Source organism: Lutra lutra, chromosome 12, assembly GCF_902655055.1.
Source record: "Lutra lutra chromosome 12, mLutLut1.2, whole genome shotgun sequence".
In the NCBI taxonomy this organism is placed as follows: domain Eukaryota; kingdom Metazoa; phylum Chordata; class Mammalia; order Carnivora; family Mustelidae; genus Lutra; species Lutra lutra.
Window position 1 is genome coordinate 5499972 of NC_062289.1, and position 288358 is coordinate 5788329.

Consider the following 288358-nt stretch of genomic DNA (forward strand, 5'->3'; position numbering starts at 1 on the left):
AGATTGTCAATCGCCCTTTTTCCCTTCCCGCTGCCTGCAGAATCTCAAGTTATGGAATGGTTGGTAAGGACACACTCATCATGCCTGGACAGTCCAAAGCTGGATCCAGAAGGTTTCTCGCTGTCATCCCTTATATTATTTCTTCTACTTCTTTTTCTTAGAACTCATTGGTCAGCGGTCGCTATGGTCATTACAGCTCAGCTGCAACCCCAAACGGGAAGCACCCTCAGTAATCTGTATAAGAATAGTCCTGATTTCTTGCAGGTAAAACCTTTGGGTCATTGCTACATTTTTCACTTTTCATCCAGTTTTTCAGGTGTGATATCCACACATGTATTTCTGGCTTGGTCAACATGCCTGAAGGGACCAGCCATCGGGCACTCAGGAATGTGATTTTTCTCTCTGAGTAGGTTTTCCTGGCCAGCATCCTCTTGTTCACTGGGGAAAAATAATTACCCATCTACCAGCTCCTTTGATGAGTTCACAAGACGTACATTGTAACCCCAGTTTCTATTATAAATTGAGACAATTCTTATTTATTACCTTTGGAGGTCAAGGCACAGTTCTGCATGATGTGGAAGTCAAGTCTGTACTAAATGACTTCCTGTAAATAAGACTCATTAACCGCAGTGACCTGAGAACATTTTGAATTTAAGATGCTGCCCAGTGAGGAGAGTCCTTGTATTCATCCCACTGCCATGGATGCAACTGCCTTCTGCTCTTCACTTGATGAGGTGATGCTTTGGCTCCCGTAACTGAAAAAGGAGCTCCTCCACCTTCTTCCACATCCACTTGTCTTTTCAACGTGAGACTGAATATATGATATTTACATAAAAATAAGAAAGAGGAAATCACCAAGAAACTTAATTTTGGCATTCTGAAAAGGGCTTAGAAACTGATTGCACCTGTTCCAAAAATTCACAATGATATCAAATTCTTAGGAGGAATACAGGAAGACGTCTCAGTGAGATATTTCTATTTTTTTTTGTTTTAATTTTATTTATTTATTTGACAGAGAAAGAGAGAGAGAGAGAGAGAGAGAGAGCACAAGTAGGGGGAGTGGCAGGCAGAGGGAAAGGGATGGGCAGGCTTCCTGCTAAGCAGGGAGCCTTATACCCGGGATCATGACCTGAGCTGGAGGCAGACGCTTAACCAATTGAGCCACCCAGGTGCCCTCAGTGACACACTTCTAAAGAAAATACTGTAATTTAAAATTTTTTATAGAATAATTCAGTTTTGTAAACATCCTGAAAAAAAAGTAAGTTTTTTTTCTAATTGTATTTTGTAATGTAAATCACTAAATGTATAGCAATTTCTTTTCATAACATTTAAGCTTACCCTATATAAATCATGCATTTTCATTAAATAAAAAAAGATGTATTTTAAGAGCAGAAAAATAATCCCAATTTTTTGTTGAAGACAAAAATAATAAGACCACTTCATCTTTATAACCTCTATCAACACTGATGTTCTTTCTGTATATTAAAATGGAATGCATGTAATAAGAAACTGAACTTGATCTGGAAATCAAAACACTTGAAAATGATACAGAAGAACACTTTAAGTGAAAACTGAAATTATGCTAACACCAATTCTTAACTGCTACTGTCATTCCTCTTCTTTTCCTGATAATAACAGGTTCAACAGGAAAAATGTAAGTCTATGTGCTTGTTTGTGATAGGACCAATTTTACAGGATCATAAATCTGTTTTTTCCCCACTTCTCCAAAAAGTTATCAGGTATATGAGATTAAAAGAATGCCCTTAGACATATGTCTGTGTCCTAAGGTAACTCTCATTTGTTACCTTCAAAAACATACTGTAATAGCCCCAAACACTAGATACGAATGCGTCACCCAGACCTGGGACTTCTGATGTAACTTCTTGCTTGGCTGTGGGAAGAGGAGTTGCTGCCAGGAAGATAGTGAGAGTTCTCCCCAGGAATGGGTTTGCTGTGATTAGCCTTGTTGAAGGGCAAAAATACATGTCTAGAATGAGCATGATCAGAAGAATATTAAGTAGAAGAGGTAGAAGACATGTGATGCAAGCCCCTGATTCCTGACACATGTGAAATTCTATGAGAGCTTCTCTTTGGACTAAGTCGTTATCCTTAGTGTCTGGGAAGATCAGATGCCCATCTAGAAAGTATTTATAGACTTGATATTGCATTCTAGGTCTCCAGTAAATATAAAAGTAGTCACCCATATGGCCTCATCCATTGTCAGCTTTACAACGGAGTCCAAGAGGCAGAACTCTGTGAAATAATGGAGGAACAGTGAAATGTTAAGCAGTGTGCCACCATTTCCTGCATGGACTTAAGACCTACAGAATACTGTCCTGCCCTACAATAGGCATAAAGGATTGGGGGTTTTTTGTTTTATGTGTTAGTAGGCTCCACAGTCAGTGTGGAGCCAAATATCGGGCTTGAACTCATGACACTGAGATGGAGTCAGAAACTGGCTTTTAACTTAATCTCTCACACTCTCTGTGTTTCCTCAAGAGTCAGATGCTTGGTGGGTAGGGGGTTGGGTGGACCTGGTGATGGATATTAAGGAGGGCACGTATTGCATGGAGCACTAGATATGGTGCATGAACAATGGATTTTGGAACACACAAACACAAAAATTAAATTAAATTTAAAAAAAAGAAACAACATTCTAGGTAGTGAGGAAGGAAGAAACAGAGAGAGTGTGAGAGATTAAGTTTAAATTAAACTTCTTTACCAAAAATAAGGTATTTCTTTCCAAAATATTTAATTTTTTTCATGTTCTTTAGTAGAACTTTACATTCTTTTAAACTTTTAGTTGGAACATTGCATATAACAGTAAGAGTTTTGGCTTTTATTTGAGGGAAATCACTGACGAAGTGTAATCAAGAAAATAAAATGATATTTGTAGCTTAGATTTTTACTATATTGTGTGGTAATTGGGAAAGATTGGAGGAGAGGAGAGGAGAAACGAGTAAAGATATTTAGGAAGCTCTAAAAAATTGCTTCCAGATTAGAAAAAATGGGGACTTGAACAAAAATAGAGGGGAGCTAAGAGAGTGGAGAAGGATTTGAAATATCAAATATAAGGTTTTTTAATATGTTGGTCATTTTATTTCAGATTACTACAAAGTAAGTCTCCTTCATGTAATCACCAAATTAATCTTCTTATCCCCTTAAATCACATTTACAACATTGATTTTGTGAATCACAAAGGAAGATAGTGGATGTCATGTATTTTCTACTTTATAACTTGTATGTTTTGAAACACAGCCATTAGTCACTACTTATGAACAATGAAGATGGCCGAGATTATGCAGCAGATACCACCCACTACGTGTCACACCATTAAATGTTGGAGGCTGAATTTAAAGTCATCTGTTAAAAAAAAAAAATTAAAATATCTTAAAAAAAAAGAGTCATATGCTTAACTGACTGAGCCACCCAGGTGCCTCAAAGACTGGGTTCTTAAATAATGTATAGTATTTACACAGTCCCAGAAGAAGAAGACTAGGGATGGGATTCCAGGAACAGGAAATTACATTAGTGGGAGGAATAAAATGATGAAATAAACAGATTGTGTGGAAGAAAGGGAGCAGGTCTGCTTGATCAGAATGGAGTGTAGGAGTTAAAAATGCTGTTAAGAAAACAGCCGGGGATTATATTCCAAGTTGATGCTGAAGAACTCTTATATAGACACCTGGGCTAATTTTAAGTCTTTAAGCCAGCGTATTCTGCAAAGTGGGAGGCTAGGAAAGAAGGGATGACCCAGAGTCAAGGTAACGCGTAACATACTTTACAGTAATACAGGGACCTGATCCCTATTTTTCTCCCCTAATCCTTATTCTTATTGTCTGGAAACTAGAACAGTGTCTGCTTCATCATAGGTTCTTAATATCATTTTTTCTTTTGAATTAATATTGAATGCATTTGTCCTTCTTGACTCACTGGAATTTTGAAAGAAGCAAATTGAAAATGTTTTCAGACCATGTAGCACAGTCCAAATATGAAGTGTTATTGTATTAAAGGAAGAATGAGGAGGCCACATGAGGAAGGTAATGTTAAAGGCATCTCCAGGATTTTGAAACTGGGAGTAGGTCTGGTGTGCAAGAGACATCTCTTTTTCAGTCAGAGAATAATAATATAGGTGTTTTTGCTTTAATCTAGATGCTAACAAAGACTAGAGGGGGCCTTGGCAATGTAAGGACAAAGTCTGTTGTTACATGCAATGTTTATATATATATATTCATATACTAAATGTTGAGTATTTATTCATCTATGAAAACATGTATTTTTTGGAGAAATCTATTACCTTAATTGTTATGTTACATCTAACATAAAAGAACACAGCTACTGATATTGGGACAAAAATAGTAGGTGATGTTCCCTCCAAAAAGGGTGTGGATATGCAGACAAAGTGTCTCCTTTAAATTATTTTGGCCAATTCCTACATAGAGTTAAAAAATGAAATACTGCACAATAGTCCTAACTTTAGAATGTTGTTGGGCTTCTATATAGAAGCATTTATTGGTCTGTGAAATATTATTTGTGGCCAAGAACGTTAGAGAACATTGGGTCCCAGAAATGCTTCCTTTTACCCTGGTTGGAACACTGAAATCTCCTAAAGTGAACTTTTAATTTGCATTTGAACATTCTTTGCTAATTCAAATGGAGAGAACAGCTAGAGGTAGGGAAGGGCTTTTCCTTGTGTTGGATTGTGTGCCATTGAATCCAGAGAATCAATAAAGTTAACCCTTGACCGGAATCATGATAAATAATGTGTAATTAGTTTATTCAAGCTATGATATATCCTTGTCATAAATATTAATATTATTACTATCAATAATATTTTCCACTTCTAAGATATTGAGGAGGATATGACATTTCTTGAAATTTCAGAGCATCAACCAGAATAAACATGAAATACTAGGTTTAGAAATTTTTCTTAATGGGTTATTTAAGAAATCGATAGCATCTTAGTAGACTGTTTATTATGTCATTTTCTCATTGACAAGATTTATGAGCATAGACCAAGAAACAAATGATGGTTATGCATTTTGTTATTTTTCCATCTAAATTATCACCAGCACTGTGGCTTCTGACCTGCCAGAATCATTCTAAATACTATTTTACATTCTACATTATTTCTGAAATTGATGAGATATAATATTTTTGTGGTTATTTTCCATTATAAACAAGTTTAGACACATAGGGATACATATCATGAATTTTATTTTTTCTGTCAATTTTCAGTGATCAGTAATAATGTTTAAAAATGCTCTAGAAAATAAAATGTTAGATTTCTAAATATATCCCTTTTATTTTATAGGCAGACATATGATTTGCCTGTGAGTACTTTTCTCTGTGTCAGTCTCCTGTAATTCTACATTGATTTTATAGGACTTCTGATTTAAAGTGCGGACAGAATTTTTATCCCACAACACATTCACATAAATGCTTTTTTCAGAACTGAACCTACTTTTCATAGATTAATATAAAGCAAGAATCTACCAAGCAAAAAACCGTTTAGCCATTTAACCGTGGAAAGCTCAAGTAATCAAAATACTCGGAGATGACAGGTTAACATTATAATGATGTTATTGTCACCTGCTATAGGAGAGAAGTCTTGCTTGTCCACGTCAGGGGATGCAGTCATGGAGCTCACTTCGAAAGAACATTCTTTAAGATAAAAAGAGGAAGGGCTGCCTGGGTGGCTCAGTCATTTAAGTGTCTGCTTTCAGCTCAGGTCAGGATCTCAGGGTCCTGGGATCGAGCTCCCTGCTTGATCCCTCTGACCCTCCCCCTGCTCATGTTCTGTTTCTGTCTCTATCAAAAGATAAAACAAATAAAAAAATCTTAGAGAAAAGTTAAAAAAAGAAGACACAAAGAGGTAGTAGTGCAGGAGGAACATACAGGATATGTATAAGACAGAAGAAATGTAGCCCATCTTACAAGAAGGCTGGAAATTTATCATTGAAATAAGGCTTTATAAGACAACACGTCATTCATGGCATATTGTGGTTCAAAGTTGCTTCATTGCTTCATTCAATACTGCTTAATTGAAACAGTAGTAGTTTCCTGTAATAATCCACACTCAAGAGAGGAGGGGGTGACTTCAGAAAGAAATATTAAGAATCAGTTGCCAGGGAAGAAGTTCTAGAGAGCTGAAACACTGGAAATCTTTTGTTTCCTAAACAAATGTGAGATTTGGTATGTGTAGTTCCTGCAGATTCTTCTTAATATATAATCTGTAAAGGTTAACACCTTCTCTTAAAGTCTTCAGTCATGACTTTTATTAAAGATAAGTAAGGTCCTATGTGGTCGTTCTCACTGACCACTAGACTCTTGTTCTTTTGGAGAAGAGAATGATTTTCAGTTTTTCAAAGAAAAGTACATTGGAGGGGCACCTGGGTGGCTCATTGGGTTAAAACCTCTGCCTTTAGCTCAGGTCATGGTCTCAGGGTCCTGGGATCGGGCCCCATATCGGGCTCTCTGCTCAGCGGGAAGCCTGCTTCCCCTTTTCTCTCTGCTTGCCTCTCTGCCTACTAGTGATCTCTCTGTCAAAATAAATAAATAAAATCTTTTAAAAAAACAAAGAAAGAAAAGTACATTGGATTCCATATTTATTCCTGCTGGTTGGGGAACAAACTTTGTTAAGATGTGAGCAACTTTGTAAGGTCACATGAATTGAGTCTTGATGTGTGTTTATGTTTTCATGAATGAAGTTTTTTTTTTTAAGATTTTATTTATTTATTTGAAAGACAGAGATCACAAGTAGGCAGAGAGGCAGGCAGAGAGAGAGGTGGAGGCAGGCTCCCTGCTGAGCAGAGAGCCCGATTCGGGGCTCGATCCCAGGACCCTGGGATAATGACCTGAGCCAAAGGCAGAGGCTTAACCCACTGAGCCACCCAGGTGCCCCTCATGAATGAAGTTTTTGAGCTAAAATATTTTACTAAAAATATATATCCACTTGTTCGTGATGCTATCCTACATCACTTATGCCTTGTAATCCCTTCATGTTTATTTGCACTCAGATGGAAAAAATTGAGGACTTTTACATTCCGTTGAGCTTAGTTTATGAGTCAGTGTTTACTTACTAAAAGATTGTTATTAATCTGTGTGTGTTTGTGTTTGTAGTTTCTCAAGTTATGATTATACTAGATGTCAGCTGAAAGAGATGGGCAAAGGTAGTTACTGAGTCCTGGTCAGAAATGTCCAAATGTCCACAAATTAGGAAAAAAATGGATTTAATAACAACCAAGGGCTTATCAGTAAAAGTTCCCATGATATGTCATCATGGAAATAAATATATATGTATAATTAGATAGGTAAATAGATAGAGTCATTTCAACTAATACTAGGCAGTAGGTCAGCATTGATGATTTGTCTAATAACCTTATTAGAAGTTGTTCTAGAATGATTTAACCATGTGTAAGAAGTTACATTTTTAAACCTGAAAAATAAGAGATGCCAATTAAAATTTAATTTTAACAAAACTGAGTTGTTCAAATACCTGTATTGTCACCTTAATGTTGGATACCACATTATATATGTAGGCATGGTTAGCCAGCCCATCACTATAAATCACTTACAATGTGGAATTGATTATACTGAATAAAGACCTGCCTTCCTTTGTTAAAATACAGAAATATTTAAAACCAATTAATATCCCCAAATTAATTAAATGCATTTCATAGCTCAAGAATCTCACAAATAAGGTCCTAATTAAAAGAAAGGCAAAATGAGGTATTCTGATGACAAGATAATCAGTGCATGCTGTATTTGCTTTGTATTTTGAGGCAGGATAATATTTTAATAGCCCTGGGAAATGTATTTCTCAGATATGTTTTTCTTACTGAAACCCAAAGGAGAGGCGTTGCTCTGTCAGGTGTGAGAGGAATTAGTGCATTGCTGTGAGTCAGAGTCTTTGAAAGAAAGTTTATTTTAGACTCTGAAGGAAATTATAGGATAATTTAGATCATCAAATTTGCCTGAGGGATTAAAAACTATACTTTCTCAGAAGGTGTTTTGTGAGAAAGTGTTTCTCAGTCTATCCATGGTTTCTCAGCCTATCTATGGCCTCCAGAAGCCGCTGTCACCATTTTATTTCCTCAGGCCAACACAGGCCATTTCTCCTCAAAAGATGGAGAGTCGCCCACTCCTGTCTGTTTGCTGGCCCTGGATGGCTTTGATAACTAGGAAAAAAAAAAAAAAAAAAAAAACAGAAGTGGGGACACCTGGTGGGCTCAGTCAATAGAACATGCAACTCTTGATCTCAGGGTCATGAGTTCAAGCCCCATGCTCAGTGGGGAGCTCACTTGAAAACAAAAACAGAATCCTACAGAAGTGACTTTCAAAGAGACTCTGATAAGGAATGACTTCTATGAAGATAAGCAACCTTATGTTATACTTTTTTCCTGGAGTAATGTTGATAAACAAAGACTGAAATAAAGGACTGCTTAAAGCTTATTAGATACAAAACAATAAATTTGGATATTAGCATATGAACAGGTCTATATAATGCTCCCATGACAAAAGCAAAGTAACCCTCCCATTTGCTGAACTGTACCCAGTCTCACTGATTTTTGACAAAAGGAAAAGCTAGGAATGGAACATAAAAAAAGATAAAAGATTAGTTTATCAAAGTTCGGGTATGAACTTCTCTTTTGTAATCAGAAACAAAATGGGGAAAGTGTGAATTTATTTGGTTTAAAATATATCAGAATTCTTCAATTCTATGGAAACATGCTTTGCAGAATCAAATGCAAAAGGATTTTAACTACCTAGTATTGTGAATTATCTGAGCCAATACTATTATCTTGGATAAAACTATATGAGTTAAATTTATACATGTGAAATACACACCTAGAAAATGTTTACTATATATAATTTTAATTTAAAAAGCATGCAATCCATTAAAGTTTTAATAAAGGAAAAATGAAGAAAATTTTATTCCTACTTGAAACAATAATATATACACTTACTGAATTTTAAAGGGAAACATCAATAGGTAGTTGAAGCAATTGACAAAAATGATGCATTTTTTTCATTTGGAAATATAAGATCTTGCCCAAGAAACTAATATTCCTGATTTAAAGCAAGACTGTCCAGTAGAGAAAGAAAACATTACAATTTTTCACTAAACTACTCTCCATCTTAATTTAAATATCTGATACTTTATATTAGAAAATCAATCCACTATTTATTTTATAAACAAAGTTTTAGAAGTTCAGAAACTTAAAAATATCCATGAATAACAAATACACCTTAGTCTTCTGTTGATTTTCTGATTAGCTCATTTCTTGCTCATTTGTCATCAGGCACGTTAGTTATTCTATTGACAAGTCTGTCTTCTAACCTAATGGGAAGTTCAGTTTGCTATGAGTTGCATGGATTGGAGAGTAAGTGTCATTAATCTGAGTGGCTATACTTAATTCAATTGTTACTCACTGAAGGACCTTAAGAGTAATTCCACTTTGTTTCAGTGTAATCAAATATCGTATCATCTTTATAAAGCGTTCCTTATGCATACAAACAAAACCACTTTTGTAAGCAATAATGGTTAAGAAATGACAACCACCACAAAACTTTACAGTTTGGTTTCAAATATCATTGTTAAAATAACGAGCTTTCTATCTTGGTCACGTCCTCTATGTCCAGTTGATTGCCATAGGCTAATAGACTGTTGCAAAACTTACTCTCCACACAGGGCCCGTAATGAGAGCAAGGAAATTGCAGATGACAGTCAGTCTGAAATTCAAGCTCATGGACATTCTAAGCTTTTGTGGTTAACCAACCAAGTTTGAATAATAAGTTATATAAGAACATTTTATCACCTCTGCTAAATTAATGCATCTATTGTGTCTTTGATTCTCTTTTCCTTCTCATCCATCAACCCCCATTTTGGAGGAAAGATTGCGGAAGAAATTAAAAGTGGCATTTAAAGCAACATATGACTTTTCTTTGGATGAGGACTTTTAAAAACAAGATCTGCAGGGGAGACCAGCTGAAAACTTAAAAATAAGCTTCTGAAAATCTTCCCTATTAATGAACTAATTAACTGATTAAAAAGTTAACTTCAATACATCAATAATTGTTGTTGATAAACATGATACAGCAACTTTTCCTTTGTACTTTAATCTTGCATTTTTTAACTCATTCTAATTACAAACATGGGTTAGTTAATAATACAAAATGAAGGAAAAATTATAGATATGCAAGCCATTCAAAGGTCGTGAAATGGTTGAATAACAAAATTCTAGTAACCTGGTTCCCCTGGATAAGAGTATTTGCAGCAGAAGCATTTCTCTGGAGGGAGAAGAAAGCAAGCTTGAGTAAGATGGAAGTCTTTGAGGTACATCGCAGTCCAATGATGGGGAAAATAGAGAACCAGGATACTTGGAATGGTTAAAGATTCAGACATACACTACACATTTTGTTGTTGTTCTTATGCATTTAGTGATTAAAGAACTTTTTCAAGCATCATTATCAAAAGTCATCTAAACCAGAGAGGAAATTTACCTGTGACCAATCTGGGAGTCATGACAACTTACTGTTTCTAGATTGCTGATGGTGGTAGATCGATCATATTTAATACACTGACATGATTGAGAATAGGTGTGAACAATGCTTCAGTACATGCTGGTTTATTAAGCTTCTTGGTAAAGTTCGGATGAAAAAAGGGGATAAAATATTTTGAGGCAGGATGTGTTGCACATATTTGGCATACAATTAATACTTGCTGCTGAACAAGTGTGGCACCCACGGGGGACCGGAAGACAAATGGACATTGCTCAGACAGTACACAACAAGAGAGCTCTAACCCACAATCAGCAGAAATTAGTCCAGAAAGCTAGTTTTTCTAGTAATTGGACCCGAATGCTCAGGACCTGGTCAGTGACTGCCAGCTTCCCCATTTTCTGCTCAGCTTCCGAGTGAGGACTAACTAGCCAGAGAAAGTCACGATATGATCTCTTATGATCCCGAGCCTGAAACATGTCCACTTAGCTGCCTTCAGCTTCCCGGTACCAACGACCTCCGATCAGCACAGACCTGAAGACTTCCTTCTTGTTTTCTTCGTTATGAAACATCCCGGCTGCCCTGCTTGCCTCTGGGTCCTTACCCATCCTGAGGGTGGCTGATCCCTTTGCTGTAATAAACTCTGAGTAAATAGCCTCTGCTTGTTCTCATTTGGGTGGTCTTTGTATAGTTCTACGTCCACAATCAATCATTTCATTTAGCAGCTTGGCTTTGAAGAAAAATAATTGTTTTGGGCATAGAAGGTATAAAACCTACTAACCTAATGGTTTGTAATATATTGGTCTGAGCTTCAGGCAGTAAGGAAGGGTGATCAGGGAGAACCACAGCCATGTGAATAGATTGTTTTCTTGGTTGAATTATACACATTTCAGTTATCCCCCCAATTTTATGTTGTTTCACTGTCTAGTTATGAAATTTATTTGGAAGAAAAATTTCCTTTTCTCCTGATTCTTGAAGTGGCTTTGGCTTAATCTGTGTTCAGCCATGCATAAGGACCAAATAGAAAACTTGTCATTCAACACATTTAGAGAATGGAAATTTAAGCTACATGTTTTGCCAATAAGATATGGCGCTTATAATTTAATTTGTCTTTGAGGATTGAGAAGGCCTTTCTAAATTCCACATTCTTTCAGGATTAATGTTAAAAATACTTTGACTACAATTTCTGGTAGTTGTATGGAAGTACAAAAAAATACACACACACACACACACACACACACACACACACACACACATATGTTTTATAGAAAGCCTGCAACGGAGAGGCACGGGAACATTGTCCATGGTGACATGGCTAAGTGACAGGGTGATCGGAGGTAAATCTCTAAGGAAATCTCAGCGCTGCTGCTACCAGCACCAGAGGTTATCAAAGAGGGGTGCATCCAAATCATTTCATGTAGATAAAATGCCTCTTGGAGCTTCCCAGCATATATGGCAAGACCAGCAGGGACAGTAAAATGAGATTAAAATACAAAAATATCTACCCTGGGAGCCACTGCCAGAAATGAACAGCTCTTAGAGCTTCGAGTGTGTAAGAGGACAAGCACATATTCAGCAGGAGATGAGAAACAGGATTTTTTTTTTTTTTTGCATGTTCCTAAAATACAATGTACATTTTAAGGAATAGAACATAGTATAACATAAAGGCATATTTTATATGTAGGAAAAAGTAAATTTGAATTTGTTTCCACTTATTTTCACTGAAGGTGTAAGATAAAATTACATGGTGGAAAATCTTGTTTTTAAACAACATCAAATGTGACCACAGGAAAAGCAGGGTGCAGGTTTTTGCATTTGCTGAGCCGTGAAATGTGTGCGCCTTCCTCCATGAGCAATTGCCAGCCCTCGGAGGTCATTTAACAAAAGTGAATTTCTGCTCCTTGCAGTTAAGTGTGTCCCCACTATGGGAGATAGTCTCCAAACCAGGAGAGCAGTCGCCCTCCCACACTGCATTGCTGCTAACATTAACATGGGGTTACATTCAGAGATAATGGTCTTTATTATTTAGAACAGTTTTAGGTTCACAACAATATTGAGCAGAAGGTACAGAGATTTCCCATATACCCCCTGCCAACGCCCATTATCAACATCCCTGGCTTCAGTGATACATTTTAAAAAATTGATAAACTGGGGAACCTGAGTGGTTCAGTCAGTGAAACGTCCAACTCTTGATTTTGGCTGAGGTCATGCTTTCAGGATTGCGGGTTCGAGCCTGAGCAGGGACTCTGCTTAAGATTCTCTGTCTCTTCCTCTGTCCCTCCTCCCTCCACTCCCCCTCTCTCTTTTTTAAATAAATAAATAAATCTTAAAAAAATAAAAATAAAAGATGATAAACCTACACCGCCCCATCATATTCCCCCCAAATCCATAGTTCACCTTAGGGTTCACTCTGGGTGGTGATGCATAATGGCACGTATCCACCATTATAGTATCATACTCAGTAATAGTAATTTTCCAGCCCTAAACACCCTCTGTGCTCTGCCTGTTCATCAGTAGCTCCCCTCCACCCTGACAACCACTCATCTTTTTATTGTCTTTGTAGTTTTTTGTTTTGTTTTGTTTTGCTTTTGTTTTTTTTTTGCCACTTCCTTCATGCCATAGAGCTGGAACCATACAGTATGTGTAGTCTTTTCAGAGTGGCTTCTTCTACTTACAATATGTTTCCTCCATGACTTTTCATGACTTGATGGCTCATTTCTTTTGAACACTGAATAATATTCCATTGTCTGGATGTGTCATAACTTATTCATCCATTCACCCACTGAAGGACAGCTTGGTTCCCTCCCAGTTTTAGCAATTATGAATAAAGCTGCTGTGGACATCCTTGCGCAGGTACTTGCGTGGACCTCCACTTCAGTGGCTTTAGGCAAACACTGAGGAATGCAGGTGCTGGACTCTGTAATAAGAGCATGTTTAATTTGTAAGAAACCACCAAACTGTCTTCACCCTTTTAGATTTCTACTATCAATTTCTACAATCGATTTCTACATTTCTCGTATCTTTATTTGCCATGTGTTCATCTTCTTTGGTGAGGGGGTCTTTGTCCCATCTTTTCATCAGATTGTTTTCTTACCATTGAGTTCTTTGTGTATTTTGGCTAATCACCCCTTATCAGATATATCTTTTTCAAATATTTTCTCCCTGTATTTGATTTGTTTTTTTTCATTCTCTTGACTGTGTCCTTTGCAGAGTAGTAATTTTTAATTTTAATTAAGTCCAACTTATCATTTCATTCTTGAATGGGTCATGCTTTTCATGTTATATCTAAAGCATATCGCCAAACCAGGTCATCTAGATTTTCTCCTACATTATTTTCTAGGACTTTGGAAACTTTTTTTTTTTTTAATTGTACGTTGTTTTGAACATTTCTTATTTCTTCAGCAGTCAACTAAAAAAAATATATATATATGGTATAACTGTCATTAAAATGCCATTGTCTAAATGATTCCAAAGGTGGGAAATGATATCCATGAGGGGTTTTACAATGCAGAAAGAGGAAGCAGAGAACACGAGCCAAATATAGGTCATGTATTTTGGGCATCATAGAGAGATTTAATGTCATTCTACATGTAAATGTGCTGAAATAAGAAATAAAGTTTATTGTAGGATAAGTATAGCTTAATGAATATAGGTGTGTAAGTAGGAAAAAAACAAAGTTATGAAATCTTTCTTCTCTGTATAATTTCTTAACAATATACAATAATAAAACAATAATAATTTATTTTTTAAAGATTTTATTTATTTGATAGACAAGAGATCACAAGTAGGCAGAGCAGCAGGGAGAGAAAGAGAGGGGGAAGCAGGCTCTCCACTGAGCAGAGAGCCCGATGCAGGACTCTATCCCAGAACCCTGAGTTCATGACCTGAGGGGAAGGCAGAGGCTCAACCCACTGAACCACCCAGGCTCTCAACAACAATACTTTCTTAACAATGGTTTCTCATGCCATATTTTCCAAAAGCAGGACATTTGTGCAATGAGGTTCCTATAGGTCTACTGAGTTCCATTTTCTTCTTCTATTTCTAGGCACATAGGACAATAACACTTCACAGACTTCCTGAGTGCTGATCTCAAGGATGTGGGCAGGAATGACAATTGCTATGTCCAGGCTTGGCTACAAAAACTCTCTGAGACCTTCCAGTTCCCTATCTCCTGGGAACTATGGGCGGAGCTAATAGCTTTATAAGGGGTGGGGCTCCCTCAGCTTTCCTTGAGGATCACCTAAATGGAGGGAGAAATAAAACCCTTAGGAAAGGAGAACTGAGTTGGGGGAAATCGGATGGGGAGATGAACCATGAGAAACTGTGGACTCTGAGAAACAAACTGAGGGTATTGGAGGGGAGGAGGGTGGGTGGTTGGGTGAGCCTGGTGGTGGGTATTAAGGAGGGCACACATTGCATGGAGCACTGGGTGTGATGCATAAACAATGGATCTTGAAACACTGAAAATAAATTAAATATAGTTACCAAAAAAACCCCAAAAAACAAAACAGTAAGAACTTGGAATCATGCTTCTCCCACATAGATTGACCCATTCTGACTAATACAGCGGCAAAAATTAGATCATTAAGACCTTTACTTCACATTCTTATAACTTCTCCCCAATAGTGTGGCATTTCAAAACTGTTATATTATTTTTAGCACAAAATTTATACTAAGTCATTGTTAGGTAAAACTCTAAAAATAAGAAATTTGCTTTTATGAATCCTATATGCATCACAATTTGCCCATATACCCCAAAAGACTGATGGTTTAATGAAGTAAAACTGTATTTTATTAAACTCTCATTATTTGGAGAGTCTTGTTACAAAATACTCAAAGATAATTTCCACTGAAATCCAAGAAATTGCCCATAACCTGATGGAAATAAAACCATCAAATATAACTTCTGTTTATTAAAAAAAAAATCTTATTTCTAGGCTCTGTGATCCCAGGATAATGCATTTAGAAAATAATATATGAGAAATACATTTGTGATTTAGGAAGTAAAAGTGGAAGAAGCTGCTATTAACCGGGAGGAAAAGCCAAACTTCTCAAGGATGTTGATCCATTTTCTATGACTTCAAACATGTGTTGTACTCATGAGTCCTTCGAGAACCTGGCTCAGTAGCAGAAAACACGCCTTCTGAGGGCTGAGAAACATTGTTCTAAAATTACATTAACAACAGTAATAGTACCAGTTATTAATATTGGATAACCGCTGTGTGCCTGGAAAGGGGCTTAGTGCGCTCTGTACTGATCTCATTTAATCATTACGTAACAGTGGCTACCAGGATAAGATACGGGAACAGTTAGTCTACAGTTCTTCATAAAGTTTGTAATTTACCAATTCAAGGTACTTTCATAATATCATCTTTTCTAGACTCTCTGTAGAATTCTGATGTAAGTTCATGATAAAATTACAGAATCTGAGGTTTTTAAAGCCCGTAAAAAGCAACGATGTTCAGTATTGTCACTTCATCAATTTACAAAGTGCTTCAAGACATAAAAGCAAATCCACCCAACCTACCTCGGCTTTTCTAAAATCCCTGGTTAGTTACTGGCAGGTAGCATGAGTGGACTCTGGGTTCTCTGTTTTCTGGGATTGCTGGTTCTTTATAGCCAGCTGCCTGCTGTAGAGAGTACTCCATTTTAATATTTTTTGTTAGCATTCCTGCTACAAAAATCTACATTTTAATTTAAACTTCTTTAATGATCTCATAAAAACTGTGGGAAGATATATTATGCATAAAATTTCCAAAAGTAAAGATTATTTTTTTCTTTTGGCCACATAAAATAAATAAATGTTGATAGCTAAAAATGCCTAAAATATAAAATGCATATTTGATAACTGGAATTTTAAGATGCCTTTAATTGCCTACAGAAACTTTGATGTTCATTTAGAAATAGTCATGTTACCCCAAAACTATGATTATGCAATAAATAATGACATATACAAATAAGCAGTGGGCTTGCTTTTCATAGAGAATTAGATCAACTTGTTTGGAAATAACTTCTTTTGAACTAAAGGATATTATCATATCCATGGCAGTGCAAGCATAAAAATAATCTGATTTGGAAATTTCATTCAACTTTATCCAAAAAAGGCCTGAGAATAAACAGAGAAAAGAATAAGTGATTGGACAAATAAAATAGATAGTCTACTTCTCAAAAAAATTCATTAAAGAATACTGACTTACATTTAGAAGGGTAGGATGAGTACTTTTTTAGATAAAGCTCAGGAAATGTGGGTGCAACCAACCAAAAGTTTGTGTCTCCCCCAGGTTCATCTGTTGAAGCCCTGATTCCCAATGCAAGTGACCATATTTGATGTCCTTTGGGAGGTAATTAGGTTTAGATGAGGCCGTGAAGGTAAAGCCCCCATGAAGGGATTAGTGTCCTTACAAGGAGAGACCAGAGCCCTCTATGCTGCTAAATAGCTAAAACGTGGTCACCCCCAAACGAAGAATTTTCTGGAACCTTAATCCTGGACTTCCAACTCCCAGAACAGTGAGAAATAAATGTTTGTTGTTCAGCCACACCATGCGTGGTGCTTTGTTACAGCAGCCGAACTAAGACAGTAGGAGACTATTAAAGATAATCTTTTGCTTTTTAAAAATAAATATAAATTAGTTCTAAATTACTGGAAAAGGTGTTCAGTCATCATCATGGGAATGACAAAACTTCGAGAGAATTTAGGAAACTAAATTGACAGAAAACTGAAGAGGGGGAAATATAACTATTTTATTTCACTTAAAAGACTTATTTATTGGGGAATCTGGTGACCCAGATGGTTAAACTTCGCTCTTAGGCTCAGGTCATGATCCCGGGGTCCTGGGATTGAGCCCTATGTCGAGCTCGTGTCTCAGTGGGGGGCCTGCTTCTCCCTCTGCCTTTCCCCCTGCTCATTCTCTCTCTCTGTGTCTCAAATGAATAAATAAAATATTTTTTAAAAAGGACTATTTATTTGAGAAAGAGAGAGAGTAGGGGTGGGCAGAGGGCGAGAAAGAGTCTTAAACAGACTCCACATGGAGCATGGAGTCCAACACGGCTCCATCTTTTGACCCCAAGATCACAAACTGAGCTGAAACTAAGAGTCGAACACTCGGTAGACTGTACCAGCCAGTTGCCCCAAAATACCACTACTTGAAAAAGAAGAGGAAAGAGCCAGAGCAGTGATTTGATATGATCTGGGAGAAATGGAAAGATTAATACCTTCTGAAGGGTGTGTCTTAGAACATTAGCACCCTCTGAGATTTGTAAGGGAAAAGGTGTTTTGTTTGGTCAAATTGGTATGAGAAATTCCGGGTGTGTTAGGCAAATTGCCTAGAGAATCAGAGGACATGTATATATAGTGGACCGTGTGAGGAATTCTGTTAAGAAACATTCCCTTATAATTCTGTTTAGTTGACCACAAAAGGCTTTCTTCCTAAACAATAAATAACAAATATCGCCGATAGCAGAGAAACTGCAATTTAGAAGGCACAGGTGACAGTGTGTGCAATTGGGGGAGAATTTGGGTCAAATGAATAGATACAGATGCCTTTTCCTCTGCTTCTCTCTATGAATATATTAGGGGGAATGTTGGTTTATGCTGGTTCTTGGTAATTTCCACTTCTTTTTCCTAATAGCCGACCCACCTTGCCCTCAATTACCTTAACCACTTTTAAACCCACCTTTCCTCACCTGCACCCCCGCAATCGTGGCCAGAGACAAGGATAACCAGTGACAGGACGGCACTTTGCGTTCACAGCCACCAGCCCCAAGGACACCCTCTCTCAGTCTGAGAGTCTTATAAACAACCCCTACTCCCTACGTCAGTGGAAGAATATTTCGCATCTTCTCTTCTCTCCACCATCCTCTAACAACCCCATCCCCCTGCAAACTCCTTTCAACCGAGAAAAAAGAAGGAATGAAAGGGAATTTCCAAGTCCCCTCGCTAGCTGTCCTGCTGCCCCCACTGTACCGGGTCGCCCTTGCCTCTTCTCCCGTGCACCAGCCCTCACCCACTGCGGACTAGTCCATGACTCTGCTCCCGGAATTCCCTCCTTTCCCTTCGGCAGCATAAGTGGGAACTTCCTTTTCTTCATGAAATTGAAAACATGGTCTGGAACCTCACACCATTAAAAATAAAATCTCCTGATCCCCTAATCTTCTCCCACTGCCACTTATTTGCTCCCATTCCAGAAAAATCCGTGAAAGGATGGACTATACTTACTGTCTCCTTGACCTGCCTTGTGTGACTCTAAGCAGAGAACTCAGTCGAGCCCACCTGGACCGCTAGACCTAGAGAACTGGGAAATGGTAAGTGGGTGCTGCTCTAAACTGCTAAGCTTGTGACATTTTGTTAAACAGCCATAAAAGATGAATCCAGCTGGGGGGACAGATTGCAGCTTCTAAAGACATGGTTAGGGTAGGGTTCATTAAGAAGGTGCCATGAAACAAGGGTTTCCAAAGGTGGAAAATGTCGGTCATGTGGCTATCTGGGGTGTGAGTGTTCTGGGCAGAGAGAAACAGCCCGTGCATGAGCTGAAAGCACAATGTGGGGGCTAGGGGCAGCATGGGGTCTCAGGAGGTGCGTGTGGTGTGAGAAGAGAAAGGAGGTGAGAGGAAACGTGGGGCTCGGGACAGATCACCTGGGATGTTGTTGGAAGGATTTGGATTTTCAGAGTAAATGGGAAACCAGCGCAGGATTTTTTTTTTTTTTAAGATTTTATTTATTTATTTGACAGACAGAGATCACAAGTAGGCAGAGAGACAGGCAGAGAGAGAGAAGGAAGCAGGCTTCCTGCTGAGCAGAGAGCCCAATGCGGGGCTCGATCCCAGGATCCTGGGATCATGACCTGAGCCGAAGTCAGAGGCTTTAAACCACTAAGCCACCCAGGTGCCCCCCCCCAGTGCAGGATTTTTAAGGAACATTTCTACCCCGTTGGGAGTAGACTATATAGGATCAGCAGAAACCGGAAAATGACGTTTGGAGGGGCTGGTCCATAAGGGTTGCGGTTGAGGTGGAGAAAAGTGGTTAGAATTTTGAAAATTTACCACTGCTATCTGAAACTCAACCTACAAACACGTGGCTTGCTGCCGTCAAGGTAACTAAACTTCGAGTGGTGTGGCTTGGATCTGACAGCCTTGCTGCAGGGCTGTGATGGTTAATACATGGTGTTAATTTGTCCTGGGTCATAGCATTCAGATATTTTGTCAAACAGGACTCTCCATGTTTCTGTGAAGGTATATATATTTATATATATTTATATTTATTTTTATTTTTATTATTTTTTTTTTAATGAGGTTAACATCTCATCAGTAAGCTTTGAGTAAAGTGAATACCCTTCAAAATGTGGTGGGCCTTATCCAATCAGTCAAAGGCCTTAATAGAAGAGAGACTGACCTCTTTAGGAGTCAGTGGAATTCTTCCAGCACATGGCCTTTCTGCCAGGTGCTGCAACTCTTCCCTGGGTCTCCAGCCTGCTGACTGAGTATAGATTTTGAACTTGCAAGTCCCCACAATTGCATGAGCTAATTCTTTAAAACAGATCTCTCTGTGTGTACATTCTGTTGGTTCTGTCTCTCTGGAGAACCCTGACTAGTACAAGGGTCGCTGGTACAGCACAGACAAGAAGCTTCTGGAGAGGATAGGAGCTGTCGAAACCCTACCTTGGATTTCTTTATTATGGAGCGCCTGCCAGGTCTGAAGTCTCGGGTAGGCCCCCTGCAGATACAACAAGAGAAAGTTGGTCCTTGTCCAACTGTGCCACTGCTCTGCACTTTGGAAACATGACCTAAAACTCTAGGTTTCAGGTTCTTCACTTAAAAATGGGTGTATGACGAACCTCATTCAGTTGATGAGAATATTGATGAGAATATTGAATGTCATAATGCATATAAAGTATCTATCAGCGAACCAGGCTCAAAACGGACTCTTAATAAATGAGAGTACTGTGGGGGCATCTTGGTGGCTCAGCTCGTTCGGTGTCTGACTCTTGATTTCGGCTCAGGCCCATGCTCTCTCTCTCTTTCTTATATATATAAATAAATAAATTACAGCATTATTATCGCTGCTTCCCATTCAAAGGGAATTATGTGGCTGCCATTACTGCCATTACTGGTAATGGTACAAGTGGTAATACCAGGAGAAGTGATAATAATACTTTACAATGATTTGACTCACTTAACATTTTAAAGAAGTTTCCTATCTTATTTCATTATTATGCCACTGATAACCTGTGAAGGTTATTGTGTTTTTAATTTCAATGGAAACCAAGAAAACGTTACATGATTTTATTCTCAATCCATCTGTATATGCAAATCCAACATTCTGTACACTATGGATGAAATTTTATTTGGTTGCTGTGATGAGTAAATAATACTTGAAATAATTGTTGCACCAAAACTCAATATAATTCAGATGGGAAATTTTAAAAAGAGGTGTACATAATTGCTATAATAGGATTTTAAGGGATAGCTTAAAATAGCTTAAAATTTATTTTAAATAAATTTAGTAAATTTAGTAAACAACATTTAGTGCCTCTCAGTACCCAATTGTGCATATATTGTGTCTTTAATGGAACTTCACAAAAATTGCATTAGAAACAATGTCAACATTCCTTTGGTGTTTTCCTAAGAGTTTTACACTGGAAGCTATTTCATTATATTTTAATTGTTTTCCCAGAGAATAAATTGATTTTATTTAATACTTACTTTAATTGAAAAGACTAAAAAAGGATTAGTAATGATAAAGTCTATACTTATTGAGTACGCAATAGGTAGCAGGCAATACAGTAAATGCTTTGCAAGCATTGAACATGTAAACATTACTCTGGTCCTACGAATAAGATCTCTTTTCTTATGATCCAGATGAGTAGGTTGAGATCTAAGGAGGTCAAGTGTTTTTCTAAGGTTTTGAAGTTAGGATGGCAGAGCTAGTATTTGAGTTTTGGTGTTTAAATCCATGTCTGAAGAAAGCAGAATGGAGTCAATCATTCTCAAATTTCACGGCATGAAAAGAATGAGGAGTTGTGTTAAAATGCAGATTCCTAGGACTCCCCGCCAGACCCACAGGACCAGAAGTTCTGAGGGTGGGGCTCCCGGATTTTTATCTCTAAGACACACTCAGGTAATAATCCTGACAGGTGGGTAGGGAGTCACAACTTGACAAACACTGCACTGTTGTCAGTAGAATTACTGTTTTAAAAAGTTTTTATATTAAACCTTTGTCAGTGAAAGAGTTCAAATTTCTGTCTTTACAATGGTATTAAGTTTTTTTTTGTTTTTTTTTTTTTTGTTGTTGTTGTTTTTAGGAAGAAAACACTGGGTTCGTCTTGAAGTGTCTTTTTTCGGCTTTAGCCAAGATTAATGTGCACCACAGGATCCAGCCCTTTCTTCTAAATTCACCTTCTGAGGGTTTGTGGAAACACGGGGCCAGACTGACCTACTTCAGAGAGACTTATTGAAACTTGGGAAGTACTGATGCCCTTGTGCTATTTTTTTGGTAAAAAACAAACGTGCTTTTTTCCATATATCTTTCAAGACGATGTTTGCATTCTAATATTTCAGGCTACTTCTAAAGTACTATGAGGACTTTGAAATATATTTGCACTGCCTGCGTGTAACCTGGCAGGCTTCATATATTATAGTTAATGGTTAAAAAAGCAAAAAGAAAGACAAAATAGTGTGCTTGTGGAGAAGTGTGTGTAAGGGTATTTAGGGGGGTGTGGCAAGAGCTTGTTATTATAACAGTGTTGTGAGGGACTTAAGTAATTATAAACTGATCTGATCCTTATAAAATATTCATTTTATTTAAGTGATTTACTGATCCTGAATCACTATTATTCCAGCTAATAGTTAATTTCAGCTAACAGAAATTCCTTGATTCAACTCCTTTTGACTTTGTTAAGTTTTCTTTGGGTTAACCATCCATCTCTAGCTCTTAATGTCCCTGATATAAGTAACTGTGTTATGATATAAAAGAGATTTTCATTTGTTTTTAATGAACACATTGTAGTCCTTTCTTGTTTTAAAATAGTTTTGAATGTATTTTTTTTTAATCCTTGAAAGACATTGGAGTAAGTCATAGGGAAAGGGAAAAAACAAAACAAAACAAACAAACAAAACTTTTTTGTAACTGAAGAAGATGATATCCGGAGGTGTTAACTGCACCACCTGAGATCACACAGGAGATAGGAGCTGGGAGGGACTTGGGTTGTGGACCCCTCATTCAGCCTGTTACTGATTTGGTCTGGCCCACCTCTACAAACATCTATTTCAGGAAGGCTGTCTGCCACTTAGCTACCACAACATCACCCTCCTCAGATCAGTTCCCCAAGGAGTCTGTGTGAAACTCCTAAGACCCATGTCACCTGGAGTCCTGCGGTGGCGGGTTTGGGCCACCAGAAGGAAGTCCACCTCTCTGGCCCCATTGGCCAGGGCACCTGCCCAGAGCAAGATGGACAGCATGCAGCTGGGGCTGTGCCGGGGAAGGGCAGCGGGTGGCACTGGAGCAGCTCCAGGAATCTCGGAAGCAGCAGCATTGCAAAGGACTGGCACAGAAAGGAAAAGGGGGGGGGGGCTGTGGGCACCCTGACTGCAGGGCATCGTGGCTCCAGGGCAGGCCAGTGCTGTGGGGCGGGGTCAGAGCGCTCCAGCTGGGCGCGTCCCCTCGTCCGCACGTGAGACCCACGTACCCCTGGGTCTCTAAGGAGACTGCAACTCACTGGGAATGCCCAGTTAACATTCACAACGCTCTCCCATTTTAAACCTCATGAAAGGATTAGAGTATAGTAGAAAGAATACTACTTGGTAAGCATTAACCAGAAGAAAAAATGGGGAAAGCAAATACTCCAGTGACAGAAACAAAAACAAGACAAAACAAAAAACTATAAAAGAGGATGACTGGCCAGTTATGAGAAGTGCACTGGATTTTCTGAGAACAGAAAATGAGGAGCAGTAATTTCCTGAAGATAACCAGCCAGTGCTTCTTTTTGTAGTAAAGTCTCCCGAATAAGATCCTCTGACCACTTCTCTTTCAACTCTGCTGCCTCTCACATCTTTGTCAAGCTGAGTTATGTTTTCAATAAAACCACCAAAGCATTAAAATTCTAAAGCCATCTGTCACTATCCACACTCATTATTATTTTTTAAACATCAAAGCTATACTTGAAAACCATCGAGAGTATATCTGAATTCTCTTTGCTGGAGCTGGAAAAATTGAGGACATTCGAATCATGGCCCATCCACTTGTAACCTGTGTGACCTGGGATAGTACCGGACAGCTCCGTGCCTCAGTTTCCCCTTCTGGGGGACGATCCTCGTGATGAAGACAACATCGGTTTGTTGGGAGGAAATCAGTGCTAATAAAGGTAAAACGTTTAGAACAGTATCCACCAAATAGTAACCACCACGGAAAGGGTGCTTATAAATGCGAATTCGGATTGGCCGCAACAGACTCGTGCACAGAGCGATATGGGAATTTACGGTCCAGATTGGAATCGAGCGGCTCCCACTGTAATTCAGAAGGCAGTTACTTGGGAGAGGAGCACTGCTGCAAATTCAAGCATTTATTTGATGTTTGACTGAACTCTGGAATCTGTTTCCATGCATAATGTAGACATATTCCTCTAAATAATTTACCAGCCACTTTATTGTCTCAGAAGAAATATAAAAATCTGTGAAATACTAGAAAACCCATATATCCCTTCTGTTTGGAAGTTTAAGACCATGGGTTGAAGAAATGTTTACTTTCTTTTTCCCGGATGAGCATACGCCTCCAGCTTAGGGAGCGGGATGTTATTGCAAATTTTGCTTTCTTTCAGGAACATGAGAGCAGATGATCTTCTCATGAATACAAAGAGGATAAGCAATGTATATGTAGAATTATATGCTGACCATCTAGAACAGGATCTCCCTGAGGGCCAGTCAGCATTGTCTTGGTAGCAAGTTACAGAATTTGACATTTTTATCCCACGAAAGGATGTGGGCACAGGAAAAGTTCCACAAGACAACACACACACACACACACACACACACACACACAAAACCTTGAAATGACTTGGAATCATGAAATCCACACTCTTTATTATGATCTAGAAATCTCCATGGGATTTGGCCCCTGTCTATCATTACAAACTCACTTTTAGAGAGCTTGCATGCACTTACTCTAGACCCAGTGGCTTCCTTTTGGGGTCTTTTGGGACCATGTTAATGTCATCCTTACCTGAGCATCTTTGTACTCGCTCATCTGCCTGGGATGTTTTTCTCCTGGATGTTTGCATGTTTTTATTCTTTTTCTTATTTTATTCAGGTCTTCACTGAAATTCAGGCTGAAGTAGTTCAGCTTTAAATATGCATTTCTCTGGCTGTGAAGTAAGTTCTGTGTACCAACACCACATTGTGTGGAATGTCACAATGGCAAGTTCAACTTCTGTGAGCCCACAGAATCTGGTGCCCGTGGGAGCATCATGGGGAGGGGGGAGGCGCATCCAAGCCCAGAACCGGTGTCTTCCAGGGTTACCCCTGGAAGGTTCTTTAGTGGTGCCGTTGTCCACGTGCAGGCGGTGCCAGAACATCACAGAGACCCATCTGTGAACCAGACACAACTTGGTGCCCTGGTAGACTGGTTGTAAAAATACCATGGCTGCCCACAGACTCGGACTGAGACAGAAGAGGCAAGTTCCACGGGAGCTGATGTTAAAGGAGTCTGGGTCACCCTGTTCTTACAACCTCATTACACCTTCTGGACCAGCCTCACTGGGCATTTTACATACCATTCCCATTTGATGATACATGGCTGTCTTTCCCACTGACACGGAGGGCAGGGTGGGCCGGCAACGGCAGTTTATGATGGAAGCCCGCCTCCCATGCTCACCTGATAGCCCGTGGTTAAGTGTTGAGTTCCTACAAGACTGAAAGCTGTTTCTCAAAAAGCTATTTTCAGAAGAGGGCACAGATTCACTCCAGAATCTGAGAGGTCTGAGAAGTGGCATTCTAGAATTGGTGTTTGCTGGGGACTCTATACAACATCCCGATTTGTCAGGAACACTGGGAGTATCCTTGGCCCTGCTGGGCGGGTCGGGGGGCTGGAGAGTGGCTTGTACTTCAGCCTGGCATGCTGCAGATCCCCCCTGCTCTGGGCCCACTCATAGCAGGTGGTCTCAGGGGTGACTGCACATGGGTAGAAGTCACATATGCATATAGGGCAGAGGTTGCCTTTATACTTATATCTCATTTTTTAAAAAATGTAGCACTTTATAGGTATTCTACAAAAAAATTTATTTTAAAGTATACAGAATGCAGAAGGTTGTGTTTCTAGAAAATACACAATCCTGCTAAAATGGCAACTTCAAAAACCCAGAGGTCTCTTCCAATACTAACGTTATATAATTTCATAGATTATTTTGGGGTCTAAGAGATTATTTTCAAAATAATTTACTATGGACAAAGCATACTATCCTATATAGATTCTTTATTCTCATAAATGATTAGCAAGTATATTTAAAATAGGATATTAAAGGTCAGTTAGACCACAAAGACTTGTGTTTTATCCTAGCAGGAATTTTTCCTGAATAAATAGCACAAAATATCTTTTAAATCTGTTTTATTTTATTTTTATAAAAGATTTTATTTATTTATTTGCAAGAGAGCATGAGAGAGAGCACAAGCAGGGGAGCAGCAGAGGGAGAGGGAGAAGCAGACTCCCAGCGGAGCAGGGAGCCTGATGTGGGGCTCAATCCCAGGACCCTGAGATCATGACCTGAGCCAAAGGCAGACACTTAACCACCTGAACCACCAAAGCACCTCTTAAATCTGTTTGAAGCATTTAATAATTAGAAAAAATATATATAGTAAATACTTATTATATTAAGATAAATGATTTCTTTTTGCAATTTTAAAAGTCCATAGTTTTTCCAGGATAAACCTATAGGTGTTCAAAGTTTTATACTTATGAATAATATTTTAAGCAACATTTTCTGATATATGTACTTAGTGTAAGATATAAATTTGTCATATAAATAAATTAATTACACATTATATAATGAAATAATCATTTAGAATGAACTGATTTTTTGAAAATAATTTTTAAGATTATTTATTTATTTATTTGACAGATGGAGAGTACAGGTAGGCAGAGCAGTAGGCAGAGGGAGAAGCAGACTCCCCGCTGGGCAGGAAGTCCGATACAGGGCTCGATCCCAGGACCCTGGGATCATGACCCGAGCTGAAGGCAGTCGCTTAACAGACTGAGCCACCCAGGCGCCCCTAGAATGAACTGATTTTTAATATAACATACATATACAACCATCAAAAATGATCACTTGAGATTTATACTGTCACTGAATTTTCAAATATCGAATTCATTGAGAGTTGAATCAAATATGAGACTCAACAATCATGATTTCTGAGCAACAATGAAAGTGTTTTAAGATGTACAAGAGAAAATTCAGACCCTTGGGACTGCTGCAAACACGCACCGAACTGGTGGACCTTATCTGTAAGATTTTGTCAATCCCATCGCCTACTTCCACCGTGGAAGATCTGGAGATGCAGTGATTGAATGAATAGGGGTGGTTTTCTTGCATGGTGACTCATGCGTGGTTCTCGCGTCCCTCTTCACGTTCTGCGTTCCCCTCCCTCCACTCTGCCCTCTCTCTTCCCCTCTCGAGGCTGGTCCCACTGCTGAACAGAAGTGCTCACTTCACGTCCAGCCCACCAGCAGCCCTCCTGGTGTCGCCTGTCCCCCGCAGGACTCCCTGTCAAGCTGCTAGCTTTATCTTATCTCTCCAGTCATACATATGCGCTGTTAGCCAAGTGTGCAGTCGATGATACATAAGTTGTTTGGGTTGTTTGATTGATGTTTACAGACACAGAAAGGTATTTGATTTTCTAGTGTTTATTCTAGGATAAGCTCGCATAAAGCTTCATTCTTACGGAGCAGAATATGAATCACATACCAGAAGTAGCCACGTTTTGATTTTAGAAAAGTCATCCTGGGAAATAACTTGCCAAGTGCTCATTTAAAGATTATCTCTTTTAAAACCCAAATTATTCTAGGCTATCCAAAATCTTAGAAACTGAGAGGAAGCATATGACATGGATATATAACCAGTGCCAACTTCAGACAAGTATATAAATGCATGATTTTCGCCTATTTTACCTTTTTGAGTCACTTAAAAATCATTAATATAAAATCCCATGGAAATTTACCGAAAGTATACCTTAAAATGATACAACATTTTGAAAATATCTAACCTATCCCGTTAGTCCTAGCTGTGCACAGCTCAGGTCTACAGAGACTTCCGTGGGGCTGGACAGAGCACGACAGCGTCCGCCTCCACCCACCCCTTGCACCAGGTGGACCCGCTTGTGCTCAGGGTACATTTGCGTGGTTGTGTCGTCGCTTCTTCCAAATGGTCATCGCTGGACAGAGGCAAGGAAGGGTCTCTCCAGAGAGGGTTTGTGGATCAAGCTGCACTTCCCAATGTTTCAGTTTGTCTTGGGGCCACTCTTAGATCGTCATCTCCTTCCTCTTACGTCTGTTCGATGTAACCTCGGCCACCGCTTTGTTGATTTGTATTGCTCCGCGGGAGAAAAACCAAGCCCCCATGCGTCCCGCCCGGTTTCTGCGCCGGTTTATTGAGTCTTTGGCTACAGTTATGTAATTGCACATACACGGTTATTTGGGGGCATGGGCGCCCGAAGAGGCACCTTGATGAATCTGCTGCATCCCAGATGTCCTTCTCCCTGTCCCTGACGTGAAACCCCTCTTCCCAAGATGATCTGAGTCGATTACCCTGCAGCATGTTAACTCTTGATATGCCTGATGGCCAAGCAGGGTGAGGAAGCCAACATGACCAGACACTAGCCATAACCTGGAATGCTGTAATCACTTATTCTGTCCCCCGGTACCCGCATATCTCCCTTGGGAACCAGGACTTGTTCAAACACAGCCTGAAGTGGCCAAGACAAGAAGTACAAACTATCTAAATGGGTCTCTTCTACCACTGCATACTGGCTGTTTGGGGCATACACGGCATCTTACCAGACAGTTGCTCAAGAGGTCCCACCTTTCTCATAGGGTAGGTTCCTTTGTCTGAGTGATTCTGGGAGTGATCCCATGACAACAGCCCATCGGCAGAGCACTAGCACAGTGATAATGGCTGGCACTCTGTAGGCAAAGAACGCAGCTGCACAATGTAGCCCTTCTTAGTAAAGACAAACGCTTCCCCTCCAAGGTGGGTTGATACAAAAGTCTATCATCACACAGCTGGCTCATTTTCTCAAAGATTTGTACCTTATCTAAGCTCTGCCTCAGTTTCTGCTGCTGGCTGCTCAGGCTTGCTGCCCTGGCAACAATGAATGCCCCTTGGCTAGCTGGTGACCATGCTGCTGAGCTCGTATCTGAGCTCCCATCCCGGCAACATGGTGGCTCTGTACACCAGCAGATGATGGAAATACAGAAGCTAGTACATCTGGAAGTCGGCTGGCTTCCACTCAATGAGCTAGCCCATCTACCCAGTTGCTTATTGTCTCTTCTGAAGTGGGTCTTCTCTCATGTGCAGTGATATAGAAGAAAACCCCCCAAAGCATTCTGCACACTCTTGCCTGTTGTCTACGGCCATAGGACCCTGAACACGCCCGATCTTGTCTGATCTCGGAAGCTAAGCAGGGTTGGGCCTGGTTAGTACTTGGATGGGAGACATTTTCTGTGTATAAGTTTCTTCTCCATAAGTTTTGTCCCAGTCTTTCAGTATCTCTCCTTCAAGTCTCCTGACCACCCAGCCAAACCATTCCTCTGCCCAGGAGTGGATGTTTTTCTCACCTGTGTTTCTTCTCCTGACACATAACAACGTGTACTGCTTACAGCTGGCCTCCTGGAAGAATTTCCTTACCACGGTCTTTCAGGGTCCCCCCTCAGTGCAAGGTTAGTGCCATTCAGTGTGGTTTTCCTCTGAGGTAATACGTAGAGGCCCGTCCTTAAACTAGGCTTGAGATATTGCTTCCTTTTCAGTTGGTTGAAGTTTGCCTTCCCACCCTGTAAGGTCACACTTGGGAACTGTGATAGCTGTCGGTGTTACAGAGGCAAGTAAGCGTGGAGTCTGGGCCGCTGTTTCGTGTAGCTTCCCATGCCCTTGAGCCTGCTCATGGTTGATCCCAAATAAATCACATCCCTCGTATCACAGGTTGCTGCTGAGCCCCTGACCCCGAAGCCTTGTTGCGGGGTGCAGCAGTAGCCTTCTGGCGATGCTGAACGCCCCAGCTCATGTCATCCTCCATCCCTTTAGTTACATTTTAGTGTCTATCAGCTGGTTTTGGAATGGTAAATAGAACTGTCCCAAAGATGGCGCGGTCTTGCAGCAGTCTCCTCGTGGTCTGCTCTGTGGCTTAACTCTTGGGGCTTGCCACGGACACCGCAGGGCGTCCTCACGATCACCACACTAGAAACACCGACCATCGGGGCAGCTGCATCGACTACCCAGCCGGCAGGTACTTTTGAACCGCAGCCTGAGCCTGCTGCAGTCTTGCCCTCCTCTCAGCTCCGCTTAAAGCCAGCAGCCTTCCAAGTCATCTGATAAATGGGCAGATGAGAGATGCCGTCTCAAAACACCAGGAGTCTTGCCAAGTGCTGTACTTCTTTCTCAGTGCTCAGCGGAAAAAGATGCAATAACTTGTCCTGTAATTCTGAGGTGTCCCAGCATGTCCCACGCTGCCGGACTCTGAGTAATTTCACTGATGTGGCAGGCAGACCCCGAATATTCACGGGGCTCCTCTCCCAGACGTCAGGGTGGACACGACTCATCAGGGCATCCAGAGTGCGTTCTGCTTCAAGCCCCCATGTCCAAATAAATGCTGAAGGCAAGATTTCTAGCTGAGGCTGAGTGACAAAATCAGCAAATATCATTGCCTGAAAGTAACTATAAATTTGGCCAAAATTGATGACAACAACACTGTGCTCTGGAAATTGACTAAAGGCAAATAACAATCTAAGAACCTCTTACGCCTATAGAATTTCTGAATTTATGGAAAAAAAAAAAACAATTGGAGTTTGTGCTACTCTGGCCTGAGGGTGCTTGTACCCCCTGCTTCCGGGGGGGCAGTGACACTTTTCTGCCAGGGAAGTGCATGCAGTGAGTACAAGACTCTTCTCGTTAACTGGGGTGGGCTCATCTTTAAGCAGTGGGTGATGACCTTTCCCAGCAGCTCTGTTTGTGGCCGTGACTTCTTGGAGGCAGGCAAGGGGTGCACTGTGCCAGATGCTGGGCTCTCTCAGTCTGAGCTGCCATCATGGCTGGACCAAGCATCATCGTGTTTAAGGCTGAGCACGTGCACAGCCAAGACCAGACAGTGACCAAGCGATGATGCATTCCTGGCCAAACGTGAGCACCATGCATGAGCAAAGACCTGAAAGGACCTGGTGCAAACTAAGACTAAGCATCCATCGCACGGACTGGCGTCTCATATCAGTTTACAAAAAGGAAACAAGAATTCTTGGAGAAGTGGCTTATTCAAGGGCTGGGCAGGGAACATACGAGATGAGCCCGAGACACCGGATTAAAGGAAGGGCTCAGAAAGAAAAATACAGTAATGGGTGTATGTCAAGGGACAATGGATCCAACTGAAAGAGCTCCCAACGGACAAATCTAGAACAACTATGCAATAATAAATGTATTCTTGAATGGTCACCCAAAATAGGAAATAAAGACCCATGACTCTGTACTGATATGGAAGTGATAAATAATGAAATAAAAGAGAGAAGAGACGAATTTCTCAAGCAGAGTTTCAAATTATCTGTGTAGATACTCTGCCCTCAAGGGGATGGAGAATAGCTCCTTACCTCTTAAGTTCTGCGTGCATGTGGTGACTTCCTTTCAAAGTGCACACTGCAGAAACAGGTAAGAAGAGCAGATTCGCAGTGGAGAAATCTGTCAGGCACCCCCTCAGGTTTAATGTCAACCACAAAAAGGCATGTGGATATCATGCATTCATGGGATGGTACGAGGTGCACCATGCTCTGTCTTTGTGTTCTTCGTCCCAAAGACTGGTAACCTGTATTTCATCAAGCAAACCTGTATTAAAGGATATTACCCATACTAGCTGACTGGTAGTTCTCAAAACTGTGAAGGTCATTGAAAACAAGGAAAATCTGGGACACTCTCTCTATCTGCTGTTGCTGAGGAGTGTTGGTGGTTAAATGTAGCGTCATATTCTGCATGGGATCCCAGAGCAGGTGAAAACCTAGGGTATTTGAACAAAGTGAGTCCTTTGGTTAGTAATGTGTCAGTATTGGCCTATTAATTATGAAAAATGTACTCTGTTATAATGTAAGGTGTTAATGATACAGGAAACCAGATATGAAATGTATAGGAATTTCTATACTACCTTTCAACATTATTTAAACTTGAAACTACACTAAAAAGTTTTTTCTTTGTTTGTTTGTTTGCTTTAAATAAAGAAAGACATGGGGCAGACCTGAGAACATCCCTTTTTCAATGCCTTCCCTACTCATCAACAGTTAGATCCATGGAGTTTGGAAGGCGAAGTGGCTGGATACACTCACATGAAAATTCTGTCCAGTCGTTGGCTCACTCTCAAAAATTCAGACATAAAATTAAAAATAAAAATACATACAATCAAATAACAAAAACGGAGTGGAAACATTAGGCTGCTTATTATAGGAAATACAGACATCATTGACTCAACCCAGACAAGTACTATTCAAACAAAAATCAGCAGCCACAATCTTCTGGGACAATTAGCAGACTGCTTCCCACCTCCCTCCTGCACTCCCTGCCTTTTCCCTGCTTTCTCCCCTTCCATTTAGTTTCCCTTCTGTTCTGTCTTTCCTACAAAACTCCTTATGAGTCAACGATGTACCATTATAGAAGTGAAAATTTTTAAAAAACAATGAATAAGAGGGGTTCCTGGGTTGATTAAGTATCTGACTTGATTTCGGCTCAGGTCATAATCTCAGAGTCATGAGATCGAGTCCTGCACTGGGCTCCCCACTCATCGAAGAGTCTGCTTGAGCCTCTCTCCTCCCTCTCTTTTTGCCTCTCTCTCTCTCTTTCAAATAAGTAAATAAAAGCTTTAAAAAAATGAGTAAGAATCGTAGACAAAGTTAGTGTTTTATTTTTTCTATAAATGAGCATTCATTTACCTAGAGAAATAGACTATTGGAATATAAAAATATGAAAGCCAACTTTAAGGTTGCCTCTCATTCCCCTGAACCTGCTGGACAAGTTTGAGGAGTGCCCTGACCCAGGGGATGATGAAGGCTATGGCTTTTATCAGCCTAGCAAAGACATGGCAGAGGCCAAAGACAGAGAAGAGTGTAAACGACAATCTAACAGTTCATGTCAAACACACTCTATCATTTCAAACAGAAAATGCAGCTCAAATTAAACTGGCACATTGAAGTCAAGTGCTGCATTTTAATTTAAGGCCTGGGGCATCAGCTAATTTAGTTGGGTGTTAACCAATGTGATAAAGTCTGATTACAAAATGGCAGATGTACCAATGACTGTGCCCCCAAGGACCTGGCATCTAATAGTAAAAGAAATGCATGAAGTGATCAGAATACAATAGGGTCACGGAATATTGCCAAGGGCTATGCAACACAGAAATAAATGTTTGCCTGATGGGTGCTTGGGCTTTGACCACAGTTCCAACAGGAACCTAACTTATTAGCATGGACGCCTCAGTAACTGTTTGTGGAAATACAAAGGGCCATACATAAGTGATCGAGAAGTAGCAATTTTTAGTTGCAGAAGGGTTGATCAGACAACCTACTATTTGCCAAACTCAGCTTTTTTTTTTTAAGATTTTATTTATTTATTTGACAGATTGAGATCACAAGTAGGCAGAGAGGCAGGCAGAGAGAGAGGAGGAAGCAGGCTCCCCGCTGAGCAGAGAGCCCTATGTGGGGCTCGATCCCAGGACCCTGGGATCATGACCCAAGCCGAAGGCAGAGACTTTAACCCTCTGAGCCACCCAGGCACCCCAAACTCAGCTTTCATGCACATTTGCTTATTGTAATAATCCTTCATCTGGTTATCACTAAAGATATTTGTCGCACAGGAAGAGAAGTGTGGCTTCGCGAAGTGCAGGAAGCCAGGTTAAGCGTCCCAGGTTACATGGCGGGAACAAAACGGGTTTGAGCCCACATCTGAGAGACCCTAATGTGGAGTGCCCTTCCATTGAGCCACATTCCTGGCAACCAGCACAACTATTCAGTAGATCCTAAGGAACACACATACGTGTATCTATAGGAAGCCTGTTCAGCTTATCAGTCAGGGTCCAATGAGGACACTGAATCCATACCAGTTGCTTGAACAGAATTGAGAAATAATTTAACCTCCAAGCAATTGTTACCCAGCTTTTGAGATCCGAAAAGACAAAAAGGCAACACTGGGATATCTTGTGGCTTTGCAGTTAAGTAGCTACTGCTTACGTTTAAGAATAAAGGACAGCAGGGCACCTGGGTGGCTCAGTGGGTTAAGCCTCTGCCTTCGGCTCAGGTCACGATCCCGGGGTCCTGGGATCGAGCCCCGCATCGGGCTCTCTGCTCAGCAGGGAACCTGCTCCCTCCTCTCTCTCTGCCTGCCTCTCTGCCTACTTGTGATCTCCGCCTGTCAAATAAATAAATAAAAATCTTTAAAAAAAAAAAAAGAATAAAGGACAGCAATTGTGATCATTTTGCAGTTTGAAAGGTGGCCCCTTTATTGGGATACAGATGTCTAAGGACAGCTCTATTTGGCGACAGCCCACATTTAGGAGCTCAAATGAGAGAACCCCATATATGTGCCAAGGGGTAATGTGGTTTCAAGAGGCCAACCCTATGTTACAAAGCAGTCTACCAGAACAGGTTTGAAACAGAGAGAGGGACGCTTAATAACCAGTACGTTCACCAAGGCTGTATTTCCAAAAACCTGGATGCCCTTCTTGTAGCTTTCAGAAATTCTTCTTATAGTTGCAACTGGTCATGACTCATCACCATTACTGAAATTAACTAATATCAGGAGCTGCTATTAAGTAAGTATTTTTTTCTCAAAATGCCATAATTTAACAAAAAGAATTCGGAACTTAATTGATTTGATATATAATTCGTGTTAAATTTTATTTATAAAATGATAGTTAATTTTAACTTGCATTTCAAAATTAGTACAGGAGTGTTGGTATTTTTATCATAGACTCACAACTAAATATAGTTCCTCTGCTGCAAACTTACATAAAATATTTACTTAAGCATAATTATACCACAAAAGCTTATTCAAATGCCAAGCTCCTTTAGGAGATTTTCACAGCTTTCTTAAATCTAGACAGGATGGTTAATCACGGCATAATTACTCTGACCTTAAGCCACATATATCTTTTTATATATCATGCTATTTATAGTGCATTTTGGCAGATTAGCATTTCAAATGTATAGGACCCTGTTTAGTAAAATGGGCCATCATTATTGTCATCGAGAACACATAGATATCAGTGAGAGACAGCAACAGGACTCCACCTAGATGCACAAGGCTCTCCTGGAGACACAAGGGACTATACAGAAGGTCTCGGGCATGCTGTGAATTCATATTTGTGTGGAAGATAATTCATGCACACATGAAAACTACATTGCTCAGAGTATGTCATTAGAACCAAATGTATGCAATAATCTGTAAGTGTTAAAAATTGAAAACAGAGAAAGAAATTCCCTGTGGGACTCAGTGAAGTAGAATGAAGTAGAATTTGAGTTTGACCTTGAAGAATCATTGGTCTCTGCTGTTATGCACCACCCACGCTGAGCACTGTATTAGCACTTAACTCACCCCACGTTAGCGGTCTCTCCCATCAGTCTCCTGAGCTCTGCAACAGGGATGTTGCCTTCGTGGGCCCTGAATATCTAGTTTGTTTTAATGAGCATAATCCAAACGTAAGGGCATATTTAGCCAGAGCAGCTCCATCAGGTTAAACAGTGATTTTGTTGTTTATGCAGTAAAACTGAAACTGTCCCTGCCCCCTTCCCCCCCCAGGGGACTTACTTAAAACAAGTCCCGGAAACCAGTCCCAGGTAACAAAGCCCAAATACAAGGGTGGGTCAAGCCAGGTGGAGGTATCCAATCAGTGGGGGTGTATACTGTCTCCCTAGCTACCAAGGAGTATGGGCCCTGCCCTTTGGGTGCCTTTTGGGCGCCAATTCTGACCAAGATGATAAGCTGATTCAAATATCTACTATAGGGTAAATTGTAATTCAATTGATTCAATTGGTCACATATGTGTGACCTAGCATGACTGCGCAACATTCTCTGTGTGTTACAATCTCATTGGCCACCTGTGCATGGCCAGGCTCAACCACATTTGCCCTTAAAAGGTAGTCTGTAAGGCAGAGAGAGGTCGCCTCTTTTTTTTTTTTAAAGATTTTATTTATTTATTTGTCATAGAGAGAGAAGCGAGAGTGAGCACAGGCAGACAGAGTGGCAGGCAGAGGCAGAGGGAGAAGCAGGCTCCCCGCCAAGCAAGGAGCCCGATGTGGGACTCGATCCCAGGACGCTGGGATCATGACCTGAGCCGAAGGCAGCTGCTTAACCAACTGAGCCACCCAGGCGTCCCGAGGTCGCCTCTTTGTAACGGGCAGCCCTGGCTGGTCGGTTTGATTCTCAATGCCTGGCACAAAATAAAGCTTTGCTTGACCTTAGCTTTGTATCAGTCTTGCTCCTTTGATTATGGAACCAACACAAACATTATGTTGTAAGCGACTAGATTACCCATTAATGAAGAGATGTCACCAACTCCTATTCTTGCTCAGAGTCTCCCCCGGAAAGCAGGCATGTCAATGAAAGGACATTGTGCTAACCCAGAAAGGCAGACAATCCATCTATACCCAAGAGAGAAGTAATGATGTACCAGGCAAAATAAACAGCCACATATAATATCAATTCCATGAGTCTTTATAGGTGTTTCACCAGGAAAACCACCACTGTGATTAAGATGTGGAATAGTTCCACCATCCCGCAAAGATTCCTCAGGCCCCTTGGCAGTCTGCCCTCCCTCTGCCCCCGGCCATAGGCAACCACTGTTTTGCTTTCTGCTATTATAGATGAGTTGATAGTTCATAAAAATGGTATCATATAATATATATGATTCACATACATGTAGCTATGTGTGATGAGGGAGCAGAAGGCTGGCTGAGGACAAAGCAAAAGGCTGACACCTCACAATCTCCCCTCACTCCCACCACTCCTGGGTGGGACAAATGTGACATTCTTTAGTAATATCCTGACTATCTTGATGTTAATGGCTTGCTAAAAGGGAAAGACAACCTTGATCACGCCGCAAGACCTCCAGTATTCCGGTATCCCTGCACCTTGTAGGCCCTCTTTAGTATATGAAAGCTCCATTGAAACCTCCCTTTCCCTCACCTTCCCCCAACCGCAGGGTACATAACCTGCCATCCCTCACAACCTGGAGCAGCAGCTCTCCCTGCCCACGGGTCCTGTCCCCGTGCTTTAATAAACCACCATTTTGCACTAAAGATGTCTCAAGAATTCTTTCTTGGTCATCAGCCCTGGATCTCACCCCACTGAACCTCACCTATGTTCTAGAACTTCATCATGTGTACCCAATTTAGTGACTGGTTTCTTTCATGCAACCTGATGATTTTGAGTTTCATCCATTTTTAAAAAGATTTTATTTATTTATTTTTGAGAGAGAGTGATCGAGCACATGTGCATGAGCAGGGGTTGGGCGGGGAGCAGAGGGAGAAGCAGACTCCCTGCTGAGCTGGGAGCCAACCCTTGAATCGTGACCTGAGCCTTTGGCAGATGCTTCACCGACGGAGGCACCCAGATGCCCAAGTTTCATCCATTTTGTTTCATGTACTGGTAGTTGGTTTCTTTCAATCTCTGAGTAGTATTTGTGACACTACAATTTTTAATAAGGAACGTGTATTTGGTCTTTGTCCTTTCTGGCACAGAGCTCCTAAAAACCTTGGAATTTTTTAAGTGGTAAGAGCAATAAAGGTGTGTGTGTGTGTGTGTGTGTTTCATGTTAGTGAAGTGACTTTTGGAAAGCACCTAAGGACGAGGGCTGGTTGCCAAAGGAGCCAGCCATGTGATTAGAGGCTTGGAGTTCTATCCCTCAGACTTCTGGGGGAGGGACAGGGCCTAGAGGTTGGATTGATTGTCTATGGCTAATTTAATAAGTCATGTCCATGTAATGAAGCCACCATAAAAACCCAAAGGACAAGATTCAGAGAGTTTCTGGGTTGGCAAACACAGGGAGATTTGGACAGAGTGGTGCTCTTAGAGAGGGCCGGGAAGCTCCATGCCCTTCCCACATACCTTCCCCTGTGCATCTCCATCTGGCTATGCCTGAGTTATGTCCTTCTTTACTAAACTGGTCATCTTGTAAGTAAAATGTTTCTCTGAATTCTGTAAGCCACTGCAGCAAATTAATCAAACCCCAGGAGGGAGTCATTGAAGGCTCCAACCTATAACCAGTCCATCAGAAGCCATGGTGACAACTGGGGCTAGTGATTAGCATCTGAACTGATGGGAGTTTTGTGGAACTGAGCCCTTGACCTGTGGGATCTGTTGCTCTCTCTTGGTCATATCAGCACTGGGCTGAATTGTAAGACCTTCAGCTGGTGTCCAACAACTCATGAATTGGAATTGGTACTGGAATTTTAGTATTCAATTGTATGGATTTTTTGTCTGTTCAAGTGTTCATGGGTATTGGTGTTGATTCCAGTGGGCTTATGCATAAAGCTACTATAAACCTCTTACTACAAGTTTTTGTGGACATGTATTTTTCATTTCTTTTGAGTAGACACACTTCTTTCTTTTTGATGGCATTATTGTTTTGGGCCCCTTGTTACCACAGCTGAATCTCTCTGTTACGTATCATAAAAGCGAAATCTGATAAGTCATATATATATATTAGAAGTACATTTTCCCCTTCTGTTATTTAAATAATTCCACTGGTCATCCTTGTTTATTTTTGAATATTTAATATTATTTTCAAATGATCAAAGAAACTATTCATTTATAAGGGAAACTAGTTTGTGTGATTAGACTGTCTTATAAATTAATAACCAATTTTAAATTGAGTTTTGAATAAAAAGCATGTAAAGAGGCAGTTAGGGCTTACAGTGGTCAAATCACACAGCTTCAGACATCCTCTGAAATAATAAAGTGAACAAACTATTACATCTCAAGTCAGGCATTGCTTGGAACGCAATACAACTATTAACCACATCCTCTCCAGACCACAGAACCACAGAACCACAACCACAGAAGTGGGTATTTTGATATTTCAGATAAGGAAAATGAGGGATTCAAATGTTAAGTAACTTACCCAACATCACAAAGCCCATAATCAGGAGGACTTGGGGGACAGTGGTAGACTCAATCCAAGCCATCTTCTCCATGTAAGCAGCGGGACTTGGGGGACAGCGGTGGACTCAATCCAAGCCATCTTCTCCAGGTAAGCAGCAGGACCTGGGGGGACAGTGGTGGAATCAATCCAAGCCATATTCTCCAGGTAAGCAGCAGGACTTGGGGGGACAGTGGTGGACTCAATCCAAGCCATCTTCTCCAGGGACCACACACTAAACCTTCAGTGACTTTACTAAATTTTGCTGACTGAAGGAAGGAACCATGACTTGTCACTCTGCATCCCCTGTGCCCACTAGAGTAACTAGACATTCAATAAATATAACATATTTAATTTAATAACTCCAAAGTTTTCAATAAAAAGCTCTGAACATTAAAAAAAAAAAGGTTGGTTCTTTGTATTTCATTAAAATTTTCAGATAACATTGCTCATCACATTTTTTTAGTTAATTCTTTTTGATAAACTCATGAGTCAACAGAGCACTCCTGGAAGTAGAGAGACTCTATGCTGTGGGGAAACTCTCCACCCGTGATGAATTACATTCCGGGAAACAACCTTCAGTGTGTTCAGTCAACACCAGCTATTTGTACAGAGCAGACAGACTCGCTCTGAGACCTGGAAATCTAACTCAGTTCCTTCTATTGAACTCCACATAAACTCAGCTCTTACCTTTCCTTTTGGGGGGAAAAAAAAAAGTAAGAGAAAAAATAAATCAAAGTTTAAAAGAACAGAAGGCATCTCCCATGGAGGAACGGCTATCCCCAGGAAGTTTCTATTCATGGGCCAGAGTCTGCTCTGTCAGGTATAAATTATGCAGCAGCAGAACTAAGTGATGGAACGACTATAACTTACTGGCAGTACTCAGTAGGCATAATTGACATAGGATTCGCAGGTCCCGTCTCCTGAGCTCATCTAAGCCTTTTACGCCTCTGGAGCTGATGTTTTTTGATGTCTACAAGTGGGCCACGAGGATTTCCAATGGACCCAACCTCTGAGTGGTTTGCACCCACTTGAGTCAAGTTGCGTTCACCTCATCATCCTGTTCTTATCCCCATAGGAAAGGAAAAGAGGCTGCCTTCAGTCACTGCTATGCATGTCTAGCTATCAGAGGGGACTGAAATGCAAGGGAAGCCAGTGTTTTAGTCCATAGATGGAATTTAGGCAATGATGAATTATTAACTCAAGCACAAATAACCCATAAGTCTTCATACTGTTAAATGGTTTGATACCTATTTTATTCATCTATTTAAAGATTTTATTTATTTATTTATTTGAGAGAGAGAGAGAGAGAGAGCACTTGAGTTGAGGGAGGGAGAGGGAGATAATTTCCAGCAGACTCCATGCTGAGTGCAGAGCCTGATGCAGAGCTTGATCCCATGACTTGAGCTGAAATTAAGAGTCAGATGCTCGGGCACCTGGGTGGCTCAGTGGGTTAAGCCGCTGCCTTCGGCTCAGGTCATGATCTCAGGGTCCTGGGATCTAGGCCCGCATCGGGCTCTCTGCTCGGCAGGGAGCCTGCTTCCCTCTCTCTCTCTCTCTGCCTGCCTCTCTGTCTACTTGTGATCTCTCTCTGTCAAATAAATAAAATCTTAAAAAAAAAAAAAAAAAGAGTCAGATGCTCAACCTACTGAGCCACCCAGGCATCCCTTGATACCTATTTTAAGCTCTCTTTTGTTCACATTATTCCAGACTAAGAAAGATAATGAACTTAAATGACAACTCAGAATGAGAAAGGGATTGAGATCAGGGAAGAGATGCATCTGTTCATGGGAAAATACCATTGTTGCCCACCATGTCTAGGACCCTAAATGATACTAAAAGGAAAGTTAACCCTTCTGCTGCTTGAGTATGGACATTCATCCACGTGTTCCCTTGATATAGGTGATGAGAAGAAAGGATCCACTTTCATTCTTCAGTGATGTAGGGATAGAGAAGCTATTCTTTATAAAAATAAATTCAATTAAAATAATAAAGTTGAAAACATTTCAGAATGATAGAGTGCTTATTATATAAAAGTAGGAAATTTATTACAAAACTACCACAGAGTATAGATATTTAACAGAAATCAAACAAGAATAAGAATATGCTCTTTTCTGTCTTATTTCCTAATCTCTACTTCCCTTCTGAATTATATGACAAGTTAAACATCATGCTTGGCCTTGAAAAGTGTGAATAAAAAGGAGTTTAAAATAGCTATCAAATCACTTAAAAGTATGGAGATTGATGGGCCATTTGCTCTCGAGTTAATTATTCACATTACCTAAAATTCTATCTATAAACGGAAATGTCAGCTTTCTTTGCATTTCAATTAATTTTTTCTTGAATTCCAGAGATTATTATTTCTTTAGTTTTTTGTACTATTAAATAACCTTTTACTTCACTGACAATATTGATTTTAATATTCTTCCCTTAGATTTATAACTTGGTGTGTGGTGGGTAATGCTCACAGTTGCAAAAAACAATAATTTATTGATAAATACATAAAACTCTTCAAAGTGTAATTAACATATCAGTAAAATAGCATTTACAGCCTTGTATCAGAATATAATACTAAAATGCTGAATTATAGAACTGGTCATTTATTTTAAGGTTTTCTATACAGTGACAGAGAAAAGTATAAATATTGAACCCCCCCAAATTAAACACTGCTCTAAATTAGCCAGTATGTGCTGAATTTTTAAAACTTGAATATTTTTTCAATATCTATTGAGGGGCTATTATGTATAACATTCTGATACTCTATTCAAAAAAGTAAGAGATTTGGGAGCACCTAAGTGTCTTAGTCGATCAAGCATCCAACCTTTGGTTTTGGCTCAGGTCGTGATCTCATGGGTCCTGGGATCGAGCTCTGTGCTGGGCTCTGCACTCAGTGGGGAATCTGCTTGAGATTCTCTCTCCCTCTGCCCCTCCCCTTCTTGCATGTGCATGTGGGCTCTCTCTCTCTCTCTCTCTCTAATAAATAGATAAAATCTTTTAAAATATTAAAAATAATAAATTAAGTAACTATAGAGGGAGAGAACAGTTTAGGTGGGGAAAAAAACTTTAAAAAGTGATATTTTAGGAGTTATGAGAGAAGAGGAAAATTGCACAGTAAGGAAACCACATATGAGCATGTTGGATTCAAGATACATCTTTTTTTTTTTTTTAAAGATTTTATTTGTTTATTTGACAGAGAGAGATCACAAGTAGACAGAGAGGCAGGCAGAGAAAGAGAGAGAGAGAGAGAGGGAAGCAGGCTCCCTGCCGAGCAGAGAGCCCGATGCCGGACTCGATCCCAGGACCCTGAGATCATGACCTGAGCCGAAGGCGGCAGCTTAACCCACTGAGCCACCCAGGCGCCCCTGAAGATACATCTTAAAGAAAACTAAAATTTGGGTGGAAGAGAGAGAGAAAGCAAATTCTAGGGCAGTGGAGTGGTTTGAACAAGATATGGAAATAAAAGAGATCATAGCCTATGTCTTCCACATTTGGACAACCTATCTGGCCAGAAAATGGATTTTACTTGGGAGCATATGGAGAAAGCTATGTTACATGCACTTATTTTTAATTACAGGAAGATTCTTCTGGCAACATACAAAACAGCCTATTTCTCTGCGTAGCTGCTGGGCTATTTAGATGCTAACATGAAAGTACTTTGTCCTGAACCCTCAGTCTCTCCTTCTCACTTACCTCTTCATGGGTAACAGAGGGCTGGTGGTTTGAAGAACTGCCATAGGAATATGACTTGGCTGAGGGGTGGGAAAATGGTTTCTCAAGTCCAAGGATCAATGCCAGAAGAAAGAAGGTATTTTTATGACATTTTAGTCTAAATAACATTTGTTCTGGGTAAATTTCTCTGTCAGTTGGCAAACCAGTTTCTTCTCTTTCCACGCATGCTGTTGGAACTTCCATCCTGACAGTGATCCTGATGTCCTTAATTGTCTTTTCCTTGTCTGTGTCTCTTCCTGGGTGTCATGAAAGCCACAGAATGTAAGTGGTGTGAAAAGAAGAAAAGTGGGTTTTTGCTCAGCACCTGAAAGAAGAGAAAAGGAATTAGGAAAGTAAGAAAGACTCTGCTTCTCAAAGACTGTGTCTGCTTCGTCACGTTTCCCTGGCCTTCCTGGAAGTTGGGTTTTAGTCAGGTGACCGATTTGGGAAATGGGTTGTGCATGATGATGCTGTCATTTTGGGGCTGCAGGATTAAAAACCCAGTGTGTTTCCATTATTTCTCTTTTCTCTTGTCAGTGCCTGTAAGAAGTCTCAGGAAAAGGAGATGATGAGTCTTAAGATAAAAATAACCCAAAAATCTGTGAAAGTTGCCGGACCCACACGGGACTTTGTACAAGAAATAAGCATTGTTTAATAATAATTTTGTGGTTTGAATGTCACAGCAGCCAGCATTAATTATTCTGAAGGAAATACATATGTTCCTAACCGGCTTAATGCTGGCTTCTCATGCTTGATACTGAAATGTGTTAGAAGTCTTGTTTAAGGTTGAAATAATGGTTTGCTAAAATGTAATTCTGCTGGAGAAATTAATGTCGAATCTTCAAGTACCACCTCAACTTCAATTGCACGAAGAGAATAATTATAATCAAAGATATCCTAAATTTAAAGGTCAAGGTAAAAAAAATAAACCCATCTGAGGAGATATTTACATGAAGATCATGCAGCCAGTATCACAAGGAGAATTTGAGATCTTGTACTATTCTGCACATGTCACATAAGTAAATAACAAATAAGTTGGTACTTCAATAATTCATTATGCAGCGATTCCAGCTGATTTATTCTATGAACGCTCAAAATATTTTTTGACGTAAAGTTAGCCATTATCCATAATATAGATCACTACTATTTTTCTTTCTTTTTTTCACAAAAGCCCTTGAATAGAGCTGTCACATTTAAGTTGGACCCTTAAAATAATTTCTGCAAGTATATACAGAGAATGAATTATTTTTTAACCTGAAAGGTTTTGCCAATGCAGTTGAACTACTTTTTAAAAAATTTTTATTAATTTTATTTTTTATAAACATATAATATATTTTTATCCCCAGGGGTACAGGTCTGTGAATCACCAGGTTTACACACTTCACAGCACTCACCATAGCACATACCCTCCCCAGTGTCCATAATCCCACCCCCCTCCCAACCCCCCTCCCCCCATCAACCCTCAGTTTGTTTTGTGAGATTAAGAGTCACTTATGGTTTTTCTCCCTCCCAATCCCATCTTGTTTCATTTACTCTTCTCCTACCCCCTTAACCCCCCATGTTGCATCTCCTCTCCCTCATATCAGGGAGATCATATGATAGTTGTCTTTCTCCGATTGACTTATTTCGCTAAGCATGATACCCTCTAGTTCCATCCACGTCGTCGCAAATGGCAAGATTTCATTTCTTTTGATGGCTGCATAGTATTCCATTGTGTATATATACCACATCTTCTTTATCCATTCGTCTGTTGATGGACATCTAGGTTCTTTCCATAGTTTGGCTATTGTAGACATTGCTGCTATAAACATTCGGGTGCACGTGCTCCTTTGGATCACTACGTTTGTATCTTTAGGGTAAATACCCAGCAGTGCAATTGCTGGGTCATAGGGTAGTTCTATTTTCAACATTTTGAGGAACCTCCATGCTGTTTTCCAGAGTGGTTGCACCAACTTGCATTCCCACCAACAGTGTAGGAGGGTTCCCCTTTCTCCGCATCCTCGCCAGCATCTGTCATTTCCTGACTTGTTAATTTTAGCCATTCTGACTAGTGTGAGGTGATATCTCATTGTGGTTTTGATTTGTATTTCCCCGATGCCGAGTGATGTGGAGCACTTTTTCATATGTCTGTTGGTCATCTGGATGTCTTCTTTGCAGAAATGTCTGTTCATGTCCTCTGCCCATTTCTTGATTGGATTATTTGTTCTTTGGGTGTTGAGTTTGCTAAGTTCTTTATAGATTTTGGACACTAGCCCTTTATCTGATATGTCATTTGCAAATATCTTCTCCCATTCTGTCAGTTGTCTTTTGGTTTTGTTCACTGTTTCCTTTGCTGTGCAAAAGCTTTTGATCTTGATAAAATCCCAATAGTCATTTTTGCCCTTGCTTCCCTTGCTTTTGGCGATGTTCCTAGGAAGATGTTGCTGCTTTTGAGTAGAAGACTTGCTTTTGAAAAAATTGGGTTATCAGTGCTGTGTGAAGGAAAATGCTATATTTTACTCATGAAAACAAAAAACAACCATTTCTTTTTTGCTCCCCCCCCAAAAAAAAAACAAACAAACAAATAAGCAAAACACTTGTTCTCTGGGGTACATTAAGAAATTCTCTAAAATCATGTGAGGAAATTACTATTGTTTCTCCACCATTATGCTAACTGATAGATGTGTAATCACTAAACATGATTCCCATGTGAATTTACCTTAAATTGTAAGTAGAACAAGACTGCAAGTTTGAAGGGATTGTGCAGGAAAAGTTAACACAACAAGGTTAGCAGGGTCCGTGGGCACCAAGTCTCTAATGGACATTACTTGTAGACATCATGTGTACTGTCTCATCTCGAGGCTGAGAGGGTTAGCACATCCTGTGTGATTTTACAGGGAGAGGACTCTTGGAGGTTTGCACCTGATTTCTCCCTGATTTTGTCCCATCTGCCTTTTCCCTTTGTTGATTCTGCTTTGCATTTCTTCACTGTAATAAATCATAACCACGAATATGATGATATATGGAGTCCTATGACCCCCTAGGACTCCCCAACACAAAAGGAAAATTACCAAAATTGTGCATTTGTCTGTGGAGAACTTTAAGTATGAGCTTAGTTTTTTAAAGATTTTATTTATTTATTTGGGGGAGGGTGGAGAGAAGCAGACTCCTCACTGAGCAGGGAGCCTGAGGGGATCGATCCCAGGAACCTGAGACCATCACCTGGCCATGACCATGGCCAAAGGTGGATACTTAATGGACTGAGCCACTCAGGGGCCCCCGAGCTGCTTTTTTTTATAAGCAGCACATTCCCCTGGGCTCTTATGTCCTCACTCAGCTGGAAAGAGAGGGAAGTTCCAGGAACAGGAATTGGAGCTTCTACAGGAAAATAAAATGCAATTAATGTGAATTCTGAAAAACTAGACTATGCCAAAACAATAAATAGAAGTCACAGTTAGGGCTCAACCTACAAATCTGTCTTTAAGAAACATAAATGTCTTATTTCATATATCAACTTGTGGTTTTATAATTCTGCAAGCAATTACTTGGCTGAAAAAAATTTTTTGTACATATCATAAGAACAAGGACTGATTTACTATTCATTTTCAAAATACCCTCATGTATGCACACAATTTCCAGGCTTTTATTTTGCCCACTTCATCTCTTAACTTCTGTGTTCCATGGTCAACTTATTAACTGAACTAAAAATTTCTTTAAATTAAAGGATCTACTCATTACTTTGATTTCAAATGCTGTGGTATCTCTTTAGGTCTTATTTAACTATAATCTACAAATTTGGTTGCTGGCTTTTGGGGATTGAAAGATGAAATATCATATTGTAAAAGAATTTAAAAAAACGTGTTATTGATAATTTGCTTCTATCACCACATTTTTAGGAGAAAGATACTAAATATTGAATAATATGATTGCCCTAATCCTACTCCACATTGTCATTATTTTTAGGACTGGTTAGTTATTTTTAAATGTATGTTATGGACATTTTATTTGCATTTCAGCTGGCAAGTTTCTTAAGTGCAGAACTTTGATATACTTTTGAAAAATTACCCAGAATTAAATCAGTAATACTCAACTAATATTTTAGGTTTTTGAAGTAGTAACTTCATATCACATGTTCCAGGGGTTATCAGAACTGTTGACCATGAGAAATTAGGTGGAAGAGATGATTGCCCAGCAGCCCATTCTGAGAGCAAAAGCACAACCCTGCAGAGTAAGACACTCTCTTGTAAGAGTAACATGGGTGGCACAAGGGATGCATTTGTAGAAGGAAAATTGATGGTTGTTGTTATTGGACCCACTCTGCAAAAATCTTGAACATTTTCTGTATCTTCCTTCTGGTGCTCATGTTACTTTGCTTTCTGCATTTCTACATTCATTTATGAGTGATCAACCCACTGTAGAGACTCTGGACCATTTCTTGAACTCTGAAGCCACTTTTCTCTCTACCTTGGCATGGCCATTGCCCAAGTAGAACCAATGTCTTGGACATTTGGAATTTCACTGAGGCCCCAAAGGTCATGCAGTTTGCTTTCTCAAGATTTATCCACAACCCAGCCAGCCTTGGGGACTGAAGCAGAGAGACCAGCAGTTCTGAACTCTAGGTACCCTGAAGATTTGCATTAATGCCTACGCTCAGCTCCATGTCCAGGCATTCTGATTGAATTCCAATGCCTGGCTGGGTATAAGCATTTGTAAACTCTCTCCAGGTTCTGGGGATAGTTAGCCAAGAGGAGCCTTGGTAAACAGGTGATTGCAAACCTTGCTTCTCTGGATACCTTTCTCTAGTAACTGTTCCAAAAATGCGTGCATGGTAGAGCAGCTTAGGGTTTAAGAGAAGAAATGACAGAAAGGCAGATCTTCAAGCATGGAGTAGCTAATGGAGGGCTGGGAAATGAAATGGTCTGGACAGCAGTGATGGGCACTGGCGTGCGGGCAGGTGCATGGCTTTTAGCTCTAACTTTGGCTTCCCTATGTGTGGGATCCTTAGACTTCAAGTCCCACATCTACCCATTAAGTAAGGATAATACTACTTTCATTTCAGGTTTGCTGTTAAGAGTTAAAAGAGATCGATAAACGTGAGTATTAGTGTGTATAAGAATCAGTATCTGAACTGGAAACCTTTTAAGGATGAGAGTGGTTGTAGCCTGATGCTCTAACTCAGCATTTGCGTTCAGACAACTAGAGTTTGCATTCTCAGTCTGTTGCAGAGCTGTGAGATGTTCAGCATGTACTTTAGCCTTTCTACATTTCATTCTTTCTTTCTACAAATGAATATCACAGGTGTCCTATAAATAAGAACTGAGAAGTGTATGCTAAGTGCTTGATACAGAACTTCTCACATGCTACCAGCTAGGTGAGTGGAAGCTGTCGTTGTTTACATGTTCCCATTATGATGGATACAATATAGCTCCATGCAGTGTCCTAATTACCAACAACTTAAATCTCAACACACTGAAATCCAAGATTATTTTTCTGATCTTGAGAAATAAATACTGTAAGAATCAAAGTAACTACTTTTTCACTTCGTCATTTATTTAAGATTTGGTGCTTATTAAATTAAAGTTATTAAATTAAATTAAAGTAATGTTATATATCTCTCTGAATACAGTGTTGTAAAGTTCACGGAACTTTAATGTGATGCTGAAATGCTTGCAACTGTGAGTGCGTTTAGTCTGAGAAAGAAGTCTGAGCTAAGTCAGAAATCTACATACTATAGGAAGAAATTGTAGAGAGCCAAAGATTAATATACCTGCAGACATTATATTTCATTTCCTATGGTGTAAAAATTTAATTTTATTTTACCAAAAACCATAAACCTCAGGTAATCTTACACAAATTATTTTTTTTTAAACTTGTGGTAAGAAAACACAGGTGAATAATAAATAAGATGCTCACTTACTGTATTAAATATGTATATAATGCATATTTCAACAAATATGAAAAGTGGCATTTGAATGTGTAAATGATGCATACAAATGAATGGCATACACAGTTCTCAATTCATGGAAAAAATGTTACTTATTGTCTTTGGGTATGATGCCCCCACATATTTTCCAAGAAATGGATTATCTCTGAAAATATAATACTTATATTTTTTTCCTTTTTCCCCCAGGTTAGTCCTTCTCACAAAGCTTCAAAATATATAATTTTTATTTCAAAGTAAAAAAGATATGCTTACTTATTCACCTTGTAATTATTATGAAATTACCATTTTTCCATAAATTTAAAAGCAATTATCATATACTAACACATCCTAGCCATTAAGAAAGAAAAATCACTGAACAACTAGAATTTCTTCCTTAATGAAATTAATATTGCACTCCCCTTATTTTGATCATTAGTCAATTAGCAGTGATGATCAAGCATTATAAAACTCAGGAAAGTTTAGTAGAAAGGAGAGAAAAGTGGTACAGGAGTCTTTAGAACTGGATTTAAATCTACTTCTATCAAAGATAATATCAAAACCCTTTAAAAGCAGATGTTTTTGTGGATGTCAGTGTACATACTTGTAAAATGTGACAATTGACCTTGTTCTGTGAAGTGTCGCCCAAAAAATAAATTGTTTGATTCAATTCAGAACGCACTGAATAAATATTAGCTATTTATTAACATAAGATCACTAATTTAAGCTTTATCTTCTTTGTTTTCAATTGGTAAAGCAATCAGCATATTTACACAATCATTCACACGTATCAATCTGATATATAAAAGGTACCTTTCTTTTAATAAGAAAAATAATTTATAATGAAAGCAACCACCCATAAGAAATCTGCTTAGGAAATTTAAGTTTTCCAAATTCTTCCTTTTTCATATGTGCTCACAATTTTGATAAAGCATATAATGGCTCTCATGTATTTGACTTCCTAAAGACAAGTTATTTTTATTTTCTTGTATGCCATTACATAACATCTAATTTGCACTGTATGATGGTCTATAAAAGGTTGCCAGACTAACTCATGTGTTATGAGTTAGCATACTCTGGAATCCTAATAGAATATAGTATTGAAAATCCTCAGCATTTCTTTCATGAATCAGTACTCTGTAGTTGAGAGCAGTGATACCCCTGGACTTATTGATCAAAATCCTTCTCAAGACTTCTAAAATTTGTCAGTCACATGGGAATTTAATGCAATCCTGCATTATTATTCTATTTTATTACTTGCTTGTATTTTCTAAAAGGGAGATTATTACATTTGATAAACTAAAAAAAGAATAAGAATAGTAGCTAATTGATTTGTTTTTAAATTTTAAAATAGGTTTTTAAAATTGTATCCCCAACTCTAGAAGACCAGCATTTCCACCAGTAATAACTAGAAGAACGGTAAAAGTGACTTTAAGAATCTGTTTCAGGGTTGGGACACCTGGGTGGCTCATTCGGTTAAGCATCTGCCTTTAGCTCATGTCATGATTCTGGGGTCCTAGGATAGAGCCTGCACTGGGATCCCTCCTCAGTGAAGAGTCTGCATGTTCCTCTCTCTCTCTGCCCCTCATCCCACTTGAGTCTGCTTCTCCCTCTGCCCCTTAACCCTGTTCACGCTCTCACAAATAAATAAATAAAATCTTAAAAAACAAACAAACAAAAAAGGTATCTGTTTAAGGGCATCAGAGCATGACCAAAGCAGCACTGATATTAAAGTCAATGTCATAGAAGAATGGGAGAGTCCCATCTTTGGCAACCCTTTTGTCCATGGGGTATTTGCTGATTTTAAGCAGCAGCTGATACTGAGTAGAACTTTTAGCAGTTTCAAGAAGTGGTATTGGGAGCATAGGAATGTTGAATTCAGGATTTATCAAGGAGTGCCTGCCTCAATAAGCATACCATACTTTTAGTTTGGACCCAGTAATGACTATAATGAAGGAATAAAAGGAAACCCAGTAAGCCAGCTCTCATAAAAACTCAAAGCTAGGTTTAAGTAGCTAAATTTTTACTCAGTACATAATGACTTGCCCCTTTCTTCTCCTCCTCCTCCTCCTCCTCCTGCTTCTTCTTCTTCTTCTTCTTCTTCTCCCCTTCTTCTTCTTCTTCTTTTTTAAAGATTTTATTTATTCATTTGAGAAAGAGAGCAAAACTGGGGGGGGGGGGCAGAGGGAGAAGCAGGCTCCTCACTGAGCAGGGACCCTGATGTGGGGCTTGATCCCAGGACCCAAGGATCATGACCTGAGCTGAAGGCAGACACTTAACAGATTGAGCCACCCAGAAGCCCGATTCATCCTTATTCTGTTTGCCATAAGTATAATTCCTTCTCTGGAGGAAAAGAACATCACCTAGGTTCTTTAATTATCTTTCCAATTTTTCAGACACAACCATTATTCACTGGGAAATAACAATGCATAAGAAAGTCAAGAATTGACCAAAAAATAAAAAGAAAAAAGAAAAAAGAAGACCAATAGGCCCCACAATATTACAATTACTAATAACTTTAAAATAACCATGAATAATCTAGAATATCAGAAGAGATTAAAACACTATGCAAGATGATCAAGATAAATTCTACAAGTGAAGAAAATATAAAAACATAAATTAAGTCAATCAATAGTTTTAACATTAGTTTAGACACACTTGGAGAGAGGAATAGTAAACTGGAGAGTAAGTCAGAAGAAAATATACACTTTGAGGCATGGAGATAAAAGCCTGAATTATACAGAAACAAATGAAAGACAAAATTGGAATATAACCAAAAGGCCCAAAATAACTGTGCTTTGAATTTTGGAAAAGAGGAGAAAGGAAAAAAGAAAAATTAGACCAAAGCAATATTTGGAGATGTAATACTTGAGGTTTCCACCCCAACCCCCAAAATATTAAAAACCTCAGTGTGAAGGTCTATAACTCCAAGCAGGAAAATATAAAGAAAACCACACAAGCATATCATAGTAAAACTGTTATATTTAAGATAAAGAATCTTTTTTTTTTAAAGATTTTATTTATTTATTTGACAGACAGAGATTACAAGTAGGCAGAGAGGCAGGCAGAGAGAGAGGAAGGGAAGCAGGCTCCCCACAGAGCAGTGAGCCCGATGTGGGACTCGATCCCAGGACCCCGAGATCACGACCTGAGCCGAAGGCAGAGGCTTAACCACTGAGCCACCCAGGCTCCCTAAGATAAAGAATCTTAAAAGCATCCAGAGAAACATTGCCATTAAAGACATAGATGGCTTTTCAACAAATGAAGATAGGAAACTGAAGAAAATGGGTAGATCAAAGTACAAGACAAAAATATTGTCAATTTAGAATTCTATACATAGCAAAATGTCCTTTAAAAGGGAAATAAAAGGGGGCCTGGGTGGCTCAGTGGGTTAAGCCGCTGCCTTCAGCTCAGGTCATGATCTCGGGGTCCTGGGATCGAGTCCCGCATCGGGTTCTCTGCTCGGGACAGATCCTGCTTCCCTCTCTCTCTCTCTGCCTGCCTCTCCATCTACTTGTGATCTCTCTCTGTCAAATAAATAAATAAAATCTTTAAAAAAAAAAAAGGAAATAAAAATGAGAGTTAATGAAAAGCAGATCTGCATTAAAAGAAATAATCTTCAGACAGAAGAAAAATGATCCCAGATGGAGGTACAGATAGAAAAAAAGGAATACAAAGCTCTACTAAAAGTAAATCCATGGATATAAATGAGTATAGATGGGCTAAAATAATAATAATAAAATCTTGGGTATGTAAAAGTATATAAAAGCAAAATAGTTGGCCCCAGTGATATCAAAAACTGAAAGCTGTTTTGGGGAATAAAGTAAGAGTTAATATGTTTTAAGTTCCTTGTCATTTCTAAGTTAAAAGTCTAATGCACATTAGATTTTAATAAGTCTAATGATGCATTTGTAATTTTCAGATTAATACTAAAAATTAGTGAAATAACCTATAATACAGGAAGACCACAATACAATACAATTTAATTATTTGAAAATTAAAAGGAGTAAAGAAATAGAGAAGTTTAGACCAGGCAGGACAAAAAAGGGCACAAATAATAATATAGTTGATTTACACAAATTTATAGCAGTAGTCACATTAAAGATAAATCAAATTATCCAATTTAAATTCTAGCCTTATCAGACTAAGATTTATGGTGCATCTATTATAAGCTTCTTACAAAATAGATCCTTTAAGTATAAAGTTATAATTTTTTTAAACTTTTTTTAAGATTTTAATTAATTATTTGACAGAGGGAGACACAGTGAGAGAGGGAACACAAGCAGGGGGAGTGGGAAAGGGAGAGCAGTCTTCCTATGGAGCAGGGAGCCCAATGCGGAGCTTGATCCCAGGACCCTGGGATCATGACCTGAGCCGAAGGCAGGCACTTAATGACTAAGCCACTCCGGCGCCCCTAAAGCTATACTTTGAACGCAGACATATTGCGAAAGATAGTAAGTTGCAAATATGAACCAAAGGAAAGTTGGGAATAATATACAAAAAGCAGATTCATTATTCCTTAAGAGAAGATATATTATTGAGACAGACATTTCAAAATGTGAAAGGATCAATACACTAGAAACATATAAAACATCTAAATGTGTTTGAATCTAATAATATAGCCTCCCGAAGTTAAAGGTATCAGAACAAGTGACATATCAATTTTAAAATGGAATTTTGTATAATTGTGTTAAATTAGCTTTTAACTAAATCTCATTTAATATTATAGGAAAATAATAATTTGTCAGTTTCAGTGACTATCAGCTAATTAAACAACTTGAAAAAATTGAAATAAAAAAAAGATATTATTTCTCACTTTGTTCTATGTTTTCTCCTTGGTGCAGAAATTTTCATTCTGTCATTGTTTTAAGAACACAGAGATGTAGGGGCACCTGGGTGGCTCAGTGGGTTAAAGCCTCTGCCTTCAGCTCAGATCATGATCTCAGGGTCCTGGGATGGAGCCCTGCATCGGGCTTTCTGCTTAGCAGGGAGCCTGCTTCCCCCTCTCTCTGCCTGTCTTGCTGCCCACTTGTGATCTCTGTCTGTCAAATAAATAAATAAAATCTTAAAAAAAAAAAATAGAACACAGAGATGCTTCCTATGGGGAGTAGAATCTTTACCACTATAAAAAAAACTAATATTAAAGATAACAATAAAATTAAAAGCAATGTCTATATTGTGTCTTTACATTTTCAATAATGGGGAGTTTCAAAGAGTTTTTTTTTTTAGATTTATTTATTTATTTGAGAGAGAGACATTACAGAGGGAGAGGAAGAGAGCACAGAGGGAGAGGGAGAAGTAGATTCCCTGCTGAGTGGAGAGGCCCACGTGGGGCTCCATCCCAGGATCCTGGGATCATGACCTGAGCTAAAGGAAAATGCTTTGCTGCCTGAGCCACCCAGGCAGCCCTTGAAGAGATATTTAAAAATTACTAGAGGGGTGGCTGGTCTTTAGACTTTGTCAAGGATGATTTATTGTAATTCCAAAAAGATTTCAATCAAGAAGCTATGAACTGTTATGAATATTGTGGATTACTAGTATTTATTTACCAAAGGCAGTAGTGGAGGCATATGGACATTTCCCTTTGGTGCCTCTTGTTCCTCATCGCATATAGATCTTAGCACCATACTGGGCTCCAGGCAGTGGTGTTGGGCTGTCAAGACCTCACACTTTTGCCCCTCTGGACTCGCCTGGGCCTCAGACCTTTGCCTCCACTATTCTGTCACCACCTCGTGTGTTCTCATGCTTCTGAGTCTGGATAGGTAGTTCCATAACTTACACATAAACAATGGCTTTTCAGAGGCCTATAGGTTTGTAACCTATTTTTCAAATTATAATTTCAAGTATTAACTATTCTACCCACTGAAAAGAGTGATTAATAAAGAAAATAAAGATAAAAATGTTGTTTACGGTAAGGTATTACCAGATTTCTTACATCTAGGATCTTGCACTCATAACCATTTTTAAGTAGATATTCAGTGATTTTGTTTAGTGATAGTATCACTTCATTGTTGTTTCTGCTTCTGAATAGGATGTTGTTTTCCATTGATATATTGATTTTTTTTTTTTTTTGCTAGACTTTGAAAGAAATAAACACAAGAGGGGAAAATGAATAAGCACTTGACTTGGCACAAAATCAAATAGAATAAAAAATCCTCCATAGATATGCTTTGATTACTGTGTAATATCATAAATTGAACTTTCCAGAAGTTCTTATAGAACATGGCAGAAATGTTGCATTTCTACACTGCCAGCAGAGGAGTGGAAACTCTTTATTTGCTTATTTGTTTATTACAGAGAATGGGTGGTAAAATACTTTGTATGATTTTACCCAAAAATATCTCACATTCTTTCTTTTTCTTGGATATTCCTATAGACTAATGTCTTATTCTTTTGTTTAAGGATTTCAAATTCTCTATAGAAAGTTGTGTGTGTGTGTGTGTTTGGTGTAATTCATACAAAGAGAAAAGAGAGATGTCATATGTTCTTTATATATACTAAATTTAATTTGGGATGAAGTAACGTATACAGGCATAAAAATAGTGAGAATTTTCTATTGCTTTGATACTTTTTATTATCCATTACAGACACACATATTTTCTCTTTCCCACAGATATAAGAGAAGAACTCAATATTATTTTTTCAGTTCTAGAAAGAACAGAGACCATAAATGTGATGACTATTAGCTTGTTAAAGTCAAAGTCTAGTGCTTTGTGGAGTCAACTTTACATGTATAATGTTTATTTATCAATGGGTTTATTTATTTTGGGCTGCATTTCATTTGGGGAGAATTCTGAGCAAATTAAAACTGCTACACTTTAATGTGAAATATATAGCCATAAGGAAGACAGCCATTCAAAATGAATCATGATCAATTATAACAAGAATGAGCCACATGGGGGACACCTGGGTGGCTCAGTTGGTTAAGCAGCTGCCTTCAGCTCAGGTCATGATCCCAGCGTCCTGGGATCGAGTCCCGCATCGGGCTCCTTGCTCAGCAGGAGCCTGCTTCTCCCTCTGCCTCTGCCTGCCATTCTGTCTGCCTGTGCTCGCTCTCTCTCCCTCTCTCTCTGACAAAAAAAAAAAAAAAAGAATGAGCCACATGGTCCTGCTTTTATTTTTTTATTTTTTTAGGGGGGGGGGGGGAGAAGGAAAGTGACTTTAATAAGAAACAAAAATATAGAGAGCCAAAGTACAAATTGTCTACCCCCTCATGGTCCTGCTTTTAAAAAGCTAACAGGATTACTTTCCAAATTGGGGTGAAACCAAATTTTTGAAACTAAAATGGAAGAAGTGTGAAAAAGAAGGGAATGGGTACCTTTGCTGAGATGTAGATTTCAACCTGTCATTAAAGAGTTTTATCTGGGCTGATTTCGATGCTATAGAGCGGAACCCAACTTAGAATCAGTTTGCAGCTTTCTCTTCACTAGGCATATAAGTGAGTTGCTCTGTGTTCTTTGCTGATGCTGATGTCCATGTAGCTACAGAATGACAACAGAATGGTGGCTGTCATTGGAGCTGTTTGTTCTTCTGAGTTTTTGCTCTTACTGAGTTGAAATGTGGGAGCTCTTTCAGTCTAGATCTCCTGCCAGTGGCCCCAATTCTTTTTGTGGCCATACTGGATAAAAACAGAGAAGACTAACAAATGCTTTCTTCTTTTTTTCCAGAAACATCTTCACCTTGTAGAAGTCTGTATATTCAAAGCCATGGATCATCATTTTTTTTTCCTAAGAATGCCATAAAATACATCAAGTTACATTACAGTGCTGACTCTATTTGACTAATTGTGACACCAGAATAAGAACATATTGATGATAATGCTAAGAACAAATCAACCAAGACCAAGATCAAGTACTCTTAGTTGACCACATATCATTTAAATACATGTCAAATAATTTATACTGAGTACCTCCTACCTTTAGGTAGAATGGATGTAAGTGTTATCAAGATGTATTCCCTATAACAGAGAACAATTTTCAATCATGCCATTACAAAGCTGTAACCAAGACTATGGAAGGAGCCTACAGGCTTCAGAAGACATAAATAAGAGAAGGTTTTCTAAAGAAAGTTAACTTTAAGAAAGAGTACTCATGAAGAATAGTGATTAGCCAAGTGAAGAAGGTAAGGGTGGGGCTGGAACCTAGTGAGGTTCTGATAGAAGTTTTATAACAGCATTAATCATAATAATAGCTAACAATTCATGTACGACCTACAGTATATACCGGGTGTTGTTTTAAGTACTTTTTTCTTAAATGACCTCACGTAGTGCTCATTGTTAGGTCTGTTATTAAACGAAATGAGACTGAGACAAAGTGAAAGTTATTTAAAGCTTTATTTTATGATAAGTATTAGAAGTTAGACTGATCGGCCAGGGGAACGAGACTGAGACAAGGTGAAAGTTATGCAAAGCTCTATTCTGTGCTAAGCATTAGAAGTCAGACTGACCTGTCAGGGCCGCCTCCAAAGAGAGCGACCACCCCCAGTGTACAGGCTTAAGAATTGATTGACTAACAGGTCAGGGCTGCCTCCGAAGAGGGCAACCCCTCCCCATCTTACATCTTCAAGAATTGATTGACTGACCAGTCAGGGCCGCTTCCGAAGAGAGCGACCCCTCCGAGACTCACAGACTAACTTTTACAGAGCAAAAGTCTGGCCCCACATAGCTGGCCAATGAGATTGTAACATTGCATAGTCATGTTAGGCCACACGCAGGTGGCCAATTGAATTACAATTTACCCTATAGTAGCTGTTTGAACTAACCTATCACTCTGTTCAGAATGGCACTCAAGTTTGGTCCCCAAAAGGCAGGGTTTACATTTTTAGGTGGTTAGGGAGATAATATGTGTACTTTTACTGATTGGATGTCTCCACATGGCCTGACTCGTCCTTGTATTCTGGGCTCTGTTATCAGGAACTGGCTGGCCACATTCTGCTGGTTTCCCAGACTTGCTTCTAAGTAAGTTTCTTGTGGGGAAGCGGGGCAGGGTCAGTTTAAGTTTACAGCACAAACAACAAAATGGTTTTTAACCAAGATGGAGTCACTCTGGCTAAATAGGTCCTTACACTCATGACAACTTTATGACAGAAGTAGTATTACTATATATGTATTGTAGATAAGGAGGTCGAAGCATAGAGATGTTAGTTAACTTCCCCAAGTCACACAGCTAATAATTGGTGGAGGCAGGTAATCTGTCTCCTAAGTCTTACTCTGGTCATTGTCTTAAGGAAGAAACCCTTCTGGAGTGTCAAAAAAAACCTTTAATCAAGACACATGTATATCCCCCTTTTCTAATTAAAAGGGCCATTTCCAGTAAAATTTTGCTTTTTATGCTTTTTTCAAAACTTTCATATATTTACATTATTTTTATTATCTGTATATCAATAATAATTATAATGACACATCAATTGAAAAGAAAACAATATAGGGTCACAAGAACATTTTAATTTATGTATATATAATATATTATACACAAATACATATAGAGAGATATTATGGACGTTCAGTGAAATATTATTAAAAATCAAAGCACACTATATTGGGATGGGATATTGTGGGGAAGATGAAATGCAATTAGAGGTTCAGAGAGGAAAAGGCAACAGTATAAAATTCGCAACTTAAGAAGAGTATTTCTTTCTTTTTTTTAAAATGGACTCGTAGGTACTAAATGGCTTGTTTATAATCCGTGGCATATATTTAGGTGAGAGAACTCAGTTGTAGTTCATAATGCCCACATTTACAACATTACACAATACAGCCTTTATAACGATTTAAACTCACGATGAAAACCTCAAATGCCAATTTAAAGCGAGAGGTGATAACTCAAGAACTTTGTAAAAAGACCTGCTCTTTCTCCAAACCCAGAAACCATAATCTTTCTGCCTCCTTCCTTCGCACCGAAGAAAAAGGAGATACCCACCAGTGTGGCCCCATCCAAGGGAATATCACAAAGAACTACCCAGAAGGTATTAGGTAGTACAAGTAGCTGGTTAAGCTACAGAGTTTGAGAAATTCATTGATGAAGGTTAAATTACAAAACGTTTTGGATGCTTGTATCTCTGTAAGTACATTCGGGTTCTTAGGAATGATGCATGTCTGCACATGGGACATTTTAGCAAATAATTTTTGAGAAGGGAAGACCCAAGAGACCCGTTCTTCCTTTTATTTTCACTCAAGTTCAACAATGGTAAGTCACTTAGGAAAAGTATTTGGCAATGAATCTTCTGAGATTGTTAAGAGCTTTAGAATGTCTATGGTCTGGCGAGCCGCCAGGGCAGTGTTCCCAATCCAGATTAAAACAAGTTCTGCAGAAGGAGCTAACCAAGAGTGACTTGGTAATGCTAATTATTTGAAACTGTTGGCTCCTGAGACTTAAGAGCATTCTACAAGCGACCGCCAATGTGACAGAACTGTCTATTTCCCTTTATGCCATAATTCTAAGAGAAGTGATTGTTGCTTTCCAACAATGGAAAACTTAGTCTGTACTCTTCCTTCAACCCCACCAGATGGGGGCAAATCCCCAGAGAATGAAAATGCTTCTCCAAGTCACTTTCTTTTTCTAGCCCCCCCAACATTACCTTAGGTAAAAACAAACAAAACCAGAGATTAAAAGTTCAAAGTTCGAATTTCAAACTTTCTAAAAACAGAAGTGACCCTCTGCCCAGCATGGAATGGGATAAATGTTCTCAGAACGTGGTGGGCAGCATCTGCATCACGTGGAGTAACACCTGGAATGTGTTAGAAACACAAACCCTGGGGCCTGGAATGATGAGTTAAAGCCTCTGGGGTGGGGCCCTAAGTCAGTGTTCTCGCGAGCTCCCCAAGCGCTTCCTACACACACTGAATTTTGGGAACCGCTGGCCTGGAGTAATTCCCACGCTCCTCAGGGTGATCAGAGCCTGGTTTGAAGCCCAGCTCTGATGCTCACTGAGCATATGGTATCTGCCCATTTCCTTAGCGCCTCTCGGTTTTAGTTTTATTATCTACAAATTGCAGACAGTATTGACTACGATGGAATTCTTATAGACAGGATGGCACAGCTGGCTTCTCAGTCACCGACACTGAAGTGCCATTCAAGGGGACGATGGAAACGGAAAGTCTGAGCCTTAGGACGGAAGACAATGGTAGCCGAGCCAGATGGGTGCGTGTACACACACGGGGAGAAAGTTATTCCCACTGTCTGTTTTTAACAGAACGCCGCCAACCCACCCACCCAGGCTCTAGGGGTCATAAACTTCCTAAAATTGATCATGCTGAGTCTTTCCCAACCTGCCAGGTGCATTCCCTGGAAATGGCGTGGAGATGAATGGACGTTTACTGGGTTGTGAACATTTAATATTCTTGACTCTTCATAGATGCTCATTGTGAAGAGCAGTAATTTAGTTAAATCAACGACTATTTAGAATTGGTGAGTCAGTGTAGGGGTCTAACAGTTACTCACTGTTAGTTACTGTTAATTTTAAGAGAAGACATATCCCATATTCAGAGCAAACAGATGATGTTTTCAGAGATAAGGCAGTGAGGAGTTGGAATGTCTCTTCTGTCCCAATGCAGGGCTTCCCAAATCAGACTGACATCCATCAGGAATCTGAGCAGAGTGCCCCATTAGAGAAGCTTCCCCTATAATCCTAGTTAATATTATTTAATGTTCCTTCTCTCTCTATCCCTTTCTCTCCTTTATTTTTCTTTATAACATTGATCAATATCTGATCTTTGAACATACATTCCTAGATGCCTGAGCTCTACAAAGGAAGGACTCTGCGTGTTTGTTCACTGTTGTGTCCTCTGCACATAGAAGCATGCCTGAATACAGTAGCTGCTCAATAAATAAATATTCTTTGGATGAATGAATTATTCTCTTTGCTGTTTTCATAACAATAGGCTCATCAATACACATTTTTCGATATACAATCTTTGATTAGGCACTACATGTCATGCCACCTATATTCTATTTTGAACAGCAATGATTCCAAAAACTTTACATTATCAAAAGCCTAACACTCCTATATGCCGAAGTGGTCAGTGTCCCTTCTTAATTAGAATTTAACACTGCAGACCATTTTCCATTCTCTTTGAAACACTGCAAAGTAGCAGTCTAAAGATGAATGCCTTGTTTCCATGTCATCCTTTTTTTTTCAATATTTAACATGAAAAAATAGAAAGTGCACAATGCCACATGAAAATACAGGGGAAGAATTTTATTTCACTTCCTGTGCTAAATCTCTATTTGGAAGGATAAAAACAAAAGAAAGGCAGCAATTCACAGATCTTGTGGCGGGGGCGGTGGGGGGGGAGTTGGACGGGGGTGGGAGGACGGAATGACTAAGAGGAAGTGCACAGAAAAGAATGAGACATGGATTTGCTTTTACAGCTTCTCTGACAGGACAGTCAAGAATGCCAAGAGCAGAAGAAGGACAGATCCGAGAGGCAGAAGGGAGCCTGAGGGGTCGGGGTCTCCCAAAGGAGGGCAAGTGTGGGGAATCTGCCTTAGAGGAACATCTGCATGAAAATAGCTCCCTCAGTCCTTTAGAAACGTATCTGTGTGATATTTCTTGAGGGAAAAAAAAAAAAAAAGAAGCACAATCATTGCAGTCAAGTAATTCAAGAAGGAAGAAGGAACTATCAGGATTAGATTTATGGCTCTGGAGCTTAAGAAAAGTTGAAACTATTTTAAAGAAAAAAAACTAGGAGAAAATAAAGACACGAGCTTTCTGATTTTATGTCAAGGAAAGACCAAAAGGAGACTAAATTTCATTTCTTCTTAACATGGTTTCTGTGGAAGCTGGCACTTATCTTTTTCCCCGTTTCTACTATTATGCTTCAAGAATGCCCTCAGGAGTCTGTATCCTCAGAATGACTGGAATGGCAGGTCTAAGGGGTGGAAGCGTATCTCTGGGCCATTGCTCACAGATTCTTGTATCACCAAGAATCCTGTTGTGGAATTGGGAGGACAGGTCAGGTCATCAGGTCACGGGTCAGGAAGAGGGACCTTCTGAGCTGGATGATCCCACCCACGGCCTGAGCCCCTAATATACAGGCAAGATTATCTATTATGTATTACGATCCGAAAGTCTTAATTAGGGAACACTTTCACATCACTTTGCATGGACAAAATCTTGTGTGTGATTACGATGTCGGTATATTACCCTAAATCATGCCCTCCCTTAGAAAACACGGTCTGGGTTTCCAGTGTGAACTCTGACCTTCACAGACTAATCCATTGCCTACAAAAGCCCTATTATGCACATTGCTGTGCATGAACTATCTTATTATGGGAGCTTTTATATACCCTTTTCATTGACGAATCCTTCAATTAAATTTGAACAGTGTTTAGACTGGCAGATGCCTTGAACATAGCAAGCTTAATTAACAACCCTATTTATTCTCAGTTTCACCTGGTTTAAGAATCTTTATTTGTCTGAAAAGGAATAATTTGAATGTGATATTCCATCCTTTCATTCCTAAGCAGGTAGGAAGCAATCACGCTCCATTCATGGTGCTGAATAAAGTAGATTCACACAAGAAAAGTTCACACAATATCTAAAAACTTGTGAAAATCTCGAGGCAGAGTGTCATGTGTGAGCCAGTCATCCATGAAGCCTATGGACAAAATCAATACAAACCAACATCTAAACGCCCACCAATCACACTTTATTTCTGTTTGAATTTTTAAAAATTTGTATTAAAGTAGCAAAATATATATTAAATTAGATAAAAATTACCATTATATGTACAGGCAGACATTACTCAAGAAATAATAATCAAGATCTTTGTTAGTAAAATGGAAATTCAATGAAAATTACAATATTTTTGAAACATTTTCTCAAAGGGAGGAGAAAAGTAAGAACACAAAATATCTTCCAAAATAAAATTTTATTAGGTCTAGATATTTAATATTGACTTTGAATGTTCTCTAGTCCTCTCCTTTAACACCATTTTAATATTCACTCCCAATAACATTTGAGTTAATAACAAGAAGGACCTCCTGGAGGAATAAACTTAAACTGGCATCCAACACTATGGCTGCAAACGGTACTCAATTCTGATATTTGATCTACAGGGTCATATTTATCTGAATATTATTTCAGTATTAATACTATAACATGGCCATTTCAATCTATGGAGGAAAGATGGATTATTCAATAAATACTGGGATAATAAGGCAGCCAGTTAGAGAAGAATCACAATGAATCACAAGTTTACAGATTTTACCAAAATAAATTCCAAAGGGATTAATTATGTGAAATAAAAAGAAAATAAATCATAAAGCACTAAAAGAAAATATAGACTATAAAACATTTGGAGTATGGAAGATCTTTGTAAACATGAAACAAAAATCAAGAATCACTAAAAAGAGACATAAAAAGGTCATTACCTAAAATTTGTGATATTCTGCATGACAATAAGTTACCACAAATGTAAAAGAAAAAAAAAAAAGGTAAAGTTGAAAATGAAGAACATCACTTGTGACAATGTGACAATCATGGTAGGGTAAGCTTCATGTTCCTATATACCAACAATAATAATTATAGATAAATAAACCAATGGGAAAATGAGGAAAGGAACTGCCAGAGTTCTCCATAAATAGGAATGACTTTCAATCAACGTAACATATCATTAATCTCATTCATCATATGAAGAAAGAAACTGAAAGGGATGATATATCATTTTTACCGAGCAGTTAGCAGAGATCAAAAAGTTAGGTAATTGTTGGCAAAATGTGAGAAAAGAGGCATTCTCATCATTAGTAATAATTATTAATTATAGATAATTAAGGAAATCATAGATAATTAAGGAAACAACCAACCAAGAAAATTTAAAGATTCAGCGGATTAAAAAAGGTAGATGCTTATTTCTTCCTGTATCCATGTCTACCCATCCTAGGGTCGTTGTGCAACTCTTGCCCAGGAGGTCATTAAGAGACCCAGGTTATTCCATAGAACTGCTCGGCCATCCCCTAGGAAGACATCATTCATCTCCGCACAGGGGGAGGTGGATGGCTGCTTCTTCCACATTCTGAAGGAATGGAGGAGAGAAAAGCAAGTTCCAGGGCTCACCATTCCCTGCCAGTCCCTGCCCAGGACTTTCCCCACTCTGTTCTAGATAAGAGGACAAAGAGAGTCCTTAGAGAACCCTACACTGATGACAGATAGGCCTGGGGAATGAATGCATCTGTGCATTCACTGAAGGTAGTGAAATACTTGTCTCCACTGGAATATGTCTGGACTCCCTGACACCATAAGCAGGAGGGAAGATAGTGAGCAAGTGTGATGAGTCTTTTTTTCTGAGCTTGGGGTTGACCTGGGGGACACCAGGAGGCATAGACTCTTGGTGCTTAGCTAGTGTGCTGGTAGTCTCCCGATGACCAGCTGCTGCTACTTTACCAGAATCAGATGATCAAATTAGACTGGAAAGAATCTGACATTTTGTCAAGGATGAGATTAATACTTGGAAAGACTGAACCCAAGAGATCCAAACAGAGGAAAGATTTGAAACCATCAACTCAGCTCTCCAAGGTCGTTTCTCACCACCTTGACATCCTTTGGTCTTGAAGAACATGAAAGGTCTCTGGACAAGTTTGCACTTCCTACTACTTACATAGTTGAGAGTTATTTTGTTATGAAAATATTTTATACTCAGTTGCACTACTGCTTTAAGCTTGTGTGCTATTTTCATGGATCCATGCTCCACCAACCCTCAGAATACAGCTTTGTTTGTTGTAAGTAATTCTAGACAACCAGGTATATCCAGCTTAAAGGGTTTCATAGATAAGCAGTCCTGCTAGCAAGCACTGTTATCTTCTTGCATGAATATCTGATAATAGGATGTTTACAAGCCAAGAGTTCATTCACCTTTTTTCCTTCTTGGGGTCTTCCCACTGGTGTTGGGAGAAAGGAAAGCACAGAACTGTTGCTTAATCCCCCTGCAATATTCTTTTCCTCATGATCCACATATGACATTTAGTTTTTGTGTCTCTTTATTTTACCCAACTCTCGAGAAGTCCCTGAGATTTTCATTCTTTTATGAGAATGACATCTTTTTGAAGTCCAGATTGCTTATCCTGTAGAATCCTCTATATTCCTAATTTCTTAGGTTTGTCCTTTCTTTCTCATTTTTAGAACACAGGTAAAACATTGCTGGCCAGAAAACTACACAATACTACATATATTATGCTATGTACATTTTTATTTTTTTAATCCTTAAATTATTTAGTACCAGTTATTATTGATAGGATGCACAGCACATGCTACTCACTTACTGAGGAGTTAAACTGTTAACACCATGAATTAATAGTGCCAGGAAAGATTAGTCACTAGCACAAAAAAAAAAAAAAAAAAAATCAAAGGAAGGTGACTTTCCCATGTATCTAAATGCTTCATCAAAAACATGGTTACTCACTCTCTCTCTCTCTCTGCCTGCCTCTCTGTCTACTTGTGAACTCTCTCTGTCAAATAAATAAATAAATAAATCTTTAAAAAAAAAAAAAAAGGGGGGGGGGCGCCTGGGTGGCTCAGTGGGTTAAGCCGCTGCCTTCGGCTCAGGTCATGATCTCAGGGTCCTGGGATCGAGTCCCGCATCGGGCTCTCTGCTCCGCGGGGAGCCTGCTTCCCTCTCTCTCTCTCTCTGCCTGCCTCTCTGTCTACTTGTGAACTCTCTCTGTCAAATAAATAAATAAATAAACCTTTAAAAAAAAAAAAGCATGGTTACTCAGATATGCAGCTTTCCTCTGCATATTGCCTCTGCAACCCTAAATGGATTCTAGATTGATAAAGCGATGGGAAAATGGCCCACTTAGGGTGGGTATTGACTGCAGCAGGTGCCATTCGTAGTTTGATTTGCATCTCTTAACTGTTTTCAAGAAGATAAACAAATGATTCTTGGCTTATTTATTATCTATATAGTTCTTGAGCTCTAAAATCTAGATCAAGATTTGTGTAACCTTCAGCAAACACTGCATTGATTCTGTGAGCGAGTTGCATGCCTGGGGGTGCCATGAATTGCTGTTTTATCACCTTATCATTTTACTAAACTCTCAGATAATTTTCTTGGTGATATTTATAACTTAACTGTCCCTCTTGATACAAAAAAACCCATTTATTTGCCTTTTTATTGAAATGTCGTCATACATTCTTAAATTGAATGTGAGTCCTATTGATTTTTTTTCTCAGCGAACTCTTCTGTGTAGAGTGCTAGGTAATTTCTTCTTATGAATATAATTTTTATTCATTCTATTGTCTCTGTACATAATGCCAGGAGACACTAATTTGATATTGAATGGTTTTTCATATTTGTAAATTTACAATATTTTCTGTGGAAAAATGTCAGCATCTCACAGTCATACTTCAGGAGGGTCCTTTATCCTCAGTATTACTGAGCTCTTAAACTTCTCAGAAGTATATCCGACATGCTTCATGTTTTAATACTTCATGGTTTCTCAATATGAAACCAAAACTACAAAGTCCTTGATGATACCCATGTATCTTTCCATGTCAAATCATCATTTTATGAAAATTAAAAATGAATAAAAAATATTAGGTATTATAATGACATTATTCTTAGTCATACATACAGGTGACAAGACATTAGATGATTATCGATTCTAGCAATAATTGTTTTATAACCAAGAATGAATTTGCACAGTTAAACTACATACTGGGTATCCTTCTGTTGAAATGCAACAAAAAGAATTATTTGGGAGAAATAATTATTTTAAGCTATAGGAAATGAAATGCTGGAAAATCGTATTTTGATAGTTTTAGAGAGAATGATCCTTCCTAGTTAAGACCACTCTCTCAAAACGTGTTTTACTATCATTTAAAAAAAAAATTAAAAGGCGATCAGCTATAGAAACATTTCTGGAAATAAGTGAAATCTTGCTTATTTCCACATAGGTATCCAAAGAAAAGGACTTGTAATGTAAGCTGCTTCCAAGAATGAAGAAGTCTACTGGTAGAGGATGGTAGGAGGTGATGGTGATAGGGGAACATTAGAAGAATGTATTTTAAGAATAATCTACAGGATATAGAATGACTCTCTTTCCTAAGGGTTAAAGAATGGAGTATTTTTGGACTTGTAACCAAAGGAAAAAATGTCCACTTGAATCTCACAGTCCTTGACATTATTACGGGTGATGGTCACAGTATAATTTAATAGCCAACACTCTCAAGATTATGTCTAGGCACATACACTCTTTAGGGACAAGGTAAGCAAAATTACATCATTAGATTATTTTGTCATTTGCATAACTAATTAAGTTTATTCCATTCCATTTTTATTTTCTAAGACTTATTAATCAACATACATTTAGCATCTAAAAGCCAGGCATGAAACTTGATGAAATTAAGAATATCATATAAGTAATATTTTTAATTTGATTAATATTTGAAGATTTCATTTCATTATTTTTTTGACACAGAGAGAGAGATCACAAGTAGGCAGAGCAGCAGGCAGAGAGAGAGAGAGGGAAGCAGGCTCCCCACTGAGCAGAGAGCCCGATGTGGGGCTTGATCCCATGACCCTGAGACCATGACCTGAGCTGAAGGCAGAGGCTTAACCCACTGAGCCACCCAGGTGTCCCTAATTTGATTAATATTTGATTCAGTCCCATACACTCTTCTGATTGAAATCAGTTGTCACAGGATTAAGTCAATCATAATAGGTTAAATTCCTTTTTGTTTAATTTTTCCAACACTTGAGTGTGGTTTAATTTCTACTTTTTAAGATCAAATATTCCATCAAAAAATATCATAAATCCAAATTCCATTTCAGACTTAAAACTATGTGATTTGTGACAAAGGCATTGATTTGTCCTATTAATAGCCTCTGAAATACAACATCGTAATTGATGATACAATGTAGTTAGGTGGTAAATTTTGGCCAGTACAAATGATTACATCCAAAGACTAATAAAGGTTTAGAATATTTGAACAAGTTCAATGAATTTTACTAATAACTTTCTTTGGGAGGTTAATGCATAAAATAAAAGTGAAGTCAGTTTCTGACTTTACAGTTAAACTATGTCAAGGATTTTTATCATTTGATTACCATGCGAGATTAAAGTAAAGCACCATGTGATCTCTCCTCTTCAAAGTTAATGTCATGAGAAAAAATTGTCCCTAAATAATCATGATTTTGTTTCTTGTAACTAAATCATAAACTATCTCTTTTTTTTATCTGGCTGCCAGGAAACTTAAGTATATGTGTGTGTGTATATTATAATAATCATAATATATATGTAATTTTACTGATGTGTTGTATGTAGTATGTATGTTTTTATGATTCATGTATTTAGATATTTGTGATACAGATTTGTGTTAATATTTCATTGATATATTTTATATGCTATTTCTTATCACAGGCATTCACTATAAATTTGCTAAAATATATTTTTCATACCTCAAAAGAATGTTTATTACAAAATAAATTTTACAATCTGAAACCTCTGTCTTCCTGCTCTCCAAATAGAACAGGCGGGACCATGAATGCAAGCCCCACTAACTATTCAGAGCCACACGGTCCAGGGGACCTGTCCCTAGGGCAGCAGTCAGATGCTGTGGTGGACATGTCCTTTCTCAGACTGACCAGGTTTTTGATTTGAGGATAGGCTTCTACTCACTAAAACTCCCACCAGTTTCCTTATTAAAGAAGACATTCTGTTGTTTTAAAAAAAAAAAAAAAACAGGCACCATCAATTTCTGGGCTGAACGGGGTTTGCCAAAGCCTTTGGAAATTTCTCCTGATCCTATTGATTACTCCTCATAGATGGTCTCTTCACAACTTTCCTACAAAATCTTGTCCAATCTGAATTCTGTCCATTTTCCTGGCTCTTCTCCAGGGCAGATTTCTAAGTCTTAAGATCTCTATGTTATCAACTTGGAATATAATAAATGTGTGGATTGAATAACAGCAGATAGTGGAGTTTACCAGACAAACAAGCATTCTATAGATTGCTGCTCAAGATGTGTGAGCACCAGCCAGATGCGTTCTGTCCTTGACTGTTTATTGTAATATTTTATCATTTACTTGCTAGGATATAAAATACCAGTTACACAAATGTATCAATAGTGTAAAGCGAAGAGCCTGTCATGAAGAATGGCAACAGCAGAATTTACAATGGACTTCAAAAAACTATAACAAAAGCCTGAAACAAGAAATATGAAATGTCATATAGAAAAAAAAAAAATGTCCAGTCTTGTATGCAGGTGTGTTTAAGGAAGAAGGATTGCAGGATTGAAAGAAGTAGATTCCAGAGTTAGATAGAACTGGGATCCAATCAATGAAATATCACTCTTTCTTTTGTGACTTCGGTCAATAATTTATTTCCTAAGATTCAGTGTCCTTTTTCCTAAAATGGAAATGTAAGGATTAAACAAGACAAGACGCATAAGATGCTTAGCATGGCACATGACACTAGGTAATCTCTCTAGAAATACCACTTGCTCTTATGACAATCACCATTATCATCACGTGGGAGAGGCTGAAATTAAAATCAATTCATTAAGAAAAGCCTGGACTAAGAGTTAATCACAAGCATAATATGAGCTGCAGAAAAGGGTTAAGTCGGTTGTACCCTACATTATGAGAAAAAAAAAAACATAGCTACCTCAATGTTCATAAACAACCTCTGTTAGTTCATGGCCTGATGCTTCCTGACCTTGAAAGTACACATGAGTCACCTGGGAGTCGGATCACATCAGATGCTTCCAGAGGTGTGGGTGAATTCTCAGGATCATCGTGCCAGTTGCCGGGCAGATGCTCATGCTGCTGGGGGTGGTCATAAGCAAGAACGAATCTAGAGTGTATGTTTCACGCAAGGAGCTAAATATGAGGAATAATGACAATCTCTCAAGGACATTCTTTTAAAGAAAGCAATGAAGAAAATGAAAGATCAAAAATTTGTTCAAATTACAAGATAGTTAATAGAAGGCACTGGATATAATAGCACAGACGTTAATTGTCTTCAAGTTATATGAAAAGCATTACAAATAATTTATTAAATCTTTTTAAAAAAACTGCTTTTTTCCCATATCCCACATTTTTGAAGATTAGGAAACTTACGAGCACTTTAAAATAATAATTTGGGATACTTAGCAAATGTGATGCACAAAAGGGCCAAAAATTATTCTATGTTCAATTTTGCTGATGTTATCTTGTTAAAGGTCTAAAGTTAATTTTAAATATTTATTAAACAACCTATGAATATATGTCATTGTACTTTGCCTGGAAATTCTGTGAAACACTCTGCATTTGAAAATTCACAGAGAAGTAGGTGAGACACATATAGAAATATCTATTTATCATATAATAAATAAAGCATAAACAAATACAAACTAATTTATGAGACAGCTATCATAATAGATAAACTGAGTGTCCTAGAGAAACAAAGATACAAAATGTGTTAAATTTTGCAACGGCAAACTAAATTGAAAAAGGTTCCATAAGATTCTAAGAGTCAGAGATACAGCCAAGTTCTACATCATATTTAATTCATTTTTCTGAATAATATGTCATGCTTTATTCCTAAAATAATCTTAGCCATTTTTATTATTATAGTTTATTGTGGTAATGCATCTATGAAATTAATGGTTATACCTGAAAGTCATGGTTTATAATGACCATCTGATAACCCCTCATCCTTTTAAATTGTTCTAAATGAAACATCAAATTTTAAAATAGTTGGCTTATTCTGATGTTGCCTCATTTTCACACTGGTTTTCTGCTTCCTTGCCAGAATCACTATTAAATAGATTGCAAGTAGCACTAATAATAGTACTTTCCTTTAGGGACTGCTTTGTCAAGGTTACAGACTGTATTAATTTAAAAACAGGGGGGCCCAAGTGTGTGTGTGTGGGGGGGTGCATGAATGTGTATATGTGTGTGTAAGTGTGTGTTGAGTTAGATTTTCTTAAAGTGTTTCCATATTGCCAGCATTATTCAGATTTCAATGTGGACGGGTGGCAGGGACAGTAAGAATCTTTGCCCACGGTCAGCATTTTCTCTTTCCAGAAACTACGGCCAAAATAAAACCACAGGAAAAATGTGAGGGGGGAAGCGTTTGAAGAGCTTGAAATGTGTAGGCGTCCTGCTATGCATGAAATGTTAGAAATAAAATAGATCAATTTATGTTCAATTTTAAATTTTAAAGCAGATGTCAAATGAAGTAGTGGTGCCCCAATGATGTAAAGAAGCAATGGTAGAAGTGGCCCCCGGAGTTCCCGAGCTGCACTGCCCGCTGGGCGTCCTAGTCTGCGTGGTATTACCATGCACGAGTCTGCCTCCTAGACGTGGTTACTGGCAGAGATAAGGGGTAGCCCTGTACAAAGGGTGGAAGCTGGGAAAACAAGAACTTTAAATGTTCTCTTTGACATGGACTCTTTCAATTCTGGATGAGCCTGAGGCTCTTGGAGAACATGGTATTTGAGGGAAAATGACCGCCCCAGAATTACAACCTTCCGGGCTTCCTACAGATCAGAGCAGGTTGGCTGCTCTTCTGTTCTGTTCTGTGGGCTTTGTTTGTATTTTGATACAAGGCTTTAGACAAATTCGTCTTCTTTTCTCGGCCTTCATAGCTCGCGATTCTAGAGTCAGGTGAAGTCACTGTGGTCTGTTTAGTTAGTGGCTTAAAGCCTGAAATAATAGTTTTGTCGAAGGAAGACTTGCGGCCACACAGAGAGAGCCGAGGCCGAAGGATGTTGCTGTGAACCCAGGTTTCTCCAGGAATGTATCCTAGGACTCTGGGAAGGTAGGAATGCATACTTTTTTTTTTTTTTTTTTAAGATTTTATGTATTTATTTGGCAGAGAGAGAGAGATCACAAGTAGGCAGAGAGAAAGGGGGAAGCAGGCTCCTGGCTGAGCAGAGAGCCCGATGTGGGGCTCGATCCCAGGACCCTGAGATCATGACCTGAGCCGAAGGCAGAGGCTTAACCCACTGAGCCACCCAGGCGCCCAGAATGCAGGCTTTAAAACTACGTTCATCTCCTTGAATCTGCATGTGGGGGCATTAATGAAAGGAGACTCATGCAGGTGACTGCTAACAGCCAGGTTAAAAGAAACACACAGGAAAGGAAATAATGAAGCTCTCCAGGATCAGTGAAAGATGAAAAGAGAAAGACTCCTGACTTCCTTGTTCCAGAGCATCTTTTGAAGTAGAAAGACAATTTAGCTAAGCCTTCATTTCAAAGAATGCCCTTTTGGGAAAATCTGGAGGGGCCAGATAAATGAGGTGGGGGTATGGTACCGTGGAAATCACGCCAGTGTGTCCATTTCTCATAGCGTAAAGGAGCAGGGGAAGAGCAGTGGTTGATTGATTGACAGGTCCTACAGATTATTTGAAGAGAATGAGTACGCCACCTTTAAGATCAGCATAACTCTCCCTTATATAAACTGCTATACGCAGAGTGAAGAAGTCACTAAAAATATCTGTAAAACAATATATATGTGCAACTGCCTTTCCTATTTTATTAGAATTTGAAATGGTCACACTTGGAAGTGGTATTCACAATAGTCTAAGAAATTAATTTGTGTTTGGCTTTTCCTCAGTTATCGTTCAGGGGTGGATCTGAAGTGTGGAAGACGTAAATGCCTAAATTGCGGGGTCACTGGTCCTGAGAAAGATCTGAGTGCCTTTGCATGTGCAAATAGATGTGATGTGTCTGTATTGGTGCTTCAAATTTACGTTTTTCATCACACAAAGTGGATAAACTTTGCCCTGCTTCTTTGATGAGCCATTGGTCCTTCCCATTAACACAAGCTTAGGAAATCCCTCTGTTCTCGACTTAGATGGAATTCTGCAGACTGAATGATGAGGACACAATTTCTTCTTTTGTATAATATTGGAAAGGCCAATTTATTGAAATACAGTTTTCACACCAGCTTTTTACAAGTAGAGACAGAGTTTCCATTTAGGTTTTTCAAAAGTAAAAAGGGTTTGCTTCAGATACATGCACGTTTTGTAATGAGTAGCATGAGTATGTGATTTTTCTTAACTATTGCCTCCGTTTGAATATTAAGCTGTGACTATTACTTTTCTCCAGTAGAAAGTGCTGTGTAGTAAAATTGCTCTGTTTCTTAAAAATACACTTGTTATTTTGTAGGTCAAACAACTGAATTTTCTTCTGTACCTCACAGGCTTTCCAAAATCATATCTTAGATTTTATATCAAAATATTTATTAGTATGAAGAAAAAATATTAAAAAGGAAATATAAAAGACATAATAACTGATAAAAGTTAAACCTATTAGAGAGATTTTTTTAAAATTTTTTAGAAATTATTTGAAGACTCGGTTCCTTGATATTTTAAATTTAGACAGTCTAATATTTCCCATTATATTCTGTTTTATTTAAATTTCTATATAATATTATCATGCTTGTGATAATATTATGATGATATAAAATCATGTCAATTTTATGAATACACACACAGTTAAAATTAATTGCAGGAACTTACCGAAAATCATAATGTTCTAAATGCAGCATGGTGTCCTGGATTGAGTCCTACAGGGAAAAATAAAACGTGTTAGTGGGAGGAAAATCCTAAAATGCAAATTAAGTGTGGACTGGAGTTCACAGTGGTGAGATGGTTTTGGTGTCTCGTCTCTGACAAGTGTGCCAGGTACCATCTACATCAGTGGACACTGGATGAGGGCTTACAATGACTTTATTACCTTTGTGGCTTTTATGTAAATCTAAAATTATTCCAAAGTAAGATTTTTATTTTAAAATTATAAAACCTCTATCATGTATTTCTATGCCTCTATAATGGAAATTACAAGTAATAACATGACCTTTTTAAAATAATTTGTAGGAAATAAAATATTAATTACAATTAAAATCTGGTTGTAACATTTCCCTAAAAAATCCATGGTAAAAATTAGCTTATTTTCTTGTCCTGGTAAATTGTGCCATGCTGCTGGTGGTAATGAAGATGAGTTTATTAGTTATGATGAGTCATTTTCATACCTTCATTTGTTTAGCAAATTGCATTTTCTATTTAATGCACTTTTTAATTTTTATTTTTTTAAATATTTTATTTATTTTTCAGGGAGAGAGAGAGAGAGAGAACACAAGGAGGGAGAGGGACAGAGGGAGAAGCAGACTCCCCAATGAGCAGGGAGCCCAATGCGGGGCTTGATTCCAGGTCTCCGGGATCATGACTTGAGCTCAAGGCAGAGACACTTAACCAACTGAGCCACCCAAGCTTCCCTCTATTTAATGCATTTGAGAATATTTTTTTGTATTCATAAGACACTGATCCATTAAAAGCCAATAAATGAAAAAAATATTCTCTGTGACAATAAACTATCTCCTACATCAGATTCTAGGGTTAAGTTCGTTGACTCCGATGTTTCCCAGCTATATGAAGTGTCACAAAGATTGTTCCCTTAGATCAAATATTGCTACCAGAGAATGATACACCTATAGTGTTACTCCCACCAGAGAAATAAAAAATTAGCAATATTTGTCACAGATAACGCATTCTATTTACCAGACGCTAAAGAGAGAAATCCACTAACCAAATTTTGAATTGATAATAACCATCTCATATTAAACTCACAGTCTGGCAGGAAAGAGACACAGATTTAAAGTTCCGGGAATCTGCAGCGAAAACACAAGGGACACATCTACTTTTACTGACAATGTTCCCCGAATTCTAAGGATAACTAACAGATACCTACTGAAGATGAAGACTGGACAATAATCAGATGTGAACTGAAAGCTTGAGGAACTAAGACATTTTATTTAAGCTTGCATAAGGATGTTTATAACAGCCCGAACTGGAAACAACCCAGTTTACGTCAACATGTCAATGAGAAAACGCACTGTGGTCCATTCACACACACCAGAACTAGGACGTTATCATGAAGGTTTAAACTGCCACGAGGCAGAAAATAGTGACGTCGCTAAGAAAGAAGAGGAATAAGTTTGGGATGGAGGAGAAAGATGAAATTTGTTAGACAATACAAAGCAGAGAAAATGCAAAGAATATGATCCCTGCCCTCATTGTTTAGTTGAAACGAGGCTTATAAGGAATCTTATCCTCTAGGTTTATTAGTTTAAAATATAATACATTTTTTAAAATGACTTTCTCATGGCCAGAGACCTCTTAGTAAGTGCATAGTAGTGAGGAGCAATCCATTAGTATTTATAATTGTTTTAATTAAAGCAACACTTTGGGATACCTGGGTGGCTCAGTGGGTTAAGCGTCTGCCTTCAGCTCAGGTCATGATCCTGGGTCCTGGAGTCAAGTCTGGCATCGGCATCCGGCTCCTGGCTCAGTGGGGAGCCTGCTTCTCCCTCTTCCGGCTGCTCCCCCTGCTTGTGCTTGCTCTCTGTCTCTCTCTGACAAATAAATAAATAAAATCTTAAAAAAATAAAATTAAATTAAAACAACACTCTATTCTGAATCTCAGAAGTAATTTTTAGTACTGCTTCTTCATTTTATTTGTGTATTGTTTGATCCATAGGAGAAGTGCATAAAACTAAATGCTTTTTATTTTCGATCACTTATGCAGAATATATTGAGTAGATTGGATTGCATTTGTGCACTTAAACATAAAAATCATAACATCGAAATTCATACACTTGAATCTAAAGTAAAGATGGCATAGGAAGTCTGAGTAGAGAGATGTCCACCTTCCTTTGACATTAACAGTTTAATGACGCTCAGTTTTCTCTGGACCAGGACTTCAGATATCATTAATTCTCTACCCTAGGTGTCCTTCTGTGGGGTAAAGAACATTCCATCTGTGAGCAAGCGTCTCTCATGAGACAAAGAATTTACAAAACTTACAGGCTCATGAACTCACATTAGAACCAAATGGATGTTTTCTATTCTGTCTTTTACAAAAAGTTTTTCCTCTTTTGCAGGCCAATGTTATAAAAATTACATGAATACTCTATGCTTCATTTTATTAAATTAGATGAAATACGGTCTATGGTAACTGAATTCTGAATGTTTTCATTGACACTCTATTCTTTTAAATGTTCAACCTTCTGTAGACATAAGTAATTTAATTAGAATCCTGCCTGGTAGGCTACTGAATGTCTTATTAATAGACAGAAGAAACATATTTAGAACTGAATTTCTCTTAAGGGAAGCTGCTCTTACATATACTTGATACATTTAAAAATATTAAATAACTACATCCATTTCAATAATGTTGGTTCTGTCAAAATTTACATTATAATCTTCATGAATGCACATCACTGTCCCATGTATTATGTGATTTAATGCCATAAATTCAAGGAAGTTATTGAATGTAATTATTAATATTTACATAGTAGGGTTTTTGACAAATGCCTAGAGAGTTGTAAAGTATCTATTACGTTTAGAGATAAAGAATATAGGATAGATTTGCTTTATATTCTGATGTTTGCTATTGCTTTTTTTTAAGATTTAAAATTATTTTTAAAATTAGCATATAATGTATTATTTGCTCCAGGGGTACAGGTCTGTGAATCGTCAGGCTTACACATTTCACAGCACTCACCATAGCACACACCCTCCCCAATGTCCATAACCCAACCACCCTCTCCCTACCTCCCTCCCACTGTCAACCCTCAGTTTGTTTTGTGAGATTAAGAGTCTCTTATAGTTTGTCTCCCTCCCATTTGCTATTGTTTTTAAGATTATACTGTTTCCATAGTTATGGCAAGAAACTAAAAAAGCCTTTTTTTCTTTGTAATATGCTGAAGGATAACTTTATAATACACTCATAGTATAACATTCCTTGAACAAGCTACCTTTTAAATACAGCTTTTATTTTATTGTCATACCCCACTATATTAAACGTGAACTATGAGCAGGAATTTTTTATACTGAATATGAATGTTTACTATGTTTGGGATTCTCATCAAAACAAGCTTAAAGAAAGGGGAGAGACATAAAAAATGATTTTTAGCTTACTTGATATTGTTATATTACTATCATTACACAATTTCATCTTTATTCATGGTACTCTAAGGCACTCATTTGTCTTTCCAAATCAATGCTTGAAAATTAGAACATAATTTGCTGTTTCTTATATCAGTTGAGACCCACTGTGACTTGGAAACAGTAAACATTTGACAGAACCTTCTAGCACGGAGGTTCTCTCTCCCCCGACTTTCACATCTGAAGTCCATGAACTGTCCTCCACTCTCTCCTCATCACCTAATTCTGTTTCTCATGATCTCGTCCCTTCTCTCTGCAGTCCTTTCTTTGCACCCTGTGAGGACAAAGCTGGCAGAGAAAGATGCTTGGCCTCTCCCTGGAGAAATGGGGAGAGAAGCAAGACAGGAGTTATGACAGTGAACAAAGCTTCACGTGCAGAGAGAAGTGTGAGCTTTTCAAAAACATGATTTGAGCACCTTGAGCTTCTCTGTTTATTTTCAGGACTGTTTCCTGGAGAGGAGCACGGGTAAAAATAGCAAACAAAGGTAAAGAAACACCTTTGCCTAAACGGTGATTGCTGAGAATTATCTTTCTTGACTCTTTGGTTTCCGTTTTGCACGTGCAGCTTTAGAACAAGGTGAGCACCTGTGTTTGCCCCAAACAAACTCGGCCTCGGCCTGCCTCGGCGTCTAATGGCTTAAATACACCTGTCATCTGTTGCACTGGGAAGTCCTATGAACGGATTCAGCATGACTTTTCATTAAGGAAAAAATAAATATGGTTTCTATTCACTCCTTTCATTTTCCTCAAGGAAGGGGATTTTGTTCTCAATTTAAAACCAAATACTATTATCAATATCCCCTGGAAATTCTACTTAATTAAAACGCTCTAGTCATAAAATCTGCCAAATAAAAACTTCGTTAGGTTTTTCAATTAACTGCATTTAATTAGAACTATATAATATGAAGTAGATAGGCCTGTGTACCTTATCCTAATCAAAGAGGTTTGGATTTGGTCAAAATAAAGAGAACATTAAAAAAGTAATAGATATCCATGGGATAAAATGTTCTTCATTCCAAATTAAGCTCTCCTCCCGCTGACACAACAAAGGGAAAAAGCCTCCTATTCTTGTGCAGTGTTTGTCAGGAAAACTTTCCCAGGACTCCAGCCTGCTGGTGCAAAGGGGCTGGGGTTCAGACCACATGGAAGTTCTGTGTCTGTATCCAGTGCAAACCCACATTACCTGACCGTGTTCAGGGCACGGACTTGAAAAACAACAACAAATTGGCATGTAAGTCATTCAACTTATACATTTTATTTTCTTCAGCTAAAAAAAAAAAAAAAAAAAACAAAGTAATTTCTACTAGCATTCAGTAACAATAGGTCAAGATCCTAGCCCCGTCTTTAAAAAGAAAGGGGAAGAAAAAGTTCAGCCCTCAGGAAAACTATATGATCAAGGTCTGTTGTCTGTCCTTCTCTTTAAGGTGATGGCAACCTTTTCCAATACGTGAACAATAGCCACGTAAGAACAGCATGCTGGGTTGAAGGCCCACTTCTTTTCACGCAAATCACATTTGCAACAAAACATTTGGGAATAGAATGTCCTGAGATCAGCTGGGACAGTCCCCATTTCTAGTCACAGTCATAGATTGAGATTTCTAAATTTGCATTAGGAAAACTTTCATGCTCATAAAATCGTCATTTGGGGGTAAAGAATTTCTTTAGATGTCGTTCAGACTGTAGTGAGAAAAACAGAAGCATGTATTTTAGATTTGGAGGCTTGGAGAGAAGGCTTGATCTTAACCAGAAGCAATCCGGCAAATGCGGGTGTTTTACAAGCAGAGAGAAGGCAGCTCAGCAAAGCCCACGTCCTGACCTCAGTCACAGGGAGGACAGTGGAGGGACACCTGCAGCCCGAGGGGTGTTCACTCCTTTGACTTAACTGGCCAAGATATTTCTTTGTTTGGTCACATTTTGATTTATTTCTCTTGCTTCTTCAACTGCATTAATGCATTATAAGCCTTCCTAATAAGGTCATACCAACTGCTATAATCCAAAGCAAGACTGGTTAGAAGGGAAAGCCTAAAGCCTCAGCCCACCCACAGGGCATTCTGGAGCGTGACCTGCCAGCCGGAGTTTGCCTGCAGACTTTATGGGCTGCAGGCTATGATGGAGGCAGCTGGGGGGGGGGCAGCTCCTGAAGCAGCGGACATCCGGATCTTGTCTGCCGACAGTGTCCTCTCTTCCAATGGGACAGAGAATCATCTGTTTGACACATGGCCTGTAGCTGATGCCCTCACGGCGGCGGTCATAACTGTAGTAGGGTGGCAGCATCTTCTGGAACCTGCCCTTTTTCTGTAGGGACCAGAGTGGTCAGCAGTAATATATTGGGGCTCTGAGTCACTTCGATCAGGAAAGCAGAGTGTTTCTGTAAAGGATCAGATACTAAATATTTTAGACTTTTTGAAGCACCTCTGATCTCAGTGACATTTCTTCTTCTTGTTTGGTTTTAGGATCTTTTGAAACCATAAAAACCATTTTTAGTTTATGAACCATGCAATGGTAGTTTGCAGCCTGAATTTGGCCTACAGGCTGTAGTTTGCTTACCCCTAATTTATATGCTTAAAGGTGGCTCTGATTTCTGTTGTGCTTACCTCCCCCTCCAACACAGTGTAGTTTGGATTCACTACCCTGGTGGATGTGAAGGTGCAGTTCCACAGGCTTCTGCTGGGCCCCCCCACAATAATGACATCTGTGACCTGGCTCCCATGTGCTCCCATTCTAACAGGGATCGTGATTACACATGGGGTCTTTACATAGTAAAGCCAACCTAGACTTGGTGTCCAGCAGTGCTCAGAATGGCTGGACATACCCTTTCCTCCGTATAATGGATTGAATTGTGTCCCCCAAGTACTGAGAGGTTGAAATACTAACCTCTAGTACCTCGAATGTGACCTTTTTTGGAAATAGGCCATTGCAGATGCAATTAAGATCAGGACATCTTGGAACGGGTGGGCCCTAATCTGACTGGTGTCCTTACAGAACAAGATTTGGACACAGACACAAACACAGAATGAACTTCACGTGAGCATGAAGGAAGAGCTTAGGGTGATGTTTCTACAACCCAGAGAGCACGAAAAATTGCGAGCAAGGTACTAGAAGCTCAGGGAAAGGCCAGGAGCAGACTCTCCCTCCCGGCCTCACAAGGACCCAACCCCACTGACACCATGGTCTCAGATTTACAGCTTCCAGAACTGTGAAAAAAGACATTTACTGTGTGTGAACTGCCTAGTTACAGCAGCCCTTGGAAACTAGTATTCTCAGTATACATACGTCCAAGGACATGACTGGAGGGTGCTTGGTGGAAGGACAGAGGCAGTGTTGCCAAGGACTATGGTGGCATCGTTGAGTCCTTCCTTCTGGGAACATGGCCTCCTCTTCAGCGGGTGGGCTCCAGTTTGGAAAGCTGGCACAGGTCCAGAAATGGAACAAAAGATTTTAACATTTGAGGGGAGGAAGGGTTCAGGATCCTGGGCACATGTCCTTGATTTATACTGGTAGTTCAAACTTTGCTGACCTCGCATCTATGTTGTTCTTAGGGTCCCCATGTTCTATTAATTATCTCCATAACTTTCACTGGATTAGCCTTCTTTCCTGCACTCATTCCAACACGATAATGGTGACGCTCTGTCCACTTAGTTTCTTTTGTTTTAGGGTCCTGTCATCCCCATGGCTATCAGTGTGCCTAATTCTGTAATGACCTCCCTTGCCATATACCCTGGTGAGGAGGAGGGTCACCACTAAATATTTGGAGATGCTGGTGCCTTTGTCATCAGCTCATTCCTCATGATGGTAGTTAATGGTAGGTCCTTTGGACTTTATTGTGGATAGTAATCCTCTTCAGGTCTTACACCCTAGCATGCCCATTTACCTGAGCCTGCCCATCCCTTAGCCACTCTGTTATGGAAATCTGACATTTCAACTTCACTTAGTGCTGGAGATGCAAGAGACAAAGGAGGGTAGACATTCATCTAGGCTGAAAAGAGGAGAATTAACTGAAAATCTTTATGTACATTTGTAGGCTGTCATACCCTGCCTTCATGCACAGAATTTTGCATGTCTGGCATCTGTCTTCCCTCCCATTCCCCAGGCAGGAGATCCAAGCTTTCATCCTTGGGGAAATTAAACTTTCTTAATAGAAAGGCAATTCAATGGTCTAGAATTTGGTTATCTCTCAGCATAATTACATCTAGCTTACTTCTAATCATTCTTAAGCAAATCTGACAATAGACAAGTCTTAGAAATGTACCCAAATTTCCTACTATGTTTTAATCACATTATTTTAAAAAAAATAAGACAAATATGGGCAGATACTTGAGAAAGCCTCCAGGTTGAAGTACATATTGAGGCTCCTCCCAAGATGAAAAAACAAAAAAAACCAAAACTGACTAAGTATACCAAGGTGACATCTCGTAACATTTAAGATAATCAGAATAATGAGAATATGCTGAATACTTCCAGAAATAAAAATGCAGCTAAATTACACAGGAAAGAGTTTCAGAATTTTTTTTACCTTTTACCTCTTATTCTCAGTACCAGACTCTAAATGCTTTCAAAATACCAATGGAAAAAAAATATTTTCAATCTAAAATGTTATACCTCACAAAGCTATCAATTAAATGAAAGTCAAAAAAAGACTTTTCAATCATGGAAGAGCTCAGAACAAGTTCTTCCTCTTTTAAGCTTCTCACAGGAAATTATATGACAGCACATTTCAGACAAACCGAATATGTAACAACAACAACAACAAAATATTAGATCTGATGTATCATCTAGGTCATGTTCCACTTTGAATACCAGAAAACCAATAAAAACTATCACAAGCAAAGAAGAACGGCAAGGACAATAACGAGGTGGTTATCCTTTAGTCATTTGCATGATGGTTTAAGGGCAGTGTTGGTGTTAGTCTCCAACAATGCTATCCACAACTGATGACCTCCACCTTGACTCAATTCTCTCATCCTTTGATGGCGATGGCAGGTGGATGCAAAGGATTCTGACACACCCTTTCAGACCCCTGTTCTTAAGGGAAAGAGAGCCTTTCTTCTCACAAAATATATATATAAATATATATAATGTATATATATATATACATATATATATATAAAGAAGAATGGTATCAGTCCCGATCACTCTTCTTGGCTCAAAATTGTTACTCCATCAAAGCTGGAACAAGAAGAATTAGTCAGAGTACGTAGCTTAAACTACTGAGAATCCACCTCTTGTGATGGAGGTCTTTCTCATTGAAATCACATTATCTGAGAGTGGGATAAGGTGATCCTCCTGAAAGATTTCATGGATGCTGACAGAGCAACAGAGAACACTGTACTGAAGAATCATAAAAAAGTGCATTAAAAACAAAGGAATGAATGAATATCCCCGGGTTTATAACCCAGAGGGCTACTAGATCAGTTGGCAGCTGGAAGACACAACATTCAAGTTAGAGATTACCAAGGAAAAAAAAAAAAAAGGTAATTCTCCTAGAACACCTGCTAGGCTAAACCTTTTAAAAATGATTTTATTATGAAGAGGACATTATAGTAGCAAAAAAAGTCTGAAACTCCAGTGAAAAACAAAATTTCTAAGTGAAAGAAATATAATTGCATTCCACCTTTTGACATTGAAGTGAACACTATTTACATGATCATGTTTTTATACACGCTGAATATTCATTTTTTATTTAAGTAAATATACTAAAATCTCATGATAGCATGAAGCAGGAGAGGTAGTGTGCCATGAACAATAGATAAATTATTAGCGTCATTACAAGAAATAAATAGGTCGTGTTTCACATGATGAGAACTCAGGATACAGTGGTCTAGTAACTTCGCAGATATGGTTGTTAGCACCCAAATATAAAGCTTCAGGTGTAAAACCTATTGCCTTGGAGGGAAAGAAAGAGGGAAGGAGGAGGAGGTAGTTGTTTTTCATTGAAAGTTTTTTACAAGGGGCCCCTGGGTGGCTCAGTCGGCTAAGCATCTGCCTTTGGCTCAGGATCCCAGGGGTCCTGGGATCGAGCACAAACCCCCCACCCCCGGACTTATGCTCTCTCTGTCTCTCTCTCAAATAAACAAATAAGATCCTTAAAAAAGTCTTTCCCAATTATGTTATTTCTGTCCATGTTCATGTTATTTGGGAAAAATTAACTTTGTAAAGAGAAGCTCAAGTCATCTCTGTTGGTCTATTGCCAACTCCAGAACCATAGACGCTTTCAAGGTAAGAATTATGCAGTGTTATTTCAAGTTTTCAATAATTTGTAACTTTTTATTTTTCCTTAGATGTGCTTTGTCTGAACAGAATGCAGCCAAGAACTAATTTGGAAACAAAAATGGCCATTTTTCTTCATGCATTCCACTAATGCCAACTTCTTACGATGGGTTGGTATTATCACTGGTCCCAGTTTGTACAGCCCAAGTTTCGATGTAATGGATGAACCACTGGGCATATGGATGAACCACTGGGTAAATGAAGGTATGAGCCGTAATATTCATGCGGTCCATGTGGTGCTCCTCTAGGATACAAAATGGCATATCCAGTCTTATCATTCACCTTCTCACCAGACACTAGAACTTGTCTTTAGGTAACAGCGACAGAAAAAGAAAACAAAAAAGATCACAAGTAGTTTATCTGTTCATCTTTCTACAACTTAAATATATCTTCAAATGAACAAAACCAGCAACCTTGAATGAGAAACTGGAAATGTATTATGTCAGGAAAAGAAGCCTACAGCTTGTGAGTGGATATAAAAGAAAGGAGAGAGAGAGGGAGTATCTTGCAGCTTGCCACCATCGCACCTGTTTCTGGTGAGCGTGCGTCTGTGAATACCTCAGCCTGTCTTAGTCCTGCCTGGTGGGTCCCCCTCCACCTCCCCCCTGCCACTTCTCCACCTGCTCCACATCCCCAGGCACCTGGTCCTCTCCCAGCAAGTCTCTACCATACACTTGTGGCAACAACTTTATGCACAGTGATATCTTTGCTATTTGATAATTCTTGAAACTGACTTAGCAAAAGGGAATGGATGAAGCATGATGTGACTCCTTGTGTTTTTAGCTGCAAATTATGCATTCAGTTCTTTGTTTCTCTGACACCTAATCCTTTTTTCTATGAGTGTCATGGGGTGCTTTTAATAGGACCAATATTCTTGAAATGATTTTTCATCACAGATGTTGAATTTTAATAGAAACACGTCTAAACACAATTTTAAAAGCTTTAGAATAAAAAAACCTAAATTTCAGTGTGTTTTAGAGAAAATTGTTGTGCATTTAAAAAAAAAAATAAAACAACTGAATAATGGTATCAGTTATTCCCTACTGGAAATTCTGGAGGTGATTTCAACACCCAAGTGATATAATTGAATAGCCTCTTTCAATCTTTTCAAACTACCATCTTCAATAAATTGACGTTAGTCTTAAGCTTGACCCCTCGTGGTCAAAGTGGCTATGCGGCCATCTCTTTGTACAACCCCAGGAAATATCCTAGCAAAGATTCATATGCGAATGCTTACACTAGCTATGAGTTTGCCTCTAGGCTGATATAAGAGTTTAAAAACTAATAGATTATATTATCTTATTTCTTAATATTGGGTCCTATAAAACAAAGTATTTATCAATAGCCAACTAAGACATAGAGATGATATTTTATCTCCTGTTTATTTAGTTTTTAAAGATTTTATTTGTTTATTTGACAGAGGGAAAGAGAGAGAGAGCGAGCACAAGGAGGGGAGAACAGTGGAGGGAGAAGGAGAAGCAGGATCCTTGCTCAGCAGGGAGCCCAATACGGGACTCATCCCAGCACCCTGAGATCACGACCTGAGCCAAAGGTAGACACTTAACCAACTGAGCCACCCAGGTGCCCCAAGTTATGCCATTCTTGATAGTAGTTTCTCTGCATAATAATAAGTCCAATTTATTTATTTGTTTTTTAAAGATTTGTTCATTTATTTTATATAGAGAGAGTTTGTGCTCAAGTGGGGGGAAGGGCAGAGAGAGAGGGAGAGAAAATCTCAAGCAGATTCCCCACTGAGCCCAGAGCCTGACGTGGGGCTCCATCCCACAACCCTGAGATCATGACCTGAGCCAAAACCAAGACTAGGATGCCCAAGCACTTCATGTTTTATCTCAAAATAAACAAATAATAGAAATTCTTTCTCATATACAGAATATTTTTGTTAATTCAATTTTCCAAACTAGGTCTTCCTCCTAAAATATTTCTAAATGGCAATTCTAGTAATTTCTTATCATGTCAATATTCTGTTCATTAACTTACCATTCATTCATTTATACATTAATATTTATTCAATTGAACAAGTAATGATATAGTGGAGAGACAACATGATCTAATGTTGAAATGTATGGATTCTGCAGGAAAACTGCCTAGGTTTGAATCCACTTCTTGGTATATAATTCAATCTCAGGGTGCCTGTATGGCTCAGTAGGTTAAGCATCTGCCTTGTGTGGGGTCATGATCTTTGGGTCCTGGGATCAAGTTTTGCATCCAGCTCCCTGCTCAGTGGGGATCCTGCTTCTCTTTCCTTTCTCTGCCCTTCCTCCCCAATCTCTCTCCCTCTCTCTCTCTCTATCAAATAAATAAATAAATAAATAAAATCTTTTGTAATTCAATCTCACTGTGCCCTAGTTTTTCTATCTGAAACAAAATGAATAAAATGCACATACCTTATAAGGTTATCCTTTTTATAAGAGTTACCATATGTAAGTTGCTTAGAATGTCTGGCTCTCAATAATGAGTAAATAATCATTATTATTTAGTTAAATGCAAATAAACAAATACATAGTATTGAAGGAAAAGGCATACTGTTTTCTTAATTGCCATATTTAATTGTTTCTGTATGACAGAAGAGACAGCAAAAGCAAAAATAGAGAAGTGGACCTACATCAAACTAGAAAGCTTCTGTACAGCAAATAGTCAACAGAGTCAAAAGGCAAACTTACAAAATAGAAAATATTTGCAAACATATCAGATAAGGGGTTAATATTCAAAATACATAAGGAACTCCTAAACTCAACAGCAAATGAACAAACAAACAACAACAACAAAATCTACAGTCAAATAATCTGTTTAAATTGGTAAAAAAAAAAAGTTGAATAGCCATTTCTCCAAAGAAGACATATAAATATCAAACATACACTATCAAACAAATGAACAAAGAAAAAATAGAAAATAAAAAGCGTTGTAGGGATGGTGAGAAACTGAACCTTTTTTACATTGTTAGTGGGAACAGGAAATGGTGCTGCCCTTATGGAAAGCAGGATGGAGGAAAAATAAAAAGATTGAACTACTATATGATCCAGCCATCTAACTTCTGGATATTTATCCAAAAGCACTGAGATCAAGATCTTGAAGAAATGTTTGCTTTCCCATGTTCATTGCAACATAGTTCACAATAGCTAAGTAGTGAAAACAACCTAAATGTCCATCAATGGAAAACTAGATAAAGAAAATTCAATGTATCCATACACTGGAATATTAGTCAGCCTTAAAAAAAAAAAAAAAAGTATACCTTGCTATATGTGCTAACACAATGAACTTTGAGGATATTTTGTGAAATGATATGAACCTGAGTGGGACAAATACTGCATAATTTCATCGACATGAGATTCCTAAAATAGTCACTGTCCCAGAAGCAGAAAGGATAATTGCAGATGTCAGGGGCCGGGAAAGGGGAGATGGAGAGGAGCTGTTCTCAGGCATCCGGCATCAGTCATGCAAGACGAGAAAGTTCTTGAGATCTGCCCACAACAATATACATATAAATAACAATATTGTGCCCTTCACTTAAAATTTTGTTAGCAAGTAGATTTCATGTTATGTGTTTCTACCATAATTAAAAAAAAAAAAAGTCAAATCAATTCTAACCCCGGAAAAACTGGGTTTGTTTTGGGTACATATCCCACACAATCTGACAGCCGGCTGAAGACCTGTATCGTCCATTTGCTGCTTTGACTCTTGGTAGGACATCACCTCAAAAGCCTCGGCTCTCTGCCAGTATCCCCGCAGTCCAGCTTGACCAGAGCAGGATTTCATCAGACAAAATTGCTTTAAATCGCATTGTATCAATTTGGACTCCTTTCCTGTGCAAATGACTATAAACCAATGTAGACTGACTTTTGCCAAACTAGACTTATTGACTCATAAAACCCAAAGACCCAGGAGTAGTACTTTAGACATAATTTAATCCAGAAGCTCAAATTATTTGGAATCATTTGTTTCTGGTGGGTTTTTTTGTTTGTTTGTTTTGTTTTATTTTGCTTTTTGTTGTTGTTGTTTTGTTTTGTTTTGGCTCTTGGCTTCTTTTCTGAGGTTCCTCTTTACTCCCAGGTTCACGTCTTCCTCTCTGGCAGCCGTCCCACCTTGAAGCCATCCTACTCCTTCTTCGTTAGTGCATCTGTATTATCCTGCATAATACAGATAGATCGTATATCGGTATAAAATTATCATTCCTGGGGTGCCTGGGTGGCTCAGTGGGTTAAAGCCTCTGCCTTCGGCTCAGGTCATGATCCCAGGGTCCTGGGATCAAGCCCCGCATCGGTCTCTCTGCTCAGCAGGGAGCCTGCTTCCTCCTCTCTCTCTGCCTGCCTCTCCACCTACTTGTGATCTCTGTCTGTCAAATGAATAAATAAAATCTTAAAAAAAATTATCATTCCTGAGTAGGCTCAATAATATTCAACAGACAACACAACCATATCCGTAAAGCCCTAAGGTAAACATTCATCTGGACATGTGGACCAATGGATTCTCCCTGAATATTTGACAGAAATAGTGTCATTATAGCTCATTGTCTTGATCACATGTTCATTCCTGAGCAGTCATTCTGGCCATAGAATTTTCTGCATTAGTTGGCTGACCTTAAATCATCCTGTAACCCTAGAGGCAGGAGTGGAGCAATGTATTTTTGTATTTCATATTGTTTAAGCAAAGCCTTTAATTGTTAGATTTTAATAATCCCTTTGAAACCTGTGTTCCATCTCTCATTTCTAGTCTCCAAATTCTGCTTTCAGTGATGGGCTTTTATTTTGCATTCAGTATTCCAGAAGAGCAGATTTTCTTTTCAAGCACCTCTATCCATATGTATGTAGTTACGAATCCTGAGTTGTGTGCCTAAAATAAAAGAATATGAGTCAAAGGTATATACTAAGAATAAATCATAAAAAAATCCTTATTGCTAAGGGAAACAAGAACAATGTGTTCCATCTTTAAATTAATATATAGATTGTCTAAGGCAAGGCAAATCCTTCATTTCAAAAAGATGGATAGTATGGTACTTGCAAGTAAATTCTCAATAGATAAAAAGAAGGTATTATATTCAGACATGAATATTTGTTTTCTATCTATCATCTATCTATCAATCATCTATCTGTCACCCATCTATCATCATCATCTATTTCCCTACTCGTTTATCCAATCTATTTTCATTTATTGAATGTTTTTTCCTATTTTGGAGGGTCAAAATGGTAACTTTCAGTCTTTTCAAGGGTACTACATACTCTTGGTATCACTGTCTAATTCAGTTGGCCTAGGCTTTGCAAAACAGACCCTTTGGCTGTGTAAGAAGTTTACCTAGCAAAGCACCCAGCTCTTCATGAATCAATCTGACCCTCTTCTCTCACTGCCTTGCAAATCTACTGTTTATTCAATGCAGAATCTTCTTGCAAAGTAAAATAAAAACATGAAGAGAAGAGACTTTATATAAGAGCTTTGCTCTTCCATTGAGGACTTTTTCATTTGAAAAAAAAGAAAAGAAAAAAGTTGGGAAAAATTCCAAAAACAAACAGAAAGATTAATTGCCATGGCCACAAACTGGCACCAATCATGTATTTGACATGAATTCAACTGTTCCCTTGAATTCTCACTACTCTTCCTTGGTAAGTGCTGTAGGCTTCTACCGCTGTTCCCCCTATTACAGATATTTTTCCCTTTTTCAGTTTCGAGAAAAATTTTTGTATTGGGTGTAAGATTTCAGGTGGAATCTCATCTCCTTGGTAGCTATATTCATGTCATGAGGAATGCTTCAGTCAAATTTGGAAATAAATTTGTTTTCCGGAGCAAAGGGAGACAGCCGGGTGTAAATCTAGGAGACTATGTACTCGGTGAACAAAAATATGACTAGCTCTATTTTCTTCTTTCTGAACTCAGTCTAACCCTCAAACTCTAATATTTGCTCAAATACAGGAAAAGAGTTATTTTCCATACTGAGGATAACATGACTGTTTATGATTTAAAACTCCTTTCCTCCCTTCCCCTCGTTGATCCTAGACCAATGACAAGGTTCAAGGACCAGCATGTCCCAGTTCGGGAAATCCTATTACTGCTTTGAGAGGAACAGAATTAGTAGCAAGAACTGGGAATTAATGAAAAGCTGCCAGGCTGGAGACAAATATAATATAAATATCAATAAGACAATTTAGATACCCCATGGCTCAGAACTTAGTGATTTGATAAAGACACCTGAAGCAGATACTGATAATAAACTACTGGAATATTTCCTTGGAGCCTTCCCAGAATAATGGCTTACAATGAATCATCTGGAGATGCTGTTTTCAAGGGTATATAGCACCTTCAAGATCCACTCCCAGATTCTGCTGATGATCTCTTTTGTCTCAGAATAGATAGGACTTCCCCATTTAAGCCCACCCTGAGACCTTAACCTAGTAATTAGCCTGGAGTCAATGAGGGGAGATGAAGTCAGACCTTGAGAAAGTAATTATCAACCTCACGGCATTTGTCTGGTAGGAGGGAATTCCATAGTTTTGAGATAAAAGGATGCTGCTCTAGCAGGTGGAGACGAGACACTTAGGCTGGCCCAGAAGGATTAGGGGTATCTGAATAGTCAAAATTCTCAGTCATGGCGACCACCAACTCACAGGTCTCAGGGTCCCACTTCCTTCCCATCACAGCCTGACTTTAGTATAGGCAGAGTCGTGATGGGCAAATGCCAGGGCACCCTGTTCTATTTTTCTGGGTCAACTTTCCTTAGACAAAAGTCTTAGCAATTGTGATGTTATATAGTGTGCTGGGGGCATCGAGATTCCAATTATCCCCATCAACGGGGTATCTGTTACTATATGGCCAGTGAATGATTCAAATCCAGAATCCCATCCTAAGGATCTGCCTTCTAGGAACGCTTTGGGTACCAAATCAATTGTATTCTTTGCCTTTCCCTTGCAGAAAACCAAAACCAAACCAAACAAACATAAACACACAAACCAAAAACAACCTCTGGGATAAGAATCTGTATATTAAATGGTTATTTTAGAGGTTCTTCTAGGAAGTATTATCAGGATATTGGGCACTGAGGCTAGGAAGGGAATCAGCCTTGTATGTGTGTGTTATCCAACAAGCCACTGGTGTGGGCAGCTCCTTAATCCTGCTTTGAAATCTGGATCAGGGTCAAACATGTACTTGGAGATGGCACTACAGGGTGGGTGAGGGACACCAGCTCCTAGCAGTCATTGTTTGAAAACTGCTTATACTTTTCCCTGCTGAGAGCTACTCAGGAGGAGGCCCCCGGAGAGAGCCTGCAGAGGTGCAGGTGCTAGCCTTGGAAGAGTAAGCCAGTGTGAATGGACAGGGTAAGGCCCAAAAGGACTGTATGCTTATTCTTTTCATTGGCCAATTTTGTTTTTTTTGCATCGGTTGTATTTATTTTTAATAAATGTTTACTAGAAGTTTAAAATATGTTTATTTTTGTTGGATTTAAATTTCTGCATATGACCTTATATCCATGTGTTCTCAGTCTTTGCTAACTTTAGGTATATTTAATCAGTTTCTGAGATGATTGCATTAAGAATTTTAAACTAGTTATTATTTAAAATAATTTTCTCACTATTTTTTCATTTATTATTTTTTAGAAAAATGTTAATCTGAGGCTAAATTTTAGCTGCATATATGTTCAGGATCATTCTTTCAGTTTGCCATATTCTTTTTTTCTACAAATATATGATAACATTTTTTCCTTCATGATGTTTATTTTGCTTTGATTCTACTTGGTTAATATTAAAATTGTCTTCTGGATATACATATTTGCCTGGGATGCCTTTTACTAATCATTTATTCTATGTCTGTAAACTATGTTAAATATTTCCCTTACAGATATCTTAATGATGGATTTCATTTTAGTTGATATCATTTGACATTGAATCAGAAAGACTCATTGCATTGACATATTTAATCCTTATATGTTCATAGCAAATAAATTATAATTTAAATAATTTTTGTAGATCTGTTGTAATTACAGTTTTCTTTTTTTTTCCTTCTGCTTTATTTATTTAGTAATTTATTGTTTTTACTTGCATCTTCCATTGGATGAGTTGAATTTTTTTTTTTTTTTTAAGATTTTGCCTACTTATTTGTCAGAAAGAGAGAGCACGAACACTGGGGGGCATCAGGGGGAAAAGGAGAAGTCGACTCCACACTGAACAAGGAGCCCTATGCAGGTGTCCATCCCCCAGAACCCCGAGATCATGACCTGATGAAGGCAAACACTTAACAGACTGAGCCACAGAGGTGTCCTGAATGAGTTGAATATTTCTTTTTTTTTTTTTTTTTAAAGATTTTATTTATTTATTTGACAGAGAGAAATCACAAGTAGGCAGAGAGGCAGGCAGAGAGAGAGGAGGAAGCAGGCTCCCTGCGGAGCAGAGAGCCCGATGCGGGGCTCGAACCCAGGACCCTGAGATCATGACCTGAGCCGAAGGCAGCGGCTTAACCCACTGAGCCACCCAGGCGCCCCGAGTTGAATATTTCTTAATTAACATGAACATTTTACGTTGTTCTAGTCATATAGTGATAACCTCTAATTTATTTATATAGCGTTACGCTTGTATTACCAATGGCTTGTGATATTCAATATCTATATATGTTTTTTATCCAAACCAGACAGGAAACTTAGAACACACTTAGCCTCTCTGTTCTTACCACCTGCCCGCCATACCCAATGTGTGTCAACTGTTCACTTAGAGAACAATAAAGTTTTCTAAGACTTTGCTCACCTTTATTTCCATATTGCAATATAGCCTCCTGAAGTCATTATTCTTGCTGCTACAACTAGCATTCTTAAAAATCAGATGTGCTGAAAGTATCTTTCTTTTTCCTATTGAATTTTAGCGATGGTTTATATGCAATGCCTTTCTCTAACACGGACAATACAGGTCTCTTGGCTTTTTGAGCCCAAAAGGTCTCTGTGAATATAATTCTACTTTTCAGAAGATCGCTGTGAATATAATCTTCTTTTCTGAGGTGCTCTATGTTTTTTTTCTGTTGGGCTTTGTTTGCTATTGTTTTCTCTTTCCTTTCTTCATAATCTTTCAGAACTTTCTCCTGGTTTTGATTTTATTAAATGTTATTATTGCATTCAAGTTGTTTGTTTCTTTTTCTCCAAAATATGCTGCTCAGTACTCATATGTGTTTTTGGCTTGATGTCTGGTAAAATTCTTTAATTATGTTATATCCCCCCTATCCCATTAATATTTTCTTGATGTCTTCTGGGAAAGAAATTCAACTTTGACCATTTCAATACATTCATTAAGTTTTTTAACATTTCAAAAATGGTCATTCATAGACCCAAATTTCCAATGTCTTCTTCTGTGTCAGTGATCTATTCCTAAAATAAACCAATTCAAGACCTAGTGGCTTAAAATAAAACTCAATTTATTAACTCATGATTTTGTGGTTAGCAGTTTGTACTCTGCTCAGTTGGGTGGCTTTGTAGCTGGTTTTATATGAAGTCATTCATTCAATAGTAGTCATTAATGGCTCAAGTAGTGTTGGATGGTATAAGATCATCTCACGCAGATGTCTTGCAGACAGTGATGGCACTTGGCTAGGAGTTTGTTGCTCTAGAAGCCTTCACTGGGATGGCACATCTATGTTCCAGATGGTATCATCCTTCAAGAGGCTGTCATTTTTCACCAGTGATGATGGAAGACTTCTCATGAGCAGCAAGTTGAGTCCAGTTTATAAGCACTTGCTAAGTCTCTACTTATATCACGTGTGCTAATATTTCATTGGCCAAAGTAAGTCACTGAGATTAGGTGTTGGAGAAGCAAACTCCAGCATCTTTATGGGGGAAGCATCAATGTCATATTATAAAATACTGTGCAGAGAGAGAGGGAGGAATTATTGTAACCATGGATGACAACCCTCTACTACATCTTTGTAACTTCTTAAAGTTTTCAATAGCCTTCTTTTATAGTATTTTTTTCTTATGCTTATATAGGTATTATGCCTTGTCCTCCTTTCAGACTGCTTGTACAAAGTCATCTGTTATTCTCTTGGGACTAGCAGCTGTCTTGATAGGATGCTTATGTAAAGGAAAAACAACAATTCAAGCCCTAGTTTGTTCTTCTCCACCTCAGTTTGGAGTATGTCTCAGGATAGGAAAGCTCTAGTGTTTTCATTTTGATTTCCCCATCCTTTGTGCACCTCATAATAATGCTGCCCCAGGTACTACTCTTGTTCCAGGGCCTCCAACACCTTTAGTAAATGCTTGATCCGAGAAGGAGTGGATATGGATTAAGTGAAAGGATGCTGGTAACTTCACTATTTCAATGGCTCCCCACTATAGCTACACTCCTGGTCTCCCTGGATATTTATTGCTCACCCAGATGCATTCTAGCCCGAGGATGGCAATGGGGTAGGTACAGCAGATTATATTTCCAAAGATGGTTGTCATCATATCTATAATGTCACATGTTCTTCTGCAATGCTATATGTCATTCCCCTGCTGTCAGGTGGATCCTAATTTTCTATCTCCTGGAAACTGAGTGGACCCTGTATTTTGTATTCCTTTGACCAACAGAAGATGACAGAAATGATAATGTGCCACTCGAGGCGTCCATTTCCACCAGGCCTGCAGTTTGCATTCCCTGTTGAGTCAGAAAGCATTGTGAGACACACAGGTAGTCTTGAGAGTACCAGTGTGAGAAGCCCCAGCCATGTGGAAACACCGGAGGACACATCACTGAGGAGAGGGAGAGAGAAGAGTGTCAAGGGATTGGAATTGCAAGAAAGGAAGTTTTCTGGAAGTTGAGCCTCAGTTCTGGCTACTTTGGCTGATACCAACTTCATGGAGCAGCACCAAGCCACCCTTCCACACTCTTCCTGAGAGTTTGTTTTCAAATGAAGCCTTGGGGCAGTTTGTTACACAGCACAGAATTAGTACTTCGAAGGGAGAAGGTGCTGCTGTGAGAAAAGGCTGAAACAGATGGTGCTGTCTTTGGGACTGAGCTTCTAGAAGTCAGAGGCCTTGGGACCCCGAGGAAACTGTGTGTAGGAGCTGAAAAGACAACATGTAAATTGTTGTCAGAGGCAGGAGAAAAGTTGGCAGCTATCGTGTTGTGATAGAAAGTGTAACACGACTGTCACCGGCGTTAATGTAGAAAATAGAAAATATACCTAGCGATGGAATGGATTTAGCTAAGGAGCTTCCTGAGAACATGCCAGCAGGTTTCTTAGAGCTGGATGCAGCAAGACACAAGTGAGAGGGAACAGCTACAGATGGAACTGTTCATCTTTCGAGCAGAATTTAGAGGAAATAGAAAGGAATCAGAACTTGCTATGTTAAAAAAACAAAACTTTTTGTCATTCTCAGCCTTTTCGGATAGCAAAATACTCTCAAATTTAAGAAATGGCTTAGAAAAAAGTCAGCCTGGGGCATAGCCAGTAAAAGGGGGCTGGAGAGGAAGTTCAAAACAAGGTTGAAGTTATAAGAACCTTGGTTAAAAATTCAGAGAGAATAAAATGCATCAAGAGTCTCATGAGTCTTGTGCATCCTCTCAACTAGACCAATAGGACAAGGGAAGACGTTGAAGGCGTTGTTCCACGTGCTTCATGGTTAGCCCAAAGCTGAGAGAAATCTCTCAAGGAGATTAACGAGTGTAATTTTTATCTGATGGAGGGGAGCCCTCTAATAAGATCTACAGGAAACCCACAACATTTTAAATATAAGTATACTTTTAATAAAAGTATACTGACAAGCTTCCAGAGCAAAGCAAGGGTATATTTACAGCATTAATACAAACTTTCAGGTGTATCTGGGTCACCCAGTCAGTTAAGCATCCCACTCTTGATTTCAGTTCAGGTCATGATTCCAGGGTCCTGGGATCAAGTCCCTTGTCAGCTCCAAGCTCACTGAGGAGTCTGCTTGGGATTTCTCTCCTTCTCCCTCTGCCCCTGCCCTTGTTTTCTCTCTCTTTCTCAAATATATAAATAATAAAACAAATCAAAACATACAAACTCTCCCTCAGCAACCCCCCCCTCACCTCTAGCCTGTTGTGTCTTTGCTGCAAGCCCCAGTTTTCTCAACTCAGGACACTAGTATGTTTGATTTCTTGAAGAGCATCTCACAATATTTGTATTGTTACGAGCATGGCCGTGATATAGGCCAACTTTTCTCAGCTCAGTCATGAATCAGCATTGTACATTAAACCGTAAAACCACATATGTCTTAATGATAGAACTATATTCTAGGGATTGATAGAGCTAGAGATATAAATGCAGATATAATACAGACAGAGATATAGAAATAGTTTTGGGTATACATCGCATCCAGGTAATTAGGTTTTTATGAAATTGCTTCCATCTACCAAGACACAAAAATAGGTAGTTTTCATCACTGTGTTAATAAAAGTAGCAATATTTATTTACACATGCCTATCAGCGTGCACCGTGCCTTAGATGTAAGTCCATTTCATCATTAAATAACTCTGTATATCACTATTCCATCTTACAGGTGAGAGAAATAGGCTAAGAGAGTTTAAGTAATTTTTATGTGTTTACTAACTGACAGAGCTGGCATTCTCACAAGAAATCCTTGACTCCAATCTTCTCAACTTGTACACATCACATTTAAACAATGTAAAAAGCTTATTAAGGAATTGTCCTTTCTTCCAACAGGTGATGTTATTCAGCTTGGTTACATGTAATGTGTACCCACCTGCTTTCTCCTTATGTTGTACATGTGTTTCTATATGAATGAGCATACAGTTATTTATTTATTCTAGCAAGACTTTAACAACAGCACAATGATCGCTGCCATTCCCCACTTAAACCTTCTATATACCAAGGTCTTTCTCTTCCCTAAGCTTTTTTTTTTTTTCCCCCTACATTCACCTGCTGTTTTCTTTAATTGCTCTTTGATTTTTTTTTTTTTTTTAAATACTAACCCTCACAGACACTTAACACTCAGCAGTGGCAGTTCTAGAAGCATACACACTCTAGCCAGGAGTAAGTAGAACAATGGCAGAAAACATTGTTTCCTTTGAGCTCAAGGAAATGCATTCAAGTTGAACAGCAAGGTTTGTTTTTGTTTTCAGCTGTGAGTTGGAAGATCTGGAATCCAACAGTTACTATGTTACAAATAAAGTAACACTGTGGAAATTACTGCACTTCCTTTGGCCTCATTTTCTTCATTCTTAAAATGATAAAATGGGAGAAGATCAAGTATTGCCAACTCACATGCATATAGAAGTGAGGCAAAGAAGCCTTAACAATTCTAACTCTACCGTGTGTCCCCAACAGTCAAAACTGGTGTCATAACAGTATTGGCAGAGATGTAAAACTGCTGGTGAAAATGGTATAGAAGTGTGGATATTTCCTACATCATGTCTCAGAGAAGTGGAGGATGGCGGAGATTGTAGTGTGTGATCAAACATTTGATTGAATTAAAAAGGCTGCTGACATTGGGAAGGTTAGTTAATTGTGGTCCAATCAGGGTTTTTCAGAGAAGCAAGGATTATTAAGAATTGAACTTAATAAAATACATACCTCAAAAGCAGCAACTTATAACCTTTGAGCAAAAGAACTCTGTTGTGCTTTTAAATTATGAATTAAAATGATTTTAACTTAGTTGCTCTCGGATGCTAACTCTGATGTTACTCAGTTCTCATACCCTGACCTTGTGGGATGGGTTCCTGTAATAACAAACATGCCATCCAGCTTGCAGTCTCTAAGAAAAACCTGAAAAACAAACATCTTTTTAATAGAAGATTCAAATTTGTATCCTATGCATATCCAACAGTTCTTGTGGGTCCGTCTCATTCCTTACCTGTTTCCTTGATAAAGGCGCATCCTGTACAAAGGACTGTGTTAAGACAGCTTTCAGAGTGCCCCTCAGAAGGTTAATGCTTTATATCATTTCCAATAACCTCTTCTTTCCTTCTACTCAGTTGGAGAGCATCCTTTTAGAAGGAACTATAATTGCCACAGGAGGGTGCACTGTGCAGAACCACTCATAACTACAACAAATCCTTTATTTCCAAGCTACATATATTGAGAAATTAACTATGTATGTCAATTAGAAAACTATTTGCAGACTACTGTTTAAAATGGTACATTTACAAAAAGCACTGATAGCATTTTTCCCTCAATGTTTTAAATTCATCATAACTGTAACAGCCTGGCCAAAATTTTGCTGCAGGATCACTCCCTTCTGAAATTGTATTTTCTTTTCTTTTCTTTCTTCCCTTTTTTTTTTCACCTTGGTGCTAAAACGGGGGGGGGGGGGGGGAAAGGCCATTTTACATTTTTATTGTCTTGCAAAAGGAACTGAGAACTTTGGGGATGTTTCTTGATACATATTGAATATTAAAGAGAATGGACGGCCAAGAAAAGAATAGATACATGAATTTGCTATTATATGTATTTTAAAAAAAACAGTATTTTCATTCAACATTCATTTCCATACACCACAGCTTGTTCACTCTTTAGAATTATTTCATGAGTCAGACCTAAGTCCTGTCCTAGCCCAACATTTAGCCTTATTTTCAACAAGCACATCCTGGCTTTTGCTGTTTTCTAAATTATCTACTTAGCACCCAATAAATCATAATCATAGCATGACATGCCCTAATGATGCAAAGGAAGACAATTTGGATGATGCTGTTAACTTTTATAATTAAGCATAAAAAATGATACCTGATGCAAACAATAGTCACATACGTGGTTTAGCAACTTTAAGTGAAACTTTGTATTTCTTAAAGAACATATTGTCATGAAATATATACATTTGTTTTTTCAGCTTAACTTATACTTAATAAATGTGGTTAGATTCCTTTTTCAACTAGTGATTGTTTTTTCCCCAAAATCACAGTGAGTGGTTTCTATGGCCTAAGTCAGTACAGAGGCGGATCCTTTAGGGAGAACAGTATACCTTCCCATGTCAGGATGTATCTCTAGATGTTCCTTTTGTCTGTGCTGATTTACAGAATACTAGCTATTAATTAGGCTGGTGACTATTTTTTTTTTAATACTTCAAGCCCTAGGCTGGTGACTATTAAAAAAACCCTGATGTTATCTTTATAAGCCACTGTCAACTAAATATTAATCACAAGTACAATAAAGCTTTTCTAAATTTTCCCATAGACAGGTCAATCATGGAGTTATTTTTACTTACCTCATTTCCCCAAACAGAGATAATCATACATTGTTCCTGGAGCACAACCATCATGGGATATGAAACATTGTGGACAATGACCACACATCTGTAAGTACTGATGACAGCTGGTGGAATAATGTGTTCTGAAAATTCTTGCCCACAAGAGGCTAATATCCCTGCAATATCTAACAATACCATGTATTCATACTTCTAAGAACTCCATGTTTTATTTCTCTGTCATGTTCATAAGGTATCCTGCCTGGTTGAAGTGTAAGATTTCAATGATTTTAACTATCTTTTGTATCATGAAGATTTTCTACTCTGCCCCAGTATATTTTCAGATTCTTGAAGGTAAGTGGCTTCCCATGTTGGTTCAAGTTTCATGTTAGAGAACTGGAGATAATTTTTAAAGACCTTTTGACATTTGGCAGCATTTATTAATAATTGTTTTTGATAAACTAATACCATGATGTGTAGATTGATGAGTTAATAAAATGGAAAGACAACTTTATGTAACTATGCAAGTAAATGAAAATAGTTATTTAAAATAAGTTTACTTAATATAGAGTGTCAGAAGCACTATTTTATTTGCCTCTTTTGTAACATCATCTGTTATGGTGATAGAAAAGCAACTTTGAGGATGCCATACTGCAGATAAATTAATGAAAGAGTCCTAGAGGATCTGAAGCTTTCTAATTTTTTATACAGAGCTATGAGCCTCGGACAAATACTACTTGCTTTTGAATCAGAAGAGCAAGCGTCCTACAGCAATTCTTTTAAGGGTTTTGGGAATCTTTCTTAACATTTATCATTATAAGATACAATGTAAGGAAACCAATGTTACCTTAATTGGGTTCCAGAATTATGCATTCTGCATTTTTTTTTCTATAAGTAGTATCTACTTCAGTGCTAATTTTGAAGAACTGTGACAGGCACCATCTTCTGGGATAGCACATTGAGTTTACAAAACTATCAGTTTATAACCACTCCCTTTCAAAACCATCAAGTCTTGAAACCTGACCATATGTATGCATAACCTTCCTTGGAGAAGCTGAACTTTTCCCATATGTTGGTTTTTCTCAGAAAGAAAAATCTCGTGGGTTCCCATTAGGGAGGTAACATTACTCAGCAAGTGGTGGTTCTAAACTCAAAAGTGAAAAGGCAGTTTGCCAAGACAGCAGAATGTGGTGGGTAGTTTAAAGTATTTCTGCATGCCTGTGTAGGAAAATGAATAGAATTTTCAAGGAAAAGTTGCAGCCACAGCCCAGGAAGATTGGGCAATGGTGCAAAACCACACCATCCGTCCGCCTCAAGTCTCTGGGTGAGTGAGCAGAGGACCTGGTCCAGGACAGGCACGTTTCTGCCCTCAGCACTGAGGTCTGAGCAGAAATGTCACCTCTCAGGCCCAGACACTGCCCAGGAGAGCTCTGGGGTTCATAAATCAGAGAGGCCACTATGTCTGAGAATTTGACTTCCAACACAGACATATGAAGCCACTAGGTTATTGTGGAGGAGTGAGAAAATGGATAAAAAGTTTTTATCACCCTCCCCTTTTTTCCTTCTGGGATTTCCTTCCTGCATTTCCTGCAAGAACCACTTTTGTAGCAAAATTTAGGAATGGCCACTTTCTTGGCCCAGTAACACAATCTGTGTGTTGGGAAACTGACCTAGGCAAAGGCAAGGAAACAGGTCAGACATACTTGAGTGGGTGGATTTACCCAAGTCCAAGTTTGTATTCTCTTATGTTCAAATGGCAACTGAGAAATGTAGTGCTTTCACTAAGATATTTTTTAACATTGTTACTGTTGAATGGTTTGACCATTTTCCTAAAGAAGACGTATTTTCTGGGATGCAAAACGTAATTACCATCCAGTTTTAAAAGTTTCAACATTCCACAATCAACATTTGGGGTTGAACATCTTTTGAGGACCCTCCCTCCCACCTTGGGGACCTGTGTCTTTGTCACCTATTCACACATCTACTAGCCACTCTAAAGGTCTGCTAACCATCCTCTGGTCACTCCTGCTTCTTTGCAATTGGGACATTTCTTCCTCAACTCCACTCCCATCCTCCCCCAACACCCATGCTGGGACAGGAATCCCTTGAGGGTCCTACGACTCCCAAGGGGCCTTGTGCTTATTTCTCCTCTTGACCCCTTACAGGTTCAAACTGGCCAGATATGCACCGGTTTTCTGGGGGCGCTCCTCCTGGCTTTCCACCCACCCATCCCTTGCCATTTCCTTGAGCTCCTAGCTCCCCTGGCTCCCATCAGGTGGAGTTAGCTCTCTGTCGGTGCGCAGTCTGTCTGTCTGTTCCTCTAGCTCTTGGTTTCCTCCTGCCCCATCTACTCCCCCCCCCCGCCCCGTTCATTAAGTGGATGTAAACACACACACACACACACACACACACACACACACACACCTCTACCCTCTACCTGGTCACTTTTACCCACCTCGAGGACTTGCAGCTGCCTCGAACCAGGAAACCAAAAGCTCAGTGGAAGGAGACTGGGAGGCTGTGTTTGGACTCGGGGATCCCCCCGCCCCGGCCTTGGGGGTCGCCGCACTGTCTCTCTTGTCACGTGGCGGACAGGAGCCCTCCACGCTCGCGGCCGCGGTGCCAGGGGAAGGCGCGCAGCGCGCTAGCAGCGCCACCCGCACGCACGTCCCCACGTGGGCCGCCCTGCGCCGCAGCAGCAGGTGCCGCGAGGGGGAGGCCAAGCCGGGAGCCCGGCGGCGGCCGCAGCCCGGCGCTAACACTCTATCGTCCGCTCTCCGGCCCTGACTCTCTCCTCCGCCTTCGGAGGTGGTCCCCCGCGTCGCCGCACCGCGCCTCTCAGCTGACCGCCTCCTGAGTCCTCCCTACCCCCAAATCATCACCGCCATCGTCCCCAACCCGAGCCCCAGGCCGCGCTCGGGAAGTAGGGTGCGGGAGCAGCCCTGGGGTCCAGGACCACTGAGGCGGGGGCCGGGGGTAGCGGGCTTCGGGGTGGCCGCGAGGTCCTGCCGGCGGCGGTGGTGGCGCGGGCGGTCCGCAGCGGCCGGGGAGGGCGGGACGTGGCGGGCGTGGAGGAGGCGCTGCTGCAGCGGCCCGGGTGGGACTCCCCCTCACCCCTGCGCGCTCCGGCCCTATGCCGGGCGGCCCGCTGTTCACTCTGCCTCCGCGATCGTGCGTTCGCATAGTGCAAGCGGGGCTTTTCCGGGCCGTTTCCCAGCAACTCTCCCCCCGCCCCCTCCTGAGTTCAACGCGCTGCGCCCGCGCGTGTCGGCGCGTGTCGAGGTGGGGCGGGAGGTGATCTGTGTTTGCCCTGGGGCTTTTAAATAACTGAGCGAGGATGAAGGAGTGTTCGCAGAAGCACTTTGGTGGGGGCGACCTCCGCATCAGGCCGGGCGATTAACCGCGAAACTTTTGCCGCTGCCTCTCCCTCCGGCGCGCCCCTGCCTCGTGTCCCAGCCCGAGAGCGCAGTAAACCTCCCCCCACAAGCCCCGATGAGAGAGACAAACCGCTTCCTCTAGACAGATGCAGTATAAGGGGTGGGAGACACATCGACCGCAATCTCTAACCCGTGAAAAGTGAACACTGAACCCCGAAGGGAATTTTAACGCGATGGACCCTACCCCTCCTTGCTCGCCTTTTATCGGGCATCTGGGTCCAGCTCCGGATTTGCTTGCTCCCTTCGGGTCCCCTCAGCCCGGGCTGGCCGAGTGACAGATCCCAGCCTGGTCCTCCCCCCCCCCCCCCCCCCCCCCCCAGGATCCGAGCGGGTGTGATGTCCTTGCAGCCGCCGCCGCCGCCCCAATCCGCCGCGCACCAGCCCGGGGGGCGCCGGCCGCGCCGCGCTGCCCGATTTCGCCCCGGCTCCGGGCTTCCTGGAGGGTCGCGCAGCCCACGGCTATGACTCAGGCGCCCACTTGGTAACTCTGCCATCTTCCTGCTCCTTCCTCCTCCCTCCCTTCCCCGCCCCCTTGGCCACCCCCGTTTCCCTCCGCCACCCTCACGCCCTCCTCCCAGACGCCCACCCACCCGCTCCTCTTTCCGCAAGATCGCAGAGGTGGCGCGGAGCCCGGCGAGCCGATGACGGACCCCTTCCTCCTGTCTTCAATGCCTCAACGGAAGATCCCCAAGGGCTGGAGAGAGGAGGGCTGCCGCTGGACATCCTCCCGGAGAGGCTGCTCCGACCTGCTGCTCGTGGTGTACGAAACTGGGGACTGAGCGAGCCCCAGCCGCCGCCGCCGCCGCCGCCCGCCCGCCCGCCCCGTCGCTGCCGTCGGTCTGCACTGGCCCCCGCCTCGCTGCGACCGCCGCCAGCCCCGGCCCCGGCCCGGGTCCGGGCGCCCCGGGGCTCGCCCCGCGTCCGCCGCCGCCCGCGCGCAGACTGCCCGCGCGTCCTCCTGACAGCTGCGGCGGCGGCGATGATGCAAAGGAGGAGGGAGCTGCCGCCGGCGGTGCTGATGGTGGCGATCAGCGCCCGGGTGTGATGCGAGCGTCATGGTGGGGATGCTGGCTTCGCGGCGGTGAGAGAGCGAGCGAGAGCGAGCGCGAGCCAGGGGCGGAGGACGCCAGAATTCGGATCTTGCTGCTGTGTGGGCTCGGATTGCTCTTTCCTCCCGCTATCTCCCCCCTACATTTGGTTCTTGGTTTGCACATTTAAACCCCCCGACTCCGTCCTCTCCCCACCACTGGAAGTCTTCCCGGCTCTAAATGGAATTAGTGGAGATCGGAGCCTCTGGTGTAACGAACAGACATGATCTATGGACGCAGTTTGTTTCACAGTGAGTACCTTTCCCGCCGCGCGGGTCCACTTGCGGTCCCTCCTCGCTCCCTCCTCCCTCGTGGCCGAACGCGCAGGGGAAAGCCTAGCCGCCGCGCTCCAACCGGACCCCGCAGTCCCAGCGAGTCCGGGCCCCTGTAAACTTTCTGGGCTGCAGCATAATCAGCCGAGGCGTGGGGGCGGCGCCCGGTCCGTGGTCGCTGGGGCTCAGAAGCCGCTGGGGACAGCATCCTTTCCGTCTGCAGGGACGTCCTGGGGGCGGAGGCGAGCACGTGCGGGAGCGCCTGGGAGTGGGCCCGGTGAGGGCGCAGGTGGAAAGGAGGAGAGCGCGGGGTCGGCAGTCTGTGGGCTGCAGGGAATGGCCCTTTTCGGGGGGTTCCGCGGGCTCCTATTTTCCCTCCAGGAGGGAGTTTAGGGTGCACCTGAACGCAACGCTTGTGAGGAGGGCGCGGGCCAACCTCAACTCTGTGGCCCGAAGACCTTTAGTGTTGCGTTATGGGTGTGCGGGAGCGCATGCGATTGAGAGGAAAATGGCTTCAGAAGTCATCAAGTAAAAGGCAGTGTTAGAGAATGTGTGGTGGAAATTCCACATTAAAAGGCTGGGATTCCAGTGTTAATCCTGTGCCGCGCAGTTAAAAGACCGGCTTTGTGGATGTGTTAGTCATAGTACTTGTTCCACCGTGTGATTCCATCAGAACAGGAAAAGCAGAGTAAAGACAACACCGCGAGTGCGTCCCGGTAATGATGACCGTGTACCTGTGCGTTTGTGTGTGTCTAGGAACCCGGCAAATTAAAATAAGATTTCTTTTTTCTGTTTAGACACAGACGACAACAGTTAATGTTTTAATCTAAGCGAATGATCAGGCAGGATTAGGAAGTAATATAACTGGTACCACTCTTTCAAATGCCAGTATAAAAGCCCACGTTCTCTTCCTGGAATAACCTAAAAGCATAAATCTATAAGCTCCTGCCATGAGCTTCGGTTGAGGAAATCATCGCAAATTATACCTTCCCTTTCCCAAGTTAATTTTAAGTGGAAATATGATTATATACCCAATAGAAGTTAGAGCTTTTAGGGAATAGGCAACAAAATAAATAACAGAGATAAAGTAGAAGAGGAAAAATCAGTAATTATGAAGACTAGATTGTTTCATTACTCTTCTAGTTTCAGGTTCTATAAACATGGTGTGTAAATCAAGGTACAAAAGTCAAGCAGAAGTTTGGGTTGCAATGGTCTTTGCGGATTCACTCCTGTTAGAGATCGGGGTCTTTTTTTGATACTGAAAAACTGGCTCAGTAAAATGCTCATTTCTGGATAATACTGAATATTAAGGCAAAGTTAAGATTAGAAGAAATTAACTGCATAGCTTAGGAAGTGGTGAGGACAGGGGTTACTCGGTGGTATAGTACTTTTTAATAAGAAACATTTTTGTAAAACTGCTTAATGCCGTCAATCCACATTTATCTGTGTTTCTCCTGTTCCCCTCCCCCACCTGCCATAAGATTTGCCCTAGTATTTATCTTCTCAAATACATCAACACTGGCAGTGCCTTGGGGTCAGTCACAGAGCCCTACCTCACTAGTTGCCTTTTCCGCCTTTCATTTGGTTCACTCTTCCTCTTCTTTGCTAGCAAAGCCATTTCCTGTGGGCAGTTGGAAACAATACAGGTCCTGAAATCCTACTGGAATGTGCTTGAGTAAATTACAGCATTGCCTCTGAAGTCTTGAGGTTCACATTTGCAGCTTTGGGGAATCATTCATCCTTAACTTGCATTACTTCCTGAAGGGGTCTCTAAATTTTCCTGATTTGTACATTTTTAACCAGTTTTGGCACATTCTGAGTTAATGGAACAGTTAACAATAATACAGTGAATCTGCTTTGATATTATCTTATCTTTATGTTGTTATAGAATGTGATCATTTCAGTGTATATTAATATGATCTCTTTCTAATTTTTCTTTTCTGTTTCAGTTGTAGCAAGTTTAATCATCTTCCATTTGTCTGGGGCAACCAAGAAAGGAACAGGTGTGTTTCTTTGGGAAAATGCAGTGGAAGACCTCTAATTATTTACATTTTCCTATTTTCCCCATATTCTTAATATTCCAGAATATCTGAACATCTTATAGTGTGTATAATTGATTGATTTTGACTAAGACGACATTTCAAAATTAATTTACTAATGGATATTATAAGAATGTCCTCTCTATTTTTAGTCTTATAGAAAATTGGATGATGGCACTTGTTTTTATTTTTTACAGAAAAGCAAGCCACCTCGGAAACTCAGAAGTCAGTGCAGTGTGGAACTTGGACAAAACATGCAGAGGGAGGTATCTTTACGTCTCCCAACTACCCCGGCAAGTACCCTCCTGACAGAGAGTGCGTCTACATCATAGAAGGTAGGGGCCAGACAGCCAGGGCTGGAGGGAGCTCCAAGCCAAACCTGGCCATCACTATGATTTTGATGGACAATATGCGTATATATTAAAAAATTGGTTTTAGAGACCATACACAGAAATATCTCTTAGTGAATCAAATAACTAAAATTTGGGATCAAACTAATTACTAAAATTATTTGCAACGGGTTTTGAGTAAGTAAATTCTGACAAATAAAAGCAAACAGTTTATTTTGCAGTTAACAATTGATTTAGAATTCTTAATTAATTGGAATGGGCGCATAGCTGGGATAATATTACCTAATGTATAACAATTTTAGAAACTAGTATTTTATTGGTTACCAGTTAGTAGAAAAGCCTATACATTTGTTACTTTTCTTTAATAATATAAAGTACAAAAATAGATATTAATGTCAAAAATCAATCTATAATCATGTTTCCAAATAGTCTGAATGATAGTTGTCTTAATTTATGTTAACAAGTGGCATTATCATCCTTTAATGCCAAAGTCAGAATTCCAAATAATGATGCTTCTTTTCATCATTTTCTTTCCTAACTCAAAAGATAAATAGTTCTGAGAGATTCATTTCCCTTTGAACGTTTCCAATTTCCATTACTCTTGTAGATAGCACTCGATTAAGTAACAGCTTTCTAAAATGAATGATTATTTCATCTACTGATGAAGATTTCAAAATTATAAGTGTTAATACCTAAAAGCCCCAAACCTGCAACCCTTTTCCATACCCCACACACATAGACAGATTGGGCCATCTTAATGAAAAAGACAGTGTACACTCAGTGTTTATATATAAATGAGGGGCATGCTCATTTGGTAGATCTTGGAAAGGAAAAGGTTTTCTGTTTAACTGATTTCAAGAATTCCTGTTTAGCAATGATTCTTTTTTTCTTTTTATAACTTTTAAGCTAAGGATATTACTTCTCTCCATTCTGTGTTTGAGGGTGAACTTTTAGCAAATATATACTGCACTATAAGAAGGAGAAAAAAAGCATAAGCTCTGATAATAAAAAGAGAAAACAGAAATCTGAGCTCTGCACTTTTTATTGCTCATGTGATTGATAGAAAAAGAAATTGAAATATGGAAATTCTGGGTTAAACTTAGTTGCTCTCTTCACCAAGTTAATGTTACCTATCTGTTATATGTATATCTGTGTCTTAACGTATATTAAAACGTTTAAACATAGGTGGTAGGTACTTTTTGTTGTCCTCATTTTATGACAAGGAAACAGACACAGGGAGGTTAAATGTCTTGCTTAAACTCACATGATTTGTGTTTTGAAGCAACAGTATTTTTAAACTTAGAATTATTAAAAAGAATAAAATCAATTAGTTCTCTCATTTGAAGGATTAATTCAGAAGCAGATCTTTGTATATTAATTGTGCTTCCATGTTTATTGTTATTTAGAATTGAAAAGCATCACTAGCATTTTATTCTCACATCATGCACATATCTACATTCATTCCTAGTTATGTCAAGGACTAAACATAAAATTGAGATGTCAGTAGAACTTCCTGTTACTATTAATCATACTTCTGCACTGTTTTTGAAATACTTCATACTAGCCATTATTTTCTTCCATACATTTATTTAACCAATATTTATTGAACAATCACTAAGGAATAGACACTCTTCTAGGTACAGTTTAGAGATCCTTTAATAAAACAACCGTGGTACTTGCCTATGGAACTTAAAATGTGGTCTAGGGACTACGCCCCATTCAGTAAACAGTCTTAAGGGACCCCCAAATTAGCAGTGTTTGAAGCACAGAGGAGAGGAGCCTACGTGAAGAAGGAGATGCTCTCACTCAGTTTTGAAAAACTTCAGGGAGGTAATTCTCTATTCAGAAAGGCCCGTGCAAAACCTCAAGATATGGTGTGATCAGGACCCAGGTGTAGCTTCTGCATGGTGTGAGGAGAGGGAGAAGCAAGGAAGTTCAAGAGGTCGACCGTCTCAGATAAAGGAGAACTGGTATTCCATCTGGTCCAGCTGTGAAAGTTTGAACTTGGTATCATAGACAATGGGGTGCCACTGAAATAATTTAAGTGAAAAAATAATAAGCTGATATTTTGGTGAGGTGACGGAAGGAAAAGTAGTAAGCAGAGACTACTGTGACGGACCACATAAGCCATAGCTCTTAGTAAGATCTAGTATAGTAAGAGCCTGAACAGCACAAACAACATTGGCTGTGGGTCAAAGGGAGAGATAAGAGGTCTTTAGGAAACTGAGTCACAAGTGCCTGGATGTAGGTAGGAGAGATAGGAAATCCCGACATGATTCTTGGTGACATATAGATGGAATTTCTTTTTTTTTTTTTTAAGATTTTACTTATTTATTTGACAGACAGAGATTACAAGTAGGCAGAGAGGCAGGCAGAGAGAGGGGGAAGCAGGCTTTTCCTCGCTGAGCAGAGAGCCCCACGTGGGACTTGATCCCAGGACCCTGGGATCATGACCCGAGCTGAAGGCAGAACTTTAACCCACTGAGCCACCAAGACGCCCCTATAGATGGAATTTCCATGCCAGGTAAAGAATATGGGTGGAGAAATAGGGTTTAAAGGAAAAATAATGAATTCTGCTTTGGTGTTTATAGAGATGTCACGTAAAGAAATTAGATATGTGAGTCTTTAGCTCACTGGAGAGCTCTGGGCTGAAAATAGATATTTATAGGTTATAAATATGAATTGTTGTTGAGGCTCTTGGTATGAATAAAATTATCCGGAGAGAGTATTTGGAGCACTATTTTATAAATCTTTCAAAAAATACAGATCCCTGGGTCTGTCCCCAAGAAGTCTGGTTTAATTTGTCTTTGATGGAGCTGCAGGCATCATTATATTGTAATATATACATCCATTGGGATGCCAGTGTTACCCAGAACTCTGGTCTAGAAATAGTGGAAAGAAGACATAAAATGGGTTTCTGCAAAACAGCAGGTAAGGGATGGGAGAGTAAGGAGAAGGTAACGGGGACTCTGAAGGACGAACCACAGAGGGGGACTAGAGATCAGGTAAAAGATGCCCCAGCACATAATGGAGGTGGCATTTCAGCAGGAAGGGAGTAGCCAAAATGCCGACTATTACAGCAAAGACAAGTAAGGTAACAGCAAACACATCTATTGCATGAGGCCACTGAGAAGCTGATAGTAACTTTAGGACGTGTGCACTCATTGCCTCAGTGGAGGTGGGAAATGACTCACAGCGGCGGGGAGACGTGGGGGGTGGGTGTTGATGGACCCACTGTAGGAAGGCAGTTACTTTCTTTGTCTTTTTGTCTTTTCTGCTTTCAGGGGGGCAAATTGTCATGTTTAATTCTGAAAAGAGTAGCCTCTTCTGTAGAAAAAGGTGAATGTAAAATCTAGGAATGTTCTATATCATTAGTCAAGTTTCTTGAGGTAGGACAGGTTCTGATGAACAGTGGAGGTCACAGAAAGGAAGATCCCTTTCGTGGTTTCAGGTTGTCCTAAAACTCCCTCGAAGAGGGGGCAATGTTCTGCAGCTATGTGCAGTTTTCAGGTGAAAGTACTCAGGTCTTCAGTGTACCCATGGACAGGTTAGGAGGGTAAGACCTCTCATAAAGGAACGTTAGGATCAGATACCAGATGACTTAGAGAAAATGTGGACGTGAAAGGCAGCTGTGAATTGAGAGATTCAAAGGGAAGGAAAACGTTAAGTGTAAGGAGCTGAACCTTGAGAGCTTCCAATGCCATCCAGGTACTATAATCACTTGTTTTGAATTAAAACAACCACATGACATGCTCACTTATAAAACCCTATTTTATTGCCTTTGAAAATTCAGTTAGTGGAATTTTGTATGTGAGTGTGTGTTGTTAACTTCAACATGCTGACCAAAAGAAGATGAGCTGTCCCCGTAAGTGTGGCCCCCCAAAGGCCACAGTGATAGTATGTGTTGTAAAGGAACATTGGGAGGTTTGTTTTACGTTGGGCAGGACTTAAGCAACAGTGAAAATGAAGGTATGCGTACGTGAGTCCATGTTCGATGGCCGTGCCTTTCCTAATAGGGAAAAATAGATGGATGGATGTTGCTTCCTTAGTTTTAAGTAAATTAGCACAGTTGTTCTCAATGCTTTATTGTTCCCTAGGCATATGTTATTTACATCTGAAAGAAATATCCTACATTCTCAAATAGCTTATTTCCTTATAAAACTTATCATACTGGCTTGCCGATGAGCAGATAAACAGGCACAGGCTATAAGATACTAATGCCTACAAATGATATACTGAATTCTACTACATCAGTAGGTCCAGTTTCTTGAGCCTTTGCCTTTTTGTTGCTGAACAAATAATCTCAAGGGGGGAAAGAAAAACATGGTTTTCCAAGTAATTTCTTAGGATACTTTCTAATTTTCAGATATTTTTAAAAAAATTATTGAAACTTCATCAAATCTATCAATATGCTAATACTACAGTTGTTGACCTTTGTGACTATACCGTAGTGGTAGGTAAAACCATCCCTGGTTTTTCTTGAAGAGTAATAAATGTTTCTTTTACAATGTCCAAAGAGTTACAAACATTTTCAGAGATTAAAAATATTCCCTAAAATAGGCTTGTCACATGCGTTGACCTTTAACCAAATGAGCTTCGATTATTCTGTATGTCTCTAATTTCCAATTCATCATGTATCTCAATTCCCTCTAAATTTTTGACATCCAAGGCTTTTGTTTTAAAGCCACCAAGGGTGATATTCAATACACATTTAAGAACTGGTGTGGTGTGGACAGCAGTCATTCAGAATGATTACTGACCACATGGGGAGCAGGCCATGCTTACCGGGTCATAACTTGCAAGTTTCTGGAGGGTGTTGGTCCCTGAGGAGGGCCACACCGCAGGAGAGCACTCAAAGGACTCAAGGCAACAGCTGTTTACTAACTAGGATAAATGTGTACGGATATTTTGACAACTGTTATGGCTATTCTGGGGTATCCTGGCTGAATACCAGTCTGGAGTGCCAGGATTTTGAGCTGTTTTGGACAGGACAAGGGAGAAATGGCAGGGCTTTAGTAAGTGCATCCAATGTGGAGGTCTGTAGAGCTGCGAGCCCTCTGAGGCTCTTCCTGATGCTGTACAGAGCTCCAAAACACATTTATGATAACCTCATTTACTATTCACCCAAAAGAGATTTTTTTATTTTTTCTTTTCTTTTCTTTTCTTTTTTTTTGAGAAATCCTCAATGACAAGTACTGTGCTGAGTGCTGAATTAAGAAGGTGAATACATTTTTCCTTAGTGAGTAGATTCAGACGGGTGGTTCTTATAAACAAGGTTTTCCTGCATAAACAGGAGTCAGCAAATTGGAGGTAGATACTCCAGAAAGTGCTAAAATACATGAGAGCCCAAAAGAGCATTCTGCATTAGAAAACAGTGTTTCTGCAGTGGCCAGAACTTGGGAATAGGTAGACCCTGGAAGTCTGAGTAGTATGAGACCCTCAAGGGTCCTGCAGTGTCAAGTGCATCAATCACTTTCCTGTAGCTGATTGAGAATTGCTAAGTTTAAACCTGAGGGTGATGTGGTGAGATTTGTGTACTAGAAAAATTCTTCTTAATACCCTTGTATATGCACTTGGGTCTAATCAAGACATCTGACTGGGAGTTTTCGAATGTTTGGGTAACTCTATGCTTAACAACTCGTAAGTGGCTTTTGACCTTAAAACTGGACACCTAAGAAGATACGAGCAAAGTGACAGAAAGATGTCTTTCTACTTTCTAAACCTGACGTTAGTGGTCTTTCACAAAAAATTCTGTGATTTATGAGGTCTGTGTTAGACATTGAAACAGTCATTTTATATCTCAATAATCTTTTGTGCAACATCACCAGTTTTAAGGAGCATCCCCGAGACATTCTTGTGGAAATGTTATCCCTTAGAATGCTCTGTATTATAGACTTGCTTTGCTCTTCTACTCACGTCATGCTCAAAGTTTGATAGATGTACAGGTACAACCTGAAGTAGAATTATAAATATCTACCTAAAGATTGAAAAACGGCCTTCTAGACATAGTCTTTCCTTTTTTCCAGCTGCCCCAAGACAGTGCATTGAACTTTACTTTGATGAAAAGTACTCTATTGAACCGTCTTGGGAGTGCAAATTTGATCACATTGAAGTTCGGGATGGACCTTTTGGATTTTCTCCAATAATTGGACGTTTTTGTGGACAACAAAATCCACCTGTAATAAAATCCAGTGGAAGATTTCTATGGATTAAATTTTTTGCTGATGGAGAGCTGGAATCTATGGGATTTTCAGCTCGATACAATTTCACACCTGGTAAGTGAGGGTTTGGTTTATTTTCCCATGTTTTTTCTTCTTTAGTTGTCTGTTGTCATAGTAGAAGAACTTTTGTAAGACAAGTTATTTTCTCAAGTAAGTGTCTAGCTCTATTTAAAATCACATCTACAGTGCTTTCTCTTTTCATTTCATAAATTCTGAAAGCAAAATAAATTTTCCTTAAAATTTAGCCTCCACTAGAGGTGAGTGTAATGACTCAGGGGTCTTCATGATCATCAGGAGTACAGTTAATTAAACGGATTTCCATTATGCTGAAATGTGTAATTTGAGAGGCAGTCTGTAATAAAGAAACCAATTACAGTATACATTGAATCCCTATAAACTTGAAAAGGCAATTGTAGTATTGTAAAATGTATCCATCAAAATGATCTTTGGAGAACTTGAATAAAATATTCTTTTGTTCTGAAAATTATGATTTTTAAAGCAAATGGATCTTACTATAAAGCAGTCTAATCCCTTTTTAGAAATGCAAATTCCTGAGAGTTCTGATGAAAGCAAAACTGAGACCCATAGCAGCCAAATATTCATTTGTAAAGTCTACAGACATTATTTATCATTACACAATTATGCATTCTATGTCAATTTTCCTTTTAACTTGCTAATATTAAAAAAAGGGTCTATGATGTCGACTGGCTCACTTGATGATGAGTTGCCATTTGTTACAATAAAAATTGGTTATCACATTTTTAAATTGCAACATCAGGCTGAAGCGATTTGAGATTTGATGAAGTGAAGTCATTTTTTTAATGGAAAGATGACTCAACTTTACATAAACCATGTTATTTATATGTAATTACATATTTTTCCAGTCTGTATATATTGCTTTACTAAAGTTATAACAGACAGGAGATGAAATTGTAGTATATGTAAAATTTGTTGAAGTTTCCATTACATGTTATGGAGGTAATGTAAGAGCAGGACTTAGCTGCTCAGTTCAAGCACTGAAAGTTAAAAAAATAATAATATAAGATTAATGAGGACTTCGGTTACAATATCATGGTTTATGTTAAATAAGTCATATATTAATCGATCATATGTATTAACCTTAAACATTAGGAATGTTTTCACAGTATCACTAAGAGGTATTGTGGTTTTAATTATGTTTTGTTAATATTGGATTTTTCACAGAAGGCATGGTTATTTCATATTGGTGATTAAACTAACCTGATGTGTTCTGAAAAATTGCAAACATTGAGATTACTTTATTAGTTGCTAGAGTTATACACGGAAATGTGTTTTTTTTTTCTTGACTGATAATTTCGAGTATAACCATGACCTAAAGATAGTTCTAGGCCTTTATAAGTTATGTCTTCACCCTGAGATTGGAAATCATGGGGATAATGTCTAGAATTTAAAATTGAGGTTGCATAAAGTTGTAGGGTCAACTTTATCAACATAAGCATTGCTGTCCACGTTTCTATCTCTGCCAGAGAGAACATAAATGTTGGAGCTCAGTGTGGTCTCCCAAGGTTTGAAAAAGCCACTCTGGTCCCTGTTCTTTGCATCTTGTTTCTTTAGAGTCACTTTACTATATCTGTATATGAAAGGAGATTTTATTGCCAGGAACTACTGAATCAGAAGGAAACGTGAGGAGATGATGGCATGAAACTGAGGATGAGTTATGGATTGAGCGAGGCTCCTGTTTCTATTTAGATAAACTAGAGTAAAGTAAGGGCGCGGGGAGGTGTAGGCTTGGCGTACAAAGGAAGAGGACGACCATAAAAGGAGACTTGTAAAACTTCCATGACTGCCGAAGTTGATGTTCCATGGCTCAAGGCCATTGCCTGAGTGGCACAATCATCTACAACTCATTTCATAAAGAGGCAGGACTGAGGAAGCCAATTAGTTAATGAAAGAGGAAGGGGGCAGGGATTAGTAATAATTCAGACAGCATTTAGGGAATAGGGAGTCAGGCAGGCTTCAGTTTAATTTGGGCTTAATTTTGATATGGGAATGTGCTTCGGGTGGTGATTTGGGGAAATTGAAAAGGTAGAGATCGTGAAGTCAACTTCATGATTTAAATCATGAATCACAGTTGCTGTCACCAAGTGGTGACACCAGGTGCTGTCACTAGGTGCGGTCTGAGTGGACCCCACATTGGAGGGGGATGCCCCCTGCCCACCAGGTCACTTCCAGAGCTAGACCCCACCGCGGTTCTGAGGAACACTAGTTTTGGAACACATCTGGCCTCAACACTGGCTCTCTTATTTCTTGCTTGCTGTAAACTGTGGACATGATCCTTCATGTTCTGTGCCTCATATTTTAATTTATAAAATAGGGATGGTATTGACCACCACATTGGAGTGTTCGAAGGTTGCGTGTTTGCCAACAAATGCCTGTCTATGGATTTTTCACTTCATATGAGATCTCAGCTCTTGGTTGCTATTATTTTTATTAACTTGATCACATGTTCTTTAAGAACAGAGGGGCCTTGTTATAGTTTATTGGGAGAACAAGTGTCCCAGAGACTTTAAATTACAACTGCTCTCGCTCTGATTTGGGTGGCAGATGTGCAAAACGGGAGCCTGTAAGATGTCACTTCTCCCTGTTCGTTTGTTTGAATGGGTCCTGGCCTCTGTGTGGGGTTGTCGTTATTCGCGTTGGAAGCCATAAAATACCTCAAAGCAGAGACAACAGTGGGAAGGCTGTTGTCACAAACTGTGTTTGTGAGCTTCCCCCAGTCTGAAACCTGGATTTTCACTGATAGTCTCAGAAACTTGAAGTCAGCCTGCTGAGAACATACCCACTTTTAAGAATGCATGACATCAACTAAGCCAAAAAGACTGAAAATGCTTATAGACTCGTACGCATCCATACACACACACATGCACACATATATACACACATGTAAACCTACAGGCACTTTCAGTAAGAATTCTTGGAATCACACGGCTCAGCTTTCCTTGTAAGGAAACATACGTGCATGGGTATCTGGTTTATAATGAGATTGCATGGTGGGTGTGCGATCCAAATATTAAAGCTTAATTACATGAATGCTATTGACTAGCACACGGCTAAGTTTCGTGATGATCCTTCTCTGTGGCACTGGACCAGTTTTTCAAGGGTGCTCTTACGTCTCAGACTGCCACGGGTCAGTTCCTCAGTCCTGTCTCTGCTTTCATGCTGCCTGACCGGGACATTAATTTGGGTCAACTCTTGTCTCAAAATTTGTTTCTATTTCTTAATACCTGAGTCTCTTTGGCTTTTCTTCCTACACAACTTTAAAAAACAGCCTTTTCATTCTGGGCACCTGTGTTCTGGGGTGATGGTGGGTGGGAGCTAGCGAACTGGAGGTCCTGTGTGGACATGCAGGGTAGGAGGGCAGAGCCAGAAAAGATGCTATGGAAGTACTCTTTTTTTTTTTTTTTTTTAAGATCTTATTTATTTATTTGACAGAGAGAGATCACAAGTAGTCAAAGAGGCAGGCGGAGAGGGAGAGAGGGAAGCAGGCTCCCTACTGAGCAAAGAGCCCGATGCGGGACTCGATCCCAGGACCCTGAGATCATGACCTGAGCCGAAGGCAGCGGCCTAACCCACTGAGCCACCCAGGCGCCCTAGCTATGGAAGCACTCTTAAAGGGGTAGCTCCTTTCTCTCCTGACACACGGGACTAGTCCTCACTTTTTATTTCACGGAGTCTGCTTATCTCTGTGTACTGTGTCAGTGCCCGGGCCCACAGTGCGCCTGTGAATTCACCCAGGGCTGTAGTCAGGCACATGTAAGAATTGTGATGTTGAGCAGGACTCAGAGAGCGGTTGGCTGGGTCTTGCCTTGGAATCTGCAGAAGCAAAGGACAAGGGTGGGGCCTGAAGAGGGACCAGGGACCCAGAGGCCTGATGGGAGGCCCCAGGGTGATCTGTAAGGGAACCTCTCTTCTTCCTTTGTAAACACAGTTGTGTTGTGAGCACTCCTCAACAATGTGCTCCCCCTTCGGAGAAGAGGGATGAATTCAGAATCACCGAAAATGTTAAACGTGACATGATGGACAATTTGGGAGCCCACAGTTAATGAGAAAACATAAGAAAGTGCTCATTGTAGTAAAATGATACTGTTTTCTCATCTTCATAGGACTTTTTTTTTAATCTTTTTTAAGATTTTATTTATTTATTTGACAGAGAGAGAGATCATAAGTAGGCAGAGAAGCAGGCAGAGAGAGAGGTGGAAGCAGGCTCCCCACTGAGCAGAGAGCCCGATGTGGGGCTCGATCCCAGGACCCTGAGACCATGACCTGAGCCAAAGGCAGAGGCTTTAACCCACTGAGCCACCCGGTCCCCCCTTTTTTTATCTTTTAAAAAAAGTGAGGGCACGTACTGCATGGAGCACTGGATATTATATGTAAATGATGAATCTTGGAACACTGCATCAAAAACCAATGATGTATTGTATGACGGTTAACATGACACAATAAAAAATAAACAAAAAATAAAAGAAAATAGGCTAACTCGAAATAATAAAAACAAACAATGTAAACAAAAAGAAAGAAAGATTTAAATCAAATATATTGCAGGGCGCCTGGGTGGCTCAGTGGGTTAAGCCACTGCCTTCGGCTCAGGTCATGATCTCAGGGTCCTGGGATCGAGTCCCACATCGGGCTTTCTGCTCAGCGGGGAGCCTGCTTCCTCCTCTCTCTCTCTGCTTGCCTCTCTGTCTACTTGTGAGCTCTCTCTGTCAAATAAATAAATAAAATCTTTAAAAAAAAATAAAAATAAAAATAAATAAATAAATCAAATATATTGCAGAAAAATGAACAATGGTTGCCCTAGCTAGGTAGGGGTTGGTGGAGAATGAGGAGGAATTGAAGGGACCCAGATGGGGACATGGTGAAAAGGTATTAGCATTATTAGTAATACTTTCATTTTTGAAAAGGATACTACATTTTTGGTATGACTTATGTAAATAGAAGTCTTTAAGATTAAAAAAATCAAAAAAGAGAAATACTTTAGTCAGTAATCTTTAAACGAATTTTGGAGCAGAAGAATACCATTTGTCTATAATCCACATTTTCTTTTTGACTCAAACTGAGAATGCTTTTCAAATTGAAAATAATTCTCCTCTACAGCCAGATCCCTATATGCCTCAATTTTCTTTACCCCTGGAAAATATAAATGAAGGAGAAAACATGTAACATCTGCTGTGCCCCCAGTCCAGTGGCATTACGAAGGGCTTTATTCAATATTAAGGAAGACAAACATCTAGGATGCTCTACTCTTGGGGAAAGTAATCCTTTCAGTCTCTTTAGGAATAAGTCTCTTTTGTTAGCCTTGTGCTTTTTTTCCTAGTAATGCCTAGTAGAGGCATTTTCTGCTTATCACCCACATATAATGTTTATGATCTTCCTCTTTCGATTATTTCTTTTTCTGAATTAGTTTTATGAAACAATGTTATATATACCCTATTAGAGAAATTCAACTTAAGGGTTGTGCCTCAAAATACCAAACAGGTGAGGTAGAGTTAGGTGTCCCCATGTACGTGAGTAGAGTTGTTAAATATATTGAGATTATTATGATACTTTGTACTTAAACAGCACCTTTCATCTGAGAGCTCAAAGTGTTTCAGGAACCTTCTGCCCAATTCTTAGCTTCCTCTTAGACTCCAAGCTGATTGACATCAAAGGCAGTGGAAGTGATACACCACAGTGATTTAAATCGAGTGTTCTAAAAAGATTTCTATGCATATTAAATGAAATATATTATTTAGGTAAAATAGTGTCATGGCCTCGATGCTATTTTAATTATCCCACACAGTGCTTTTCTTCTTTGTATTTGAAATGTGAATGCATGGGTGAGTATTCACCCTATTGAAAGTTCCTACACTTGCTTCTCTTTATAATCAGAGTTGTGATACCTGCTCTGGTAGGAAAGAAAAAAAAATGCATACATCTATCTATCTGTATCATTTTTAAACAACTAAATTTTAATTTGAACTTTGCTCTAAAAGATGAAAGAATAAAAGGTCTTAAAAGCTAAAATTGAAAGGACTTTGATTACTTTGTTTTTCACATATAAATAAAAAATTGAATGACTTTAGATCAGATAGCATTGTGTTGCCTTTCTATTATCTTTACATGTAGACCCCAAATGGTCTAACTTCAGCCCAGCAAAGGCTGTCAGATAGAAAATGTGTGAAATAACATCACATTTCCTCTTTATATATATATATATATAATTGAGGTACAACAACATTGCATTGGTTTCAGATATACAACATAATGATTTGATATTTGTATACACTGGAAAATGTTTACAATGAGTCTAGTTTCCCCATCACCATATAAAGTTATAAATAATATGCAATACATTAACTGGAGTCACTGTGCCATACATTACACCCCCATGACTCATTTGTTAATGACTGGAAGTTTGTACCTCTTGATCCGCTTCTCCAGTTTCACTCCTGCCCCCCAGTTCCCTTGATCTGGCTACCACTAAACTGTTCTTCATCTATGACTTTGGTTTTATTTTGTTGGTTCATTTGTTTTGTTTTTTGGACTCCACACATACGTGAAATGATACGCTTGTCTTCCTAAGGCTGATTTGCTTCACATAGCATAGTGCCCTTAGGATCCATCCTAATTGTCACAAATGGTAAGATTTCATTCTTTCTGTGGCTGAGTAGAATTCCACTGTGTGTGTGAATGTGAATTAACCCTTTGTATTACATATAATATATATACACACATATATGTACGCACATGTATATATCATCTTCTTCATCTGTCATTCACTGATGCACACTTAGGTTGTTTCCATATCTTGGCTTTTGCAGACAAGGCTGCAATGAACATAGAGGTGCATCTGTTTTCAAATTAGTGGCTTTTTTCTTTGAATAAATACCCAGAGCGGAATTGCTAGATCATATGATAGCTCTATTTTTACTTTTTTAAGGAACTTCCATCCTGTTTTCCACAGTGACTCCATCAATTTATATTCCTACCAACAGTGCATGAGGGGGTCCCTTTCCTATGCATTCTTGCCAGCCGTTGTTATTTCTTGTCTTTGTGATGATAGTGATAGCTGTTCTTGGAGATGTGAGCTGATATCTCTTTGTGGTTTTGATCTGCATCTCCCCCTGATGGGGAGATGTTGAACATCTTTTCATGTGCCTGGTGGCCATTTATAGGTCTTCTTTGGAAAAATGTCTATGCAGAACCTCTTCCCATTTAGAAAATCAGATAGTTTTTTGTTATTGAGTTGTATGATTTCTTTACGTATTTTGTTGTTGGTTTACTTTACCATGCGGAATCTTTTTAGTGTGATATACTTCCATTTGTTTATTTTTCCACTTGTTGCCATTGCCTTTAGAGTCAGAGCCAAAAGAAATATTTCCAAGAATGATGTCAAGGAGCTTACTACCTATGTTTTATTCTATGAAGTTGTGTGATTTCTGGTCATATATTCAAGTCTTTAATCCATTTTGAATTAATTTTTATATATGGTGTAAAGTAGTGGTCTGGTTGCATTCTTTTCTATGTGGCTGTCCAGTTTTCCCAACACCATTTATTGAAGACACTGTCTTTTCCCCATTATATTCTTGCCTCTGTCATAAATTAGTTGACTATATATGCATAAATTTATTTCTGGGCTCTCTGTTCTGTTTGACTGATGCCAGGGCTGTGCTGTTTTGTTTATAGCTTTGTATTGTAGTTTGAAATTAAGGAGAACGATGCCTTCAACTTTGTTTTTATTTCTCAATATTTCTTTGGCATTTAGGACCTTTTGTGATTCATATGAATTTTTGGATTATTTATTCTATTTCTGTGAAAAATGTATTTCTGTGAAAATGCCAATGAGATTTTGATATAGAATGCATTGAATCTATAGGTTATTCTGGACAATATGGATATTTTAACAATATAAATTATTATAGCCCATGAGCACAGAATGTCTTTCCATTATTTGTGTCTTCTTCAATTTCTTTCACCAATGTTTTGAGGTTTTCAGTGTATAGGACTTTCACCTCCTTGGATAAATTAATTCCCAGACTTTTTTTTTTTTTCTTGGAAGCAATTGTAAATGGGGTTGTTTTCTTAATTTAAGGATTTTCTTGATTCTTAATCTGATTACTGTTCGTGTATAAAAAGACAACAGATTTTTGCTATTGATTTGCATTCATTTAATAGTTTTTTGGTGGAGTCTTTAGTATTTTCTGTATTTAGAATTATGTTGTCCTCCAGTAGTGACAGTTTCACTTCTTCCTTTCTAATTTGGAAGCCTTTTATTTCTTTTTCTTGCTCTGGCTAAGACTTCCAACACTCTGTTGAATAAAAATGGCAAGAGTGGGCATTCTTGTCTTGTTCCTAATCTTAGAGGAAAAGCTTTTGGCTTTTCACTGTTAAGTAGGATGTCAGCTCCACATCTATAGCCACAGGTGGTGTTTATTATGTTAATGGACATTCCCTCTATACCTGCTTTGTTGAGAATTTTTATCATACATGGATGTTGAATTTTATCAAATGCTTTTTATGTGTCTATTTGAGATGATCCTATAATTTTTATCCTTCATTTTGTTAATGCAGTATGTTATGTTGATTGATTTGTGGACATTGAACCATACTTACATCCTTGGAAAAAATCTCAGTGTATCCTGGTGTACATTGATCATTTTTATTGAATTCAATTTGCTAATATTTTTTGAGGATTTTTGTATCTGTGTTCATCAGGGATAACGACTTCACTTTTCAATTTTCCTTTCCTTGCTTCCCTCCCTACCTCCTTCTTGCTCTCTCTCTCTCTCCATTCCTTCCTCTCTACCTTTCTTCCTTCCTTCTTCCCTCCCTCCCCCTCCTTCTTCCTTCCTTCCCTCCCTCCCTTCCTCCCTCCCTCCCTCCTTCCTTCCTTCCTTCCTTCCTTCCTTCCTTCCTTCCTTCCTTCTTTTTCTGTCTTTCCTTTTGTGGTGTCCTTGTCTGGTTTTGATTTCAGGGCAGTGCTGGCCCTGTAAAATGAGTTTGGAAGCATTTCTCCTCTTTAATTTTTTGGAAGAGCTTTAGAATGATAGCTGTTAAAATCTTTGAATGTTTGTTAGAATTCACCAGTGAAGCCATCTGGTCTTGTATTTTCTTCATTGAGAGGTTGTTGATTCCTGGTTCCATCTCCTTGCTAACAATTGGTCTATACAGATTTTCTACTTTTGATTCAATCTTAGAAGACTGTATATTTCTAGGAATTTGTCTATTTCTTCTAGGTTGTCCAATTTGTTGGTGTATGATTGTTCATGGTAGTCTCTTATGATCTTTTGTATTCCTTTGGTCACTTATAACTTCCCCTCTTTCATTTCAGATTTTATTTATATGAGCCCTCACTCTTTTTCTTTGTGAGTATAGATAAAGGTTTATCAGTTTTGTTAATCTTTAAAAAAACAGCTCTTTGGAACCAGCTTTCCTCTTTTTAGTCTTTCTTTGTTTCCACTCTAATTTTATTATTTTCTTTCTTCTACTAACTTTGGGCTTCATTTGTTCCTCTTTTTCTAGTTTCTTAAGTGAAAAGTTACATTGTTTATTTGAGGTTTTTTCCTTCTTTCCTTTTTTTTTTTTAAGATTTTATTTATTTATTTGACAGAGATCACAAGTAGGCAGAGAGGCAGGCAGAGAGAGAAGAAGGGAAGCAGGTTCCCTGCTGAGCAGAGAGCCCGATGCAGGGCTTGATCCCAGGACCCTGGGATCATGACCTGAGCCGAAGGCAGAGGCTTTAACCCACTGAGCCACCCAGGCGCCCCATCCTTCTTTCTTGAGATAGGCCTCTGAGCTCTTCCAAACTGCTTTTGCTGCATCCCATTGCTTTTGGTATGCTATATTTTCACTTTCACATTTGTCTCTTTTATTTCTTTTTTGATTTATTCATTGACCCGTTAGTTGTTCAGCAGCATGTTGTTTAATCGCCACATATTTGCGATTTTTCCAGTTTTCTTTTTTTATTATTTTTTTTATTTTTTAAAGATTTTTTATTTATTTATTTGACAGAGAGAAATCACAAGTAAGCAGAGAGGCAGGCAGAGAGAGAGGAGGAAGCAGGCTCCCTGCTGAGCAGAAAGCCCGATGTGGGGCTCGAACCCAGGACCTGGGATCATGACCTGAGCCAAAGGCAGCGGCTTAACCCACTGAGCCACCCAGGCGCCCCTCTTTTTTTAATTGATTTTCAGTTTTATACATTTTTGGTAAGAAAAGATGCTTGACATTTTTAATCTTCTTAAATTTATTGAGACATATTTTGTAGTTCCTCTCTATTCCTTTCTTCTTCTCTCACTTTATTCTGTTGTAGTTTGATGTCTTTTGTGTGATGTTTAGATTCCATTCTTAGTATCTTTTATGTGTCTATAGTTTTTTGCTTTGTAGTTACCATGAAGTTTATGTATCAGTTCAAATATACCAATGTATTTTAGGTTAATAGCAACGTAAGGTTTTGTTTCTGTTTGTCTTTTTTTTTTCCTTATTTTATTTATTTATTTTAGAGTGAGAGAGAGTAAACAGTGGGTGGGTAGAGCTTAGAGGGAGGGGGAGGAGGGAGGAGGATAATCTCCAGCTGACTCTGCTGAGTGCAGAGTCCTACTCAGGGCTTGAACCCAGGACCTTGAGATTGTGACAGCCCACATCAAGAGTTAGCCACTTAACCGACTGATCCACCTATGTGTTCTACAAGTTAAATTTGAATATATCCTAAAACTCTATGTATATACTCTCCTCTATGTTTTTTGTTTTCGATTTCACCTATTACACCTTTTCATTTTGTGTATCCCTTAGCTAATTATTTTAGTTATGGTTATTTTTACTACATTTGTCTTTTAATCTTTCTGTTAGCTTTATAAGTAGTTTCTTCACTTTACTATGTATTTACTTTTACCAGACAGACTTTTACTTTCATATGTTTTCTTGCTACTAATTAGTGCTATTTCTTTTCAGCTTAAAGAAGTTCCTTTAACATTTCTTATAAGGCCAGTTTAGTGGTGGTGAGCTCTTTTAGTTTTTAAGGAAAACATACCTCTCCTTCAATTATGAATGATAACTTTGCTGGATGGAGTATTCATGGTTAGAAGTTTTGTGGTTTTTTGTTTGTTTTGTTTTGGTTTTTTTCTTTCAATACTTTGACTATTTCATGGCATTCTCTTCTGGCCTGCAAAGTTTCTGCTGAACAATCTGCTGATAGTTTTCTGGACATTTCCCTGTATGTAACAAGTTGTTTTTCTCTTGCTGTTCTTGAAATTCTCTCTTATCTTTAACTTTTGACATTTAACTATAATGTATCATGATGTGGACATCTTTGGGATTATCTTATTTGGAATTCTCTGGGATTTCTAGACCTGGGTATCTGTTTCTTCCAACCTATCGGGTCTCCTGGATAGAAACCCCATTGATTTTTAAAGTCAGACGTTTGAGAGGCTCATCTCTCCAGTACAGGTCCCAAGAGTTGGGATTCCTGATGTAGGGCTCAGACTTCTCCTTCCTCACTGATACATTCCATATCTGTGACATTCTTCCCTCTTCACCTGCTTGGTGGAATCTATCTCTGCTTCTTCAGGCTTTTCAATATCCTTTGTTGTAGAAAAGCTGTTCAGCTAGATTTTAGGTCTTTTTCAGAGAAAATTGTTCTATATGTAACTGCTGATTTGTTGTTTCCATGGAAGAGGGGAGTTCAGGGTTTTCATATACTACCATCTTGATCCACTCTTTTTTTTTTTTTTAAATTACTTATGGGGGCTTATGTTTTAAGGAATAAAATTAAAAACTTGAGAGTCACAGCAGGGACAAAATTGAGTGTGTAATGGATACCAACATGTTCATGTGAGGGCAGTTTTATCTATCCCCTACTCTCATCCACCCAGCACATCCCTTGGTTCATCTGAGCTGTACAATATAGGGCTTAGGGTGAGGGATGAGGAATAAAGAGAGAGACAAAATGCTATTTGGTCTTGGTGGGTGTTCAGGAGAGAAGTTGAGAGTGGGAGAGAGGATTTCCAGGATTAGCTGCCATCTGTGCAGAGAATACTAAAGGCAATAACAAAAGAGAAGGAAGATTTTTAAGAAGTTTCCCGTACAGAAAGAATGCTTCCTTCAATTTGTTTCCTGGAGAGGCATAGAAAGTGTTTTAAGTTGTCTGTATTTATTTAGTCGTTAATTGCTGGCACACAAGATTAATTATGGTACATCTGGGACTCGACCACATGGAGACTCGGGCATATTTCTGCTGTAGATGTGTATTTTCTTTAGATATGAAAGAGAGCTTGGAGTTCACCTCATTCAGCCTTTTCATTTTAAGGATGAAGATACCAAAGGTATAGATAAAATCTGCTGCCCAGGTTTAGGACTCTGTGTAGAAGTTAAGTTACTGCTCATTTATCTGTTACACAACCATAGTGCTGATACACCTTCTTCAAAGGGTAAAGATTATGACTTTAATTACATCACGTGTTGCAAGCACTTTTAGTACAGTTACATTAAGAAGTTTAATTAACTGGTGTATGAATTTAAAATTTTATCTTTTTCATGTTGTCTGAAATGTCTTTCAATTCAAAATGGCCGAAGAGACAATGATTTGTGTCCTCTCCCTCTACCTATGATATTATAAAACTCTGCCCTTTCAACCTATCTGAGCCTGAAGCATGTGATTCATTCCCTGTTCTCAAACATCTGCTATGATGGACATGGCCAGTTGCTTCTAGTCTCCAGCACCATTCTTTACTCCAAGGTTGCTGTGGACAGCTGTGTACCCTAAGGACACTCAGTTGAAGGAGAAGGAAGGGCTGATCCCATTTACATTCAGATGCCCTGGCACAGAGCTATATCCTGAAATCAATACTGCTTACTAATTTGCACAAACATGTATTATGGACTAGCTGAGGCCATGTCTCAATCAGTCATAATAACATCACCTCTGTACCCAATCACACAGTAGTCCCAGCATCAAAGGATCAGTGTCCACCCTTCATTTAGATAGCCCTAATAAGAAATTGTATCATTTAAGCAAGAGGAACATCTAAAAAAAACAAACAAAAGAAAGAAATAATGCGTATGTTCTGTCTTCATTTTGCATTGTCATTTTTTTTTTTTTTTGGATGTCTGGAGTCACTAAGCTTCTTGGTAAAATAATCAAAAAAACTCTATCATTTCTTTTATCACTGCATATTCAAGAAGAATGTGTTTCAAATTATAAACATCTGATGTATTTTGCCTCAGATAATATTACCTAACTATAAAACATTTCTTCTGTAACAATTTGCATATAGTTTGAGACTTAATGTTATTTTATTTATATGCATAAAATCAAGTAATTATCAGGAAAGCAACCCACAGTGTTATTTTCTTGACCAAAAGTGTCCTTATTTTAGCATTTGTATGCCATTATAGCTACTTGAATATAGCTCATACGACTATTCTTAAAGTGAATGCAGAGAATAACAATTTCCACTAGGCTGTATTTGCTACTACATTTATTCAACAAATGTACTGTGGAGATGTAGTATATACATGATATATGTACTGTATATCAACATTGTAGAAATATAGTATATGCAAGATTCCATCCTCCATACAATGAGTTTATAGTTTATAAGATAACAAAAATCAGAGAGACTGTACTAAACAGAGCAATGCCCCTCCCTACACTTCCCAAAAAGAAAAGAAAAAAAGATATTTATGACCAAATCCCTGGAATCTGTGAATATATTTGGTTAATGGCGATGGGAATTTAGATAATAGATTGGATCAAGGGTGCTACTCAGGGTGCTACTGTGAACACAAAAGTTCTTGGGTGTGGAAGAGGGAGGCTGAAAAGTCAATGTCAGAGCAATGTGAGGCAAGCAAGAATTGAATGCCATTTGTGGTCTTAAAGTTGGAAGAAAGGACCATAAGCCAAACAATGTGGGGAGCCCCTAGAAACTGGAAAAGGCAAGGCATGGATTTTTCCCTAGAACCTGAAGAAAGGAAAAGAAAATAAATAACCTTGCCATCACCTTGATGTAACCCAGCGAAACCCATTTCAGATTTCTGACATTAAGAACTGTAATATAATACATCTGTGTTGTTTAAATATCTAAGTTTATAGTAATTTGTTCCATCAGTGATAGAAACTGATACAGATTTTCCTACCTGCAAGTAGAATGCCGCTGTAAAAACTCATCTAAAAAATGTGGATATGGTTTTTGCAGTTGGGCAGTGGGCAAAAGGTAGAAAAATTTTGCAGAGAAGCATGATAGAAAGAGCCTATGTTACCTTGAAACAGACTGTTAATAGATACATGGATATGGACAACTTTGCCAATAAGGAATCACAAGGAAGTGAGGAGGGTTGCTGGAGACATATATGCCTTCAAGAATACATGTGTCATCATAAACAAACTGCTGGTGGAAATGTGAATGTGGAAGGTGCCAATTTTGGGGACTCAGAGGGAATTGAGGGACATGGATTTGGAAACAGGAAGAAAAGGATTCTTTTTTCTCTTGAGTCAGAAAGCTTAGCAGAATTGTGTCGTGGAATTATATGGAAAGCAGAACTTTTAAGCAATGAACGTGGGTATTTCACTGAGGAGATTTCCAAGCAAACTGTTGAAGGTTCAGCCTGGTCTCTCCTTAATGCTTTAGGGAGGCACAAGAGGGAAGCCACAGATTGAAGAAATAACTTTTAAACCAAAAGTAATTGAGGCTTAACGACTTGTTAGATTACAAATGATTCTAAAATTAAGAGATTTACTGCCTACTGAAATTTAGGGAGCTTGGGATGGGGTTGGAAAAACATGCTCTAGAGAGAAAAATGAAGGTTTTCTCATTGGACAACCTTTTGCTAATCCTATGGAAAGATAGAAACATCAAAATATTCAGTCTCACAAAAGGCTCTTTCAAATGATTAAGTGTGTGACTCATAAATCTCTTCAGTCATCTCAGCAGAAGCCAAAAATAGAGATGGGATTATCTAGAAAAGACCTGTGGAGGAGACTCTTGGCTAATAGAGTGAATCTCGTGATATACACAGGAGACTCATGAGGTTGCTGGGAATGTTGTTATATCAGCAGAAACATTGCCATCTTGAACTGAAGGAGGCAGGATGAACTGGAAGAAAATGGTTAAGACCACCAAATATGCACAGGAGAGAAACCTGCGATAAAACTCCTCAGCTGCAGACATGTTCTACCTTTTATGAAAAAGGAAGGCTGATTCAGAGGGACCAACCCCAGGCCCAGAGGATGAGGCTTTGAGCCCCAAGGTAGAGCTAAGAATCACAGACGATTATTTCCAGGCTTTGAAACTAAGGGGAATTTTCCAGGTGGATTTCATAGTTGCTTGGGACTGTCAGAATTCTTTTTCTTTCCACTTTTTCCTCTTTTAAGGAGAAATCTCTGTAAATGTTACCCTATGCCTTCCTCACCATTGTGTTTTTGGAGCAGGTAAGATGTTTTTTGGGTTAAAGTTCCACAGATAGAGAGAACTTGTGCTACAGGATTATACCCAGTGCCTGATCTCTACCTGACTTAAATAACACAGATATTGAGCTGATGGGATTTGGACTTTGGGTTGATGCTGTAATGGGTTGAGACTTTTGGGTGCCTTGGGATGGAATGAATGTATTTTGCATGTGGGATGGACTTGAATCTTGATGGGCCACAGGTTAGACCATGGCAGGAAGAATAATGGCCCAAAAAGATGGGCCATTTTTCTACATCCAGAAATCTTGAACCTGGCTATATGTTCTTTTACATGACAAAGGGAAATTAAGGTTGTGGACAGAATTAAAGTTGCTCATCAGCTGATCAAAAGACAAGGAAATTATCCTAGATGATCTGGATGGACCCAGTATGTTCGTAAGGGTCTTTCAAGAGGGAGGCAGAAGAATCAGTGTCAGAATGATATGATGTGAGGAATACTCAAGTGGCTATTGTTGACTCTGAAGATGGAAGGTGCCCATGGGATGCAGGTAGCCTCTAGAATCTGAAAAAAACAAGGAATGGATTTTCTCCTAGAGCCTTCAGAAAAGGAACAGAGTACTGCCAACACTTTGATTTTTAACTCAGTAAGACCTATATTAGACTTGACATCCAGAACTGTAAGATAATAAATTTGTGATAATTTGTTAGAGGAGCAAAAGGAAACTAGTTTGGCATGTAACTAGCTTTCAAAAATATTTTGGAATTTGGGGACTGATACAGAAAGTAAACAGATGATGTAAGAATTCATTGTTGGGATGAAGGACATAATCCTTTGAGTCCATCAGCTCAAACTTTGAAAATACTTGTGTTCAAAATGCAGAATACCCAGTCATTTCAGCCTGACTTTCCTACACATGAATTGATACTCTTTCTATGTGGATGTATGCATGTGTCTATATTTATCATTTGATTTTATGTGAATGCCATCATTATGCATAACTATGGCTGAAACCACAACAAAATAATGACTTGCAGTCCTTCCCAAAGATGTGCATTGGGACGGTGGTATTTTTGTTTGTGGTAATAATAGCTATTTGTAGAACCTGGCACGCTTGAAGCCTCTGCCTCTTCATGGTGTATCTGCCCCATGCCTCTGCTTCAAAAGAGCTCTGCTGTCTGTTCTTGGTTGCTCACTTGGCTAGGTTCCCACCATTTTCACAGCTATGCTGACTTGCTTGAAATTCTGCCTCAGTACATCCTTATGGCATTTTCCCTTTCCAGCTACTTTCAGATACCTCACTTCAACTAGACTACCACCAGAATTACAGAATGATAATAATACAGTAGGGCTCTTTGCAATCAGCAAAGGCATGTACCCACAAAAGAACTAAACTTGACTTTTCTAAGCAGGTGGACATCGTAGTCATAAATATGTCACTTCTGTTCTGTTCTCTGTTGATCAGAACCCAAATCAGAAGACTGTTTTCTTCCCTGGGAACTTTTCCTCTGAAATTTGTACTTCAGAGCCCTAAGGAGGTTCTCTAAGTGATTCAGCGAGAATTGTGATACAGAAAACCAGTACTCCCTTAAAACATTCCTAGATTCTATCATGCTTGCTGATGGGTCTGAAAGGAAAGTATAGCAGATTTGGTGGGCAAACAAAGCAGAATTTGTAGACTGGTCAGTGTCTGTGCGATGAAACTGGGAAAGAAGATGGTTGTCCTGACAAGGGCTGGTAAAGCCGGCAGTCAAGGGCTTCCATGGGCCTTACTATGACCTTCTGCCATAGATCATTGGTTAACTGATGAGAAGATTATTCCTGGTTTTTGTTACATGTGTTTATTATTTTCTTTTAATAATAATTTTCAAATTGTATTTACATCTCAGTTTGAAATGAAAGGACACGAGCATTTAAACAGTGATACAACCATACTTATTTTTGGTTGACAGCTGTTTTTTTTTTTTTTTTTTAACCTCATTTCCACTTGGTGCATTCCCTTTATTATTTTCTTGGATTCCTCCTCTGCTCCTGCCTGCCACCCATTCCTTCTCAGCGTTTCTCATTTATGGGCAGAGGCTGCATACCTCTTTCATTGAGACACCTTGAGACTTGGCGGTGCATCTCCACAACCTTCTCCTTCCTGCTCCTTCTGGCTGCCGAATCCCTGGGCTGTCCATCGCACTTCTTCACTCTGCTAGCTCTTATTTTCGTTTTTCTTTTATTTTTGTTTCTTTTATTTTTGTTTTTCTTTTGGTCTGCGTCCACATTTTCTAGAAAAAAAGATCCAGATGCTATTTCCATCTGAACTATTTATGAACCCTCAACAAAAGAGAAACGTAGCAATTATATAAATAAATATGATAGTTTTCTGTTCGGAATGTCAGGGTTGGCATTTATCTTCACTGTGCCAAACTTTTCACTTCCCAGCTTGAATTGGATATAGTTTTTCTTTTAACAACTTCCATTTTCTATTCTAGAACATGAAGTAATCCACAATGAAGTCCAACTTTTTGTGGAGGTAAAGTCACTCTAAAAATGTGATTTGGTATGGTTTTCTTCTTATCTTTGGATGAAATTTTTTTTTATGCATATAAGGCACTCATGTTCTAGAGAAGTTCCTCACTGGTTTCAAACTATTTCTAGTGTAACTTGTATTTCCTCATCAGGGAAAAAAAAGTAGTAATTTTAATTTACAAATAATTTGAAGCTGTAATCTTAATACATATTCAACTAAAAAGAATTTATTTTAGGTCTTTATTTTAAAATATATTGGAAGATACTCTTTCTTTTTTTTTATAATTTTTTTTTTTATTTTTTATAAACATATATTTTTATCCCCAGGGGTACAGGTCTGCGAATCGCCAGGTTTACACACTTCACAGCACTCACCATAGCACATAACCTCCCCAATATCCATAAACCCCACCCCCCTCTCCCAACCCCCTCCCCCCATCAACCCTCAGTTTGTTTTGTGAGATTAAGAGTCACTTATGGTTTGTCTCCCTCCCAATCCCATCTTGTTTCATTTACTCTTCTCCTACCCCCTCAACCCCCCATGTTGCATGGAAGATACTCTTTCTATTCAGAGAATATTAACAATGGGCCAAATAATTGCTATAGTGTATCTGTGTATGTTTTTAGTTCTCCATTTCTTCATAAACACATTTTTCTCATATTCAGAGTTTTTTCATAGTTTCATAAGGCATATAAACTTGCACACACATGCATATATATAAACACATGCATATATATATAAAATAATTTTATGAAACATGATCAAACATGGGCTCTGGTGCTAGCTTGTTGTCTAAGTTCAAATTGTGGCTTGGAAACTTTGTTATGTGACTTTTGGCAAAAGCAATTTACTTAATCTCTTAGCTTTTGTTTCCTCATGAGACCAGCACTTGACACATTATCATTATAGAATTTTCTACTTAGTGATACAGTCAGAATATTGGCATTACTTCACCTGTGGTGTGATATTCTCCGAGGTCACATCTAAACCTCTGATTCATTATTTCATAAATCCATTCAATAACAATAGAAGATTGTTGACCCATAATTGGTCCAGACTCTAAATGCTGAGACATGAGGGGCGCCTGGGTGGCTCAGTGGGTTAAGCTGCTGCCTTCGGCTCAGGTCATGATCCCGGGTCCTGGGTTCGAGCCCCGCATCGGGCTTTCTGCTCAGCAGGGAGCCTGCTTCCTCCTCTCTCTCTGCCTGCCTCTCTGCTTACTTGTGATTTCTCTCTGTCAAATAAATAAATAAAATCTTTAAAAAAATAAAAAAAATTAAAAAAAATAAATGCTGAGACATGAGATTGAGACACAGTCTTTGTTCTTGAGGAGATTACAGTGCATTTGAGGGAATAATATTTTACCCAGTATGATGAGTGCCACGGATAAGTGGGGGAACTTCTGGATGTGACATGAAGCCTGTGCCTCAGTGGTCCTTCCCCATGCAACCCTCCCAACATCTTTAGGATGGACCATGTGTCCTCCTGTGCATACCTGCCGTAGCTCTGTCATGCCCTTATAGAATGCATCGCGGAAATATTCTTTCTCTCTGTCAACACCAAACTTCTTAAAAGGAAGGAACTTTGGTTTAGACCTTTAAATTTCCAGTGCATTGACAGTGCCTAGCATTCATTGACATTTATTGGAATTTATTGAAATTTATTCGAAGAAATACCTGGATAAGATAATGAATGAATAAATGACTGAATGAGTGGATTGAATAATCAAATGAGGATGGAGTAAGATACTATGTATGAAAAAGTTGGTTAAAATGTACAGCAGGTAGTCAAGACCATTTAAAAAGTAAATGTGTGACTTTGAAAGGAGAGGCGTTGAGATAAGACCAGAAGAGTAATCTAATTCAGATGCTGAATGGTTCTATAAATGATACAAACACAAATTCAGGAAAAGTGAGAAATGCACTAATATTTTAAATTGAATTGCAATGGATGGATTGAGAAGAGACAGACTAGAAGCCCAGAGAATGAAGATGAAACAATTCAAACACTGCAAGGAAGAAGCTGTGAGAACAAAGATTCAAATCGTGTTTGGCCCTGTGGTGAAAGGGCAAATTTGAAGATTGAATGACACATCATATGTGCGTATCGAGAAAGAGAAGTAGAGATGTCTGAGGCTGCTCTCCTCCATGATCTGGTGATTGGTTGTGTCATAACTTGTGTTGGAGAATAAAATAATAGAAAATGGTACGTTTGTTTTTAAAGATACTGGAAGAGAGGGACCATTGTGGTATTGTAGACTTGTTTTCTAGGCTCTTAGCGATGTTGAGCTAGAGCATGAGAAAATAGCCAGGGAAGGGGAAGAGAGATCATTAAAGAATGAAGCACAAAACTCCAACTAGTGATGACATCCTCATATTAGAGTAGAACATTAGAAGAGTTTGGGCCGCTGATTGCAATTGCAAGCTTTAACAATGTAAATAGCAATGCTACTCACTATTGGCTACAATTTAGATGATTGGATTGAGAAAGGGGATACTATTTTGCAAAATATTCTTATACAAATATCCTACATATTTGCAGAAAAAAATAGCTTCTTCCTCATCAAAAGCATCTGGATTTATTTATTAGATAAAACACCTTTCTCCCAAATTTCTTTATGAAATTATCCAGCATAACAGTATATGATAAATTAGTCATTCAAAATTAATTCAAATGAAATAATGGTATAATTAGGCAGTGATTCCTGCTTTCTACAATCTTATTATAAGATATTCATCTTAATAAAAATAATGAGTTATTTAGTTCTTATTATATGTCAGGCATTGTTCTGAGTAAGCTCTTTGCATGCATTATTCCATTTGATTTTTGTAGGTATTATAACATTGCCATTCTTCTTTTGGGTTTTGGAAAAAAAAAATAAAAAATGTTCAAATACTATGCTCAAGGTCATCTCCCTAGCAAAGCTGAGACCTGTACAGAAGAAATGTATATATTTAGGTATAGGCCCCACTGTCAACAAATTATCTATTTGCTTATCTCAAAAACATTCATTTTTTTTCATCCTTTGTGATTTTTATTATGGAGTTTTGAGATGTTTTTGGGATCCTAGAATTTCTCTTTTCACTATAGTCTAACACGTTTCATATAGCAGCAACATTTTCCTCCTGTATTGTAATTAAGTAAAACAATTGCCCTGGAGTTTTAAAATCTTAATTATAATATTTTATTTTCATTGTTGGCCTCATCATCATTAGTCATCAATATTAAGAATCAATAATAGTAATATCACTGCTTATAATTATCTTGAGTCCATTTTTATTCCATAAAATAATATTCATATTTTTCAAGTACATCATAATGCATATTTGTCAGAAAAAGACTAATTGGCTCAATCACCAAAAAGAAAATTGTGAAGCAGTTTCAAACTTAGAGAAAAGTTGAAAGTGCAATGAGACTCTCTTCCCTCCTCCCTCCAAATCTTTTTTGTAAATATTTTATTTGTGTTCCTAAGTAGAAAAATAACATCAATCAGCTTTACCTTTTTATTAAATTTCAGGAAGGGCTCAGTATCTTTTCTCTTTATCACACTTTCTTGACCATGAATGTCAAAGTGGTACAGCCCCCAGTGTTAGTGCGTGGTGACAGGCAGGAGTGCCATGGGACACAGCAAGAAAAGCACAGCTTTTGAGCCAGCCAGGCTGAAGCTAAAACTTTAGACCTGGGAAATCTGGCAGTAGGTTTAGGAAGTAAGGTGAGCCTGTGTTTTAGCTGAAGTTAGGATGCTGTCCAGCTATTAATAAAAGTAAAACAATTAGCCCTTCTGAGCTTGAGATTTCTTGTCTGCCAAGTGCTTGTTATAATGACAGTTCAATCCAATTTTGCAAGGACTAAGTAAGATAATATATGTGTAACCCATTTGATAGGACACTTTGAACCTTTTTCTCTACCTTAGGCCTGTGTGTAGACTGTGGGAAACCATTTCATCCCTACCTACCAAAGCCACAAATATCACAGCCAAGTCTTTGATCCATGATGCAAATTTTGCTAAAGCTTTCTCGAGGAGCTGGGTTAGGTAACTACTTCAAATATCAAAAAGCAAATTTCCTAAATGTTTTATTTAAATATTTACTTCCCTCCAGATATTCTTTTCCTCTCCCTTACCTCAAATTCTTCTGTCTCTCTGAAAGTCTGAGCCAGCCCCTGCCTCTCAAATGCCTCCCCTCCATCCTTTTGATGATCAGGACAACAGCTAGAAGGACTGTCATGAAAACAAAGGGTGCCAGCAGTTACATAACCGGCAACTGTTGTTTCCCAAATTTATGCTGCTGGAGCCCCAAAGAAGGGGCTCCCTTCTTTGGAAAATAGTATGTTGCCTGGGACAATATGAATTAGCAGGCACACTACAAAAGGTAGCTAATAAGCTTATATTAACTATGTTGGTAGTCACCATTCACCTCTTTCTGGTGTCTGTGAAGGTTTTCATTACTATCCTACTGTGATCACATCTGGTGTCAATCATTCTACCTTGAATCCCTAAAACAAACACTGATCTCACCAGGAAATTCATCTTCCTTTAAACTTACATTAGCCACAATCTTTTATCCATGTTATTGGTTAAATCCTGGAGTACAATTCCCAAGAAGCAATTTTTTTTTCCCCCACTTTACCTCTGAATTTGCTGTTGGAGCAAATTCAAATTCCTTACTGGGTTATATAATGCACATTTGTGGAAAATTTCTTTAGGCCACTAGCAGACTTTCTGAGATCTTTATAAATCACCCTCAATAATTACTCCCCTCTTGCTTGTATCATTGGAAGGAAGAGTGATCCTTGAACTAGGAAAGGCTTGCCTGGTAGCCCGAGATTGATTTTTTGGGTTGTTTGTCTTTAATTGGCACTCTGATAACACCTATGGTGGCTTCCAGATCTATGGTAATAATTGTACACATAAAAATTAAATATTACTAGACCAGTGATGCCATTTTGGGGCTATTCTGACTTCCTGTGAGAATTAAAGGCAAACAGAAGGTGCAGAAAGAGAATTGTGGTGAGCTCATGAGTAGTTTTCCGTTTTGCACTTTCTTGCTTCCTCCTGCCATGCTTCCTTCCCTTGTCCATGTTCAGAACTCACCTTAGAATCCTATCTGGTCTCTTTCATGCAGATGTTTATTCTGAACCCCTGTCCTGACTGGAGAATGGTCTTATATACCAGTCTCTAGTGATGAGGAATTGTATTCCCTCAGCCAGGGCAACTGCCTTCCAAATGGTGACTGACAAGCCCTGAAGACGGTTGGCCTCAGGGAAATGAGACACTGAGATTATACTTCTAGGCAGTGGGACAAACGATGGAGGAATGGAAACAGCTTCTGACTCTGAGAGCTTTGAAAGTCCTTTACTTGTAAACTGTGTTCACTAACTGGTGGTCGTTGAGCACCTGCTTTGTGTTAGCAGCTAGAAATAATAGATAGAGACTGTCATGGTTCTCCAGGAGTAGGAGATAAACAGACAAATACAATTATGGCAAATACAGAAGGGTATGGCTGAATTAAAAACAAAAACAACTTAATAATAACCTTTCTTAAATATGCTTGGATGTTGGAGCCTCAGAAAAAAATTAACCTTTCCCCCTTCTCTAGTCCTTTAATATGGATAATATCTCTATTTACACTCTCTGTATACCTTAGGGAGAGTGTGTACTTTTTTTTTTTTTTTTTTTGTGGAAAGAAATTAAAGAAGTGGGCATTTTAAAGGCATTTGAGGTGTTCTACTAAAATGAGAGAAGGTTATCTTCCCTTCAAGGCACTTACATAATGGGAAGGTCTTATGGGCCCTGGATTAAGAGCAAGTCATACTACCTTGAACATGTCCTTCACCGATTTAGGACTCCCATTTGCTCATTTATAAAAAGGAATGCATAGAACTTGATGTCATCCAAGGCTGTTAGAGCTCTAACATTCTAAAATTGTAGAATCATTCATAGTCCATTAAAATGTTTTTAGAAACGTCGATCCCTTGATTTTTCAAAACAAATTTGTATTGTTTCCCTTGTTCTTCTGTTTTATAGATGAGTAATCTGAACTTTGGAACATGTCTTAGTCCATTTGGACTGTTTTAACAAAATATCATAGACTGGATAGCTTATAAACAACAGAAACTCATTTTTCACAGTTCTAGAGCCTGGGAGGCCAAGATCAAGCCACTAACGTATTGAGTATCTAAGCCGTATTGAGAACCAACTTCCTGGTTCGTAGACAACACCTCACTGTCCTCACATGGAGAAGGGGAAAGGCAGTTTTCTGGGGTCCCTTTTATAATGGAACTAATCTCATTCTTGAGTTCTCTGTCCTTGTGACTTAACCACCCTTTGAATGACCTACCACTTAACACCACCTTCTTGTGATTAAGTTTTCAGTAAATTAATTTGGTGGGGGGGGAAGCAAAAACATTGAGTGGATAGCGGCGCGGCTAAGCGCCTTGTCCACTTAATGAATGAATGAATGTGTACAATGAGTGACTGAGTAACAGGAGGAGCTGACAATGGCAGCTGCTCTTCCAACTCTAAATTCTACATTGTTTCTTTTTATTCAAATAGGGAGACAACAGATTCAAATTCTTTGCTTCGTATATTCAGCAGAACTTCTTGATATTCAGTACTTTTTTTTAAAGATTTTATTTAGAGAGATACACAGCGAGAGAGGGAACACAAGCAGGGGGAGTGGGAGAGGGAGAAGCAGGCTTCCCGCTGAGCAGGGAGCCTGATGTGGGGCTCAGTCCCAGGACCCCGGGATCATTACCTGAGCGGAAGGCAGATGCTTAAAGACTGAGCCACCCAGGTGCTCCTTGATACTCAGGTCTTAATAATAAATCTGCAATAAGACAATTATCATTATTCTATTTACTTTCTCTCTACATTATAGGAAAAGAAGTATACATTTGTTAAAGGTCATGTGATTTTCAGTGCTTTTTGAAATAGTAGGAAAAAAGAATAATAACAAGAGGCAAGTCTACTTACGTCCTTCATGCATTATTGATTCCAGGACAGCCCTAAAATTTTAAGCATTCTTACAGATATAACAAGATGTAATTTTTGTAATGTCTGAAGATTTTAGTCAAAGCCTTACAGTTGAAAAAAAAAACCAGGTAAAGAAAAAATTTTAAATTCCAAAGACCACGGTTAGGTACATCCATGTGGAACTTAAGTGACCAGGATTGTGCCTCAAATTTCACCCACTACTTCCCAAGAGCCTTTCATTAAGGAAAAACCTGAAAATTCACCAAGTCTTAGAATAGGAGAATTTTTAACCTGGTTGGGGATTTTCTAAGAAAACCAGTCTTAAAAATTGGAGGTTCCCACAAGAAGTGGACCTAGGAACTTGTCACAAGAGATTAACTGAAATGATGTGACCACGGAGTTCTGGGAAACCTGTGTCCTGGGATTTGGAAGTGTGTGTCAGCAAAAAAAAAAAAAAAATGCTGCCTGCTTCCTTCTTAAAGAACTTCACAGGCAAGAGTCTGACTGGAGCAGCTTGTGATGGAAGCAGAAATATAGGGGAGGAGAGGATCCCACCTGCTCTCTCCTATCTTGGTGTAGCAAGAATGTATGTTTTCCCATGGGCCAGGTGGTCGCTGCCCAGCCAGGTGGACCATCAGGGAGGTAAATGTATCAGAGCTGCAAGAATTATCTCATTGAAGAGTCAAAGAGGACAGGTTGGAGAAGAGTCCAAACTTCTCATGTAACTGTGACCTCTGTATGAGAGCCATTATTTAAACGCCTGCCACTCACAGAGATTCATCCATAGTCAAGAGATAACCCTGAGTTTCCACAGCCAAACATATAAATTTATGCTCCTTTTCTTTTAGTCTGCGCCTCAGCCAGATGGGCAAGATGAGAGGGGTGAGGAAGCTAAGAAGAGAGAAAGACATGTCTCCCCTCTCCCTCTGCAGGGTTCTCAGGACATTTGTTAGGGTTGCAGATGGGGGGAAGGAAGGATGTGTGATAGTGGGTGACTATTGGATTCTAAACAGCCAAAATATCAGAATGGAAGTCTTAATGACAGTAACAAGAAATTTATTAGAAAATAAAAAGCTGTAGGAGCATCCCAAGCTCTCTTTTACTCACAGGGAAAATAAATTCTACATCAGTCAAAGGCTAGACTTGGAAATAAAATAAAGAAAGATTATTCCTCTTTGAACCCCACTGAGATAAGCCTAGCAAATCAGTTAGGTATGTAATTATTTTCCTATATCAGAAAGAAGAAAATGGAAGCCCCCCCCCCCGAAAAAAGGTGAAAAACCTACTCAGCATCACTCAGTTTGCAAATTCCAACAGAAAAATTTAAGTCCCATGCAGTCTGACCCTAATACCTGTGTTAGCCCCTATGCAGTACTTCCTCTGTAAACAAAAATGACAAATTAAACTTACAGGTATTTTCATGGTAAGCAGGCTAAAAGAAAAGGAGCATACGTTTCCATGTTTAGCTGTGGAAATTCAGGGTCATCTCTTGACTTACGGAGAAAGGGAATGATCATTTATTCTTAAACCCAAGCTACTCAGTATTCTTCCATTTGTGTTACCACACTTTATCTGGAGATCCAATTCTGCTTTCCGAGCTATTAACTAGGTATCACTTAAATGCACCCCAGACGATGAATTTACAATGTCCAGACTTGAGCTCACTAATTCCACACCCCAGATGAACACCACATACTGAACATTCCCCATGCCTTGATCTTTTCCTAAGTTCCATCTGTGATTGGTCAACAGCACGATGGCTCACCCAGAAACTCAAGTCCATAGGAAACATGCTTGATTTTCTCTTTCCTACTCACTAAGTCCTCATCTCTCACTCAAACGGAAGTAGCAGATGAGGGAGTCAGAACCAATCTGTGCATCGCTTTGAACACCTAATAACCATTTTAATTTAAATCTTAAGAGAATGAGGAAGTGTTGAAAGTTTAGGAATATGGGAGTGCCATAGTTTTATCTGTAATTTACAAAGATTGTTCTGGCTCTCGGGTCCACCTGATAAACATTTGTTTGTTTGAACTGACATATAAAGTTGTGTAAGTTGAAGTTGTACAACACTGCTTGGTACATGTGTGTATTGATAAGGGATTACTGCCACAGTGTGAGCTCACACCTCCATCACCTCACACCATTATCCTTTCTTCTCTGCGGCGAGAACACTGAAGGATCACCTCTAAATACTGCCCCCTTGGTCACTTCTTTCTCTTTACACAGTCCCTCTTCCTGTCTCAAGGCAGAGAAAGATCATTTCATGCCACTCCAGTGTGTGTGTGTGTGTGTGTGTGTGTGTGTGTGTGTACCTGTATCTTTCTCTTGCTCTCTCACACTGCCTTGTAATTATCTATTTACGTATTTTTTCTCCCACTACACTGTGAGATTCATAAGGAAGTAAGTGAGTCACATTTGTGTTCCAAACATTAGCCGTAGTGTCAACATATGGAAGAATATACTTCTCACCATTTATTTCCCAACACACTGCTGCTTTCGCTCACAGGTCCCATTTCCTCTTCAAACTCAAGATATCAGTATTCCTTTCTCAGAAAACTACTGTTTCCTTCTGTGTTTCACATTTGGGGTAATGACCCTACCAACCCTGGTCTGCCACACCGTGACCTGTGATTATCCACCATTCTTTCCTCTCCTCTATCCCCACATGCTACAGAAATGCTTTCTGATAATTTGCTGAGTCTCCACCTTATTATATTACCTCATCACTAATTGCAGGTGTTCCCAGTATTTTACCTGTGTTATTAGATTTTTAGCCTATGTTCCTACTTCAGAATTGCCCATCCCCCCATACTCAAACATCTACTAGAACAAGTTTCCTAAAATTCACTTGATCAGGAAACTGTCTGTGAAGGTCATGAAACTCTTTGATTGGCAGCTCATTGCCTGCAGGATACAATCTAAACTGTTGAGCAAAACATATAGGGTGTTTCATGGTCTCCCTCCCTCTCCAGCTTCATCTCTGGAGGCTCCAGTGCCAGAACTCTGAGCGTCTTGAACCACACTCAGAACACACACTGCATTATCAGTTGAGCCCCTGAGAACACTCACTCCATCTAGAAAGTTTCTTCCATTTACCAGCTCCTGGATTACAACCCACACAAAGACCACCCTTCTCTGTGAGGTACTTTATATGTTTATCTCTACTCAGACATTCATGACCTTTCTATTATAGTGTTAGCCGTGACCTCCCCACGCTTCCTGCCCACCATATTGTGAGTTCTTCAACCTTGAAGCTATACCTTATTATTATTATTTTTAACCACCAGTGCCTGAGAATTACCATACATGTACCGTAGCTTTTACTCAAACAAATGTGCCAGTAAAAACTCAAATAATATTTTATTTCTTCAGTAAGTGAGAAAGTTGGAGATGATTTTAGGGCCAAACATAAACACGTAAATAAATTAAGGAGTTACAAAACATGGATTTTTCTCTATCTTCAATTTCGCTATGATCTGAACAATAACATATGAAATTGACACCGAAGTTTTTTTCATTACTTCTGTATCATCCATAAAGAAATCCATAAAGAAATCAATGTTCAGCATAGCTGGTGAACTTCAAAAATCATACAACCTAAAGATGTAATTGGAGCATGGGCCCAAGCATTTTGTCTGTGTTTTATTGTCTAGTATAGATTGTGTCTGTATGAAAATTGTTAGTATTAAATACTGAAGGTCTGCCATAAAGTCACATATATTTAGATCCTTTAAACCAGTGTTCCAAAGATTTTGCTACAACAAAATAGAGGCTGTGGTTCAGAAGGAAGTAGCTCAGCACAGAGAGTCTGATTAAAATCCTGCTCCAATTCGCAGTCATGTGGCCTTTGGTGACCTTTAGACCTTTAGACCTCTCACTTTACAGCATGAAGTTGGTTAGGGTGACACTTGAGCATATAAGGCCACGCAAAGTTTTCAGGACAGTGTGTTCCATATGTGGTTTAATAAGGATATGTTAAGATCACTGTTCTCTAGTTTCAAGGTCAACCCCTGAACCTTCAATGAACATTTGGGCAAGAAGCATGATTAGATCTGTTGCCAGGGCAGGAAGAAATATTTCTAGGGGACACTTTCAGTCGTAAGCTAAGTGCAGTCTGGCAACTGATTGTTCAATCAATGATTACTTTGTCTTATTTTTTCTGTCTTTTGATTTTGTATTCTATCAAAATTACCTTTGTGGCAGTTGTCATGGCCACAAAGAGACAGAACTGAAGGAAGGGAAGTGTGATAATAAAGTAACTTTTTTTGCTTTCTCTGAGAAGCTCTGTACCACCCTTCACCACATTTTTCTCAGCTTCTTCACCATTAATCATCTAAAGGGCGACTCTCCCTGGATTTTACCCTGTGGAGAGAACATGTTCATTTCCTTCCTGAATCTTCCTACCTTAGTGACCTTTCTTTGCTTTAAGTTCCTATAACATTCCTTTTAGAGACTATACCCCCCAGATTTGGCAATATTATTTATTGTATGTTATTCTGTAGAGTTACATGTTGATGTGTTAAATATTCCTAGGTACCTTTAACATTCTTTGGTCTAAGGCTGTATCTCATTCTGTGACTACCATGGGTCTTTTGGAATCGATATATACACAATGATTATAGGCTTATGACTAGAGAAAATAAAGTGGAATAAATAATAATTTTTAAAATTAATAATAATTATTTTCATTGGGCAATGCTCAAACTCTCCAAGAATATTTCTGACTTTTTTTGCTCATCTTGTTTCATATTACCAGCATTATAAATCCTGCATGGGGAAATGGAACAGAATAGTATCACTTGCGAATAAAACTATAGCAGTATTAAGAACAGTTTTACTACACTACTTTATAAGTAAAAATATGCATATGAACACCAAAGTATAAAGTTTTAAACGGAACACTGAATTATAATAAAGCATACTTTAACTTACCCATTACTAACAGCCTGTAGAAGTGAGAGCAGCAGGCAGAATAGATTAGGTTAGTACAGTCACACATCAGTCCCTTGGTTGACACTAGGCAGCCAGAAGATGTTGTGTCACAGGTCTTATAAACATTAACTGCCAGATGTTACCTACAAGCTCCGGAGATAGAGTTCTAAGAGCTGCTTGTGGCAGTGCATGGGTTAGTAAAAGCCCAAGGAAGACTACTTGATTACTTCTTTATTCTTATGCAGTATGACTGAGAAGTGGCTGTCCCTCAAGAGTATATACAAGTAAATAAAATCTGAAGTGTTTATATTGCCCTGAAAGAAACTTGGTCTTTATGAGGGTGATGCAAATCCCTCTAATTTCAGACCTCAGACTTATGAACCACTGCAAACAATAATATTTCTTCTAAAAATATTTTGAGTCTTACTGGAATTTCTGTGATATTATGAAATTTTTTTTTTATAAGTTTTGGGGACTATGTTTTTATTTTATTTTCTAAGAATCACAAAACATTCTACATTGCATCAAAACAGAAGAAGCAGCACATTGTAGAGCTAGCAGGAATTTTTAAGATATCACCTGGTTCATCTATTAGTTATATATTTTTTCCTGTGCTTGGCACTGGAAGTAACAAATAAAACTCAGACAGAACTTGCTCATATCCTACCTGGGGACACAGGGGGTGGTGCAGTGTGACATATGTCATAATAAAGGTAACATATGGCTTCTGGGAAGTAAGAGACCCTGAACTTTGATGAAGTCAGGCAATAGAGAAATAGTCAAGAGGGAAAACCAAGTCTGATCTCAAAGCACTCAGAAGAACTAGCTAGGTGGAGGGTCTGACTGGGCCTCCCGGGCTCTAGGACTGCGATGCCCAAAGACAAATGTAGATACTATTGTTTTTCTACCAAAGAAATTGCAAATGATTTGACTTGTTGTCATAAAGACTATGCACAAAAATGTAATTAGTGATGTGTTTAGAAAAGTTATCCAAGATGAAAGTCAGCATTTGCTAAGCTAACATATTTGAATTTAGTCAAGACATGGTGGAAACCACCAGAAGACTTTGTATATGGGTATGAGCATAGTGGAAACATAGAAACCACCCGACCGCAAGAGAGTACAGTGAAAGAGTCTGCAACTGTTTATGAATCGGGAAGCTGTGAAAGATGTCCAGGTGAATTAATATGAGTTCCAGTGGTAAGTGGAGTTCCAGTTCTGTTCACTGGAGATGAACAGAAAGATGTAGCTTCAGGTGTTAGGGAGATATTAAAATTTATAGCATATGGTTTCTGAATATATGTAAGGAGAAATGACAGCGAATTACATTGGTACATCTTCGCTTTGAGGTACCTTTGAAATATGGACGTGAAGGAACCTGGTGTCTTTTGTTATCTGACACAACAGACTGCAATTCTCTGAAGAAATGGAGAATTTTTAATTCATTATCTTAGCTCCACTTGCTGAATAGGGTTTTAAATTAAAAAGAGGATCTGGTCAGTGAAATCATGCATCAGGCCTCTGCATGGAGGTGGGAGTAGAAATCATCTCTCCCATCAGAGAAATATCAAGAAAGATAAAGACAGACTATCTGGATAGATGTACTAGCGAGGGAACAGACAGGTGTTTTGGTTGAAGGAGCCAAACGTCAATAGTCAGCGGCATGGCTAACGAGGGTCCAGGCAAGTGACCTTCAGATGGGGGAGTAGAGGACCTGGAAACCAAGGGAAAGAGACCTGCTCAAGTCACGCTAGTAGAATGCAATTGTCAATCAGATTTTCTGATTAGAAGTTATTGATGCTCCTACCAGATACAACTTCCTTGCAGTGGCCAGGGTGGGATTCAGCCTGCAGAGAACTAAGTAGTGGATAAAGCTGAGGACTGGAGCCTGTAAGTGCGGGAATCTCATCCTTCTGGATGCTTGTCTGCGAGAGCAATCATGATAGGAAGAAGAGAGAGTAGGTGGTTGGATTTAGGAACAGTGCAGAGTCAAGGAGATACTTTAAGGTTGACCATTTGTCCCTTCTTTATGCAAGTCTTACTTCCACTAGGAATTAGCTTCGAGATAAGTTTCCTTATGCCTTGCTTCTACCTGGTGACACCTACCCACCTCCCCCTGCCCATCCAACCCCCAAAACAAAGTGTGCTCCTAAAAAATTGTCTGTGTTCCTTATCCTACCTACTCACTGCGCAATTGCAAGCTAAACTTCAGCCCCTGTGACTTTTGCTATTTTTGCCATTTTTCTACTTCTTGCTTGGGATCCTTATTTAGATGCCCCAGTCCCTTCTAGTGCCCAGTAGAAGTGATAGGACAAGAGTGTTCGGAAGACGCATGTGGTGCTACCGTTGCTGAAATTCACACCTAGCTGCCACCCCTACTTTTGGCGTTTGGAGACTGTCTAGGACACTCAGCGTGTGGATGCTGACACCTCGTTTTTGCCAATTCCAGGCAGCACAACCTCCACCCTCTCTCACCTCCGCCAATACAACACTGCTGTTCCTACTCAGCATTAGCGGCTTCCTCACCCACACTGCCACTTCCCCAAGTCCACGGATGCCTTATATCCCCATCTGATGGCTTGACGACACACTAGAATTTTTAGGACTTCCTTTGATTTCAGCAGCATATGTAGGACTGAGGCAGTCTCAGGGACAGACGCTCTGATCTTCCAAATGGCCCACCTCCTTTATACGTATAACCAGAAGTCTCTCTTTTCTGGAAGTGAGGCTTCCTTACTTCACCCGTGGACACACTCCAAATATATATTCAGAAGTGTCCTCACCTCCTTGGTCAACCCTGGGGGAATGCCTTTTAGCCTCAAGCTGGAGTAAGGCAGTGTTGGGCCCTACATATGTGCACGTTGCCTTTACAGCTGCAAGGATGTGACAAAACCACACAGCTAGAGCGACATACATGCTCTCGCTCCCAACCAAAGAGCACTGGTGTGGGCACCACCTGGGTCTGAGAGAAACTGGCCCAAACTGTCTTGTTTCCTAGAGTTCCTATTCTGTCCTTATCATTCCACTTGTTTCTCAGTGAACTTTTCCGCAGAGGAGCAAGTAATTTGCTTGTGTTTAGAAAAGTAAACATATGCTAAAGTAAAACAAACATAGATCCATTTTAACAGCTACAGTAGAAGCTGGATGTTAAAGTAGACCTCTCAGTTCACAGGTTTGAATATGGCAGGTGTGTTGGGAATGAGCTAGAGCTGAACACACAGCAATGATAATAATAAAGAATGACATTGTAATAAAGACTTCATAACCCGTTGGAGTGTCTTGGTTATTTTTGACCCTGTATTCTTCCAGAGGGAGAGAGCATGAAAAAGAGAGAAGGAGAGAGAGAGTAAGCTTCTCATCTTCATGTAAAGAAAATCACTTTTGGTGCTTTGGTTGGTCTATAAATCAACTTGAGGAGAGCTAGCATTTTTAGTATGTTGAGTGTTGTGTTTAATGAACATGGCACATGCTGGGCCTCTCCTCTTATTCAGGTCTTATCTGTTCAGTAAGTGTTTTAAAATTTCTTGAGCCTCCCCTTTCTTTTCTCAATAATGGTAGTATTCAACTTCTAAGTGAAATGAATTTGCTTTTTGTTATTAACTTTTAAACTGTGTTGTGATCAGAAAATGTGGAGTGTCCCTTGCTACCGTTTTATCTGTTTGCTGTTCTTTGCTGCATTTGAGACTATTCTGGGATCATTTTATCCTTTTGGAACTACATCAAAGCTTCCTTTAAGACAAAAATCCCTCAGTGTTTACTTACTTTCTAAATGTCTTCATTTCCCCTTCATCCTTGAAAGATCCTTTTGCTCACTGACAATTCTAGGCTGACAGGTATTTTTTCCCAGTTCTTAGTAGAGATTATTTGACTGTCTGTTGACTTGTGTTTTTGCCATTGAAATGTCTGCAATCATTCTGTCACTTCCTTTCATTGACATGGTCTTTCTCTCTGACTCGTTCAAGGTTTTATCTTCATCTTCTGCTTTGTGATTCCATTGCCATGTCTGTAGGCATGGGTTTCCTTTTATTTATTTTTTTCATGGAAGATATTATGCTTTATAGATCAGTGGCTGCATATTTTCACCAGATTTGATGATCTAATATTTCCTTAAATATTGCCAGATTTCAATTCTGTTCTTTAACAAATTTGTATGTGGAAATTCCATGTTCAATCTCTTTGTTTCTTTGTAATTTCTGATTGTCTACTTAGTTTTGAAAATGTCACTTTTGAAAAAAGTATATTCTATATTTGATGATTCCAAACTCTAGAATGTATTATTGTGCATTACTTCTACTGGATGTCATTTTCATTTGTGTGTGGGGGGGGATGTGAGCTCTTTATTTGTTTTTTAAATCTATTCCCATTAATGTGTACTAATTTGAGGGAAAGCTTTCTTCTAAGGATGACTTGTTATCTGTCTTGTTTCTCCCTGTAGCAAAAGAGAACATTTGACCAATACCATTTCAGCATCCCCCGGAAGTGTTGTACAGAAAAGATTATCAGGCCCAGTTTCCTTGTGTTCTCTCCCAAAGTTCAAAATACCCCCAGAAGTGTTGCTGAAGAAATCTTGCATCAGGGAACCATCTGTTTCAGGGTGCCCTGACATTCAGACCATTTTCTGCACTTCTGCTCCCCACATTCCTTCCTCCTATGGGTCTGTCTACCCATTCTGGATTCCAAGCATTCTTCTCCCAGATACTGAAGTCTAGTGTGGCCCAGGGTCCAAGCATAACAGGGGCTGAGCTACCCGTTTTAGGATTGTTTGGTCCTGAGAGTCATCCTGTGGCTAATGAGACCAGTGAGGCCTTCGTGAGTGTGCCTGTCAGGAATTCTGTGGGGGAAGTGTGTGAATGCACATGTGTGTGGATGTGTCTGTGTGTGCATGTTTACATGCATATGTGTATATGTGTATGGTGCCTCTCAGAACTCCTAATCACTGATATTACAACAAACAGAAGTCCTCAGAGTTATTTTCCAAAATTACTTTATTATGAATATATTAATGATCAAGAAAATACAGGGGGACTAAGTATAAAATTCTACAAACCTACTACTGAACCTTTACAGATATTGGAAAGTTACCATGAGAGAGGTAACTTACAAACTTGAGTTAAAATGGTAACCATTAATGATACAGAAATACACTCTATAGTGTCCAAGCTGTCAAAAAATAAAAGGGAAACAAATCTTATAAATAAAAAAGAAAGCAGGAGAGTAGGAAAAAGAAAATGAAAAGAAAAAAGAAGGCTAAGAAAATACAAATTATGATTATAAAAACAAATCCGATGTTTTACTAATCGATGTAGATATAAATAGAGTTAATTCACCAATTAAAAAATAAGGCGAAACATGGATTCTGCTAAGGAAAAATATCAGGAACCTAATACTTAAAAAAAAAAAAAAACACCTAAACTTAAAATATACCCATCTACCTATGGGAGGGCTAGAAATAAGGAATATAAAAAGATAGGCATTAACTAAAAGAAAACCATAGGCTTCTGATCTCTTTCCGTGGATGTTATAGTTGGCTTATGAGTCCATGGCTGGAGGTTTCTTTCTTGTTAGAACATATGACAAATTTTCTTGTTCTAATAATTCTAAAGTCAAGACATAATTTTATATTTAATCCCAATGTCTTTTATGGTAATTTATTTTCCAGTCTGAAGAAATGAAATAAATACTTGGGAGCTATTTTTGTATTGTGATGTCCTCAGTAGTTAATGAGTATTTCTCAGAACATTTTCTGTTGTTCAAAAGGGATACCTAACTCATCTGTAGCAAGCATACAGAGCCAGGTAATTATAAATTCAATTTGAGATCATAATTTTAAGATTGAGGCTCACAAAAATGTTATGAGAAAAGAAACATATTAATAATAGAATGCCATGGAAATATAATTAGAAATGAAGTTACTTCCAGCCAAGCCCCAGTCTGTGATTTGAGTCCATTAGTTCTTTAATGAGTATAACATGAGTACCTGCTACATGTTAGGGATTCTGAGGTCTATTTACTGAGATTAAAACAACCTAGAAAACTCTACCTACTTTCAAAGTTTGTATCTAATCCATTAGGAGTTCAGGATGAGTAAACATTATTACTATAGAACAAAATGCTATAATTCAGACATAAAATTGTATAATAAAGTCAAGCCGTTGTTCCCAACAGAGTTTTTTCCACATAGCAGCCAGAATGATCTTTTAAAAATAGAGTCAAAGTCACTCCTCCATATAACCGTTCACTGGCCCTGCTTTTCGGTAAGAGTTCTTCCATTACTAAGCTCCTCTTTGGTGAAACGCAAGATTAGTACATATTTGGGGATCACACCATTTCCATGGGGTTTACTCAGCTCTGCCCTGTGGTGGGTGAGCAGCCTCAGACAATGCATAAGTGAGTGGGCAAAGAGTGTTCCAGTAAAACTTACTGACGGACAAGAAGCTCTTTCTACTATCCTTTGTTTTTTTGATTTTTGTTTTTTGGTGTTTTTTTTTTTTGGAGGGAGGGAGGGAGGGAAGAGAGGAGAGAGGTTGAGAAATTTGTTGCTATTGCTGATTTCACTTCCAGAAATCTGATTGTATAAGCAAATTTAATAATTTATAAAACAACTTATAGAACAGTGTCTGCCACGAGTCTTCAGCTTTTATTCCTGTGACAAGCCATGTTATTTTGATAAGAGTAGCACAATTATTCTCTCTATTTTACAGTTACAAGATGCACATAACTCAGGGGCAGAAAAATGTCACTCTATTTCATAATCACAAAAATTGTGTTTTTGACTCTGAGCTCACTGTTGTACTTGGCAATAGTCAATCTAACCAGTGAATTTTCTTTTTTTTTTAAAGTCATATTCAAGATTCAACTCAATTATTTTTGATGTATCTTCTGCAGATGGCTCTGCTCCCTGCTGCACTTCCCAAAGTCCTGCAAGGGGACATGAGGGTGGCAGTAGTCTTGACCTTGTTTTCTTTGTTTTCTGTGCTGTGGTCACAGTTGCCATCTATTGGTGGTATGGTTGTCCCTGTGCTGGCTTGTCTACATGCCACCGTGGACAGCCTGCAGCTTCCTGGCATCATGAGCCCATGGGAGTCAGGCTCCCTCTCCCAGTTCACTGACTTGCTCATGCACCATGGTCCCTCTGGTGCCCACCCCTCCCTATCCCCCAGCCTCTGAGACTTGAGTTCCAGCCAAGCTCCCAGAGAACTCCTACCATCCTCTTTCCTTCTATGAACCACATACAAATGCCCCAGCAGCTGTGAGAAGCCAGGGTCTAGTATAAGACCCTTGCTCCTCTCCTGTCACAGGTTCCTCCCTCTCCGATCAGATCCCAGCAGGAGAATATCAAGTTCCTTTCCTCCTTACTTCCTCTACCCTACCTGCATGGGGACAATTTAGAAGACTCACAGGACCCAGTAAGGGAAGATCTAGCATATAACTTAGGTGAGCAGTGAGTGATATGTCCTATGACTGCCTCACACCTTGCCCATTACAAATCCATTAAACTAAATCTTAGAAGGACATTGAAATTGTGGGGCAGTTAAAACTGTGGACTCTGCCTACATTCAGATTCTGGCTTTGCCACCTGTTGGCAGCGTGACCTTCACGAATCTTCTCAGTCACCTGAAGTCCCTTTCTTCAACTTTGAAAATCAGGATGATAACCACCCTCCAGGATAGGTACCACTCTAAGGATTAATGAGATCATCAAAGTTCCTACACAGCGTCTGGCATATAGTAAGACCTTGCTAAATATTGCATGATTCTTCTGAGATATTCCCCTACATTTATTGACTTATATAAAAGGAGGAAATACAGGCAAATAAAGCTCATCTCCTGGAGATAAGTAAAGAGCTAAGGAAATGACAAGATACAGAGTGTCAGTCAGGGGAAGATGTTTCAGGGTCAAGAAGTAAAAGGGGATCTAGGGCTGTTCCTTAGGCAGGAGGTGGGCAGGAATACAGGAGACATGATGAAGGGCTCTGTGCCATCAGAATTAGTCAGGCTTTTTGAGTGAAACAGAATCAATAATATATATGTGTCTGTGTGTATATATATATATATATATATATATATATATATAATATATATGTATGACATATTTTGTGTGTGGATTTATTTTAAGGACTTGGCTCACATGATTATGGAGTTTGAGAAGTCCAAAGATGTGCATCCCACAAGCTGGAAATCTAAGAGCTGTTGGTTTAGTTCTCGTCTGTAGCCAGAGGTCTGGGAACCAGGACAGCCACTGGCATAGTTACAGTCCAGAGCAGGCAGGCTCATGACTCAGGAGGAGCCAGTTTTTTAGTTTGAGTCCAAAGGCAGGAGAGGACTGATGTTTCAGCCCAGTAGTCTGGCAGGAGTTCTCTCTGCCAGTTTCCCTTTTTGTTCTATTCTGGAATTCAGTTTACCAGGTAATGATACCCACCCACATCAGGGAGGAGGACAGTCTTTTCACTGTGTTTACAGATTCACAGATTAATGTCATCCAGAATCAACCTTAAAGAGACACTCAGAATAATGTATGGCCAAAGGTCTGGGCCTGTTGTGGCCCAGTCAGGTTGACATCATCCTATGTTTTCAAACCTGTGGCAAGGAGATCACATGTCTGGTGAACAAATGGCACTACCACAAAGAGAGTGAATGGGCTGGGCTGGCAAGAAGCACCAAGTTCTATAGCCTAGTGAGGTAAAGGAGGCAAAGCAGAAAGTAGCCCTGTGTATTCTGTAATTGATTTTGCTTTCCAGTCTGCCTGGTGGTTTGCCACACTTTAACGTCCTTGTTGACTTGACCTATGTTGAGGCACATTGCAATTCCAAAGATGAAGCTTTGGAAGCAGGAGCTTATAAAATTTAATCTTCATACATTTATTGTTACTCTTTTCTGAAACATAAAAAGTAATTTCTCCTTCTCTCATTGTCTATGTACAAATTAAATGAACAAGAATTGGCTATCCATATATCAAAAAGCCTCTTCAAAATTTTTTAGAATAGCCTATGAATTTGAATGTTTCCCACTTAATGTGGCTTTAATATAAAATATATTCTTTCTTTCTAGTACAAAAACAATAATAGAAACCTTTTAATCTTTCTGGTGCTAGAGTAGTGCCAACTACATGTTTACATTTATGTTGCATTCATCTCTCATCAACAAAATAAATTTTGAAATAGAGATTGGGAATGATTTAAATCGAATGACCTAAGAGAAATTAGGTCCTGATATTATATTTAAATATAATATCCTGAAATGCAGTCTTTGCCACATCAAATATGATTCAAAATGAATTTTATGTATTTAAAGAAAAAAGCATGTTTCTTTTTTCTACTTTCAGCATATTTTATTTAGAAATATCCCTATACTTAACATTGTAACTTTGGCCAAATATTATTTTATTTTTGCTATATGTCTCACTGTGTGAAAATTTTCAGGATAGAAATTTTAATGTTTAAGAGAAGGAATTTTGACATACAAATTAAAGAATGAAATTACAATTATATTAAGAGTTTTAATGTTTTCAAATATTTTTTTTAAAGATTTTTTATTTATTTATTTGACAGAGAGAGAGCACAAGCAGGCAGAGAGGCAGGCAGAGAGAGAGGAGGAAGCAGGCTCCCTGCTGAGCAGAGAGCCCGATGCGGGGCTCGATTCCAGGACCCTGAGATCATGACCTGAGCCGAAGGCAGAGGCTTAACCCACTGAGCCACCCAGGCGCCCCTGTTTTCAAATATTTTAAAGGTGTCTTTTTAAATCCAGATTTCTTTGTATATTTTAGTGTTGATTTAAATGCTTTATTACTAGGACAAAACTTAAGAATGTTATGAAAATATCTCATTTTGAAATATACAGTATTGATTTCAAATGTTTTTGAAATCATAGCATAGTAAAGTGTTAATCAATCTCAGAATTTCAGCAAACATACAGCTCCTCAGAATCCTTTCATTTTCTGTAAGGAAGTAATATCCAATATATGAATAAACTAGAGTTTGTTTTAAGTCCTTGGATTGGAATGTGTCACACTCTTCCTGTGGCACAGTTTTGTGTAGTCGACCTCTCTTATCCCTGCTGGGCTGGATGTGATTGCCAAATGATTGCTGTGGCCTTACATTCACACTCTCCAGAATAGTTCTCAACACAAGTAGGGAGGAATGTTGAGAGACAAAGAAAAAGGGAGAAAATAAGAAAGGAGAATGAGAAGGGGCAGAGACAAAGAGGAGCAGTGATTTAGAGTCACTGTGGCTTCGTATGCTAATGGCAGGTGGAAAATAAATGGAAGAAAGGACAACTTAGTGGAGCTTATGCAAAAACATTTTCTTCTAAATCAATGGAAAAATGGAATTCATTGTTGAGGCGTGTGTGCATGTTTTACGAATAGAATACACACACCCACACATATACATGTATATACATATACACAGATATAACTATTTTATATTTTATTTTAATATTTTTAGCTAATTTTAAATTTTCTGTGCTATTAATATTGGAAAATGATACGTGTAATATAACTGTAATAACTATCATGGGAGTTTCAAAAGACTATTGCTTATTTGCTTTATTTGACTGGTAGATAAACAATAAAGGGTCTTTTATAAAGTTATAGCAAGCACAATATTTATGGCATAAGTTTTCTCCACAAATTGTAATATTAATATTTTTATCAAGTCAGTCAGAGCATCTCAATTGGCAAAGTATCTTCCATGATAAAAAAAAAAATGTCTCAGGCTTAATTTTAAAGTCTGAAAATACTAGCTGAATAAGGTCTTGATTTATAAAGAATAGGCTTAAAATGGTTAAAGGACTACTTTGTTCTGAAGATCAAACCATCTATTTTTATTTTGAAGAAGTATACGAGAAGCTTCCACAGTTTTTCCCAGCATGCTTTTGCCACACAAGGATTTGAGCTCTCCACAGCAGAATGCCCTAAATTGCTTCCTGTGCTTTAATACTGTTTCTTAAATATGGAGGAGCATATTGCCAGAGGCCAAATCCAGCATATATTCTATTACCAATATTTTCCTTAATATCCTCAAGTTGCAAGAGACAAGTGCATGAGAGAATTTATATTTCTGTTTGAAAATTGTATTGACCTCAGGTGTCTTCTAATAGTGAAGAGGTAGTGTGGTCAAATCCATTTTATGTGGTTTTCCTGCTAATTTCCAATTATTGCTAAATATGTCCGTATCCTTTTAGTTTTGTTTTTGATCATTGTGTGACATTTTTGATTAATAACAACTCCTAAAAATCAGGAAGTACAGAGATTGGATTTTCTTACTGCATGCCAGCTAAAGGCTAATATTATTTAAGACACACACAGCTGAAGTTGAGAGCTCTGTGCATAACATCTTTATTAGCTCAGACTGCAGATCTCAGGGAAGGTGCTCTCCGTGGTTCGCTCCACTCATGGCTCTTCACATGGCTCAGTTCTCACCATCCATTGGTCCAAGACAATATTTCCTTGCTGTGGGGTTTCTCTATAGTTCACAAGATGAGAACTGACTTCCCTTAGAGCAGATGAGAGCCAGAGAAAGAACAAGAGAGAGACAGAGGGAGAATGTGATGAAAGTCACTGTGTCTATAACAAATTTTGGAAGTCACATCCCATCATCATTACTGGAATTGAGTCACTATCTGTTAGAATTGAGTTGCAAGTATGGCTCACACTGCAGGGGAAACAGTTACACAAGGACATGAATACTAACTAAGAAGTGGGGAACACGCAGGGCTTTCTTAAGGCTACTTACTGCATAGTGTTTCAATCTCTGTATGTAGGTTTTATAGATCAACGGTCTTTTGGTGTTCATATGAACCTTTTTGAGTAAAAACAACAAGAACAACGAGCAAACAGAAAGCTCTGAAATTTAGTGCATTTAAACAATAACAATGTGTATTTCTTCTGTTTTTGTTGGTTGACTTGTTGGGTCCTCTGCTTCACGTGATGGTGGCCTGAGCACTGAGTTGGTCCAGTGGTCTCACTCTCATGCCAACTGGTTGGTGTTGGTGGCAAGCTGGGAATTCAGCTGGGGCTGTTGCCTGGGGAGACTTGGTTTCCTTCTGCCTGGCTTCTCCATGTGGTCTGTTGACTTTCCTCACAGTGTATTAAGAGGGAGCATCTCAAGAATGAATGCCCCAAGGGAAGGAAGCAGACGCTGCCAGTCCCTTGAGGTCTAGCTTCAGTAGTCCACGATGACACTCCATTCTGTTGTTGATCAGAGCAGTTCCGGGGCCAGCTCTGGTTCAGAGGGAGGGCACATAATAACTACCTCCTGACTGATAGCTGTCATCCCCATACCAGAGAAGAATTCTGCAGGAGAGCATCTTTGAAGACTGGCTACCTCAGTGTGCCCCCTGCCATAAATATACATATACCTGCCACAAGCTATAGGTGCTTACCCCTTTCCAGGGCCCTCCAGTTGTCATGGATTAGACACAACTTGAAATCTAGTATCCCGTCATCAGTGTTGGGTCCAAGTGTCGATGGCACTGCATGGCAGCAACCCAATGGCATAGCTGTTCAAGTGCAGTTCCCTTGATGGCAAGACCTGTGAGCTAAAAAGCCATGCTATCTGCACCCCGCTCCACCCCTAGGTCCCACCCAATGTGCAATGGTAAAACCAGGATGGAAAACCATAATGCTCACTCCCATTAGAAGAGGGAAATTGGGAGGCTCACAGTAGTGTCACCCATGGTAATTCTAAAATCCAGCCTGACCTAAGTTACCATTTCCTCTGATTGGCAGTAGGGACTTTTCTTTATTTGGGGTCCTTTCCCTTTGGGTGCCTGGAGTGGCTCTGGCCTCTGGACTCTGAGCTCTGATTTTGGAGTCTTCCCTCCTTCCCCATTCAAAGTGCCCATGTTCACAGCGAGTAGGTTTCTCAGCGTTCTTCCTGACTATAGGGGTTTAGCACACTAGAGGCCTCTTTTCATGTTGAAGTTTCTCTGTCGCTTTGAATCAAAGCTGCTGTGAGAGTCATCAGAGCTTTGAGGTTTACTGTGTAACACAACACGATCCACTCCAGCATGCTTTGAGAAGATGCGCTAAAGATCTTCTGAGCCAGTTGCCGAGCTGAGCGGTCGGCTGAGGTAGCCCTTCCCATCTTTCCACAGTGAGCCGAGAGCCACACAGCTGTTCTGCTCTCCCATTAAGGAGTGGGTCCACTGCCGCACTCTGGATCGATCTTTGCCCCCGATTGTGTTTTACTTTTAGGATAATTTCCAGGTTGGAGAAGTAAGAAATAGATAATAATGGTGTCTTGAGTTGGCAAAGTCTCCCCTTGTTTCTGACGAAAGTTTCTTCTCAGGTCGATCTGTATCATATGTACTTACAAGAAAGCATTTGGCACTTACAACATTCTTTCTGGAAATCTCCTTAGTTTAACCTCTCTCAAGTTCATGGAGTCTATCTTCCATGTTACCTAGGCAACAGTGTTACCCATGCCACTTCCAACCATGAAATAACCCAGCTGTCTGTTAAGAGTCTAGTAAAATTTTTCTAACCGTTCTTCCAGCTCTCTTTGATAGCTTTTCTCAGGGGCTTTCTGACCTTCAACCACTATCCAGTTCCAAAGCAGAAAATGGAATTCTTTTTAAATGGAGCAGTAGCAGTGTCCACTATCATCAGCAGTGGACGAAAGTTCCCATTGTCCCAAACCCTCACAAAGCTTGATGCTGTCAATCTTAGTCTACTTTTCTGGTTAGTTAGCTGTGTAATGGGATCACATAGTTGCTTTAATTAGTGTTCAATTCTTGATGATTAATAAGATTAAGTATCTTGCATTCTGTTTTCTGGACACCTGGATTTCTTCTTGCATGAAATATCTGTTTAGAATTTTGCCCATTTTATATGGTGTTGTCGCTCACATACTGTCAGTCTATAGATATTCTGGATATCAGGATTTGAAGGTTATATGTGTTGATAATGTCTTCTTGCAGGTGTGACTTGGGTTGGCACCCGCTTCTTCCAGCATGACGCATATGTCATCCCAGTGTCTTCTGGATTCTGTTAAACATAAGTATATGCTCCTTTCTCTCTGGCTGTTTTAAATATTTTCTCTCTCTCTCTCAACAGCTTTTAAAACTCTGAATAATTACTTCTTTAAATATTGGATGCTCTCTATTTTCTTCTTTCTTTCTAGAAATCTGATATGATCAGTATTTCTCCCTCTGTCCATTTATTCCCACCCAGAGGTGAAATTTTGGGGTCTTATGGTGATTCCATTTTTAATTTTTTGAAAAACTGCCATACTGTTGCATGCTGGAGCTGTACCATTTGACATTCCCACCAACAGTGCATGAGAGACCCAGCTTCTTCAGATCCTCACCAATACTTGTCATTTTCTCCTTATTGAGAGTAGCCGTGCTAATGGGCATGAGCTGGTATCTCATTGTAGTTTTGTTTGGTTTCCCTAATGATTAATGTGTGATATTGAGGATCCTCTCATATGCTTATTGGGTATTCATGTCTTCTTTGGAGAAAGGTCTATTCAAGTCATTTGTCCATTTTTGCATCGTGAGCTGTTAGGTTTTTATCGGTGGTCTTGTTGCATTTTAGGAGTTCTCTATACATGCTAGACCTTAGTCTCTTATCATATACCTGCATTGCAAGTATTTTTTCCTGCTCAGTGAGTTGACTTTTTTTCTGTTGATATTCTTTTGATGCATAAATTTTTTCAAGTTTCATGAAGTCCATTTGTTCATTTTTCCTTTTGTTTCTTGGGCCTTTGGTATCATATTCAAATAAATCATTGCCAAAGTCAATGTCATAAAGAGTTTAAGCAATGTTTCCTTCTATAAGTTTTATAGTTTTAAGTCTTACAATTAAGTCTTTGGTATATTTCAAGTAAATTTTTGTACATGTTAGATAAAGGTCTGAATTCATTACTTTGCATGTGGATATCCAGCTTTCCCAGCACCATTTGCTGAAAAGACTGCCCTTTCAACACTAAATGCCTTGGTATCCTTGTCAAAAATCATTTGACCTTATATGAGAGAATGTATTTCTGCCTTTTATGTCAATTTTAGCTCAAATATTCACAAAGTACCATAGGGAGGAGGGACTAAGGCAAAGAGATTGCCTAGGCTTCTGATATCCTAAGGTGATGAATGTCAGAAATAAGAAGACCATGGCAGACTAGAAAGGAAGGTTAGTAGTGAAAGATTTTACAAAGAATAATTGAAAGCTCTTGGTGGTGTTTTGTTTTATTTCGTTTGAAAGCAAAGGTGTGAAGGAGTAAGTTATTTTGTTTTAGAAATTTCAGCTCAGGTAATTAGGAGAAGGCTAGTAATTAATAAAGATTAAATGAAAAGTCTAGAGGAATAAAATGGATGGCATCCCATCAGTCACACTCTCTGACTTAAAATAAGAGAGACCTAATTGTCTCTTTTCAATTTAAAATTTATGATATTGATTTATATTGCATTAGACCATTACTTTGGGGAAACCTTCCATTATTTTCACACCTCTTAATGAAATAACTTTAGATGCTCTTATATTTGAATGACAGAAAAATGAGCAAAGGGAGAGCAGATTTAGCAAGTGTCTCAATAAACAGCTGGGTCTCAAACTGCAGTCTCCAGGCAAATGAAGCATCTTCAGGTTTTGATAATGTAGCATCAGCCTTACAATTACATGAATATTTCTTTTTTTTTTTTTAAAGATTTTATTTATTTATTTGACAGAGAGAGATCACAAGTAGACGGAGAGGAAGGCAGAGAGAGAGAGAGAGAGGGAGAGAGGGAAGCAGGCTTCTTGCTGAGCAGAGAGCCCGATGTGGGACTGGATCCCAGGACCCTGAGATCATGACCTGAGCCGAAGGCAGTGGCTTAACCCACTGAGCCACCCAGGCGCCCTACATGAATATTTCTTAAATGCCAATGAAAACAAATGTCAGTACAGCACTATTAAGCATTCTAAAACTTCCATTTCGATGGACATACTGAGTCGTATTTGATCTACGCTAGAAAAGCATTTGATTCTTGCAATCTTTGGATGAGCGACGCGAGACCAAGTGGACTCTGACAGCCCAGCTTTGTCTGGAGCTCCAGGATCTGTAATTCTCTCCAGTTCCCAAGACGGAGGCTAAACTTCCCAGAAATAATGCTTTCTCAGAGGAGGAGGAATTTAAGAAGCTGTATTCTACATTTCTTAACATGTGGTTCAAAACTAGATACCTGACTGATCACTTATATTCTCAAATGAAATACTCATTAAAAAACAATGGTTTCAGACACCCATTCCAACCTTCAGAATCACTGTGGTATTGGAGAAATTAATTCCAGGGGGATGACAAGAAATGTGAGAAATGGAAATGAAATGATCCTGGATTTTTATTTTTGTAATCATTTAATCTCCCTAGACTTAAGTGGACCAAAGTTACCTGCTAGTGGAGAAGGCAAGTACATGGTGAGATATCCAGTTCTCAGACAGGTGTGTGCTTCTAGGAGAAGTCCTCTAAGATCACCAGTTGTGACAGAGGAACAATGTTTTTTTCAGTGGCTTCATACATATTCAGATAAGCTCAATTCTACCATCATCTAAAATTAAGGTATAAATTTTGAGCTAAGTTGACATAAAAGGGCTTTTTATACCTCATATTTATTGTCATATGTTAAAGGAAAAGTGGATGCCTGGGCATTTACCATCCATATATCCTTATTTGGATATTTGTGAATATTCAGTAGGAACTATGTTATTAGTTTTCTGCAGGAATTCTCCAGCTGATCCCAGGCATTTGAGGAAGACTGATGAAATCCTCATCGACCCCAAAGTTAGATGCTACCCAGTAGAAATACATGCAACATGCAGAATCATCCGTGAGGTTACAACAATGGGATTTGACTTGTAAATAAGGATTTAGAATAACAATAATATTTTAGGTACATTTTAAAAACAATATTTAAGGTATTTTTTATTTATTTACCATGCAGGAGCTTAAATTTTGGTGTGCCTGGATGGGATAACTTATATCACATTTTATACTTTAGGAAATCTATATCCTATCCGTTATTTAGCTGATTTTCATAAGTTCTCTGCTTGGTAACAAGTTGGTTGATATTTTCATCCTAGGTTTTTTTTTTTTTTTTTTTTTTTTTTTTTTTTTTTTTTTAGAGGGGAGGTAATTGATACCTTAGAAGGTAGAATTCTGCCAATAATTGTTGTTACATAACACAGGTTACGCATCATTCAATCTTTCTGGTGAATTTTTTTTTATGAAATTAGTATTTTACCTCCTTTTTGATTATGTATTTTAGATTTGCTTTTAGGGCCATTTTGATTAACATAATATTGTTTCAGAGTTGTTTTTTTAAATTTTTTCATTGACTAGAATATCATTTTTTGTCCTTTTAATCTCAGTCATTCCACATCAATATGCATTGCACATACATGGCTTTTATAAAAAGTATGTGGCTGGATTTTGTGGATTTGAAGGATGGCTAGAGTTCAGTGATTCTGACCTTGGTCCAGAAAGATGAGAGGACACACTTCCTTTTATAGACAGAACATGGTAACTCAGCTCTTCATCCCGATGGGCAGGAATGCATCTGTTTAGATCATTCCATGGGCATCTCCAGGATGGATCAAGAGAAACCTCATGCATGCGCTCATGACAATCTACTGGCAGGGGCAGAACTTGGCACTCTGCATTTGCTCGTTTTTTCCAGTCCCATGACGGCTCCACTTGCCCAAGTACACTGCTGGCGTCTGGCATGAAAACTCTAGTGTCCTTGCCAAGGGCACCAACAGAGGACGCTCCCACAGTCTCCAATTAGAGGCCATTCCAGCTCTATTTAGAACCAGCGAAGGCTCATCAAATCCACTGGAAGCATGAAAGATCTTGTTTTGAAGCCACATTTGTACGGCTTGTGCAGCTTTTTGACGTCCTCAGTATATTTAGTGAACCGTAACTTGCAAGGCTTCCTCATGGTTCTTGCATTTATATTTTTAAATAAGATTGGGAAGACATAACTTTTTCTTATATGCATTTTTCATTTTCAGTGACAATTTGTTAAGCATATAGTGACACAGTGTGATGAAAGAGGTTGGTGTGAGGCTTGTGCCAAACCTTAGCACACTCACGTGTGCACACACACTCACACACACACAACTTGTGGTGCTACCCCCACTTTCAGCTGTTGGCATGTTAGAGCCAGGAGTACCTTACTCCTCTGTAGCTGAGTGTCACGCTTGCTAGCCCGAGGCCCAGACCCTCACTTCCTCCTCATGATGTCATTTCCTACTCTCTCTTCTAGGTGTGAAACCTCAGATGCAAGTCCCACACTACCTGCTGTGATATTTGCTCTAAACTCTTCTACAGTCAAGAATTCCACCTTTCCTTATTCCTATGAAATAGCACTTTTATTTTCTTTAAATATTTTATTTATTTGAGAGAGTGAATGAGGGAGAGAGCACAAGCAGAGGGGATAGGCAGAGGCAGAGGGGGAAGCAGACTCCCCACTGAGCAGGGACACACCCCTCCCCGACTTGGGGCTCCATCCCAGGACCCTGAGATCATGATCTGAGCTGAAGGCAGATGCTTAAATGGCTGAGCCACCCAGGAGCCCCTAAAATAACACTCTTAAAAAATTAGTTCTCTTGAGTGTAGTTGACACACAATGTTACATTAGTTTCATGTGTACAGCATCGTGACTCAACTTCTGTATTCAGCACCCTATGCTCACCTTCAGTGCAGCTCCCATCTGTTACCACACAATGTCATCACCATATCATTCACGATTGTCCCTATGCTGTGCCTTTTATTCCTGTGGCTTATTCATTCCATAACTGGAAGTTTGTGTCTTTCTTGTGTATATGGATAAACATTGCTGGGTGTTGGGAAAGCAGTAAACGTGAAGTTGTTGAGAGGAAGAAGAGGGCATGGGAAGTGTTCATTCAGGGACGCCTGGGTGTCTCAGTCAGATGAGCATCTGACTCTTGGTTTTGGCTCAGGGCATGATCTCAGGGCTCGTGAGATTAGGCCCCGTGTCACCAGGCTCTGTGCTCAGCAGGGATCTGCTTGAATAGTCTCTTTCCCTCTGCCCCTTCCCCTGTTCTAGTCCTCTCCCCTTCTCTCAAAAGTAAATAAAGGAAATTTTTTTTGTTAAAAAAAGGAAATGCTCATTTACTGACAGGACTGGCACCACAGTTATGCCAGCAAGAAATGTCTTACTAGACCAGTTCTATAAAAACAGATGGTTCAAAAGACGGATTTGTTCATCTGAGGTTTCATGTCATTTAGGATATATGAAGTGAATGAGCGAATAGGAGCTTCTGAGACAAGTGGGCAGGGGGCAGGGGGCAGAGGGCAGGGGCTGCTAATAATCCATCAGGAACATCCCTGGCTTCCTTTGCATTCAATATTCAAACACCAAATACCAGTTTTGGACAATCTAGGCTTTAAAATTTGTCTTTATTACTCTTTTGGTCTTCTGATGATTTCTTCTTCCTTTCTTCTCACAAGTTTTTTCTTTATTCTGTATAGTAAATGCACATTTTTCCCATAGAACAATATTATTATCTGGTGACTATCAAAAATATTGTAAAATCCTGTTTAATGTGAGCACAAGCAAAATCCAGATTCTTTGCATACATTTTATTAAAAAGTTATGTTTCCTCAATATATTTAAAAATGTGAATACGAGCAACATGAGAAAACTTTCTATATTATATCTAAAGAAATAAAATAAGGAAACAAAAGATCTGTACAAGCCCCGGCAAATATCAATAATATTTTAAAGGGCTTGCAAACTTCCTTCCTGAAATTCTTTTAGTTTTGATTTCTAAAATTCATGTATGAATAAATTTTATGTTAAGCCAGAAGTCATGATATATAAACTCGGTGCCAACATTAAGACCCTTAGGAAGAGAAACTCTCTGTGAAGATGTATGCCAGCCTTATGCTTATAGATAACAGCAACATTAAAAAGGTTTAAAGTATTGTACTATGAATTTTATGTTAAAGCAATGTTGCTTCTAGACAAGAGTGAAATAAATCAGATAATATGATGACGCAAGCTATTTTAATAGTATGTTGTCAAGATTTTTTGCAATTGCTTTTAAAATTGCATTTTAAGTTCAGTTAACTAATTGTAAAACCCCAAAGCCAGTGGTTTTTCAGTCTTGAGTAGAAAGCTGGGAGCCAAGGCTGAGATGTGTTCTAAATGGGTAGAGAAGGGTGGAGATATCGAAGTGGACATTGGAATGGCAGTTAGTTTCCGTGCCAGAGTTGACAGGATAAAGATATATCCAGAGATATTTCAGGACTTTCCCAAGTAAATAAACAGAAGTGGAGATATTATGTAGCTTATGACATAATTCAAAATGTGTGAGAGTAGGGAGTTTGAGGGAAATATTGACTCACATTCTCTAAGACTATCCAGTTGGGTAGTTGAGCTATGCCTTGCAAACATATCCAAGTATTGAAGTTAAGTCTTATAATCAGAGGGTTTTGTAGTTCTGGTTGGCCAGGTCAGGCAATTCCATTTTCCCATACACTGTTGTTTGAGGAAAAGCTCTGTGTTTTGTGATATAATGGCATCCGTGAGTTGTAAAAGCCTAGACCAACAATATTTTCAGCTCAGGAAAAGGAATTTTCGGGGATATTAAATGAATGGTTCAATGTTATAAGTTCGCTATAAAGCTGTTTAGGTTTTAGGTCAAAACAAGTTGCATTTTTCTAAAGTAACTGAACCTCCATTTTGCCCATTTATGAAATGAAGATACCTCTGATTTGGTTCAGTGATAGTCTAATCAGATAGACATTAATTTACTGAAAGTCCATCTACAATATGGCTAGCAGTCAAACTTTCTTTTGAATATGAAATAAATGTATCACACAGTCCTGAGTTAATAAATTGCAACTTTGAATTTTGTTGGAAGAAGACATTTACCCATGATACAAAGGTGGGGTTAGCAGGGTCAAACTGCAATACTTTAGTCTTAAAACCCCTATCATTTCTTATGAAATATCGAAGACCTCAAAGTGCTTTGGCTTATATGGCCGTATCAGTCAATTCTTATTATATTAGACATTCAAGCTGATAACATTTTAAATAGCTATTTTTTAATTCATAGAAAAATTATACTGTGGCAACATAAAATCATATGTTAAAGGCATTGATTGATACTAACATATTAATAAATATTAAAATAATAATTAGTAGAATTACATTTTTCTACATTTTTGGAAATCTACTTAGTGTCTGGCTTATTAAAAGACAACTAGATTCTCACATCCACTTCATTAAATGCGTCACAATGTATTCCTATGGTTGGAGCAAATGAAGAAAATTCAGCCTCACAGAGATGGGTAGTTGAAAAAGGGAGGTATATTTTCATAGCCTTTTCGGATGAATACTACCTCAAACCTCAAAAAGTGATAGTTTCTTAAAAGGTTAGTTGCAACGAGGAATGTGAAACTGTATCGATGAAGTTTTTGTGTTCTGTTCTTTAACATCTGTCTATGGCGTTTTTACCCATGCAGGATTTCTTAAGGTCATGCATTACTCTTTGACAATTATTGGATCACTGTAACGCAAATCTCCCAAATGTTGATCCATTTCATTATTGAACATCAAAAATCACATTTGTTCATTTACTCAACAATCACATTTAAACATACTTTAAGTACTGAGAAGCTGTCAGATACACAGTGTCTGTGTATCTGACAGATACACTGTGATGGATATGATTTTCTTTGCTTGAAGCTTGAATTTGATCTTTGGCAGCAAATATCGTCAGTTGTTTTTCTTAAAGTCAACAGATTCACTATGTTCATTCTGCAGAAAAGGCATGTATTCAAAATTTTAGATTTAAAAAAATAGCACTTTTTCATCGAGGAGATTTTTAAGCAAACTAGTTCTCTACCCCCACAAATGCATGGGCACGAATTATACAATAAATACTAATGGCTATGGTTTGATGCCATTGTCTTGAATCCTGCTAAGGCATCAGCAGTTTATTTACCGTTGCTTTTGCACCGTCGATGCAAATGTCAACACAGATGTTCCAGCGTAATTCATAAATTCAAAAGTTTTCCAACAATTTGAATATTTCAGCACAGCTAGCATTTGCTGCCCAGCATTCTCGTAGAAGGTCGTTGATGACTGGCTCACAGTGACACTGGATGAGCTCGAGCAAAAGAAGCAAGCTCACCCATGTCTGGACATCTATTTGTTACACAAAAATAAAATTCTGTAGACAAGATGTTAAGTCTTTCTTCTTGTTTAAAACTAAAACTTTAAATCAGCAAGTTGCTGTACGGCCGGAAAGCAGCAGACTCCTGTTTTTTGTTGTTTTTTCATTTTTTTTCTGATTACCCATCCAGTAAGCATCCAGCAATGGCATCCATGCACTGTCTTCTTAGTCTGGCCTCTCTCATGTGTGCTTCTCCAGCCAACGCAGGACAATAACTTACTTTGTAGGATGCCTCAGGGACTTTATCAGTTTTAGTTTCAAAAGTGTAATATAAGATTTTTAGCTTTTGAAGAACTGATTATGTCTGCATTTGAAGTATTCATTACTTCTTAAAAAATTATTTATCTCAAAATAATGTTGCAATCAAACTGTCACAATAAAATGACTAGAAAGTAAATCACAATAAAAAATTATTACCATCTATAAAACTGAAGGGACGATCGCTTTTGTCATATTTTCATTTCTTATGGACAGCTCTCCCATCTTATTGGGAGTAGATTTCTCGTTTTCATGAGTAAGAGGCCTCTTTGGAATATTAGTGTCTCCTTTTCTCCAGCTTTCGAAATAAACTGTGAAAGGACGGTGGAGACAGGAGGCTGTCAGTCTCCTCCATCTCCAACAAATGTCTCCCCTGCACAGGAAGAAGAATACATTACAGATATATTTCTTTTATTTCAGTGAAAATATTATGGAATTTCATAATAGTCATAGTTAGATGAAAATTTTAAAATTAGGAGAAAATTTAAAATATTTTACATATGTATATAATTATAAAATAAGACATAAATTGCCTAAATTCTGGTTGTGATTTCATGTATGTTAGAGATATAACTCTAAATTTCATAATAACAGTGTCTTGGACAGAATGAGATTACAGAGATTACAGGAGGGAAAATTAAACCAAGCCAGTAAGTGTCCAGTAAAATTATTAAAAATTAACTGGATTAATCTCTGGAAATGTACATCATTTATACCCTAAATTCACTACCTTAAGAATATTCTTGGAAATGCAAGCAAATATTTCAGTAACGATAGTAGTGATGATGTCATCAAATAGCATGTAGGGTCTGGAAACCACCATACATATTCATTTGGGAGCTGAGACTGATGGTGTTCTGTCTTCTGCATATGGCTTTTGAGGTGGACCATGGAAGAGAGGAAGAGGGAGTGGAGAATTGTTTCAAGTAGTTTTTATGGCTCAACCTTCGAGTGAAGTTCAGCCATTTTGTCCATATTTCACTGGGCAGAACTCAGCCACGCAGCTACCCACAACTGTAAGGGGGGCTGGGGAGTGTAGTCAGCTGGTGCCCAGAAGGAAAGAGACTCGGGTTTTGTCGATTAGAGATTAGTCCTTAATATAGCATCTAATTCGATAGTTTACTGTGGGAGCCTCTGATTTGGAAAGGGGTAGTTTTATGTGTTGTAAATACGTCAACAGTATAGGAAAATCAACCTGGTATAAAGTCACTGTCTTTTTTATATACACAGAAAAATACGCTAAATTCAAAAGTATTTATGGGGCTCCCACTATGTCCAAGTGGTATTCTAGGTCTTGGAGACAAGGAGCAGTAGACAAAAATCCCTTAGAGGGGCGCCTGGGTGGCTCAGTGGGTTAAAGCCTCTGCCTTCGGCTCAGGTCATGATCCCAGGGTCCTGGGATCGAGCCCCACATCGGGCTCTCTGCTCAGTGCAGAGCCTGCTTCTCTCTCTCTCTCTGCCTGCCTCTCTGCCTACTTGTGTTCTCTGTCTGTCAAATAAATAAATAAAATCTTTAAAAAAAAAAAATCCCTTAGAGTGTGCTTCCTTATAGTCTGGTGGGAGTCAACGGCCAATAAGAAAGTAAACCAATAGTAAAACAATAGTGGGTTTTGATTAAAGAAACCATGAAGGAAGAAAATAAAGTAAGAGGTAGAGTTATTTTAGAGAGGCGCATGAAGGAAGGTCTTTTGAGAAGACAGTACTCTAGTCATGAGCTGAAGAAGGGGAAGGATCCAGCTGTGCAAAGAGCTGCAGGGGGTGTGGGGGCAGGGTAGACGGAGCAGACAGCAGGTTCTGAGAGCTGAGGGACAGCCTCACGTGCCGGAGGAACAGGAAGGCTCCATGTGTTTTGAGAGATGACAGAGAAGTCCAGAGCCTGTGGTACATTGGGCCAGGGGGTTGGGGCAGGAACACAGAGAATTACAGTCCTTGAGAAAGATCTGTGGTTTTATGCTATGAGGAGTGACGAGCCAGGTGAATATAACGATTTCATTTATATTTTTAAAAAGTTTATTTGGGTTGCTTAGCGGAGAACATTTTGGGAAGGTCTAGAGTAGAAGGTGGCTTACTGAGTCTAACCTCACTGTGCCGCTGCATAATCATTTCTGTCATCGCCCACAAACAACCTGGGGCAAAAAAACCCCAAAACAACAACAAAACAACAACAACCAAAACAAAACAAAACAAAACAAAAAACACAACTACAACAACAACAAAAAACCCCACTAATCTTAGCGTTCTTAAATTTGGTGTAGTCTGCTTTAAAAAAATTATTGTATCGTTTATTTTCTATTTTGCAGGTCATAGGGCTATCTGTTATTGTGACTGTGCTATTACTGGTGGTTCATTCAAATGGAAGTACAGAAACAATTTCTCCCTCTCTCCCCCCGCCTGTTCCTAACCATCAGTGCTCTCACCATTAATACAAAGACAAAAATAAATTTTCAATTCCCAGAACTGGCATTTCTCTCAACATTGTCTAGCACAAGTTATAAAAATGACAAATGTTAGCCTTCAAACCAGAAAACGGAATACCAGCTACATTTCCACAAGAATCATAGGAACAGCCATGCCAGCTGAAACATTCGAACCTATAATGACTATTATTAAATGTTATGCAAAATAGTGAAAGGGACATCATAATAAAGAATCTGGAATACTGAGGTGGGCAAGCTTGATGTAAAAGTGAGGGGGAAATATTGGGTCTCTTCAATACCAAGAAAACTGCTTAGTGGTGACAAACAATCTGAGTAATTCTGTACAAAGCATAGTTCTTTTATTGTACACAGTAGGTATTAAATATACACTTTTTTGAGGGGCACCTGGATAGCTCAGTCGGTTAAACATGTGTGTCTCGATTTCTGCTCAGGTCGTGATCTCAGGGTCATGAGATGGAGCATTATGTTGGGCTCTCTGCTCAGCAGGGAGTCTGCTTGAGATTCTCTCTCCCTCTCGCAAATTATATATATATATATATATATATATATATATATATATATATATAATATACATTGCATATATATATCATATATATATTTAAAAGAATAACCAAATATCCATTAATTTAGATAAAGCAAAAAAAATCCACTTGGGGATATCCTGATCCAAATTAGCTATGTGGTCCTCATTTCTGCATCTTTCATGGAAATTGCATACAGTTACTTCTTCCTCCCTCCTTCCCTCACTCTTTACCTTTTCGTTCCTTCCTTCTTTCTTTCTTTCCTTTTTTCCTTCCCTCCTTCTCCCTTCCTCCCCACCCCCCATTCCTTCCTTCCTTCCTTCTAAAAGGTAGAAGAACTGTTTTCAAAATATTTATACAAAGGAGTTTGTATCAATTCAAAATATATTACCACATTGCAATTGGGTTCTATAATAAAGTGAACCTAAGTAGTGGACCTAACTGAATCGTGGCCTGGCTTATCCAGGCCTGTCAATTTCAATAGATCAGTATGTATTATTGATTAAGAAAATAAGGGAAAAAAAAACTGTAATGAAAATGAGGACAGTGATACAGTCACTGGAAATCACGGGCTTGGCATCTTCAGGCACACGGACATATAAAGGAGCACCCCTAGGTACACATCGACATCTATGCACACACAGTCTTGATATCAAGAAATTATTGCCTCCTGAGAGTGCTGCCCTTTCATATTTCAGCCCTAGACTTCTGTCGAGCAGTGTCTCTCAATATATTTCTAACTTTATAAGATTTTTAATTTATAGCCAACACCTTAATAGTATAAAGAAATTCAATTTCACAGTCCTTTAAATTGGATGCCATGTGTCTCCAAGAAAAATTTTCATAGCCATTAATGCCTTTATCCTTAAGGAAAAGAAAATCCAATTCAAAGTAACTGAAATTATAAGGACGTACATTGTTTCAAAAAGCAAAAGGGGGAGGAAAACGTGACTACAGGGTAGTTGAATACGGTGCCCCAGTGATGTCCGTAAGGATTTGCATTCTCCAGGTTTCTGTTCTGCTCCCCCTTGAGAGTTAGCATCTCCTCACATTAGTCCCTATCAACATCATAAGCTGACCACTGTGCATGATCCCAAAGGTACCCCATACAAGCCAGATCACAGAGGGAGCCAGAAAACTATATGCCTTGTTTCTTCTTATTACTGAAGAAAACTTTCTCAAAAATCCTTCAAATGGCTTACCATTACATTTCACTGGTTGCGTACTTACCTCAAAATCAATTTCAGGAGATGGAAACAAGCCCACCATGATGGCTTTTAACACTTAGAACGCTTCTGAGGCTCACAATAAGTCAAGCTTCCCCCAAGTACGTGAGCAGAGAAGGACACATACGTGGACCTGGGGTGGGGTGAGGGGAAAGCCAGAGAGGGAGCTGGCCTTGAGAGGACCCAGCGTCTACTGAGGAACACTTTGGAAGCTAGCATGGACTAAAAAGTTAAGGAAAAATGTCTGCTGGAAACAGCATAGCGCATTCTGCTGGGGGACAGAGGCCCTTGGTTTCACAGATGAAATTTGTACTTCCAGTATTTCAGTGGCAAAGAAAATTGTGTTTCAACAACTTACAAAATCTGTTAAATTCAACAAAATGATTATATGTGTCATAGATGGAAGTTTACTCAAAGCTTGACTTACCTATGGATACATTTTACAAAACCGTCTGGTGTCTGATTATGGACTTAGAGACAATGAATAATATTTTTACTTGATGCCTAGATGATGAATGGCATTGGAAGGTTTTTAAAAATGGCTTCTTGTGTGGTGATAAAAACGCTGTGGTAATAATTCTGTCATAACGTTATCATGTATTTTGTTTAAACATTTAATTTCTCTTAGTATATTTTTTGGCAGATTCTTGAATAATTTAATGGTATATTACTCACCATCATTTTAAGGAATAAATGCAAAATAAGACTAATTATCTTTTTCTCAATTTTTAAGATCCTGACTTTAAGGACCTTGGAGTTTTGAAACCATTACCAGGTTGGTAAAATAGATACTCGATAATGTTCAGAGGTCTTTGTTTTCTGCTCTGAAATATACTTTTGGTTTATTATTCAAGCTCCATTTTTGTGTGTTTGTTTGGCATTTCGTTATTTTAGCATGTGAGTTTGAGATGGGCGGTCCTGAAGGAATTGTGGAATCTATACAAATTATGAAAGAAGGCAAAGCTTCTGCTAGTGAGGCTGTGGATTGCAAGTGGTACATCCGGGCACCTCCACGATCCAAGGTCAGTCTGAAGGTGAAAACATTTGACAGTCAGCTTGGGAAGTATCTGGAGCACCCTTTGCTTTGAACCAGCTGGACATGCTTAGTGAGTTTCAGAGTGCAATCATAAGCTTTCGTTTTACTTTAGTTTGAAATGCAACTTGTCTTACCCCATCCAAAGAAATTTTTGATGCCATGAATAATATGGAGAAGGTGCTTTGAAAAGATCACCTGGACAAGAGACCCTAATGTGACACCCCTCCCTCTCTGGAAAATGGATTGAAATTCTATACCTAAGCTGTGGGTCTAAGTATAATCACATTTATGCCTTTTTTGTCAGTATCTGTATTTTGCTCACTTTTCAACCTAATATTGAATCTTTGGAAGACATTGTCCAGGCCTTGCCAAAACCCCATAACTCTGGCATATAAAATATCTTGTGATAAGGCTGGGGGGCTGTGGTGAACGGGACTTGGGAGAGCCTGGACCAAGCAAAGAGGTCAGCCAGGACTTCACTGCCTCTTAAGCTACTTTTTTTTTTTTTTAAGTGGTTTTTTTTTGCTTTCTTTTTTTTTTTTTTTTTTAAATCTATAAACATATATTTTTATCCCCAGGGGTACAGGTCTGCGAATCGCCAGGTTTACACACTTCACAGCACTCACCATAGCACATACCCTCCCCAATATCCATAACCCCACCCCCCTCTCCGAACCCCCTCCCCCCATCAACCTTCAGTTTGTTTTGTGAGATTAAGAGTCACTTATGGTTTGTCTCCCTCCCAATCCCATCTTGTTACATTTATTCTTCTCCTACCCCCTCAACCCCCCATGTTGCATCTCCTCTCCCTCATATCAAGGAGATCATATTAAGCTACTTTTTATTGTTGTTATGAGAACATTTTGGTCTAACATTACCAAGCCCTACAATGTTCTCATGACAGGGAAGTCAGCATTTTATGTTATCACCTTGATTTTTAAATACTGCAATACGTTTTTTAAATTGTAAATTTACATGCTATTAAACGAAATACATTATGGGTCAGATTCAGACTCAAACCACTATTTTGGAACTACTTCCTTAGAACAACCATAGTTATCCTCTTATTGAAATTTTAAGGAATACTGGGGATAGTGACTCTGTCAGTCACTATCATCAGTGGGGACTGTTGATTATTTGCCAATCTCCCTTCCTGTATTGTCATTCCTCAGTTATATAGTTTCAACTAGGCCTTATTGATTTATTAGGTTTGTCGTTGACTTTACTGAGGTTGAAACAGTTTGTTATTTAATTAATAGATTTAGTGGCTCTGTAAAGTCTCGAGCATCATGTTGGAGAGATGAAGAAAGCATGCCAGCCCCTGTCCTCTTCCTGTTTAATTCTTAGACAAATGTGTAACCAAATAACCCAAGGAATGAGCCATGAGCATTGAGGTGTCCCTAAGGTGTAGTAGAGAGAGCGGGAAGTCGCATACAGCTGCAGAGGTAAGTCAAACGTGGAATCAAATTCAGCCAGAGTGTCCAGTGACTCTTAGTAAGAAACAGCTTTGTGTCAGGTAGATCAAGGAAGGGCTCCCCAGGTAGAGGGAGAGCACTGGGGCCATAGAATCAGCAGACAATTAGGAATTAGGTAATTGAATGTGACCAAATAAAAGCATGGAGGTGAATAAAAGTATGGAGGTCGATGGTGAGTCTTTGAGCCCAAGGGCTGTAAAGAACCTGGATTCATTCCAGTAGCATTAGTGTTACACAGAGAAGCATGAAGCAGGAAATCGATGTGATCAGATCTGCATTCTGGAAAAAGAGCTTTTCCCTGGGAAGCAGGGACAGAGGCATGAACACTGCAAACAGAACACTCAGGAGGAAGATACGGCAATGAGCCCCATGGTTGAGGCTAGCTGGTGACGGTAGACAGGCCGAAGAAAGATTCAAGATCAATAGAGGAGAATTTGGTGGCTGGATATTCAGGATGTGGGGGGAGGGATAGAGGCATCTTTGAGGAGGCTGGCATTTCAGGAAGTATGTTGGTTTTTTTCACTTGATTTTCCAAGGAATCTGTCTCTGGGTCTGCATACGATTTATAAGTGCGGCACGCTTTGCCCTGACATCGCCGTCAGAGACATTCAGAGCCACGCTCCCTCTTCCAGCTTTGCCCCTGGTGGGTCTCTTTGCATCTGTGCAAATCTTTGAAAACTTTTATTGTATTATCAAGAAAGACCCAGTGATTCCTCCTTTAAAAAAAAAAAAAATCAAAGACTTTTCGTGACATAAAAGCCAACGCACTCCCTGGATTATAAAGGAGCTAGATTGCAGTGTGTTATTCTCTCTTATGTAATCTGTGGGTTCACGTGCAAGTGCTATTCATTTTTCTTAAACTCTATGAATGAAAGATGAAAAAAAAAGTTCTTCAGCTGGAAACATTTGAGCCCCTCCTCATTGCTGTAAGCAGCATCTTTGTCACGGCAGTGTTAAAGAGAGGGCTTTGATGGGAGTGTAAACACACATCGTTTTTTTTTCCAGCTGGTAAATATAGGCTGTCTTTTGTACAATTCCAGAGCAACAATACCCAGTGTACCTGTCTGTTACAGAATTTGGCATTCTGTGACCCAAAGGGGAAGCCGCCTGCAGAGCTGGACAAAGATGACTCTATTGTGACAGGCTTTCTCCGTCAAATTAAAGGTTAGAAGATAGGAAGTGGCTTTGAATAACTGTGGAGAAAAGCAAGAACTGGATATGACTGCCTATGTGGGCTTTCTATTTTTGTGGAGTTCCTAACAGCTTATGAGGATAGACTATCAAAGCCTGAGTTAACTTGAAGGGGCTCGTGGTGAATATTTGAATGATAACTGGGGAATTGAAACATATTACACAATGCAAGTGCTAAATAGTTTCCTGGGGTTCTATTAAAATTTATATCAAGGCTATATTGCTTCTCAGACTTTTGACAAATAGAAAATAGTCATACAGATGACCACCTTTAATTAGAATGTGATTAGTCCAGATTTCTTAGAATTTGGCATACTAGAGCCAGAAAGAACGTTGGGAATCTGCTCCTGATTAACTCATTTAACAGATAAATAAGCTGAGACATGATCATCAAGTCTTATATGGGCTAATAATGGAATATAGAGATCTCTTTGTGTAGACTCTAGAGCAAGGATGGTGGAAGGGCGTTATGGTATCTTGTCCTGGATCTGGTACAGAAGAGAACTGACAGAAAAGAATTTTGGGTGATCACATCATGGTAACTATTTGAATGTTAATTCCCTGAAGGCTGCAGCTTAATGTATCTCTAGATACTCAGTACCAAGTGAAACATCTGTCATCCAGTTAAAACATGTAATACAAAACAAACTGATGTGTATCTAGAAAAATGGACATGGTGGCAATCTTCAGACATTTGAAGGACTCTCATATGACAGGAGAACAAGAGGATAAGGGTTAATCTGCATGATTTCAAGTACTATAATTTATTTGAATGCTTGAAACTGGAAATATATAGCTTTTGGTTTGATATAAAGAAGGTTTGTCTTTAGTTTTAATAATGGAGCTGCTCAAAAACCAAATGATATTCCATAAGGAGGAATCTAAATAAAGTTTGGCAAAGATTTGGTACAATAATTTAAAAGTGAGGTAGTTCTTTAGCATAGATAATATTAAACTCCCCTCAAGACCAAAACTTGGTGAGTGTATGGTAAGTGACTGCCCAAGTATTTGGTCTGTCGGTACAGAGCTAAGGCAAGATTTCAGTCTCCTGACTCGCAGTCCAATGTGGTGTCACCAAACCACACTAACTATTTGAGGGAATTGTCAAATTTGTTAAGATAGAAAAAGAGATAAATCCAAGACTTATAAAAGTACACAAATGAAGATGATTAACTTAATGATTAAGGTGTTGGGACAATAAAAGTACACAAATGAAGATGATTAACTTAATGATTAAGGTGTTGGGATAATAAAACTCTAGCTTTTAGTAATTACCCATCATTTAAAACTTAACATTAATTTTTAATGTGTTGTTACTCTGGTCAAAAATGTTTTGAATAAAATTAGCATTAAATAAACAGGAAAACTTGACAAATATAGTAAGTCAATATTTTATAGTGAAGTTGTTTTAAGGTAAATTATATGATGAACTTAATTGTAGGTGGAATCTTAAAGATGACACCCAAGGTTTCCAGCCCAATCAGTGACTGTGAATATAAAATATCACATACCTGATTATGTTAAATTATCTGGCAAAAGGGATTTTGCTGATGCAATTAAGGTTACCCATCAGTTGGCTCTGGGTTAATTAAAAGACAGTTTATCTAGGTGAGCCTATTCTAATCACATGAGCCCCTTAAAAGCTGGATTTTCTCTGGCTGTAGGCAAAAGGGGGAGTCAGAGGAACTAAAAACGTTTTCTAGGAGCTAAAAGTGATCCCTGGTAAATGGGCATCAAGGAAACAAGTACCTTGATCCTAGAATGGCAAGCAGGTGGGTTTTTCAGCCTCATATGCCCTTAGCAGAACACAGTCCAGCCCCCAGTCACTTACCCTACAGAACTCAGGGATACTGAATGGGTCTTGTTTAAAGCTGCTCTATTTCTGGGAACTTGTTACAGAACAAGGAGAAAACTAACAGCAGATGAAGAGTAGTAACTATAATTGATTACAATGATAAATTTTAGGGTTCTAAAGACTGAGTCTTCCTTTATTATCTCTAAAAGTGAAAATAAAAATTGAGTCAACAAAATGGAAATTTTAACTGGCTAGATAACCACCAATGAACAGCTCACAATTCACTTTGTTTTTAACTGAAATCTCAGTTTTGTACAATCAGATTTTGGAGATGGAGTGTTTTGATACTTGCTTATGCATGCCAGAAAATCGTTTTAATATTCCCATCAGGATTTGCTATAGGAGGTGCCATTTCAACATTTCAGAGAATATGATGTGGTGATTTCCTCCTCTGAATAAAGGGGATGCTGCTATTAGCCTCCAGATTCATGGGATATCGAACCTAAAATTCTAAGACCTGGAATGTCCAGTCACAAATCAAACAGTAAACAGGGAAGTTCTGAGCTACACATTTTTTAGAATGTGGCTTTATTTATTAAAGTAGAAAGTATTGAAACCATGAACAGCATTTCTCAGGCTGTGGTGTGTATGTATTTAATTTGTATTTTCATGGAGAAAACTGTTCTGGCAAGTCTTAAATAATTGCCCCAAACAATGTCTGTTTTCTGCATCTCACTGCAACACAAGGGGAAGGACCAGGTTGAAAGGTTGGTACTAAATGTTTTTTTGTAAATATATTACTTAGTAAATTGTTAGCTAGATTTACTTGCCTTAAGTACACAAAAGGGATTCTGCTCTCCATATTAGTGTGATTTAGAAGACAGATATTACTAGAAATTGCTTATGTGTTCTGAAGCTTCTCCGGTCCTATTCAATAAATCATTTTGTCAGCTCAAACCCTGTGATTGATTAGAAAGAAGAATGCATCAAAATGATTCACTGAGAGGAGATTGTAATCTGACCATTTTACTGGAGTTATATATGATTCTGTTTATCATTTTCCCTTTTTCTCGGCAGAGAGACTAAAGAGCTTTCTGTAGTTTTCCACCTTAAATAAAACCCATGTCATGGGGCATTCTCCCCCTTGGTGATCTTATGGCACAAGTTTTAAGCTGGCCAGATATCATTTAAATCCCAATCTAAGGAAGGCTTTTATATGATGTATCCTAGAGCTAGTGTGGGGAAGCTCGATCACTTCTCTGGCTATGGACAGTTGGCTTTTGGACCAATAGCACTGCACCCAGTAAACCAAAATATGCCAGGGGCATATTTTGTATCTTTTCCGAAATGATTTTTTAAAAATGAAGTTAAAAAAATAATGGAATGCTTCAGAAGTGAATATATATATATATAAGATATATATATAATATATATATTCAGAAGTGAATATATATACAAAATATATATTAAAAAGTGAATACATAAAAAGAAGTGAATATATAAAATATATAAAATAAAAAATATATAAAATTTTTTTGAATGTTAACAAAAAGATATTTATTAGAATGTCTTTTTACTACCTCTATTTTCAACACATATCAGGCACTTCAGAGTATCTGGAAAGAGTAGATATTTCAAAAATGTACTTAGCATGGTCATCTATATATACAGTAGTTAAAATGCAGACACAAAACAATGGTTGTAATATGAAAATGTCTTCTAAATATGACCAGTCTGGCACAGAACCTTCTTTTCTTCCTCCTCAAGGTCGTCTACCTCATGTCCTCTTAACCACTGAACAATGTGGATGTGTGTCACTCCTGATGTCCCTTTAAGAGGTGGTCTAGCAATTCCATTTAAAAGTCATTTTCTTTCTTTCTTTTTTTTTTATAAAGACTTTTATTTATTTATCTGACAGAGAGAGATCACAAGTAGGCAGAGAGGCAGGCAGAGAGAGAGGAAGGGAAGAAGGGAAGCAGGCTCCCTGCTGAGCAGAGAGCCCCATGCGGGGCTCGATCCCAGGACCCTGGGATCGGGATCATGACCTGAGCCGAAGGCAGAGGCTTAACCCACTGAGCCACCCAGGCGCCCCTCAAAGTCATTTTCAAAAGACTAACTGTTCACTTCCTCTATAAATGGTGTCCTGTCTAAGAATGGCCTTTAAATATAGAAGTGCTTAGACCGTTGTCATTGAACTTCATGTGAGAATACCAGTCAGTTGCCTCGTATGGAAAAATGTGGACACTCTCTTGAGCTGTCAAATGAGAAACCACTGGCTGAATATGCAAATTGCCTTTCTAACTATAGCAGTGCCCTTCTATGAAACAAACTTCTTTTTAAGAAAATTTAAGACAGCCTTTCTTTCAGTGGGACACATTTATTTTCCGTGAATCTCATTTTTATCTGGATGGTCAACATGTTTCCTCGCCCCTGTAGGAAAATTGAAATAGTTTGGCTTTGCTGGTTTAGCCATTTATCTGGTTGTGCTTTGTTTTCCTTAAGATGATAATTTTCTTTCTAGAATATAAATCTGTGAGAATTATTAAAAACAAATACATCAGTCTGCATAGCATGGTACAAAGGAGGAAACCGTCAGGGGGATCTCTGTTCAATACTCATCTGTCACCTAAGGGCTTGGGTCACTTTGAAAAGGTTACTTAGTTTCTCCCAGTCTCATCTTTTTCATTTTAAAATGGTTATAACAAGTGTCTGTTGTTGTCGAGAGATTGGACTGAAATCATGTATTAGCACGATGTCTTAAGTTATTGCCACTTTGGGATGCAAATAATAAATTAGCATTTTAAGCTGGGTTTCTTCAGGCAGGGTAAGAAACTCAAAATAGGAGGGCAGGCACCTTAGGCCACTGACTCACTCAACCTGGAAACATCTGCCTCTCAAATATCTTTCTTCCTTAAATTAGTCAAATGATTTATTTCTCTTTCTGTGGGCAGACTGTTTGGTTTTTGTAGCTCTGAAATGGCACAGGAGGGAGGGGTTACTTTACGTTCGAACTCCAAAGGACCTTTTCATGTACCCTACTCAGTGTTTCCTCCTGCTGATAACTACGTGTATTTACAATTATAATTCATATTCTTTTGATGGCTAATTCTTTTGAGGTTGGGTTGATTGTATAGTATTTGAGAATATAAATATATACTTGATTTTTATTACATTTAATAAGTTTATATTACCTAATAAGAATCCCTAGATTTTGTAAGTATTTATATTTTTATAGTACTTTCAGTCTGTTTACTTTTAGGTCAGGATCAGGTGATGTAGTATAGTGAAAAGAGCTTTAAAACAAGAGTTAGGTATTTTAATCCTACTTAAGGCTCCCACATCGATTGCTTCCATCCCTTAAGCAAGCTGTTTTGTCTCCTTTGCTCCAGCTTCCTGGTAAAGGTCATCTGAAAGACCCAATCCCTTTTCATAAATCCATGTGAAAATTTGAAAAACACAGTTGTTAGTGAAAACTTGGAAGGTTTAACATTTTCACATATGCCTTCTTAAAGGAGACATTTGGGGATTTCCTGGATAGCTTTCAGGAAAGTAATGGTTGGGAAGAGTGCGTCCCAGATGGGTTACGTGAGTAATAGCTGAACTTCTGATAAAATGAAGTAGAACATAACCTGGGAGTGGGGAACATGAAGGCTTTCTTAGGGCATATGTTTTATGTTTGTAGTAATGGCAGTTAAAATTAGCATCAAAGTGTTTGGAAACTTTAGAGTAGCTCCAACTACAATGTTACAGATTACCTTTGTGTGAAAACCTCACCAAGAAAAGCATCATAAACTCAAATGCTTTCCACTGTTTCTCAATTTTTGCCCATTTCTCCCTATTTCTCTGTTGTTCTTCCTCAAGGTTATATGAGTATTTCTTGACTTGGGACTCACACTTTATTTTTAGTCCATTCTCTCCTATAAAGTCTGCAGCATACTATTTTGTGGTTCTCTGACAGTTCAGAGTTATAAAGAAACACCTTGTCTGGGGGATTTTTGCATTTGGTTTCCTACTGCAAATAATAAAATGTCAATTATTCCATATAATTATTATTTATAGTACTTTAAACATTCTGACATACAGGGGCCCAGTCAATAGTCGATTGATAATAAACAAATGAAATCAATAGCAAAATAGAATTCTCCAATCAGTCAGTCATTCACAATCATGCCCTCACAAACTTTGATGGAACGCCTAGTATATACAACACGTGGCTTGATGCCTCAAATGCAAAAATGTATGCCACTGCCCCAGCTTTTTAGGAAAGTAAAAGTAGTAAAAATTTTGTAGAACCTGTAACTAAAGCTTAAAATAAGTTCAAAATAATATTTTAGGATAGAGGATGCATAGATTAATTCTGCCATGGTTGGGGAGTGGAGGCCACGGATATTCTGGACTGGGTGTGTAACCATTGAAATGGACCTTGAAAAACCAGGAAGAGCTTAGTAGGCAGAGAAGAAGGAATGGTTACTCACATTTAACTGATGTCCTGTGCAGAAAGGATGGCATTTTGTAAAATAAATATGGTATGTTCAGACATGAGAAAAAAAATTTGACACGTCATGGTTTTTAAACTTTTTAAAATTATAACCATTTGGATACCAGCTAAAAGATGGTAGTATGATTATTAAATTTGTTTCTTAGAAATATAACTTTGATGGGCCTGGGCTTTGGAAGTGGACTGGAAAATTAGAACCTTGGACAGATCCAGGCCAGCTGGAGACTATTGAAATATCATAGACCGACCTGCCAGCAGAGATGGAAACAACTCTTTTGAAGTTCAAATTAACAAGTATCACTGCCCGATTCAGTTAGAATGTTGAGGAGGACTTTTTTTTAATTTGAAATACTGAAACTTTTAAGTTTAAGGCAGACAAACGAACCCAATAAATTTTTGTTGTATGGGGTTCATAGTTTATGAATAAATAAGCCAAAATGAGTGTTGAGATGAAAAAGATGGATATTTAGGTGAACACATGTCTTCAGTTTACACCCACGGTACATTAATAATAGAAGGGTGTCTGAGAGGAGATAGCCCATAGCTTTTCATGTTAGAAAGCATAAAAGGAAAAAAAAAAAAGGGAAAAAAAAAAGAAAGCATAAAAGGCTTAGTAGATATTTGTGAAGGGTGCTTTCTTTATTTCAGAGCCATTCCAGATATCCCTCTCATAGTACAGAGATTTTTTTTTCTTTATATCACTTCTGTCTGTATGACTTTGTGTCCATGTGTCATGGTTTAATGAACACATACTTTCAATACTGAGCCTCGTTCTTTTGTGCACCTGCATTTCCTCAGTGCCTTGAATAGTGACTTAGAGGCCAGGTTGTAGATAATGCTGAACCAGTAGCTGAAAGGACTGATGACTTCTTTTCAAACCTATCTTTGGCTGAATTAATTGCTTATGATTTTGTAAAGCACACTGGAACAGAGTCAGATAAAATCTGTTGATCATAAAACAGCATGTCCACAGCAGTGTTATATTGTGGAAGGCTCATAGCCTAGGGAGTTAGAGAGACCATGTCTGATGTCCAGTGTATACCACTTGAGTCTCTGTTTCATCATCTGAATAGGACAATAAAACTGTATAGAGTAGTTGGGAGTATTTAAAAATAATCTATAGAGTAGGTTACAGGGCCATTCTACTCATTAAATGTTAATTTAATTTTTATTTATGTGGACTTCACTAAATGGCTTGACTCTATGTTGTGGCAAGAATAATCAGAGATTAGCTCTCTTTTATTTTATTCTTTTTAATGTGCTCTACTTTAAAAAGGAAACAGTGTGGTTCTGTGAAATGATTTAAACAAAGTGAAATCAGAGACTATATTTTGACACCGTTTCTGTTTTCCTTTAATAGTAATACAGATTATTTATTTCCATACACTTACATACGTCAAGAAAGGAAAATAACATTTGAAAAAAATACTAAGCACGGTTTGATCTTAGTTGTACATCTTTACCTCCTCCGCCCCACAGGCGAAACATCGTAAGATTGATTGCAATCAAGACTGACTTGTGAGACTAAAGAGAAAGCCTGGTGCTCGCTGTACTACTTTCCTGTTTTGATTTGAGGAAATTACTGCATCTTTGTTGTTATGTTACAGATCTACTTACGCTTCTTGGACTATGAGATGCAGAATTCAAACGAATGCAAAAGGAACTTTGTGGCTGTATATGACGGCAGCAGCTCCGTGGGGGACCTGAAGGCCAAGTTCTGCAGCACCGTGGCCAATGACGTCATGCTCCGCACGGGTCTTGGCGTCATCCGCATGTGGGCGGATGAGGGCAGTCGGAACAGCCGATTTCAGATGCTCTTCACATCCTTCCAAGAACGTAAGAACCCCTGCCCTTGACTGTCCTTCAAGAGGTCCCAGGCGGCAGGACCCGCCAGCGGCTCGCGGTGTTTCTCCTTGCAGTGCGAGCACACTAGGGTGTGCCTAACGAGTTCTTTCTGAGATTCCCTTTCCGTCATTTGGGCCCAGAGACAGGAGAGAGTCACAGATCACTTTTTGATGACCTGCTTCTGCACAGGCATCATAGCCTTGCTTAAGACAGCTCAGCGTTCAACCGGGAAATGACAGTTGTGTTTCTCTTTGCTTTACCTCTTACGAAGTGTATGGAACTGGAACAGCTTCTGATGAAGTTTGAGTTTAAATCTTAAAAACCTGTGCAAAAATATTTGGTAGCTTCTCTTCAGTGAGCTCCTCCTGTAGTCCCACGTACTGCAAATAGGTCCAAGAGGATAGGGCTCCCATTAACGTAGGCAAAGAGAGAGAATTGTTTGGGAAGAGAGTAAACAGAAAACGTTCCAGAAAATATTTAAAATGGCACAATGGGTGATATCCAGAGTTATGTGCAAAGGACAGCAATTTTAGAAAATGATGTTCCAACAAATAATGAGTCATATTAATAGATATATTTGGAATGTTCTTTAGAAACCCTGAATAACTCACATTTAATAATTTTATACAAAGGAAAAAAAATCCTGAAAAATTCAGCTTTAAGAAATCAGAGCCTTGTATTTTGAAACAATCTATTTATTAAATAGAAAAAAAAATGCTTTTGAAACCTCCAGGATTTCTCGGTGATAGGCACAGCATGCAATATTTTTTTCAGTTCATAAATATTAAATATACTGGACCATTCTTTTATATAGTGAAATTCCTCTCTAATTACCCAGTTGGAGAGTTCTAGGACACCAGAAGTACCAAATGTCACTCAGTCTTTCTAAATCTTGATACCATCATGGAGCAAATTATCTTGCCCAACGTTATTGCAGATTTAAGCAGCATGTTCCCATCACGTCCTCATTTCAGTGGTTGATCCAGGTTAGAGGTAGTGCATCTTGATTTCAGCAAGGTATTGGGTCAAAAACAAACAAACAAACAACAACAACAACAACAACAAAACAAAAACGAAACTTGTCATTTTCTTGACTAGAGTAGGAAGAATTTCAGGCTACAAGATAGCACATTTAATGTCCTCACTGATGATTACTCCGCAGTGGACAATAGCTCTTGCCTTTGGTGAGAGGTTAAAGGTGCTTATTCGATACTCTTTTCAGTCTTGGATGATAATACGTTGAGAACTCCTATTTAATTTAAATGATACACATATAGTAGGGTTAGCTTATATGTTGGAGAATATTATCAGGTTTTTAAACAGTATCGCAAAAATCTTCAGTTTTTATCAAAACTGTACCATGAAAGGTAAGAGGGGGAAATGAAATTATATATCTTTATCTTTCAAATATTGACTAAAACAATAGTAGTATAGAAGAACCCTAACTCCTAGGACTTCCTGAAGTTGTATTTCATTCAAATTCATTTTGAGCCAATACTTAAAAAATAATAATAATGGACAAAAATAGCTTAGCAGTATTAGCTTATATTAAGGAAATTGAAATAAACAACTCAAAGGAGATCATCTCATGGGAAGACTGCAGATGACATAATCTGTTCTTTTTTGGGTTTTGTGAATGAGGAGGAGAGTAATCACTTAGAAGAGGCTGAGCAGGAATCAGGAGCCACTGGAAACATGAGACCAAGTCAAAGGAGGAGAAGTGTTTATCTTAGAGATTTTGTTGTTGTTGTTTGAAATGTGATAACTACCTTAGACTTATGTTGTCTGAGAGCTGAGATTTGTTTGCTAGATTTTAGGGAAACATGTAAGTGAAATTCAAGAAAAACATGTCTAGCTCATAGGAATGCTCCAAAACTGAATGGATTCCCATGGAGGATATGGGCTCTGGATGCAGAGTGATCAGTCGGAAAATGAATCATCATGTTACGTGAATGGAGGAGGGGCAATGTCAGTGTTTTGTAGGGAAAGGACTGGTAAACCTTGAAGGTCCAATTCAACTCTAACAGTGACTGAGTTCTGTGAGTATTTAGAATTCTGCTTATGCAAGAAATGGTGAATTATATCATACTGTGCAAATGCCATTAGAAGTATTTCTATCTGAGCTAAAAAATAGAGTTTTCGTGCGTGTACGTAAATGATCTCCAGAAGTCCTTCAAGTGGGTGGACATTTCAATGTTGAATTCAGAAAAAAACTTGGCCTTCTTCGTCCGTGGGAGGAAAGCACACCAATCCTTTATATTCCAGCACGAGGGGTGGGTTATCACTCTCATTTCAATGATGAGTGTTACGAAGCTTTCTCTGTGATTATCTCATCACTTTACAATAAGCTTCGATTAGAACAAATTTATCCTCTGCGTCATGTTGCCTATGCAGCATTTGAATATTCTGCTTTTTCTTGCTTTTTTGGACAGCTAAAACTGGGTGGAATCTACCATAGCATATGCCTAAAATCAAAGTCATTGTGTGATGAAGGATGTGGGGATGGACTAAGTCTTTCTGTATTGAAATCAAAGTATTCCAGATATGAGATGATAATTCCAAAACAACAAGAACAGAACTTCAATCAGTGCTACTACTCAGAAATGAGTGGTTATGTCATTTTAAAGGCTCTTAATGAGGAGACAAAGGAATTCTATTTAGAGAGTTTCAAGTTCCACAAATGGTATTGTTTTATTCAATATTAGTGCCTAGGAGAGTATGTTGCATTACATTTTTGTTTTTCTTGATGATGAAAGGTATAAAGTTTATATAATATAGATCATATATATATATAGCTTATAGATAATATACTATCTTATACATAATTACATAATACACATTAATATTCATATTTAATATATTTCTCTAATCTTACTCCATACACACCTGCATACATATGGAGTAAAGATTAGAATTGTGAAAGCAGCGACCAGCTTTGTCATAGTCAAATAATGAGTTTTTCTTGGTTCCCTGATTCCTTGGTTCCTTGATATTTTTCTTGGTTCTCAACATTTGTAAGGTAGTATTCCCCAGTGCAGTGTTCAGAAGTGCTTGTAGCATATTCAACAATATTCTAATATCTGTCAAAGGTCTTGGGACCATACGATGTACTTTTTTTACTGTAATTGATACCCCATGTTACATGAGTTTCAGGTATACAACTTAGTGATTTGACAAGTTTATACATGATGCTGTGTTCACCACAAGTGTAGCTTCCGCCTGTCCCATGACATCCCTGTGACAGTATCATTGACTGTAATCCTTATGCTGTGCCTCTTATTCCCACGATTTATTCATTCCATAACTGGAAACGTGTATCTCCCACCTTCTTTGCCCATTTTGCCCAGCGCCCACCCACCTCCCTGTTAGTTCATTCTGTGTATGTATATATCTGATTTTGCTTTATGTTTGTTATATTTTTAGGTGTTAAAGGACAGCTTAGGGTCCATCTATTTCAATCCCAAACATTTTGTGAAGTGAAACAGAATAATAAAAGATCCAGGAATTTAACTGAATTTCCCAGCGCACCCTCAACTCCATGCTTAGGGACTGAACACTACTGTGGCAAGGACTGAAGACTAGATTCCAAAGGTGCTAAGCTCATTAGCTTAGGATACCTTTGTCCCTTGTAAGGAATGACAGAGCTCCCATTTTCTGAAGATGATCGTAATAAAGATGGCAATAACAATAGATAGCACTTACACGTCACCCATATAGCACAGATATGTCTGCACTGGTTTATACGTTTACAAAGGGACGTTTGATCCTCTGGTCCTTTCTGCTGCACCTGAGGTCTACATGTCATATGAACATGTTATGATCATACCGTATACCACTTCCATATGACCTACAAGATTAGATGCATGTAAAATTATAACAAGAGACTTCTACTCTGGAACATGCTAATCTGGAGACTAATGCAAATAGAAATATACTTTCAATCATCATATTTTTGCATTTGTATCTGAATAAGTTCCCGAGAAGGGAAAGAATGTGTAGAGAGAGAGTGGGGAGAGAATCTCAAGCAGACCCCTGCTGGGCATGGAGTCTGATGTGTGGATCCATTCCATGATTATGAGATCATGACCTGAGCTAAAATCAAGAGTCAGTTGCTTAACTGACCTGCCACCAGGAGCCCCGAATCACCTTTTATAAGTCATTGATTTGCTCTAAGAATCACTCAATTTTTAGAAATTTAATTATTGTTAGTATAATTTCAATATTAAACATACTTAATATATGAAAATCCATAACCAATTATAATGGAATTGTATAAATATACATAAGGGAAATCTTATTGAAATGTGTTCAAATTGAGCTGCCTGCCAAACTTTTTGAGACTTTTCTGTGTAACATAAATTTGCAATGACTGGAAGGGATGAATGACGTAAGTAATTCTGAAATTCCACCTTCTGTCACTCTTCTTTCATTGAGAGGTTTTGCACAATAAAATCTTAGTCACTTAATACTTGATTAATGAATAACGTATTTCTCTTAAAATCAGACAAGTAAAAAGAGGTGAAAAACAAATTGTCCATTTTCAGGTTGTAGCATGTTTTTAAAATAATTTGCTGGGGTGCCTGGGTGGCTCAGTGGGTTAAAGCCTCTGCCTTCGGCTCAGGTCATTATCTTAGGGTCCTGGGATCAAGCCCTGTATCTGGCTCTCTGCTCAGCAGGGAGCCTGCTTCCTCCTCTCTCTCTGCCTGCCTCTCTGCCTATCTCTCTCTGTCAAATACATAAAATCTTTAAATAAAATAAAATAAAATAATTTGCCAAAATGACATAATTTATTTAGTTTTGTATTATTTTGTGACAAAGACTGTATCAAATATAAATGATAGGTTTATTTACAATGAAGATATACATACAGTAGCATCTAAATTCCAAGGAAAACTGAGATGAGGGGTACCTGAGTGACTCAGTGGGTTGAGCCTCTGCCTTTGGCTCAGGTCATGATCTCAGGGTCCTGGGAGCCTGCATCCCCCTCCCTCTTGCCTGCCCCTCTGCCTACCTGTGATCTCTTGCTCCCTGTCAAATAAATAAATAAAATCTTAAAACAAAAACAAAAAAAACTTTTAAGTTGAAGGATTCCATGGAAGGCAGAATTTTGAGATGAACCAAAAGATCCCACCTCTGGGTATGGAAGTCGCTCACATCTCTTTCCCGTTGAAGTAGGCAGAACCCATGAGAACCTTGGGATATCACTCAGTGATTCAGTTGCATTCTGTGGCAAAAGTTATTTTGCAGATGTAACTACATCCCTTAATCAATTGACTCTGAGTTCATCAATAGGGAGACTACCTTGGGCGGACCTGAGTGATCAGGTGAGCTCTCCGAAATAAGGTGAAGACTCAGCTGCTGACCTACAGAAAGAGTGTGGACAGGTACGTTGTGAACGGTGACTCAGGGAGCTCAGAGCATCCCTGGCCACCAGCTCACAAGAAAATGGGAACCTCAGTCATAGGACTGCAAGGAAGTGAATTCTGCCACCCAAGTGAGCGAGCTAGTAAGAGAACCCTGGACCCAGGTGCAAACCACAGCCCCAGCCAACACCTTGTTTGCGCCTTATGAGACCCTATCGGAGGGCCCAGTGTCCAGGCTTCTGACGTGTGGTTATAACTGGGTATTGTTTTAAGATCCTAAACTTGTGGTGGTTTGTTACACGGCAGAAGTGAAGCTCTGAATTTGGTGCTGAAAGGGAGCTGTTGCCATAACAGATACCCAAGATGTGGAGCAGCCTTGGATTAGGTAGGCGTCAAGGGTTGGTTAAATTTTGAGGAGCATGATAGAAAAAGCCGAAATTAGATGGACACAGTAAATCTGGACTCAGAGGGCTGCCAGGGACAGAAGTGGGAGGGGTATGTTGTTAGAAACTGGAGGCTGGGAAGTCTTTGTTTGGCAGTGGCAAGAAAGCTCAATGAAACTGTGTCCTGCAGGCATGCAGCAGGCCACCTGGTGAGTGACTAACAGTGACCATGCGGCAAAGCAAAATTACAGCGGAGAGCGTTGAAGGAATAGCTTGGTTTCTCTTGTTGCTTGTAGAAGCTTGTGAGAGGAGGGGGACACATGGAGGGAAGAACCCTTAAGCAAAAAGCAATTAGGACCCAATGATTTTGAAAATTGTCAGCTTCTCTGGGTGGCAGAGGTGTTAAAAATCAGAATAAGTGCTGAATGCTGGCAGAGAGATGAGGTGGGACACATGACTGTAGAGCCTTTGCTAAATGACCGGAAACAGAAAAGCACAGTGCCAGTAACAGAAAGGCCCTTTCCAGAGATGAAAGGCGTGCCTCATGGATCTTTCAGTCAAACCAGAGGGCATCCAGGAAGACAAAGGCCATGACCCTCTGCCACATCAGCGGGAGACAAGGAGAGACGCAGGATCGTCTCAGAAAGAGTTTGGGTGAGTATTTGAGGGCAAAACACAGTGAGTTTCAAGCAAGGGCCATGGGGTTCTTGAGGAAATCACTCCAGCAGAAACACTTCCAGTTTGGACTGAAAGGAGTGGAGTACAGATGAGAAGATATCATTAGAACCCCTAAATTCTTGTAGCAGGAAACTGCTAGCTAAAACTGCTTAACCGCCAACATGTGGCACCTTTCAAAGAAAGGAAGAATGACTCCAAAAGCATCACCAAGAGCCTGAAAGGTGAAGCCCCAACCATCAGAGGGCTTTTCCTAGGACTGGAAACATAGTCTAGTGAAATCCAGCATTTACCCTGCTGAATTTCAAAACTATTACTGTTTACTCTCCATTCTCCCTATTTCCAGCCAGAATCTCTACATCCATTATTCTGTGCCTCTCCCACCATTGTGTTTGGGGTGTTAAGGTAGGTGGCTTGTCTCTTTGGTTCCCTGGGTCCCTAGGTGGAGGGGAAAAGGACCCCAGGGGCTACAGTTCAAGGACGGCACCCAGCAGCCTCTTCTGCACCACATTTAGATGGTTTGGACATGAGGTTTGGGACTTTGAGTGAGTGCTGCATTGTGATGTCACTCCTGGGAACCTTCAAAAGGGGAGAATCTGTTTTGCATCCATGAGGGAAGAGAAGCACTGGGGGTCAGTGGGTGGGCTGTGATGGGCAGAGTTTTGTGATGACCCCAATATTTCCACCTCCTGCTATTCAGGCCTTGTATATACCCCTCCCCTTGTGTGCAGGAAGAATCTGTATCATGGGATGTCATGTTCTATTTTGTGACAGAAAGGATTTTGCATAAGTAGTTATGGTCCCTAAACAGTTGATTCTGAATTAATCAAAAGGGAGTCTATCCTGGTGGGTTTGACTCTAAACAAAAAAATATTGGTAATAGTCTTTAAGCTCTTTTAAAAGAAGTTGGAAAGGTCAGGGTGGAAGAAGTCAGAGTCATTCTAAGCTGTAACGAATACTCCTGCTACCTTAAAGAAGCACACTGACCAGTTGTAGGGAAGGCGAGGTGGCAGAACAGGGTGGGTGGGCTTTGGGAGCTGAGAACGTAACCCAGTTGAGAGCCAGGAAGAAAGGAGGAGCCTCAGTCCTTATAGTCCCAGAGACTGAGTTCTAACGACAACTTGAATGACCTTGAAAGGGACCCTTATGCTGCAGGTGAGTCCCAATCCTGCTGCCTCCTTGATGTTGGCCTTGTGAAACCCTAAGGAGAGAATCTACTCAACCCACACTTCTGACTTACATAACTGTGAGATGTAAGTGGGTGCTGTTTTAAGCCAGTAAGGTTGTGGTACTTTGTTACTCGTCAACAGAAAACCAAACACCTTTCTATTGTAATAATGTACACTTTTGAGTGTAAGAGATAATCTAGGTGTCCATCTACATATGTTACTTACATATATTAACTAATATATTATTATTTATTAACTGTTTATTGCCGTTTCTAGAGGTTTGGTAATTGAGATGTGACAAGGTAGAATGGTAGGAAATATATAAAAGTAATCACTCTAACATCAGCTTGACCCTAAAAGTTGCATAACCACCACTATGTTATTAACTTAGTCATCAGGGTTTTCATTTTGATACTTGCTTGTATGCTTTCGTTTGTTCTTTTGTTACTTGGGCAAACATGTGAGCACCCAGGCACAGAAATGAATGGATGGGTTGCTACCGCACTCACTCAAACTGAACTCCAGCCTGTGACTCACTTCAGAAAATGTGGATTTCTGTCTGGTACTTGGCACTACACTGTGACCACACACGTCCTCAGTTACTTTAGTAAGTTATTCACTGAGACATTGTATTCTAAAATGCCTGGTTCTTTTCTTGTAGGGGATTTTTCTTCTCTCTCCAGCCTTGCTTTAGATTAGTAGAATCTTTATGCTTCTGCTGCATTGATTAGTTATTATTTCACGGTTCAGTTTTATTATCCTTTCTTGTCTGGAGCTTACTTTGGTGTGCCATCTACTTCTTGTGTACACAATTTGCATTCTGTCCTCAATAGTGCGCCTTCCCAGTTTTGCAATATACAAGTACACTTGTCATAGGACCTCAGTAAACTAACTTTGGCAGATCCTAAAGGGGGAAAAGTATATAGATATTTGATTATGAATGTAAAATGCACCAAGTTTAGTGGCACTCTGAGATTATACATCAGAAAATACTGATGATGATCAAACTCACAACAATAACATTTAATGTCCTCTCCAGAAAAAGCAAGGCCAAACACACTTACAAGATTAGGGTAAATGGTAAGACTGAAAAGCATTGTATTTACATGTATTTCATGAAAGGACAAAAAGTGGTAATTATTACAGGAACCCATGTTACCAGTTATAACACAGACCAAAATATAAAGCGATGTGTTTACTGATAGAGATCTCCATGCCTCACTGTTATGGCTTGGTGTGTTTTAAAAAGTTTAAGACTACTTCATTGATACAGGAAATATTTACTTATGTCTCTCCTACAGCTGCATCCATACCAGATGGCATAGATTGAAAGATCAGTAATACACAAAATAGGCTGGGAAAATTTCTGCATATATGTCTGATTTGGGCCTGTCTTCTAAAACAGACATAAAACACTTTACAGACAAGGGAACATATCAGATATACAAATATACAAATTTTAGGATATGTATTATTATAAAAACATAATTAAAATTCAAAAAGGAAAAGCTGAATTGAGCAATTGGCAACAGAAACTACAGGCAGTGGGTAAATATTCTTAACTGATAAGGAATAAAGATTGCATAAGATGATTAGAGAAAGTTACATAAGCATACCAAAAGAAAATGGGGCAGATAAAGTGAAAATTTAATATCCAGAGAAACTAAATGGCTTGTTGGTACAGGAAACACACACCTATCCATATTAGTGAACAAAGAGATGTAAATTCCAACAGGAAAAAGGCCTCATTTTCATCTCTCAAATTGCTTTACAAAAATAGCAATAATAAAATACCCAGTTTTGGAGATGGTGTAGTAAAATGAGAATAGATGTCTGATGGTACAAAAGGGGAAGTTTTCTGAAGGGTAAGTTAGCAATATCTATCAAAATTCTAAAACAGGTTTAAAAATTTTAAAAAAGTGTACTGGATGGCTCAGTCGGTTACGCTTCTGACTCTTGGTTTCAGCTTAGGTCATGACCGCAGGATCGTGGGATAGAGCCCCACAACAGGCTCCCTGCCCAGCACAGCGCCTGCTCAAGATTCTTTCCTCTCCCTCCTCTCCCTCCCATTCCGCTGCTCCCCTTCCTTGCATGCTGCCTCCTCCCCAAAATAAATGAGTACAATCAAATAAATAAGTACAATCTTTAAAAAATCCTAAAAAACAAAAAGATTAAAAAATAAAATTAAGGTCTCTCCTGTAAATCTAAAAAATTAACCTAAGAGTATATATATATATATATATATATATATATATATATATATATATATATTAGTGATAAATACATTTAGAATCATTTAAAAAAATGAAACTTGCTTAAGTTAATGGTTAGATGGTTCTTGGAAAATACATATACTCTTTTCACTCTTATGATTTGTGTATTTCTATCACCATGTGTGATAAATGTTTAATATAAAGTATCTACTATATATGCAATGCATGTATCTAGAAGGCAATGCATCGAAGGTAGTAATAGTGATTATTTCTGGGTGATGAGGTTTTTTGATTCTCGATGTTTTGTGATTTTTTTACAATGAACAGTTTTTGTTTTTGTAAATATTTTTTTAAAGCAATAAATAAAACATTTGACATAAATGACTTTCTGAAGGGATGTATTAAATATGAGAAGAGTATATATGCCACATCACACACACACACATTTTTAGGTAGGCTCCATGCTCAATGTGGAGCCCAGTGCATGGTTTGAACTCATGACCCCAAGATCAAGACCTGAGCTGAGATCAAGAGTTGGACATTTAACCAACTGAGTCACCCAGATGCCCCATATATACATTATTTTCTATATTGAGAAAATCAAGGCACATCTACAATGTCAGGAAATGATAACCGATCAAGAGTTTTTTGGGGGGTTGTAATAATGCCACACATGAGGACACGTTGACTATCTAATGATCTGCTCTTTTAGACTAGATAATTACCATGGTCTACACTAGAACTTCTCAACCTTTACCTCCAAGACCCTCTCACCTGATGGCTTGTGTATGGTATGACAGATGCTGATGGGTAAGCCTATATTTTTTGTAATGTTCTTAGAACACTCGAGGTCATGTAGTCCTTCCTCTGCTAGGTGACATGAGTAAATCTTTGAGTTTGTGCTAATATTTGAGATGTTGTATGTAATTAGAAAATGTTGCTTTTTGGGCGCCTGGGTGGCTCAGTGGGTTAAGCCTCTGCCTTCGGCTCAGGTCATGATCTCAGGGTCTTGGGATCAAGTCCCGCATCGGGCTCTCTGCTTAGCAGGGATCCTGCTTCCCCCTCTCTCTCTGCCTGCCTCTCTACCTACTTGTGATCTCTCTCTCTGTCAAATAAATAAATAAAATCTTAAAAAGAAAAAGAAAGAAAGAAATGTTGCTTTTGATCCATTTCACAAATCGTGACTCAAGAGTTGCTGGGTGTCCTGGTTGAAAACCATTGCCCTCCCACGTCAGAGATCTCATTCTTCATTTTCCCCATTTCTGACCTTCCTGACCCTGACCCTGTTGCGATGTTGTTTGGCCATACCTGCATCAACAGTTGTGTTCTGATTACCCTCAGAAATAAGCTACTAGGTCTTAAATGTATGTTTTTAAATATATGTGTTCAGAACAGAGCAAATGGTGGTTGCCATACTGAAATTTTCATAGTAGTTTCTTACTTGCAAATTTAATGAGGACTTTGAGCAAGGAATTATAATATAAAATTATATAGTCTGCTAGGGACCCAACCTTCCTTTTAATGCATGTGGTTGAGTCCAACTGTAGCATAAAGAAAACAACTATCAGAAATATTTTAATATTTGAAGTTAATTATTGGTGGACATTTATTATTGACTTGGTCATTTAACTCAAATTATGTTTTTAAATAGTATGCATGTAGGTATACAGGTCAGTGGAGTAATTAACATTTTAAAATCAATTTCCTTGGGTGACTTTTTAGACTAAAATATTATTTATTTATTTATTATTTTTTAAAGATTTTTTTATTTATTTATTTGACAGAGAGAGATCACAAGCAGGCAGAGAGGCAGGCAGAGAGACAGGAGGAAGCACATTCTCCGCTGAGCAGAGAGCCCGATGCGGGGCTCGATCCCAGGACCCTGAGATCATGACCTGAGCCGAAGGCAGCGGCTTAACCCACTGAACCACCCAGGCGCCCCTAGACTAAAATATTTAAATCATGTTGGTTTCTATGTGTATTTGTTGAATTACTTAGAAAATTTTGCAAAATTTTCATTGAACTTTTAGGTCAACATTGTCTTTAGTTAAGTTGTCAGTCTGCCAGGGAGCCTGTGCACAAGAATAAAGGCAGTAAATTCCTTGTAATTTTTGGTAGGCTCCTTGGGGATAACATATATTGATTTCTTTGATTCTGACTTTACAGCTGGTGTAGTTTATGTCTACCATGGAAAGTAGACTTTGTATAGTCACTGTATGCAGACAGAAAACTATTGTTCTGAATTGTTAGCCTTTGAACTAGGAGAATCACAAACTCGAGGTTATGATGGCCCATGTTTTCTCCACTCTAAACTTTATTTACCTCAGTTCCCATTTTGGGGACTTGGCATGGTTGACAATGAAACCAAATATAGTAACTTTAACAGAACAGCATGTCTCTACAACTGTTGCAGACATGGTTACAACAGTCATGAAATAAAGCCTGAGACACATGTCCAGTACAATAACCATCAGAGTACTGACCGCAAAGAACCGTAATATCCTCCTTATGGTCATGCAGTCCTGTCTGATTATAGATGATGAATAAATCATCATGTAGCCGACCAGGGCAGATGTAACATAGTATAAAAATGTACACTCATTCTTGGAATCAAACAGAATGGATAAGATCATGATGTGCCTCATGTCCTATGTGAGGGAAGAAATGGCCTCTGTGGAATATAATTTTCTCATGAAGATGCTTTTCTTTTCTTAATATAATGTCTTTTTGGAGCTGTAGCAATATGCGATTCTAGCAGAGAGATTGGGGGAATCTAATAAATGTGAGTGGGATTAGACTGAAATTGTGGATGGATTTTCTTGTATTTAAAAGAGATTAAAATGTATCTTAATAATACTGGATATTTTGACAGATAACTAAGTCACATTGGAACACAGAGTTTTGGAGGCAGATACTGATCTTTCAAAAAAAAATATTTGAAGATGATAAAGGAGACGAAGAGAAGAGGCACAAATTATTTCTGGCCTGAAATCTGGTCAGCATTTTTCCAAAAAAAAAGTCATTTTCTCTAATTGCATAGCCTCAGGGCCCTTTTAAGTTTAAAATGTGGTGGCAGGGGGAGTTTTTCCATTTATTTTAGGGAAAAAGAAACATTTGTTTTGGGGACAATTCTAATGGCCATATATATATATATATATATATGTATATATATGTATTTACATATATAACATACATATTAAATATATATGCATATATACATATTATACATGTTAAATTAATATACATATTAAATATATATGCATATATACATATTATACATGTTAATTAATATATATATTAAATATATATGTATATACATATATATGTATTTACATTTTATTTTTCTGTAATTAGAATATCATGATTCAAAATGATACTTAGCAGCAAGCTATACACTTTTGAATCCAGTTTTTGAAGTTTTTGAATTCTTACTCAGATGCTTACTCATAATTGTTATCTTTGATGTTTTAGATTTTTCTTCCCTTTAATTTATTAAGAAAAGTTTACCTCTTTCTTTTTTTTTTAAAGATTTTATTTATTTATTTGACAGACAGAGATCACAAGTAGGCAGAGAGGTAGGCAGAGAGAGAGGAGGAAGCAGGCTCCCCGCTGAGCAGGGAGCCCGATGTGGGGCTCGATCCCAGGGTCCTGGGATCGTGACCCTGAGCAAAGGCAGAGGTTTTAACCCACTAAGCCACACAGGCACCCCAAGTTTACCTCTTCCTAGAAATTAAAATGATCATCAGAATTTAATGGGAAGTTTGCCCTCCATATCCATCTTACTATTGAAAACTTTTTGCTCTGATGCCTGTCAGTCAACCAGTATTTAGTAAGCATCTCCAAAAGGCATGCGTTATTCAAAGCCCAAGTGAAAAGCAGTGAATAAGACAACTCCCTTGCTTTACCTTTTTATAAGAGGAGGAAAAAGATGTATGGGTACATTAAGTGAAGAAGAATAAACTCTAATCCTAATAAGTACTGTGGGAAAACAACAACACTGGGTAACATGGTGGGCAAGGGTGTGGATCTGGGGGTCCCGTGGTTATGGTGTTGGAGTTCAAGAGGCAGCTGGGTCAAGATTTTGGAAGAGCAGAAGGGGTCCTGAGAAGTTTGGGATTTAATCTAACTTTTAAAGTAAGGTTTTAGAGTGCTTGAAAGTGGGGTGAACCATGGTCTGATTTATAGTTTTAAATGACCAAGTTTCCTCTGGCAGCTGTGCCCATGGATCTGCTATAGGAGAGAAGTTGGTGACAAGTGCCCGTGAGCCACTTGTACCAGTGGAAACGACGGCAAGAACTTGGTAGATGGATTGATGATAGAGAGATAGACAGACAGATAGGGCAGAGACAACTAAAGGCCTTTTGGATGTGGGTATTGAGGGAGAAGGGGCCCAAGAATGACCTCAACCTTCAGTGTTAAGGGCCGAGAGAGGGATAGTCCTGTCCCTTATTAACGTCAGGAAGGTGTGAGGGGAAGAACGGGTTGGGGAAAGCGTAGTTAAAGAGGATTAAGGTGACAGCTGTTTCTGCAAGCCTATCCAGACATGTTCCATTTGAGATGGTACTTAGAATCCCGAGTGGAGATGTTATAAAGGAGTTCGATGGTTTGGTATAAAGCTGGACCTCAGCTGGGAGACAGAGCCAGAAGGGTGAGCCCCGGAGAAAAGAGAGTGTCAGAGACTTTGAGTCTGCTGGGATCCCCTAGGGGAAGACCGTGGATAGAGAAGAGAAGGGACCTCGGATGATGGCCCTGGAGACTTGACTACAGGGTTCTGAGAGGCAGAGGGAAAAATCCTCTCTGTCATCTAAATCAATTAAAATTATTGAATAAAAGTAATTGAATTTCCAAGTATGCTAGATCTCACTCCTTAGTATGAATTCATTACTTAAATATATAATGCGGATATGTATCCCATTTACATATTTATGATAAATTTACGCTTTATTTCCATCTCCCAGGCAAAGGAACTGATAGTCTGTAGAGCATCTTGAGTGTCAGAAAGTTTTCATAAATCAGTGTCTTCAAGGCTGATAAAAGTTGAATTAAAAAATGGAAGCAAGGACACGTAAGTGTATTCCAAGCTACGTCCTCACTCTCCTGCAGCTCCACACATTTCTGTGACCATTTCCACTCCAACTTCACATGGGAGAACTCACGAGGGATAATGACTAGGAGTAGAAGACCCAGTGATGTGGTTGTGTGAGTGTATGTGTGTGCGCATGTGTGACTGCACCCACACAGGCCAGAAGAGAGGGTGTGGGCTTTTTTTTTTTTTTTATAAGATTATTTATTTATTTGCCAGAGAGAGAGAGAGCGAGGGAGCACAGGCCGGCAGAGAGGCAACAGAGGCAGAGGGAGAAGCAGGCTCCCCGCCAAGCAAGGAGCCCGATGTGGCACTCGATCCCAGGATGCTGGGATCATGACCTGAGCTGAAGGCAGCCACTTAACCAACTGAGCCACCCAGGCATCCCGGGGGTGGGCTTTTGACAAACTTCACGTCAAAGAAGTTGAAGCACCTGAGGCAGGCGAGAATCAGGAGTTTGTGCATGGAGAGAACAAGACTCGGGTCAGGAGGTGTGGAGGGAGCATCTGAGCTGTCGTTACATGGTAGAATGAGTAAAAGGAAAATAGGATCATCACTTCCATTCTTGGTGGAGTATCACGTCCTTGACTTTGAACGAACCTACTAATTAATGATAGTTGTATTAACCATAAGACACACGTATTTGAAGTATCCTTGTTTCAGAAAGAAATCTGCCAGTTTCTAATTTCCATTTTAATATTCCCTAAAGGTAGCATTTAGTGAATTACTGAATTTAAAAAGAATGCAACTGGGTGAAAACACTAATTTGAAAAGAGATGTTCTCCCTTGTGTTTACTGCAGCATTATTTATAGTAGTTAAAGTATGGAACCAGCCCAAGGGTCCCTCAGTAGATGAATGGATAGGGAAGATGTGGTGTGTACACAATGGAATCTTACTCAGCTGTTAAAAGAATGAAATCTTGCCATTTGCAACCACATGGTTGGATCTGGAGAGTATTATGCTAAGGGAAGTCAGTCAGAGAAAGAAACATGCTATATGATTTCACTCATCTGTGGAATATAAGAGACAAAACAAAAGAATAAAGAAAGAAGGAGACAAACCGGAAAACAGACTCCTAACTACAGAGAAGAAATGGTGGTTGCCAGAAAGAAGGTGAGAAGGGCAATGGGAGAAACAGGTGAAGGGATTGAGAACACTTACTGTGATGACTGCCAAGTCCTATAGAGATTTGCTGAATCACTATATTGTACAACTGAAACAAATTCTACTGTATGTTAACTATACTGGAATTAAAAAAAAAAACTGAAAAAGAGAAAAAAATAATAAAAAGTAAAAGAAAGCTGTTGTGAAGAAATGACCCCAGTAGTGAGAAGGAGCGTTAGTAACTTTAGCATAAACAGTTACTATAAATTTAAAATTTTAAGTACAGAAGTGGAACAATTTTTTATAAACATGTGGCACAATATTGAAAAATGATGAAACATTCACGATTAGACCTTTAACATTAGGGTAAATACATTTTATGACTCTTTATTAAAATTTTAAATAAAACTTCCTTTATGCTCAGTGTTGCAACTGCCCTTCCTCACCTAATTCAGATATGCCCAAAATTATTTTGGTGGTCTTCTATGGAAGTTTTTATTTCTTAAAAATCAGCAATATATAGGTATGTGCTGTTTCTCTCAGACGCCTATAGGATTTAAACATTGGGAAAGAGTGAAGTGCTAGTTCAGGAAATATGGTGCATGCTTGCCACCTTGTGGTGAGAGTGGGAACAAGCGAGCGTTTCAAAACAACCCCAAAGAAAGCAAGGAATTCAGTGAAAAAAACTAAGTTCACTAATTATCTTTAAATATAGTAAGGTATAAATGTTATGTGAAAACTATTATTTAACTGGTTAAATTATACAAGAGAAGATATATTTTTAAAAATATTATTTGGTACTATTTTCATGAAAAGTTAAAATGTGTCTCCGAATTACAAAAAATAAATGCGTGTGTATGTACAGATACACAAGTGTAGGTATACATATTTTTATGTGTATATGTTCATATGGAACGTTCCTCAATAAAAGATAAATATAATTTTTGAATATCCTAGAAATAGTCATTGCCCACAATTTGGCTTAATATTTCCAGTAAAATCTTCCGTGTGCATATTTGTATGTGAGGCTTTATAATTTAAAATAATCTGTTTCCTAGTGTTTCATCCAACTTAATACCTTAGTAATTTCCCATGTTGTTCTCTATTCCCTCAAGAAATAAGAATTTTATCATGATAATTTTTGAACACCAGGGTAAGACTTCTCAAGAGTTTGCTTTGGCTTTTGTTTTTGTTCTTGTTTGTCTATCAAGTGGTAAACTAATAAAATTGGGGCAACTGGATTAAACAGTTAGATGGACTTCATGGTACCCACTTCTGTGAACAAGGGAGGGTTTACAAAAGCTGATAATGGAAGGTACATGTTTCTCAGTCTTACTGATCCACAGTGCATTTCTTCCTGCTGGAGCAAATGTTGCATTAAATTTCATGTTTCCAAAGAATTTATCATGAAATATTTGGATAAATGTTCACTTAAGATGTTTTAAATTGAAGTTTAAAAATTGGACTTAAAGTACTCATTGATGCTTTCAAAATCTGGATCTGTCTGTTGTGTTTCTCTGTTCCGAAAACTTTGTTATTACAGGTAGAACAATGTTGTCACTTTTGTCCAAACTCAATTTATGGATCACTAAAAACTTTAGAAAAAACACTCAGGGAGCCAGAAAAAAAAAAAAAAACAACACTCATATTGTGCCAAAACACCCAGATCTATTTTACACACTTGCTGGTCTTGGCTTTCCAGGATGAGACTTGAATCTCTCTTTCCAATTTGGTGTGAGAAAATGCACATATCTTGATTGTCTTGTTATCCTGTGAATCAGGAGTATCCTAACTATCTTCTGCATCTAAACCTTCTTCCTTTAATGTAGTTTAAGCACACGGTAAGATCAGCATTTGCCATTGTATTTAACATGCATAAAATCTACTTTCTCTTTCTTTTTTAGAATTGAACTTCAGTATATAAAGTATAAAATACGAGGCATGAGTAGAGCAAAGAAATTACTCCCTAAGATGTTAAAATAACTCAGCAAGTCTCAGTTGCAGGAAAGTCCTGAACATATCTAGAAAGGTGTGTAGTTGACTATAAAAATGGAGACTGGTTACAGACTTACCTTTTTATATGAAAATACTACAACACCATGCATTCAAAGAGTTGGAGCTTCAAGTTTCTGGTGTACTAGTGACTTTGTTTTCACATTTAAATACATTGCTAAATTCATATAATTACTTTCAAGAGAGAAAAAGGATAAATGCATTAATTTCTGCGAGTCTTGTAAGGTTAATTATTGGTAACTGGTCATTGTTCCTTCATGTTATATTAGAAATAATTTGAAACCATTTCGTGACTCCTAGAAGGGAGCTGTCTGCTTCGCACTTGGCATTGGATTTGTGTGAAATGAACGATGGGTGTTGTAGGAAGTAACAGCTTGGAGAAAGATATGCTAGGGACACTCCAAAATTAATATTCCCCAGACATTTTTGAGGAAAAGATGTTTCACGATACATTCCTGGCTGTGAACGGGGCTGTCCCAGAGCTGGTGTGCACCGCTGTGGGGGAGTGCCCAGTGAGGCACAGCGGTCAGCGTCCCACTGCTCCCACGGGTTGGTTCCCTTGAGCTGATCGTTAGATATTTTAAATATCACCCTGAAGTATAATAGCTTATACACCTATGTGCTGAAACCATTTAATTATTTCTCTTACAGTGTTGTACTCGCTACAGAATAGCTATACCTTTTATTACACAAAGGAGTGAACACATCTGTGTGTAACTCGTCTTTTTAAACACCATTTATTACACTCTGTCACGTATGAAATCATCGTTAGGTCTGCATGGTCATCCAGTGTTGGTGATGAGATCTGTGAATGACCGTGTGCTCCTAAAGGTTATTTTTTTTTTTTTACTTGACGGGTAACTACTTTTAGAATGACGTTATTTAATATTACATCGCTCTACTTTCATATTCTATATCTCCTTAATATTATAGGTTGTATTTATTTATTTGATTTGGGGTAGTTATCATCATAATTCAAAACCAGCTACCATGTGTCTATCCCATATTGGCTACAGTTTTTCAAGATAGATCACCTTTCATTCTCACAACTGCATGTGGTAGTCAAGACTAGCCTCCCTTCTACAGGTGTAACCGAAATTGGGGGATTTTAAGGAGCATTGGCTCAAGTTTGCACAGCCTGGAAAGGGGTGGATCTGGGTTTCAGTCTCAAGCAGTCTGGATCCACAGTCCCTGTGCAATGCTTGCATCCTGGAACAGCTTATGGTCACAGCTATAGTGCTTACATCCACAGTTCTCGGCATTATGAAATCACTTAGGTAAGTCTGATCCTTATTCCCATTTTACAGATGTGATAACTAGTAAGTGTTCATGGAAGGAGCCATCTATCCTTTGGGATTACCACTCCTCGAAACTGAGACCCAGCTCTGCCCACAATAGGGTCATCAGGACTCTGCCGTCCTAGATTGAAGTGTCTGGAGAAACACAGGCTAAGCTTCGTTCTAATGTGCAGTCTCTTATATAGCCAAATAATAATAATAATAATAATAACACTTTGCACAGAAGGATATATTTTCGTGCAGGAGGGAGGAGGGAACGGTGAGGTAAAACCCATTTTGTGGGTTAGAATATCCAATTTCTATGTTACCTGCAGGATTTGTATCAAGAGCAATGCTGCAGTTGTGCACACGACGTTCTTTTGACTGACTAGAGTAGTTCACTACATTCAGTTTCTGTCCTTCTCTTAAAAATGAAATACCTAGCATTGTATCTAAATAATAAAATGGGATGTTCAGTAAGTCCTTCCACGAAGCAAGGTTGCAGAGCTGTGCTCATTTTTCAGTTCACTTTAAAATAGTTCAGAGATGGGGTATCGGGTGGCTCAGCCAGTTAAACATTTGACCTCTTGATTTCGGCTCAGGTCATGTCTCAAGGTTGTGAGATCAAGTCCTGCATCAGGCTCTGCACTCAGTGGGGGGTGTGCTTAAGATTCTCTTGATTCTCTCTCTCCCTCCCTCCCTCTCTAAAAAAAAAAAAAAAAAAAGTTCAAAGACAAAAGCCATGAAAATATTTTTTTCTATATAGTTAGTTTTTTAAAAGCCAATATGAAGCTACATGTGTTATTTTTTTTTTAAAGATTTTATTTATTTATTTGACAGAGATCACAAGAAGGCAGAGAGGGCAGGCAGAGAGAGAGGGGGAAGCAGGCTCCCTGCTGAGCAGAGAGCCTGACGTGGGGCTCGATCCCAGGACCCTGGGATCATGACCTGAGCCGAATGCAGAGGCTTCAACCCACTGAGCCACCCAGGCACCCCTACATTTGCTATCCTGATAGCAACAGAAAACCTCCTTCCAGAAATAAGTAGATTATTGATGTTGGGAACATGCATGTGAGGTAGTCTGAACTGAGTATTGCTTCCTCGATGGCCATGTTCTTGTGAGTAAATCTCATCCTTCAGTTTGTTACAGATAGTTATAGGAAATAAGGTGGCTGGTTTTTAAGAGGCAAGAGCTTATGACAATGCGTACTGAATTTCTAAGTAGAACAAGTCCTTCACAAACCGGTAGAATGTGTCTTTCTCTGCCATAGTAGTAAGAGCCAAGGAAATGATTGAGGTGCAGTTTCTGAAAATATCACAAATTGGATTATACCTGAAGGCTAGCTCTCCACTAATAAACATACCTGTTAGAGTCTTCTGCTTTCTGGGACACTCAGGTAGGCACCCTGGCCCTAGTTAATCTGTTTTTTTCTTTCCTTCTTTCTTCTTTCTTTCTTTCTTTCTTTCTTTCTTTCTTTCTTTCTTTCTTTCTTTCTTTCTTTCTTTCTTTCCCTCTTAAGGATTTTATTTATTTATTTGAGAGAGAGAGAGAGCAGGGGGAGGAGCAGAGGGAGAGGGACAAGCAGTCTCCATGCAGAGTGTGGAGCCTGACATGGGGCTTGATCCCAAGACCCTGAGACCATGACCTGAGCCCAAATCAAAAAGATGCTTAGCTAATGGAACCACCCAGGCACCTCCAGAGTTAACCTTCTGCTCAGGAACAGTAATCAATTAAAACTATCTGTTGAATATTTACTATAAGCCTAGAAATGTTAAACCATATGACAGATTAAAATGAACATTTTTAAGAGGCATGCCCTTAGTCTCAAAGAACATGTGGGGAAAGATGATAAGCATATGCTACATGCTAAGCTCTTTCGAAAATTTTAAGTATAATAGGATTTAAGAAAAAGATAATTTTCTTGGTAGCTTGGAATAATATTTCAAAACTGCACAGAGAATACAGTGCTGATACGATTTGGATAGCAGAGTGGAGAATGGTTATTGCAGGACAGAGAGAGGGGAGGAACATATTTGGCCTCTGAGCCACAGATATCCGGAATGTACGGAGGGTCATGGGAAATAATGTCAGTGTGTAGAATGTGTCCAGACATCCTCGAAAGCACAATAAGAACATAGCTTGCTTTGGGAGGCAGGAAGGTGCCATTTTGTCTTTTGAGCGGGAGGTAGAAATAAGATCTTTAATGAACCATTGCCTATGTGCATTTACGTGAGAGAAATAGTCAGACATACAAGAACATTCAGAACCCAATATAAGTTGTTATACACTTATTTCTTACCCACTGCAAGATTTGCTTCTTTATTTGTGTTTGTCATTTTCATAGCAATTCTGTAAATTCTGGCAAAAGTAAGAAGAAGATGGAATGGTACCTAGAATAATAATAATTGGAAAGAACGCGATGATTAACTGGCACATTTCCCTAATCACTTAATGTAAAGAAGTGCGTCAGGAATGTGATTTCTTGGCAGTCCTGATTACCTGTTAGGTTACTAGTCGAACCACCAATATTTAACCATAGCTGATACGGGTACATTGGTTTATAAGAGACGTTCACAACTTACAAACCAGCAGAACTAAAAACAAATCCCATTTGGAGAATTCACAATTCAAGTTTCAGCGCTCTTACCAATATTCTCTTGTATTGCATTCAATTACAGAATCCAATGTCATTTTTATTTACATACTTAAAATTTTAAAAACTGACCCATTCTACTTAATAGTAATTGTAGCAAGTTTTCCAACTTATTCTGGAAGGGCAATAAAATGTATGCCCTCTTAAAGGTTTTTTTTTTTTTTTTTTACTTGATGGATAACTGTACTTTCAGAACCACCCCAATCTATTAAGGCATACTTATTTATTTTTTTATTTGTTTTTTACTAAGGCATTTTGCAGCCGCTCCATTTGCAGAAAACTCCTTCTTGTTCTATGTGCACATTTTGACAACATTCATTATCTGCTTAACAGACCGTATCAGTTCTGCGAAAGCCATTTCTGAATACAGAAATTTAAATTTCATTCCTTACTAAAGAGCAGATTTTTGCAATCATATATCAGATCATTACATTTTACATTCTAAAAGGCTTATATGATGCTTAACAAGTCACCAGCCCATGTTTAGCATGATACTTCCTTTTCAAAATGACTACTGTATATTTTCTACTCTACAATATGTTTTGTTTTGTTTTGTTTCAAAATGACCACCACACATTTTTAAATCTTTAGCCGGGGACCTAAAGTCAAACCAAGCCAAGGGAAGAGGGAACTGTCCTTCTGGGAAGGGCGAGGGAAGAGTGTGGAGGCAGGGTTGTGGAGATCCAGAAGGAGTCACTTTGCTTGAGTTAGCTCTATCTTTGCTTTTTTTTTTTTTTATTTTCAAGACTTGAGTGTTTTTGTTTTTGTTGTTGTTGTTGTTATTACTATTGTTAGGATTTCTCTAGGTGTGTTAAAATACACTAAGTTGCAATATGCAAATTATTTGCCTGACGTTTTTGGTTAGTATAACAAATACATTTAACTTTCTAAAATACCCATGATATATATAGTCTTGAAGGTGAAAAAGTCATTACCACATGACTGGCATTTAAGTAGTACTGATCATTAATAAATCGATTAGCCACTGTAAATGATGTTTTTTATATCGAATATGTTTTTCTAGAATCTATCTTTAAAAGGGTTTTAGAACTATTATTGAGAAACAATGAAACACTAAAGTCACATTTTATAAGATAGGTGGGATCACTGTGAAGGTAAAAACAAAAATTAGCTGTAAAGCATGATCTATAAACTACCATCCCGAATTCACTGTTATTCCAGAGACTGATGATTGTAAACATCCTATTACTTTGATAAATAAATGTATTTCCTAATACTGAAGTCATATCTAATGTTACACTTTGCTGTGTTAAACTCCTCACTATTTCTCATATCTATGTATTGGATACCTTCCCTGTGTTCTTATCTTACCTCCCAACACCCTGAGTGTACATTGCAACCTGAGATCATGGATCACTGTACCTAGAGTTACTAGGACGTGTGAAATACATGCAAAGTAGGCTAATTTCATCACCATGCATATGTTAAACGTTGACGAGAACAGTGCATTTTTTTCTTATATTGTTCAGGATTAATTTTCCTTGTTCTGAATTTCCGTGGCATTCTTTGTTTTGTTCATGTTCTTGGGTGATGCTATAAGGATGTTTGATACATACTTTCTTCATTAGTATTTTGCAAGTCTGTGCTTCACGCAATGACTTCAATGTTAATTGAATGAAGACTTTTTGCACAATACTACATTTGTGCAGACAGAATTTCAGTGAAAAGCATAGCGTTATCCAGGTAGCAGGCACTTTATTTTTGTTAAATGAATGCACCGAGTCAAAGAAAAAAGACCCATATAGATAATGTACTTCATTTTTATGATGGAAACCCCCTGTGCCGGTTTTATAAACTAAGCACATCTAGAGAAGTGCCAGCCCTGTTAGCAACACAAGGAATAATTACCACAATGGCAGCACTTCTGAGAACAGAATGTTGGGTGATTTATCTCAATTTGACGGGAAATTATCATTCTACTCTTTTTGGTTTTAGATTTGCAATATGAGTGATTTACTACTGAGTATCAGTATCTAACTTTTCTCTTCATTTTCCTTTCCTACTCTTATCTTTAGCTCCCTGTGAAGGCAATACATTCTTCTGCCACAGTAACATGTGTATTAACAATACACTGGTCTGCAATGGACTCCAGAACTGTGTGTATCCTTGGGACGAGAATCACTGTAAAGGTAATGATCAAAAACTTGCAGAAGTCCTCTGCCTGTAGAGTGGGAAGCCTTTATTAGGATGTGGAAATGTATCAGAGTGACTTGAAAATTGACATGCATATGGGCTTTGTGGAGCCTCCTGTGTATTTTGTAATTCATGTGTAAACGTCTTTCTTTGCTTTTGCCGGAAGTTTCCTTATTCATTAATGTATAGTAGAGAATCTTTCACATTTGAATGCTCATTAAAGACACCTGGTTAGCGCCTGCAGAGCCCTGGAGAGGAAAGGCAGCTTTTAGTGTGGCGTGTTTTCCTGTCAGACCTAGTGCCTTTCCTCTGTGCCTGCACTCTCACCAGTCTGTCTTCTCTGGACTGTGTGCACGTACTCTAGGGGAAAGGTGCACTAAAGGAACCTTTGTGCTTTCAGGTACTTCCAGCCACTTAACTTGACTTCTGTTTTGCTACCAAAATGCTTTTCTTCCTTTCCAATGAAAATAGCTCCCAATGTCCCTGCTCCCTTTTCTAGCTTGAACACAAAGGTTTGTTTATGTAGATAACAATCCATGGGTTGGCTATGGATGTTGCGTGTTTTAGTTAAGCTGAAAAATGCCAGGCATATTCTTTTATTCAGGTTCAATATTAACTGATTTGTAAAGGAAAAAGAACAGGCAATTAACCCTTTCATGCTTCAAGTCCAGTATTGTCTATTAAAATGTGTTCTGTGGATGGAAGCCAAGAGGCATCACCATAGTAGGCATGGTTCATGGTCAAGGAGAAAGGCATATGCAGCCTTGATTATTTTGATGGTGGGAGTAGGTGATTACTTAAGGAACCACTTCTGAATGGATGGGAAAGTAAGTTATCTGTGTAGTAGAATCTTAAATCAGCATCATTAATGATTGGTAGTCATAAGCTTTATTTGCCCAATGGGATTTGTTCCTACATATATAGGACCATTTGACATGAGAGAGAAGTGAAGAGAATGTGAATGGATAGGTTTTATGAGCTTCCATGTTTATCTTCTCCAGATGGCAAGACCACTATTTTGGTTTCTACTTCATTCTCTTGTAGGGAACACACCTTTACCATTTCTATCTTTGTGACAGGCTACCCTCAGAGATACTGCGGGTTCCATTCTAGACCACCACAATAAAGCTGATGTAGCAATAAAGCAAGTCAAATGAATTTTTTGGTTTCCTAGCGGATATAAAATTTGTTTATGCTACACTGTAGTCTATTAAGGATGTGATAGCAGTATGTGTATAGAGGCAATGCATTATGCAGCTTAATTAAAAAGTACTTACTGCTAAAAACTGCTAGCCATCACAAAACCTTTCAGCAAGTCAAAATCTGTGGTCACAGGTCACTGTAATAAATATAGTAATAATGAAAATGTTTGCAATATTGCAAGAATTATCAAAATGTGACACAGCAAAACAAAGTGAGCAAATGTTATTGGGAAAGGGTGCTGATAGACTTCCTCGATGCAGGATTGCCATAAACCTTCAGTTGTTGAACAGTATCTGTGAAGTGCAACAAGGTGACGTGCGAGGAAACGAGGCCTACCTGTAGTTTATTGGAGTTAGTACCACAGACTAACATAGGGTGTATCCTAAAAAATGTCCCATGTGCCCTTGAAAAGAATGCATGTTGCCATTGTTAGGTGGCTTGCTCTAGAGATGTAGGTTTACAGCATTGTTCAAGTTTTCAGTTTCTGTTTTCATTTTCTACCATATTTTATCTTTTTTTTTTTTTACATTTGGACTTTATTTTTGTTTTGTTTTAAGTTTTATTTTATTTTATTTTTTTCAGTGTTCCAAAATCATTGTTTATGCATGACACTCAGTGCTCTATGCAATACGTGCCCTCCTTAATACCCACCACCAAATTAAGTGTTAATCAACTGTTTACATTATCATAAGGTTTCCAGTCAACAGAAGGCTGTTAGTAGTTAGCTTTTGAGAGAGTCAGAGTTGTACATGGATTTTTAAAAACATGTGGATCATGTCCCTAACCCCTGCATTGTTAAAGGTCAATTATATATTTGGTATGTAACTGAAGACTCTGTCAGTGGGTCCAGTTCAGGTATAGACTGATCCAGGTATTTATTTATTTTTCCATTTTATTTTATTTAATTTCTTTTCAGTGTTCCAACAGTCATTGTTTATGCACCACACCCAGTGTTACATGCAATATGTACCCTCCTTACTACCCACCACCAGGCTGACCCAACCCCCCTACTCCCACCCCTCCGAAACCCCTCAGTTTGTTTCTCAGAGTCCACAGTCTCTCGTGCTTCATCTCCCCCTCCAATTTCCCCCAGTTCACCTTTCCTTTCCTTCTCCTAATGTCCTCCATGTTATTCTTTATGCTCCACAAGTAAGTGAAACCATATAATAATTGACTCTCTCTGTTTGAATTATTTCACTCAGCATAACCTTTTCCAGTTCCGTCCATGTTGATATAAAAGTTGGGTATTCATCCTTTTCTGATGAAGACATAATATTCCATAGTATATATGGACCACATCTTCTTTATCCATTCTTCCATTGAAGGGCATCTTGGCTCTTTCCACAGTTTGGCAACTGTGGCCATTGCTGCTATGAACATTGGGGCACAGATGGCCCTTCTTTCACTACATCTGGATCTTTGGAATAAATATCCAGTAGTGCAATTGCAGGGTCATAGGGAAGCTCTATTTTTAATTTCTTGAGGAATCTCCACACTGTTTTCCAAAGTGGCTGCACTAACTTGCATTCCCACCAACAGTGTAAGAGGGTTCCCCTTTCTCCACGTCCTCTCCAACACTTGTTATTTACTGTCTTGTTGATTTTGGCCATTCTAACTGGTGTAAGCTGGTATCTCAATGTGGTTTTGATTTGAATTTCCCTGATGGCTAATGATGATGGACATTTTTTCATGTGTCTGTTAGCCATTTGTATGCCTTCTTTGGAGAGGTGTCTGTTCCTGTCTTCTGCCCGTTTTTTGATGTGATTATCTGTTTTGTGTATGTTGAGTTTGAGGAGTTCTTTATAGATCTTGGATATCAGTCCTTTGTCTGTACTGTCATTTGCAAATATCTTCTCCCATTCCGTGGGTTGCCTCTTTGTTTTGTTGACTGTTTCCTTTGCTGTGCAGAAGCTTTTGATCTTGATGAAGTCTCAAAAGTTCATTTTCGCTTTTGTTTCCTTTGCCTTTGGAGACATATCTTGAAAGAAGTTGCTGTGACCGATGTCAAAGAGATTACTGCCTTGCTCTCCTCTAAGATTTTGATAGATTCCTGCCTCACATTGAGGTCTTTTATCCATTTTCAGTTTATCTTTGGATCCAACAGTACATTAAAAAGATTATTCACCATGACCAGGTGGGATTCATCCATGGGCTGCAAGGGTGGTTCAACATTTGCAAATCAATCAATGTGATAGAACAAATCAGTAAGAGAAGAGAGAAGAACCACATGGTCCTCTCAATCAATGCAGAAAAGCATTTGACAAGATACAGAATCTGTTCCCTGATTAAAACCCTTCAAAGTGTAGGGATAGAGGGAACATTCCTCAACTTCATAGAATCTATCTATGAAAAACACACAGCAAATATCATCCTCAGTGGGGAAAAACTGACAGCCTTCTCTTTGAGATCAGGAACACGAGAAGGATGTCCACTCTCGTCACTCTTGTTCAACATAGTATGAGAAGTCCTAGCAACAGCAATCAGACAACAAAAAGAAAAAAGTATTCAAGTTGGCAATGAAGAAGTCAAACTCTCTCTCTTTGCAGATGACATGATACTTTATATTTTATCTATTTTTGAAAGTACCTGTTCAATTCTCCAACTATTATGGTTGAATTTTCTACTTTCTTCACTTCTGTAAATTTTCATTTTATGTATTTTTGAGCTTAGTTGTTATGTCCATATATGTTTAAAATTGTTGTATTTTTCTGATGGCTTGGCCCTCTTATTGATCATTAAAAACCAATCACTTTTTGTTTTATTGGTCTATGTAGCACATCCCACCCCAGCTTTCTTCTAAATGCCGTTTGTATACTCAATCTTTTTCCATCCTTTTGTTTTCAGTCCATCGTATCTTTGAATATAGAGTATGTTTTCTGTAGACAGTATACAGTTGGATCTTATTTTTTTTTTTTTTGGATCTTATTTTTATCCATTCTGAAAATATTTGCCTTTTGATTGGATTGTTAATCCACTCATATTAGTGGTGATATTGATGTATATTTGGATTTAATCTGCCACTTTACTTCTTTTCCCCTCTCTGTCCCACATATTTTTGTTCCTCTTTTCTTTCTTTATTGGTCTCTTTTGCTATAAGTGAAACATTCTAGTGTAACATTTTAATTCCTTTAATGACTTTTAATGTATTTTTTTTTTTAGTTATTTTCTTAGTGATTACTTTAGGTCTTATAACACACAGCCTAACCTCAGAATGTATTGCAGATTTATACTAATTTAATAACATTATTTCAATATAGCTCTGTTCTCTTTCTATTTACCTGTTACTTTTGTCCATATTATTTTTATGTATTTTCAAATCAAAGAATACATTGCTGTAATTATTACTTTACATAATTTTAGAGCAAGAGCATATTCATGTAGTTCATTACATAACACTTCTTCTTTACCATTTATGATTCTCTTCTTTTGTTTTTGTAGATTCACATTCCCATCTGATGTCACTTCTTATTCTAGGGCAGTTTTGCTCCTACCTACATCACTTGTATTGTTAATACCAAATATTTACTATTTCTTTAAGTTATAGGCCCAAGATTACAATCTTATATGTATGACATTACTCTTTTAAGAAGAGAAGAATGCCAAATATATATGTAACTATATAGTCCTTTGTAATTATGCATATAATGGCCCTTATTGGCAATATTTACTTGCCTCTTTAATTTGCTTTCTATTTTTTAATTTGGGTTTGAATTAGGGTCTGAAGTCACTTACTTTCAATCCCAATAATTTATTTTAATATTTCTTTCTTTTAATGCATTTTTTCAGCATTAAATTATCTTTAGTTTTGTTTACCTGGAAATGTGTATTTTATCCCCATTTTTGAAAGTTAGTATGCTGGATATTTGATTTTTGATCAATGGTTTTTGTTTTGGTTTTTTGGCCTACAGCATTTTGAATGTGTCATACCTCTGTCTTCTGGCCTCCAAAATCTCTAATGATAAATCAGCTATTAATTTGATTGGGGTTCCTTTCTATGTGAGGAGTTATTTTTTCCTTGCTGCTTTCAAGATTTTCTCTTGCAACATTTTTTATCTTATAGGTCAGAGTGTGGGTATCAGTTCATTTATCTTACTCAGAATTTGTTGAAATTCTTGGATGGAATTTGCTCACCAAATTTGGGGAGTTTTCACCTTTTATTTATTTATTTGAATATTTTTCTGTTACTTTCTCTCCTTCTTATACTCTCATCCATTAGGTTGGTACCATTGAAGGTTTGTCTCATTTTCTGAGGCTCTGTTCATTTTTCTGCATCTTTTGATCTTAGTCTTCTTCAGATTGCATAATTTTCCTTCATCTCTCCTCAAGTTTGCTGCTACTTTCCTCTTTCAGCTGAAATGTGCTGCTGAGTCACTCAAATCAAGTTTTTATTTCAGCAACTGTGCCATTCAACTCTAGATTTTTCACTTTTTTCTTTTGTGTAATTTTTGTTTCTATGTTGCTATTCTGCATATGATAAGACCTTATTCTCCTATTTTTCTTTACTCCCTTAGCCATTATTTCCTTTAGTTCCTCGAACATATTTGTAACAAATCATTGTCTGTTAAGTCTGATGTCTGGCCCTCTCCTAGGCTTTTTTCCCCTTGTGTATGAATTGCATTAAACCATTTGTTTACATGCTTTGGGATATTTTATTGGAAACTTCATGTTAGATAATGTATTGTAGCAATTCTGGATACTAATTCCTCTCTCCCCAGGGCTTGTTGCTGCTATCGTTTTGTGTGTGTGTGTGTGTGTGTGTGTGTGTGTGTGTGTGTGTGTGTGTTTGTCAGTGTAGAGTTGGCTGGCCTGTTTCAGCAATGTCTGTCACTGATAGTGTTGCATGGAGACCATGCTGTGGGCAAGCATACCATAGCTTCAGATGGTCATGGTTTAGTAAGACACTCTCTGACCATCCTTTTCCTGTCCTGTTTATTTGTCTGTCTTTTTTATCACAACCAGCTATTAGTCTCTATTAATTGCCAAATGATTGTTCTGTCATTTTGGACAGTTCCCAGGAGTGTAAATTGTTCCAAATAAATTCAGTTCCTTTAGTTGGTCTTTGAGTCTTTGAGGGTTAGTCTTTGAGTCTAGGCGTTGTGATTTGTTCTAAACTAGGAGGGCTTTCTTTACCTGTTATTTTCCTGGCATTTTATGTTAAATTTCTACCTGTTCTAGTATCTGGCTCATTGCTACTGTGGAGCTTGACAGTCTCCTCTTAAATCACTTCCCAGAAAATGTCTGTTGTTTTGAGATATCCTTAGCCTTGAACTTTTCCACACTGTTTTAAAAAATGTAACTTTCGGGCGCCTGGGTGGCTCAGTGGGTTAAGCCGCTGTCTTCGGCTCAGGTCATGATCTCAGGGTCCTGGGATCAAGGCCCGCATCGGGCTCTCTGCTCAGCAGGGAGCCTGCTTCCCTCTCTCTCTCTCTCTCTCTCTGCCTGCCTCTCTATCTACTTGTGATCTCTCTCTGTCAAATAAATAAATAAAATCTTTTAAAAAAATAAAAAAAATGTAACTTTCTTTAGGGAAAGCTATAGTGCTCTCTGTTCTTGTGGCCCACCTCCATTCCTTGGCAAAGTGTCTGCATTACTGCTCTGGGTGCTGAAAGGAGGCAGGGATAGTGACCAACTTCTTTTGGAGTAACACCTCTGCTTTATGAGTAGGGTACTGGGTGAGGGTGGTAACCTCTTGTCTTCTGAGCTTGCCTCTCCAGCACATCAACTCTATGAGGCAAGGTTGGGCAGGGTGATGGGAGACACATAGTCTCAGCCTCTGCACCTGGTGTAGGGTTTCCATCCTACCAATGGGGCTGGGAGGAAGAATGGAACCCTTGATAAATCAGGCTCTCTTGTCTAAATACAGTAGGTACCACACACTATGGATTGGTGGGTGGGTGAGAGATGCTTGTGGTTTGCTCCAGGTTGGGGGAGTACTGTAGCTCTAGGTGGGGAGCATTAGGGAGAGAAGCCCTATGCTATTGTCTGAAACCTCCCTAAGTAAGCGTCCATCATGGCAAATTGGGGTGGGGGTGGGGAATGGGTTTAAAGGACAGATTCTCACTGTTCTTAAAGAAATTTAGTAAACTTCCCTGAATAAATATACTTCCATTTGCTGTTTCCATTATGACAATATCCAGAAATGATGATAGACGATAGATAGATAGATATAGATATAGATATATAAGTATAAAATTAGATACAGATTTTTGTTTGTTTTCATTATTTTTTACCAGTTGTGGTGTTTCATTGGGGAAAAGGCCTACAGATAGAGTCATGATACCATTCCAGAAGTGTCTGTCAAGAAATTTAATTACCTTTTGGTATTAGAATATTGGTGTTATTGTGAGTTCAGTTATTTAAGTCATGAATAATTCAAAACAATATAGGTAGAGTCGTGTTCCCACTAGTCGAGTTTGGATGTTTCTTACACCTATGAGGAGAAAAATAATTTACTGTTTTTAACATTACTAATTTATTTCCAAATGTCTTGCTAAAGATCTTGTAAGAACTTTTTTCAAACGTATGTTGAAAGTAGGGATGCTGGGCAATGGGAGATCTATCTCTAAGTTTAAAAGATAGAGTCCTTGTGAAAAGGGAAGCTTCTTGTTTATTTTTAAAGATTTGTTCATGTTACCTTAAACCTGTACAAATTCTCGTCTCAGTGTACACCTTTTTATGTGCTCTGACTACCATATTAATGCCTGATGGATTGTTTCTTGTTTTGTTTGTTGTTTTCACTCTCCTCAACCTGTAGAGAAGAGGAAAACCAGCCTGTTGGACCAGCTCAGCAACACCAGCGGGACTGTCATTGGCGTGACTTCCTGCATTGTGATCATCCTTATTATCATTTCTGTCATTGTGCAGATCAAACAGCCTCGTAAAAAATATGTCCAAAGGAAATCAGACTTTGACCAGACAGTTTTCCAGGAGGTGTTTGAACCTCCTCATTATGAGTTATGTACTCTAAGAGGGACAGCAGCTACAGCTGACTTTGCAGATGTGGCAGATGACTTTGAAAACTACCATAAACTGCGGAGATCCTCTTCCAAATGCGTTCACGACCATCACTGTGGGTCACAAGTGTCCAGTACGAAAGGCAGCCGCAGTAACCTCAGCACAAGAGATGCTTCTGTCTTGACAGAGATGCCCCCGCAGCCCATCAAACCCCTCATCCCACCCATGAGCAGAAGAAACATCCTCGTCATGAAACACAACTACTCGCAAGATGCTGCAGATGCCTGTGACATCGACGAGATCGAGGAGGTGCCAACGACGAGTCACAGGCTGTCCCGCCACGACAAAGCCGTCCAGCGGTCAGTATCAATAGATTTTTTGATGACACCTAGAACCTGAGACTGAAATGCCTCCAGTTTCTCTTTTTATTAACAATTTAAACCATAGTGTCTCAATTTTTTCCTCTCCCTTTTCCTTTTCAATGCTATCCAGACCCTTCCTAAGTCCTATTTACATACATAGGTGTTTGTGTGTGAGCACACACAGACCAAAGATATTTCACGTATTTCTACACATATATAGTATTTATTTCTACAAAAATTATGGTTTTAATTTATATTATAAATTTGTATTGCTAATTTGCTGCCACATATTCATGAATTTTGCTTTCATCAATACTTAATATATTTTCAGATATGAAATGCTATTTGGAAATAACTGCCTTACCAAGATGGGTAGCCCATCTCATTGAATAATTTTAATGTAAAAATAACATATTTTGCAATATGATGTATTATATTTTTTGTATGAAAATGAAAATGCCGAAACCCTTTTTTCCCCATATCACATGATACTTACATGACAAATTGCATATAATAGTATGGTATGCTAAAATACTAAACATTTATATTTAAATGTAGAAAAAATAGTAGAAACATTTGATTCATCTTCAACATAAAGATAATATTATCAGTATCATATTATTAGCCCTAAAATTGGTAAAAATTTTGGGGAAAGAAAATTTAATTAAGGAAAAAAGTATCTATTTTAAACCCCCAAACCCGAAATACATATGTCCTGTTTTGCATTTTTACTAGCATTTAGTTTGTTTTATAAATGGACATACTTTCTCAGTTCATCATGCATCCTCAAAACCTAAAATATTTTCAGTTGATTTAATATTTTTGCATGCTGATGGAAAAAATCTATTTCCATAGTTTTATGAATTTTTAGGAATGCTTTTAAGTAAATATTTGTATGCATATTTATTTTTTGTGCAAGTATTACTTTGTTGAATGAAATAGCCATAACATTCCAGGTTCTGCCTCATTGGGTCTCTAAGCAAACATGAATCTGAATACAACACAACTAGGGTCTAAAAAGAAAATTCAAGGTAAGCGAATGCCCTTGGTTCCTTCTCCCACCTTGTTGTATTCTGTTTTGTTTTGTTTTGTTGCAATTGTCTTGTAGATTTTTTTTAGGGAATGTGCTCTTTTTTCATTATCTCTTGATATAAATGTTTCATAATACTTCATAATCAGAAATATGCTGGATTCGGTGCTGATGGAGTGATGGCTTTTAGCATACATATCTTTAAAATAAATGTTCATATTCTTATCATCAGGCATTGTACTAGAATGTTATTTCAAAAAGGATGTTAAATTAGCAAGTTAAATTTTACATATTTTAAAGTTTAAAATAGTAAATTTTCAAAAATATCAGAAGAAATGCAAGTTTTTCATAACAAAAACAATGGAATATTGTCTCAATATAACTGAAGCCGACACATGCAGTTGGTAATTTTCTTATTTAATTTGGCAGTATTCTACTCAGATTCATACACTAAGTGTTTGGTGGTGCTTATACGGTGTGTGCACTCTTTATTTTTGCATGAATATGTAGCTTATTTCATCAAAGTTAAGTGCAGCATGTTATGCCAAATTCTGTGATATCAGATTTGAATGCTTAACAATGTAAATGTTCCATAAATACTAGTTGTCTATGTGTACATCTATTTTGTGATCAAATACCATAAGAGCTTTACTTTTAGCACTTGCGAATCTATATGTCTATTAGACTAATTGTCTCCAATTGAATTTGCTTGACAGCTAAACTCTTCAAAACGCTTCAAGCCTATCAACCATTCTTGAATTAGGTGAATGCATTTCCACGCTCTATATTACCTTGATAAATTTGTGTATTTGTATGCGTTTTTCACTGGGAGAAAATGTTTTAACTGTGTTTTATTTTCAGAGAAGAACTATTTATACAAACATGGGGACTGTGAAACGAAAATTCTCTAGTGAATTGTGAAAAGTGGACATATTTCTAAATTCATTCCACTGCCTTTATCCAAACTTAAGAATTAGAGACATTTGTTATTCCTTCGGCAAGACATCCCCGCTGCACAATGTTCATTTCATAATTTGGTTGCTGGTCACCAAGTGCTCCTTAGTTTTTAAATACATTTTGAGATTTACTGGAAACTTGAAGAAGAAATTAGTTCCTGATTAAGACTATCCCAAGTTTTCTTTTTACTGTTAGTTTCACTTTGTTTCTACGTTGTTTTATGTCCTTGTTATATAATTGTACGTTTTGTGACATGTGAACAACACGATTTTGGATGAACTTTGTGTTACATGTACATTGTTTTCATTAGATAGACTGCTTGAGACTAGTGCGTCCCTGAGGGATTTTGAACATGCTACAGTTAAGAAGTGAAAATATGGACCATGGAAGCACCAGCTAGAGGTTTTATGGACTATTAACATCTATTATTGTATTATGATTAAATGCAGCCAAGAGTCATGAGTAAAAATACTAGATTGCAATAAGAAACATCTGATTTTTTTTTTTAGTCTTTCCCAAATATCCCCAATTTCTTTTTTGTTTTATATCAAAGGAAGATACTAAGTTTCAGAAAGAGGTCTTGAAATCAGGTAATTTACCATTCAGACCCATCAGTAGAAATGTTTTTTGATTAAGCACTTAGCAATATGACTGAATTGACAGTTTGAGAAAATACCCTGCATGTCAGTACTGGATATTTGAGTTGGAAAAATATCCTTTTTATTAGACACATTGTAAAAAGCATGCATTCTCGAATACTGCTGTTACGCTTCCATTTCTTTGTGTCATATGCTTGCTACTTGTAACTTTTTATATAAAGATATATAAAAATGTATAATAATTTCCTAACGAGTTAAGAAAAATGTTTTCTTCTATTAGAGTGATAAAAAATTGACTTACATAAGTGCACACTTTATATCAACTCTTTCTACCTGTTAGGATCTAGGATGTCTTTTAGTATTGAGGCTTACTTCTCTAAATTTGATCTCTCAAATTTTATGGACTATGTTCTCCTTTTAGAATAGGACAATCTTTTAATGCTTTAAAATCACAGGCCCTTTTATGAACCAAATTATGCCATTCTGAGTTGTTCTCCTACTCAGGCACACATATAATACCCAAAAGCTTACTAATCATGATGTGTTTAATATAAATAAAGCAAAATCATATAATATATTTAATTGCTGTTGAATCATACACACACTCTCTAAAGTTTGATTTAATAAATGGGTACTTTTAAAATATTCAATGTGTATTCCTAGAAAATAAATTTTAAAAATCAGAATTACTGTAAATCCACTTACCAACATCTCCAAAACTGCTGAATTCTATGGAAGTCTGTCCTTCAAATAGTGAAGTAGTCTGGTCTATCACAGTTAAAACTTTGTGACTCAAGCAGGCTTTACAAACCTATAAATGAATTACTTGCATCCATCTCCGTTAGGAATTCAATTTCATATATGCTACAGAAACAAATAAATGGGAAAGAAAATAAAATTTTATGATAGATAATTAAAGAATTATCATAGCAATTCTGAATAACCTGTATTTAAAAAAATGTCAATATACATAAATAATCACTTCCATGAATGTGATACACTGATGTATAGAAAATATATTGAATGTGATAAAGAAAGATTATTTCTATTGTTTTGCTACCTATTTTGTACACAGTTTATGTCACAATCTAGCCTTTAGTATTTGACTTGACTGATTTATTTAGTTGCATGCCAACCCTTATACCCTTTAATTCAAATCTAATGCATCCACAGATTAATTTTGAAGTGGTTAGCCATATTTTATTTTCACTATTTAGAAATCTTCATAGGACCACTTACAATTTGAATGAATAATCTCAGAAAAGTACGATATTCATGTCAAGACTTATTTATACAGCAAAAAAGGAAAATAAATTAAGTGAACCACTTGGCTCTTCACTTGCCCTATAGCTGTCCACAGGCAGTTCTCCCTAAATATGCAGAATGCTCCTGATCTGCTGGTTCAATGCTTAAAGGATATTTGCACCAGAAATCCACTCATCAACAACCAAAAATCCAACCACAATAAGTAGAATGACAAAGATGGATGTCTTATGTATATTTAGTACACAACAGCTCCATGGGAAAACAAAAATATTTCAAGTGAAGACTAGGTCTCTTCAGTGGTCATACAAAAACAAACAAACAAACAAACAAACAAAAAAAAACAAGAAACTTTAACAATGGTCATTGATGAATCATAAGAGAAGGTAGTGATGACATGAATGCAGGGACCCAGGGCTCCCTGTTGGCCCTTGATGTAACTCTAGATGCTAGATCTGAGAAACAGGGGAGTCCATGATGCCTGGGAAGTCCCTGGAGGAAGCTCTTTAAAAGCCAGGACTGACATTTATCCATATATTAAAAATTCCTATTGACTGGCACACCAGATCTTACACCTAAATATCAAACTTTGGTTTAGATTCAAATGGGGAGACACATTGTGGTTAAGGAATGAGGTGTTTCAAGACATTCAAGATGTTTCAAGATATTTCAAATCAAGTTATTTTAATAAATAATGATATTTTTTGATAAAGTGAATTCAAATATGACTTACACAAGTGCTTTATTAATTCTACAAGATGTTCTCCAAAAGCATAGTTACACACATTAGTTAATTTGAAAATAGCTGTTTTCCTTTTATTTCTTTATTTTTGAATTCACTTTCAAAAACTGGAAGACATATCATAAGTCTATGCAACACCTGTGAAACCCTGCTTTCAGCCTCTTCCATTTGTCCAAGTGCATTTCGATTGCCTAATTCAAGATTGATGTGCTGATTTGGAAATGCGATTTTTTGTACCTGATTTTATATACATGCACTTTCTATGAATCATATTGCAAAATAGAGATATGTGATGTTGATCTTCCATAATTCACTTTCATTTGGTCAGATAATTAAATGTGGCTATAAATGTAACTGGAGATGAGTGTCTTTGGACTTTTAAAGGAGAACAATCCACTTTGTGGAAATGTTGGCTTTTATGTTTTGCATAATTTTTTTCCACTAAAAATATTTCAATCGGTCTGACTCTATAAACTGTTATCCCTAGTGTTTAATAAAGTTAGGTATTTGACAAAAACTGAATGAATATTCACGTAAGCTGTTGCATCAGCTTCTTTGTTTTTTTCCCTTAGGAATTTGGTTTTTCCTCAAATTTGATAGCTTAAAAAAAATCCCATGAATGGATTTTCCTCAACTTCTGAATATCATAATAAATGGCAAAATATGATAACTGGTTCCTGTTACCTTAATTAAAGTAATGGCAAATAACTTATTGATGTATTAGTGGTAAAATGCATAATAGAATTTTATCTTATTATGAAGTTTGTATATTTCAATGATGAAAATGATTCCTGTCAGATTCCAGCTCTGGAGGGAGGTCAGGTAAGTAAAACCTGTAAAATTCTCCGAATCCTGAACGTATATGACTTGAGGAGTGAGTTTCAGTTTTTTCCAATTTCTCTGAATTGAGCTAGTTTTGATGTCATGTCTACTTATGATTCTTTCTTCCTTTTGTTTGTTTCTATCTGTCACTCAATGGCACAGAGAGTTCAGCCAACAAAATGTTAAATAGATGAGGAATAGAAGAATCTATTCTTCTATAGAAGAACTTGGACTTGAATTTATTATAATTCTCTTATCCATTTAATTAATATTTCCCATTCTTCTCTTAAAGGTTGAAAAAAAGTAGCAAAGCAAAATATATTGTAAAAATAGCAGAGATGTGTTGTTATAAATAATCTTGTTCCATAAATCTGAGGCCCTATGTTAACGTAGATTTATCCTGATTCATTTTATTAATGAGTTGTTTAAATCATACTACAAATTTCTTTAACTTTAATTTTGACTTTAACTTTATTCGACTCACTCGAATAAATCCAACAGTGTCATAGAAATACCAATGTGGGTGACCAATGTCAGACACTCTTCTTACCTCATCAATTTTTTATCAATTCTTAATACCTCAATACAATTTTTTATTGTAGCCTCTGCTTATATACTTCCTTGTGCATTATTTAAAAAGCAAATGCCCTCTTAACATGCCTTTAATTCCTCGGAATAATAAACTCTATCTGCTTCAGACATATGTCATTTATGAGGGTCTAGGGTTGGTTTTCAGAAAATTGTTTATTCCTGCATGAGTACAATTATATAATTAAACCACTGTTTTATATTCCTAGTAATTATGCAGTTCAATATATGTTGGTTTGTCCCCAACTTCTACCGCCTCTCCAAGGTCTGAGCCATGCCATTTTACATTGGTCAATTATTTGAAAAGTTATTTTTTTGTTCTCCAAACAGTCACAGATGTAGACACAAAATGTAACAGCGAGCAGAAAACACAATGTTTAAATTTTTTAAAAGAAAACATTCCTATTATGTCATATTATGAAATTTGTACTTTTTTGTCACTTTCTCATGAGTTAAGTTTGATAGCATAGCCAGTCTTTTGATCCTGTACAATCTATATACTGGGATTCTGCCTAAGTGATCTGGGGATGAAAAAAAAAAGAAGCAGCAGTCTATTGGGGAACATGATTATGGAGTTTCATAGAAGAAAGGGTGTTTAGAGGAGCTAGATTAGAAAAATGAAACCCAAAATTATTTGCCAAGTTTTTCACCTTAAAAAGCTAATTAGTTATCACCTTCATAATCTTGAATGGAAGATAAAATATATTCAATTGTCAAGAGAATGCAACACAGATGATTTTTCTAAGATTTTATTTATTTACTTGAGAGAGGGAGAAAGAGAGAGCATGAGCAAGCAGGGGAAGGGGCAGAAGGAAGGGGAGAGAAGGAATCCCAAGCAGATTCTGAGCTGAGCAATGTGGGGCTGGATTTCAGGATCCTGAGATCACGACCTGAGTGGAAACCAAGAGTCAGCCATCTAAGGGACAGAGCCACCCAGGTACCCACCTCCCCCCGATGATTTTTTGTAGTAAAGAAGTTGGTAGCATAAAAATGGGATACAAACATCTTCTCAAGGGGATCGAGAAAGGCTTAATGAATAGCTGTCCTGTTAAGCAAATCTTGAAATTTGGAGACCATCAAATAATGGGCCAAGGAAGTATTTTCACCTAGAGAAATTGGAGCAGGGAGTAGTTGGGAGGCCACATATTTATTTCAGTTAGCTGGAGCGTAGGAGTAGACAAAAGGAGAAATAGTAAATATAGTTGAAAGAGTAGGTTGGCATTTGCATCATGATTTCTGAATGCACGTAGTTTCATCTAAAGAGGTTCGTATTTTATTACAAGGAGAATATTTTAATGCTTCTTAGCATATATGGTTTATGAATTATACTTTAAGTTAAATCCTCTGATAGCAGTATGTTTGCTCAATTGAATGAGACTAGAATAAGTAAAGGAAGTTAAAACAATACAAAGGCAAAACATTAAAAAAGAATAACTGATTGCTAGATATCCAGAAATATCTGTTTTGCTATTGCATTTATTTTCTGCCATATTTTTTTAACTCTCAAGATTATGCTTAACTCACTAACCAACCCATTGAGCCCTATGTGCTAAACACCATATGGAGTGTTTCAGAATCAAGTGTTCTGTTGGTCCTGTTAGCAGTCCTAACACTACTAATAACAATACTTGTTGTTACGGTTGTTGTTTTTCTGTTGTACATATGAGGAAATTGAAGAGAGTTTTCTATTAACTTTTCCAAGATTCCATGATAGGGATGATAAATCCGGCACCAACCCTAATGATTGATGCTAGAATCAGCCAACAGTCTTCACCCATGTGCTTATGGCTCTCTAATGGTCAACATGGCACTAGTTCATATTCATAGAAACCCCATAGTTTTGTGTTTCCTCATCTGCAAAAATATGTATTATAGCAACTTCTCTCTACCCTGTAGCACTTACGGGTCAAATAATGCATATGAGGATATTTTTATATCCTATAATGCATTATAAATACGTAGTTTTCCCTGTCATGTGTAAACTTCATTTATTACTGACACGGAACAAGGACATCATCTATAACGAGCATCATGAAGAATGACTCCAGCCTTCTTGTCTTCACAGTGAAATGACTGACTCCCAGAACCCACTGATTGTTATTCACTGGAATGGCGTTTTCTCTGATGTTCACTTTGTTACGTTATTTTATTGAGTTCTGAAGTGACCCCAAAAGACCTAGACATAAGTGTACACTGAAATACCAACACTTGAAAGAAAATCCTGTTTTCAATCCCAGCCAATTGCTCAATATACATTTGCATGATATAAATAGTGGATAAGCGAGCATGTAGACAGTTACATAGAAGATTGCACTCTCCAAACCACAATTATGATATAAAATGTGGTATAATGCACTAAAAATAATGTATCCTTTTTGAACAGGAAAAATTCAAACTCAAACTTTAGGTTCACTTCATACTATTTATGTGCTCTTAAAAAAAGCTATTTGAACCCTCGGTTCACAGTGCATAGTCAATGTGGGTCTATTAAATGAGCAAATGAGTAGAAAAATTACATTTAAGAAGTAACTAAATTTCTTTATTTGACACAGAAGCACTGTCCTGACCTGACACCCACCCATATTTATCTAGCCCTTCCTTCTAGAACTTATAGAACTAAGCCAGATTCTAAAGGAAACCTGAAAAAGTACTGTTTTATAACTGGTATGATAGGTATACTAGCTTTAAAAAAAAAAAAAAATCAGCAGGTTGTGGTTTCCAAACAAGCACACACAATGGATACAAACAAACAAACAACAATGGTAAGTTTTGAAGCACAAAAACTTAGAATAACATTTAAATAGAATTGCTTGAAGTGGCAATACTCATGGATCAATTGATACATATCAATTCAGTATACTTAGGAACCTTGGGTGGTTCATGATTTTTAACTTCTCACTTATGCTAACTTTAGGAATGGAAGTGTCTTTTCAAAAATATCACTCTTTAAAATGCAGCTTTTCCAAGCGGCTCATCATTGTTAAGATGTATCCTATGAACACATTTTCTTATAATTTATATTCACCCAACTTTCTGAAAGGACTGTCTATGTGTTTAAAATGATTGTCATTAATTGATAATAAAGTATTTTATAAAATATTAGTGCCGTTGGGAGAAAACACTCTCTACTCCCTTATAGCCAAGCTTTTTCTCCCATTGACATTGAGACTTACAAAAGAGGGAGGTATTTTCTGACCAGACGGTTATTATCCTTTTGTCTCTTGTAAATATGTATCATTTATTGAAGGACTGTGTCTGTTGGCGAGATAAACTATCTCACCTTCAAACTGACAGCTCTGAATGACCAGGCCTGGGAACTGTAAGCTGGTCATTTCCTTTGCCGGCTGGTCCCTGCTCAGATCTCTTAACAGGGCAGTAGAGGAAGATGGAGTCAGTTGAGGACCTCAAAGATTTACTTGCTGTTTGCTTCTGTCCCTGTAACATCATCCAAGCATCCTCGCTTGGGTTCAACAGCAGCCTCAGCCTCTTTTGGCACCTGGAGACCATGCCTCCTAGCATCCCTTAAAGGTATCCACAGAGCCAAGCGTGCGCTCCTCAGACCGCTGAGCCCTGCCTCCAGGACACCTTCTAGGTTCTGGATTATGAAAAAACCTCATTCAGTTCCCATTGTTTCCTGAGCCTGAGGGCTGGTCAGCCTTCACATACCTTATGATCCTTATTCTGTTTGTTTTCCTGGCCTTCCAACCTTCTCAACAGATTCCCTTCAACACACGCCCTCTCGATGTATCTGGTACGTTTACTGTTTTTTACCGGCTGGAGGATTCTGATGGGTTTTACCTGGCATTCTTATCCAAGAGCATTTAAAAATTTTTCCTTTAGAGTCTTTTGCTTACCTTATGAAACTTTGCCTAGTTAAATTTCATATGCTGGCTAAATTATTTCTGAAATATTACTTCTATAACATTAACTATTAAAATGTATGTGACTATAATGCATATATTGGTAATGAACAGGTGTTCTTTTTCATGGGGTGGGTATTTTTCAAGTCTTGTTGGGACTTATAAGGGAGGGGGGAGAGATATCATTTGTAGTGATATGACTTTGAAATTAAAATCATCATGGATCCTCTTTCTAATTTATATTCCTGATCTAGGCAGGCTCCAGGCAATTTCTTAATTCATTTATGTGCACCATAATCAATTTTTGTGGGTCTTTAAATTTTACTTTATTCTTCAGGAATAAAGTATTTGTCAAAATGATTGGACAGTTTTGGTCTGCTGATGCCTTCAGGAGAGCTAGAGATCCTGCTCTTGTCTGTTAGAAGTTTCAGAGCATTTCCTAGGGGCTAATAACTTAAATTTGAACTAATCAGCCACAGAGCTTAGCAAGTTAAAATTTTATAACTTCAGTTTTTCACAGGGAATGCCTTCGGATCTAATCACCTGGTGGTGAGAATTTTAATCCCTCTAAGTCAACCACCATCACTCTTTTATCTCAAGGGAACAGGAAGACATCAACATCTGGCTGATAGGTGAACTGACTAATTTTGACTCAGTCTGTGGTCTATTTAAATTGTGATTTTCTGCAGTTTGTGATTATACAGAGGGAAAAGATCCATTTTTCTGGTTTAATCAGATGAAACCATAGCTTGTTATAATAAACTCATTTCATACAAGAAATATTCTTGACACTACTTAAATTTAGACTTTTCCCAGAACACTCACATGTATCTATCCCTGTTTTCCTAGTAAATCTAGCAAATATAGCCATTTCTGAAAGCGCAGAAAGAACAGACTTTATCTCAACAGAGCTTTAACCAGCAAAACAGTAGCTCTGCATTGAAGTGTTTGCTGAGTTTTCAGTGTGTGTGAGATACTGTTCTGAGTATTTTACGGGTGTTCACACAGTTAGTTCTCACAACAACCTTACAAGGTCATTATTATTAGTTTTATTTTACAGATGAGAAAAAAAGAGTTCCAAAGATATTAAATATCGTTTACAAAATCATGTAACTAGTACATGGTAAGGCCTGGATTTAAACTTTGAAAGTCTGGATGGATGTGGAACCTATAGTCCTTTTTTTTTAAAGATTTTATTTATTTAATTGAGAGAGCACACACAAGTGAGGAGGAGCAGAGGGAAGGGGAGAAGCAGGCACCCCACCAAGCAAGGAGCCCAATGCAGCACTCCATCTCAGGACCCTGGGATCATGACCTGAGCCAAAGGCAGATGCTTAACTCACTGAGCCACCTGGGTGCCTGTGGATTCTATAGTCTTGAACTGTGAATCAAATTGCTTCTCACTGATTCTCCACTTGTTGATTTTAATGAATGGGAAGAAAAATATTGGTTACTGATTTAAATCCATTCTTTCTAACCTCGGTGAGTACTGAGACAGGAGAGACAAGGATCAGATGATAGACATAACAGTGAATTCTCCTTAAAAGCATCTTTAGGAATTCCCATGGGGATACTGGAGAAAAATAATGCAGGATCTTTATCTACAATTTTAGCATGATGTTTCTGGTCCGTCTAGGTTGCTTATGGTAAATGAATTTAGAATTTATGGATTTACGTATGGCATGAGACTTGCTGAAATCTGTTGGGAGTCAGCATATCACTATCTTAGTAATGCTTCAAAACTAAAATATGTTTGTGTAAGCAATGCCCGACACGCGTCCCTTAGAGAGTGCCCGTACATAAAGTGTGTTGGGGTTCTCGTGCTACACTAATAAAGGACCTAGTAAGTTCAGTTTTTATAACCGTGCTTCCACACACATCACATTTAACTCAAAAGTACCTGTAGTCTTTGAATTATTGGTAAAATCAGATTCTCTGTGAGATCTGTGGTTCTTGTAAGTCTGACTCCTTTTGCTTCCTTAAGGAATTTTGTACCATCTCTTTTGGAACTCAAGAAGTTCAGTGCCGAAGCTGTGTGCTCCTTTGGCTTGTGTTGGTGGTTGTCACCAGCTCTGTGAAATTATTCAACAAACACACCACAGCTCCTCAGTAAATATTCACTGCATCCATACTAGGGGCACAGAACGGTTTTAGTCACAAAATGGACAAAAAGATTCACTTTTGTGTCACATAATCTAGGTGAAGGAAACATAAACTAAAAAACAAGGGAAAGCAATAATAATAAAAATCATATGGCATGTTGTGAATTTACCTTGACAAAAAAAATAATAATAAGGCTATTAAGAGTTGGAAGTGTTGAGATACAGAATTGGTATGTCATGTGGAAATGGCACGCGCAACATCTCTGGGAATGTGATTTTTGACCACAATCTTAATGGACTAAAGTAGTGAGACTTGTCAATATCTGAGAGAAGAGATTTTCTGGCAGAAAGAGTATACTGAGTGTGCCTGAGAAGACACTGTGGTGGGGACCGAGAAGGAGAGTGGACAGTAGGAAGCAATGAAGGGGAGGGGCTGGGACAGAGAGCAGGTAGGGGTAATCAAGCAAAGCTTGCAAATATAGACTTTGTTTGGGCTGAAACGGGAAGTCACCAGAGGATTTTGTCAGAACGCTGGCACATTATGGCTCTGCTTTCCCTGCTCTGCTCTGTCTGTTGTGTTGAGAGGAGTCTGGGAAGGAGTAAGGGGGAAGTCAGTGAGAACAGGAGGAAATCCAGGGGTGCAACTGAGAGATGAAGCAAGTGCGGCTTATCTGTCAAGGTGCGGTGAGGCAAACCAAAGCCACTGTGCATAGTCAAGGTATTAAAACATATACAGGAGTTAAGGGCTTAAATAACCTTTGGAAAACCTGAGGAACAAGGGTCAGAGAAGTTTCACTGAAGCTCTTAACCTGATGAAGCCCGAAGATTCTGCAATTCTCAAGAATCTCTGGAAAACGCCACAGAACTATTTGACTCTAATGAAGTCGAGTGGGGAGAGTAGTTCTAAAGGACACGCCTGCACATATGTGCACGTCATACATGAATTTGGCTGTGTGTGCCTTTGGAGGATAAGGGCCGCCTATCTCTTCCACCAGTGGAACCTCACACAAGTGCTCATCACTGACAAATGCTATCCTTCATTTGTACTTTCTAAAATTCCTGAAACCAGAATTATTACCTTTTGTGGTATTGCTTTCAAAGTAATTTCCTTTTCATATGTCATTCATGATTCAGTGGCTTGGTAGAGGAAGATAAATACAGTATGGTCACATTCTGTCCTCTGGAAGTCGGAGTTCACCGAACGAATTTCGTTATTTAAAAAAGTACCTTGTTATTTTCATAGCTTCCTTTCCTACTAGTGTACTAGCTTTCTGAGGAAAGTAGAAATCCTTTTCATTTTTGTATCCCCAGAATAGCACCTTCCTGGAATATCCTGGATTCCCCATAAATACTTTTTGATTGAATGAAAAACTTTTCCATAATAAAAGGAATCATCGTAGGGCAAACTGAATGCTAACACACTGAAACAATCAATATGGACAAGGTATGGAGAGGTATATGTTAAAATGTGTAAATCGTTTTATGATTCATGACACAATCATTTATGATTTATGACAAAACTATGATTCTAACTTGAGTGAATTTGTGAAGGTGTAGAAAAAATAAATGTGAAGAGCAGAAAAATATAAGAAGCAAGGTTTAAAAAAAGAAGTTATACAAGGCGCAGTGAGGCTTGAAACATCTGTGGATTATTTTGAGTATACCATTTCATTTTTTTCTATTATTATTATTGTTTAACCAAGGGAATCTTTCAACTGTTCATGATGGATTTGGAAAGAAAAGATTAGAGATTTATACTCTCCAGGCTTACCAAGTATATGGAATCAATATGCTTGTATTTCTTTCAGATACAATTACACTTTTGTTGCAATACTTTGTAAATAAGACAGTTCAATCTTCTTGTCAAGTTCTGAAAGGATGTATCTAAGGACTATCCAAGAAAACATTTTGGAAGTTGTGCTTATTAAAAAAAAAAAAAAAAGCAATGCAATAACAACAAAACCATTTAGAACCGGACTCGATGCTGTTGCTTTCCATGGAGAACTCGAGCTTAACCTGATGGTCCCGGGCAGGTTAGCACATGGCAGAAGCTGGAGCTCAGTCACAGTAAAGGCAGGCAACACACACATCTGTTAAAAGAGAATCTGGTTTCCAACAGTAGACACTTAGTCTTCTTATGTCTTAGAGTAAGCATTCATCGTGAACGTGACAAGTTGCTACAAGTAAGATAAGGTTTACTGTAAAGAAGATTCTTGGACACACATTGTTTTATTTAATTGTATCCTGATGGTCATTCTGGAGGAAGACATTATTACATTCTTCTCTTTACAGGTAAGTAAACTGAATCTTAAAAGAAGTCAGCTGATTTATCTAGTTAACAGAACCAATAAATGGAGGGACTCCCAGACTCTAATCTAAGCTTCCTACTGACACACTCATTTGCTACCAAAGTACTAATTTCATATTCTGAGAGCCAGGGATGTGCTAATCCTTGATATACATTTTCCAATTCAACCCTCGGAACCACATTGCTGGGGGGTATGAGTAGCCCCGTGCTTTTTGTGAGGGGATTGGCACTCAGTGATGTTCAATGACCAATACCAAAGCAAGAATTTGTAACCATTTGGAGGGTAAAAGCAAAGCAAAACAAACAAACCAAACAATCACATGCATGCATCCTCATCTCTATGAAAACTATTTAGTTATTTATTTGGTTTCTCTTTATAGGAATAATGTTGGATTGTCTGTTTTTAATGAAGCACCACCAACACTCTCTACTAGGACAGCAGACTAGCTTTGAAAGTATCCCTTCCCTCTCTGGCTCTGAGTTGGAATTTGTCAATGAGAGGAACTCACAAAGGATTTGGAAGGGAAGACGGAGTGGAAGTCATTCTCCTTGGGAGGTCGCAGAGGGCAGATGCAGCAGCTCCTTGACCACATCTGTGAGTTCCCAGTTCTCCATCACAGTAACTGGATGTGGAGACTCCAGCAATCTCCAAGAGCTCTAGCTTCTCTCCCATCCCTGAGCTTCGGTCCTCAGTCCTCAGGGACCACTTCTCCAATCGTTGGGCAGCTGCCCTTCCAGACTTTTACTAGCCATGTCCTCTCATACCTGTGGGATCACCAACTCCCATGTTAAATTCCTCATTCTTATAATGCCATAGAAATTCTATTTTCCTGACTGAACCCAGACCAATACAGGTGGAAGATTTGTCTTGTGGCCTAATCCAAATTGTGTTATTGCCAATAAAGGTGCAGTGATTCTTGGCCATTGGGTGGAACACACTTGAAATTTAAAAAAAATGTATGTATATTGCAATAAATTCGCTTGATTCTACCCAGTTGACTCTGGAAGGGAGGGAATGATAGAAGGCATCAGAGAAGTAATTAACATGAGCAAATAAGCCTGTGGAAGTGATAAGGTGAATGTTTACCCTGTTGCTTTCACTGGTCAAATAGTGCTATTAAGAGAACAGGAATGACATGTCTTAGCTTTGCTGTGAAGGGGGTTGCACACATGTGGGCGAATGGATTTTGACATTGTACAATAGGAACAGTATTCTCGGTATCTAGAAATGAGACTAAGGATTTAATGTGTTGATAATGATATTGGCATATTCTATATATTGACTATATTTTTAAAAGTCTGTACTCTAGAACATGTATTTTACTTTTTATTATCAATATGACTACCATTTGTTGAGTCTATACAAAGTTTGAGCCCATTGAATTTATAAGAAATTACATATATTTTTTGTGATAAGTAATGTAGCACAAGCATATGAAAATAACATGTTCAGGTAAGCCTATATTTTAAAAGCCTAGGTTTTTAAATCATAGATCATAAGACCTTAAATGTAAGGTCTTACTACATGCTAAGGGACAGCATCTTAAACTATATTTGGTGGGAGAACAAGCAGCTTCTTGGGTGCAGAGTGTACAAACCTAAAACAAAATGATGGTACTGTCACTGATACTGTCATAAAGATTAATGCAGAGGATGCCCTTTGAAAACGAAACCTGCTATTAAATGTTCATGATGAGATTCAGCCCCATCTATCAATACCCACTAAATAAGGATTAACAGCCTTCTGTCTATTACAGATGTTACTTCTTCTGTCTGTGTCTCTGAGAGATGAAAGAATCTTTATCCATAATACTGCTGCAAATTTATTATTGAATAGAATGACTATTAAATACATTATTTGTATACACAAATATATTATCTGACTCTTAATAATCTGATCCAAACAGTTGTACACTATGCCGGTCTGTGACTAAAACAGATTATAGACAACATTCTGTCAGATGCAAGTGAATACTGATTTTTGAATTCAAAATATGATTTATTGAGAATAATATTTCCCAAATAGCATGATGAAGAACTAGGAGATGATATGGTAATGTGTAGTGAGCCTTTGCCACAGTGTCACACAGAATGTATCTAGAGCCAATTCCCAATTCAAAATGTTGCTTACAGTGACAACAAAGGCATCTGGTTTCTGCCTTTCTCGCTTGGAATATGAAAACTCTTGCAATCATCATGAATGACAATGAGTTACACAAACATCCAGAAGGAGACTGTTTGCCTTCACATACGTTCAACAACATCATGTGAAGTTTTAATGTATAAATGTAAAGAATAAAAGAATTGTTTCAGAAAAAAAAAAATCATTCTAGTGTTCTTGCGAGACTCCTATCTTGGTTACTGGATTTTACAGCTTCTGTAATAACAACGTTCCCTTGTTTGACCTTCGTTTTGGCTGAAACACCATTTGTCACTAATCTGCAGTACCGGCATTCCTGTATCCCTGTTGGGTGGTGCTTACTTGTGTTCTGCAACCCACCTCCCCACTGAGATAAATATTACTCCAGTGGACCAACATTTGTTTCAATTACCTCTCTATATACCATATTCAGTATAGCTCCAGGAACATAGCAGGCTATCAATGTATATCTCATGAATGAATATATAAATGACTCAGACAAATTTTTTTTTAAATAATGATTTGTTTCTTTCCTTCCTTCCTTCCTTCCTTCCTTCCTCTCCTCCTCCCACCCTCTCCCGCTCCCTCCCTCCCTCCCTTCCTACCTACCTTCCTTCCTTCCCTCCTCTCTCCTCTTCTCTCTTCCTCTCCCTTTCTTCTTTCTTCCTCTGTTCCTTTCTTTCTTTCTTTCTTTCTTTCTTTCTTTCTTTCTTTCTTTCTTTCTTCTTTCTTTCTTTCTTTTTCTTTTTCATTTCAAGGGGTCTTATAGCTTCTAGCACTAGGACATTTTTCTTCTATAATAGTCTTCTTGGCAGCACTAAGACATGACACATGAACTCAATGACTCATGCCAACAAACATTTATTTCTTATTCGCTTTTCATGTCAGAGACAGTGGTTGGCTCCTCTAGCTCCGCTCCCCATGTTTCTCATTCCAGAAGCTGGTCTGGAGGAAATGCTTTCATTGAGGACATGTGATTCTCATTGGGTAAAAAAAACAAGAGAGCTGGAAGACATTCCAGTGATATTTCTGAAGTTCTGTTTGGTCTTGGTTTATGGCACATTTGCTACATTTGCCACTGGCCAAATTGTGACATGACCAGACACAGAATCAGTGGGGAAGAATATAAAATGTCTTACAAAGAAAAGTGGAGCAAGTCACTGGAGACAGTAATGCAATCCACCTCATCTCTCTATAAAATTTCTCCTGTAAAGTAAGTATGTTTCAGAAAATAACCCCCACTTTAAGTATGACTTTCAAGGTCCAGCATTTGTTATTCAAAATGTTTAATTAAAATAATAGAAATTAGAAAGGACTTAGGTATCAAACACACGAATTTGAGCTTTGCAATGAACATATCTGTGATGTTTATAAGTTTCATAGTTACCTTCCCTCTCTGCATCTTAGTGTCAGGATATGTAAAAATTGAACTGAGATTACTACCTTATAAAGTTTTCATGCAGATTATAAAATAACATGTAAAAAAATTTCCGAGGACAGCTCCAGACTTAGAGCAGCACCTCCCCCCCTCTTCTCCTTTGTCTGAATCATCTTCATGCTGGGATAAACCCTTAGCTTCACTGCTTTGCCCCGTACCTGTTGGCTCCCTGAAATCTACCATCCTTGGCACTATACACCTAAGGCACTTAACATCAACTGGCTTTGATACTGAAAGCTGGGGTTTGTTCTCCACCTCTAGGGCTTGGGGTTCAGCTGGCTTCTATAGCTACCCTCAGGCAATATATTCTCCCAACCTACAGGATTTGGTATAAATAAATGAGAGGTTTTGTTTTTCCTTCTTAAATCTAGAGATCTGCTAGGTCATTGTCATCCCTTCCACCCTTTCCTCTATCCTTCTTCATAACAAAGACATTGAGAAACTTATGTAAGAATATAGTTCCTGGCAGCAGGAAACTCAACTTTTCAATTTTGTTCTTGAAGAAGAATCTCTCTTCACTCCCACCCACATTCTTGTAAAGTGTCTCAGAATAAAGTGACTGTTTGTACTGTCTTCCAACTTGAATAATCTGACAGATTGCTTCTGAAATGAATCTTAACTTAAATCAAAATACAAAACTTTAATTAACAAATGTAAAATTTTGTGCATATGGATTTTGCCTAGCATCATGACAGTTTCCTATACTGTTTATCAGGCTCTTGGTAAAAATCAAGAGTGTTGGGGCGCCTGGGTGGCTCAGTCATTAAGCATCTGCTTTGGCTCAGGTCATGATCCCAAGGTCCTGGAAGGAGCCCCATGTTGGGCTCCCTGGTCTGCAGGAAGTCTCCTTCTCCCTCTTCCACTCCCCTTGCTTGTGTTTCCTCTCTGGCTGTCTCTCTCTGTGTCAAATAAATTAAATCTTAAAAAAAAAAAAATCAAGAGTGTTTGTTAGTTTGACTTTTGACCAGCAATAACAACAAACATATTTATGGCAAATATATAAAGTATTGTAATATACATGTATAATTATATATGTACATTTCATACATATATAGCAAAATTTAACTACAAAGTGATTTAATTGTGTTCATGTAAAACTGTCTCATTTTTGTATTTCAGAAAATATTTATTTGACCCCTTAATCTTTTGGTCATGTCTTCATGCATTAGATTGACATTTATGTATTTATAGGCTCTGTACTAGACACTTCTCCCAAGACCTAGAAATGTAGATATGATCATTTATGTTCCCATGAGGAAGACAAGTAAACAGATAATTATAGTGCCATAGATTCAAGCTACATAGAAATATAAGTATCAGTATTTATATAATAAAATTTATACTGAATATTGTAAAAGTAGTAGTTCCCTCAGAAAATTAAAAAGATATGCTCCTATATGCTTGAAATTGGTATTTTTTTTTTTTCTTAAATACCTTGCCTTCCTGTGACCTCACAATGAAAAACTTCTTTGGCAGAGGCCAAATTCAAGTGCAGTTTGCCTGGTGACAAAGCCTATGCCCCTTAAGTGACTCTTAAGCTAGGAGTCAAAGGAAAATATAGGGAGTTTTCCAGGTGAAGAAACTTGCCAAAGCCCTTCCAAGAAGGAGGAGGGTTGCCAGTGGTCATACAAGAGTGCAGTCTCTCCCAGAACCTCTGCTTGGGAGGTGGGACCAGACAATAAGTAGAGGCCAGGTTGTGCACTTTTCAATGTGATGGTCTGGCTTGGATTACCTTCTTGTGAATTAGTATATTCACTCACCATTCACTCTTGAACTCAAACTTTGCTGAGAGCTATGTCAGATCTGAAGAGCCAGTCATGCACAGAGAGTGGTTCTCTGACTTTGAGAAGCTTTTGATCATTAGCAGAGAAGAAAGTCATTGAGTATTCATACAAACCAAAGCAGCATGGTGGGGAGAATGAGATCATATTCTTGGAAGGTTGATGTGAGAGAAACCATCCTGGGAAAGCCTGAGTTTAATTAGTCTGAACCAGCTGAACCTCGGGGATGCTCTTGGCCTCTGAACATGGAAATTACCTAAATTGCTGTCACTTGCAGGGTAGAGTTTTCTGGATCCATTTTCAAAGCAGCCATATGCCATTCATGCTAGCTACACTCACCCCTCATCTCTTGTCCTGTAAACTTCAAAGGTTTTTGAATGTTTCTTTTAGTTTTAATCAGTTCAGACTATAGTAGATCAAATTTCAACAAAAAGAATCCCTCTTGACTCTAAGTATCTTTGAAATTCTCCAGCCCTTCCTTCCTCAGTCACCACATGTATTATTTCTCATTAATTGCCATTACTGACACTGAGACATATACATTTTCTAAGTAGACATCCTAGATTAATTTACCTTCCTTTTGATGAAGAACATTCTGACCTAAATATTTCTTTTGTGCCAGACTGACATTTCAGAGACTCAGTTTCATGACAATAACTTCTGTTTTAACCCGGGAACTTTAGGATCATTGTACCTCCTTCTTCTTCCAGATTAACCCTTGGCAATCCTTTAGGAGGTTCACCATCTTTCTTGCATTCCATAATATGTCTGACTTTATCAGTCTGGGGTGGCGTCTGCTATATTCTGCTCTCAGAAATCGGAATTCATGTATCAGAGCATGTCATCACAATGACAGGTTTTACTGGTTATTTTTCTTCATTGTATTTGAATATTTGAGATGAGGGATGGTTCTATTTATATTTTATCAGTAGAATTCAGCAAAATGTCTGATGCAGATTATGTCTAATAAATGTTTGTAGAATTTATTAGCAGATATCTTCCACCCCAGTCTTAAGTCAAAATTTTATTAAGCATTCTAGTCATCATTTCTTGCATGTCTTTTACAAAATTGTTGTTTATGAATAATTAACTTGCATTATGTGTTAGTAGACACTTTTTATCAATTAACCCATCTGCACTGTATTACCATGTGAGAGGGAGTGGTTGGATCTCTTTGTTTCTCTGTCATAAAAGTTTCCCAAGAATTAGGTGGGTGCTACAGGGTTTTTAATCTCTTTCTGAACCTGAGAATTAAAATAATATCGTACCAGAGAAACAGCAGAGTGAATTTAAATTAAAAATTCTTCCCTAAATAACTAAATTGTTGGCCAATATTAATCATATTAGTTATAGTATTCATTATATAAAGATTATTAGGGACTGGGAGGGGATGTGCAAATATATGGCTTATGAGAATGCAGATTTCAGGGCACAAGAAGGACAAAATACTAAAACTTCAATATAGGAATTAGCATACTGAAACCCTACTTCCTTATTTATATTTTCTTCAACTCCTTAAATTATTTTTTTAAGATTTTATTTCTTTAAGAGAGAGAGCACATAAGTGGGGAGAGGAGCAGAGAGAGAAGGACAAACAGAATCCCCACTGAGTGTGGAGCTGGAGTCCCTGCTTAATCTCAAGACCCTGAGATCATGACCTGAGCAAAATCAAGAGTCGAATGCCTAACCGACTGAGCCACCTAAGCACCCTCAACTTCTTAAATTATTAACGGTATTTATTTTATTTTTTGGTGACTTACTTATGGAACAAATGGAACTGTAATAGATATAAAACTTACTTCTTTCTTTGGCATAAGTAAAAAGGACAAGGATCACTTCTAATTAATTTACATTACTAAGCATCGTGCCATTGTATTGATTATTTATTATCATTTTCATTTCCTACCTTTTCATTTCTATCCTTTCGTGGCTTTCCTGATACCAAAATAATGAAAGCTCTGCAGTCCTGCCACCGTGATCATCAGGGTGACATATATGACTACTACAAATACTTCGTATATAGAAGTCCTGTCCTCCCCACCACCTCATTAAGACCATACGGACTCTTGCCAATATCTTGTATATATAAATGTTGTACATACTGCATTTTCATATATAGTGTACTTTTTGGTTCCTTATTGGGGATATTTAATTATTTATATAATTTATAAATAATTAGGATGATCTAATGGCTAAGCCTGCCTGTGAGTGCTTCTAATTGGATCCCACCAAGGTGGCACTCGGTGTTGTCCAGACATAAACTAGTATTTTTTACATCTTTTTGTGTTTACGTCTTTTCCAAAATCTCATTCCCTTCTCTGTCTTCTTTTTGAATGATTTTCAAATGACGGTAGCTGGAAGCAACGGGAGAGCAACTCTTTGCCTTCTAATGAAAGGAAACTCTATCGAATGATCTATGCAGCATAAAATAATCTGAGAGTCATTGAGTGCAAACTACTGGCTTTACAGATGAGAAATCGGAAGCCAGAAAAGTCAAGTTACTTCCTGAAGGTCTCTCACCAGATTAGAGAATACCACCGTTTTCTTTCTAATTGTCAGTTCGGTGCTGTTTGACAACTGCCCCACACAGTCTACCACATGAGCTACGTCAGGAAGAAACAAATAGATCTAATATATCTGCAAAGCAGATTTCATTTCCTAAGCACATATTTTACTCAATACTAACAAAATCCGAAAGGGGAAATATTGTCTCTTTGAAAAAGAAAGAAAGAAATGCTGGGTCTCGGCAGTCATGACGTTGTGGACTTTAATGATTTCTTGAGGCATACTGTAGGTGGAGAACTTGGGTTGGGGGTTCGTGGCTAGCAGGAAAGTAAGTTGCAGGTGCTCCGGAACACTAATTACAAAACCAGTTGACACAGAGCCTTAGGTGCTGCCATTGTCACAGCAGATAAAACACATCCTTTTGGCTCCATAAAGATTTTGGAGTCCTTTCATGAAACCAGATGGGTTCTAATTAATGCAGTATATGTACACAAGCCTACGTCTTTTTATTCCTAACTGGCAGCCTGAGACCCATTTGGGATTCACCTACGAGCCTATTCCAGGAAACTATCCTTTGCATTAATTAACTCTATGACATGAATAGGGGGAACATGGAGAGGGCTGTTAAAATTGAGGACAGAATGACAAACTCTCAGTTCTTTGGACCTTTACACTTTAAGGAATTGTTTTGAGGAAGAGGAAAGCTATCGTCAGTACCCTGGAGAGTTCCCCAGCCTCGAAAGGGTTGCCAGTGTGTCCCCTTTCCTTTTAACAGCAGAATCTCAATTTTCTCAGGAGCGTCCATGAGTCCAGCTAAATGTCTACCTACCCAGCTATGCATGGCCACGTCAGAGATGCCCAAATATGTTTGCTGAATGTGGTTTCGGCAAATGCCATTGTTTTGGGCCAAAAAGGCGTCAAGTGGACTTTCTCATCTTTCTACTTGGGCTATAGATATACTGCCTGAAGGTGAAGTGGTTATTTTGATTTTATACGAAAAAAAAAAAATCCACATGATGAAGGAGGCAGAGCAGAAAAATGTAGAGTCCAAAACAGGTTGGCCTTATGTATGCATATACCTCTCTGAGCTGGCCAATGAGATTAAAGACCCAAATCCTTATTTGGCTGATCATCGATATCCCAAACCACAAGGGTGTCTAAGTTCTTTCTAGAACTTTTTCCCAATTAAGTAAAAAAGATCTTATATTTTAAGAGTCATTTTTGCTTGTATGTCATGAGTTTGCTTATTGTCATGAAAATACAGGAGAAGAAAGCCCAGCCTCTCACTTCTTTCCAGCACACTCACAATCTGTTCACACAAAACATTTGTGAGTAAGGAAGACTTCTCCAAACACTTGATGATCACGGAAGTGTCTCCAATCTTTGAATGCCAGTGCACTTTTAAAATTACATAGCTGAGATTTTAAACTTTGTCTTTTTGGACCCTGCAAAAATGGAAATTTTCTTGACAACGTTTCCATGTAATGGCTAGGGTCCTATCCTCCACTGAATCTTCTCTGAAGTCTTCAGTTCCCACTTCTATGTTTTTATGTAACTTCTCTTTGAAAGCTTAAAAGCAATTCTCTCCTTCTATCTCATGAGCAATAGTCTGATTTTCTCTTTTGAAGACATCATACCAACACAAAGCCTGACTTTCTATCTCAACCATGTCTTAAAGTATTATGTATTACCATATTTTTTAAAGAAAACTTTTTATTGTTTTTCTAAGAAGATATTAGTATCAGTTATTAAAACATACAGATTGTTTTCACCCTTTTGTAAGTAAAGGAATGATGTATACATACATATTGATATGGGTTTATGTCTAGTTTTATATTTCTAAAAATGACCATTTATGTGAGCAGTATCAATTAAATTTCTACTTCAAAGTGCACACATAGTCTTTATAAATGTCTTCTAAAATATTGGTAGAATCTCAGAAGATTTGAAGAGGGATCAAGTGTTGCATAGCAGGAAAATCAGGCTGGCGGGCGCTTAGCAATTTTGTGTGTGTGTGTGTGTGTGTGAGACCACTTATATTTCTGCATCATTTCTTATATTTCTGCATCTCCCTGATTTTTCATCCTTTAAACAGAAATAAAACACTGTGGTCATTATGTGGCTTAACGAGAACATTAAGTCTGGTGAAGATTAATGAGACCGTAAATACAGTCTGCATGAGACAAAACAGAAATGCTGTAAAATTGTGGAGTGGTTGTCTGTTGAAAAAGACAACAAACCTTAATTTTTAGATTGTGGACTCTCATTTTTTTTAACCCAAAGTTGATCTGAATATTTTAAAAGATTTATTTACTTATTTGAGAGAGAGAACAAGCGAGCATGATTGGGGAGAGGGACAGAGGGAGAAGAAGAGGGGGAAAGATTCCAGCAGCACACTCCCCCTGAGCACAAGGGAGCCCAACATGAGGCTCAACCCAGGACCCTCCCTGAGATCATGACCTGAGTTGAAATGAAGACTCCACTGCTTAACTGACTGAGCCCCCACCCCAATCTGAATTTTGATAGTTGTGGTTTGCCTTAGATTTCTTCTCAGTATCTATCCAGCCAATGAGAATTCAGGCAATGAATCCATGATCCTAGGTAGTGGTGATGACACCATTTAGTAGCACGTTACTATATGATGATTGCTGCTAACCAATGACGCAACAGGCAATGAGTACTCTACAATCAACTCAAAATAGAGTTTTCTGGCGTGGTAAACTCACACAGCACACCACCACCAGCACCCTACAGTGTGGCTTCAGGATGACTCACTTTGAAGTATTTCCTTTTTTGCAAGTGAAATCATCTGTAGATAGTTAGTGTGAGAGAAAACAAGTGAAAAGAGGTGGTTAGTGTTAAAGCTTGGAATGCAGCTGACGATCATTAACCTAAATTACCACTCACCAGCCCACAGAGACACCAAATGGAATGAAACCAGGGAGGTTTCCTATTTGGATTCCAGAATATATACAACCATGTGGTGTGAATACCTGTCGCTTGATCCCTCTGGAAGGGTAGAGTTTCATAGTTTAGAATCTGTGTCAAGACCATGTTTAGAATACAGAAAGGAGAAATGCATTTGCTTTATTTTGTTCATTTAAACAATCAAATAATAGATAAAAATAGGTAAATTTTTTTCATCCTTTTGAAGTTTTACAAGAAAGAAAACTCCAATTTCAACATTAAATTTTTACATATTCCTCTGATTAGGTAAGTTTTTTTTTTTCCCCTTCACTATCCAACAATTTTGGCATGAGATATAGATCTGTCTATGTTTGAGGGATGTATATGAATGACTTTGGGAAACAATTTTGTATTTAAATTGTCCTTGCTATAAATGACCTGCATCTCTGTGTTCATATTAGTGCTCCTGTCCCCATGTAGGATGTTTCTTTCCAATCTTAGGAACACATGCTGAAATGACATACAGAAAAAAAATAGTTTAAAATATGAACACTATTGACTATTTCATGACTTACTCGCTAAAAGCTACACTTTATAGCCCAGTGTTAGGTGGAATCAGGTAACGCAGCATTCTCCTGGTACAACTGACCTCTTTTGGAAGCAGGGATTCCTCATGGAAATTTTACCAAAATGACTTTTGTAATGCTATAAAACCTGCATTATATTACATAATAAAAATGCAATGAAATGCTTTATTGACCTCTTTAATGTATTAGGTTTGAGACTTTCATAGGTCTTTACATTTTAAGGAGTATTGAAATTGAGTCTAATACATTTTATTCCTTAAATATAAAAAATAGTTTAATCATTTAATTATTTTTCTAATAGCTACAGTTTATTAAGTGCTTCCTATATGCCAGGAATAATGTTCACCAAATTACAGGTATTCTCCTATTTGAAACCCACAGCGACACTGTGAAATAGTATTATTTTTCCCATTTTAAAGGGTTCCGAGGCTTAGAAAGATTGAGAATCTTGTCAAAGTCTACTCGGCTACAGCTGGACTCACACCAGTTTAACAACAAAGCTGATATTTTTAACAATATGGATATTCCTCTACAATATTCTGCCAATGTTTTATATCCTTATTTCTTTTCAATACAAAACTTTTTTAAAAACTTAATTTAACTTTTTTTTCAGTGTTCCAAAAGTCATTGTTTATGCACCACACCCAGTGCTCCATGCAATGTGTGCCCTCCTTAATACCCACCACCAGGCTCACCCCACCCCCCACCCCTCTCCAAAACCCTCAGTTTGTTTCTCAGAGTCCACAGTCTCTCATGGTTTGTCTTATCTCTCTGCTCCTGGCTAATACTCTTAAGATTTTGAAAATAGTTTTCCAAAGTTTATATAATAAGAGCATGACATTAAAGTACTTCTCTTTGATTCAGACAATGTAATCCTAAGGAGACACATAGTTGACTCTTTGTTCAGATTGACATGCTTTATAGGACTGCTGCTGCAGAATTCTTCATGTGATGAACTTGACCCGTCTGCCTTAAATCCATGCATTTCTGGTTGAAGAGAAAGTCCTAGAACAGGGGTCTGTGATTGTATCTCTCTTCCTTAAAAGCTTCCTTAGAAGCTATTAAGTACCTTTGTGTGTAATGAGCCATGTGTGTTTTGCATCTAGTCCAATTGGTGATTTGGGGTTTCCCAGTCTAATAACATATCATGAAGTTAGTAAGCCCAAGATTTACACTAGGTTTGAGGATAATGTTCTGAGCAGTCTTCAGCTTTATTATCGACTCCAGTTCTCCATCTAGGAAGTGGAAGCTACAATGCTTAGATGTACCACAGGGGGATGCTGTGAATGGCTAATTACAAGGATTCAGCTTATTAAAGTTGTAGATAGCTGTTAAGCATCCTTTTAACCTCTGCTTTGTACTGCCAGAGGAATGGAGGTAGGTAGCAAGCAAATGGGTTTCTCCCATTCTAAATGCTCCGTCTTTAGAGTTTAAACATCTGCACAAGAATGTGCTTGTTGGTGAAAATCAAGTAGAATGGAACATGTTGCTGAAATAAAAAGGGTTCATTGATTCAAAATAAGGCATTGGCCATTGGACATTCAATATAGTACTTCCTACACAACCTTTCCTCAGCCTCTTGACATCCATCTCTCATCTCCCCCATGTCACTTGGAATGGCTTCCTTGCCTGTTATTTTGCCTGGTCAGTTCTTCCCCAAGATATCCATGGTGTTGCCTCTCTGACTCAAGGTCTCTGCTCACTTGTCATCCTGGCAGAGATGACTTCCATGGGCTTTCCACCTAAAGAGCCCCATTCACCTCTCTTCTGCCTCTACCCTGCCCTGACCCCCACCACCACCCGTCTTTAGCCCTTGGTCCTGCCTTATTTTTTTATAGTGATCATGATCCCTTGGCACATTATATTTGGTGGCTTAATCTCTGTCATCTTATTCTATAAAGGTAAGCTTTATGAGAACAGGAAATTTTTTATGTTTTGCTGATTACTGTACTGTATTCTCAACACTAAAAGGGAGCTTGGAACACTTTAAGCAGCCAGTAAGTACATACTGACTAAGTGGATAAATATTTGGGGAATATTTCTGCATTATATATTCTTCAGTCCTTATTTCCCAAGTACCTGCTCTCAATAATCCATAATGTGGTCTATATTTGATTTTTGACATTTATAAGGCAGAAGAAAATCTTGTCCTTCAGAAAGTCTTAAAAAAGAACTTACAAGTCTCACAAATTCTCATTCACTTTATGAACACCTAAAGAGAAGGCAACAGAAATCTGTGTCTCTGATATAGTGTGAGTTTTATCATCATACACATCCAAACTTATTTTCGTCTTTCTTGAGGATACATGGTTTGGTATAGGCTGAGGTTCTGAATGACCTGAGCTCTAATCTATTCATGACATTTGCCAACTGCGTATTGTTGTGCAGTATACACGCAGGGATAATAATGCCTACTTACATTTTTTTTCTCATGAAAATGTATTAAATAAAATTATTCTAAGAGATCTGATATGTGTTGGTTTTCCTTCTTCACAGAACAAGATAGGTAAGTCTTTACCCTGGAAACCAGGCAAATATTTAAAATCTCTAACTTTTCTCCTTTCAAAGACTGGCTAAGTCCCTCTGCAGGTATATCTGCTGCTGGTGAAGGTCTGGAAGATTCTTTCTTCCAGCTACTTCTTCTCCCCTTCTTCTCTCCCGCTCTTTCATGTCCTTTCCATTACTCCTTATTATCTGAACTTCTTGTCCTGCAATAATCCCATCAGTGTTGGTGTTTCTAAGAATTCTGTTCTTGTCCCTTCACTCCCCTTATTCCATAAATGTTCTCCAAGTGATGTTTTTCATTCTCTTTTTTTCCACTATGGTCCACATGCAAATGATTCCCCAGCCCAGCCCTCCCCTCCAAGATCAAGCTCATATATTCAATCAGTGCTCTGCCAGCTCTCTACTGGTGATGCCTCTAATAATTTTGAAAAGTGGAAAAGCTTTTCCCTCAAGTGAAGTTGGTCTTTTGCTGTATTTGCTTGATAATTGGATGGGAGGAAGTGGGAAAAGGGAGAAGCCAAAGCTGAGTTCTGGTTTCTAGCTAATGTGACAGGAATAACTGAGAGAGAAAGACAGAAGTGGGTGACAGTAATGTCTTGGCTCTCAGATATGGTGTTGGTGACACAGACAAGTAACTTTACAGAGAAGTCTGGGATGCTACCTTAAGTTAACTTTAAGTTCACATCAACAGAGAGGATTCAGAGCAAACTTAATAAGATGCAATGAAAAGAACACACTATTGTTTGTGATTTTTGCTTCATGGATGCATTACCTGAGTCAAATCCTATAAAGAGGTGAGATAAACCCAAATTAGAGGATATTCTAGAAGATAACTATTTGTAATCTTCAAAAGTGTCAGAGTTGAGGAAAGACTGAGAAAGAGACATGATTTTGATCTGGATCATTTTGCTATAAAGAATGTTGTTGAGGGGCGCCTGGGTGGCTCAGTGGGTTAAAGCCTCTGCCTTCAGCTCAGGTCACGATCTCAGGGTCCTGGAATCAAGCCCTGCATTGGGCTTTCCGCTTGGTGGGGGCCTGCTTCCCCTCCTCTCTCTCTCTGCCTGCCTCTCTGTCTACTTGTGATCTCTGTCTGTCAAATAAATAAATAATATCTTTAAAAATAAGAAGAATGCTGTTGAAGTCACATTTCCCTTTTAGACATCAGTTTGTCCTTCTGTAAAATGAGTAGCTTGGATTAGTTTACAAAAATGACAGCTGGAATTTATCAAGTGCTTAGTTTGCCCTAACACACACACACACACAGTATTGGAACAACTCACTAAACTTGAACAGGATCTAAAGATGACATTGTAGAAATGTATCTATTTTTGTTTCTTATGTTTGTTGACCATACTGTGATTATTTAGGAGGAGGCCCCATTTGTAGGAAATACACACTGTAATATTTGGGATGATGGACAACACGTTGACTACTTTGAAATGGTTTTGGGGGAAAAGTTCTTAGTACTGTACTTGCAATTTTTCTGTGAAGTTTGAAATTGTTTCAAAATAAAAATATTTTTTATAAAGTATAGAAATTTTCTAAGTGCTGGATAACCATTGGAAGGTAGAAGCTGTACAGCAACCGATTTATATCTCTAAATGGTTGCTCTGACAGCTCTGTGGAAATTGTTTGGGGAGAGAGTGGGTGGGAGGCTTGTAACACTCCTGGCATGTGACTGTTGGGGGAAAATACAGTAGGATTCCTTATTAGAAGGACACATTGTAAAATAACAGCCCACCCTCCAAGTTGAGATTGTTTCAGGCCAAACTCTCAAAGTGCGTAACTGTCTAGAGAGTCTCTGGGAGATGCAGACTAGAGGGGAAGCTACAACATCTGTCTACAAGACAGGTGATAAGTGACTTCAGGGAAAGATGACTTCCAAGTATATTTTGGAGATTAAACAGGTAGAATCGGCTGAAAGATCTGATGTGGAGAGTGAGGAGCAGAGAGCAATCACGAAGGACTCATGAGGTTTTAACCTGAACTTCAGCAATAGCTGAGTGGTATCATTTATATGTGGAGAAGATGGATGAGCAATTTGGGGAGAAAAATCAAGAATTCATATTTTGCTATGAGTCGGCGACTCACTAAAGAAGAAACCCAATGGCCAATATGCACAGATTAATATTCAACTTCATTCGTTGTATTCGAAAAATGAACAAAACATCAAAGCATTTTTCATCTATCAGATAAACACAACTTTTTCTTCCAGTTTCAATTTCTATTATTGATGCTCTGGGTACAGAGACAGATTTTTCTTACGGCGGCAAATAAGTTGGAAAAGTCGTAATGGAGAGAGAATATGCCTCATAGGAATACAATAATTCATATTTTTTGAAAAAAGTAATTCAACTTTCATAAAATTATCCAGATGAAATTACTAAGGATGTGAAAAAATAGCTAGCTATAAAGATCTTTTCTTTAAATGGATATTATTCCAAATATCCATATAATGGAATGTTTATTAGCTTAAAGTAAACAGGGGAACTGGTTCTTTTTCCTAGAGTTTCTAATGTGTTCATGTAAAAACTGGCCCTGGGATCCTCAACCTTATCACCACCGGCTTCTGATGGAAGCCAGGAGGAAATGGTGGGGGACAATGTCTAGCAGGCAGTTGGGTTTTCTTTCAAGAATCCTCACCCATTAGGAACCTCAGTAAGGCTGCCTCCCCTACCTTCCCTTAAGCACCTAGGATGGAGAAAAAAAAAAAAAAAAAAAAAAAGGAGGTTTCCTCTCCTTGCCTTCCCAAGCCAAATGAGATGAGATTCCTCATAGACACCACCATTTCTGTAAACAAAGCAAAAACCAACAATGAAAACCAAAAACACAGGCTAAACACCCTGCCCCCAGCGAGGTGTTTATTGAGACGAAGAAAAATATTGGTTGGAGGTGGTCTGTATTCTGGAGAAAGCTAGGCAAGCACATCAGGTGTGGCTCAAACACATCCTACAGAAGGCGCTCTCTTGAAAATTCCCACTATTGGAGGATGGGAGGGGCTGTGGTGTTTTGGAAGAAAAATGTAATACCTCTACATGAAGAAAGATAACCTTCCACCAAAAAAATAAATAAATAAGTAGGTAAATAAATAAATAAACAAACCAAAATTTGGTACCAGCTAAGACCAACTATATTTGGGTCAAAGTTCAGGTACACGATTTGGCTTTTAACACTTGACCTTCTTCTTTAGTAAGGTGAAGCTGACTCTAATAGGGATCCCAAATCTTATGGCTTAACACACCATAATCTTGTGCAGATCCGAGAGAACGGACTCCACACAATGCACTCATTCCAGTAACGGTGGTCTTCGAGGGCCTGGAGATCTCCATGCAGCATCTGCATTCAGCAAGGATGGCCTGGTGGAAGGCTGACGTCACTCTACTGGCATCCCATTGGATGCACTCAGTCACATGGTCCCACAGGGTACACAGTAATGCGGTCCAAGGTTTGAGTGAGCCAGCACTCTCTGCTCTCATCCTTCCTCTCTGGCTGGGCCCTGGGATCCAGAGGAGCCAGAAGCAGTAAAGAGAGTAAGAGAAGGGAAAGGAACAGAAAACGGACTTAAAAAGGTGAGTTCCCTTTGTCCCACTGCACCTTAGACATCATCTGGGAGCAGAGATGAAGGGGCAGATTTTGAACTGGGTGACAATTGGATTTTTAATAACTGAAAATAAGACAATAGTAAAATGAAAATTAACCGGAAAAGTTCAGGCATCTTCTCTATATGGGATAGGGAAGGGAGAGCAGACAGCTTGAAGGCAGTGATTATAAAACAAAAATTTCCTCCTTTTGAGACACCCAATTAATTAACCGGTTGAATTGTTAGTTCCATATGTTGAAATATAATGCTGCCACTAAAAATCATGTGGCATATTTAGATTTCATTTGCATGGAAGAATATTCTTGATGAACTACATTAGAAAATAGGTAATGGCATAAGAGTGTACTTTCACAAAATAAGTGTGTATGGAGTTTACATTATCAGCGGCTGTGTGTGTGTGTGTGTGTGTGTGTGTGTGTGTGTGATTTGCATAGGGAGAAGGAGAAACATATACATGAAAAGGATGAAACTGGTCATCTCTGGCTGGTGAAATTTATAGTAATCAAATATTTTTCTCCTTAGAACATGTGTTTATTAACTTTTACTTACCTGTTATGACTTCAGGAAGAGAAGAATAAAAAATAAGGATAATGTGAAATAAACATTAACAAAGTTATGAAAATGTTTTATGTGTACCTACTACATATGCCCTAATTATCTCTTTAGTATTATCTGTATTCTATGATTTTTTTGAGTCTAAAAGAAGTGCAGCGTTAGCTGATGGTGATAGATAAGCTGAAACCAGTAAGGATATTTCCCTTTAGATAAATAACATTTTCCGTCTTTTATCTCAACCAATCTCATTATATCTCTTTCTCCTTTTATGTTTTCTATTACTATAGTAACTATGAAATAAGAATTGCAAAACTTAGCTAATAACAGATGTTTCTGCGGTTGGAGAAAATAGCATCTCTTACAATTTTGTGAGGCAAATGTGCATTACCCTAAGCTGCAGACACCCTTTCCAGCCTGTAGGTGGCACCAACGTTCAGGCCTTGTAGCCGTGAGAGCCCATCCGAGTCGTGGTCTGGGCCAGAGAGGAAGCAGCAGCTTCCCAGGTGGAGCCGACTCTCAGGACCCCTCGTTTCCAACAGACACACACTTCTTCAGCCAACACACGCTCCTCACGTGGTGTGTGTTCTGCTTCCAGAGGGTTGAGGGCTTCCGTGCTCCTGGTCCCTCAAACAAACTCTAGTGACCCCCTCAAATAATACAAATGATTAGCGTGGCCACCTTATTCATTGGCCTGGTCTTTTTTTTTTTTTTTTTTTTTTTTTTTTTTTTTTTATTTGACAGAGAGAGAGAGAGTCATCACAAGTAGGCAGAGAGGCAGGCAGAGAGAGAGGGGGAGGCAGGCTCCCTGCTTAGCAGAGATCCCGATGTAGGGCTCTATCCCAGGACCCCGAGATCATGACCCGAGCTGAAGGCAGAGGCTTAACACACTGAGCCACCCAGGTGCCCCTCATTGGCCTGGTCTTGATGGATTTTCCTTTTCTACTGGCGGCGCAGCCGGCGTTTATTTGTGTGAGTCCGTCTTACTGCACAGAGCGTACGGAAGATTTTATTGGATCCGATTTAAGAAGGCAGCACTCCACTGCATTACATGCCCTCGAGTTCATTATATAAATGCGGTGGGCTACTTTAGTACAATCAAAAGTCAACTGATTTTTTTAACTGACAATTGGCTCCCAGTGGACATGGGGATAATGTGCCTTGATTCCATGAAATTCCAGCTGAGGAACAATAATAGTGTATATGTGATATCCTAGACTCCAGTTTTTTTATATTGTCTCTAAAAAGGTATTGTGCACTTAAAACATCGGGATCGATCCTGAATCGATATCTATATGTTCCTTATAATCAATTAAAGCTGAAGCCATAGATCCATGGATTTCGTTAGTCCCAGATACAGTCACTTGTCATGTTGCTCTTTGAAAGTAAATATAAATCATATTATAACATGTAAGAGAATTAAGGGGTTTATGGTTTTAAGTCAGTTGAACTAGTCATAAACAAAAATACGAGTCCTCTACTTAAAAATCAAAGCTGTGCCAAATTTTTGATTTTCCCAAAAGTAATTTTTTTTCCCCCTGAACTATCAATTCAGTAGTTTGTAAGATATTTAGTTCTGTCATGACAGCGCTGAGAACTGGCCCTCTCTTTTGAAAATATTAAGTCAAAAAGTCTTCAAAAAAAAAAAAAGAAAAAGAAAATATTAAATCGACAACCGGTACCCTGCTTCATGCGATGATATGCCCCCGAAATCTTCCGCATACAACAAATGGTGTTTTAAAAGCACTCAGGGAAATCGCTGTTCGTGAGAATCGAATGATGCATTTCCTCTTAATGTGACTAACTGTTCCGTAAGTTATGTCCTCAGTTAAATTTAGATTTTGTTTAAATCTTGAGTTTCCTATCACAGGACCTCAAAATAGTTTATGATATTATTCTGGAGGCTGCTTGTCACCCACCTCCGGAATTTATTCAATATAATGTGAAACCGTTTTGAAAACCATGGTTGGAGAATTTTTTTTTTTAAATGGTGAAAAATCACTGTGTTGAATGTATTTTAACTACAAAATCATTCCCTAAACACAGTCCCTGAGTGGGATGTCGCCATGATGCTTCTGTGCTGGCTTTTGCTGCTTCATGGAGCTGGTGACGTTTGGGCACTTAATGAAGTGGAGGTTTTCTGCTGGAGAACAGAGAGGAAGGAATGTTCTGTTCGGGGCAACCAGACGCAGAAAGGTATGGTTGATAAGGCAGGTGCTGTGTTCAGGACACCCTCCTTGTCCTATGGTGTCCGCGGGGCCCCAGGCCTGGGGAGCAGGGGCTTGGGGGCTCAGGGCCAGGCTGAGGGATTTATACTTTATTTTTTGGCATTTAGAGGACAAGGAAGGTTGTGTAGGAGAACTTATAGGAACAGGAGACCAGGGCCACGCAGCTGTGAAGGAAGAGGGTGACTCTGCTCACTTTTTGTAAGATTGTTGTGACGCGGCAAGTGCTGGGATAATCACGGCAGCCACACTAAGTATGTGTTCAGGCTTAGTCGTATAAGAGATGAATTTTACATGTAAAGTTAATTTGTATAGTAGTTCACTCCTGAGAAAACAGACCCTGAGAAGTCTTAAACCAGTGGTGCCTGTGAGTGGCCATGCTGGGGTGAGAACACCGGCCCGAGGATGGGCACCAGCCCCCTCTGGGCTCTGTGGGCAGTGACCTGCACCTGCCTCCCCATGGGGGGGGGGACTCTCCGCTCCCCCTCAACTGCCCTGGGAGTCAGTCTCAGGAAGTAGAGCCTTGTGCATACAAACTGAAATAAAAGATGGAGCTCTGTTTGACACCAGCAATTTGGGGAGAAGGATAAGCAGTCCGATCAGAAATAAATTGAGAATTGGGTAGAAATGGTTTCTATTATCAGCTCTGCTGCTGACTGGCTGAGACTTTGAGTAAATCACTGAATTGCATGATTTCCCCATGTGTAAAATAAAGATCCAAGTGATTTTCAAGGGCCCTCTAGCTCTGATCCAGTTTATATTTCAAATGGAAAGTATCTGCCTGAAGGCATTAATATATTGTTCACGGTTTCCCAGTAAACTACTTTCCAATAAATGAACTGCTTAAGGCCATTTGAAGAAGTCTCTCTCTTGCTCTCCCTTTCTCTCAATCTCTCTCTCTCTCTCTCTCCCCATTTCCTCCTTTCAGATTAATGATGCACTAATTTTCTAACACGGCATTGACTTCTGTCTTGATGGGTCATACAACTCACACTTACCCTCCACCTGCCCTAATTTCTCAGCTGAATTTCCGTGAGCTTTCACACATGGACTGGGTGTTGCAGGAGTCAAGGGCTTTCGCCCCCTAGCAGAGAGCTCCTGGGGGAAGGCGTTTTCCAGGCATGGCTCCTGCTGGAACTCTGCGGTTGTCCTGTCTGCCTGGAGCAGCAGGCTACTGAAGTTGCCTATTGTGCTGGTTGATCTTCCCGTGTTTATGATTGAGACTTCCCGTGTTTTGAAGTATGTTTACACCTACCAGTGGATTTCATAACATCTCCCTTATGTTTTACATCAACAGTATTCAGTAGAGTGCATGGGGTTCATTTGCTGTGAGGAACAGCAGATGACATTTCGTTTTTCCTCATATAACAATTACGAGCAGGGTTTTAAGGTGTCGGAGGTGGGAAGTGATAAGTACCGGTGGGTCAGGGGTAGCTCTGCAGAACACACCGTCACATAAATTTGCCAGAATTTTTATTTTAAAATGAAACAACCTCGTAATGATTCCCTCTGATATTACATGCAAAAAATCCTCTATAAATCCTTCCCAGTGTGTTAATTCAGTGTTTTAAAATGATTTGCCAGACCTTTAGAAAGTACATCCACTGCCTTCTTTTCTGTTCGAATCTAAATTGTCCTTATTGGGGCACCTGGGTAGCTCAGTCTAAGGGATCATGATCCTTGATCCCAGGGATCGAGCCCCACATCAGGCTCCCTACTCAGTGGGGTGTCTGCTTCGCCCTCTGCCTGCTGGTCCCCATGCTTGTGCTTTCTCTCTCTCAAATAAATAAATAAAATCCTGAAAAACAAATTGTCCTTATTGTAATCAGGGTTGTGGAGTTAAATCCCTATTGTTTCTCTGAACAATAAAGCCCTTCACAAAAAGAGGTTGTTTCTAATGTGAAACAAAGTTAAGAAGATTTGAGGGTATAGCCTAGTTACCTATGGTGTCTATCCAGGATTTGCAAGTGGAATTACTTCTCTGAAGTACAGTAGATATTTGTTGGCTCGCCATTTAATTCTTTATGTAGACAATAATAAATCAGTTAAAGTAGCGCAAAACTAGTACTTATTGACAATCATTATTACTAATTACTTAAAAAAATGTGAAACATCATACAATCACATCATAATGTTAAGAAACTGATATTCTGGGGCTGAGACACAGATTCATCCTTAGCTTCTGTGATAAATCTTAGCTCATTGGCTTTCCTTCTAATTCTCTAGAGATCATTCTCTAAATCCTATGAATATTTTCAGTTCAGTGCATTTGTATTTTCATTTGGTTTAAAGTACTTCTTTTATTTCCCTTGAGACGTCCCATTTGACCTAAGGATGATTTAGAAATATATCATTTCATTTCCAAGTGTTTGGAGATTTTCCTGGCTTTTTGTGTTATTGATTTCTAGCTCAGTTCCACTGTGGCTAAGGAACACCTTGTATATTATTTCAATCGTTTTACACTTACTGAGGTTTGTTTTCTGACTCAGGGTATGGTCTAGCTTGGTGAATGTGCCATGGGCACTTGAGAAGACTATGTATCCCGTTGTTTGAAGTGTTCGGTGATTATGGATGGGAACCTGTTGGTTGACAGTGCCATTGAGTTCTCTTCTACCCTCACTGATTTTCTATCTAGCTCCTCTATCAATTGTTTAGGGACAGGTGCTGGTCTCCAACAGGAGGTGTGGATTTATTTGTCTCTCCTCCTAATTCTGTCCATCCCTGATGCATTACCATATTGTGCAGCTCTGTAGCTCTGGTGTTTGGCACACACACATTCGGGGTTGCCATGACTACTTCTTGGTGGATCATTATGTAATGTCCTTTTCTGTTCCTGGCAATTTTCTTTACTCTGAAGTCAATGCTAAATGATTTTAATAAAGCTACTTCTGCCTTCTTTTCATTAAAGTTTGCATGATAGAGCTTTTCTTCATCCTTTTATTTTCGACCCACCCATATTATTATGTTTGAAGTGATTTTCTTATAAGCAGCGTATAGATGGGTCAGTTTTCTTTGTATTTTTTTTGGTTGGTTTTGCTTTGTTCTGTTCATTTTTTTATACATCTGTTTTGCAAATCTCTGTGTTTCAGCTGGTGTATTGAGACAATTCAAATATAATGTGCCTATTGATATCATTGGACTGAAGCTGCCATTTTATGTTTTCCTTTCAGTTTGTTCTCTGTTTTTCATTTATCTGCCTTCCTGGGAGTTGCTTAAGGAATTTTTAGAATTTATATTGATTTATCTGTATAGTGCTTGGATAGATTTTGTATAGTTTCTAGCGGTTGCTCTAGGATTATATCACTCTAACAACACAGTATACTTGGGAATTTTCACTAGGTTGAGGACATATAGAAGCTTTACTTATCTTTATGTTACTGTGCTCTTCTCTGTTTTTAATTAGCCGCCCTAAATATTTCATTTGCAAGCAATGAAACCCACATTAGGCTGTGTTATATTTTTGCTTCTATCATCAAACATATTATAGGAAACTCAAGAGAAGGAAAGTCTATCATATTTATCCGTATTTTTGCTTCTCTGTTGTGTCCTTGTCCTTCTTATCTTCCACGGTTGGTTCTTTGGGGCTTCCTTTCAGTTTAGAGAACGTCCATTTGTCATTCTGTCAAAACAGGATTGCTGGCAACAAGGACTCTTAGTTTTCTTCATCTGCAAGTATCTTGACTCCCCTTTCATGCCTGGAGGATATTTTCACTGAATATGGAACTTGTGGATGAGAGGTCTTTTCTTTCAACACTTAAAACAAAACAAAACAAAACAAAACAAAAACAGAAACAAACAAACAAAAAAACCTTTATTTTGGTGAGAAATTCCCTATCATTGGAATTTTCCCCCCTGGTGGTTAAGATGTTCTTCACTACTTTCAAAATTTTTTCTTGTCCTAGGTTCTCGTAAATTTGATGATGATGTATCTTGTGGATTTCTTCAGGTTTGTACTGTTTGTGGTTCCCACGGCTTTTCAAATCCATAGGTTTCTGTGTTTGGCCAAATCCATGAACTTTTTAGCCATTATTTTTCACCTATTTTCCAATCATGCCACCCTACCCCATCTCTATCTAGGATGCCCATGGCCCGTGGTTCAGGTCTTGAGTTGTAAGCACCCATGCCTCTATTGCTCTGCGTGTTTCCTTCAGTCTGCTTCTCTCTTTTGTTTACCTACTAGGCAATATATATTCTTCTGTCTTCAAGTTCATGGATTTCCTCCTGTTTCTCTGTTCTATTTTTGAGCCTATCCACAGAGTTTTTGGTCTCAGTTATTACATTCTATAGTTCTACACCTTCCATTTGTTTCATCTTTGTATCTTTCTATTTCCTTCTTGAAATCTTCTATCTTTTCTTTCCTTTGTGCTTACAATGTGAAAACATTTTTGTTGTGGCTTCTTTTAATCCTTTGTCAAATAATTCTAGCATCTATATCACTTTGGTGTTTGGATCTTTTGATTTTCTCATTTAGAGTTTTTCCTGGTTCCTGGTATGATGGGTGAAACCAGAACCTGTTGAGTATTATATTGGGATAATCTGGGTCTCATTTCCATCTACTTTTTTAGCTGGTCTCCCCTTCTATCCTTCAGAAAGAAGGGACCAGCACTTCTTTACTGCCAGGTGGGGTTGGCGGTCAAGTTTCCCCATTCAATCAATCTCTTAACACCAGGGAGTGGGATAGGGTTGCTCCTTACTTCATTTCCCTGTTAGACCCTCAGTGGCTTGGAGGGACAGGTGCAGCTTATTAACACTCCAAACTTGGCATCTGCTAACTTTGAGGGGAGTGGAGAGGTTAGCCTCATTACGACCAGGCACTAGAGCGTTGTTGATAGAACCCAGCAGGGAGGTGAAGGGCATCTCATCACTGTTGGGTGGGGCTGGAAGTCCAGGATCTCCATGTGAGCGCACCTTGTTATTGCCCAACTGGAATGATACTGTCCAGTGGGGAGCTTAGAGCCTGGGGCAATCAGAAATCTAGCTCCCTACTCCTTTTGGTGGCAGTGGTGGGACGAGGTCTCATTTTATTCTTGTGGTATATGCTGAAGTAGAGAGATTACGGTCTCAAATGTTCTGTCTTCCCAGGACACCCTTTTCCAGATCCTTGAGCCAGAGGGAGCAGGCTTTTCTGACTGCATCCATTCATAAATCTGGGTTGCTGGTATAATTCTTCAGCTTCATATGTGGTTTATGTGAGCAAAAAGAAAAAAACAAACAAACCCAGGAACTCAGTTAACTCCTTTATTGAGTTTCGAGGTCACTGATTGGTCTGGTTTCTTCTCTCCACCTTTCAGAGTTTTCTTGTGTTTGCTTTCCATATAAAGTTCAGAGTTTTATCAGCATTTAGCAGAAGGAAGAGGGGAAAAAGTCCTTTTGTTTCATCTTTACCAAAGCAGAGTTGCCCCTATAAAATTCCTTAAAACAAAAAACAAAACAAACAAACAAAACAAAACAAAAAAAACATGTCTACAAGGCTGGACATTCCCATTAATTTATTAAAAAGGAAGAATGTTCTATCAGTTGACAATTCAGAAAGCTCATGGTGTCATCTGTCCCATTGCCAGCAATGGAGATGGAGGAACGAAGCCCTTCAGAACCTGGGTTTGCATCGTTGCTAAGAGATAGCAAGCATTTATAGAGACTGAGTCACAGAGGAAATGAATCGGTGACCTATTGCATTGGAATAATAGGCTCACATCACCCCCACGAGCACAGATCCTCATGTTCCAGGAAAGTGAACATGACCGATGTAGAATTAAGAAGTATGGAGAGGAGATAGTACACTTTTGACAGAGACATTATTATGATCATAATGATCATGATTATATCATGACTACTTCCCAGTTATTCTGAAACTGCTTCCAGTAGTGTCAAGTATCAGGACCAAACAAAAGTGTACCCAGTTGTCATACTCACTCTGGCCCACATTCTGCTGTACTATTCCTGCTGAGATGACAATTTAATCCGTGTTGTTTTTTATTTGAAAGCAAAAGTGTACAATTTGTTAAACCTCAAAAATTTAGCTCGCTTCCTTTACAAAAGAAAGTTTGATATAATTTGGAAACTTCAACATTGAAATAGCTAGCTTCAATATTATTTTATACTAGAGGAATGTTGGTTTCTTCAGGAGTAATTGGATATTTAGGTTTTCTGCAGTAACATTCAATATTCATGATCTAGAGGCGTTTGGTTTACTCCATCCCTGTGGCTGTTTTATATCACTGTTTAAAAGGATATTTCAGTGGTCAGAATTGACAAGAATTGAAGAAGGCCTTCAAAGAAGTATTACTTTATTTACCTAACTTGAAAGATGTATGGTAAGTAAGATCAGAAAAGTTATTTTGTTTTAGAGTTAGAAGGATCTTATGGGATCCAAACCCTTCCCCTAAAATAAGATAGATTACCAATTTTTATTTTTATATTCACTTCCTTGAGAGAATTAGTTCAAAAATTAAGCAATTAAAAAAAAAAAGGTTTGTTAAATTCAAGGTAACCTATTAAAGTCATTGTCATGCACATTATTTGATTTCTGAGCCCATATATGCTTAATGAATACTAATACAAAAGCCATATAAAGGTCAGATATGGCCACAAGCTACATGTAGGCCAAAGAGTAGAGTTCCTGTATGCCTGGAGAGAGTGTGACTCAGGAGGGATGCAGACACAGTTTTGAATTTCCAAGCAACTATGTTTGATTTTGGTTCTATCCTTTAACCTCCATCACATTTGTTGCCTCTCTTACAGAATGAGGAGGAAAGGATGATGGATTTTATAGATTTTGAATGATTATGGATGACCTTTCTTTGGAAAAGAACACTTGAGAACATTTCTCCCCCTATAGTCTCATTCAACTTTTAGGGGAAAGTGACGTAAAGGGAACAGCATTTCAAAAGAACAACTTCCTACCCAGCTCTCAAGACTCATTTGACTCAATTAAAGGAAATCACAGCTGTTATCCCACAGCTGCTGCCAGATGCCCTCTGCCAAGTGAAGCGGCATCAGGAAGTTAAACTAAGGTCAAATAATCTGATGCTTGCTGAGGGAATGAACAGTATGCTTTGCCTTTCCAGAACACGGATGGCTCTGCCCGCCTCTGTTTCAAAGTGGAAGTAGAGATTGCAAACATCTGGACATAAAGGGCCTCGCTTTCCTAAGCATTTGGTCAGCACCATTAAGAACTCGAAAGCTCCTCCCACCTTTGTAATTGTTAGAAGCATCCTCCAATTTTATTTAAAGTTCTGTGTAGAAAAATAAAATGAAAATCAACCTATGTGTAAATAGTAGGAAAATATTTCCCTAATGATGACATGATTTGAAATTGATTTTCAAAAACACTCAAAGCTGAGAGTAAAAAGTGTCACTAAATATGGATAGACAACCCTCTTTTAAAAAAAATCATTGCCTACGATAGTTTCTAGACTCTTGAGAAAGTATAAGAGAGACATCTACTGGAGAGAAGAGGGCATACCTTGTTATCAGATAAGTTTTCAGTTTCAGGGAGAAAACACAACTCTATTTCCATTGCCCCAAGACTTTACACCATATACTTCTGAGATGAACATGTTAATGTTACCATAGTTATGAAGATTCATTTATGAAAATGTGTGAACACCATATGCTCAATTGTCAGGAGAAGGCTAAGTTTAATTCAGAAACCACTTTGGTAAGTCAAAAGTGTTGCTCCACATCTAAAAAATTATATGTAAATCATAAAACCAATGATGGATTTTCTTGTGTGAGATACTAATTGTTATTTAAAAATTTCAGAACATTTCTATAAACCTTATATACAAAATCATAGGGATTATTATTTTACAAGCTAGAAAACTCATATCTCTTTGAAATTGAACTAGTACAGATTTGTGGCTTAAAACATTACAGGCTGGAAGAGGCCCGAATCTGGAAATGGACGTAAAACAATTGTCAGTTATCTAAGTAATACAGGCACAAGTCTAGCTGGGATACACAATGACAACTGAACAGAACAGGATAAAAGTATGAGTTTTAGGTCCTGGTCCCCTACTGCTTGAAGAAGCTGTGGATGAAAAGTTTCAAGAGCTTGAAAGTCACTCAAAACTTACTGGAAGCTCATGTGCACCAATGGCGTTGGTGCACGTGAGCTTCCAGTAAGTTTTAGATAAATCGGCATTATTTAGACCCGATTTATCTAAATAAAGTTGGAATAACTCTCCATGGAAGTTAGCCTGGGTGTGAGCTGAGGACACTGTATCAATCTTATAGGTACACAAACTAGGAATATTAGGTATACTCATGGATGCTGGGCTTTAGTTCTGGCTGTTTTAACAGAATATCATAGACTGAGGACTTAAAGCACAGAAACTTGCTTATCATAGTTTCAGAGTCTGAGAAGTCCAAGATCAAGGTACCAGCTGATTCAGTTCCCAGGGAGAGCCCCCTTCCTGGATTTTCATAAGAGATCTTCTCCTTCACATAGTGGAGAGAAAAACAATCTCATCTCTTCCATTTTTGTAAAGCATTAATCCTGTCATGAGAGCCCTATCCTCATTACTGAATCTAGCCCTAATTACCTCCCTAAGGTCTCCCCACCAAATCCCAACACTAGGGATTAGGAGTCAACATACGAATAGTTTGCAATACTGTATTGTATTGTATTGTTATTGTATACTGTATTGTATACTTAAAAGAAAATTGTCAGAGAGTAATCTCGTGTTTAGCCTTCCTACCACAAGAGAGGAGAGGCATGAGGAAATGTTTGGAGGTGATGGGTTGGATACATTTATGACCTTGAGTGGGATGATGGGCTCACAGGGGCATACATATGTCCAAACTCATCAAAATACATCAAATGTGCAGTTTTTTGTTAATTATACATCAATAAAGTTGTTAATAAAAAATCAGGTTACTTCTAAGATTGTTTAAAAACAGAATGGTAAAGGAGGCTTTATGTATTTGGAATACCGAAGAGTCAATATACAAGTTAATTAATTAAAATAAAAAGTATTTTCTTTTCCTAAAAGTTTACTGGAATGCTTGATGATAAAATGATATGAGTGTTGGGGCGCCTAGGTGGCTCAGTGGGTTAAAACCTCTGCCTTCGGCCCAGGTCATGATCCCAGGGTCCTGGGATGAGCCCTGCATCAGGTTCTCTACTCAGTAGGGAGCCCACTTCCCGCACTGCCTCCCCCACCGCCTGTCTCTCTGCCTACTTGTGATCTCTGTCAAATAAATAAATAAAAACTTAAAAAAAAATGATATGAGTATTATATTAAAAGCTTGAAGGATCTGAGATACTACCTTATTTAAAAGTCAACAGATGATCTTGGGATAGGTAGATCGATAAATGGCAGGTAAATAGATACATAGATACATAGATGTATCAGTATCAGAATAGTGCTGTTTCTATCGGATATCCCTGTGAGGAAAAGGTTACTGTTGATCCCTACCTTGTCCTTGTCCTTTTTTATATATTTATTAATGCTTTGAAAATTATATTGAGGGGCTCCTGGGTGGCTCAGTGGGTTAAGCCACTGCCTTCGGCTCAGGTCATGATCTCAGAGTCCTGGGATCGAGCCCCGCATCGGGCTCTCTGCTCAGCAGGGAGCCTGCTTCCTCCTCTCTCTCTGCCTGCCTCTCTGCCTGCTTGTGATCTATCTGTCAAAAAAAAAAAAATTATATTGAGATGCTACTCACCTATTCTTTATGAAACTCCAAGCCGAATAGGAGAGAAGATACGTAGCACAGTGAATAAGGATGACAAAATTAGTACTCAACAACTTTGAACAACAGGATGTAAAATATCAGTTGTATGAAGAGAAGCAAGGGGAAACTGTGAACACAAGACAGTGTATGTTTTAAGGGTCGGTTTGCGAGTGACCTCTGTGCATGGCAACATCATGTTATGACTACAAGAAAATCTTAGGTTGAGTTAATGGAAGAACAGAATCTGGAAAGAACAATAAAATGCTGATGTATTTCTTACCCCATATCTGGAGCGGTACACCTGTACTGTAATGCAGAAAGAGATAAACTAGAGCTCCTGGAAAGAGCAGTGATCAGGGAGAAGCTTAATTCTGGGTCATAGAAAGAACATTCAAAAATATAGTGGATGTTAAGCCCGAGGGGCAAGAGTCTTAGGAACATAGGATACTCCCACATCAATAAGTATTGTGCTTATTTCCTATGTGAATAGAGTATAAATTATGGAATCTACCAGGCAATAATTCAAGCTTGAAATAAAGAAGTGTCATCTGAAAAATTTTGTCTAAAGAAAACATAATTTTTCCCCTTCGGAAGAGACTACTTATGGAATAAATATTGGTTCAATATCTATGATCCTGGAAAGTTTCCCATAAATTGCGGCATCATATCATTTTTCGGCAAGCCCCATGCAGCCTGTTCACTGGAACAGTTCAGAGACAGACTTGTGTTTGGTCCAGAGAGCACAGGAGAATGATATAGGCGAATGTCTATTGAGATGCGGGTTTGTCCTCTGCTGGCGCTCTTCCACGTGTTCCTCTTGCATTGATGGGGTTCATCTGCTCCAGCCCCAACAGCAGTAGTGCTGCTCTGACTCTTCTGCAGATAGAAAATAAACACAGATTTTATTTAGCTGGTTGGTTACTAGTGGGTCCAGTACGATGGGAAAACCATTTCAAACAATAATCCCAAAGGCAGACACACACATAAAAGAACAGGAGTGCTGACATGAATTTGCATAAAATGTAGTGGAAGGTTGGCAGCATCTTCCCTAAAGGTAGAAATTAACTGAGGGGCGCCTGGGTGGCTCAGTTGGTTAAACGTCTGTCTTCGGCTCAGGTCAAATGACCATCCCAGGATCCTAGAATCAAGGGTCACATCGGGCTCCCTGCTCAGCGGGGAGGTTGTTTCCCTCTCTCCCTCTGCCTGCTGCTCCCTCTGCTTGTGCTCGCTTGCTTGCTCTCTCTCTCTCTGTGTCAAGTAAATAATAAAATCTTATAAAAAGAAATTAATTGAATTTCCACCTAATACAATGCATTTGAAGATCTATGAAAAACAATTACCATTACCTTCAATTATTTACATCTTAAAGAGTGTATAAAATAGCTCAGTCAAAAAAAGAAAAGAAAAGAAAAAGTAAGGTTCAGAAACTGTAGAATCAGATAACCTCTGAGGTCTCCTAGATGTTCCAGTATTTCAATGAAAGAACACAATCTCTCTGCCCATTATAAAGTCTTTGAAATTCTTTTCAGACGGAACTTCATTGAGTTGGCACAGTATAGAGTATTAAAAATAATTTTATATCCTAGATCACTCACTAGGTAATAGTGGAATATATCCTGAAACAGGCTTGAAGAAATAAATGGCATTGTTAAACCAAACTTCATTTCATTCCTGTCTCTCTGAGCCAGGTTTTTAAACATTTACATTTGTAAAAACAATAATATAAAATTGTGCCCAACCCTACTTCATTCTAGTAAGACACGGTGCTACTGCACACATCTGTCTGAAATATTTGAAAATGAAAGAAAACCTCATATCTCTCTCTCATGAGATTCATGTCCCATGAGTTTGCTTTTTATGTCTAATATTTCATAAATCATATAGTAATTTGTTTTTCAGTATGTTTTTGCTAAAAATAACTGCAATATAAGTTAATCTAAAACAAATGTTAACCCTGATGCCTTCTGAACACAGGGCATTGTAAAAATTAAATGTATATGCTCATTTGTGCGGCACAGACATACAGCAGGGCGTTCAATAAAACGTGCTTACAAACATTCTCCGGGGGAAGTGGGAAGGACATAGAGATTCAAGAAGAATCTGGTCAATGTAAAGTCGTTGGCTTTTAAAGAGGGGCTTGTTCAGGTGTGTTTTAAATAGTTTATGATGTGATGGATATCACATTGCTGGGTTATATCATTTATAACAATGCATATTATAATGAAAAAATATAGATATCTATTTAAATACATAGGAGAAAGAGCCCCATTTTTTTTTTAAGTAACATGGAGTAAAGGAACGACCCCCAGAAAAAAGAAAGGAAGGACTGTGCATGTTGAACCAGTTCTGCACGTGGAGGGAGGGGGGCTGCTGCAGGCCCACAGCCCCAGGGTCTTTCCAGGTTTCAGTATCTAGGGACTCTGGGAATGGATCTGCAGCTCTGGTTCACTCAAGAGGACTATCGTAGCTTAGAAATACCATTCTCCATCCTCGTCACTGAGTATCCTCTCCATAACGCAGTCAGAATTTTTTAGTGAAGATGAAGGTTATTACCTTTTTCCCCTTTCCTTTCCTTTTCCCTTCCCCTTCCCTTCCCTTTTTTTCCTTTCCTCTTCTCTCCTCTACTCTTCTTTTTTCTTCTCTTCTCTTCTTCCCTCCCCCCCCCTTTTTTAGCTTTCCGGGGCTCTTGGCATAAAGACCACCAGATCCCAAACCTACCTGCGACACCAGCCCCCTCTACCTTTCCTACTGCCCTCAGTTCCTTTCGGCCCCCGCCCCCCTTCCACTTTCTAGGGTGGTCCAACGGACTCCTTCCCTCAGGACCTGGGCTCAAGCGGACCGTCACCCCTGCCCAACCCCATTTCCTTCAACTCCTTCTCATCACAGATCCAGTATGTCTGCCTTTGGTAATTCTTCCCTGACCAGCAGACTAGATCAGGCTCCCCATTTTACCTTCCCAAAACACCCCATATTTGCTCACATAGCACTTCATGCTTGTCATAATAAATATATTTGTGGAATGATTTGATTACCCTTAATCTCTGACAGTGAGTTCTGCAAAGGCAGGAACCGTATACCTTTGCACAGCACGGTATGCCAGCATCTACTTCACTGCCTAAAACAGGACAACCATTCAACACATTATAAGACACAGTGAATGACTATTTTATCCGACATGATCTACCTAGAGAAGGAAAAGTAGAGAGTTTAGGAAAGGCCATATAAATGCAGTTTCACACGGATAATTGTGCACTAATAAGTCAAAAAGTAGTTCCTTTAGTACTTTTTGCAATTAATTTTAGATACAGCTGCAGATGCAATTTTGAGGCCAGTATATGATCCCCTGTAACATCTGACCACAGAGGTGAGACCACGGAAGGACTGCCACAGCCCAGGCGATGAGTTCAACTTAAGATTTTGGTCATCCACCCGGTCTCTCTAGGTTTCTTTGCTTTCCCCATTTGTACAATCAGTATTTTGTTGGATCTGTATGACGTGTATAAGGCCTGAAGTTCAGGGAAAAGAGAGGTATAAACCTGCAAACTAATTTTAACAGCTGTATGGCATATTCAAACTTGGAGCAGTAGGGACAGAGGAGTCTGGAAGCTGGTTACCTATCAGGAGAAATCAGCAGGGCAGACAAATCGAGAGTAGAGGATATATGGAGAGAATAGTCCAGGTTTTGAAGACGTGATGCTTGTTTCTTACTAAAAGAGAGAAAGAGAGAGAGAGAAGAATTCAAACTGGACAAGTTAGGGCCAGGACCAGGCAAACTCCCTAAGCAGTTTCCATAAATATAAACAAAAGCATATATAATAAAACAAAAACAAGCCCATATGTAGAAATTCAAGAAACAGTTACAATGTAACAACAGTATCTGGAAAGTGATTTATTTTTTCTCTTTGTTCTGGCATTTAGTTGGATTGGGAAATCATCTTTAAGTTCTAGTGTTTAAGAAGAGGTGTACATTTATATAAGTACTTTAGACCTACACGTGATAGGCTCCAGTGGCCCCTCTGAGCGAGTATCCCTGTCCTGTGAATCCTACTGGAGTGATGGGAGCTGTTTCCCCTGGGCCCCCAGAAGGGACTCCATTTCCTCCAACAGGCTCCGAGGGGGGCATATGGTAGCTCGGGTTCCAGACGTGTGACTCCAGCTCCTTTCGACCACACAGGTTTATGCAGTTTCACATGGATAACAGTGCACTAATGAATCAAAAGAGAAGTTCTTTTACTATGTTCTGCAATTAACTTTGGGCACAGCACCAGCTATAATTTTGTGGCCCATAGTTAATCCATAGTGACACTTGCCCACAAGGAGATCTCTCTCCCTCCTTGCCAACACCCTACTCTCCCTCCTGTGAAAAGCAAGCCGCTGTTTCAAAGACAAAACTTTCAAGGTGGAAACGGTCTTCTTGGAGTCTAAGGGTTAGAGTTTTTAATATCTTTGGAGAACTGGGCCATGGCTGTCCCCGTTAGTGCATGTCGGAGAAGGTAACAAGTTGAAACGTTTGACATCACCCTGTCTGGTTGAAGGGAACATGGGTGTTTGATGGCTGAGGGTTCACTGTCCCCTCCAGCTTCATGTTTCTGTGAAATCCTTAACGAAAATTTGTTTATTTGTTTTAATATAAACTTGAAGTGATATAAGTATGTGTGTGTGTGTGTGTGTGTGTGTGGCTTTCAAACTTTTGAAAAATGAATTAGGTGAGACTCCCGTAGTGTCTAGTAAGGAGTGCTTAGACGTTTGTCAACTAAACACTCATAATCACTGTAGTTGTGACAAAGCAGTCAAGGCATATTAATGACATCATCCCCTTGGATGCCGTCTCTGTGGCACCTGGCCTGGGATGTAGGGGAGCCAAGAGAAGACACAGGGACCTTCCTACCCTCTCCTTCCTCACTGCTCCAGCTCCCTACCTGCTCTGCCACCATCTCTCCTTCAGCTGTCTTCTTGTACCTGTTGTTTGTCTCATGCTCAGGGACTTTTAGTGCTGAGAGGTAGAATTTGGGAGGAATGTAGCTATTCCACCTTTCCCAGAACTGATCGATATGGTTGTGAAATAGCATTATGCTCAACTTTTCTGTCCAACTATTGAAAATTAAGGGCACATTTTAACAAGCAAAATCCAGTTTTTTAAAAAAGGGAGTAAGTAATTTGATAAAATGATTTATGGAATAACACGAGTTATTTCAAATAGCTCATAAAAACATCATGAAATGTATTCGCTTTGAAAGCAGTGATGAGATTGCTTCAAAAGCTGACAAGCCCACATCTGTGTTTTCTTGTTTTTGTTCGTTTACTGGAAGTCCTGTCTTTGAGCCAAATCTTTCTATCTCCCTTTGAGGCTGAGTGGCTGTCAAACCGAGAAGATGCAAGGGTGTCTGCAATGGGAAAGGGAAAACGAAAACAAAAACAAAAAACCAGAGCAACAAAGATTAGAACCTTTTGATGCAAGAACGTCTCTGGGTCTCAGTGCATTATCTTCCCCCTGGGAGAATTCCTAGGACTTCTGAGGACATGAAAGTAGTCGGAGAGTTATCTCTGCCTGGGAACCGCCAAAGTTTGTTGGGGCAAATACAGCTCCCCAAAGAGAACCCATTGGCCTGTGGCAGAATTGGCAGCCCAAATCCTGTTCAGGGTTCCCTGGGCTCTGCCTGGGTTTCCCACGTGGAGGAAGATGTTACCTTGCAGGTGCTGCATTAATTTCAAAAATAGGAGATCATGCTCAGATCCTGAGAAGCAGAGCACAGAAGTCACAGGTACAACAAAATTTCATCTCCTTTTCCAACCCTGGCGGACTCCGTAGGTGCTGGGATGTCCCCAGGGGTAGCCCTTATGAAGCAAGAAGCAGAAGAAAAACTCTTTGGACATGGACTCGGCTGTAGCCACCTTGCCACTGTGTTTCGGTAAATTTAGAAACCAACCTCCTCGGCTGTGCAAGTCAGGAATCTAACGCAGGTGTCTGCGGATGTGTCCTTGGGAGCAGGCCCTTCCTCCGAGTCCATACCCCACCTGCAGCGTCCAGGTCTATGAACATGTGCGTTGAACACTACACGTTTGTGTAAAATATATACTGATTGCCTCTGTATCGGATAGATATTTATGACACACTATACATGGGTAAATACCGACAGGTGGGGAGGAAAATTAAAGTATGTTCTATGTGACCCTGGCTTTAAATTTGGGGTGTCTGCAAAATGAGGGAGAAGGGCAAGGCACCAAAGAAATGAGCATCTGTTGGGTCAAGATAACACCCGCAGGTGGTGCCTGGGTGGCTCAGTGGGTTAAAGCCTCTGCCTTCAGCTCAGGTCATGATCCCAGGGTGCTGGAATCGAGCACGGCATCCGGCGGGCTCTCTGCTTCCTCCTCTCTCTCTGCCTGCCTCTCTGCCTACTTGTGATCTGTCAAACAAATAAATAAAATCTTAAAAAGAGAAGAAAGAAAGAAAAGAAGAGAAAAGAAAAAAAAGAAAAGAAAAGGAAAGGAAAGAAAACCAACGAACACCCAGGGCACCACAAGGCCTGGTGACTTGCGGAGCCCGGGGCTGCGGCAGGCGGGATTCTGAGGACTGAGGACGCCCTTCCTCCCTACCCGGGTTATTCCATCGCGCGGAAATCAGATGCTGTTTGGAGGGTCTTCGACAGTTAAAACAAGGTTAAAAAATCATCTGGTTTTAAGATAGGAAAATCATCCCCGAGGAGGGCCCCACGATCACGTGAGCTCTCAAAAGCGGAAGTGGAAGGGCGCCTGGGGGGCTCAGCGGGATAAAGCCGCTGCCTTCGGCTCAGGTCATGATCTCAGGGTCCTGGAATCGAGCCCCGCATCGGGCTCTCTGCTCAGCGGGGAGCCTGCTTCCTCCTCTCTCTGCCTCTCTGCCTGCTTGTGATCTCTCTCTCTCTCTGTCAAATAAATAAAATCTTAAAAAAAAACAACAACCGGAAGTGGAGTACGGAAGGGCCTCCAGGCGCGGCTGGGGGGGTGGGGATGGGGGTGGGGGGTGGGGGTGGGCGGCGGCAGACACCTGCCGCTGGGATCCGGAGCCAGGAGGTGGGGGCGGGCAGGGTCTGGAAGCGGAGACTCCCCTCAGCGGAGAGCCAGCGGGGAAGCCACAAGGAAGCCCTGAACCCACAGGAACTGACTTGCCGCGAACAGCCTGAAGAAGGTTAACGGAGAGTCTGTCGCCCTCGGAGGCTCCAGAGAGGAGTCGCACCTGCCAACACCTTGATCTCGGCTTTTTGGGACTCCGGCTGACGACCAGCTGAGCCGCCTGTACCCAAACTTCTGACCTGTGGGACGCGGAGAGCTTTGCTAAGGCACAGGAAGGAGGGAGTTGTCTGCCCCACACGGCGCAGGGCTCAGCCACCAGCCTGCGAGCGGCTCCGGCTCCGGCTTCTGCGGCAGCTGATGCCGCGGGGGGCGGGGGCGGGGGCGGGGGGGCTCCTTCCTTTAAAATAATCCATGATTTTATCTCTGCGCGGCCCGTGACCCCGGAAGCACTTCTCCTTTCTGTGTGTAGGGACTCTGCGTCCGTGCTGTGCGTTCATCTTGATCCGCAGTAAGACGGGCCTCCCCCAGCCCAGTTTTAGCCCTTTCGGGGGTAAAACCACCAGCCACCGAGATGTTGGGTGAAGCTCCCAAAATGACTTTCACGGACGTGGGAGACGCTGTTGTCATCAGACCGTCCGCCGTGGCTGCGGACCGTCCTTAGGAGCAGCTACGTCGTCAGTCTTGTGGAAGGGAAGAGTCTGGCTCCTGGGGAGGAGCTGAAAATACCAGTTTCCCTGTGCTGGCCTCCCAGTTCACCAGCCTCCAGAGGGTGCGACCTTGAGCTCGAGGCCCCGCTGACCTGGCTGTCGGTGGCCGTAGCGGTGGCCGTGGCCGAGGGCTGCTCGGATCCTTCAGGCGTGACCCTGGAGCTGGCCTGCGGTCCGCTGGGGGCCCCCGACACCCCAGAGGGGGCCGCTTTCCTCTGGCGGTCCAGCCGATGACCCAGGGTGCGGGTGTGGGGCCTGCTTACCTGTGCCCAGGCGGGGGCTTCTGTGGGAGCAGTCTTTGCCCGGGAGCTCCTCGTTGGCTCTGGGAGCCTTCTGCAGGGACCCCACAGTCGTGGGCTCTGCTTGCCCAGGCTGCGCTCCCCAGCTCTCACGCTGTCTGACCTACATCAGGCCTGAGGTCTTCCCCTGCCTCCTCCTGCTCCCCATCCCCGTATACTCTTTCACAGGCATCACCCCCCCCCCCAGTAGACGCCTTCTCCTTCTAATTCTGTTTGGCATGTGTTTCCCGCAGGGACCCCGCAGGCACCGGCATTTCTGGGGCCACATCCGCGCTGCCCGCAGCCTTCCATGCTGCTGGTGTTTGTGCTGCAAACAGGTCTTCCTGATGGCACTGGTCACAGCTGGGTCCCCCCCCCCCCCCCCGCCAACCTGTGCCTGTGGGATGAACTTTTAGCTACAGCATACCTGCGTTCTTGGGCTGTGTGAGTATTCTCACATCCTTTTAATTATCCCTTTTCTTTTTCTGGGGAAAGCAGCTACCTGCTATTTCTGTTCCTTGCTACCGAGGAGCCTAGTGGAGAAACAACTGCGGATACAGTCTCCAAACTCCGTCCAGAAATCTTCTCAAAATGTTTTCAAGAGCACTACAATGGAGAGAAGCCTATTTTTACTGACCTCGCATGAGAAACGTTAAGAGATGACTGCTGCCTTGTTGAGGGAAGACCTTGAGAGATGAGAGTTTGGAGGTCATGACTCCTGAGCCCGGCAGTAAAGGCAGGTCAAGCTGGATCTGCTCTGAAAATAAGGTCAGCTCTGGGCTTAGGGACAGACTGCCTGGTCTGCTTCTTAACCTCTCTGTATTCTCACATTGCCTGATTCAGACAGTTTTATTCCAAAGGCACATCATTACATCCACAGATGAGCCTTGCTTTGTCTTATACTCTCTTGAAAATAATTCTGATATCTAAAAATGTATTTCTGTTACTATTTGAAAGTTTGATAGTAAATCAGGGTAACAATATACTCTGCGTCTTGGGAACCATTATGTGTTGTAATCCAGAATTCTCTCTGGAAGAGTCGTCCCGACACCACTGTATTGATTCTAAAGCTGCAAGGCCCCTCGCTTTACAGTTCCCCGGACTTTGTCACAGGCCACATCTCACTCGCTCATCACAGTTACTGTCAGATAATTTCATCCCCATGTAAGTGATGTGAACCTCAGGGGCTCTGAGGTTAATTGACTTGACCAAGATCACAAAACTCATAAATGAAGTACCTGAGATCCAAAATTAGGTGTCTTTATTGTAAATAACATTTGTCTTCTGGAAGAATACGCTGATTTTCTCACTGCATGTTATTCTGGTTTGAACTCGCTTCTGGATTTGGAATGAGTTAAATTCAATTACATTGTGAGTGAGTTTTTGAGAATATTTTTGATGGAGAACCTACATTCTAATTTTCTTATAATTTCTTATTCCAAAGTAAGTTTATTTTTGCTTTCAAGATATAATTTTAGGGAGGGGATTCATGAAGAAATGAAGGGGAGGGCACTCTTCTTCCCTTCCTTTCTGTATGCAGAATCGAAGGAGACACTTGACTACATCTATCTATTTATCTATGTATCTATATGTATATATGTATATATTATATACATATATATATATGGGCTATATCTATAGATATAGATACAAATGTATTTATTCCTGTTTTAGAGATATAGATGCAAATATATTTTCCTGTTTAAATATATGTAAAGTTTATATATATACACATATATATATAAAGTTGACATGATTTCTTCAAATAATATGTTAGAAACCATATAGATCACTTTATTAAAAGCACCTTAAGGTGATTTTAAAACTCTTTTAGGTATTGTCCTGAATTAGACCTATTATTGGGCACCTGGCTGGCTCAGTCTAGTAAGCCTCCCACTCTTGCTTTTGACTCAGGTCATAATCTCAGGGCTGTGTTATGGGACCCTGCAACAGACTCTGGGCTCAGCAGGGAGTCTGCTTGAGATTCTCTCTCCCCCTCTCTCTGCTCCTCCCCCCACTTGAGCACAAGCTCTCTCTCTCTCTAAAATAAATAAATAAATATTTAAAAAAATAAGTAAATTGGACCTATGATTACACAGAGAAACTTCTATCAAGAATGGCACAACTTGGGGCGCCTGGGTGGCTCAGTTGGTTTCGCGGCTACCTTCTGCTAAGGCCATGATCTCAGGGTCCTGGGATCAAGCCCCACCGGGGTGAGATCCCTGCTCTGTGAGGAGCCTTTTTCTTGCTCTCCCTCTGCCACTCTCCCTGCTTGTGCTCTCTCACTCACACTCTTTCTCTCAAATAAATAAAATCTTTAATAAAGAAGAGAAGAAAGGTACAACTTTTTGAAATTCCGTTAGCTGCATTTGCAATCTCACTGCCTCCTTGCCTGCCCCTGGACACAGCGTGTACCTGAACAAGGCTGGTGTGACTCAGAGTACCAGATCCCTTGGGAGCTTCCCCATGTGTGCTGCGGGTGTGGCTCCGCTGAAGTAACGTCCGTGACATTGCCCACATCGTCAATCACCATGCACCACTGCCACTCAAGGAGAATGAGGGCTGCACGGGGGCCTCGGGTCTGGTTAAAACTCGCCTTCATGCCCTTCCTAATGTGACATGCAAAGTGCGGGATTTATATGCCCTTTGTCTCTGTAAGTGCTTACGGGGGATTTATGTAATCTTCTGCTTGACTGGGTAAGAACCAGCCAAACAGGGCTCCTTGTCTCACCATGTCAGCCTCTTCAGCTCCAAATTTTCAGATGGTCGCTGACATACTTCTGCTTTTGTTTCAAGGTTTGCTCAAGGTAAACACGATTTGAAAATCTTCAATGAAAAGCAGACGTTGGTCAAATTTATTCGAGATTCAGACTTTTTAAGAGAAAATCATTAATTTTATTAAAATTGATATAAACATAAATTCTTTAGGAAAGTCTAAAATGGATTGCAGTTGTGGAAACAAAAACGTATTCTTGATTATTTCTTCCAAATGACTCCCTGGTAATAGAAAATCCAGGGACTTAACAGAACGCTTTGAGGTGAACGGTGGTAGTACCTCAATGACACCATGAGAGGGGGCTAGTGACTCCCATTTGGACTATGACTCCACACAAGGAAAATAATGAAACTTTCTATAAACACAGAGGTTCTAAAATCTTGCTTTGATTGCTGGATCTCATCCAATGAAACAACACTCTAGAATTGTGTACTGATTTTTTTTAACGTGATTAAAAGCCGAAAATACAATTATTTTATGTTAATGCCTGGCCCTTCCCTCTCTGCCTCCAGAAGCAGTGGAGTAGAATAGGGATGAGAATTAAAGGAAAAACTGGTCGGACACTTGCCTATGCCAATAAATGCTTCCACTTCCACACTCCACTCACAACCCCTCCAGGTTCTGATCACAAGTCAAATAAAATGCAATATTAATTGCGAAATACATCTCGACATCCTGTTTTCAAATCAGATTAAAGATTCATGGTTAGTTTCTAGTTTGTTGATGCATTAGCTTTCCTTAAATAAAAAAAAATTGTTTGTAATTGACTTGCTTTTTTGCATGTAGGCAATTGAGCGGAGAGCACGCTGTGAAGACATGGCAAACCGTTAGTGTGCGGCCTGTTTATGAGGCTGTGCCTTCATGAAACAGCAAATGAGGGGCAGTCAGGAGCAGGTGTCTGCACAGGTGTGGAACCATCAGGAACAGGTGTCTGCACAGGTGTGGCCCCACTGGGAACAGGTATCTGCGCAGGTGTGGGAGGGCGCGCCTGCTACCCTACCTCTGCGGCCTCTACTCCTGTGCACGTCTGTACATTAAGCACAGCCTTGGGAACATCAGCTTATTTTATGCTTCTCGGAAGAGTTTCGGGCAATAATTATTTCAGAAGTTAATTGGAGTTAATGGAGATGTTTTCTTAATGGATTATCATTTAACCCAGATTGCCTTTTTTACTTATTCATTTTATTTTATTTATTTTTTCCTATTTCTTAGACATATTGACATCAGCCCATGACCTAGGACTGGTTCTGGCTTAGCTGAATGCTCTCTACTTTGTAGATTGGAGAATTTCCGCTTCCTGTAGTTAATTATATGCTTCCCAAGAGATGGGTTTGTTTCTTCACAATGCTGTGTATAGTGGCTGAGTTTATTATTTTAATTGTAGCATAAAATCAACTGTCATCTAAAGGGACGAGTTGTGAAGGCACATGGAGATTTTTTTTCTCTGTAAAAATTATACTGAATGGTTTTGAAAAACTTGATAGAAAAAGTGGAAAAAACCACACTGTTTACATACGAGTAAAAGATTTAAAAGATTGGCGAAAACATAAAAATTCATTCTGATTCTGAAACCAGATTGCTTCACGATTTTGCAGATTCCTGCTCTACATCAAAGAAAATGAAACTGAAATCATAAAAGATGCCATATGGCTCTTATTTACTCAGGATAGACTAGATCAGACTTTACTAAAGGGAACACAGTTCAAGCAACCGCAGGGGTCAGTTTTAAATGTGCACAGTATACTTTAATAAGTTTTTCTGCCTTTGTTTTTCAAAAGATGAAATTAGCTTCTTTGTCAGTCCCTGTTTGCTAGATTGTGGAAAACTTTTAAACGTCCTTTTCTGAAGCTTGGTCTTCTGTTCAATTTATATAGTCATTTCATGATTGAAGGTCGATTAAATCAGTTTCAACTTCCTGCCATGGTTTCTCTGGCCTTCAGCTTCCTTTCTTTTCTTCTCTTTCCTGAGGAGGCACGTGTGGCAGGTGGCATCCTCCCGGGGGTCCCGACAGAAGAAGGTACAATCCTCACTGTTCTAGGGCTCTATGTGGATGTTATTTCTTCCTTGTGTCCCCCCCGCAACTCCCCCCAAAGTCAAGGAAGCCATGAACAAGGGCGCACTCCTCTCAGTGGCCCTGACTCCTTTGACATCATATTGCTCTGGTCACCTACTCCACCCCAGAAGGTTTTTGTGTCCTTCCCATGATGGAAGAAGTTATGCTCACAGACTAATGTCTGACTGGTTTGGGTCTGTGTGTGTGTGTGTGTGTGTGTGTAATGCTCTCTACTCTTCTTGATACTAATGGAAGTACAAGCTTTGAATATCCTCACTATTACGAATCTTTAAACACATTTTGAAAGTCAAAGATGAGCAATGGTTTCTTTACAGAGTTGATATCCACCTTCTTTTTGAAACAAGGGATACATCAGCCCTAATGGGTAGGATGTCAATAGAACAACATTTAATGGAATAAGAAAAACACGTGGAGAACAATCTAAAAAGAGATTTTCTGCTATATTTAATAGTCAAGGGCTAGAGAGGGACTGTACTAATGTGGAAAAAAATTAGTGGAAATAAACAGAAAGGCAAATCCATTGTGTTTTTCACGTATTACTCTTTTGAGTTTGGAGAATGAAACAAAAGTGATAACAGCTGGGAAAAAATAAACAAGTGAAATTTCCCTGATTTTACAAACCTACTTTTGTTCATCTGATTCTTTCAGGATTCTCCCTACAGTGTTTTCAGGGAACTGAAGCAACTGAAGATTGTTCTTTAAAGACAAGAGACTAAGAGAAACATATAAAATAAGCTGAGACAGGGGCACCTGGGTGGCTCAGTGGGTTAGGCCGCTGCCTTCGGCTCAGGTCATGATCTCAGAATCCTGGGATCGAGCCCCACGTCGGGCTCTCTGCTCAGCGGGGTGCCTGCTTCCTCCTCTCTCTCTGCCTGCCTCTCTGCCTGCTTGTGATCTCTCTGTCAAATAAATAAATAAAATCTTTAAAAAAAATTAAAATAAAATAAAATAAGCTGAGACATATGGATGCTTCGTGTATTCTGAGTTCGTCTGCTTACCTATCAGCACCGTGACTTCAGAGCTATTTGAATACAGGGCTTTAGCATGGAGCGTTACCCTAGATGGGAAAGGGAAGAGGAGAAGGAGCCCTCACCTAGCACTGAGGCCATGCAGGTATAAATCTTTGGGCTGTTACTCCTTTAATTCTGCTGCTGATGGCTTTTCGGAGTGCCTAACTTGGTATCTCTACAGAACCCTTGATGGTTGAGGAGTGGTCATCTGTTTCATACTCCATGATTCAGACTCATGCTGGCGTTTGGGGCATCCTTCAGCAAAGCAGAGACATCTGCCCTGTGGGTCTCATGGTCTTGCACACAACGTCCATAAATAAAACTAAGAGTGGAGTCACTCAGTGAGGAGGTGAAAGGTGCTTTGGGAAAAGTAAAATGTAAACTAAGGCAGATTTGGAGAGTTGCAATTTCAAATAAACTGGGACAGGTGGGCCTTCTGGGGGAGGTGCCAAGAAGCAGACACTGGAAGGGAGCCTGGGAATTAGCCTGGTGGACACTTACGAGAACTGAGAATTTCTCAGAGGAAATGGTGGGTGCCGGAGGCGGGAGGTGGGCAGTGGCCTGTGGGCTTCCTGGAGGAGCAGGAAGACAGGTACAGGTGCAACCAGTAAAGAGCAAAGTGTGGGCAACCAGAGCCGACTCCTCCATCTAATCTAATGATTTTGAGTGAAACGAGAAGCAGCACTGTGACAGAATCCGAGATCCAAAAGGTTTGCTTGGTGCTCGCATAGGAGAAGACAGAATGACGGGAAAGACCTGTCAGCGGCTTTGACGGTAGTCCCAGCAGGAGGTAAGATGGTGGAGAAGGGCATGGGACCAGTGTGTGAGCCCGAACCGTGGCTCTGGGTACACTCCACAGAGACAAAGCAGTTCTGACTCTTCAGTATGTGGGGCAACCGTGTTCCCAGGATTTTCTATCCCTTGGCCATGGTGCACTGAACAGTGAGAGGAGTGAAGGATGAGATAGAGGGTCTGGGCTGAGGGGATGGAAGCAAAAATTTGCCATCAGCACAGCTGGGAAAGCTGCCATAGAGCAGATCTGATGAGAGGTATTAGGATTGCACTGTGCACGTAGCATCTTGGGGGACTATTAGATATCCAACTTGCAATTTCATATTGGTGGCTGGATATATGAGTCTGACTTTCAGGATCTTAAGACTTAAGACACAGATACAGGAATTGTCAGTATATAAATGGTGTGAGGACACGAGACAGGATTAGATTACCAAGGGGGGAGTAAGTACGGAGACGAGAACTCAAACCTGACCCCTTGACACTCAAGAGGCTAGGGAAGAAAAGGAGGAACCACAGATGTGTTCCCAAGAGGGGCAAACTGTGAGGTAGGAGGAACGAACATCAAGAGGATACAGTGCCCTGGAACCAGTGAAAAAGTATGTCAAGGAGGAGGAGAAGCAGCACTGTGACAGGTCAGTAAGGAGAGGATGAAAGCTGATGGGGGATTAGCACCCGATGGGGAGTTGCTGGGACCATGGTGAGAACCAAAACCCTGAACAGTTTTTCATGTATGATGGTGTGAAATCCCAGATCTTTATTTGGTCTTCTCCTTCTGGAAAGCATGGCAGGATGATTTATTCCCTCAATGTGCTATTAATTAGCGAAGAAGACCCTGATCATCTTCCCAGCTGAAAGTTACACATTTCTGCTTCTTTGAATTGGCTCCTGTAGTGATTCTAGATTTGTTTGTTTTGACTGGGGGAAAAGGCATTGTCATCCTTGATTTCTTCAAGTTCTGTATGGTATTCGAATGAGACACTCTGAAACCAGTTCCCGAAGTTAGCTGTATTCTCTTGTAGGGTCTTATCTAAAGACAGAAAAGAAGCACAAAAGAACAGATCAGATGAGTCTCCCTGTAATGCACTGTGGTGTCTTAGTAATAGCATGCATTTGCGCTGAACAGCGTGCCTGCTTTGACTAGGTATTAGAGTTTAGAGCCTCTTTATTTCTAAATGTGTTAGGCGGTGTGCCGAATCACCCGATTCTTGGTACCACAGCTTACCCGCCATGACTGAAGCAGAGAGGAGGGCCTCAGCGAGGGTCATTAGTAGAACGCTGTGTTGGAAATAATAAACATGGCACTATTGTCCTCTTACTGTAGTGTGATAGAAATAACTGACCAAAGAAAATGCTTTCCAGTAAGAGTCAACCCCAACCTCAGAAGATGAGATTATGAGATTTGGTGATAAGAAGTCCGATATCATAATTGCATTTGATGAGAAAATAATTCCATGGAGAGAGACTTCCTGTCTATGGGTGTACCTGTAGTATCAATCTCTTATTATGGGAAGATAACTTGAAATTTAGATAACGAATGCACTACTCTTTCTATCCCTCTCAATGTTTTCTGCCCGTAGATGTGAGTTGACCAAAAATTCTAGGAAGAAACAACAATGAACAGTTTTCATAGCCAGATAGATCCAAAATGATTCAGTTGAGGACTGACATACCATAATTTTGGATTCCCAAAATTCCCAAAAGGGAATTTGGATTCCCTTCTGCTCAGTAGTGTGTGTCCAGCTGCTTCTTATGTATCCCACAGAAAGGGAAGCACTCTTCCTTCCTTTGGAATTCTCTTTGCCTTCCTTCAGCGTGCTATCTGTATTTATGCACTTAGAGCATGAAGGTCCCATATCTTAGGAAACATGGGGACTCAGGATGCAGAAATGTGTGTGTGGTGACCAATGCGGTGGGGAATTTGACATTCTCCTGCTACAGCATAACTTGCCCCTGCAGGTACACGACACAGCAGTAGGGGAAGAAGTTGCCTCAGTGAGGTCTGCCGGTGTCCGTCTCAGCCTCCACGCCTCAGTGCATCCAGAAGAATTCTGACGCCCAATTATCCTAGGAATTGAGGCCCAGGAGTGGAAAATTTTAATTGTTTCTCCCGAAGTGAGAAGCCACTTGAACAGCAAAATCAATTCCAAAATAATTACTCATCCTCAGGGTATCTATTTAAAGTTTATCTAGTGTTTGAAAAAAAAAAAATATATATATATATATGTATATATAGTCCTTGGACGTCAGGTGGAACGTGTGAATTAAAGTTCAGAATCAAAAGAATGTCGTTTTCTCTAAGTAGCAATGGGTTATCTCCCTGGGAAAGCCAAACCCCCATGAGAAGCAGAATTGTTTTTAGACAGTTTTCACAGCTAATGTAGCAGGTGTGTCAGTGTGGACTGCACATCCTGGGTTGTGCCTATCAGGAAGAAGCGGAGGGAGGTGGGAAAGGCTCAGTGAAAGTTCCCCATTATATTTAATTCACAGTAAAGTAAGCCTTCATTTCCTTGGCTGGGGCTGCCTAACAATTTTTAAACAAATCAGTATTATGCACAGCTGTGTGAGGAAGGGGCTATGTGTGCTCACCAAAACCTAGTATCATCTCCCAAAAACTCCTACGTAGCCCACACTAAGTATGAGCCAGAGCATCCTGGCAGATGCAAGAAAGGACACAAGAAGAAATCCTTATTTCAGGAAATACCCATGTTGCAGTCAGGATAAAGCTCCCCCAGAAAGGAATATGCCCACAGTGCTGTGAAGAGAAATGTTCAGAGGGAAATAAATGTTTTCATGTTGGAGATTTGCTGAAAAACAGAGTTGGTTCTCTACGCACTATTGACCCAACCCCTCAGAGAGAATGATAATAAAACTCCTGAGTAGCTCTGGAGAACCCAGGAGCGAGGGATACTTTTGTGTTTCCCGGGGAAGTATCTGGAAAGAAAGTAGAACCCCACTTTAGAAACTGTCTGTGATTTCTCCAGGTAGGTTGACCCCAAATAGCCCTACAGAGTTCCCCTTGCTGTCACAAGCGAGACACGGAATGCTCCCCATGTGACCTGGCTAAGCGTGTAGAGCACGAGTGAGTAGAGATGAGAGGCCTTGAGTGTAGATTCCAGTAATGGCCCAGCAGCACCTGAGAGGGTCATGGAGTGAAGATCCCCTCGGAGGTCATGCAACTGAGAGACTGGCCATGGGGAACTAGTGGTTGCTCCCAAAAAGTCATGTCGATGGTGCTAGAGTGAAATGAAGCCCCTTAAATCCCACAGAATGGAGAACAACTCCAAACGTTTGAGATTAAATTTATGACAACTAGGGAACAAAGGTTGATTTTGATAGATACATCCAAAGCTATATCTTTGTACACATGCATTTGTGATTCGAGATCTGTATTCATGATATGCATTACAAGCAGAAAATCAAATATGCTGTGTGGACATAACAAAAGAAACCCATTTTTTGATGACAGAACCATTGACCACCTCTCTGATCCGTCGGTCTTAAGTAAACAAAACAAAACAAAACAAAACACCCAAAACAATAGTAGAGAAAAGTTAATCAGGTAAAGAGTAGAGGGGAAGAGATTTTTCTGAAGAAGGTGCCTCTGATGGGAAGGTGTGAAGCTTGGAGAAGGAAGAGGGACTCAAGGGGAGTACATGCAGGGGCAGGAAACCCAACCGAGGGTGCAGGGCCACTGGAGGCGAGATCAGGTCCCATGTCCCCAGACTGTAGCTGGCATCCACTTTATCCTAAGTGAACTGGTAGAAAGGATCCCAGCAGGGAAGTGACATGCTCAGATCTACGTGTTAAGAATCCTCAACTGCTATGAGAGGAATAGATTGGAATTCATACAAGAATGAAATCAGGGGAACCTGTCAAGGGGCACATAAAATAGTGGCTTTGAAATGACAGGGATCTCTGCTCAAGGTAGATTTTGGACTTGGTAAGATACCAAACGAAGAGGATCTGGAGATGCTTTCTGGCTTGAGCAACCCAGCAGGTGGGGAGGAGCTCTCTGGAGATGGTGGGCTGGCAGGGCTGCAGGGACACAGCGGGAAGAGAGGTTGCGGTGGGAGAGCAAAGGTTCCTTCTAGATGGCTCAGTTTGAGAAGTCCAGGAACCAGGACAAATTGACTATAACAGGCAAGGATTGTATCTCTACCTGCAAGATAAGAAGATTGACGCCAACGCCAACTGAATATTCAAAATTTGCTTTTAAGTGTATTCCTCTCCTTGGATTTGGATTTGGAAACTCTGGTTATCTCTGCAACTATGAAAGGCATTATTTTTTTTTTGATATATTTTTCTACATATTAAAAATCAACATGGCCCTAGAAATGTATTTATTTAATCATTTTTAGAGGTGACTGTGTAATTCTCCTTTGATCCATTATGGATAACTTCATAGCTAGTTCTATGAAAACAAATATATCTAGGTTTTTTGTTTTTGTTTTCAGATTCTCAGGTGATAACTCTGTTGCTCTCATGAACCTTACTGGTAAAAGCTGGATCCATGTTTGAAAAGAACAAGGCTAGATAATTTAGTCATCTTAAATTAAGAGTGTTCCAGAAATTAAATACCCAGACCTAGGTTTCTAAATGTCATTCTCTAATAAATACCACTTGTTTTTAGGACTCTCTGGAGAAAAGATGGATTCTAAGGCTGGGACAGCAAATGCATAAAATGGGCCATATATATGACTTGAGAACATGACAGAAGGACATGGGCTTCAACATGAAAATGCTCCCAAATGACCAAAGCAGGACCAATTTGAGCAAAAACAGAAACAGAAAAAACCAGACTGAAATGTATTGGATTATAACACACACACACACACACACACACAAAAAAAGGATCCACACTCAGATAAATAAGTGATTGAATGAATGAATGAAATAATGAAAAAAAAAATGAGAGAATGGATAGAGGAAGGAAGGAAAGAAGAAGGAAGGAACTAATCTTCCTTACAGAAGAATCCCAGTTAATGAAGACAGACTAACAGAAAAGAAGAGGAGATAACTGTTGGAACACCACAGTCATAACTGCCCTGGGCAAAATCCATCATGAATGCTAATATCAGTGAGCAAAACCTTAAAGGGTAACTAGACACCTGCATATATTCCAAGTATCTTCCTAAATACTTATCAATTACTGTGGCATTTTTTTAAAGATTTATTTATTTATTTGATAGAGCACGTGCATGTGCTCATGAGTTGGGGGAGGTGCAGAGACAGAGGGAAAGACTCTTAATCGGGCTCCACGCTCAGGAGGGAGCCTTACTTGAGGCTCCATCTCACAACCCCAAGATCATGACCTGAGCCGAAATCAAGAGTCAGAGGCTCAACTGACTGAGTCACTCCTCAGGTGCCCCACTGTAGCAGTTTTAATACATGTCTGATTATAAATTATTGATACTCTTGCCTCCAAAATGTAGAGCTTTCCTCCCTTTCCTTGAACATGTGCTGCGTTTAGTGACTCTCTGCTAAGGAGCGTACTATGTAAGGACAGAAGTGGCGTTAACCCAGTGGTCGCTGTCAACACCACAGTATCACGTCGCTATCACTTACCTTCCTGATATGATTCACAGAGATGAGCACATCACCTCTGAGTCATTCTCACCCCAAATCATAACCTGCATGCAACATCTAGGAGAAAGCATTAAATAAACCCACATTGAGGGACACGCTCCAAAAGACCTGATAGGCACCTTCAGAAGTATCAAGGTCACGAAAACCGTGGAAAGACTGAGAAATGCTATGGGTTAGGGCATCCCAAAGAGGCAGCATAACTAATGCAATGTGGTGCTCTGCTTGGGATTCTGGAATAGAAAAAAGATGTTAGGGGAAAACTGGAGTGGGGGGGGGGTCTGAACAAAAGTCTACACTTCCGTGAAGGTTATTGTATCAGTGTTAATTTGTTAGTTCTGATAAATATGCTGTGGTTACGTAAGATGCCATCATTGGAAGTCGCTGGGAGAAAGCTACCCAGGAACTCAACTATTTTGCAACTGTTTTTGGAAATCTAAGATTATTTCAGAATAAAACTACCGAGATGAAAAATAGTATTTGGAACTGGGATTTTTCTAGATTCTCCCAGCCCAGTAGCTGACAGGAAAGAAAGAAGTGGAAGGCTGTTCTTGTTAAAAAGAAAATATATATTGCATACGCTCTTTTTTTTTTTTCTTTCGTTAGCATGGTTACGGTTCCTCACAATGACTCTTGGACACTGTAAGTGATACGAACTAAAGTACCGTGTGTACGGGGCTCAGTTCCCACATCTGTGCTGTGTGACTCTGTGTCAGCACATGTGCAGATGGTGTGCAATATAAGCCCTTTGTAAACGGGGACATGCCCATCTAGGGTAGCTCATCATCCAAGTCACTAACAGCTTTTGCTATAACCCACCAAGAGGTGGTGAGAAGTGCCTCTGAAATCATCATGAGAACGGAGTTTCTAGGTCTTCCACCGGCAGCAAATTATCAGTCCCTTTCTGTTTCTTTGCTTCTCGGTAACACTTGGCAGCCCATAGCTTAATTCTCCTTCCTGGAATTGTCTTCTTGTTATTTCTCTTGGAGACTTCGCTGGTGCCGACACTTTCCCAGCCTAGTGGCTATACCTGCTCAGCTCTCCCTTCCCCTCCTTCTGGCCCCTTCCTGCCACAACCCATAGGATTCTACTACCCTCCACAGGTACCCGTCCCAGGGGAGTTCCCCTTGTCTTTTTCACTGAAGACCCATGTAAGTTCATGAAACGAGTGTCTCCAGGCTACTAAATTTGAATATCTGATAGCATACTGACATTTCCACCTGCACCCAAACTTGACTTGTCCCAAAAGATAGCTTCCTTGGTTTTATGACCAAATATGGGCAGCTCCAGCTTCCCCATTTTGTTTAGACAAATGCTCAAATACCTCTTTAGAGAATCCTTCTCTCTATACTCTTCAAATCATTATCTCCTTGCTCTTCACATTTATTCTGAGAGCTTACCACCACCTGCCATAACATACGTGTGTTCATCGTTCTTTTGTTCTTTCCCGCATTGAAATACAAGTCTCGTGAGGACAGATATTTTGTCTTGAATGTTCACCTCTTAAATTCCAGCATCTAGAACAATGTCTATAGCACAGGAGTCGAGAAGTATTTATTCAATAGATAAGTGGAGATATAAGGCAATAAAAATAAGAATGAATAAATGAATCAAAGTCCTTCACCTTTTTTGTTTGTTGGTTTGTTTTGTAATAAGCATGACCTTTCTAACTCACAGGTATCTGTATGCACTGGGGTGTACAGCGTTAACATTTGGGAGCTCAGTCTGAGAATCGCATCATGATTTGGCATATTTCTATGCTTAATGGTCATGATCTTTAGAGTGTCCCAACGGGTGACATTTCTCTGGGATCCACTTCATCAGTGAGAAAATTGCCTTCCTCACTTTCTTCTATAACTTTCCATCCTTCATGAAGCTTTTCTGATTCTGTCATACATTATCACCACTATTTTAAGACCCAGTACACAATGTGATTGTTGCACTTATCACTGAATTATAATTACTTTAATCACTTGTTAATATTCCTGTCTCCACAAAGAGACTTGAAGTATTTTAATATCACAAACTATTTTACTTATTATTTATTGAGGAGGCTAGCAGAATGTCTGTGATGTGTTGACTTGACCCAGTCCTCAAAATTCCTCTGTCTCTATTGCCCTAAGTGGGAGGCCCATGGCAAGGATTGTGTAAGGAAATTCCTGGTGCTGGGGGCAGGAAGTATTAGAACTTCTTATATTTATTTTCAATATCATTATTTTTAAATGTCTATTTTGTATGCAGTTTGTATAAAAATATATCTATCAGTAGTTCATTAGTTAATTCATAATTACAGTGCTTATGTTGATGTGGTTGCTTGATTATTTTTTTCTGGTAGAGGTGTGAACATAATTGAAAGGTTTGGAGCTGTTCCAATAGACTAGCTCAGTGATCTTGTATGGACCCTGCCAGCCTGTGCCTATGGAGAGAGGCCCCGCTAGAGGGAATATCCTTATCGTAAGCTCGACCTCAACTGGCTCAGGTGGCAGAGCTCATTCCCTTGTTAATTTTTGAGAATGTCTCCTTATTTCCCAGTGTACCTGACAACAAGCCTGTGAGCTGTTCACCATGTGCCCGCGCCCTGCCAGTCATGATCTGTCCTGCTGTCTCCCCCAGATCTGAGTACCGGGCCTCACTCTTGCTGTCATGCATGCTCACAGGCTCCAGACACAGTGTTAACACTACTCTCAGTGGACACCAGTCCAAAATCCGGGGAGTCAGGTGGGCCCTGGGTTCGGCATGGACATGGGGGGGATAGACCCTGCAGCAGAGTCTGCCCCATATACATGCTCCACTCCCTCCTTCATAACACCACCCAGCTTGAAGAGGGGCAAGAGTGAATTCAACTAAGGGACTACCCTCTCTATTCCCTTGGAAGTAGATGTGAATATATGTGACAAACTTTTAGCTAATTCCACGTAAGTGAAAGCATTGTTTATGACACCAAGAAAGATGAGTTTAAAAGATGCTACACCATATGTGGTGTTCCTCTTTTTGCCCCTTTTATTTCTCATCCCTAAAACTTGGAATACAGCTGCAATGGCTAGAAATCCAGCAGCCATATTGTGCCATGAGTTGATCTGCAAGATAGAAACAGATTTTGGCATGACTGAGTGGAAGGACCACAGTCTGATCCTAAATAAGATGTGGGAATTGGCATACTAATCATAGATGGCCGATTTCTAGGTTTATCATACATGTAAGATAAAAATTTATCTTGTATTTAGCCATGTTATTCTATTTTATTTTTCTGATAAATGCAACAGAATCTAAGCCTCTAACTGGGTTTGAAAGGCATGTCATATATGTGCTCCCACATATGTCTTCATAAATCCAGCCCACTCAGCATTTTGGTGTTTCCTTTATTTCCTGCAAGCCAATCAAGCTGCTTCCTGCATTTTTCACATCCTTTCCAGAAAGACACTCAGTTTCGCAAAAACAAGCAATAATTAAAACATAATGAGTTCTCAATGTATATGCTGCCCAGGGACAGAGACAGAGACAGAGACAGAAGAAGGAGGGAGGGAGGGAGGGAAGGAAGGAAGGAAGGAAGGAAGGAAGGAAGGAAGGAAAAAGAATCCCAAATTTATTATGTTAACTGAACTAAACACTTAGAGTGTGTGTGTTTTTGTGTGTGCATGTGTGTCTGTGTGTCTGCCGGCATTTAAGGTTCCAAGTTTAGATAAAGAAAATGTTAGCAATTAAGAAATTCAAAAAGCATAACAAGCAAACAAAATATTCAGCAGTGAGAGTTTTGTTAGTGCTGGCTTTGCTTTTGGCTTGTCTGGTACCAGTTTGTACTTTAGGAGCTCTGCTTCCTCATGAAGTTTCTTATATCTTAGGGCAGAGTATCAGCCAGGTCACTCCGCTATAAATCAGCCCTAGGTCTAGAGAAAATTAAGACGATGCTTGTTTTCCCCAGGAGGCAGGAGCTGCATTGAAGAGAAACAGATTTTTCTAGCTGCCATCCTTGGGCTCTTGTGTTCAATTTAGGGAAGTATTTATTTTTATTCCATCATATTATGAAGACTATTGGCACCACAGATCCAGCCTGTGAATGAGAGGGAGAAAAGAAAGCAATGGTCTTGATCACGCCACTGAATGGAAGGCAAGAAATGGAAGCCCATCTCGATAGTAACGGCGACAGGGTCTGGTGTGGTTGCCTGGCCAACAAGCCGGGGGGAGCTGCCGTGCTGGAACCCGGAGTCGAGGCTGACTGTCACACTTCCAAAGTGTTAAAGCAGAAGTAGGCTTCGGGAATTTTTGAAGACACATCTCTTTAAAACACTGCAAGATTTAGACAGGAAGCTGAAAGCACTTCAGTGTCCATTCATTGATGAATAGCCTCACAGACTGTGGTATATCCATACAACGATAGCATATTTGCAATAAACAGGATGAAGGTTGATTCCTACAACGTGAGCACGCCACAGAAACATTACTCTCAGTATTGGAGGCAAGACACGAGAAACCGTAAGTTGTCTGACTCCGTGTATCGGCAGTACCCAGGTAAGCCAGAGACAGGAGATAGATTTGGGGTGGTGTAGGGCTGACAGGGAGGAGAAACGGGAGTGATGCCAGGGAAGTAGGGGGTTTCCTTTTTGGGGCGATGAAAAACGAAAATCATTTGCATTGTTGTGATGGTCGTACTACTCTGTGAGTACACTAAAAAACACAGATTTGTATCTTTTTAAATAGGTACATTTTTATGGCATGTGAATTATTTCTGAATAAAGTTTGTTAAAAATAGGGAAAAGGAGAAAGGAGATATTTTTAAGTAATGCAAGCTAACTTCTTAAAATAAAAGGCATTTCTCTTCCTCTAACAGAAAAGAGCTGCCACTTATTTGTTGGGGAAAGCTTATATCATAGGACCATGAGTTGATCTGCAAGAGAGAAACAGATTAGGCAATAATACAGGTGGCCGCATAAACCATGTAAATTATGCAATCAGGCTAAGTCCCTGGTTACAAGATGACACAGCAAAACTTTTCCTATGGAACAGTAAGTCCATGTTAAAATAACACATTTATGCTTAATTTAATAAAAGTGTCTTTTTAGGGGATAAGTACCAAAAACCCAAGTTAACCTAAATGTGCACAATTCAGCACAAATGGAAATATATTTATGTAAGTCACATATGAATTATTCAGTGTTCAGACACCAATCTTATTTTGCATGAAATTACATTGATAGAGGATACATGATCCTGACACAAATTAAACATTTGCAGAGTCTGACCCTCTCTTTCGTCCCTGCCCTGAATGGGGATGAGGGGACGACCCTCATTATACGTAGTCAGTTCTTTGTATTTTTCCGAAAATGGCAGGTAATAAACCCTGCCTGAGGCTATTATTGTAAAGGACATCAACTGCATATCATTATGCATATCTGTAGGATGCTCTTGTGGGTGATGTGGAGGATAAAGAAAAGTCCCAAACACTTGCCCTCAAAGATCTTAACTTCTAGGTGAAGAGACGTCATTGACCAATAAGACTTAAACAATGATGAGCAGAGGATGATGGCCACACAGGTCTTAGAAGCAGCCTGATGTTTATTATAAGTTGGAAAAGACCCTGAAAATATACAAGAAGAGTTAATCTGGAGGATTCTGTATAATATGTTGTCAGTGACACACAGATTTTGACATGTGCAATTAACCAGTTCTGCTGTTTTCCTATTATATCTGGATTTTAAAATCTCTATGGCTCTTATCTAGGCCTCAAGTAACTGAGAAATCATTTTCCTTTCAGTCCAGTTTTGGATCGACTTACTGTCCTTGACCTCCTTGCCACAGATTTGATCTTAGAAGGAGCAATTGATAGGGGGCCGCAGTGGGGGAGATGGTCTGCCCATTTTGGATGCCAGCCCAAGCCTCTTCAGAGCACTAATTTCTCACTGCGTTTTCTCTTTATGTCTTTCTGGCCACTGGCACAGATCTTCTACTGTTTGTGTTTGGGGCCTCGATGTTGGGTGACATTACTTCTGGCCACTTGTCCTCTGTGGGTCTATCGTTCCACGGTGGGGGGTGGCTAGAGTTCTTTGGATGATTATAATTCTTCCCATCAGGCCCCAAAGATGATGGTGAACTTCTACCTCTCTTCTCTCTCTCCTCATTGTGTCAATATATATCGTCTGCTCTATCCATTTTGGTTTCCAAGATTACAGAAAACTACCTTGTATGTACATATCCTCTCTGATTCTACTGAAACTTTTGAAATATATGCTGAGCAAATCAGGTGAATTCTGAGCTCACTAGTGACGTCAGAATCTTTGTAGTGTCAAGTCTTGCAGAAGGCCAAGTGCACACCATGGCTCTGTAAGAAGTGGATTGCAAAAGAAACTGGATCATGAATCACTAGGGCCCAGCACAAAGAGGGATCCAGGATATCACGTGTGGTTGGATGGCATGGCGAAGGAGGTCTACACAGACTCGGGCCCTAGAAACCCCTCTTAACTAGGTGTTTGCTTCACTTGGCAGGTAAGATCTAAGGAGCCAAGGCTGCCCTTGCGCCAGCTGGCATCTCAACCTGATGCTGCTCTCTGCCCATTGCAGCCCAAGCCACTGGCAGTGAACAGATGTGGGAGAAAGCATCCTCTGTCCAACTCATCATGTCAGCTTTCAACCGGTACAGGTCCCTGTGGCCGCCTTCCTTTCACTGGCCAATATGGATCCATTTTCTTGAAAATTAGCAGCAATCCCATGTGAAATTTTTTATAAAGGGAGCGAAGGAGGGGAGATTTGGAATTGATAACTAGATATGCCAAGAGAACGGGAAATTGGCTATCTCTGTATTTACAGGCAGAACAGACACAAAGTGCTAGGACCTCTCTCTCAGGTGTCAAAGGGCCAAAGGTGGTTTCCTACTTCCAGATGCAAGGTCAATCAGGACCTCCAAGGTGGTGGTAAGCTAATCATTCCTATCAGTCTCAGAGAATGTGAAACAAACTCCCTTATGAGGACGTTCAAGCCTCTCTTCACAGGAACGAAAAATTAACATTCACAATTTGGAAATCAGGGAGCTTGAGTTTCTCAGCCTGGTGTTCATAGTTGGAAGTCCATGTCACCAAATGACCAAGTGAGCAGGTGGACAGGAGCCAGAGAAGCGACTGCCGGGGAGCAGAGCTGGTGTGCAGAAGCCAGGGAGAAAAGTCAGGAGCAGCAGCCGCAGTACCATGTGTCTCCAGAGCCCAGGAAGCGAACAGGAAAGTTATCCCTGCCCACCCATACCTCTCACTGTGTCAATGACCTAACACGCCAGGCATCTAGTCTCATGCCATGTAGCCCCTTGTAAGCTGAGTGACAGCTCTGAAGCCGAAAGACTTGTCAGCTGACCGTCCTAAACACACCCTGGGTTTGATTGCTTATAATGTATGTTCTCTGCTGAAGTCCTCTTTGGAATTCTCTGCATTTGCAAAATCCTTTAAGGACTAGCTTAATACATATTTATTAAATCCATTCTATATGCAAGACACTCACAGAATGTTGTAATGTGGGTATATTCATGTCACTGTCAAAAATTTACTTACATTAACTTACAGGCACAAAGGAAATATAGTATAACTTTTCATATTCTGCATTTGATTAGTCTCTCCTGCAAGCCCCCCAGTCTAAGTACCCCAGTGGGTATTAGAGAAATTAAGACATAATAATGAAGACAATAATAAAGACAGCCTCGCTGTCTCTTCCCATTTTAACAGGTCCCTTCCCACCAGTCATTTCCAGCTATTCTAAGATCCACTCATCACCTCTCAGGTTTGGTGTCCATCAGATATCATGGCCCTTAGTTAATTCTCAGTCTTCCAGAGTTCTGCCTTTTCAACCTTCTCCCCAAATGGGGTCCTGATGAGACAGTGGTGGTATGTGCTCATGGCATGTAAGGTAGGGACCTCTTGTTGGTTTGGGGACGGGTGTTGTCGGGATCCACCAAGCAACTCTTCTGACACCTTTCCGGAGCTCTGTCAGCGTCCTCTGACAAAGACAATGACTTGGTCAGGGTGCCGTCCTTCCTCGGATGCTGTCCCCGCACATCTTATCTCCTGTAGGTGATGACATGTGATTACAACTCTCATTTGATCTCTGGCCTGAAGTCAACCCTGAAGACTTTTCCTTCTTTATTTCCCCCTTTCCACAGCTACCTGGTGTATCAATTGAAAGCTTTTTGGAATGTCGGAATCCTTCCTGCCCTATAGGGATGGATGTATTTTCTCTGTCCAGCCCTGCTGTGCCATCACAAGAGAAACACTGTTCCCTCTACACTGGTGCAAGGTCTGCTTGGCATGGTGACACCCTCAAGATTCCTAAGCATGTGGTGGTAGGGGTCTTCCTCTGTTTCCAGATTTCCATTGAAACCACATAGCTGCTATGGTGGTTGTAAAGCCTGTCTATAGATTCTTTTGACACTTTTTCCACAGTGTTTTTAACCTTCTTCTATGACATATGGGTCAATCTTAGTAACACCTGTCTGATAAGTGTTACCTTTCACACTTCCACGGCCTCTCTCTTTCTCTCTCCCTCCTTTTCTCCCTCCCTCCTTATAAATGAGCCACTAGGTAAGAAGCCCAGCTAACATGAGCTCATCCGTATGGAGTTAGAGAGAAATGTGTGAGGGGCCTCCACTGTATCCCCCCAGCTGTTGGGGTCTTCCTGTCCCAGCACCCCTGTGAAGGGATGAGTGAGCCTGCCTTCCAATGATTTTAGCCCCCACTTGATGTTGACACAGGTGGCACATTTGGGAGCAGAGCCTGCCCAGGCTGTGGATTTGAGCTCTATTAAGGTCCTGCATTTCTTTCTGGATGCTATATAACAAACCCATAGCATCTGACTCACACCCTACCCCCAATCTGGGACTGGAGCTGGAGAGGGAAGGAAAGCATCTCTGTGTCAGTCCTACTTTTTCTTGATGAGTCTCCAGTCAGCCCTTTCTCAATCACCCCAAAACTGAAGGTATACATTTTCTATCTCCTGCTCAAGTCTGTTTGGGATTTTTCCTTCATCAAGTCTAAGATCAAGTTAACATAGCCTCCCTCTTGGTCCGTTCCGTGGGAGTTAAAGGACCATGGATGAATGTGGAGCTTCCTTTCAACAAATCTTGGCTCTCAAGAGTGTTGTCTACTGTAAGATTCAAAACAGTCTTCTCTGTGGCTCCAAACTGATCTGCGGCTCTTCTGGTCAATACCATATTCTCTTTCCCTGGGATCTTCCTGCTCTTTGCTTAGCCAAGGAGAGAAAAGACAGCAAGGCAAGGCAACCTAAGGAGGAAATGATGATATGCCATTTCATCAGACCTAAAATAGTATCTGCATTAGACAAGGAAGCATAAAACATATTCCCTGTCCTTGAATAGCTTTTGAGTTATTTCTAGAAGTAAGAAACAAATACCAAAAAAACCCCACACTAAAAGCTCCTTGTATTGTTAGTTTTAAATGAGAGATACAGACAGTACTTGCATATTCAGTGAGTGAGATCATTCGGGATTATAGCTACTAAAGATGTTTGTGGGGGGCAGGACTTGAAGTGGTTTCTAAAGACAGACAGGAAGACAGGGTGGCAGATTGGGAAGGGTGTCTAGGTAGGGGAGGCAGCATGGCAGGGACGCAGCTTCGGGAAAGTATGAAGTGCATGCGGGGTAGCACGTGGCTGAATTTGAGACAAGGGCCCGTGTGTGTGTCCAGGCGACCACAGGACGATGGGAGCAGTGAGTAGTAGTGGGCTGGATCAGCAGCGGAGGAATTCAAACACTATTTTTAGGGGGTATAATTGGGATCCAGGAAAAGATTTTGAGCAGGGAGATGACATGATCTGAACAGCAGTTTAGAAATATGATTCTGCCCACGGTACATAAGATGAATTAGAGTGGTCGAAACGCTGTGAGAATCCAAGAGAAGGAGACTTCATCACATTATATGCGAAGCTCTTAAGGCATAGTATGGCAGACTGTAATTGTTCTCTTCATATTATGGTACCAATCTTATCAATTTTATTATTACCAAGCATGAAGAGGGACATCATCTTCTCAAAGATAATGACAATGCATCTGGCTTTGAAAGAATGAGTAGACTTTAATAAGTAGATACCCAGAGTCTGTATTGGGAAAATAGGGAAGCAAGAAAATAATGAGCATAAGAAAGTAGAATGCTTATTGAGAACCTATTTGGGAATAAGTTTGATTAAAATATAGATTGAGGGTCTTCAAGTTAAAAACTTTGTCTGGAGTCAGATCACCAGGTGTCTTTAGCATTTTGAGAAGTAAGTTGTATAGTAATAATAATCTTAATAATAGCTTAATATATTCCCTATACTATCTTAAACACTGAGTAAGGAATATTGTTATACCCATGTTACAGATGAAGGAATTCTGGCCAGTCACAAAAGGTGGTATACCACTAAAAGGTGATATATCTAAGATTCAAAGCTGGCTAGCTCTAACTGTCTCTGTGTTTTAATTATTCTCTTCATATTACCTTAGGTTTTAGTTAAGTCCAAAGGAAGCCAAGAAAGACTTTAGAGCAGGAATGCAGTGCAAATAGAACACTGAGTAAGGAAGATTCTTCTGGCTCTAGTGCATTAGACAGAAGGATTCGATGGAGATTAGAAGCTGGAGCCCAGCAAGGAGGATGACTGCACTAGTCTGTGCAAGTATCAAGGATCTGGACCAAGATGGGTATCATGGGATTAGAAACATGTCCAGGGTAGATACAAACAAGATATAGGAAGTCAAAGGTGATGGTGATGTTCCAAAGCATGGTAAGAAGTTGATAACAATATTCAATAAAGGAAATACAAGAAGCAAATATGGATCATTAGTTCCTGGGAGGAACAGATGGAAGGCACAGAGACAGCAGTGACCTTGATATTGAATGTCCCTTAGTTTAAGTGTTTACTTTTGGCAACATGGTGGAAATGCATCCAAAGGCCTTTAAACAGATAGCTTGGAGGTCAAAAGATAAATGGGAACCAGAGAAAGATCTACACAGAGCCTTTGAAAACAGCTTATAGCATTCAGGGCAAAGTGAGAATATGTAATGTCGGACTAATAAAATTAACACAAAATGGCGACGTGAACGATTTTCATAAATATTTCTCCAAGTAACCCATCTTTGAAGTGTGTTGATAATAGAACTAGGTGGTTTTCTAGATGTCAGTAAGAGGGCAGATGTCTTTTCTTATAAGAGCAGCTCAATTCCAAATGTGACTACATTAACATGAAGCTGTGCTTTTTGGCAATGGGAAGAGATCTAGCACAAGGAAGTGTTATAATGACTAACACCCACCAGCTGACTGGTCAGAAACCCTGGTGAGGAGACCGAGCCTGAGGATTTGTCAGTATAACCCCAGTGCCGTTTGGCAGAAAGAAGATTTTCTGATGCTAATGACTAGGCCTGATATCTAGGTAAAAATTGTGTAAAATAGAGAAATGGGATTCATCTACTACAAGAGCTTGATGTTTCTCTTAAAAAAAAATCACTTAACCTCTTTTCGCTTGGCTCTGATAGCAACCTCCTGGTCATTGTTTTTTTCTTACTGGGGGACCTGAGGGTGTTGCTTGTCACTCAGCAATCAAAAAGATCATGAATCCACAAGGAAGCTTTCTTTCTTGGGTTGTGCTTGTCTCTAGGAAATGGATAAAAATGAGGACAAGAAATGCATAACACAATAGGCCAGTTGCTAAACTTAGAATGACTACATCGAGAAGCAAATGCCCCTCGAGGCAAATCTTTAAAACATATTTGGCCATCTTTTCCTGTAGTTTTATCCTGAAATGTAACATATACATGATAACATCACTATGAGTTAAATCTTTGTCC

The 288358-nt window shown here is 39.1% G+C and overlaps 2 protein-coding genes across 9 annotated transcripts; one reads left to right on the top strand and one right to left on the bottom strand.

Annotated features, from left to right (window-relative positions):
* Positions 1–91846: 91846 nt before the first annotated feature.
* On the bottom strand, positions 91847–102423 carry LOC125082439 (uncharacterized PE-PGRS family protein PE_PGRS20-like). The gene is made up of 3 exons (XM_047698105.1): positions 102335–102423; positions 101800–102224; positions 91847–93677 (listed from the first exon to the last, which is right to left on the bottom strand). The coding sequence occupies exons 1-3, from the start codon at positions 102421–102423 to the stop codon at positions 93517–93519; spliced, it is 675 nt and encodes a 224-aa protein (XP_047554061.1). The 3' UTR covers positions 91847–93516.
* NETO1 (neuropilin and tolloid like 1) lies at positions 102139–228660 on the top strand. Of its 8 annotated transcripts, XR_007121998.1 has the most exons (12): positions 102139–102548; positions 104519–104572; positions 104806–104943; positions 110985–111233; positions 168377–168418; positions 168538–168665; positions 179246–179474; positions 203455–203568; positions 211530–212088; positions 213048–213122; positions 213838–213884; positions 213983–218841. XR_007121998.1 is itself a non-coding variant. In XM_047698242.1 (11 exons), the coding sequence occupies exons 1-10, from the start codon at positions 102521–102523 to the stop codon at positions 213106–213108; spliced, it is 1602 nt and encodes a 533-aa protein (XP_047554198.1). In that variant the 5' UTR covers positions 102139–102520; the 3' UTR covers positions 213109–213122; positions 226743–228660. The 8 variants fall into 8 exon arrangements, 7 of the variants coding, with proteins under 7 accessions (XP_047554198.1, XP_047554195.1, XP_047554196.1 ...); XM_047698242.1 differs by lacking the exons at positions 213838–213884; positions 213983–218841 and adding an exon at positions 226743–228660; XM_047698239.1 differs by having other exon boundaries at positions 213838–218841.
* Positions 228661–288358: the final 59698 nt, after the last annotated feature.

Coding starts and splice junctions, on each gene's coding strand:
- NETO1 (XM_047698242.1), top strand. CDS start 102,521: ATGATCTATGGACGCAGTTTGTTTCACA. Junction 111,234..168,376: donor TCGATACAATTTCACACCTG/GTAAGTGAGGGT, acceptor TCAATTTTTAAG/ATCCTGACTTTAAGGACCTT. Junction 203,569..211,529: donor GGACGAGAATCACTGTAAAG/GTAATGATCAAA, acceptor CTCAACCTGTAG/AGAAGAGGAAAACCAGCCTG.
- LOC125082439 (XM_047698105.1), bottom strand. CDS start 102,423: ATGTGCAAACCAAGAACCAAATGTAGGGGGGAGATAGCGGGAGGAAAG. Junction 102,225..102,334: donor AGCAAGATCCGAATTCTGGC/GTCCTCCGCCCC, acceptor CGCCACCATCAG/CACCGCCGGCGGCAGCTCCC. Junction 93,678..101,799: donor TCTTGCGGAAAGAGGAGCGG/GTGGGTGGGCGT, acceptor TTGTCTTTTCAG/CTCCTACACACAGTTTCCTC.